Below are 288,358 nucleotides of genomic sequence, written 5' to 3'. Positions count from 1 at the left end.
TTTCACTACTAGGTATAAAGAGCATGTTGCGTCATATAGACATAACCATCCAGAGAAGTCCAATTTTGCAAAGCACTTATTAGATACAGGTCACACTTTATCTGAGAATCATTCTTTTGATATTTTACATGTTTGCGAAAAGGGATTGCGTTTGGGTGTTCTGGAACAACTGGAAATACTTAGGTACAACAATAGGGGCATGATTCTTAACGAACAATTGAATGTTGCGTCATCGCCGTTATTACGAATTTTTCCATCTCACTCACACTTGCACGGTAGGGGGAGTGGTCAAGGTATAAATATGGCATATGGCCGACCATTCTAGACAGGTCATTCCGTTGCCGGGCGTCAGACCGTCAACAACTCCTGAGGATGCCTCGTAGAGAGGTGAAACACGTGTCGAGGTTTATTCTTTTGGTGGTGGTTTGTTATATTTATTTGCGTATTTATTTTTGCGGTGGGAGGGTGGGAATATTAATTGCATGTAAAAATACGCAAGTAAGTATAACGGGTTAGCACTGATTGACTAGCACGTTATCTTTTCGCGGATTAGCAAAATAATATTTTGGTTTTAATTAGTATGGATTTCCGCAAAGTAACGCCTGATTCTATTCACTAACTGCACTACTGCAACTGCATTGCACTGACCATTAATTATTATCCGCTCCTATCCCAAGCGGGATTAGTTGGACCAAAATAAAAATAATATGAATAAACTTTACAGAAAGCCTGTTTCGGTATACGAGTAAGTAGGTAAATCTTGCATGCAGAGCAGAAGACGACCAGTTCTATATTGTTGCGGGCGTGGCCACTCTCTAAATAGGGAATATTACTGCAAAAGTTCCACAAGACCACCGGTGGACGGGCAGCAGCGTCCCTCAAATTCGGTGTACTCGACTGCGATCGCCAACCCGCCTGCCAAGCATGGCGATTATGGCATTCACCCCCCATCATGCAGAGCACAATAAAACCACGGCCCCGAATTTCCGGCGACCCCCGGTGCTCTGGCTATGGTAGCGGTCAGGGCATTAGCGGGGTCAGGGGTGCTAAGAATCTCCGGCAAAGACCCGGCTACCCGCCCCGACGACGAGTGGCCCTGGTAACAGGAGGATCATAATATTCTGTCACAAGATTGAGGCCTATTTGGCGAGACCATGGTAGACCATGGTCATGGTAGCCTTCTTCGCTGGGTTCATTCTTACCTTCAAAACAGAAGTCAGCTAGTCGCCATCAACGGGTTCCTTTCTCCTGAGCTCCCCATAACTTCGGGCGTTCCTCAAGGGTCTCACCTGGGCCCGTTGTTGTTTGTCCTATTTATAAACGATCTTGCTGATTGTTTAACATGCCCCTGCTTACTGTATGCAGACGATCTTAAAATTTTTAAATCTATTAATGATACTAGCGACTGTTTAATGTTACAAAAAGATCTTACACAGATATCAGACTGGTGTCATCGAAATCATATGTATCTAAATGTTAGCAAATGTCATGTAATCTCATTCTCGAATAAGAAGTGTAAACTCATTTATGACTATGAGCTATCGGGACAGAGTCTTGACAGGAAATCAGTCGTCAAGGATCTTGGAATACTGTTTGATGATCAACTAAGTTTTCGGCCGCACTATGATTATATAGCTAGTAGGGGCAGGCAATTGTTGGGTTTTATCTGCAGAACAACCAAGGGCTTCAGGAACCCAGATAGTATGCTTGTATTGTTTTTCAGCCTGGTGAGGAGTGTACTGGAGTATGGTTCCCCTATATGGACCCCGCATTACTCTGTACATAGCATGGCTATAGAAGCGGTACAGAAGCAATTTTTGAAAGTTCTTGCGTTTAGATTTAAACTGGGACGTACATACAGATCGTATACTAGCCGACTAATCAAGTTCAATATCCCCACACTAGAGGCTCGTCGTAAGATGTTTGACTTTTTGAAATTATATAAAATTATACACTCAAAAATTGACTCTACTGCACTATTATCACCTTTAACGCGCCTAGATTTAGAGGTCGTAACACTAAACTTTTCGCACTTAGAGTGTACAAAAACAACACTTCATTCTATAATCCAATCACAAGAATGTGCCGCCAATATAACGATTTAATAGCCGGTGATCATCGCGGTAGGAGCACTGATATTGATATTTTTGACCCTCATATCGCTAGGTTTAGGAAGTGCTTGGCTGGCGTCCTCTTCTCCTCTTCTCCCACTTAACTGATGACATCTGCCTTAATCCTCTAAGTTTGTTTTAGTGATGTTTAATAGTCTTCATAATGTAAAGTTTCGTTACTCGTTATATTGTAATGTTTAGATAGTTATTTCTTCTCTGATATTTTTCACTGTAGCTATAATATGGTGTTAATTAGTTTGTAATATTTCCGCTCAATTGTAAAACATGCTGTGTACACTTGTTTTGGATCTCGTGCTAGATTTAAGCCATAATGTGCAAATGTATTACCCATGATATTGTACGCTGTCTGTTTAGTGTACCTAATAAAGTAAAATAAAAATAAAAATAACACACAACATACGCACTATGAGGACTTACGAAAAAATCTGCGAGCTGGAAGAGGAACTGAGCAGGTTACACTAGGACATTGTAGGGTAAGTCCGTAGAGAGGGGGAGGACACGACAACCCTGAAGTCTGGTAACTTGCTCTACCACCGGGAGGGCGACCAACAGTCCCAAGGTGGTGTCGGGTTTCTCGTTCACAAGTCCCTCGTAAACAACATAATAACCATCGACAGTGTGTCGAGCAGGGTGGTATACCTAATACTCAGAATATCCAAAAGATATTCGCTGAAGGTCATTGAGGTATACGCACCGACCTCGTCACACTCCGATGATGAAGTAGAGGCTATGTATGAGGACGTAAGTAGGGCTATACATACTTCTAAAACCTACTTTACTGTTGTTATGGGGGACTTCAACGCAAAGTTGGGCAAGAGAAGCGGTGATGAGTTGAGAGTGGGCCAATTTGGGTATGGGCAACGGAACCCTAGGGGTCAGAGGCTGGCCGACTTTCTGGAGAGAGAGGAACTCTTCATGATGAACTCTTTCTTCCAGAAGCCGCCTCACAGGAAATGGACCTGGATGAGTCCTGACGGTTCCACGAGAAACGAGATAGACTTCATCATGACCGACAAGAAACGGATATTCAGTGATGTCTCTGTGATTAACAGGATAAAGACCGGTAGTGATCACCGAATCGTAAGAGGCTCACTGAATATAAATATTAAACTTGAAAGGTCCAGCCTGATGAAGTCTACGCTCCGACCTACTCGAGCCCATGTTCAAAACCCCGAAAGCTTTCAACTCGAGCTCTCTTACAGCTTTGCTTGCCTAGATAACTTGGCTTCAGTGGACGAAATCAACTACTAACAAAATACTAACCGTATTAAAGACACTATTGAGCGAAACCAAGGCTCCAAAGTGTTCGCAAAGGACAAGTCTATTGGGCAAAGCCAGCTGACAAAGCTGAAACGGGAAGATGGCAGCATAGCGTCGAGCAAAGCGGAGGTTTTAGGCGAGATCGAGAGGTTCTATGGACAGTTATTCACTTCGATCGCAAAGCCCGTTGACAGCTTGGTAGGAGATCCAAGAGCCAAGCTGTCCCGACATTATACCGAAGATATCCCGGACATCAGTCTGTACGAGATTAGGATGGCCCTGAAGCAGCTTAAGAACAACAAGGCGCCGGGCAAAGACGGAATCACTTCAGAGCTTCTGAGAGCGGGTGGAACACCGGTACTTAAAGTCCTCCAGAAGATATTTAATTCCGTCTTATCCGACGGCAAAACAAAAAATAGAGGCGAGGTGGTGCTGTTTTTCAAAAAAGGTGATAACAGCCTATTGATAAGAACTACAGGCCCATCACGCTTCTGAGCCATGTCTATAAGCTGTTTTCAAGGGTCATCACGAACCGTCTCGAACACAGACTTGATGACTTCCAGCCTCCCGAACAAGCCGGTTTCCGAAAAGGCTAGACCTCAGAAACCACCATAGACCACATCCATACGCTGAGGATTGTCATTATGCTTAGCGTTTGTGGACTATGAGAAAGCCTTCGATTCGGTGGAAACAAGGGCGGTGCTTGAGTCCTTCAGCGATGCCATATTGACTTTCGGTACATCGAAGTGTTGAAGTGTTTGTATAGTAACGCCACCATGTCGGTCCGAGTACAGGAGTAGAGCACGAAGGCGATTCCATTGCGAAGAGGCGTAAGGCAGGGAGACGTTATCTCTTCGAAACTGTTTACTGCCGTAATGGAAGACGCCTTCAAGGTCCTGGAATGGCAAGGACTTGGCATCAACATCAACGGCGAATACATCACTCACCTTCGGTTTGCCAACGATATCGTAGTCATGGCAAAGTCGATGGAGGAACTCAGCATGATGCTCGATGACCTCAACCGAGTTTCACAACGGGTGGGCTTGAAAATGAACATGGACAAGACGAAACTTATGTCAAATGCCAACGTTGTGCCCATCCCAGTCTCTGTTGGGAACTCGGTACTCGAAGTTGTTGACTCGTACATCTACCTAGGACAAGTAGTCCAATTAGGTAGGTCCAACTTCGAGAAAGAGGTCAACCGCCGAATCCAACTCGGTTGGGCAGCGTTCGGGAAACTACGTAATGTATTTTCGTCCGACATACCTCAGTGCCTCAAGACGAAAGTCTTTAATCAATGTGTGTTACCAGTGATGACTTACGGCTCCGAAACGTGGTCTTTCACTATCGGCCTCATCTCAAAACTCAAAGTCGCTCAACGAGCTATGGAGAGGGCTATGCTCGGAGTTTCTCTGCGTGATCGAATCAGAAATTAGGAGATCCGTAGACGAACTAAAGTCACCGATATAGCCCACCGGATTAGCAAGCTGAAGTGGCAATGGGCGGGCCACATTGCACGCAGAGAAGATGGCCGATGGGGGTCGAAAAGTGCTCGAGTGGAGACCATGGACTAGCAAGCGCAGCGTAGGACGTCCACCCACAAGATGGACAGACGACCTTGTTAAGGTCGCCGGAGGACGCTGGATGCGGGTTGCTTCCAACCGGTACGAATGGAGGTCCAAGGGGGAGGCCTATGTTCAGCAGTGGACGTCTTATGGCTGAGATGATGTTGATGATGATAACTGCAATGTTCTGCCGCCAGATTGCAGCACTAGTGCACATACTAAACCATAGAGTAACTTATACATACTAGGCCTTAAACAGTTTTTTGATAAGATTTCACTATGAGATTGATGCATCAAGGCGGTTTGTTTACAGGTGGCTTACCGCGAAACGCGAAAATTCGTTATCTGCCTCTCTATCGATCGAATGGGCTAGAGTGATAGAGAGGCAGAAACCGAACTTTCGATTGTCGTGTTTCACGCTAGGCCATGTGATTGAGCTAGTGACGCCCTCTACGCAGAGTTTTGGGTAATATTCCCTATTGCAAAGATTAGCGCAGATTTGAGATAAACAAGCTTGTTTATCTCAATAGCTATTCAATCGTGATGTCTCCAGTGGTACCTACCTAACAAGTTTGACTTTTTATCAATGGAGACAGCTATTTCCAACAAGCATAAATGTCTGGGGACCAATGACAATAGGCCATCAGATTGAGTATATAAAAGGACACATAGAAAGGGGAATTAAATAACATTTTTCTTTAATGCTTATTTGTATTGCCACTTTCTTAAATTTACAAGGAAGAAACAAAAAGTGTTAAACAAAATACTTACCTAAAACTTACAATTTAAGAAATTAAATAATTCATATTTTATTATCAATAACAATAACAAAGCAAATAGCTAATTTTAGAATGTAAGCGACTATCATCGCGGATTAAAAAAGCATTTCGTAAATCTAACTCTTTTATTATATAATATATAAAACGAATCATTACAATTCTAAAATCTATTGTATGAATATTTTTATTGTTGATCCAATCACTTTATATATTATGAAGATATAATAATATTACAAGAAAAGGTATATTTTAACAGGAAATTATTTAAAATCTTGGGCATAAGTACGACATATAGACCAGTATTCGCAATTAATGCATACGTACGTAGGTAGGTACTCGTACTCACTGGTCAGCATACTTGAATTATGATGATTTAGACCAAACCATGAATGTTTTAGTATATCTTTAGACGCGTGTTGAACAGGCCAGTGGCTCATCAATAAAGTTTTCTTGTTTTGATTTGACCAGCTCCCCAAGTCTCAAGTAGAGTGTTTTGACAAAACAAACAACAAAGACTGCGAAAGTAGGTACAGTACAAGGACTGTAGGTATACGAGTAATACCCCTTTATTGTTGTGTATTGGAGCACTGTCGGCGGTAGCTTAGTGGTATTCTGGCGTTAAAATCCTATGCCGCGTGTAGCAGTGGCAAAAGCAAACTATTCTATGTTGACTAAGCACATTTTGCAACCTTGAGTCGTGCCGCCGAACTGTCAAAATTAAAATCAGATAAAATAGTAAGGGAGCAAAAGACGTTAAATTATGATTTACTCGAGTGTCGTGGGGACCTAATGGATTTGAAAGCTTAGGTGATAGGAAGAATAAAAGGTTATATAGTGTTTCCTTTTTCAGGGGTGGGGGAAGCGTGTACAGATTTACAAAAATGTAAAAAAACACATGGAAATAACTGAGCGCGTCATGTTGTGAAGCTTGTGAACCTACAGATGCTAGTCAAAGTAATGCTTTTATTGTAAATTGGTTACCCTCCCACTCTCTTACATTTCGCTGAAATCATAAGGTTAACGAAATGGACACTTTTCAACATGTAATTAATCCACTATACCTTAAATCTAACGCGCTCGAGTATTTCTGCCGGTCGAATTTAAAGGACTCATACATGGTGGAGGTACTTAACAAGATGCAAGGTACGATTATTATCTGCCCAGATTGTTGACCTGCCGCGCTCGAGTAAATTTCAAAATCCCGGCTTAGGCTCTCTTATTACTAAGTTCCTTATTCATTAAGTTATCCGGTGGTCCAGTAAGAGATTAGTGTTCCACTGTATCCTGTTTTAAAAAAATGTCATAGGTTTGATCTACTGTTCATACGTCAATACTTTTGATTCAGCTTGTATAAGGGTCTGCCGTATTAACTGCAGGGTACATTTCATCGGAGTCTTACATGTGCGGTAAGACACTGATGATGTCTCAATAGTATTAATTGTTACATGTTATGCGTTTTTACAAATATACATATTTTTAAATTACTCATAAATCATCATTAAAAACAACCTAATCGTTAATTGCACTATTTAATAGGTTTTAGCAAGTCTACGTACTATTATTAAGACCAATTAACAATACGGCGCAAAGTATAATATAATGTACAATTAGCAGAAATGCTAATACATGATTCGTAGTTACTAGTAGAAAGGAAATTGAAAAATATAGTGCATCTAGCATATTCAATGGAAAATCTAACGAACAAGACTTGAAATTGTACTTCCATATTTTACAAATATATTAAATATTGCTGTTTATGAGTATATCCCTAGTCTATGAGAGGGGTACCTACAGTAGATAGGTAAGTCAACTATCTAAAATGTACGTACGTATACGTAAGCGTACAGGCGTCGCATCGAACAATACATTTACTCCAATAAATCACGTGTAAAAATACATTTCAGTATCAAACTAGATTAATTAATGCCGACGGCACTATGAAGGAGGCACTGATGATAACACACTGAAGACAATTTTATAATATACATAAATAAAAAAGAAGTATTCTAGTTTGAATTGAAGTCAACGCTACCCAATTTAAGGTGTTTTTGTTAGCTTGGGGCTTAATACAGATTTATGTAATTGGAACGTAAGTACTTATCCTAAATGGGTAGATTCCTAAAAGGGTCGTACACGCGGAGGAAGAATAATACAATATTTAACTATATAACATTCCGAGCCGGAAAGCCATTGCCAGGCATTATCGGCCCACACGACGTATAGTGTCACACGCTACGCTAAACATAAAAGGAACTGACCGATTTTCAGCTGTACACTAGCGGCAAGATAGATCATTCAAAGTTAGAACGATATTTGCAAAATATACAAGGCAAGATTAATTCACTAAAATCAATGCTAACAAGCCTATTGGCTATTACGTTCACTCTGGGTTTACCAAATTATCTACACGTGTGTAATGCCGCACTGCAGTCTTTCCGCCTCCCCCTTTGTAAGTTAATGTTTAGATGTATGTAGGTAGGTAGAGGTACGTATTATACGTACGTACGTAGATACGTATGTACCACATAAATACCAGAGTTAAAACCTAAAGGACATAATAATATTACCATTTCCTTAACGAATTAACTGTACTAACTTTTTTTTTCTTGCCGCCTAGTTGAAAATAAAATAGGAAACTAAACGACCTGCTTAGTTACAAAAACATTTAAGCCTATCCATCCCTCCGTGCCAAAGAAATAGATTTAATTTACATAAACTCTAATGATCAGTTTTTACGACTTCCTGTACCATCGCCCACACTGTTCGGTGGACCTTATTCCTTTTGCAATAAGGTCCACCGATGTACAGTTATGAGTGTTGATGTCTGTGTGTGTACTTAGGCTTAATACTCGTAGTATATCCATGTGACCCTTTCACATGATTATAGAAAAGAATAGGTAAACATTTAAAACTTCAGTTTCCAGAAATGCTTGAACGTGTAAAAGCGAGATTCCACCAGTGTGCGGCACAAGCATTTTTGTACTGAATATGCTTGTGCCGCACACTGGTGGAATCCCGCCTTTATAGATAGTTCCTATTTTAGTATATTCCCGATAGAAGTTGTAAATATTAACTTAGTAAGCCACGTGATATTCGACTTTATCTCTTAGATTTATGAGGATACTCAATAGCTCAGAGTTTTTGGGACGCGTCTGTCTACAAAACTTTTATACTGTTACCTATAGGTATAAATATGTTTAATATAATATATAAACTGTGATACTAGATATATATATATAATTAAAAACGTAATTTTGGACGGCATTTTATTCCAAGTGAATTGAACAAGAGCTAACTAAAACTAGTACCTACTTAGAAGCATTATACTAAGGTGGGAGTGTTGTTTGTAGAGTACCTCATTATAATCGTTAGTAGATAATGCATACACAATACTTAAATAGTACGAGTATATTCTTGTCGTATTTGATTTCAAGCATATATAATTTCAAATTAATTATTGAGTAGGTACGTAATAGTGTAATAACATCTTTACCTTCAATAATTCTTATTTTTCAACATTTTATCAACACCAGATAGATTTAACCTGTTATGCAAATTATCATATGTATTTGCTTGCCACATATCATCTGTTACAGTAGATAATGTATTTGTATACCTAAAACGAACAAGCATTTCTGAAGCACAGATGGATCAAGAAAATAGTTCGAAAAGGAATTAAAATTAATTATGCTTTTTTGGCTTTTAAACTTATCTTAGTTTGGACTTAACTCACAATATATTGACTATAAAAAAGTAGTAGCGCAGCCTTGGGTAGCAAAATTATAATTTCTCTAACCATTTGTTTTAATTATATTTGTATAACATATATAAGTCTCGAAGGATATAAAACCGCAGTCATAAAGGTTCTAATACACCGTAACCATATACAGGTGAGTCAAAAAATAGGAAACTATAAAACATTACTATAAATCTATTCAAATAACCATGAGTTTTCATTTTAGAGTTAGATAAACACTGAATTCGAATGATTTAATAGTTATTTACGGTACATGTGCGAAAAATAAGAAATTCGCCACCCGTTGCGAATTAAAACACGACCGAAGGGAGCCCTTTAAATTTTCGACGTATTTACGTAATGTTCTTATTATAGCACCGGTGTCGTAGCACTAGACGTACTGTAAAATTTTTTGTAACCCAGAACCAGACAAAAAAACTTTAATGTTTTATGGATAGGAAGATGGAATCGTACACATTTTTCTATCGCACTTAAGCCTTTGAATATGCTTAATTGTCGGACTAATGGCATAAACGTCTGTCAAATCTAACAAAACGTTGATAATCGTATACTGTCCCTATTTGTTGGGATAAGGCCTTAAGAGCTAGACGCAAGTATTTTTTTTCTTTAGACGAGCTCTACAACAAAATAAAAAGCCTTGCGGGTAGAATTTTGTTAATTAACTCTTTGAGTCTTTGAACGTCACGACTATTATAAATATTAGCCTTAGTAAACCATATGGAAATGCTAAGAGCCGGACAGGATCGTGATAAGAGTCGAGGCCCGCCAACAGCCGGTGCAGGCTATGAGAATACTATAGTTTTTGCTAATCAAAATTTGGTTATTACAGCTGCATTAAATTATAGCCAATTAGGATTCAATCTGTCATTTCATGTGTTTTTATACCTATGTCACATCGAGCTATATCAAGGTCGTTGTGACGTCTAAAGTGGCGCACTGGACGCGATTTCTGCCATATTTTGCTGTCATTCCACGGAATGCCTTGTAAGTTTACTCTCTAAGATACAAAAACGACTGTCGAGAATAATTCCTTCTTAGATTACCAATAAGTTCTGTTGAACCTTTTTAGGAGACGGACTGAGGAATCTTTCAACACATCGTGGAGTCTCAGTGGCAACACGCAATCTTTGAATTCGGGTATAGGATAAGAAAGTGGCCCCACCCACTGGTGCGTTGGGTTGCGTCGGAATCGTCGTCACAGCGTCGTTTTACATGTATTTTTAGGACAGGCTACATTAAACGCGTTGCGACGACGCGACGCAACGCAACGCAATGCACCAGCTTCGCTGTAAGGCGCATATTAACGTATTTCTAGTGCAATTTAATTTACGAGTATAACAGACTTTAGAATGATTAGAGTGTCGGACATAGAGTGTGATATTGATATAACCTTTAATTCTTTCACAATTTTTGTTCTCTAAACTTGTACAGCAGGACCTTGCCAATCCGAGCGGGCGCATTAAAGAGGTTTTCTTCCGGACTTTCATCTTTAAAAAAATTATACTATAATATCAGTGTCTGCAAAAAAAACCGAAATTTTAATTATGGAATTTCTTTTATATTTATAAATTACTATGATGACACTAAGGAAAATTACTAGCAATAATAAAACAGTTAACCCTTTGACCGTCAAAGATATCAACTGACGCGCGCAACTACAGCCCATATTAGCCTTCGTGCATTGCGAGTGCGACTAGGGTCACGATGACGCGCCACCATTAATCTAGTGTACTTATAACTGGATCAGGCATGAGGGGTGGGGGGAAATGACCGAACGGAATAGTCTTATGTATCTTTCAGTAGGAGTAGCAGCGAAAGAGCTATTATTGTTTGTCCTTGTCACAGTCTCACATTTTTTTTTATTCCCCACCGTAAATTTAGTATGAATTATGGTGGGCAACAAATAAATTCGACCAATCATAGTTTCGCATTGCTTATGTTTTGTCCCTCACGGAGGCACGCGTATACCACTTCTATAGGATCCTACCAGCTATGCGCGCCGCACACGATAGGGGTGGGTTTCAAAACCTAATGTATGTATAGCTGGTCAATCAACTTTGTCAGTAGAAAAAGGCGCGAAATTTTAATTTTCTATGGGGCGACAACCTTTCGCGCCTACATCTTTGAAATTTGCCGCTTTTTTCTACTGACGGAAATGGCTTGACAGACTTATACATCTCTTTACATTTTCGCACTCCATTTTAAGACATTCTTAGTCAGGGAAAATAAATTCAAAGTTTCATGACTATCAAAGGCAGTGTGGCTGCGTATACTGTCCTGATTACAGGAATCACTGGATCACCGGGATCCGGATTAGCGAGGCTCTACCGTATGTACAAGTTTACTAGTTCGCTGCTCGCTCGTCCGCTCGGTAGCGCATGATCAGCGCTTGAACAAATGGGTACTTCTGATTCTGACTGATTACTAAGATAGGCGTTCTCATCACAAATAATCATATTGACTATGAATCTAATGAAAGTCAGAAAACTGTTCGTTAAAAATAGATTTATTTTAAGTATTCTGTACTTGAAACGTGTTAACTACTCAAAGATTTTTTTACAGATGTTCGTCATTATACGCAACTAATAAATAAGTGATCGATCGGACAATGATTCTCTTCCATACTTGACTTAACTGTGCTAGTTTTCTGCAATGTTCGGTCTCGTGTTGGGTGCAACCAGTCGTCATATACAATATCTGTGGCGTGACTATAGCGCAATAAAACAATACAACTTATTCAAATACAATCAAACAATAATTATAGTGCCATTTCGAAAATTATAAGCATCCATGCTATTATTATAAATGCGAAAGCAACTCTGCATGTCTGTCAGTTACCTTTTCAAGATTTAAATACCGAACAGATTTCTATGAAATTTATATATGAAGTGACCATAGACTGAGTGTCATAATTCTTAGGATTTTCTCCTTACCCAGTCTATCAAGCTACAATACAGTGTAGCAGTAAATAAATAATTTAATTTTCCCACACCAGCTTGGAAAGGCTTACGTTGCACTTCAAGAACTGATAACAAAGTTGCATTTTATTCACATGTCAGGCAAAGTAATCAAATGCAAATTTTGAGTTGTTTTCTTATGTTTGCTGGTAGAATTGACTTTTGAATGATGATTTTGGATGATTAATATATAATAACATTCATTTGGATTTGATTTGGTTTGTTTTTGTTTGATATTTTACATTTAATATTTGCTTTTGGTTTGGTCGGGTTGGTGTGGTGCAAAATTTTGTGTTTCACTCGGGGGCAAATTTTGTTTAACCCTCGTGCTTTGAAACCCTCGCAACGCTCAAGATTCAATTTTTCGAACCACTAGCTACGCTAGTGGTTCAATTTTGTAATCTTTCGCTTGCTCGGGTATCAATGTTATCACGAGCGGTCAAACAACAACCTTGCCCCCTTGTAAAACAAATAATTAACTATTACAGGTGAAATAGGAAACATCGGGAACCTTTAAATCGTACAATTCATTAAACCAGAAGAAATGCGACGAACGTTACTCTTTACACTAGACCCATTTGCCGGAAAAAATAGTAAGATTTACTTTTATAATTTCAGTTTTACTACTTTCATACACGCCGGTATGATAGCCATGGAACACCAATAATATATGATGGATACATTTTCTCCTCTTGGACGGGGTTACAATATTTTGGTTTGGAACAGCAACATTTCCATATTGTAAAAAGAATGTGTAAATGTGTTGTGAACTTCATTTTAATCGCTTTTATGAATCGACAGCTAACAAATCGTTGTATGGAAATAAATAGTCGTAATGTGTGTGAAAATAAGAAGAGTTACAGACTAAAACAGAGAGCACTCTAGTTATAGGTAAATCCAGGTCATTTAGGGTGATGGTGACGTCAGTGTTAACATCGGCGCGATTAGCGGGGAGGGGCAGGGCGGCCCGCCTGGAGCCGTTGGGTGTGGGGGGTGTCGGCGCTCACTTCTTGGTGGGCGTGCCGCGCTGGGTGAGCCCCTCGAACCGCTTGAACGTGTAGTTAATGAATACCCAGTCTTTGTACGCCACCTCACCGTCTTGCGTGATTGGCGCTGCCGCTGTAATAAACACAATTCAATATCAGTACACTTGTTTTAAATGTGCTAAATTGTAAGACGGAATTGCAAAAAAAATACGTAGTTAAGGACCTGTAATTAGTCTAAAGTTAATTGATTCCATTGTGTTACGACAATTAAGCCATTTTTAAGTTAAATGCATTAAGGTGTTTTTGCGTATGCTATAGACTTATATGTGTATGAATTCAGTACAATAAATACAATTTAATATTATTTACATGGTTAATTTTCGTAACACAAATGAATCAATTAACTTAAGACTGATCAAAGCTTCTTAAGTGCGCTTAATCACGTACAATTTCTTTGTAATTTTGTGTGTTTAGTGGAATTTGTAGACGGGTCTGGTAGCTCGCGTTAATAATACTATGTACATATATGTTGAATTTGTAAAATGGATAAGTAATGAACTGTCTACAATTTTTTTATGGGCCACTGAGTGCAGCCTGACCCTGTGCTGCTATGCGAAAATGGTCTTAGGAGACCTTCACTAATTTTTTAATTATGTCTCTCAGAAGCTTTTGATCCTGAATAGCAATGGAATCGATTAGCATCACAAAATCTTTTTGTCAAAATTCACGACTGGTTTTGCTTTAAATATCATTCAAGATCATTTTTACGTAACAGCATGGGATCTGGAATCTTCCCTCAGAACCCCATATAAAAAAGCCAACCCTTGATACGTACGTATTTCGAGCTTCACGTCGGGGAAGTCGTCGAAGTTGGAGGTGTCGTCGATGGAGCGCACCTCGACGGAGATGGCGGCGGGGCGCTCGCGCACGTGGCTCCAGTCCACGCCGCGGAAGAACGGCACCGACTTCACGTCCTCGATGCCGCGCCCGGAACCCAGCCTACAACACATACACACCTACAACATGCATTCAACCTACGTTCACAATAAATGTTTATTTATCATTAATAAGTATAGAGGCAATTTTTTTATCCAAAGAGGGTCACAGACGCGCACTGTTACCTACAGTTAATATTAACCTTCATGCATTCCAATTAGGTTTACGATGGCGTATTATATTTGACACGCATGGAGTTCAAAGGGTTAAGTAGGTATATATTATTTGTCGCAAAAGTGTTCCACCAGCGTTTTAATTTTCTTTAAAGGTATTAAGGTTTTCTCACGCGGAAAGTTGATTGAGTGTAGTACTTTAATATGTTATCATCGTTATTATTATACCTACGAGAAAATGATTGATACCTATGTGAGGCCCTAGAAAGAAAGCGATGTTTTCAGAGTATGCCTGATGGCTAGTGTATTTCCCAAAAAATAAAGTAACCTGCGGTCCGGTTCGGAGCAGAAGCGCAGAATGGTTTCCCTTGCCTCCTCGCTGATGGGTATCTCGGGCGGGAATGTGAGCGACTCGCGCCACGACATCACCTTGCGGTACGTGTCCTGCGGGGACTCGGAGCAGAAAGGCGGGTACCCGATCAGCATCTCGTACCTGCAACGCAGCCAAGACACAATATCAACTGCCGTGCTTCTGTACCATCTGTCCTACCGCCCAACAAACTATGTATGTACTACCTATTCACTAAGAAAATAAAAGGGATACACGTTGATCGGTGAGCATTCGCACAGCAAGTTCGCACTTCTACCTTGTAGTTTCTAGCTTTACTTGCATTGCTTTAATAGTCCGCAATGGGATACTGCCTATGAAAGTTTGTATATGTAAGATTTCTATGCATAACTCAAAACTTTAGAAATGTCTGGGGCTTCTATACAAGTAAAATTGTCTGTACATATGTACAGTCACCAGCATAAATATATTACTATGGGCAGCCGTGCAAAAATATCTGATCCTCCATTTGGGGCATAAGTATATGACGACACTACCTCGGTAAAAATATGTGATGATTTGTGGCCGGCAAAAACATTGTTACTCTGTATCCGCATAAATATCTGATCGGGTCGCTTAAAAATATTTGATTACTCATAAAAATTAAAATTATGTGATTACTTTCACCTGGCATAAATATCTGATACACTATGAAAGCAATATCTACATCTGATGGCAGATGGACCGCCTATATATCTGACACGTTGGAAAAGCAAAAATATGTTATTGTTGTTATCAACCTGCAAAAATGAACCATACCCGTTTGGTATAGAGCCGTAAATTGTATGAAGTTATTTGACAATTCACGAAAACAGTGCAGACTTGTCATTGCATATGTCTGTCTCACATTTTTTTATTTGCACAGTTAAATTGTGACTTATTTAAAAATCATGTATCAGAAGACTTGATAGGAGATGTGTAATAAACCCAAAGAGTATAGTAAGTATATAATAAGCCTCCTTCTTACATGGTATTAAAAAGAATAATAAATAAGTCAACTTGAATATGTCACATTACATAAAATCGACTTTATTATTATTTCGTAGGGATAGTTGCCTATTAATTTAGTACTCCTTGGGGATAATCACAACAGTTAGGCACATAAATAAATATCATGGCGACTTATCGAGTCGACGACCATTTGAAACATAGAATTGTTTCCATGCACGAGGAACATAAACCCATTCATGAAATAATGGATGTGTTAAGAGTTTCTGTTATTATTATTATTATTGGGAGCCTATAATGTCCCACTGCTGGGCAAAGGCCTCCCCCCACTTTTTCCAGTCTTCCCGATCCTGTGCAGTCTCTGGCCATTCCCTTAAAAAGGAGTCTAACTCGTCTCGCCATCGCCGACGTGGTCTGCCAATTCCTCGTTTTGAGCTGGGCTGCCACTCTGTGGCGATCTTGGCCCACAGCTCACTCGGCATTCGGCAGACATGACCAGCCCAGTCCCACTTTAGCTTGGCCGCTTTCCGAGCTACGTCGACTATTTTTGTTCTGGAGCGCAGCGTGGTGTTCCGGATACGATCCATTAATTTCACACCTAATATGCTGCGCTCCATAGCTCGCTGGCAAACCCCTAGTTTGGACCTCTGATACGCCGTCAAGGACCAAGTTTGTGCACCGTAGGTGAGAATTGGAAGTATGCATATGTCCATGAGTCTCCGCTTAAGTGACAGGGGGAGATCGCCTTTCATCAGATGTTTCATGGACCAATAGCTCCTCCAGGCGTTTTCAGTCCGTCTTTCGACTTCCTTCTCTTGTCGCGCCTGGAAGGAAACTAGTTGGCCCAAGTAAATGTACTCCTGGACATATGCAACCGATTCTCCGTTTATCTCAATCCTACGTGGGGTGCTGCTATTTGTCATTAGCTTGGTCTTCGACATGTTCATCCGAAGTCCAACCTCGAGGCTTGCATTGCTGAGGTCTTGAAGCATTGATCGTAGCTCGGAAGCAGTCGAGGAGAATAGAACAATGTCGTCGGCGAATCGAAGATTAGTTAGTCTTCTATTTCCGACGACAAGGCCCCTATCACCCCAACTCGGGACGAACTCTGTAAGTTATTTTATATTTAATTACTTAATTCCGACTTCATGAATAGTGTTATTACACTTATTACTTAATAATATATTCTTAATATTTGTTTTTTTTTAGGGAAATTAGATATGAGCGCCGCGCCGGCGCGCCGCCGCCGCCGACAAAATTTTCGCGCCGCCGCCGCCGATGCTGCGCTATCGGCGTGGCATCGGCGTGACCTTGTTAGATACTACTACTTTCAGAATCAGATAATTAAATATTTTATCTAGTTTAGATCTTTAACGGGGCCAGTCTGAATAGCTTATAGACATTCAAAAGGTATTTTAGGTCCATATAATTCAAAAATATCGATGGTAAATTCAAACTTTTCTGTTTGGTAGCCGCGCTACTAGTGTTAGGGCAACGAAATGACTAATTTTGCCAGCTTGCTAGCTCATCCGTCATTCACCGCTAATTTAACCATTGCAAGCATGGTTGAATATCTTTAAAAGGTGTAAAAGGGGGTTAATTTCAGATATTAAGTGCTTTCACGCCCAAAGGTGGCCGTTGGCTTCGCACGGAAGGCATCGGAAACGGAATCGGGTCTCATTTAACCTTGGCCATTGTTCAAATTTCAATCTTTGCTCTCTCGCAGCCCAATCTTTGGCCTCGCATAGTAAGCCGCTATCTGAACCTCCAAGTTTTCGGCCCTGTTTGGAGCCTAACTTTCGGCCTCGCTTTTAAAATGCTTGGTCATTGGTTCTTCTCCGATCTTAGCTCCACTGCAGCACGGCCTTTGGCCTCGCACAAATGCACCTGCTCCAGGTCTTTAACACTATGGCCTCGGTCTTTATCGGCCTTCGGACTTGCTTACATGGACCAATAGTTCAATTCCAAGCTATGCTCTCTTGCAGCTTGGCCTTCGGCCTCGCACAGAAGCGCGCCGTAGTCGGCGCTCCGCGCATTCGGCCGTCAGCCAAGCTCACACTTGGCGTTCGATTCTAAGCTGTAAGCTTACCTGCAGCTCAGCATCTGGCCTCGCATGGGAAGGCGTCGGAATCAGGTCTTCGGTGTTAGGTGGAGCTCGGCCTTGGGCCTCACTTTTTGACATAAATCGGTTTGTTGGGTCGATATTGGTTACTGACGGAGCTTGATTATCCTCACTTCGGCTCTTCTGGACTGGACTGTCGACCAGACGTTTCCCTGATACAGTCAATCCGCTACTTTTTACTTAGCACAAAAGATAAGGGCCACGCAAAGATCTTCCAGCCAGGGCCTCGCCAAGATCAAGACCGCCTCTGATGCTGCGCGATACTATATAAAAAAATTTCGTACCTTTATTCAATAAATTTTGCTTGAAATTGAAAAATTCACTTATTTTTTAACTTTCTTACAGCAAAAACATGTATTTTTGGCAAAGTTTTGGTTTGAATTCTTTTTGCATTAATCAAAGGTGTTTCAAGGCCACGCCACCGATTCGCCGCCGCCGCCGACCGATTTTAACCAGCGCGCCGCCGCCGGCTAAATGCCTATCGGCGCTCATATCTAAGGGAAATACCGTTAAGTTATGGATTACGCGATGGGAATCAGAAGGCAATGTCGACCATCATAAAAGTTTAGGTCGTCCCCGTAAAACAACAGCCATTCAAGATCAAAATATTGTTCGCTTATATCAAGAAAATCCTATAACTTCAACGCTCGCAGTCGCAAATGACTATGGTATATCCCGCGATAGTGTTCGTCGAAGATTGAAAGCGGCTGGCTTAAGGAATCGAGTCCCTGCACGAAAACCCGTGCTGCAAAGAAGACACAAGGACCTCCGACTCGATTTTGCGAATCAATATTTAAACTTTGATTTTAGAAACGTCGCATTTGTAGATGAAAAAGTGTTTCGGTCAAGCATGGATGGTCGAGTGTCATTGTGGAGATTGAATAATACCCGTTATGACGAATTAAACGTAATGGAAAATAGAAGATCGGGTCGTATTTCATGCGGAGTTTGGGGATGGATGTCGTCTGCAGGGCCGGGAGAACTGGGCCAAGTAACTGGTCGATTAACCAGCCGAGATTATATTGAAATCCTCAACGATGTGCTATTGCCCTCGTTGCATATTACTTATCCAAACGTCAATCCTGTATACGTGATCCAGGACAACTGTTCTTTTCACAACAGCCGTATTGTTCGCCATTGGATTAACGAACAAGAGAAAATTGCGTTGTTAGACTTCCCACCTAAAAGTCCAGATCTAAATGTCATTGAAAACTTGTGGGCCATAATGACACAGCACTGGGACCCCACACAAGCCAGAACGAAGGCAACTTTAACTCGGCACTGTTTTGACATATGGGAATCTCTGCGGCGCTTGAATCATTGCTACAACATGGTTATGTCCATGCGAGACAGGCTGACTGATGTTATCAATGCCGAGGGTGGGCATACTAGATATTAGAGTTTATTTCACGTATTCTATTAAAGCAGAGGATAGGAGTTTAAGTTCAAGACAATTTATTTTAAGTTTTTTATTGGTAAGAAAGTGAAAATAAAATTGATAAATATCTGCCGTGTTTTATTGAATGCAGTTGTGCGGCAGCTGTCCTACGAGCGGCAATAAAGCGATTAACAAATGGTTATTTTCCCTAGCTCGAAACGTAGAGGGAAAATATTTAAAGTTGGCTTACATACCATATAGATCATGTCATTCAGTCAGAAGACGCGTGCCTTGGTTCATATTGTCACGGCATTAAAGGTTACATTTGACAAATTTGCGCGTCTGTGAATGACACGATCATAATCTTGTATGCAACAAAGCTTTTATTTCAATGCTACAAACCATTTTATTCCGTCAAATTGATGATAGAATAAAATGTGAGACAGACATATGCAATGACAAGTCTGCACTGTTTTCGTGGATTGTCAAATAACTTCATACAATTTACGGCTCTATACCAAACGGGTATGGTTCATTTTTGCAGGTTGATAACAACAATAACATATTTTTGCTTTTCCAACGTGTCAGATATATAGGCGGTCCATCTGCCATCAGATGTAGATATTGCTTTCATAGTGTATCAGATATTTATGCCAGGTGAAAGTAATCACATAATTTTAATTTTTATGAGTAATATAATATTTTTAAGCGACCCGATCAGATATTTATGCGGATACAGAGTAACAATGTTTTTGCCGGCCACAAATCATCACATATTTTTACCGAGGTAGTGTCGTCATATACTTATGCCCCAAATGGAGGATCAGATATTTTTGCACGGCTGCCCATAGTAATATATTTATGCTGGTGACTGTACACCTACGCAAAATGACAGATTACCATAATTTCATGCAAGTATTATACAAACTTACATGCGTACTTGAAACACATTGCCCCTGTTTCGACGTTGAACTAAAATGCGTACACAATTGATTGAGTAGTTGTTCAACCAACTTTATGGGCGTTTATTATGGAGTGAAATAAGCATAAAAGATCCAAGTTGCGTATTAAAAAAATACATTAAATAATTTGTTTATATTTTCGCAATCGCTGTATATTCGCAATGCAAACTTTATTCGGGAACAATGAAGTTGTCAATAGTATTTCTAAACAATCAACTATTATAAGCTCATTATTTTCAAATGACACCAATTAGTGATCTCATCTAGCAGAGCTAGAACACAATAACATTGTTGTGTTTGTATTTTCTATACGCATCGTACAAATGACTGTTATGACAGGCTAGAATGCCCCATTAGGACGGCCATCAATAATTCACTTTTCAAAGAACGTTGAATGATAAGGCATCGTTAATCTTCCTTGTTTACTCCCTGTTTGTTTACTATGTATTATCTACGTATCGAAAAACCATTTTCAGGCTATCAATCTAAACGTCACTTGCACAGCTCTAATTAGCGTGACACTCGCCATGCTCTAGCCTAGCTAATTAGTTCAAACATTAAGTTTGCGTCACTCCAAATCGTAAGGAGTATTTAGTTGCGACGTATCGTCGTCGTACGATGCGATATCGTGTAACGTTGCGACGTCGTGTCGTGGAAAGATACGACGTCATGTCACGTAGATGGATTTACGCCACGATATCGTATCGTAGTACGATTTACGGTACGTTAGCATCATGACGTTGAAATGTAAAAATAATATCGCAGTTAATCAAGAGATAACAGACCGCGGGCCAGGCGCAAATTTCGTCAGTCGTCGCATCCCGGGCGATAACTCGTAAAGTTGTTAAGAACCGAACGACTATTTTTTATTTCACAATAACATCTCGGCTATACATATATCTTCTGACAAATTTATTTATTTACTTTTTTTATGTGTTTACCAAGCGGTGGTGGCCGAATGGATCTGACGTCCGACTTTCAATCCGGAGGTCGCAGGTTTAAATCCTGGCTCGTACCAGTGAGTTTTTCGGAACTTATGTACGGAATATCATGTGATATTTACCACTATCTTTTCGGTGAAGGAAACATAGTGAGGAAACCTGCATACATCCGTGAAGAAATTCAAAGGTGTACCTATATGAAAGTCCCCAGCCTGCTGCTGTTAACATGTCGCAGAAAAAAGAGGAAGAAACGAAGGCACTTATTACCACCCGCCACGCTGCTTAGATGTAACATATCGTAACTCAGTAAGTAGTAAAGAACGTAACGTCAGTGAGATATCTGATATTCCGGCTAATCATACATATCTTCAAACCCAATCGGTGCCACCACAACAAGTTCAAAGATTATAAAAGAGTCGTTCGCATTAGAGCATAAGAAGGCGACAAGTCGGATATGTGGGTGTGTGGTGTGCTTACATGATGACGCCGAGGCTCCACCAGTCGGCCTGCGGGCCGTAGCCGGTCTGCAGGAACACCTCGGGCGCGATGTAGTCGGGCGTGCCCACGGTGGAGTATGCCAGCGCCCGCCGGTTGCGCTTCCAAGACTCCGCGCGCCGCTTTGAGTCCATCGCCGACGACGATGTTGAAACTGAAAAAAAGTCTAACGTGACGCACCCACTAAATTATTCATGAATGATAACGACGTGGTTAAAATAAAAACAAAAACACGAAAGCATTAAAGGAATAGCGAGTATAAAAACAATGAGTTTTATAACATAATAAATTCAATATTCATGTAAGATTTGATTCGAATGAGCAAATGGTACAGACGGAAAAGAGACAAGTAATTGTTAAATTCAATGCGAACGATAGGTTTGAGTGGCAGTGAAATGGATGGAGATTACTTACTGAAGTCTGAGGGCGTGGCGCGCGACAGGTCGCGGTAGAAGTCAGTGCGGTGGCTCTTCTTGAGGCCCGTGCACAGCCCGAAGTCGCTGAGTTTGATGTGCCCGCGCGCGTCCAGCAGAAGGTTATCCGGCTTTATGTCTCTGCACATAACGGACAATTATTACTTCAGGTATCAATATATCTCACCAAACCAACGTATTATGCTCAATCAAGTTTTGGCCACTATTATTAGTTTCAACACATGCTTGCCGACTAAACCTTTTTGTAGAGTCAATTCCATAATTTCTTCCAGAGGCGATTCAAACAAGCCTACGCTCGACTGGAATGCGTCGTTGTATTGCAGGAGTTCCTATGGCCACTTTCCGTGTCCATCACTAGGATCCACTCGATGATATCCAAACATTTCACTGTCTCCTTTCCTAAATATCAACTTTACCTATCATAAAACTGAATCTATTTAGTGATAAGCATGTTGCTTGCATGTGATTTACCTGTGTATGAAACCGAGCTTATGTATACTGTCGATCGCTAGCGCCGTCTCAGCGACATAAAACTGCGCACATTCTTCGCTAAGGGTGTCTTTTTTCATGAGTAGGGTCATCATGTCGCCGCCTGGCAGGAATTCCATGATGAGGTATAAGTTCATGGGATCTTGAAAACTATAGTACATCTTCACTACCCACTGGTGGTCCGCTTCTACTAGGATGTCACGCTCGGCCCGCACGTGGGCCACCTGCCAAGTTACAAGTAAACAATTAATTTGACAGCACAGCAGTGCAGATGTCGGCTTGTCACGAAGACACTCTGTACCGTCACACTAGTCATAATTAAGCCCAAAAAGAGTTCGAAAGCTTTCTAGATGGCAATATACTAATACATATCATGTAGGGTAACAGCCAGGTTTAGAAGGGCAACTTGAATTTTTGTAAAGTTTACAAGGAATGAGGATATTGACTGTTTTTAAAATAAATTATTTCACACTATGCACGAAATAAAGCACCAGAAAATTAATAGAGAAACATAGATAGTGGTTTTTTTTCCACTCAATTTCTATTTTACCAATGGGCTAAACTAGGTACGTAAAAGTAGGTAAAACAGTAGGTAACTTGATGTCATTTGTGGTGTTTCATATTAATTCAATAGTGGCAAATCGTTTAGTCAGTTCGAAAAAAGAAACTGATTTGACTAGTCAGCCAGATACCCTCATTGAGTAACGGTATATTTGAATGGTAAAAAAATTAAGTGTCTCGTTTATTTTAAAGAAACTTATGCCCTGTGATTCTGTGGACTAAAACTTATCCATTTTTAATAAGAGCCCCGTATGTTATGAAATTAGACGAATTTCCAAAATAATTGATTTGATTGTACATGTAATCTTACTTGTTCTTTTTCAAGCATATCAGCTTTTCTGAGTATTTTCATAGCGTAAACATGACCGGTATCTTTCTTTTGAACGAGGCGGACCTCGCCGAACGCGCCTCGCCCGATGACCTGTAAACAAACAAATGTTTAGCACCTGTGGAAATGTTTAGCTTCTGTACTGTAAGTAGGTACCTATCTAAAGCACAAGTGTGTTGCAAACTTTGATGGGCAACTCACTGAGTTACCAGTAAGGTACTTCTCGTAAATAGACAACACCCTTCTTTCCGAGAGCTAACTTACTTTGAGCGGTTCAAAATCCTCTACGCCGAGCCTCGATCGCTTGAGCCTCAAAAACTCGGTTTCTTTTTGAGCATGTTGCTGTCTTTTCTCTTGTTTTTGGCTCTCTGTCAAGTTTTCATCTTTGAGTGACTCCTCCAGCTTCTCGAGCCTAAAATTAAATTCAGATTTTAAAAACTATGTTATAACTCAGCCAGTAGTTTAGTTAATGTAAGTCTGATTACCTCTGTTTCCTCTCATAATGTTGAGTTATGAGATTAGTATAGAAATTTTCTAAGGTGACCTTGGCCTTGGTGGCCTTGTCGAGCGTGTGGCCGCTGAAGCGGATGTTGTCCGTGGCCGTCATGTCCAGCACCCCTGGAACCAGAAAAGTTGCTAATTACTCACTTCCTCTCCTTACGTCGCAGTAGTAAAGGGGATATTACCAAGTAATCATAATACGTTTAACGTATTTCTAGTAAATGTTTCATATATCTAAATTCCTGACAACGATCAGTTACTGGTTCTCCCCTAATACAGACCTTGCCTACTGCGGGGTCCCCTTGCAATTTGTGTGTTAACTGTTAGGCACATTAACACACTCTCTGAATAGAGTCGGATTAACTCTTTTCATAACACTTGCACAAGGATGTATAGACACACCTTTATCACCTATCAATTAAATATTCATAAAGCTTTATAGTTATGTCTATAATATTAGAAGTTCCCTCATAGTTTCGGCATTTTTATAGTATACAAGTTTTTATGGTACTTTATACTGTTTTCTGAAGTAACCAGTTTTGGGCATAGGTACTCCTTTTATTGCACAATGTTAGTCTGTTCGAGAAACGGAAAAGGGTGAAAAATAGAGATAATACTCCTAAAAATACGGGTGATACCTCATTAGATTCGTAATGATGTCTAGTAAAATGTATTCGATGCGGGTATTAGCACACAAAAAATATCAAGTTATGACCAAAAAAGGGGGGAAAAAGTAGATATTTTTTATTTCCCCAATATCTCAAAAAGTATTCATATTTAAGAAACGAAAAGTAATATTATTAAAGAGGAGGATATTTCCAATAAAACATTCTATACTTGCAGAGCTGTATCTCCATTATTTATACTTTTTATTAAACGCTGAACACAGCCCTCCGCGCCTCATTTTCGGGAAACGCGCACGGCGTGAAAAAGCGGTTACGTAATAAATACTCATTGAAAAATTTAAAAAAATTATGGTGTATATAAAACATGTCAACAAATGTACTGCTTGTAGAAATTTATCTTAAAATTATTTTTTCAACAAATTAGGCAATTGTTAATTAACGAAATTTTCTCAAACTTCCTTCTTTATTGAAAACGAAAAAAAATGTATAATAAACTATCGTAAAAATTTGCCGCTTTCTAGAGCTCTTCTCATATAAATGCTTAATAAGATCACATTATAAAAGTTTTAATAAAGTTAATACTTTGCTTATAATAAGTTTTAGAGTAACATAGAAATTTGACAAAAAACGAAAAATCAAGGTAAAATTGTAAAACTTAAAACAACATTATAAGCAAACTATTAATGTTTTTAGAACTTTCATAACGTGATCTTATTAAGCATGTATATGAAAAGGGCTCTAGAAGGCGACAAAATTTTACGGTAGTTATTTATAAATTTGTTTTCGTTTTTAATAAAGAAGGAAGTTTGAGAAAATTTTGATAATTAACAATTGCCTAACTTGTTGAAAAAATAACTTTAAGGTAAATTTCTATAAGTAGTACATTTGTTGACATGTTTTAAATACACCATAATTTTTCTTAAATTTTTAATGAATATTTAATACCTTTAAAATCATATTTAATGTTACATAATCGCTTTTTCACGCCGCGCGCGTTTCCCGAAAACGAGGCGCGGAGGGATGTGTTCATCTTTTAATAAAAAGTATAAATAATGGAGATACAGATCTGCAAGTATGGAATGTTTTATTGGAAATATCCTCCTCTTTAATAATATTAATTTTCGTTTCTTAAATATGAATACTTTTTGAGATATTGGGGAAATAAAAAATATCTACTTTTTTTCCCCCTTTTTTGTGTGCTATTATTCTTTTCTGTCCCATTGCTTTACAAAAATAAAATCTCTTTATTATTACACAAACATGTAGTCTGTTCGAGAAACGGAAAACGGTGAAAAATAGAGATAATACTCCTAAAAATACGTGTGATACTTCATTAAATTTGTAATGTAATGATGTCTAGAAAAATGTATTCGAAGCGTGTATTAGCACACAAAAAAATTACAAAAGTTATTAACAAAAAAAGGGAGAAAAAAGTAGATTTTTCTTATTTCCCAAATATCTCAAAAGGCAATTTAATACCTTTAAAATTATATTTAATGTTACGTAATCGTTTTTTCACGTCGCGCGCGTTTCTCGAAAATGAGGCGCGGAGGGCTGTGTTCAGCGTTGAATAAAAAGTATAAATAATGGAGGTACAGTTCTGCAAGTATGGAATGTTTGATTGGAAATATCCTCCTCTTTTATAATATTAATTTTGGTTTCTTAAATATTACTACTTTTTCAGATATTAGGGAAATAAAAAATATCTACCCTTTTGCCCTTTATTTGTTTATAACTTTTGAAATTTTTTGTGTGCTAATACACGCTTCGAATACATTTTTCTAGACATCATTACGAATCTAATGAGGTATCATACGTATTTTTAGGAGTATTATCTCTATTTTTCACCGTTTTCCGTTTCTCGAACAGACTATATGTACCTATGTGTAATAATAGATTTTATTTTTGTAAAGCAATGGGACAGAAATGATAATAACATAACATAGCCATTAGAATGAGCCCAATAAATAATTAGTTTCTGGCTGGGCTGTAATTATACTTCTGCTATTATAAAAGGAAATTCTAATTTATGTCAAAATGTGTATACAGATTTATGTTCGCCTATCGAACTGTCTCGCTACTCGAAATGTATGAATATTTTATTGGGCACCATCGCAAAGTAATATTTTACGCGTTTTGTTGATATATCCCCTAAATCGTTTACTTTAAATAACCTAAGAGAAGAACCTTAATACTGTCGTACTGTCATATTAGCTCTATTATTTAATAGCACTCTCCCAATGAACAGGGCCTTCTTTATAAGAAAATATTGAAAGATGTTTTATCTGACGTCTAAATAAATGAAAAATAAACGGTGAAAATAATATATTCGAGTGTTTAAATCAAGACAAATGTTTGTCTTTTTTCTTTAGCAGAATGTAATAACCGTGATATGAGGTGGCATCGCATACTTGTAAGACATCGGCAGTGTGACGACTTAACCGCGCGATCCGCGGAGGAACGCCGAGATTGCGTCACGGTGCGACCTTGCTACATCGTTAGCAATACTATACTAATTATTGCTAATGTGACCGACCAACATTAAAGAATAACACTGCGATTATGTTGCCATTCAAATATTTTGATCTGTAATAACTAATCAGAATCACTGCTTTGTTACGTAGTTTAGTAAATAAAAGAAGTACAATAAATGCGGTCAACCTCAACTCTAGCTTGATGCGTCGCGTTTTTAGCGTATTTTAACACCCGCACCCCGCGATAGGACAAAGACGCCACAACCAGCGATCCATGCCCCATGCCTCGTCACCCGTGTGGCCACTTACACGACAAATCGTCGTGCGTTCCGGTCACGAATATGGTTTAAACGCATCTCTCTGCAACTGTAGACTATATTAGGCTCTGACCATGGTTGACTTTCTAAAGGACAGATGGGATTTAACTCATTGTAAAGGTGAAAGACAATAATAGCAAAAATGAACAAGACTAGACGATAAATTCGTTACAATGCGTTTGTGACTGACTGATTTGTTTTTAAATTGATTTTCAACCTATAGTTCGTTTTTTTTAGCATTAGAAATAAGGTAAACAATCTTGATGTGTCTTTTAATTGAAAAACACATTTTTAAAATAAGTTACGGCAAATATGTAACAAATTATGAATGTAATACGATCATTTATATTCTTCTGCTTTCATTAGTAATAGTTATTGATTTTTAAAAAGCGTTTTTCAATTAAAAGACATGTCAAAATCGCTTACCTTCTTTCAAGTTCTTTCTAATGCTAAAAAAACGAACTATAGTTGTAGTAAACATAATGTCAATATTACAAGCATGAAACATCATACGATTGGGCGGTGTGTCTTAATCTAAATATGTATTGACTTAGTTAGTGTTCTATATATTCAGCCTCGGTAAGTAGTAGGGAACTTAATGTTCAAATTTCTACAATTGATGTCTAATACCCAAAACACAAGCCCTACTGAGATTATTGTGGGACGAGGACGATTTGAGTAAGATTGTCCCATAATATTGATTTGTGGCTACCCATCAGAGAGGTCCTTATGCATCATGCGCCGCATAGGGACTTTTCTATCAAAAATGTGCATAAGGACCCATCTCTGATAGAAAGTCACATTGATTTAGTCCCGATAACGTTGCAAACATACCTACTTTTAGGCGCGAACTACATTAACTTTTTTTCAAAAAATGTAGTTGTTTCAGTTTATGAGGACAATCTATTAGAATTGAAATATGCACGCACCGAAAAGCAATTTAATACTATCCCATAATACAAAATTGTTGTATAGTAACATTACCCGCCTTGGGCGGGGTATATTACCATACAAATTATCGGTGTTATTCGCGTCCGGCGAACTAAATCACAACTTGACAGGTTGAACCTGTTGGAAATAACACTAATAAGAAAACCTAAAGAAATTTAAGTGATTATTTTATTTTATCCTTAAACAAATAATCACACAAGGAATTGTAGGAATATTCCTTTTCAGTTTTCAGTCATGGGCAGTTTTTATATGGAAGAAATGCTTTTCATCCATTTACGGAAGTTATTTAATTTTAGTTAATATCTACAATGATAAAAGCATACAATTTGATGAGGTAAAATGTAATCTTAGCATATTGTCCGAATCTATTAAACATATTTATAGAGTGACACCATCCTTAGTACACGGGATTTTTTATCGTCAATATTTTTATCACCACGTCATTACGACAGAACGTAATTTTTAATGTCAGCTTGTCTCGTTTACATCATATTCTTGGAACTACGTTATTATGTTCATAAGATATTTGACGCTGTAGCATTACTGAAGGTCTTCTTACGCAGTAGCACCAAATTAGAAACTACGTTTGTGATTATTGTGTTATATTTTCCTTCTATTCACTCTCTCTCTCTCAAAATAGAGAAATTAATTATATTCCTTTATAAGATGATCATCAAGGCAGTACTTGAGTGATATCCCGATTAATAAAATTGTACACTTGTGGAGGTTACTGCCAGAATAATTATTTCCCGCTTATTTTCTTACATTCAGTTTGGGCATAGTTTACTTTACCAAGAAATATAGGGGCATGATTTATGAAAAGGGACCTTATTGTCGATGGCGCTTACGCCGCACAGCGTCGCGCGACATTGTATTTATAACGGAGCATCATTGATAATTGCGTAAGCGCCATCGACAATAAGGTCCCTTTTAATATTAGATAACGTCACATATTAGGTTACGGACATAACAAGCGTGGTTGCATCGCTTGTGCTAATAATTTATTTACGAAATATCGAAATATAATCGGTTGATTATTTAATGTATTGTTTTTGACAATACTTGTACATTGGAATAAATTACATTATACATAAATAGCAGAATCTATAAGGAAAAATGTCGTACTAAAATCAATTGAAATACTTATATATCACGAACTTATGGTAATTTGCAGGTTTAACTATTAAAGTTATTAAAATATATGATATAACAACCATGTACGGTCAGCAGCAATAGTTGCAAAGCGGGCGAGGTGTTCAAAATGATCTTGAAGCGACTTTATTGTTAAGAGAATAAGAGCGTGTCGAGGTAATTTTGAACACCTCGCCCGCTTAGCAACTCCTGCTGCTGACTGTACGTACTACGTATGCAGGCGGGCGTGTACTAAATCGTACGCCCGCCTTCGTACATAGAGATCCCGTACCATAAAGCATCAGTCCGTCACCTCGCGATTTATTTAGCGGGACGAGGTGATGATCACTACCTCGCACTGATTTATAATAGTTGTGTAAAGGCACGTTCACATTCATCAATATAGTAGCCATAAATTTGCGTTAAATATCATTTTATCATACAACAGAGCGTTTAAGTTTAGGTACAGTACAGTACAGTCGCCAGATCATATTATCATAGCAAAGAAGTAGTAGGTACATCAAAACGATAAATGTATGTTCAGTTTTTTTTATCAAACTGCACAACGGGACTTAATCGCGTATTTAAGTTTTAAGATTTACCTCCGACGTTTCGAGGACGGCGTTGTCCCCGTGGTCTCGGAGAAGACTGGCTCAAGTTGACATCAACATCTTCTAGCCGCGCGAGTTTTTCGAACTACCCGCACTTGGTCTTGTTTATCAGTTTGAACGTTTTGCGCACTAGGGTTTTCCTCTCCACGGATCGCCATTTCTACAGTAGAAAAGTGCGGGAAGCCATTGAAATCAAAAAACATTGCAATTTTAATCGGGACGAGGGTTTTAAGATCTCATCCACATGGAATCCAGTCATTAGTAAATGTAAGCGGAAACGAATATCGACAGTCGATAAATCGAATATCGTTAGTGTTGTGTGTCGACAGAGTGACATCCCTAGTGCGCAAAACGTTCAAACTGATAAACAAGACCAAGTGCGGGTAGTTCGAAAAACTCGCGCGGCTAGAAGATGTTGATGTCAACTTGAGCCAGTCTTCTCCGAGACCACGGGGACAACGCCGTCCTCGAAACGTCGGAGGTAAATCTTAAAACTTAAATACGCGATTAAGTCCCGTTGTGCAGTTTGATAATGTTTAATAATCGTGAAAGTTTAAATCAGTTTTTTTTGGTGGTTAAAGTATTGATTGCACCCTAGTGCCGCTAATAATTATTTAATTTATTTGTATAATAATTATGTTTGTAATAATTTGGGATTAAATTATTTAATGTTTTTTTTTGTAATGTGTAAATATGGGTTGTTAGACCTGAATTGTTTTTATGGTGATGGTCCTGACAGTCAGGCTGTGCACTTGTGACCTAATAAATAAGTGGTTTAATATTACGTTTAAGATAAATATAGCATACCCGGCGGCTGGGGTGCTGGTGCCGGTGTATCTGGGGCCACCGTAGTGCCCGGGGTGCTTCTCCCCCAAGACACGGCTCTCTCTGTGGAACAATGTACAAATCCTTAACACTTCACATCAGTTGGTAGCCACTTGTAATAAAAGTTTTTCGTAAACAACTTAATTAATTTTATTATTTATTGTGTATATTATTGTTTATTTTTCTTTTGACTACTATAGCCTTACCACGAGTTTGACAGTGACATATTTGCTATCCCTCATACTGACATTGGTGCAAGCTAGATGCACTGCGTTTCAGGTAACACAGTCGCTATGCTATGCTAAACTCATGGTAAGGGTACTGATCATAAATTATTACCAATTTTATAGTACCTACCGTAATATTACCTTTTTTTTTAAACATATACAATACTTAATTTTATGAATACTTCAATGAACATGAAATGAATAATTAGCCAGACATCTAAGTCTTCACCAACTTTGCAGTGACAAAATGATGAAGTGCCATTAAAATAAGCACACAGGATTTTCACAGGAATTTGATGTATGTGGTGGCACTTTCACACTCTGTCGGTACCAAATCAGTGCAGTGGTAGCTTGGACCAACTACTTATGAAGCTATAGTTCATTTTTTTTAGCATTAGAAAAAAGGTAAACAATCTTGATGTGTTTTTTAATTGAAAAACACGTTATAAAAATAAGTCACGGCAAATATGGAACAATTATGAATCTAACATGATCATTTATATTCTTCTGCTTTTATAAGTAATAGCTACTGATTTTTAAAAAGCGTTATGCAATTAAAAGACATGTCAAGATCGCTTACCTTCTTTCAAGTTCTTACTAATGCTAAAAAAACGAACTATAGGTAAAGACATTGTGGACAGCAGAGTCTTAGTAATAGGGTCCCTAAAAGTTAAGGAACCCTAAAAATGTTAATCACTGCAGGTTGGTGCAACAGAGGTGGCATGAATAAATGGCATTAAGTAAGGAAAATATGTGTAAGTGTGTTAATTGTATACCTCAAAATGTAAATGTGGAAGACAGGAGTCACATAATGATAGAGGACATTAGTTAATATCAGCAGCTAGGAGCATACTAACTGGTACTGTTTTAATAACCACAATCAGTAAATGTCAGTTGTATTGATTAATTTCTGCCAGTGATAGGAATTCGTTCAATATGCAAGACTATAATATCTTCTTTGGACTGGTAACATAAGGGCAAGCAAGATAAAGAAATAGTGAAAGGGGTTGATAATAGTAACCATGTAGATCTGCTGAAATTGACTCCATTAGTTCTACAGAATGTACTCTGTCTACTGTTAACACACTGTGGCGTTAGGGTGAAATACTAGGTATAAAATTTGCTTTCACTTCTCATGCTCAAAAAGTGCACCTTTATGTCGTGCGTAGACGACATAAAATCGCATTTTATGCTCTAGAGCATAAAAGTAAAATTTTCTTCTAAGACTAAGGTAATCAGTCTCAACAGCCAAACAGTTAAAACATATTGCACAATTTTACTGAGCAATAAAATTGAGTAGATGACAAAATTTGTTATATTATTTTATTTTTGCTACAATTTATTAGAAATCCGTATTTTCTGTCATTAAATTTAGTAAATCACATAAAATAGGAGTCGATTATCGTTCAAAAATGGTCCGAAATGTTTGACTTGACAGAAAACCAAGCGTTTGAAACTCTGATCACATGTTGAAAATTTAAAAAATAATTAAAAAGTTAGTTGGCGGGAATTGGTTATGTATTATGTTCTTTCGCTTTACGACAATTTCGTGGTGTAAATTGCCGTGAAAAATATAATTTTATTTTCCTCGCAATCGAAGTGAAAAGCAGAGTGTACAACAAGGGCATAAATGTCCATTTTTACCCTCGTCTACTATTTTAATTTAAAAAATTGCCTCGGGTAAAAATGGGTCACTTTATGCCCTTGTTGTACAATCTACTATTTAACTACAAGTTCCACTAATTGCTGCAGCTAGCTTGTTATTATGCTTTTTTTATCTCAACTGATTGTCAGTTGTTAATATCTAACATTAAAGTTACATTTATTAATTGCACATTAAAGATATTGAAATGGAATAACAGCTGTCAGAATAGTTTTAACAAATTAAAAAGTAGCTATGGGTTGATATAAGTTATGCTGTGTTTTTAATAAAGTTCAAAAAAGGAGGAGGTTCTCAATTAATTAGATTCCTTTATTGTATGTTCACAGATTACTTGGAGACTATTAGACTGATTTCAAAAAGAACCTTTTTATTTAAATGGGTATGCTTTTCAGTTTGTCCCATTGAATCAAGTCAGGATCTGATGACGGGATATTGAGGAAATCAAGTGAACTCCTTAAATTTTATAGGCATACCTGCAGCAATCTCAGTATTTGTTAGTGATTTTTTTTTACTTTAGAACCTGTTTACTTTTTTATTTTATCTTAAACTTAATTTTATTTTATATCCAGCTGATGTAGATTGTTCTTTTTTCGGTTAATGTTATATATAAAGAATGCTAAAGTGGCAATGCATTTGGCCAATCTACTTCCCATTTGATCTTCCCAATTGATCAACTACTACTGATGTACAAAACCTTTTAACCCTTTATTTGCAGGGTGCAATCAGATATTGTAAGGCAAAAATGACCACCATATAACATCATCTTCTTGTTTTTTTTTTCTTTTCCAGAATTTTAAGAACTTAAAGGCAAAGTTAGGCTTTTTTCGTGTATTTTTTAAATCTTAACTGTTAAAGGGAAACATATGGATCTAAACAATATGATAAATGGCATTGATATTAATGACATTTAAAAGTACAAGTCGATTCTGTCAACTTTTGGAAATGTATGACTCAAGACACACTATTTACATGGGCCTCAGAACTTTATTATATCCCAGAGCTTACATAACCTTACATTAGTTACATTTTTCTTCAAGCAATGTAAGTGTCATGTACAATTATGTGAAATAATAATTATAATATTTATAATTATGAACATGGAGTCTGTCACTTTTCAAATATGATATATTTTAATGACACCTTATATATTTTCCCATTTATTTATCTTAGGTAATACAGTCAAATCCATTCATCAATAGTACCCATATGAATAAGATATTACTCATGATCATGATGTTTCATGGCAACAAGTGTTTCTAGGTTGAGTGCAATTCAAAAACTGTGAGTACATAAATGTCTGTTCAGTTAAATGAATAATATGTCTGTCATACATACTTACACCACGTATTTGCTAAGCAATCTAGGATCAGTTTCATTACATTTTGCTAAAGGATCGTGTCAGTATGGATCAGCCACTGTATCCATCACAGAACTAATGAGTACAAGTAGTACTTCGAACTCCTGCAGTTTCATAACTAATAACCACTCTTTATGATCTAGGTATACATACCTTGAATAGGACTGTGGCACAAAAAATTGTTGCTTGGGCAGCAATTACTCGAGCTCACTAATAAATAAACACTATCTTTTGAGAGGAAGGCCAAAATCGATAAATTAAAATACCAAAATAAATCTTCACACAATGTCACTGAATGGATCAGCGTTAGTAACGCGTGTTCCACTAACTGCGGTCAACCGTCGGAACAAGTAAAAGCCTTTGTTAGATGAATTACAAAAGCAAAATAACGGGATTTTTCATGGGACCTGACAGAAATTGCACAAAGAAAGATGTCAGGGAAGGCTACGATTTTTTTAAATCGAGCTCAAGTGCGGTGGCAATTACTGTACAATTCAGCCCGTAGCTAATCTGTGGTTTTCGTTCAGAAACTTTTCGTTTAGCAAAGAAAGGCAGGGAACACTGACAGCGGTCGCGTTTTATCAAGGCTTCTACTGTCTATCACACAAATATGCAAGAGCGACAGAGAGGCAGATAAAGAAGTTAGTTAACTAAAATACTCGCTACTCGACTAAGTAATTACTAACGTATATAGTCCGAACTAGGCTTAACGCCACCGGAGAAATGTCGAACTATCGGAACTATTATTTACAGCTGCCAGCTGGACACTTTAGCAACAGTTCTCCCATGAGACTGTTCTCCTTAATTACCTCTACCATCCATGGACAGGCGGAATACCACTAACCGTAACAGACTATCGCACCGCACCGCGACCTTGGTGCGCCGCACCCATAAGTGAGAGCGAGAAAGAGACAGAGCGAGCGTGTACACATATATTATTTGTATGTAGGTACAAAAAAAATTACGTTACATACACCTATTTTGTACCACTACTATTTGCTGAAATATACAGAATATTTAAATTATGTTCCAGTTTTAATGCCTAATGGCGTTCTAGTACCAGCTAAACATAGCGCCAATAATTTGCGAAAGTAAAACATCCTAAGATAAGTGATACGTTTCGTACGTATCACTTTGGTTATTCCCACTAGTTACCACCAACTCGGTTTGGTGGTAACTACTGGGAATTTTTTTTCCCAGTAGTTACCACTGGTAAATGGTGGGTTTTTTTCCCAGTAGTTACCACCAAAATATTGTTACAGTTCAATACTAATAAAAATAGTATAAATATGTACAGGATGTTTTGTAAGTATCATGTACATTACAAACATAAGCGAGTAGTGGGAGTACCTTCACAGCGCTTTGTACGTCTTTTTACTAAGAAGATACTCATTGCAGTCGATTGTATCCATGACAAATTGCAGCTTTCTAATACTAACGATCACGGAACAAAGCCGCGGACGGACAGACGGACGGACACATGAATCTAGTATTAAACTAGATTGGGCATGAGTGGTGGGGATAACTGACAGAACGGGATAGTCTTATGTATCTTTCAGTAGGAGTAGCAGCGAAAGCGCTATTATTGTTTGTCCTTGTCACAGTCTCACATATTTTTTGTTTCCCGCCGTAAATTTAGTATGGATTATGGTGGGCAACAAATAAATTCGACCAATCATAGTGTCGCATTGCGTATGTTTTGTCCCTCACGGAGGCACGCATATAACACTTCTATAGGATGCTACCTTCTATGGACGGACATGATGAAACTATAAGGGAATAAGGGTTCCTAGACTTCCTAGTCGACTACGGAACTCTAAAAAAGAAAAACGCATGACAAATAAAAAAAAGTGTTGTTACAAATAAAACGAAGAGAATCAACTAATTTGTATATTTTCTTCAATTCACTTCACTTCATGTGTCGATGATTGGAAATGTCTCCGATATTGTTCTTATCCTTGGTCGAACTGTGGCTGACCTTGTGAATCACGTCGAAAGTAATTGTTCCCCGTGGCACTCATATCTCCACCTGTAAGTAAGAAGTAAATTATTTTCATAAAATGGCGACTAGGCACAGAGTAAGAGAAAACGAGAGCATAATATGGACTACATACATATTATCCTCCTAAGGCTGGAAACAGTGCTCGACCGACGGTCAGCGCTGACCGTCGGTCGGCGTAGCTATATCTATGCAAGTCTATGAATGCGCACACAGCTACGCTGACGGTACGCGCGTGATTTGGTCCGCGCGTACGGTCGGTCGAGCCGTCGGTCCGGCTCGTCGGTCGCGCGTACGTCGGTCGACCGACGAGCTATGAGATTCTATGGATGCGTTCAGTGCTTCGCTGACGGAGCGACCGACCGTACGGGCGTATGTACCTATCAGCGATGCACTGTATTTCATAGTACATTTTCATTGATATAGCTACGTCCAACCGACGTCAGCGCCGACCGTCGGTCGAGCACTGTAAAGGCTTGAACACGACCGACGATCAGCGCGTGCGATCGGCGCGTATGGTACGCGCTGACCGTCAGTCGAGCACTGTTTCCAGCCCACAGAACACCGCCTCTAGAAACCTAATATTGGCCATTTTGTTCCCGACGCAAATCACCAAACTGTGAGGTGCGGGAGGGGTGCTCACGGCGTTGCGATTGGTCGTTTTAAACATGGCGCGCTGACACGTGTATATGTAGGGATGGGACATGTTCATTACAGGTAGTGGGTACTGCTACCAGTGACATCGAAATTTATTGTGGTAAAATTGTTACCAATTTAGTATACTTAGAGTAAACTTACTTAATAATTATACTTATTGATTAATTTAATATTTCATTAAGTAATTTAACAATGTACCTGAAATTTTTACTTAACATATTAGGGCATTTCTGTTTAAAGTACCCAGAACTTGAATTTTAAAGTTTAGAATTTTTATATTATATCCACTCACAATCGCAATCTCTTTCGATACGAGAAAAAAGTGTCGCCAAAATCTCATACAATTATTTTCTTTTGTCCGTTTTATTAAGGTCATAGAAGGTTGTATTGAAAACATATTCAAATGGACCAATAACATATGCCTATTACAAATCAACTCCGAGTTCTCTCGCACTTCTTTGAAGTTCATCATCAGGTCCATCTCGTGACATGAGACCTAACTGCTCACCTAGAGGATTCTAAAAAACCCATACAACATATGTCTATCACAAACCAACACAGAGTTCCCTCGCACTTCTTTGAAGTTCATCATCAGGTCCATCTCGTGACATGAGACCTAACTGCTCACCTAGAGGATTCTAAAAAACCCATACAACATATGTCTATCACAAACCAACATCGAGTTCCCTCGAACTTCTTTGAAGTTCATCATCAGGTCCATCTCGTGACATGAGACCTAACTGCTCACCTAGAGGATTCTAAATAACCCATACAACATATTTCTATCACAAACCAACACCGAGTTCCCTCGCACTTCTTTGAAGTTCATCATCAGGTCCATCTCGTGACATGCGGCCTAACTGCTCCGCTGGCCTAGAGGATTCTAAAAAAACTTACACAACATGTTACCTATATATTATGTCTAAAATGGTACAATACGGTATGATGAAGCACGAAGTTTCCGCAACTGAAAAACCATCATCGTCACATCACTAGTCGAAAGGGAAAGGGATAGCGCATTGCATTTTCAAGTTGACGAAAAGGGACGGACATACTTCGCCTCTGCTTACTGACCAGTATAAAATGAACCCCGCGGACAAGAAACATTATTCAATGAAATAATGAATTTCGCTTTCCTGTGGGATGTTATTCCATCTGTTTTGTAAGTAGAAGTCTTAGATGACTTGCCACACCATTTTACGCTGCAATATCCCATGATTTCCCAATGAATTCAATAGTTTACGATTTATTAAGGCCCATACAAATGAAAAATCCAATTTATTCCACTGAAATTTGAACCTATAGTGTAGGAAATAGAGTTGATTTTGCGTTGTTGGAAAATTGATCGAAACAAAGGAAACAATTCCAATTGAATTGGATTTAAATTTCATCGGACTGAAGACCGTCCTACCGGTAGTACCTTGGGGCTTAGGTGGTTAAAACTTATAAGGGTCGGTTGCACCAAACTGTTCGTATCGTTAAAGAGTTTCATAGTAAAGCGCGGGGGCGCGCCGACTGACGTTGATCAGTCTGTCAAATGTGGTTGGTGCAACTAACTGGCCCTAAGTAAGTATTGCGGAACGCCGCCAGTAATAGTGTATGCCCATTGCAATTTGCAAAGGCATATTTATTTTTCATACCTACTTCAGAAGCCTCTATAAACTAAAGCCACCGCAATATGCAGCGTTTACGAAGAGCGTGAGGTCGCCCCACATAAGAGCAAATTTTACTTGTCTAATGCTACCACGAACAGAAATAATATGTAGTATCGGCAAACAAGAGTACGCTCAGGTGAAAAAACAACTCGGTATAGAACTTTTCTCAATTTTTTCGGATTCAATTAAACGGACTCCCAAGGTCGTCCGTTTAAAACAAATCCTCAGCCTGCAAGTAGCTACTTCCGAGCCTCGACAATAATGTACCATACCTGGTCCTTCAGCTAAATGCGGGTTGGATATGATTTCTTCGCCGGTCGAGGCTACCGGCGACCTGAAGTTTGCAGGTTGCACCTGGAGAGAAGAACTAGTTACTTATGTGTGTAATAATAGCCATTAGTTGTCAAATAGGAAGCACGTTTTTTCTAAGACTACACATCTTCCCATGTTTAAAAACTAATAACTAGGTAGCCTATATTTATGCTTATTTAATTGTGATAAATATTATGACCTGTGACGTTTATATAACTCTTCGTTCAAATCCACCAATATTTAATACACGGTATTTAATACACGCGAGGACTGATTTTATTGCGATTCTCCGACTTCACGAATGATCATGTTACCTGTCCATCGTTCTTCAACAAATCCATCGCTGCTGGGTAATTCGGGAATCTGTTGAAGATTCCGTTCAAGTTGTAATGAAGATTCATATCCGGTCCAATGTTAGCTTTGAGAAGTTGCTCCCAAATTCCACCTGTAACGAATAAAACTATTTTAATGGAAGATTGCAAAGCCTACCTACGTTCCAAAACAAATACACACAATATTATGTCATTTAAATACATAGACGGAGGAAAATGATTGGACATTTGATACGACATGATAACTTCTTCAAAACCATCAAATAACGCAAGTTAAGGGGCCGGTATATGACGTTTTCGATTTAGACCTCACTTTGTAACCATAATTTGTTCAATAAATGTTTAATAATTGCATAAAATTACACGTAAATTTGTTCACGAAGAAACCGTGTACCGACTCTTCATGCCATTGTATTTTTAATTTGCTGTTATTCTCTACAAATCGACACTAAAAGTATCAAAAAATCAAAATATGGAGTTCCGTTTGAGACGGAAGCAAAACAAATTTGTCTTTGACAGTAATTGAATTATTGTATGATTCTGAAAGCTAGATAATTCAGCTACCAATTTATTATCGATTTATATTTTTACTCACAAAGACAACACAGAAATTCAATCTCAAATGTAAACTTTCGAACAATTTCCATACATTGACGACATCACTCAAAATTCTTCTTCAAGTCAGATGCCCGTTGGGGCTACACCGGAGCAAACGTGTACTTCTTCAAATGAAAATGACAGCTTGATTTTCTTGCTTTTGACAATTATATTGACATTAAATCATATACGCACACGAGAAAGTATACCAGTAGATAAATTGTATTTCATAAAATAGGGTACATAAATATCAGCTCGCGTCTCATTTAAATTTGATTTGCTGTTATAATGGTTGAAAACCGCAGTAAACTATCTTAAAACAATACGATTACATCGATTTAAGTATTATGTTCCTTCAAAACTCGCTTAAAATTAAAAAAGTTTAAAGACTCATCTTTACTGATTGGGATCAATTTTTATTATGCTGGTATCATTTTGCGTCAGTTTAAAAACGTATTTGACTTCTGTACGTCAATGAATTTTGATGACAATTGTAATCTTGTATTATATTATAGAACTTTTATCTTAAAATAATGCCTATTAACAGGAAGAGTTATGTTATTCGTATAAGTAATACCTGAAAGTCTTGTACCTAGATCTGTAATACCATGGATTGCGACGAATAAATGATAATGATTATGCGGTTCGTTCCGTCTATATGTATAATGCGTGTACGTGCTGTTCTCTGAAAATCTTCAAGAAAAAATAACGGCTAGACCAGCACTAAGTACTAGCGAGTTTTTGCGGCTTTGGAGACCGAGATGAAGCTTACAGGCCAATAGCGCTCTAGTTATTGTTATGTATACCTATGTATCGAATGTTTTATAAATTACCTATAAAAAGCAATGTTTTATTTCGATTAGGTCTACATTTTGTGCATATTGCATATCTGAAGTATTTTCGTACTAAACTTGAAACTTTCGTTAAAACTAAATAAAATAATTATTCCAAATGTACAGTCGCCTGCAATTTATGTTACACAACGAAGGCCGCAAAAATATCTGACACGATCTTATTTGTAGAACCATAAGACCATGTCACATATTTTTGCGGCCTTCGAAGAGTAGGTACCGTCATTATCACCAACTTTGCCCGCTTATTTTTTAAAACGAATTTCTCAAAAAACATCACATCATATGACTTTTTTTGCTCAGCACGTCCATTGTGATCAAACGCATCAGTTTATTTGAAAAAAAAATTTTTATCGTGTTTTTACTCATTTTTTTGCGTTTTAGAGGGCGGGCAAAGATATCCGGGGTTTTCGCCAACATTTCCCACGTCAATTTGGTATTCAAATACAGCTCGTATGATGATGATGTCTAAGGATCACTTAAAGGTTTTGGGCAATCCTACCATTGTTAATAACTTAGCGATAAGTGTAAAAACTTTAAAATAAATTTGCTGGGCAATGTTGCCTACCCGTTTTTGCCCATTTCCAAATAAGGCTCGCCTAAGCATTTTACAAAAGCTAGGGTTGTCACTTTTGAGAAAATCTGTTACAATAGTTTAATGGCTAAAAATATGATTTTTGTTGTGTTTTTCATTCGTTAACGGGATAAAACATCTAAATAAAGGATAATAAGACAAATTAAATACAGTATATATTTATAAATTTATTTTAGTGTACAAACATAACCTTCTTTTACTTGCGAAGTTGGGTAAATTAGATGAAAGTGACAACCCTAATCCGTTTTTGGTGGTGGGCAATGTTGGTATAGATGCCAAATTACCGGATTACTTTGCCCACCGCTAAAACTTTTGTGTATTTAGGCCTTTTTAGTTTAAATCTCAATAGACATAATCTATGCTTCATGTGTTATAACTCAAACCCGGAAATATTTGTCAAAGGGTTCTCAATTTTTTCTACTTGCATTCATTATTTATCAATTTTTTGCCCGCCGAAATATACCCTATATTAGACAACTCGCTCAAACTCTAAATTCCCAAGTCAAGTTATGCACAAGTTTGGTATATAGTTTTGTCAGAAATATAACCTATTTTCTACTAAAAATAGCAGGGTGGCCATAACTATTATAATTTTTTCTACATTAACGAATTTGTTTAAAATTGTCGTTTTGGGCAAAGTTTCCCTGGAGGCAAAGTTGGCGCTAATGACGTAACATATTATTGCAGGTGACTGTACATAAATGTTTCGGTGATTTTGTGATTATTTTCCAGGTTAGTTTACTAACAATCAAGTTATGCAGATACCGATTTCGTGAACGTATAAGTAGTAAGGTACCGCTATTGTTTAGCGATACCGATTATTTTTGAAGGTAAAACTATACCGGTTGAAATATAAAGATATTAAAATTACAGCAGGGACAACCATTTTTTATAGGTGTACCTAAACCATCATTGGCCGAGCGTTAGCAAAGGTCTCCGTTTCAGCTTGGGCAAAAATGCTTTTGTATGTTCTCCTTTGCAGATCACATTTCTCAACTGATTAGAACTACTCTGTTTCGCTTTATCCGCCTTTATTTAAATTCCCATTGAATGGATATTGCACCTTATGAAAAACCGTATAGAGTAGTAAATAACATTTTACATCTGACTTAATGACATCTTGTTTTATTCGCTTTAATTGTACAAAACGCGTATCTCGACAAAGCAATATTAGGTAGTAAAACAGTCAACAATCAAATGAATTATAGGTACGTCACGTGTGACATGAACAGACAAGGAAAGCAAGATTAAATGCATTGTTTCTCTTTCATCTTTAAATGGAACGCTTTTACCCTCAAAGGAGGCTAGTGGTCAATACTAAACTAAAAGTCCAATCTTAAAAAAACATGATGGGTCACTGACCTGTCCCAGTAAAGTGAGGTAGTGTGCGTGAAGTGCGCTTGTGTGTGAAATGGGGTAAATTGACAGAATCTGAAATTTTACCCACCGCTACCGTCGCCTTAAAAGGAAAGATAAGCAGGAGCAGACCAGGCCGTAGCTACGTAAATAAAAGAAAAAGCTGGTGTCGTGTCGTATCAAGAGGTCAAGGATATTATTGATATTTGATATTGATATTGTGCTCACGGTATGTGCTAGAATTTAGCAATAGGTACATTACCTTTATCGGCCGGCACTACTGGTCTATTGGACTGCCAAGGGTACTCAGCATGCGCTTGGAAATAAATTGCGTACGTCGAAAGCTGAAATTTGTAATAAATATTAAAGACAACATAATTCATTAACAAACTTTTATATAACAGGTATCTGACTGACTATGTCGTTAGGCTTAGGCCAGAAATTAGCCACAGCCAGTCTTTGTTACACAGTGTATGGTACAAACCGTACAAACTATGTAAGTACCTAAGTATACGTGTACAAGGTGTCGTCTGCATATCTTAGGAGCCATTAATTAAACGGCAATATTTTAATTAATGGCTGAGCTAATCAGCAATTTATTGTAAAGTGTATTTTTATTTAAAAAACAATTTATAGGTTGTTCTCTAAAGTTGGAGTTTGCGAGAGACAGACAATAAAACTATTTGTACTAGTAGTTCATGCCGAATAGACTATTATAAAAACAAAATTCAAATATAAAACGAGTAGGTATACTCAAATATTATGTTACCTGTGTGTAATAGAGGGCCAGCCAGTATTTACCACCGTGGGCGATGAACTCGGTATCGTTGGCTTGCAGGAGCGCCGGCGGCAGCTCAGCGTGGGCCAATTCTGGAGATATGCGTAAATTGCACCCATACCTGTTCGTGTAGCATTACAATTATAGGCCAGTGTTTCAATGGGCGCTTTACGTGGGCGCCGTCCACGGTAACATACATTTTGTCCTGACGTTAAAATCGTGGCCGAACACGATAAAAGTACACAGAGTCTGTGCGGAAAGAGAAGAGTCGTGTAATGTATGGAGCCCAATACATTTTACGACTCCTCTTTCCGAACAGATTCTATGCCCTATGTCATTTAGAGGTATAGTCAGCAAGGCAAACAGTTCAATAAATGTAAGAAGAAGGATTAATCAACTACCTGGGAAATATGCAGGTATAAGGTTCTCTATTTCTATTTATAAGTAGCGGCTTTTTATTTGGCGGTTTCGGTTTGCGAAGTGCGTTTGCGTCACTTTCCTTTGTCATAATCTCATAATAATATATAAAGGAAGAAGTAACGTGAATGTTTGGATAATTCCCGACAATAAATTACCATAGACCGGGGTGACTTTGGAAAATTTGGGGTTACTTTGATAGATTTAAAACGGCCATAGAATTACCATTATTCATTATTTACTGAAAATGTTCCTGTAACTATTAGTTACATTACTATATATTCATATTCACCTATTGTAAAAAATCTCGCATAAATATAAAAACTAGAATTTTAAAGTCGCCCCTGCATTTGAAAGTCACCGCGGTCAATGGTACGTTTTAAACTACTATTCATTGACAGCATCAGAATAGACTAAATAACAATAAGGAAGGTACGCCCTTCGCCGAATTTTGGATAAATGTCCAAAACCTTAATAAGAAAATAAAGTGTGTTACCAGTCAGGGCAAGCTTTAAGTATGTCGTATGGTGCCCTGTAATACTCCGCTCTCCTCACGACGGGGTTCCTTATATTGAACCGCTCGTTAGGATCAGACATGTTGATTTTCTTTATTCTGATCTCTCGGCGCTCACAAATATAGTCGTAATGGAACTTGGGAACCACGTCACCTCGAGCACAGTAAGTTTCTGGAAATAACATTTAGGTATTGATTTTAAATTATTAATTAATTATAGACCGAGCGACCGTAGCGTCTCCGTTTCAGCTTAAGCAAAAATGAACAATGAATGTTCGATAATTATATGGATATTTTAGATTGCGAATTAGGATTCGCAGGGTCTACAAATGTACTTAGGTACAATTCATAAAACTACATGCATGCTACGTATACCTAATACCTAAACGGTGCTAATCGTAGTCTTCTTTGATTTATGCTTAATTCTTCTCTTTTGTTCCTTCCTTCCTCCCTCCCTCTCTTAATTGCTTATGCAAAAAAACAGTACTATGTTTTACTTTGTAACTATATCTATTCGTATATATATACATATATCCCAACATCCGCCTACTGACTAGAGATGCACCGGATATTGGCCATGATTTTAATAGCCGGCCGGATACCGGATAGTAACATGATTTCGGAGTAAACTAATTGGATTTAAGAAACAGTTTTGATCATTATCGTAATTGTTTACTATTTTAAAACAATTTAAACATTCCACTGACTTGCACGCGCACTCATTTCGAACCTAGAAATGTGGCCGCGCGAACGTTCACTAGGAAACAGGTCAAACTTGCAGAATGCGCACCTGAAAAACCGAAATGTAGGTATAGCTCCGCTGGCCGAATATTCGGCCGATGGTCAGACCGAATATCCGGTATCCGGTATCCGGCCAAACAATTATCCGTTGTATCTCTACTACTGACCCTATTGTAGTACCTAGTGACTAGCGTCATTAATCAGAAGCAGACAACTTACTTTTGTATGTGCCGTCCATGGACTTGACCGCTGCATACTTATCAATACAATATTTGTAGCCCGTAACCGTTGGGAAGCGAAGATACGGAACTTTACACGAAAATCTTCCTTCTTGGTACATCGCACCCTGGAAACACAATATTAAAATAATATAAATGCTGACCGCATTTTACATGGGCATAACTTAACTTAAAGGATTCGAAGGAATTCCGGGATTCATAACTACCGGGACTAAAATGACATATACACGGTGTAACATGAGGAAACCGAATAATTTTAACAGCGTATTCCTAATCATATTTAAAGACAAAAGTGTCCTATAAACTTTTTTGTAATTCGCCTAGTTTCAGAAATAACATTAATGAAAAAAAAAAACAAGTTTTTATTGTTACATAGTGTAAAGGCCTTTTTGATGGTGATGTTGCTGCTATGGGACGTAGTCTAAATATCCTTATTGATAGATGTCAAAAAGTGACAAGTAACACTTTGCAAAAAGTAGGTTTTAAAAAAAATTTAAAAATCAATTTTAAGTGACAAGTTTACCAATAACATTTATTTTTTATGTACAAATACATTCAAAAAATTGAAAAAAGATGTAGAATTGAAGTAGGACCTTGCATATGACGCTCCGCCGGCCCGGGGGCCGCGACACGCCGCCGTAGCAGTAGGTCCTGGTGCCGTTAATCATGATCTCCGTCACGCCGATGTGCGAGATGAGCGTGATGCCGTTGATGCCGGCCAGCGCGAACCGCTGCATCCCCGCGCGCTTGCGCACCTCTACGTTGTTCTTCATACTCATGGTGTTCACGATCGCTTGCCACCCATATACGAATTCGTGCATGGGACCTGAATACACAATGAAGACATTAAAAACAAAAATGGGAATTCAACTGTGGCGTTTTCAGCCGTTAGGTACCACATCACAAGCTAGATACACCTAATTTTTTATGTCTGACATAACAAAAATCGTTCGTAGGTACCGATTTCGATCATATCGGACATAATCGCGATCATGGATCTATTTAGGGATCAATACCGGTATTAAGGGATATTATACAAATGTAACGGTATTCAATTTCGATATCTGGTTTTAGAATTTATCAATTTAATACAGTTATCTGATACTGAATTCTCCTTTCCTAAACACCATTTTAGAATGTTAAAAGCTATTCGCAAAAGCAGGGTGATATTATAGTTATACCGGTAACGACCCTTGCAGTTCCCTAGATCATGGTAAAAATGGTCCAATGAAAGACAGTTGAACAACCTATTCCGAAGCTGTCTCCGTCGAGGAAGTTGAACATTTCCCCGAAGGAGTCGGGCATGAGGCCGGCGATGACGGTGCTGATCTGCATGCCCTCGTCGGGCAGCATTGGCACGATCTCGTCCGGGGACACCGTGAAGGCGTGAGACAGCACTCGACTGCTGTTTTTTTCTTCTTTTTCTCCATGACCCTGTAATTACAAAACATAATACCTGGGTACCTAAAACTTTAATTAAAAGTAAAGCGAAGTTTAATTTCATCACATGCGGGAAAGGAAAGGTCTAGTAAAACCTCTAGCAAATTTATATAATTATAAGTAGGTAGGTTAGGTAAGGTCATAAAGCCGGGACAAACCCTTCAAATATTTAGCTTAGTTATTATAATTATGACAACCCTATGATCCCGTCATAACTACAGATGTAGTGCATAGTAATTATTTACCATCGTATTTTCACGGAAACGTGTCTTGCTGTTTCAGTCAGCCTCGGTACAAAAACTACTGAGGTTGACTGAAGTAGCATGATAAATACGAACGTTTCCGAGAAAATACGATGGAAAACAATTATGCACTACTTACACGTGTATTTGTTTAGGTACTCATACCTACCCTACACAATCCTAAAAAATAGTTCATATATGATTAATATCATACCCGCGTGGACGAGTACGAACACCATGAATGTGAATTTATTCTAATAAATAATACTAAATATATACTCATAGTAGTCGTAGTGTAATATTTGTAGATATAACATTGAATTAAATTCAACTGTCTGATAACTCTTAATCGCTAAAGAATAAATAGTTTGTGTTGTACGTAGACAGTTTTATTATCAATTTTCATTCCTCACCTGATTTATCCCGATTGAAAACACTATATAAAGAATAAGCCACATTCCTTCAACGCCACCCGACTGCTTGTCGGCGCCCAGCTGGAACTGAAGGGCTGATTAGCCCAATAAAAAAATAATTGCTTCGATGGGGCCGCTAACGAGCAGATTGTTAAAAGTAACGCAATGATTTAATTGATTGTTAAATAGAAACATAGTTGTTATTGCTGGATCTTATACATTCAAAAGAACAATTGGTTCGATACTACTTAAACATTTCATATACTTTTTATACATTAGTAAACTTAGGTACTTACAATTATTTAAGAAACTAATTACTATATAGCCATAAAGACTCAAATACCTATTACTCATATAAGCAATAAGCCCTGTGAGCAATGAGTAAAATTAATCGAAAATTTCATCGTAACCGTTAAACGTAAAGGATTTATCGGGTATACTTCATGACTGCCAAAATATTTTATTGCACGATTAACATACTTAGGTACTTTGGCGAGACAACTGTGTAGCGGTCTTCACATCGGATGCGGTTCCGCACGCTGCTCCGGGATGCGAGCGAGACGTCGCTATACACACATACACATGCATATACTGCCCTGCTTATCGTATGTGCAGTACTTGCACGAAAAACAGCGTTTAAATAAAGAACTTATTCAAAGAGAACAAGATTAACAATTGCATGTCTTTTCAACTGCGATTACTGCAAATGTTGTTAGCACGGCAGTATAGTGCTATCTCGCTTACACACTGGAGCGGTGTGCGGTACCGCATTAGTGTACCTACCTAAAGTAACACCATACACACTGCGTGTTGTGGGTGTAAGAAGATTTAATTTCGTATGCTAACGTAATGTTGTTCGGTTTCAACCGTCAAAAAGATTTCAATCACGGCGGTTGAACGGCAGGTTGCCGCCCGTGAAATGACGATGCCCAACATCTCCCGCCCGACTCTAATACCGGCGGCGCGGTCAACCGCCGCAGTTGGAATGCTTGGACGATATCAGCCTTAGATTGATGCAGGATTTTGAGTAAATGTAACTTCAACTGAGCAAAACCAATGTATATTAATTTGTAAAAAAGCTACCAATATACAGTTATTTTCACTATAAATTAATACAAAACTTGTGATATACCTACATGACCAGATTAGTGAGAGAGTCCTCTTATGTCTACACTAACAGGTACAGGTATTTCATAAAATACTTGATTAAGCGCCACTTGCACCATCCCACTAACCCGGGGTTAACCGGTTAAACCTAGAGTTACCATGGTTACCAGTACAATTTGACACTGGGTTAACAGTATAACCGCTTAACCTCGGGTTAGTGGGATGCACTACGTCTGTGCATCCCATTGACGGATTTAGGCGGCCAAAAGTCGATTTTGCAAAAATCAACCTATTGATAAAATATATCACGTGGGGGTAGCCTATAGACCCAGGTATATTGTGGTACCCTCCCCACTCCTTATCGTCAAACCTGAGCCGCACAACAGGCAGTCGAAATTTGACTATCGCTCAGAGCGCACGTTTCTGTTCTCGACGCTCCTAAAAGTTACATGTTTTCCAAAGTGTATATATTTATTTTCTGGTATTTTCATAAAGTTTTATTGATGGAATCCAGTTACTCAGGGAAGAATTTATATATTTAAATCATTTGATATTATATTTTTGACGTTTATCATATATTTTGAGCCAGTTAAATATGACCTTTCACAAAATGTTGTTTTTTTCATAGATTTGGTTTTTCAAACGTCTTTTTGTTGTACTTCAGGGTGCGTCCCTGTAGTGTATTGTATATATTTGAATAGAATGCTTATTCCTCTTTATGTTGTTTACAAAATTAGCCGCAACTAGCCGCAACTTCCGGACTTAGACGCTTTCAAAGAAAATTCCTTTTCGTATAAATTGATTAAAAAAAAATATTATTTTTACAGGTAGATAAACCTAGTGCTTCGGGGAGAAAAGTTCTCACTCGAAAATATATTTTAGAGTAAATACAAGAGCAAAATTTACCTGTTTTTAATTTTTTTTTTTTTTTTTTTTAATTGATAAAATATAATTGTCTTTAATATAAAATCACGTTTTATAATGTTTTATCCCATTTTGAACTAATATAAACCCTAAAATAATATTGGCCGCCTAAATCGGTCAAATCTACGTCTGTGGGATGGTGCAACTGGCCCTAAGAGATTAATTTTTCAGTCACAACAATAATGAGGTAAAAAAGCACAAAAGTCTATGATCTCACACAGTTAATAGGTACCTACTTAGATATAATTTGAGTAATACAATTGAATACAAAGAGGTAGCTACGGCTACATCATTTTATAAGTACAATGTGAAAAAAGGCGTCACTCAGGATAACGCATAAGGGGGTCCCGTAAACGTAACATTATACATAATCATAATTCATAATAATTGTCACGATTTTATTTATCTAATTATAGATACTAGTTTCGAAGCTATTGATCGTTTTTAAAACTCTTGTTTACAATCTTTTGTTTTATCTCCACTGCCCCTTAAAACATGCATTTTTAAATTTCCTTTATAAATCAATGCTTTTTTTTGACTTTATAGGCGTTATAGCGATAGGGTAAAAAAATAACATATCTTAGTAAAATAGTAAATATTGACCTAGTTTCAGTACTAAAAATAGCTGAACTATAATAGCTGGCTGAAATAGCCAAGATTAGGGTAAAAGCGGTAAATAGCTGGCTAAACTCTACAAATAGGTAGTGTACATTTCATTTGTTTTAATAGAGTTCCACGGGACACCCTATCTATCATACCTTACCCCTTCCCCTTTACTGTACGGTTTACAACAGTTACGCAGTGACAACTGAGAGAGAGAAATACTGCTGATATAGGTAATTTATTTAAGATGAAAAACGATACCTATTTTAGATTCCGAGTAAACATATAAGTAGGTGGGAAAAAAGATCTCTTATAAATTCTACGAGTATAATAACAAATTATTTCTGATAGAAGAGCATACACTTAATTAAAGTTCTTTTTTGGTGTGTGTGTTTTTTTACCATGAGGTTCCTAAATAAGGATCACACACAAATACTTACATTACAAACCTAAGTCCAACTAAATCACACAAAGCAGATCAAAAATATTCTAGTGGATAGTTACTAATAATAAGAGCATAAGTACATAAAAATCAACAACGTGAGACTGTAGGTACAACAGAAGTGAGAGAACTTGAGATTCAATGACACTGCATTAAGTCTTAGGATTCAGTCTTCTTTGTCTTCTACTGCGGATAGGAACAGCTTTTGGCATCCGTGTGTGAATTTAGCTGAAATAAAAAGTATATTTTTAGGGGATTTTTTTTTTTGTAAATTTAAGGCCTCGGACTGGACTCACGCGACCAGCGGCAGATCAAGGCCATTCATACATTACGCTCGACCAAATGTATGCACGGCCTTGATTTGCCCGCCGGTCGCGTGTTTCCAGTCCGCGACTTACAGACAGACGTTCAAAAAGTGCACTCACTTGGTAGTCACCAATAAACCGCGAGCGTGGCATACCGCCAACTGGGCTATCCTGGTCTAAATCACTAATGCTTGGGATAATGTTAGACAATTACCTACGTATACAAGTTTGCATCATACTGGGTCATATTGTATGGGGAGCATCAACATTTCGCCAGCTTATCACCGGCAAGTCCAGCATATCCAGCAACATAGCGGGTCGATCATCAATCGATCTCATCACTACCAGTATTACCACACATCGTAAATTTTGTAGCCTTTTCGGTACAGTTGTTGAATTAAAGGCATTGCTAAAATCTATTTCTAGAGGGATGATCAAATTGAGGTTCATGTTACTGAGCAATAACTTACTAGCGATCGGAACAAGCCACTGGGGGCGACGGCGCACGAAGGCGTAGTAGACGGGCACGCCGGCCAGCGTCATGAGCGCGCCCGCCAGCACCGCCACCGGCTCGGCGCGCACGGGCACCACCAGCAGCACCGCGCACAGCGACACGAATACCACCGGCATCCATGTAGGCACCTGCATCAGACATTATAAATAATGCACTACCAACACATTCTGCTGTTTTTGAGCTGTACAATAGTGTCGTCATGCCTTATTCGATGCGACTTTTAGATCACTTCAATTTAGAACATATGTTAAGGACGGTTTCAGACTAGTGCTTTATACGAGCGTACAACGCGCGTATAGACCAAATGTAGGGAAATGTAACGCGCGTGTTAGCTCGTAACGCCGAAACGACCGTATTCGCACAGAAAAATACGCTAGTCCGAAACCGCCTTAAGGCAAATCGTGGCCACTTACCTATTAAATGAAAAACATCTACAAAAGTTGAGTTTTATAGAAATGAACTTAGGCAGTTAACGTATAAATTATGTAGGATGCAACTACTAAATACTCAAAGCCTCGAAGCGTAGTATTTTTTCAGTCTAGGCTAGGGCAATTAAAAAAACTTTAACTCATACCCATATTTTTATTTTATACAGGTTGGCCAAAAAATAAGTGCATTCCCGTTGCCAGGGAGGGATTTTTGGTATAACTCTGTGTAACTTTACACGCTCTGATGCAGCTATGGGTGCGTGTAAGGCCGCCTTTGGCGTTTAAAAGGTAAAATATAAAAAATACCTTGATAGGTCTGGGCATGTCAGGTTTCTTATATCGCAGCCACAACACGGCACTGCAACTGAGGGTGGTGAAAAAGGATTCCACTATGGTGCAGTACGTGATCAGCGATGTCAAATTGCTAGGAATTAGCATTATTAATGAAATAATCATCTGAAATATAAAAAATCTTTGTAATGCGAATCATCAGATAGAAAAGCGTAGCCACTCGTCCTTAGGCAAACACTTATCAGTAAATCGCAGTGGCGGAGCGTAAAACATACGCAATCCGCAGGCACTTTAGCCTGATTTTTCTTTGAAACATATAGGTACGATTCGGTGCTAAAGTATCAAATTAGTAAATCCACAATTGTCAATCTAGTTCACAAGAGAACTTGGTCTGTTTAAAAAAAATAACGATCTTCTAGCCTAGTCGTTAGTGACCCTGCCTGCGAAGCAGGTCTCGGGTTCGAACCCTGGTAAGGGCATTTATTTGTGTGTTAATCACAGATTTTGTTCCCGTGTTATGGAAGTTCTATTAAGTATTTATCTATAACAACACACAACACAAGGCTTGTTAAGCTTACTGTGGGACTGTCAATTTGTGTAAGATTGTCCCATAATAATGTTTAAATATTTTTAAAAAGTTCCCACTTACCAAAAAAATTAGCGATGGCAACGGAGACATGCATTTGATGTTAATGTGTGCTAATAGTTCGGGCATGTGGCCGTTCCTGGCGCCTGCGAAGCACATCCGCGATGACGTCATGATGTGCACTGTCAGCCCGCCCAAGATAGCTATCGCGACGAGTGAGGGCATGGCGTACCGCACCCAGCCCAAAGCGGCTATGGAGAAATCCTACAAATATTGGTAATTTTAAAACCAATGTCCGAAGGGATTTGTGACGTAGCAGGAGTATTACGAGTATTTTTATGTAGGTATTTTTATGGTAATTACTGGAAACTATTTTTAATTAAATTTAGTGGTAACTACTGGGAATTCTACAATAAAAGGTGAGAAAAAAAATCCAGCTGACACCAGTGGTAAAATCTTGCTGGTAACCGCTGGGAACAACGTACAGCATGGGTGGCAAGCACACACAACATCATTGTTATATAATGTGTCGGAAGCCGGTGTTGCTCGAAGGTTATATAGATTACGGTAGGAGCCGAAAAATTACTTTAGCTCTACTATATTGCTTTGATGAAGAACCTCCCATATAGTCTTGATCTTCATAAAAAAAAATAGAGAGTTATAAAAGTACTACCTAATGCACTTACATTGTAGTCACAGAAAAGGATACAATTGTGTTAATTAAGTTTTTTTAGTCTACCTACAGTGTTCACAACATTACATTGTTTATACTTACGACAGCAATAGCTTCAGTAGCCCTAACTCCGGTAGGTCCCAACACAGCCAGATAGGCGACGTTTGCCAGCAAATAAATGGCGGTCACTAGCGGTAGAGACAGGTAAATAGCACGCGGTAAGTTCACGAACGGATCCCTCAGCTCCTCCGTCATAAAATTCAAGTAACTCCTTTTTGGTCGTACATGAAATGATAAAACCAAGCCTATGTAAGGGTGGTACTCCACCTGTCCAGTTTCTCTGTCCAATGTCAGTCTCTCATTAAAGCAAAATGTGAGACGCAATACACATTGGACAAAGAAATTGGCAGGTGGAATACCACCCTAAGTAAATGACGATAGAGGTTATCTCTAGTGTATTAGGCGTGTCTACACAGACGGTTCTTAACCCAAATATCATATTTACAGATATAAACTTATTCTTGCAAAAAAGTTATTAATTGTAGAAGAGGTGTCTAAAAAAGTGATGCCTAGAAAAAAATGCGCCCAAAGTATAACGGCTGAACTAGATGGTGCTGTACAGCGTTATGTTATGATATGCAGTAGCCGAATTATCAAACATCAACCAGAGTTACCGCATTTGCACGCCTGTGATTTAAAAATCGCTGCAGAGTTATATTGGTCTGACTATTTGTCTTAGACTACACATTTTGTACAATAAGTCAGTGCTCAAAAGTATCTGAACACGCATTTTAACTCCTTCACAATAAAGGCATGTTCAGATATTTGTGAGCAGCTTGGCCGCTCCGATATAATTGATGTCAACTGTACAATCAATATATTTTGTTGCAGAATAAATTCATATTAAATTCGTTATACAAACAGTAACATAACCAAAATATATGTTTATCTTACCATCCAGAATACGAAAATATTCCTGAGTAGAAAGCAACAGACCAGTCACTAACTGAGGTTTTAGTTCCCGCCCAACCATCTTCAAAATTCTCGACCCTTCCTGAAAACAAAGATCGACATATAGCTCTTTCTTCCATTATAATATGTATTATTATAGTAAATTATCATACAAGTGTTCTATGTTGGTCATTACTCTCATTACACTAAAAAACAAACCTTATATATTAATCAAAATTAAATTGTTAAAACAGTAAAAGTGCAAGTAAAAAAAGTGACAGCATACATTACGACACTAGTTCGATAATTAAAACACAAGAGCCTAAAAGCAGTTCAATAAGTTGCACATTACAAGTAAGTGTGTTGAAAATTATGCTATGAAATTTACCTTGGCACAACCACACAATACCGCCAATAATTATAATAAACAATGCGGATATTTTTGTGAACATGAAGACATTTTGTAGTCTAGTAGTAAACCGAACATCATATGCATTTATAAATGTAAGGAAACCTGAAAACAAAATATGATACATAATTACAGTACAATGACAAAGTGCATTTTGAAATATTATAAATCATCCCTCATTTAGGCTGAATTAGGCCAATGGTTTCTCAATTAGAGTGAAGAATGTACTTACAAATAGTAACTGCTGCAATTAATTTCTGGCTTAATGGCTCAATTGGACAATTTGGAAATATAGGCTCCAATAAGTTGTTAGCAAAAGTCAATGCCATAATAGCATTTGTGCTTGGTCTAAAAATAAGAATACATTATATTAAGCAATATGTGTTTTGGTCAAATAGATAAATTAGAATAGAGGCACCACTGGAGGCCAAGGACCTGTAGTTAGCTGATAGTAACTATTTTAGCTATTACTAACAATTAGATGAAAAACAAAAAATTATAATTATCTGCTAATGATTATTATTGCGGTATAATGATATGAACATTTATTAATAGCTGAAATAGACATAGAGCTCAATAGCCATATAATAATAAAAGTCCTTGCGGAATACTGGTGCCATCCCCCTGCTGAATACAATACATAGTTGTGCAGTGTATTTAAGAGGAATGTTATATCCACCTTTGTGATAAACATGAATTCCTTAATAAAGTAAACTGCTTTTACATCTGAAACTATAAAATACAGTAAATCAGGTTTATCTCCTGACCTTGTATAAATTTTGTTAAAAAACGTTTAGCAGTTATATAAATTCTAAAATTGGCTTCATGAATAGTATTAAGCTAAAGACCAATATCCAAATATTTTAGCCTCATGATGACCATACATAGGCCCCAATTAACTCTTGACTCTTTGTCAACTCGTGGATGTAGGCATTAAATATATTAGTAACATTAGTTTGTAAGCTATATCCTCAAACTTACAATACTCTAAACTCACACATATTTAGATGTTTTTTTTTAAATACATATCATGGGATTTACTCACACAAATACCAAATTAGCATCCCATAGGTAAAGAAATGCTGGCAGTGATCCATAAGCTTCATTGATGTAGTGGTAATCACCTCCACTTTGAGCCAAAGTAGTTCCTGAGTAAAATTACATAAAATTATTGTATGTTAGACCAGCTTGAAATAATCATGTTTAATATGGTTTCTCATTTGTCATTGGCAAATTTTCATCACCCTTGCTCCACTGTTTTAATGTGATTGATGGTAAAATTGTAGTTAATTGTTGGTACTCTTTTATTTACTAAATACAGAATAGCTAAAAAAAGTATGCATTTATTTATGTACATTCAAAGTAGGTATCATCATTTATTAAAATAATATTAATATATATTATGGTGAAAAACCCCGATTATAGTTCGTTTTTTTTTAGCATTAGAAAGAACTTCGCAGAAGTAAGCTTGTGGTTCCAAATCCGGCACTTTTAGCGGTAATAATTTGAAGTAAATTATATGTATTGACCTTGCTACATTAGATAATTCAATAATTATTAACAATTAAAGAGCCTGATAAAAACTGCATGCTTGCTTCTGTGGCGTTCTTTCTAATGCTAAAAAAACGAACTATAGTGGGATGGTGCAAGTGGTGCTAACAGAGCAAGTTAAATAAAAGTTTGTAAAAAATATAAAATGAAAAGTAATAGTTTATTTTATATTACCAGACAATATAAACAAGAAGAAAAGAATACAACTTACCTAATTCTGCATAGCACAAAGCACCCAGAGTAGCCAACAATCCACAGGCAGCCCACACTGACAGGGCCCCCCACACTGAGCCTGTGTTTTCCAGAACCTCCTTAGGGGATATAAAAATTCCACTCCCAAATATGATGCCCAAAATTATAGCTACCCCCTCCAACAGCCCTAGCTGTTTCCGCATCTTAACCCTTTCTTCACTCATCTTGAATTCCTGTGCTGACCACTAGCGACGAAGTCAAACTTGGTAATGAATTGTAAGAAGGTCTACAGTTTACGAACTCATTAATCTGTTGTCCTGAACATTACAGCAATTGACCCTTCACATTTCTAATTACAATAATAAAGAAGCGATCTAGCTGCCGGCTCCAGCAAAAGCAACGTAGTATGTGGAGGAAGGACTAATTTAGTAAAATATACTTTATCTCATGTACTTAAAATCTAGATAAATATCATTTCTAAATAAGTAATAATACAAATGATTGAATTTACAATATAAAATCCCTATTTCTTAAAAAATTTACACAACAGTATAGGAATAAGAACACATGGCATTGGAATAACTCGTAGATACGATAAGTTGCCTTTCTTAAAACACAATAAATTAATTTGTATTGATACAAAAAGTCACATTCTTACAAAAGTACCAATCAAACGAAATATAACCACAACTGAATTTGACAGCTGTCAATTTGTATTCGTTTAAAAATTATAATAGTGAGTAACTAGAAACCAATCTAGAAACCATCTAGATAGAAACCCTTGAGTATTATATTCTTTGATAGAAACTCTGAGAGAATAATAATATAATATTTTCGAAAATATTTCAATATACATCAACAGTCTATCACAGTAATTAAAACTACATAAATGCTGATTATTTTCGTGCTAGTACCGCTGTCAAGTTCAGTAAGTAGTGGTTGCCAAAGAGTAGTATAATATATATGTGGTTGCTCATGTTGGAGCGAGTGACGTGAAAAAAATAAGCTCCTCGCATTTATTGTGAGATAAATTAAATGATTCTTGTTATTATGCTCGTTTTCAGAACCAATTAATTGAGAATACAATTTATAGCAAGTCTTTATTGGACTAGAATTGACTATGCGTACTAACCTTTAGATATCTAAACTGCTTCGTGGAGTCTGTGGTTAGTTAAAAAATTTAAGTGACACGTCCACCCACCCTGTCAAACTTACACGGTTCTTCGACCACTTATTTCTGCATTATAGTTTTTCATGTTTGATAATTAATAAAATGGTAAGATTTATAAGATGTTGCTTGTGATTTAGATTTCATAAAATATAAAAATAATCGGTGCAAAGTCATACGTATCGTAGTTAAACAACTTACATAGTGTGTCATCATCGCCAACGTTATACTTCGGCGTTTGTGCTGATTTTATAGATATTATCTCTTTTGCCTGGTATTGAAGTGTTTTTCAATAAAATGTTAATATTTTTAAAGCCGTTGAGACTGGATATCAAAAGGAAGTTGACGGCGAGGTCGGACCGCGTCAAGTGCGTGGACCAGCACCCCACGGAGCCCTGGCTGCTGTGCTCGCTCTACAACGGTGACGTGAACATATGGAACTATGAGACTCAGCTGCAGATCAAGAGATTCGAGGTAAATTGTTCTACCTAATCTATATTTTTGGCTAGCTCTAGTGTTGATTCCAATTAGAGGAGACTTTTAAGCTTAATAATAACACTACCTTTATTTTGGTATAATAATAATAAAATTATTTTGGTATAATATGTATCATTATATGTATGTACTGAGTGAGATTTCTATTATAATCCATAATACTGAGTTTTTTGAGTTTTTAACGTATCACCAGCAAACATGAAGAAAAAAAGAAACTTGTCCAAAACATGAAATGGATTTCACTCCACATTCTAATTCAAATTATGATCTTTTTCTAAATATAATGTTGTATTCTGTTTCATACGTAAATTATTGTTTTTAAACTATTCATTAATTATCTAGCTTCTTATTACCTTCAATACCATATCACTAGTTTTGATAACAGAAATCAAATAATGAAATACTTAGCATAAAAGTACAGCAATTGTTACAATATTTTAAGGGCTTATTACTGTTTTCGGTAGTTAACAATCTCATGTAATATCTTTTAAAGTAGAGCATGTTTTCACGCAGTGGATGGATAACACAATTAACACTCAAAAGAACTATTATTGAGAACTATATTATTAAATTATTTATATTTACATGTCAGTAAACATCTTTCTTGTATTTGACAGATTTTGTTAATTCAAAAGTAGCAGAGCATGGTTTTTTAAACGAGTATGCCATAGAAGTCACATTAACACCTCTCATTGAATAAACCTAGCTCGCTAATCAGCTGTTGAAGTCTTGGTCTAGCAAGCGGCTTCGTGAATATGTCCGCTAGCTGTAGCTCAGTGCTTATCCTCTGCACATTTAAGCTTCCATTCGCTACTAGTTCTCGGACAAAGAAATGGCGTATGCGTATGTGCTTAGTTCTGCGATGAAACTCTGGGTTTTCAGCTAGGCGCACAGTTGCCTCAAAAATCAAAAATATACTTTATTCATGTAGGCCTAGCAACAAGCTCTTATGAATCGTAATTAATCTTAATCTAATTATCAGAGCAATTTATTGATGTTAATATTATTCCATAATAAAATTGGATTATTATACATATCAAATTTAACACTAAGAATTTCACAAAAGGATCGTCAAACATTGAAAAGATTGTATAAAAAAATACTAGTCTAGAGTTTCTAGAATAAAATCTAAATGTCAAAAAAAAGCATAAGTAACAAAAGAAGTAGATAGTATTACATCGGAATATCCATTTCCTCATCAATAATCAAATATACCTAATAAATAAATAATCATTTCGAGTAACAATTAATCCCACGTTGTAATATCATTCATGTAGTCTTGTGTGGTATAATAAGCTTTAGAAATAAGTTTACGCTTTACATAATTCTTAAATTTATTAATAGATAATTCAGTAATATGGTTTGGAAGTTTATTATAAAATCTTACACAATTACCCATGAATGATTTTTTAATTTTATGGAGCCGAGTGAAGGGCACTGCGAGCTTATGTTTATTTCTAGTATTAATATTATGAGTCTCACAATTTTTCCTAAAATTTACAATATTTTTATGTACATACAGAATATTCTCATAAATGTATTGACAGTGCACTGTCATTATGTCAATTTCCTTAAATCATTATCCACATAAAGTACTGGGAGGCCTTCAGTCTTCACTAAACCACCAATAAGGCGAGTCAGCCAAACACTCTCTCTTGCTGCCTCGCTGGCTGCAACTATTTCAGCCTCTGTAGTTGATATTGCCACACTTGGCTGTCTCTGGCTGAGCCACGATACTGCCCCGCCAGCATAAAGACAGAATGCCAGATGTCGATCTTCCAGTTGTAGTGTCTCCACCATGATCGGCGTCACTATAGCATTCTATTTGGCCCTTTTTATAATTCTTTTTGTAAATAATGCCCATATCTGGAGCATACTTCAGATAGCTTGGTATACGTTTCAATCTAACGCAATCTTGTTGTGTAGGGTTTTCAAGACATCTAGATGCTACGCTTACCGCGTAAGCTATGTCAGGTCTTATACCAACCATGAGATACGCTAGTGCTCCAACCACCTGTCTGTAATTGGTTAGGAAATAATCTTCAGCATTCTCTGCTTTTTGATTAGTCTGTGGTATAGTGACATCTTCTTTTACTATTGGGAGTGGTGACAGGTCTGCAGTCTTGCATTCCGAATCTCTGCAGAATCTTCCTTGCATAAGCTGTCTGATGTATCCTTACATCACCACCTTCTCTAGTTTCTACTTCTATTCCCAAGAAGTGTGAAATAGGTTTTGAAGTAATTTTGAATTTCCTTCTTATTTGCTCTAGAAATTCCTTAATTACGTCCTCATTTGACCCAGCAATGACTCCATCGTCAACGTAGAGAGCCACGATTAGCTTTCCTCTCTCATTCTCTCTTTTAAATAGGCAGGGATCAGCCTCACTGACTTCAAGACCAGGAGCTTGCTTAAGACCATAAAGGCTTTTCTTTAATAGACAAACTCGGCCTGTACCGTCGTCATATCCTTCGGGCTGTTTCATGTATATCTCTTCGTCAGATAGAGAACCATAAAGAAACGCTGTAGAGACATCGAACTGACTTAGCTTCAAGCCTTCACTAGCCGCTATAGATAGCACGGCTCTCACTGTCGCCATCTTGGCTACTGGGCTGAATGTCTGGTCGTAGTCTTCTCCCTTTCTTTGTTTAAATCCTTTTAAAAAGCAAGACGAGCTTTATATTTGTCTATGGATCCGTCTGGGTTTGTTTTGATCCGATAGACCCATTTATATGGAAGTGCCTTGCGGTTAGGCGGCAAGTCACACAATGTCCAGACATTGTTTTGCTCTAAAGAGGCCATTTCACTCCTCACGGCATCAATCCACTTCTGTCTGTCTTTTCTCGACACAGCATCCTTGTAGCTTGTCGGAAAATCTTCTGATATAACTGAGCAGATGAAGTCGTCATATCTCTCAGGATTCTTGATCAAGTTACGATCGCTCAAGTTATACCTTGGTTCTTTTATAATGATCGATTCATCGTTCTCTTCTGCATCGTAAAACTCAGATTCACCTCGACCGTATTCTGCCTGATCATGGGCTTCCTTTTCACGATCTTCCTGGCAGTAATCATGGTCGTGATAATCCTGGCCTTGGTCTCCTGTGCACTCTCCCTCTAGATCATGGTTAGGGTTGGCTAGGACCTCAGGTACATTCGCAGTCTCATATTCGTATTGAACTGGTTCGGCTTGAGCTTGATCCATTCGTTCTCGGGATGGATTACGGTTTGTTCCGGTATCTGACGTTCATTAATGATTGCTCCCTCTGTTTAAATTGGTGTTTGACAAGTGTCTTCTGAGCCAATTGATATTTTAAATTCCACTTCACTTGCAAACGTGATGTCTCGAGAGCGGTTGGTTTTCGTTCCGTCCCAAATACGGTAGGTAACCGTCATTGTTTTCATAGCCGATGAGAATTCCTTTAATGGCCTTTTTGTTGAGTTTTTTTCTGCATTGCTTGGGGATATGAGCATAACACTGACTCCCTATGACTCGTAGATGAGAAATTTTTGGCTTTTTTCCAAACCATAGCTCATACGGAACTTTATCTTTTACTTTGGTGGGTCCCGTCCTGTTCAGAACGTAGGCTGCTGTGTTTATAAGTTCAGCCCAAAGTTATTACGGGAGCTCACCTCTGGCGTGCAGCCAGATCCTTGCGGCTTCGACTAAGGTGCGGTTCTCGCGCTCGCTACAACCATTTTGCTCTGGTGTGTACGGCATGGTAAAACGCTGCTGGATCCCGTGTGCATTCAATATCTTTCTGACTTCTTCGTTATCGAACTCTCCTACGTTGTCACTCAATAAACATTTGATAGAGTGGCCGATAGTCTTGGTTTCATTGAGCATCAATTTCAATTTGTCTTTGACTTCTGACTTGTGACGCATGAAGTAGACTAGGCGGTATGAAGAGAAGTCATCCTTGAAGAGCACGAAGTATCTGAATTTCTGTCCACTGGGATGTTCGAATGGTCCGCATACATCCGTATGTATTAACTCACCAGGAGCTGTTGCTCTCTCTCTTTTCCCAAATGGCAATCTATGAATTCCTTTCCGAATATGCATGCCTCGCATTTACCATTATCCTCAGGTAAATTAATCCCGAACTCTCTCTTGACTAGAGATTTGACGTGTCTCTTGTCTTGGTGAGCAAAGCGTTCATGATAAACTTGCAGCATATTGGTGCCAGTGATTGCGTTCACTTCGATTGAGTTAGATATTTTTGAAGGAGTGATTGTCTTCAGTTGCAGTTTATATAAACCCCCTCCAGGTTCTCTTTTGCCTACAATCCTTGTACCTCCATCAACATCTAGCTGACAACTTGTCGCGGTAGAAGTGAATAAGCTATTCCGCGCGTTGTCTTGAGCTGCTAAAGTCGAGAATAGATTTTTCGTCAGCGTTGGTACAAGCCAGACATCTTTCAATCTTATGGTTTCCTTCTTGTTGCCTATGATTGATTCCACCAGGACAATGCCTTTCCCTACTGCAGGATTCATTGTTCCGTCTGCCGTCTTCACAGATTGGTCATCAGAATCAAATGGCTCGAACTCTTGAAATATGTCTCTTCTAATGGTTATGTGCATGGTTGCTCCATTGTCAATATACCAATTTTATCTTGGTCTGCCGCCTTTGAACAGGCGTTGACTGCCATTAGTTAGCGTCATGCTTTGTACTTGCTTAGACGATGAGGTTGGTGCCGAGCTGCTTGGCTTTGGTGGTTTTCCATCCTTTATCCATTTTTTGCAGTTCCTTACTCTATGTCCCATTTGTGAACAATAGTTGCACTTGACCTTCGCATCTTTCTTCTTTTTCAATCGCTTGTTGGATTACTAGCGTTTCTTGACTAGTAGTCCCTTCTTTGTTCTCCAAAGCTTTCTCATAGGAGCACAGTTGAGTTGTCAAGTTCTCGATAGTTCTATCGGTCTTATTCAAAAGTAACCAGCTGGATTTGAACGCAAAGAATCTTTCGTCAAGAGTTTCTAATATCTTGCATATTAGTAACAGATCTGGGAGTTGGCCTGTTCCATCTGCTTTAGTAATCTCAACATTTAAATTGTTCCATATATTCTTCAGTTTCGACATATGTGAGGAAACGTCATCGGATGGGTTTCGTTTAAAGTTAAAGAATTCCATGCATAAATGGTATGACCTGTCCTCCGTCTGACCATCGAACAAGCGATGTAACTCCCGCCAGACTTCATACGCTGTCTCAAATCGCATTATTTTCTGAAATGTGTCATCCGTCATATTCGTCGTCAGAATGAGAAGAGCGGCGCAATTTGCCTTCGTGTACCTTGCTAATGCCGCACTGTTCCTTGCAACCGCTGCTGCGTCACCCGCTCTGTCTTCAAGAGCTTCTGGTTTTTTCAGTTTGCCCTTCAAAACGTCCGTTGCGTCTGCGGTGCTACGTAGTAGTATACATATTTTGTATTTCCACGTCGTCCAGTTTGTCTTCCCTTCCAGGTTGCCGATCGAATATTTGTTCGTAATTATTTCCATGGCTGAGGCTGAGCCGTATAACCTTTTAAAGTAGAGCGCGTTTTCACGCAGTGGATGGACAACACAATTAACACTCAAAAAAACTATTATTGAGAACTATATTATTAAATTATTTATATTTATATGTCAGTAAACATCTTTCTTGTATTTGACAGATTTCTTAATTCAAAAGTAGCACAGCGTGGTTTTTTAAACGAATGCGCCATAGAGGTCACATTAACAATATCAAATTAATTTTTTACAGTATTAAATTTTTTGCTAGCATCAATTTAACACACAATCAAATATAAAAATGATATGTCGAATACAGGTGGCTTGTCATTTATTGTTTCTTATTTAGGCTTTTAACACTTTCAGTGCCAAGCACCCCATTTCCCATACAAAATGAATTTACCTAGCGGTTTTTTAGCAGAGATTGTGTTAATACTTAAGGTGCCTTAGGTTCAGAAAGTTGAATTATGTAAAATATACCATTTTTATGATCACAATACAGATGCCAAAAATTAATTAGCAATCTTGTAAATGTTCTCTATGGACTTCATCAATTCGGATCCGAATTTTTTTGACTTTCGCTCAACAGAAAAAAATCTCAAGCATAGATCTAAAATACACTTTAAAAATTTTTAGCAATTTATTCACAAAAGTCAAAATATATGAAATTTGCTGCTCAAAATGGGCATTTTTATTTTTGAGGGAACTCAACAATTACTTATTTTTTTCTTAAAACTCACAACAAATTAAAATTTAAAAACATGATATCAGCAGTCCTGAACACGCACATCCATCATGCTCAGTGAGAGTGAGAGAAGAACACAAACCTTCGGGGCCTTAATACTCTTATGGAGGAAATTCTTATATATAAAATAGTTATTTGTACAACAAGAGATCAAAGTTTGATATTTCTTCGAGTGCTTATTTTGAGTCCCGTGCAAGCGAAAGATTCTATAATAGATTCACGAGCGTAGCGAGTGAATCTAATTTAGAATCTTGAGCGTAGTAAGGGATTCAAAAGCGCACGAGATGTAAATAACTTTGATCTCGTGTAGTACACAAAATTTTTCACCCTAAGCAGTGAGAACATACCTAGAGGGACAGAGATAATAGAACCCAAGTATATCGAACTTGTATTAGACCCCGCATGTTGAAATGACATTTGACTATAAAGGTCACTTGAATGTCATTTTGTCTCACTCAGTGAGCAAAATCGCATTTTGCTCACTGAGTGAGACAAAATGACTCAGTGAGCAAAATCGCATTTTGCTCACTGTTTTTAAGAAGCAAAGTACCCTTGTTCGAGCTGCTGAGGTGAAAAACATATTACCTCTATTGACTAGAGATGCCCCGAATAGTGAATTTGACCGAGGGCTCTCGGCCGAATACCGAATATTCGGCATGACATGCGAATATTTTGAGTCACAATTATTATGAAAACTGTTCGCCAACAAAGCACAACGTTTGCTAAGTTATATTTTTATGTCGAACAGAATTAATGTATGTAGTTAGAGTCAATCAAATCAGACCCATCATAAAAATAAAATATTTTGTAATCAACCAAATTCTCAAAAACGTGCCTGTGTATTTAATTACTTTCCAAGAATACATTTTAAATATTAAATATACCTAGTTTTTGGTTATTTTTTTGCGTAATTTTTCTTTTTAGGTAGGTGCAACATATATTCGGGATTCGGCCGAATAGTAGGCAACATTCGGCCGAATACTGAATATTCGGCAAAGTGGCCGAATAGGCCGAATACCGAATAGTTGCCGAATATTCGTGGTATCTCTACTATTAACCTCCTAAGACCCAGAGTCATTTTTGCAGTTTTGAATTTGGAACCTTTTTTTATTCCACTATAGTTCAAAATTCGATTTTAATTTTTAAAACAAAAAGCAAATTAGTTTTTTGCACACACATTTAATTATTATCAAAATGGGTTATTGTTAAGATGCAGTAATATGATTTATATATTTTTGACATACAGTTTGTTCAGCTGTTGCAAATGAACAAGTATAAAATGGGCCAGTGCTAAATGTCTGGTATTGGGATCACATGTTTAATGCATCACAGCCATAATGTACGATTTTTAGTTTTAAGTTATATTTTATAATATGTATGCTATTTTTTATATATTTATCTACAGGCCAGTAGTTACCAGAAAATAAAGAATTTCATTCAATCAAACACCCACAATTCAAAATTAAAATAAAGTGTAATACAAACTCAAAATTTTCTGGCATCCTAGCAGTCAATCACACAATCTAAGCTATTATTTTTCCTTTTGCTTTAGATTACCATTTGGCCATAATGTTTTTTATTTAGTAGCCATAAAATTTATATGCACTATATTCCTAATATTACAGGTATGCATGGACTTACCTGTCCGGTCGGCCAAATTTGTACCCAGAAAAAATTGGGTAGTCACAGGTTCAGATGACATGCAGATAAGGGTCTTCAACTACAACACCCTGGAGAGAATACACTCTTTTGAAGCCCATTCAGATTATGTTCGATGTATTGCTATTCACCCCACACAACCTTACATTTTGACTTGCAGTGGTAAGTAATTTGGGTGAATATAAGTTTTTATCACTATAATATTAGGTACCTCTTATTTTAAGTATTAAAACATGAAGCGCTTAAGAAGAATACATGGCTTATTGAACATGTGTTAACATATAGTTGATTTTCCTTGCAGATGATTTATTGATAAAATTATGGAATTGGGACCGAAACTGGGCTTGCCAGCAAGTATTTGAAGGGCACACTCACTATGTCATGCAAATTGTCATCAACCCCAAAGACAATAACACTTTTGCAAGTGCCAGTCTTGATACTACTGTGAAGGTAGGCTATGCCCCTTTTGATTATATTTTCATAAAAAATGGTCAGTATGTTTCAAAGTTTTTTGTTTTTCAATAATTCAGGTATGGCAGCTGGGCTCTTCCACGTCAAACTTTACATTAGAAGGGCACGAGAAAGGGGTGAACTGTGTGGACTATTACCATGGAGGGGACAAACCCTACCTCATCAGTGGGGCCGACGACAGACTCGTCAAAATATGGGATTACCAGAACAAAACATGTGTGCAAACCCTGGAAGGTGAGTATTCTTATAAATCCTGGCAATGATTGTTGATCTCAACCGACTTATGCTATATAATGGTTCTTATTTAGGTCACGCGCAAAATGTCTCGGCTGTTTCATTCCACCCGGAACTGCCGATCTTGCTTACCGGTTCCGAGGACGGCACGGTCCGGATATGGCACGCCGGAACTTACAGACTTGAATCCTCGCTTAATTATGGTTTTGAAAGAGTTTGGACCATTTCTTCAATGCACGCTTCGAATAATGTGGCTATTGGGTAAGTGTTCTGATATAAATATCCCTTATACTTTTTGTACAAGTACTCATTTATTCAACTAAAACATTATTTCAGCTATGACGAAGGCACCATAATGATCAAAGTTGGTAGGGAAGAGCCAGCTATTTCCATGGATGTCAATGGAGGCAAAATAATCTGGGCAAAACATTCCGAAATGCAACAAGTTAATTTGAAAGCTTTACCTGAAGGTAATCTTGGTATAAATTCATAACGTTTCTATTTATTAAAGCTAGGTGACCTTGTATAATTATACTAACGGAATTATCTTGTTAGGTACTGAAATGAGAGACGGTGAACGGGTTCCGGTAGTTGCCAAAGACATGGGCTCCTGTGAAATCTATCCTCAAACCATTGCACATAACCCCAACGGCAGATTCGTCGTGGTGTGTGGTGATGGAGAATATATCATTTATACGGCTATGGCCCTCAGAAACAAGGCCTTCGGCACCGCCCAGGAGTTCGTGTGGGCGTTCGACAGCTCGGAGTATGCGACGCTAGAGAACTCCAGCACAATCAAAGTTTTTAAGAACTTTAAAGAAAGAAAAAGCTTCAAGCCTGAGTATGGAGCTGAAGGTAAGAATTCCAATCAATTTTAATCTAATTGAATTTGCCTAGCCTCTTCATTGTTTTGAGAGATGACTGTCTTGTTTCGCAGGAATATTTGGCGGGTACATGCTCGGAGTGAAGTCGATCAGCGGAATGGCATTCTCGTTTTATGACTGGGAGCACCTGGAGTTGATAAGACGGTAAGAAACTATTCTATTAAGTGTGCGAAATTTGTTGTTATTTTTATTAACATTCTACTTGTTAAACCAATGCGAGTTGTTGTAATATTGGTACTGCTGCTTGGACATTTTGCATTAGATCTGTACATTGAAGTAATAAGATTGATGTAACATTTTTTTCGAAATAATGGGATGTGGCTCTAGATATCATTTATTTCATGATTGTCAGTAAAGATCTAAATTTAGGTCGAAGCCAACATAACTATTATTATGCTTTATTTTTTTAAACACCTTATAAGTAAATTACAATTAATATACGCCCTAGGTTTAAAGAAACACAAGAAACTAGTCGCCACTGCAAAATAATACACAGTACAATGTTGAAATATAGTGTGATTTAACATGCCTCTAGAAAACAAGTTTACATAAATAAAAAAGTACTTGAGTATTAATTTAACACCTGTTATTATATATGATATTTCCTATAGGGCTAAAGCGAATGAATGTATACATATAAAAAAACTTAACTGTAATGTGAAGAAAATTCAACACATTTTTCCTTTCCTCCAATCCTCTAATCGTTAACGGCAACGTAATGAAACTTGCATGCGAGTTCTCGCACAGCATGCCTGAGCATAAAGCTACACAACTATTGAATCATCTTCAATCAACCTGCTCCTCGCGGGAAGCATGCGATTCAAATTGCAATGTATTCAGGAGTCCTGTATGTGGAATTTTGTTACACGATTACTTCATCATTGATCTTGCTATGTCAATAACCAAAGAAATTGGAAGATGAAGGGCAATGCGATTTCTGACATACTATAAAGGGTTCCCAGCTCTTAACCTTGCGCTGTAATATGCAAAAGTGCCGATGCCTTAGCGAGTTCAGTATTCCGTTACAATACTTACAAAGTAACTGTTGATAATTTGTGGAACGTCGCTAAGTTGAGTGTGGTGTGCAGCATCGAGATCCAGCCGCGGCACGTGTACTGGTCGGAGAGCGGGTCGCTGGTGTGCCTGGCCACGGACGAGACGTACTACGTGCTGCGGCTCAACGCGGCCGTGGTCACGCGCGCGCGCGCCTCCAACACCGGCATCACTGACGACGGCATCGAGGACGCTTTCGAGGTGACAAATGAGGCCCATTATAGCCCAAACACCGTACTCAACCACATGACCCTTACCAAAAATCCATTGTTTGTATAAGTTGTGTAACTGTAAGTCTAAGACAAATCCGTGCCACGAATTTGACCGGTGACGTATATGGCGCTGTATGGCTCCGTATCCGTACACTAGCTGTAACTTTAGCTGTCCAAAGTTGTCGTTTGAAAATTCAGTGAACACAACATATGGCGCATTACATTGCCATCTGGTTTGTCTGTAAAATAGGGGGCTCATGTTTTTCAATTATAATTAATACTGTTACTTGCCACTCAAATAAACGGTTTAAATTGAGCAACTTCCAACAAAAATAACTCTTTTTTTATATTGTCACTTCCACTTTTATTTAACATATAGCCAACTCGCCACTTACGATTCCACATATCTACGCTCGAGAATGCAGCTCTCGCGACTCCACTCTGGGCGGCCGGCTAAGGCAAGCCAGAGGCAGAGAATCCTGTCCCATCCACCTTTCGGGTGACAGGAAAGCAGTCCCCAGGAGATATTGTATGCTATTATCATGGTTATATTTCATTTCAGGTGGTTGGTGACGTGAACGAGACAGTAAAGACAGGGCTGTGGGTGGGCGATTGTTTCATCTACACTAACTCGCTAAACAGACTGAACTACTATGTCGGCGGCGAGATCGTTACGATATCGCATCTCGACCACACCATGTACATCCTCGGATACGTCGCTAAGGAGAACAGGTAATGCAAACAATCGCTTGTGCGATTTTTGACGACCTGTCTGGCCTAGTGGGTGTGACTTGCCTATGAAACCAATGATCCCGGGTTTAAATCCTGGTAATTCATTTGTGTGATGAGCACGGCTGTTTGTTCCTAAGTCAAGGGTGTTTTCAATTTATTTACGTATGTATATAATAAGCCTAAGCCTTATTGAACTTGCTGTGGCACTTAGTAAATTTGTGTAATAAATGTAATAATGTCCTATAATATTTATTTATCTAGAGAAGACTTTGGAATTAGAGAACTATATATGCCCCTCACAATCATAGTTGCTATACTTTTGTCCCCCTGGTTCAGATTTCAGCCTGAAGCTTGAGAACCCTTACCTAGGGCAGGATTTTTCTTACCTATAATCCCACATACCCTTTTAAAATTACCCAGCCGACTGTGAACCTGTTACTCTTTTTAAAACTAAAGTGCAAATGAGGTAGTCACCCGTGATATATCTATGCTGTGTCTTTGCGAGCTCTTTACAATTACAGGCAAGGCAAACCCATAATATGTTACCTCCTTGTTTTTAAAACTTGAACGACGCTGTTTTGGGTTAAATCTTTTATGGTTTTCTATTCGAAATTCGAACTTGCATACATTTGATAACGAGTATCATCTGTGAGTATACACGGTGTAACACGAGGAAACCGAATAATTTTAACAGCGTATTCCTGATCATATTTAGAGACAAAAATGTCCTATAAACTTTTTTTAAAAATTCGCCTAGTTTCAGAGTTAATAGCAATTTAAAAAAAATCAAGTTTTTATTGTTACATAGGTCAAGACGCCTTTTTGATGGCGATGTTGCTACTATAGGACGTAGTCTAAATATCCTTATTGATAGATGTCAAAAAGTGACAAGTAATCACTTTGAAAAAAACTAAGTTTTACAAAAAATAAAGTAAAAATCCATTTTAAGTGACATGTTTACCAATAACATTTACTTTTTATGTACAAATACATTCCAAAGATTGAAAAAAAAGCAAACAATTTTTTTTTTTGGCGAAATGACTTAAACTCATATTACATTTTTTCCTTCGTTTGACCTCAGAAATGCGTGGTTAAAATATTTCGCATTCCTCGTGAACACCATGTATGCTCAAAAACACCTTACTAAGTATTCGCATGTGCAGGCTGTACTTAAACGACAAGGAGTTGAACGTGGTGTCGTACTCGCTGCTGCTGTCGGTCCTGGAGTACCAGACGGCGGTGATGCGCGGCGACTTCGAGACCGCCGACCGCGTGCTGCCCACCGTGCCGCACGAACACCGCACCAGGGTCGCACACTTCCTAGAGAAACAGGTATGCTTTTATTTACCTGATGTTACTTTAGGTATGCTTCATGAAACTTTGCACATTACTCATAAATATATCTTCGCATATTTCTACATAAGTCGCGTGGCTTTTAAGAAATTATTTAATTGACAAACGTAAAGTACAAATACGATTTTTGTTAGCTATTCTTTGCATCGTTTTCGAAGTTTGCTAGGATTTTATCTATGCATTGAAATGCGAATAAGTGAAATATAATAAATGCTTGTGTTTATCTTTCCAATGACTTTAATTTTGAAGCGTGTATAGTGACGCGGTGGTGCTGAATGTCCGTTATATTATTGACAGTACAAATTAAATGGAAGCATATTTAAAATGGACTTACCTATACAAATGATTACCTTGTGTACCCAGGGCTTCAAGCAGCAGGCGCTCGCGGTATCGACGGAGCCGGAGCACCAGTTCGAGCTGGCGCTCGCGCTCGGCGAGCTGGGGCGCGCGCGCGCGCTGGCCGAGGAGGCGGCGGCGGCCGAAGGCGTGCCGTCCCGCACCGCGGCCGCGCGCTGGGCGCGCCTCGGCGCCGCCGCCGCCGCGCACGCCGACCAGGAGCTAACTAAGACCTGCTACCAGAAAGCGCAGGATTATAGCGCGTTATTGCTCTTCGCCGCGAGTACTGGTAGGACTTCTTTCACATATTACTGGCGATCAATTGATAACCTCCGACATCTCACCATCATCTCAACATCACCAGAGAATCTAATGCATGTTAGTAAAACCTGTTATTTATTCCACAATATAATTTCATGATTTACACACACACTATAAATATATAATTGTATCGCTTGCTAGCCTATAGCGAGTATTGTGATACTATAATCGTTGCATATGTTGCAGCCGATGAAGCATTGCTGGAGGAGGTGGCGACACTGTCGGCGGCGAGCGGCGACGACAACATCGCGTTCGCCGCCAACTTCACGCTGAACCGCCTCGACGCCTGCCTACAGCTGCTCATCACCCGACGACGCCTGCCCGAAGCCGCCTTCTTCGCCAGGTCAGACCCTACCTGGTTCATGTTGACGACAATATCACATTCGCCGTTAACACCACGCTCAATCGCCTCGACGCGACTTATTTTCCGATCCAAGCTCCACCAATGTTATACTGAACGAACCGTAATATTTTGTAATTTTTAAGTATACAATGATAACAATCTGTTTTATTTACAGTACAATATTTAGTGTACTGTCTAAAATCGTATATGAATAAGCTCCGGAAATCTCAGTGCTGAATTTGTTCTGTTTTTGTTGCAGATCATACATTCCTTCAAAGATGGTCGAGGTGGTGAAACTGTGGCGCGAGTCTGTTGGCGCCACCAACAAACGATCCGGACAGTCACTCGCTGATCCCGAGAACTACGAAAACTTGTTCCCTGAATTCGCGGTTAGTAACCTACTCGTACTTACTAATTTGCATTTAAAAAATGTACATACTGTAAAATGTGTTTATATGGGCCATTTTATTCAAAGTTGTACACCCCGAAAAAAGTTGTGTTGAAAATTAATCACATAGGAAATGGATGACAGCTATTTTTAACCGACTTCAATTTCATAGAAGGAGCCTCCTCTATTTTCGGTTGTGGCTATTTTTTTTTTCTATGTACGTTCACCGATTACTCCGACATCCGTAGTCCGATTTGAGTAATTCTTTTTTTGTTTGAAAGGAGCTACCTCCGAGTTGGTCCCATTTTAATTTGGTTCTGTTCTGATGACGGGATCCATGAGGAATTGAGGGAACTCCTCAATTTTTAAAGGCACATGCATGGTGTTTTGATAGGAAGTAAGTTTCACACACGCTAGCGAATATATCAATGTCAAACTCGTGGTAAGCTGGTAAGGCTACTGATCGGGGGTTAGGGTTAGGAGTTAAGGGATCAGGGATTAAGGGGTCGGGGAATGGCGGTTGAAGGGTTGCTGGTTCAGGATCGAGGGGTTCCTGGATCAGGGGTTGATGTGCTGTGAGGTCGAGTGATCGGGGGGCTGAGGGATTGGGTCAGTGGCGGGGCGGGCGGATGGATTTAGTTGACAGGAATTATAATTTCCCAGACGGATTCGAGAAAATTCCTGATTACATATTTACTAAAGTAATAGGTACACGAATTTAGTGTTAAACATGATCTTGTTTTTCATTCATGCGTCGCGCTCTTAACAATGCGTTAAAACTAAAAATGGTAAAATAAAAACTTTTTACAAAAAAAATGAAACCGACTTCAAAAAGGATGAAATAAAATATTATCCTTTTTTATGTCTATGCGTTACCAACTGATATGTTTGAAGTCGGTGCCAAGCCAAGTAGTAACAATACCAGTCAAAAATAATCAGCTTTATGGCTATTAATCTCATTAGAACTGTACTAATAACTATTATAAATGTGTAAAGAATTCTGTCTGCCTCTTTGTCGCCTTTTCATGGCTAAAGAACTGAACCGCTTTAGGTGAAATTTGGCAAGAAGGTAACTTCCTTGAATTGTTTTATATTTTGAAATGTAGTCCTCTGGATAAGGGACGGGAAATAACTCAGTTCCAATCCCACACTTGCGTGCTATAGACTGTTCGAGCATTACTAAGAAATGCTCTTTAAAAAATACGACGGCAAAAAAATGCATTTATATTTACACTAATGTGCCGACAAATATGGTACGGACTGCGCCAAGAAGGTTTGATCGTGTGTTCTGAGGTGTGTTCTTAGGTCCAGTCGACGTCAATGATATGTTTACACTTTTGCACCTTACTCCTTTGTAATAAGGCGAAAAGTGTAAACATATTTTTAACGTCGACTGTACTTACAGAAAGTACGTTCATTGTCGTCGTGTAAGGCAATCCAACGTAGGTAAATCCTTATCGAATCGCACAAAAGTCATGGTGTGCTTCAAAATTTGGCTTTGCACCGACTTCAAACATATCAGTTGGTAACGCATAGACATAAAAAAGGATAATATTTTATTTCATCCTTTTTGAAGTCGGTTTCACAGTTTTTGTAAAAAGCTTTTTTATGGATACTTTTATGAGTAAATTTATGTAAAATGTAAATAATTTACTTGATTATTAAGTAATTAATAAAGAAAATAGGTTTTTCTTGAGTAGGGGCGAAGTGAGCGTTCCATTCCGAAACTAACTTGTATGAACGTTTATAATAAAAACAAAAGGATTGAATGTTTGCAATGTGTTTAATATTATTTCTAAAAGAGTAAATTATGATATTGCACTTTCATTTTAACATAAATGTAGCCAACTTTTTTTAGAGACACTCGCATAATTCCACTCCGTGACTCGGAGGATAAAATGAATCAAACTTTTTCCCATTACTATATGGTTTTACGGGTTTATTCGATTGAATCACATGTAATTAAAATGATAAAAGTGTATTATTTTATATAAAATAATGAACACGTAACTTTATAAACATATTATACAATATTTTAGCAAATTAAAATATTTCTAGCACGGGACAGTGACAGAACAATTTCTAAAGACGCGTCCAGAAGTAATACAAGTCTAATTTTTAACACAATGTACCACCTCTGGAGTTGCAGGCGTCCATAGGTTACGGTGACTATTTACCATCAGTCGGGCCGTATGCATATTTTCCACCGATATAAAAAAAATCTAAAGTCTTTATTTTTAAAATCGCAACATAATTAAACCTTTGTCTAAAAACCGGACAAGCGCGAGTCGGATTTGCTCACCGAGGGTTCCGTACTAATTTAACTTATAATTTTTTTATTTTTCATTTTTGAGATTTTTCGCTGTGTTTGTAGTGTAAGACGACATTACTTGAGAATTTCGAAGTTCTAGGTCATCAGGAAGTTATAAATTTTGATTCCCTTGAGAGTGTCGATATATACGTTTTTTTGTGGCATAAATGGCCGTATATTTTTTTACGTTAACTTAGAAGTTTGATTTTTTCACAGTCACAGCTTCAAGTCTTTAGATGTAGTGAGATTTGGCTTAATACCCTTTATTTTCCCTTTATAACCGAAAGTTAAACCAGGTCTGGTTTAACTTATTCCTCATATAAGTACCTAAACTAAAACAGCACCACATTAAAATATGTAATATGTATGCTTCGAGTAACACCAGCTTCCGACACATCAGAAGGGAGGGGCCCAAGCGATATCTTACCGTACAAATCTTTCTGCCATTTTTCGCGGGGGGAAAGGTGCACACAGTCGCACTTCTCACACACTTACATACAAAATCCAATCTGTAATGACGACACAAATACATAGAAAATGACACACGTCAAAGACAAATCTTGTAAACCTCGATCTCTTTTTGTGTACGGACGAGTCACAAGTGTCACAACACGCACACTAACACATTTTCGCTGAATTTATTTATTGTATTCTGAGAGATGAGAAGTCGGATTTGTCGCTCGACCGATCCGCAATTTGTACTGGGCGAGCAAAATCGATAAATCCAACAATTGCATGAGACTAAAATATAATAATTGTGTTTAAATGTAATTAAGCGTATGATATGTAAAAAAAATATTACATGTGAAATGTAACACCTTCCTTTTGTAAATTTGATGTCCCCGACCTCAAAACTTTTTACAACAAAAAACCGAGCAATTAGGCATTTTTTCTGCTGCTGTGTTCATGCGCGCGTCTGGACTCGGTCTAGTGAAAAATCCGAGCGCAACTAGTTTTATTACCCGCGCTAGATCAGTTGATCTTGTACCTAGGCAGAGGGGAAATAGTGCGAATGTCGCCTCCCTTCCGCGTTATACTTCCATACCGTAGACTTTCTTCGTTCCGCTTATACGAAGCCGACGATTGGGTTTCGGAATGGAAGTTTCAGAATACTACCTCCGGCGACATTTAACTAAATATTTCATTAAATAATCTAAAACATCGTTTTAAATAAGATAATTTGGATTCTGTATACGTTATTTGTATAAGTAATTAATGTAAAAAATATATACATTACGTAATTACCAGCAAATTTGGTTTCGGATGGTGGAACGAAAAAATGTTACCACTTCGTACATGCACTTTCGATGAGTGTTTTTCGGGCAACTATTCAATAAAAAATTGCGGATATTTGAAGTTTTAGATTAATTTTGCCACGCAGAGTAAAATGATACCAAATAGCAGCAATAATATTTTAAATTACACAATCAAATAGCGGTTTCGGAACGGAAAATTCCGCAATGTTCAGATTCCGTCTCAACAAATTTTAATAATTTTCAAATAGTGTGTTAGTTTTTAACATCATATGTTTTAATAACATAATAGCGCATATATCAGTCTATATATATTTTGCCGTCGTTAAGTTCTTATACGAATAGTTTTTGAAAAAAATACTTAATAAGTTCAACAATCGAGTTGGGACAGCAAAAAAACATGACGTTTTTTACCACACAATATTTTTTATTTAATGTATTATTATACTACATGACTAAATGAATACGCTAAATAACTAAAAACTAAATGTGGATTTGATTTAAAAAAAATCTTCATTAAATTAAGCCCTATAAATATGCAAAACATTATATCAAAAGTATGGGACAACCCGAAAACACTGTGTACAGTCACCTGCAATAATATGGTACTCTTCAAAGGCCGCAAAAATATGTGACACGCTCTTATGGCTGTGTTGTGTAACATATTATTGCAAGTGACTGTACAACTTTGAATAAAATTGCCCATATTCCCATTGGAAACGACCGTACGAACTAATTAGATGTTTTGCGTGTGAAAGCGGAGTCATAATACTCATAATGATTGTGTGAGCGCGAAGCATCTCAATTTCAGTTTGGGCAAAGGATTTCGTCTGGTCCGGTTGCTCTCCTCTACAGGTAGCATTTCTCAACCAATTTTCTTGAAATTTTGTGAGCAGATTCCATAATTATGTGGAAAATTGTCGATTCAGCTTATTCAGCAACATTCGCGAGGTCTACAGCTCACAGAGCCACTGGGATAATAAAGAAAGAATAAAGTGTGGCAATGTACATTAACATTACATATACAAGTATTGAAGTGTATCCTACGTTTGTTGTTAACAGGAATCATTAGAACTGGAGAGGTTTCAAAACGAGTTTGGCTTCGAGGACAGTTCACAGCTAGCGAAGTACCCGTCGAACTGGAAGCAGTGCAACATCGACCGCGAGCTCGTCTCGGAGAAGGCGGCGGCGGAGCAAACCGGGCGGTGGAAGCGGCCCGAGCGCGCCGCCGCGCCGCCGCCCGACGACGACGACAAGCTGGCCAAGGCCGCGCAGGGACCCAGCAGCGACAGGTTCGTACTACACGCTGGCAGGCGTTACTAGGTACACCATACGGGGATGTTTTCAGTGGCCGTGTAGCTTGTATATAAGTTATATGCAGCTTTTAGAGCAAGTTGCCTGCGCCTGCACTTGGCTTCAGCCTGTGCTGCTATGCTGGGCGACGCGAATGGGGCGCAAACTTAACAACCCTAGCAAGCAAAATAAGCTCAAAACTTGCTTTTTCTTCTGTGAGGCTTCTGTACTTTGAAATTATTACGAGCCGTCGTGTACACAAGGGAAATGCACGTTTACGATAATGAGGAAAATGATATTAGAATCAGAATGATACGAAACGTGAGATAGATGCGAAGGCTAACGTGCCCAGTGGGCAAAGCAGGCCTATCATTTTACATTATGTAGGTTTGAGCAGTAGTCATTATTACTTTTTGGAGGTCACTATGAGATTGAAACTAAATTATCAAGCGATATACTTAGACAACCCAATTACCACGAAACCTATACTAAATCAAATGTGATTTGTTTCAGTATTGTTACCAAACCGACGGACAGTACATCTAATCACAAGGACCCCCTCGACATAATGGACGAGATCGATAAGGAGATCGACGGGATAGCGCTAGAGGACGACGAGGCTCTGGTGAGTGAGCTCCCGTCCCCGCCAACAGTGCCTTCATCTGACTCATACTGAATAGATCTTATGACGCGTCAGACTGTTTTAACTACAAAAATTTGCACGCATAATCTCGCGAAATTTCTTTGATCCTTTCGCATGACGTTCCTTCGCAAAACGTTCCCTCACAATCTGCTATATATTCTGTTGCTATATTATGTCTTAAATATACCTACATAATATGAGGCCTTTGGGGGATTACTTAGAAAGTAACAAATTTTGGGTTATTTGAATCTAAATACAGAATACACAAGTATTCCGTGCTCTTTGCTATTGTCAACATCGGTATAGGTAAAAGATAAATAAAGCTCCTCTTGCATGTATATTGAGATGAAATAACTATAGTTCAGTCTATAATTAGTAATTACTTTAGTTACTTGACGTTGACAACTATTTAATGCTTAACTTTATGAGTTATGACATTTGTGACAATTAAATTTGAGTGCAGGATTTATCAAAATCTTAAAATAAAATAAAATAATTAGTTTGCCGACCCTACGGTAAATTACAATTTCTAATTTGGAATGTCTATCTGAAAACTTCACTCACAGATACAAGAAGGGCTTTACTTAACTTTCAATGTCAATAAAGCCCGATATTTGCAGTTAATGTAAAAATATCGGGTCCAGAAGTGAATCTTTACCGCTCAAAATAGAAAAACTGCTAGGTACGCAAATTGTCTGTGAGGAAAAACAAAAACCTACAATGCAAAATGTTTACGTAGAAAAAAATATATAAAGCAGAAAGCCAATGGGGAACTATTAAGCGCACTAACTTGAATATCTATCGTTAAATGACTTCACAAAATGACTACTTGTTAAAATATACGGTCAACAAAAACGAAACGGGTTTTCATTGTAAGTTTTTTTTTCCTCCCAGACAATTTGCGTTGTAGTTTTTCTGCAGTATAGTTATTTTGATAGGCATTCACTTCTGGACCCAAATAACATACTAAATAATAGATATTTATGACAGTATATCAGTGAGACTGATAATCAGGGGCAAGTTTACACTGATCATGTGCTTATAAGAAAAAATAAGTGATAAAACATCTTCAAACCAGTTTAAGGTCTTCAAAGATTACCAAACTTGACTAGGACTGAAAAATATTCTTTTGAAATAAACTGAAATCAAAAGGAACACAGTAAAGTTTAAATTCTGTCTAACATTTATTATTTTGCTTGGTTTTTTTATTTGGCGAGAACAAGCTATTGCGTGTGATCAACGTTAGACATCGCTGGCTGTAAAAATGGTGTGACTTGTATTAGTAAGAAGTATATATCTAGGCATTGCTATATTTATTATAGAAGTTTGGACTGTGACGTAGTTCAAGCTATCTACCGTAGACCAGCTGTAAACAAAGAACCATCAAAGAACGGTATGAGCTCACTATAATGAAGTATAATGTTTATAGGTATCATGTCAAGGTGAAGAGTTAGAGATAGATGCATTAGTATAATTGATTAACAATTTTTCTTTTTCTGTTTGCATTAAACGTAAACAAATGGATGTAATGGTAGAAGGTAACTTGTACTACTGTTTTTAGGATGCAAAGTTATGTTGGTATAGTTGTAGAACGCCTCGGTCTGTTTATCTGCTCTAGCCACTGTCTTATTTATATATCCAAAATTACAAGTCTTACTTAGTTGAGTTCTATGAAAAATAAGGTAGGTACGTATAGTAGATTGTTAACCAAGGGTGGAAAGTGAATCATATCAGTAAGTTAAACAATCTAGGTACTATTCATTTCGATAACGAGTAAAGTCAAACACAAGAAATGTAGGTTTATCACTAGTATCACTACACCTTATAAAACTGTCCCCCGCCGCGTCTGTCTGTTTGTGTGTTTGTATGATGTTCGGGTTAAACTCAAAAACTACTGAACGGATTTTCATGCGAGTTTCAACTATCTATTGAGTGATTCTTGAGGAAGGTGTAGGTGTATGTGTATAATTCGTTAATCCGTGCGAAGCCGGGGTGGGTCGCTAGACTCGCTAGATATAGATATATTTCTTCTGATCTAACGGTTAAGAGAATTAGGGACTGGAATTGGCGCCATTTACATTTTGATCGGAAAAAAAAATTAAACCCATAGACAATTCGATCTTAAATTGGGAAAGTGAAACTGAATGAATGAATGATTGTTATGACTTATGATAATATTTTTAACATTCATCGTCATTTATTGATTTATGAACAATATATTTTTTTATAATGCAATGCAATTGACATTTGATTTCGATAATACTTGGTTTGAAAATGCAAAAGCTAAGTCTGGTAATATGAAACCTTTTGTAATAAGGTCCACCGATGTACAGTTAGGAGTAGTGATCCAAAGGACTCGAGCCTTTTAGCTCTTTTTTTATGGCTCGCCTCATCTCTTGACGCCTAAAAGGCTATTTAGCTCTTTAGCCCCCGAGCCTAGTTTTATTTAATTTTTACTACTCTTGGGGCTTAATAAGGTTATTAGCTCCAAGAGTCTAGGATCTTAAATAGAACTAGGCTCGGGGGCTAAAGAGCTAAATAGCCTTTTTTTTAGGGGCTTAATAAGGTTATTAGCCCCAAGAGTCTAGGCTCTTAAATAGAACTAGGCTCGGGGGCTAAAGAGCTAAATAGGCTTTTAGCCTTTTAGGCGTTAAGAGATGAGGCGAGCCCTAAAAAAAGAGCTCCAAAGGCTCGAGTCCTTTGGATCACTAGTTAGGAGGGTTGCTGTTTGTACGAGGGCTGGTCCGAACGGTCCGAAAGTTGTTAGCTGCTACTGTTGTACTCATGCGATTGCAATATTATTTATTATTTATATATGTGAGGGATTTTACTTATTGAGGTGCATTTATTTTTAGAAGGCGCTTACTTTTTTGACAATATTTTTTTGAAGCCCAACCAACAGTCATGAATATGATGATATGTAAATGAGACTCCGTGTGTGCTATCATTTTATAAACAGTATTTGTTTATAAAGAAATATATTTTTTTAGGTGCTGCTTACTGGGAATCTCGACCTTTGATTTACGTGGAAATTGTTTTGATTGAGTACCTAAACATAATTATGACTTAATAGGGGTCAACATTGAGTAATTTCATCAAAAGTAGAAATGTCAGATAATAATGTTCTTTATCATATAAAAATTATCTGTTGAACATTGGAGATAGCAAAAGGAACCGAATAATTAGTCCCGGGTAAATTTGAGATCGTTTTTAAAGATTTCAATAAGAAATACGTTTAGTTGTAACAAATATTTCTAAGCCATTTCTAACTCTATACAAAACAGCTTTCAGTAAAAAATATATAATAAAAACTATTAGCATATATTAGTTTATCTTTTTTTTCATGGCCAATTATAGCATTGAAATATCCCTCACAATGGTATATATGTCGCAGTCAAAAGTGTGAACTGGTCAAAAGAACTTTTAACCGACAAAAACAGGCAAAACTGCTTTTCACTGAGCATGTTGGTCAAAAGTAGTTTTACCCATGGTATAATAATATACTCCGCCTGGTACTCTATTCCGAGATTCGCGTATGATCGTGGGAGAATTTTAACCAACGGTGAAAATTATTTTAACGGCATTAATTTTAAGTTATTCATGTAGAAACATAGTAAAATAACACAAATCTAATGTATTAAATTAAACTTTATTTATCTATACAAGACAAACGTTTGAAAAACTAATTCACAGTTACACATTAATTACCAAGCTTACGGCGTGAAAAGTTTGGAAAACACTGCGACTGCTGACACTGAGCGAGAAGGAAATAACAATTAACACGCGTTCGACAAGGATGACGGTCAGGGCATGAAGTTATCTAGATCCGAATTGTCAAATGTGACAGCGCTATCCTGTGTTGTCAGTAGTGTAAACAGAATTACCCGAACGTCTGAAATTTCTGTCGTGAATCGGAAGATATTGCTAACGAATAATTAAAAATGACGTGTTATTGTAAAATTTAAGATAAAATTAGTGTCCGACCGAAGGTTCGGTTTCGGATTCGGCCAGTTTCGGCCAAAAAAACATGTTTCGGCTGGAGTCTCGGTTTCGGCCAAAAACCGGCCGAACCTTTCGGCCGGGCCGAAACGTACGAAATGGTACTTCGGACAAAGACCAAGTTGGGGAATAAGTATGACAATATTAATACCATACATATACTGATACTGATTCATGTATAGGTACAGAAATTCATTGGTTTATTATAAAATACAATTCCACTAATGAGGGCGCCACTGGACGGTCGACGCAGTCTTAAGAGGCTGTCAATACCTATAACGCGCACACTGTCTAATTGTATCGGAGTGAATGAGATAGCACTGTCGCATGTTACTGGGCCCTGGGCAAGAGAATAATAAGAAAACTCATCATCTTCCTCGCGTGATACCGGAATTTTTGCCGAGTCGTGGCAATGGGAATGGGAGCCTGGGGTCCAATTGACAACTAATCCCAAGAATTGGCGTAAGCACTAGTTTTTACGAAAGCGACTGCCATCAGACTGATATTCTAACCCAGAGAGTAAACTAGGCCTTATCGGGACTAGTCCGGCTTCCTCACGACATTAGAACCGTTTAATGGTGATTTTAAGCAGGGCCGGATTAAGCATGTCGGGGCCCCCAGTATCAGGTCGGCCCGAGTGGAACGATGTCTTTTTCGCTCTTATTCATTCACTTATTCAGTTATTTGCCTACATAACCTCTAATGGCAAATTTTAAGCAAGGCTAAAGGCTACGCTCAACTAGTGCCGCAAAGTTGATTTTCTCAATAGTTTATATTTTGCGAGGCTGAACAGCTGATAATTGATTAAAACGAAGAAAAAACTCTTAAAAGTGTCCCCAGTACAGTTTATCATACGAATGCTCGACCTTAGCCTCACTTTTTACCTCAATTTACCATTGGTTTGTGTTCCACATGTCCTCTACATTAGCTTAGCCTTTGGCCTCGCTGCGCCATGCTCGGCCTGCGGTCTCGCTTTTTAATACAATGGACATTGGTTGGAGTCTGTGCTCAACTACTTATCCTGAAGCCTGAAGCACGGCTTTAACTTCGCATGAAAGTTCACCTCACTGGGGAACTTCGGACGTTTATGCCCAGTTGAAGATCGGTACCCGGCTTTGCGATATTTGTCAACAAAAAATTTCGCGCTCGCTGCGCTCGCATTTATGGTTGGTTTTTTAGTTGACCCTATATCTACATGTTAGCTTGACTGGTGAACTTCGAGCAACACGGAAGGGAGGCGGTATTCGCACTATTTCCCCTCTGCCGAGGTACAAGATTAGCGCGTCAATCTAATCTAGCGCGGGTAATAAAACTTGGATTTTTCACTAGACCGAGTCCAGACGCGCACGTGAACACTGCTGCACAAAAATGCCTGTTTGCTCGGTTTTTTGTTATAAAAAGAGGTCGGGGACATCATATTTTCAAAAAGAAAGTGTTACATTTCACATGTAATATTTTTTTTTACATATCATACGTTTAATTACATTCAAACACAATTATTATATTTTAGTCTCATGTAATTGTTGGATTTATCGATTTTGCTCGCTCAGTACAAATTGCGGATCGGTCGAGCGACAAATCCGACTTCTCATCTCTCAGAATACAATAACATACGTCAACGAAAATGTGTTAGTGTGCGTGTTGTGACACTTGTCACTCGTCAGTACACAAAAAGAGATCGAGGTTTGCAAGATTTGTCTTTGACGTGTGTCATTTTCTATGTATGTATTTGTGTCGTCATTACAGATTGGATTTTGTATGTAAGTGTGTGAGAAGTGCGACTGTGTGCACCTTTCCCCCCGCGAAAAATGGCAGAAAGATTTGTACGGTGAGATATCGCTTGGGCCCCTCCCTTCCGATGTGTCGGAAGCCGGCGTTGCTCGAAGCTGGTGAATGAATAGAGTTAGATCAAGAAAATTCTACAATGATTTTGATAGCAATGCAACTAGTGCAAATGTTATTTATACGTCATAATTTCATAAAAGTTTTGACGTTTAAAATAACACTTGCACTGCGTGTGTTATCAAAATCGATGCAGAATTATCTTGGTCTAACTCTAGTAATTTTCTTAAAAAACTGCTTAAGTAACATCAATTTCAAGGACATTGGGTGTTGACAGCCCCATAATATGTGTGTAAAAGCGGTTTTATGACATTTTTTCAACGATTTTAACAAATCTACAAAAGGTTCGGTTTCGGTTTCGGTTTCGGCCGAAACTAGAGCCAAAGCCGAACATTCGGTTTCGGTTTCGGTTTCGGCAAAAAAACTTGTTTCGGTCGGACACTAGATAAAATACATATAAATGAAAATTATAAAATTATAAAGAAATAATTTAACTTATTAACCATAGATATAATGTACCCATGTAACAAGTTATGTTGAAATAAAGTGGCAATGTTATTGTGACGTAGGCCCGTGTCACTCTGGGAATAGAAGACCATGTTTTATTAGACCATGGTTTTACCTGAAAATCATTGGTTAATAGTAATTGTGACTGTTACTATCAGTCAAAAGTACTCGCAGAAATAGGTAGGTTAGGGTTATTTTTTTTTGCTACGCCCTAAAAACGAAACTGTTCCCAGAGATAGGTAGGTTAGGGTTTTTTTTTGCTACGCCCTAAAAACGAAACTGCTGCCAGAAATAGGTATGATTTTCAGGTAAAACTACTTTTGACCAACATGCTCAGTCAAAAGCAGTTTTGCCTGTTTTTGTCGGTTAAAAGTTCTTTTGACCAGTTCACACTTTTGACTGCAACATATATAATATTGTAATCGTATGAGTAGAGCCAGAGCAGCTAACAATTTTCGGGCCAGCCCTCGTATATAGTTTATGCGGAATGGAAATCCCAGAATATTCTGTATTTCATCACTTTTAACTTAAAATTCGTAATTTCACGTATCTTTTGTAAGATAATGAACTCGAAGCTGTAAATATTTGACGCGTACCGAATCTTTAACCAAAACCAAACCTGTAAACGTAATTCTGCATTAATATGTAGTAGGTAATCAATATAAAATAGGTTGGGCCAAATCCCCCTTGAGTGACGTACGAACTAACGGAGTGTTGGCTTGCAAGGCTTACTTAAGGGGCTACCCGAGGTTTTCATCGATTTTTGACAAGTTTTTAATCGTATGTCCTTTTTTTGCACTACAGATAGAATTATAAGACAAACGGTTATCGGTTTTTCAATCTTTTATCTCCGGTTTTGTCCACCGGATTTTAAAAGAAATGAATACTTATTTTTTTATGAAATTTTTAAACATTGTCTAAAAAAACACTTTTTTCGTATCTAGTTTGCAGTGAAGATCCTTACATGAACGAAATCTACATATTTGGGTTCGTCTTAGACGTCTCGTAAAACGTGTCCAGGGTTTTAATTTTAAACTAATTAACACAAAAGTTATGGCCAGAAAACCAGTTTTTTAGCCTAAAATTGTTCAACTTTGATGCCAAATATCTAGAAGACAATAAACTTTGAAGTAAATATGGGATACTATGTATATTGCTTAAAGCCGTTGCTGTTAAAATAATAAGCTACAAAAAACATTAGAAAACTAAAGGATTCAGATCGAAGGTCATTGGCGTGGGGTAGCCCCTTAATGCTTGGATTTTATTTTGTCGTGTGCCCATATCATGTAATTATTGCGTAATTGTTCTCGTGGAATATGCTGATATGCACTAACTTAGATCATTGTTCAGGCATGACCGTCTCGCTTATTTGCTAGCTGTAAATAGATACATAATCTATCTATTTTTACAAACAAGAATATAAAAACAAATTGCTCGCGGTTGTATTATTAACACATTCATTGCAACCCAGCCAAACAAGACGTCCGCGCCAGGCCACAACAATTTCGTCATAAAAAGCAATATAGTACCACGATCCCGACTATCGGGTCGTCCGGCCTGGGAACGAAATCATAAAATACTCGATAGTCGGGTTTTCAGCACTGAATGTGTTAATAGTACCTGTATCAAATTATCGTACGTCGGTTATAATTATAGTAGAATGCCTAAATTATCGCTTGAGCTCAGGATCGTAAATCAATTTTCTCGAAAGTGCATTCCCAGAACATATTTTTTGGTATTTACTCGAAACTCATCTCAAAGGGTAAACTTGTCTCAATAAAGGGTAAATAAAGTTCAGTATGACCTAAACCTATACGAGTAAAGACCAAAATGTTGGCCAGTCTATACACGAAGAGGGAGTGAAAGTGCTCATAAAAAAACTGTTGATAGGTACATTTTTGACTTTTGATTTAACGTAAGAGAATGGCATTTGCACGTAATGTTGAAGACAATTTTCATTTCAGTAGTTTCTATAGTTCGTTTTTTTGCATTAGAAGAAAGGTAAACAATCTTGACGTGTCTTTTTATTGAAAAACACTTTTGATAAATAAGTCATGGCATATATGTAACAATTGTGAATCATATACGATTATTTACATTCTTTTTCTTTCATAAGTAATACTTAACGTTAAGATCGCGTAGTTTTTTTCTAATGCTAAATAAAACGGAACTAAACTTACTTTACAGTAATCATATTAGCATTTAAAAGTGCTTTTAGCCATTACCAATGTCATACAAGTTTTCACCTTTAATTGCTAGGTTACCCTTATTGTACCGTAAAGTTACCATTTCTAGTAGCTTTTAATAGTTTCTTTTTTCAGGAGTTGTCGTCAGATGAGTCCAGCTTCCTCCGGTTCGATTCCTCCGATTAACATATAAGTGTATTTAAAGTTTTATTTTATATTATTATTACAATCATAAAGTATGTATTTCCTAAAGTGCTAATACATGTAAGATTAAAGTACCTATTATACAAATTTTCTTCTGAAATGTTTGTTTTGTTACTTAACCCTTATTGTTACTTACGTAGAGTACAGTAATACATAATGTGCATAGTTAAATTTGTTTTCTTTTCTAGTATATCTGCTTGGTTTTGGCAATATTTATGTTTAGTCGTTGAGATATCTGTTTCGGACAAAACTTAAGGCCACGGACTGAACGCACGCGACCGGCGGTACGGGCAGCGGAGAGTGGCGAGCGTCACCGCTGTCGTTCAAAACAGATTCGTTCAAGTCTATACCATCGGTAGGTACTCCACCTTTTTTTTATGATGGATACAAAGGCGGTTTTGCCTTGTAATCCCGGGCCGCAAGATGAATTTGCTTAAATGTGGCATTCGGATGGCACAGTTATGTATCTGTCGCAGGGAAATGATCAAAACAGAGATTTGAACAAATCTCTAAGGGATATGATCAAATCACGCAGGATGTTAAAATGGCGAATCCATATCATCATTTCCCTAGAAAAATTAAGTCATTTGACCAAATCACTGACTCTGTTTAGTGAAAAGACAAAATCGGCCAATAAACGCGAAACGCTTTTTCATTTCACTAGATTTGTTTAGGAATTTGACAAAATCCCTAACCACGACAATAAGTTGACGAAACGAACTCAAAAAGTCAACTAGTTTTATCATTTCGCTAAACAGGTTTAGTGAAATGATAAAGTCTCAATTGCAAGATAGTAGATTAAATCTCTGAACGGTTTAGTGAAATGACGAAAGCAAGTACAGAATACAACAGTTTAGTCTACAGTTAAGCGATTTGATCAAATCTCTGACTAGATGCCAGTTGCACCATCCGCACTTGACAGACTGATCAACGTCAGCCGGCGCGCCGCAGCGGTTTACTGTGAAACTTTCCGTACAATAAAATTTAGCGAACTCTTTAACGATGACAAAGAGTTTGGTGCAACCGACCCTAAGTGATTAAGTTTTATGTAGCATTAGAATATATATGTATAGAATAGTATTAATAAGTAAAGCTAAAAATAACAGTAAACTTAGCTTCTTCAAACAAAGTCTTCTATCACTAGACGCTGATATTCTAGCAGTGACCGAGACGTTCCTCACTGATGCGGTTAATGACGCTGAGCTAACGTGCGGCGGATGGAGCATGCTGCGCCGGGACCGCGCCACGGGCGCGCGCGGCGGTGGTGTGCTGCTAGCGCGCGACCTGATTTGGAACTGCTTCGCTGTCAACACCTGGAGACCTCAAGTGGTGAAGACTTATGGGTGTCGTTTGTTATTGAACAAGTGGTGTACACGTGTTATATGTGCGTTGTCTACATTCCTCCCAGTGCAACAGACGATACTTATTTCACCTGGTTTCACAAAGTAGAGTCTGTGATTGACCCGCTAAAAGGTGCAGTGTTTATTGTCGGTGACCTAAATTTGAATCCAGTTTATTCGTCCCAGAATGTTCTAAGTTATTATTGTTATTTTTTAACTGTTTGTGGTTTGAAAGAAATAAATGAGGTGAGCTCATGGTGAATGCTCATGGAGGTAAACTAGATGTTGTGCTGATGTCAGAGCGCATTCCTAATTGCGTGGTACTAGAGATGCCGGATGGTGGACTGGTTCCAAGGTCAGACGCATACCATCCTCCTCTGGAGATATCGGTTCCAACGAATGGATTCGCGTGTCGAGCCCCAACCAAACGCCTGGAACCTGGCAATGTGGACGGGCAGCAGGACTGGAACTTTCCTAAGGGAAACTATGAACTTCTGTATGAATTAATCTCGGGGATTTGCTGGCAGGAAGTTGTCAGTTCTGTCAATGTTGACAGTGCTGTTGATATTTTGTATAAAAAATTGTATGAGGTTTTTGATCTCTGTATACCGAAACGGATTCGACCGAGGAAACCAAGTAGACGTTATCCCGTTTGGTACACTTCAGACCTGATCAATGACCTCAAACGAAAAGGCGAACTTCACAGGAAGTGGAAAGCCACTAAAAATAAAGACATTTACTACGAGTTCTCAAAATTGAGATCCATAGTTGAAATACTTAGAAATAGAAAATATTTATTTGGCATAAAAACATACATTAGGTACAGCAAATTAAATAAGTACAAAAAAACGTACACCAAATAGGATAAGGAACGTATAGCGTCTGCTTATGATGATTACCTCGATCGAATCCAGAGTAGGGTAAGACACAATCCCCGTGCGTTTTGGCAACATCTCGACAGCCTGAAAACAAAGGGTGGTTTTGTCTCTAGTATAGAGTCTGGTGGGCGAAAATTTACTGGAAATAAGGTAGCTAGTGCGTTTGCCGATTACTTTTCAGGGGTATTCTTTCCTGATATTCCGCGTCTGGACCCGACCGTGCAGGAGACTGGAGATCAAAAGTTTGATGCAAACCTCATTCACATTAAGTGTATATCAGTGGAAGAGGTGGAAACAGGAATTAAACGAATGAAGGCCAATTCTTCGGTCGGGCCCGATAACGTGCCGGCGTATATCTTAAAAGGATGTGCATAGAGCCTTAAGATTCCTTTGCTTTTTATTTTCAACTTGGCCCTCAGTACTGGGTGTTACCCGCATCAATGCAAGGTATCTCGAGTAAGGCCGATCCCAAAGGGGAGTGATGTTACTACGGTGGAAAATTACAGGCCAATAGCTATTCTTCCTACACTGACTGGCTAAGTTGTTTGAGTCCATACTCCATCGAACTCTATCAGTACAGACTAGACCTCTTTTGTGTGATGCTCAACACGGTTTCAGACCAAATCGCTCGGTAAACACAAATCTTCTGATCATGGTTGATAGCATTTCGGAATACCTTGATAGAGGTATCCAGGGTGATGTACTGTATCTCGATTTTAGGAAGGCTTTCGATCGCGTGGATAACGATGTTTTGCTGCAAAAATTAAGCTGCATTGGCTTTTCTACTGGATTGCTGAAATTCTTTGCAAGTTATCTACGTGATCGACAGCAATTTTTCCGGCATGGTTGCTTTGTCTCGGCTCCTTATCATACTCGATCGGGCGTCAGTCAAGGCTCCATACTAGGACCATTCCTGTTCGGAATTATGATTAATGACCTCCAGTCTGTTCTAAAGTCTTGTCAATGTCTCCTGTACGCTGATGATTTAAAGTTAGTTTACTGTGTGGAGCAAGGAACAGACTGTGAATCATTGCAGGCGGATCTCAACTTGGCCTTTCGGTGGAGTATGGAGAACAAACTTCTTTTCAATTCTGCCAAATGCTGTGTCTGTACTTTCAGCCGCTCGCGCGCTCTAATACTTGCACAGTACTTTCTGGGATCAGAGCCCATAAATCGTGTGTTTTCTGTTAAGGATCTCGGTGTGGTCTTCGATACGCGTCTCACATTCCACGAGCATATAGTGTCACTTGCTACCGACTGCTATCGAAGACTGGGCTTTGTAATCCGCAACATGCGTAACTTCAAAGATCCACTGGCTATTAAGCTAGTTTATAACGCCTTGGTTAGGAGCAAGTTAGAGGCTTCATCGATCGCATGGTTACCACATGAATCAACGTACGCGTTGCTGCTGGAGAAGTGCAAAAGGCTTTCTTAAGGTTTTTGTACAAAAAGATTTATGGGTACTACCCGTTTTTATATCCAACCAAGTACCTCTTGGGAACCCTTGGATACAACTCATTGGAGGTCAGACGGACTTTTAATTTGATAATTACTGCGTGCCGAACACTGCGCGGAGCGTCGGATTGTCCGGAACTAGTTAGCCGCCTCGTGCGACTATTTGTTCCAGGTGTCTCCAGAATAGAGCTCAGGCCTCGGAGACGCGTTATTTTAGCTGTGCCGGCTGCGCGAACTGTGTAGCGAAAGAACTCGCCACTGCCGCGCGCTCTCTCTCTACTTAATGCGCTCTTCACGTCAGCACCGGAATGCGATCTGATTGCATGGCGATGGGCGGCTGTGAGAAACGAATGCTTGAGGTTCTGTGAGATGATGGATGCTAGGCCTTCGAGTGTAACGTAACGTTTGTTATCCGTGTGTGACATGTAATGTAAATAGTATCAATTGTTATATGTAGTGTTGGTTTCACGACGTATTGGTTTACTGTAATGTCGTGTAAACGTATTTATAAATAAATAAACAGTTATGTCTTGTAGGCCGGTCCTGTAACGGCAATTATTGTCTGGCCATAAAAGTGCACTTTGTTTTTATTGCACTGCATGCTACGCGCGGCCTTTGTATTTATTAAGTTCCTGTAACGTTATTGTATTAGTTTATTAGGGTCTATTATCCATCACCATATACCATCTTCCAGTTGAGACTTTATCATTTCACTAAACCTGTTTAGCGAAATGATAAAACTAGTTGACTTTTTGAGTTCGCTTCGTCAACTTACTGTCGTGGTTAGGGATTTTGTCAAATTCCTAAACAAATCTAGTGAAATGATTTGATCATATCCCTTAGAGATTTGTTCAAATCTTTGTTTTATCATTTCCCTGCGACATATCTATACCAGCATCACCGAGCCGCAGGTTGAGTACAGCTGCTTTATACATTTTGTTCCGAGTCGCTCGTAGCTGAGCGGCGAGGGCGGCGGGAACTAGAACACAAGTGTTTCTAGTATAAAACGTGATGTGAAGAGAATATATTGCAAAAAAAAAATTGAACGTAATTACGAGTAAGAAGCTGTGATTAGTCTTAATTTAATTGATTCATTTGCGTTACGAAAATTAACCATGTAAATTGTATTGTATTTATTGTACTTAATTCATACAAATATAAAGTATATAGCATACGCAAAAACACTTTCTTTCATATAGCATAAAATAATAGAAATGGCTTAATCGTCGTAACACATTACAGGTTCTTATCTATGTGCAAATTTTTTTTGCAATTCAAGACGAAAATGAAAGACATAACTTCGGAAAATGATATATTTACAACATTAATTTAGCTACTAATATTACATTAACTATATTTTTTATTGTACAAGCAAATATTTATGGTCGGCTTAGCATCCCTCGCAATATAGGAATTAACTAAAAGATAAGATATTTTTGAGACATTTTTGTCTACTCTAGTGTTCGCCACCAAGGATTATTAACACGACCCCATTACTTTATACAGTCCATTCTTAAATATCTATTTACTAACATGGAATTTGTTCAACACTGTGCAAAAAATAACTTTTTTATCAATCAGTAGTATCTACCTTGTATATTTGTCGCGAATTGCGAACGTTAACAATATAATCATACTAAAATATCCTTTCTTATCATTGACACTGTTCCTGTCGTAAAAAAACCATAATAAATCATGACACAGACCGATAAGAATTAGCCTCGGCATTTTGTTCATAAGTTTATGATTCAGTAGCTAGTGTTCAATTCATCGACACGGTTAATTGACCACATGTAAACGTAATTATTATGTGATAAGATTTGCCAGTGGTTCTGTGTCTTTAATTAAAGTGAATTATCTGGAAACTTTTATAGTATCCCGGAATTCTCAAAAAGGAACGGATCTATCGGAATAATAACAGCTGTTTTAATATAACCTACTCAAAACAGATAGGTATATTAAGTTCTGAAGGAAGTCAAATTAATGTTGAATGAGAAGACAATACAATATTTTTCACCACACCAGCCGGTAAAGGCTCTCTTTGTACTTCGAAAACTGATAGTGATAAGAAAGTTCCATTTTACCCGAATGCGTGGTCGAACTTCACCGAAGAAACTTACTTATATTTTATGAAAGAAAATATGTTCCAGTTCCAGAACATAAATAAATAGGGTTGCCTAACGAAATATGGTCAAGGCTATCTTTAAATAATTTTTGAAAACAATATATATTTTTTGTCAAATTTCACCGATTTGTCTGACGAGTATAGTCGAGGATAAAAATGGACATTAAATTTATGCCTGGGTTATACACTCTACTTTTCAATTCGATTGTAAGTTAAATATACAAAAGTATCCAATATTGTAGGTTATTTTACCGTATTTATTCAATACTAAAAAAAATTGTACTCTGGCCAGTTGTTGGGGGCGAGGGGCACGCCGGTCGGGAGCGCACCGGCAGGCCCAGCAGTTTCGATGCTTTGTGTCGATTTAAAACTCTCCCTTCGGTCGTGTTTTAGCTTATCGCCACTCGTTGTTAATTTCGTACTTTTCGCACTTGTTTATATTTCATTTCTCATGCTCTAAAAGTGTGTCATTGTTGTTCCATGAAGTGCGCAGAAGGTGATAAGTTTCTGCTCTAGAGCATTTTGTCCCCAAGTACGTTTTTCTTTCCTTTTTTACGATGAGCAATTAACTGGGTTTGTTTTTAAATGGATTTATGTACAATTTCTATTGTAATATTTTACTCCCCATTCCGTAAATAACGATATTTTTACCTTTAATTGAAAGTACCTTCAAGAAATACGTAGGTACCTACTGTAAAAGTTTATACTTAGACATTTTTTGTTGAAAATAGTGGGTTTAACTCGGGTGAAAGGCATCATTTAAGTCTCGGACTATTGGTGACCAAACTACATCTACATACTGAAATGAGTGCCTTTCATCCCTTGGTTAATTAACAGTCTAATATTCTGCTAGCCGAGCGTGTAAGAATGTATTAAATAATTTATTGCACTATAAAAACCGGCCATTAAAACCCAGCTACTGCAATTGTAATAAGATAGAAAAGCTATTTACATTCATTGCAAGCATTACCTGCACAAGTATTTTAATTACAAAAGATTTAACAGACATACCTACATAATTGATGTGGCAATTACCTATATTCAAAGCAATTTAGAACATCATTGCATTTTCTGATAGGTACAATGGTGAAAGGATTACGTAATATTCTCGTACAAGCCAAAACCATGGTATAATAATATACTCCGCCTGGTACTCCATTCCCGTCTTTTCTAGGTCACCTAACTGACACGGGCCTACGTCATCATGCGACAGCGCTATATGATAATATGCGATAGCGCTATATATAGCGGCCATGTTGTTGTGACGTAGGCCCGTGTCACTCTGGGAATGGAAGACCATGTTTTATTAGACTATGGCCAAAACTACAACCGGGACCAGTTCGAAATATATACAATAAAAAAAGGTTATCTGTAATAAACTGGTCTAACGTTACCAAACTTACCTAGCGATTGCAAAATATTACTAACATACATCTAATCATCTTAAGCAAAATGGGTTTTTCATCACATGTCGTAGTATTACACGCGGGCGTAGCGAGAGGAGTAACAGCCCATTTTATTCCCTGGGGAGTAATGGATGGAACATCATGGTAAAAAGTGCCCCACTTTTCACCTATATGGAGTAGTGTTCAAGTACCCACATTCAGAATAAACATGGGATTTAATTTAATACGGTATGTTTTATATTTAGAATATACTTAATTCGGAACGTACGAGTGATAACCATAAATCGTGAAATCCACATATGATTAATTTTTCTATGGAGCAACATAAGCGAAACCACCCTACAAAAATAATAAAATGAATTCTTTAATCCATATATGTTTGTGTCAATTTTAAAGTAACTAATAAGAAGATTTCCGTTACCTTCATAGTTGTTGTAGTTCATTTCAAGCCTGCGTGAATAATAATATTTCTTAAATTTATTATGATTTTGATTTTAAATACCTATATTGTAAATCCAGTAGTTAAAATTTCAAATGTGTATTTTGTCTTACATTTTGCTTAATGAGAGAGTGAGACGTTGGACCAAGATATTGGACAGGTGGAATACCACCCTAAGGGCCATTTGCACCATTCCACTCTTGCCATGGTTACCAGTACCATTTGACACTGGGATAACGGTTTAACCGCTTAACCCCGGGTTAGTGGGATGGGAAGTGACGTTAAGGAGTAAGTAGTTTTTATATATTAATTTCATAAAATTATATTCTGAATACATATACGTGTGCGTTTTAAAATCATTAGCTACTTTAGTTTTTAATTCATATAGCCAACAAATATACCAAGCATTTACTGCAACACATTGCCAACTATATACAATAATAATTATAGGTGGGTGATTTTCTCAAAATAGGTAAACAAATTATACTTACTTTGCAAAGTACTTCTTTTTGACACATTTATATCAATTTTGCAAAAAAACAACGTAATAAAATCATGCAAGTTGATTTTAACCTACTTCTCATAGCCGTATCGGTTTTTAAACTTTGCGAGTACCCGGCGGAAAAGATTGCATATCAGTCTTTGGAAAGAGGCAATGGCTGTTAACGATTTCCAACACTGGCAAACTGCGTTGTTGAGTTTTAGCTACAGTAGATGCGCTGCACTCTTCACAGGGCTATATAAAGCTTAATTCAATATCAGACAAAATGTCTATAACTCGATTTATCGATCAACCCCGTTCTTAACCCTTAAATGCATAGTGTTGCCAAATGTCTACAAAGCATTAGACAGCTCACAGATTTAAAAAAATGGCTTACGTTCTTGAACGCACCTTTATACTAAACGTCAAGTAGTAGGGTGATGATTTAAGGGTTAAATTTACGCAATATTTTTAATTTATAAAAATTACATTCGTTTTAAGACGAAAAGTCGGAAAGCTTAGGCTTGATAATTTTTAGTATGTGATTATGAACAGTGTTTTCGGGGTTTGTAATTATTTTATATTTAAATTTTTTTCATAAGTATATCAAAAATAGTGTACCTTTCTAATGGTAGTAAAAAAAACCATATATCTATTACTGAAAATTACATATTTACATAAATATGATTTAGCCAATTCAACTTCTAACACTGATTTCGCAGTGAAAATCGAAGATATATATTTTTTTACTATTTTTTCTAGAATCGGCAAACAATTAAGTGATACATATATTAATTTCGGGCAAAAAGAAAAAAACATGCATTTAAGGGTTAAATAGGTACTGTTCTAGTATTTTTATTCATATCAGCATTTATATCAATGCATTAATCGCTACTTTTTCAATATATTACTACACCTTATAAAACAAAGTCCCCCGCAAGTCTGTCTGTGTGTTTGTTTGTATGTTCGCAAGAAACTCAAAAACTACTGAACGGATTTTCATGCGGTTTTCACCTATCAATAAAGTGATTCTTGAGGAAGGTTTAGGTGTATAATTTGATACCCCTTGCGAAGCCAGGACGGGTCGCTAGTCAATAAACTAAATTATAGTCATTACCACTTCGGTAAAAAAGATAAATACTATTTTTGTATATTAATTTTAGTACACAGATAGATAGATAATGCTGAGAAATAAATGATACATATTTTTTGTAATCACAGATTTGTAATATGAATATGTTTTATAATAAATATCTCATTAAACATTTAAACAATAATGAAAAACATGATGTATAATTAATTAACGTAGAAAATTCTTACAAAACCATTTTTATCAAGTGTAGAAACTACGATTGATATTTTTGCATCTCACCTTACGCTAACGAACGTTGTAAGCGACGTTCCACGCTGTCAACAACTTCATAAGTACTTATAATTAAGCAAGACATTGCAGCTCCATGTACAGCTGAAGGAAGAAAGTCTGATTCATTTAACGCTTACGCTCTTTGTTTATAGACAAAAAACTAATATATTATGTATCTAACAGTCCCTTAGATTGTATATACAAATTAAATTTACTTTTAGGTATATCATACTGTTTGACGTGTTGAATAATTTCAATGTCAGTCCTATCGTTACTATCACATACTGACACTAACGGACATATGTTAGCGCGAGTCCCAAAGAAGAGTGAAATAAGTATAGACGGGTGTCTGACACGCCATTCAGTGGTTTCACAACTTCGTCATTCAGATCGTGGCTTCTAATTAGCAGATGGTGCGACATACGTTTTCGTCGGAACCCTCTCGTTGGTCGTGTAGTTGGGATTGATGGTGGTGGGCGGGTAGCCGAGCACGGGCCTGTGGTCGGGGTCTGCCGGTCACTTGAGGTAGCTGCGGTAGATGAGCGGCGAGTGCGCCGTGTCGCGCTCCTGTTCCAGCAGGAACACCATGTCGCGGTGGTTGATGCGCTTCAGCCGCGACCGCAGCGCCAGCTGGCTGCGTCCGCTCTGCGCACCACACAATACATCACATTACGTACTATGTTCATCTGTTAACTTTTACCAACACATCATTATTTATTACAAATAAAGAAACTTTCTTTTATTCCATTGTTGTAAAATTGATAGTTTTACCTCGACCTTACTTTTGACAGATTGTCTCATGAATATAGTTCACCATGGGCCCTTTCATCTATCACAGACGATTTATGGTGTAACATCGGAGAGACCCCGTTTTTGGTAGTTATTTAGGAGTGAGCAATATGAGTTACCAAGCCGGTGTTGTTGTGCGCGGCGCCGTTGGGCACTAGGTCACCGCCGCCGGGCCCGTCCAGCCGCGGCTTCTTGCGCGGCCCGATGGCCTGGAGCGCCGTCAGGTTCGCCTCACGCTGCCGCAGCTCCTCCAGCTCCGCACGTTGCATTTCTTTGGCCTAAACATAATATCGCAATTAGCCACTTTCAGTGTTTAACAGTAACACTTTGGTTTACTGTGACATAAACGCATATTGCTTGTGTCAGCACAACCTAACGTGAATATAAGCAGATTTTTAGAAAATATACGTTCTTAATTTTACCACACTTAAGGTGTTTAACTACATACTCCCTGTCCCTGTTCGAAACGATATACAACAAGATTACTATTGAAACAAACAAATAGAAAATACCGCATATATAAATAAATATTACGGAACAATCTTCCATAAATCGATTCAACTTAGTCCCTTACTAAGCACATCGACTTAGGCTTGTGTTATCGGTGATAGACGGCGATACAATACACATGAATACTTCAATACATACTAGGCTATGAGGCCGTTCCCTAACAAACGCGCACGAAGTTACTTGTCTTCATATCTAATAACTAAACTTATCATATATGTATTGAAATAAAATCATTAGCATCATTACTGACTTTTTGCAATATTCGATACTCACCTACGTTGAAACAAAATAATTGGCTCGCGACGTGTTCTTAGTAATAGATTTTTTGTTACAATTCGTTGAGTTTGAGCAGACAATAATGTATCACCTTCGCTTTGAGCTTGGCTTGCTCAGGGTCCTCGTTCTTGGAGCGGGACTTGGCGGCCCGGAGCAGCATTTCCCTCTCGGAGTCCTCCCGCCGCTTCTTATCCACGCGGTCGAGCTCCTCCAGAAACTTGAGCTGCCCTTTCACGTCCTGTGTCACTTCGTACCTGGAGTCGGTCTGATAAATGCAACAAAACAAACATTATTTTTACATGTCAAATACAAATTTATATTTACTTATTGGCAAATGCTTAGATATCAAATTTTGTTTTAGTTTAGCAAATTACGATGAACAGTTTAAAATCGCAATGCATTAATAATAATAATAAAGGGTATATTAGTTACTTACGAATTAGTTACGAAACAATTACAACCACGTCCACGTACATAGGAATCGCAAGAGCAAACGATACTGAATGCATCTTTATATTTTTCACGCCACTGTTCGGAAATGTGGCAATAGATGGTCTAAAACCAAGCTGGAAAGTAGGCAATAGCTGTAGCACCTGAACCACCACTACTACAATGTTTCATTGTTATCATCATCTGTCATTGGTGACGGTTCGCTACAGCAATGAGTATCATTTAAAACATAAAAATCAATAAAAGGTCTTTTTTGGCGCAACTTTTTCCTTCAAAAATAAAATAAGGTTATTTATAGGACCAATTTCTTGTTTGAAAAAAAAAAGAAATGTCAAAACCATTCAGTTCCTTTTTTTTAACAATTATCCATTCAGTTCACGCTTAAGGCGTTTTTTACTTTTGTAGCTGTTTGTGGTTTTTTTTAGCAAAAACGCTTCTAAGTTTAGAGTCGGTTTGAAGCAAATAACAGAAAAACGCCTCTTAAAAGTGATAAAAAAAGTAAAAAAGGCGGGATTTGAAAATACTTACTGAATTGGATAGTGTAAATTGTGTTTGACTAAAAAATACAAGAAACGCGTATATCTACGCTCGCTATAAAAATGAGTTCTTCTAGTGAAGAAAATGATATTCTTACACTGACGCCTACCGAAATTCAAGAGACAGCACAGGCAGTGGCTAGTAATTTGCTACCTGAGAAATCGCGGGCAAGTACTTATAGTTATGCAAATGTTTTCTTATTTCCTCGCAGTAGTCGTGAAAAGCACTATGTAATGCCTCGGCCGGAAACGCTAAAGATGGACTCGTATTATTTGAGGGCCTCCACTACCGTGTCGGCCCTCAAATGCACTCGTCCATCTTTTAGCGGTTTTCCGTCCTCCTACAATGTACTATACTTACTTACTGACAGTTTATCTGAACTTTCTAAAGTTTCTAAGTTAAAAGAATTTACATTTCACGGTTTGTGCTTACTAGCTTCTGTCCGCGACTTTGTCTGCATAGTATGATGATTGATAAAAACTATCTTATGTCCGTCCTCGGGCCTTAATCTATCTACATACCAAATTACATTTAATGGGTTCAGCAGGTTAAATGACCGCGAAAAAGTAACAGATAGATAGACAGACAGAGTAACTTTCGCATTTATAATATTTATAGGGATTACAATTGCCAGTATACAACTTCATCAAATTTATCCCCAAAACATGCATAATGTACATAATTTTAATTAATCATCATTTTTAACATGGTAATAAAAATTCGCTTTGCAATATAATAAAAATTGGCTATGCAGTGTTCAAAACGGCGTGGCGCAATCGCATCGGCATGATGAAATCTAAATAAATGGCCCGTGTATGCGTTCTAGCAGCAGCGCTCTCAACAGACCAGTGGTGGGCCGTATTCATTAGCAACAAGGTTTACGATACAGTGTATAGCATTTTGTTATACACAAGAAAAGGCAAATTATAATTTTGGTCGTGCTTTCCTTTATTATTGCGTTATCATAAATCAACTCGCTCTTGTCTTTTACACAACAATGAAACTTATATGAAATTCACGTACCATAACAACACGCAAAGGAAAAGCAGTGCTTAATTTAAAACGAATTTGTTCGTAGCTCATGTCATGAAAATAAGTATTTTCGAAAGAAATAATTGAGAACATAATTTTAAGAGTATTAGTTACTAGAAATGCCTAACTAGTGGGATAAATATGATGAATGAATGGAATTAAGCACACAGATAAAAATAGTATGAGGATAATAATTATATATTTAAAAAGATATATGTTGTTGTTTAACCTCGTAAGGCCCACCATTCAAAATTGCCATATTATTAATATGAGCTTTGTTGCATAGTAAATTGGGATGAATTTCGTTAGTTTGAGAAAGCAATGAAACAGAATTACGAGGTCTGATCGGAAAGTTGTTAGTTGCTCCGGCCCTACTCATGCGATTTCAATATGATTTATGCCATTGTGAGGGATTTTTCAATGCTAATTATGGCCATTTTTTTTACTTATATGTTTATTTTTTACTGAAATCTGTTTTGTATGTTACAATTAGATGAATTTCGTATTGAAATCTTTAAGAATCAACTTATATTTACCCGGGTCTAATTATTCAGTTCCTTCTGCTATTTTCGATGTATAATGGATAATTATTTTATATGATAAAACACATTTTTGAATAAGTATCTGAAATTACTACTTTTGATGAAATGACTCATTATTGACACCTGTGAAGTCATAATTAGGTTTACTCTATCAAAATGATTTATACGTAAAAAGACGATCGTGATTCGCAATTAGCAGCACCTAAAAAATTATATGTTTTTAAACTAAAAATGTTTATAAAATGATATCACATAATGGAGTCTCAATTACTAATCATCCTGGCTGATGGTTAGGCTTCGGCACGTCGCAGAAAAAAAAAAAAAAAAAAACTATGCGTTTTCTAAAAACGAATTGACGTCACCTCTTTACATACTGAAATATCCCTCACAATGGTATAAATAATATTGCAATCGCATGAGTAGAGCCGGAGCAACTAAAAACTTTCGGATCAGCCCTCGTAAATGCTTTTTTTTTCATTTATTAAAGATTCGAATTAGCTTTAATAGGACACTCCTATATCTATTGTAATGCACATTGAGCCTTACGAGGTTATAACCTCTAGCCGCCCATACGTCACACCTTGCCAAGCAAAATGAAATTTTATTTTGTCAACACAAAGTTTAAATTAGAATGGAACAGGATACCTTTTTATAGGTCTCTGGGCGGCTAGAGGATATAGTTTGATATGTTATCGGTGGTTAATAGTTACCTTTATAACAAGGTCGATTCTATGTTGCGCGATGAGCGCCAGTTTCTCGATGAGGTTCTTGAGGCGGTCGTGCACGGCGTGCGTGAGCAGCGCGGCCACGTCGGCCGCCGGCTCCTCCAGCCCGTGCCGCGCCGCCGCCGCCTTCAGCCGCGCCGACATCAGCCCCGTCGGCACCAGGTACTCGTCCTTGCACGACCTTACACATCAACAACCCTCAATGTAACTACATATACAGGGTGGAAAGATAAGTCGGGCACTGGAGGGAAACTACCTTAAATCCTTAAGCTGAAGGAGACATTCCTTTATTTTTAAAAAGAAACAAAACTGCATTCAAATATTTTCTAAAACTCGCTTGCCTCGCCCGGGACTCGAACCGACTAAAAATGTATGAAATGTGTGGCGGTTGATATATGAAATGTGGCACCTTATTTGTGTTCCGATCATGTCAGTGGAGCCGAGTATTCTCTGACTCTCCTCGGCTAGATTGACGCCGCCCATGGCCGCCACGTCGTTGATGTCGTCGTCGCCGGCCATCTTGTCGTCCACGAACGGCTGCGAGTACTGCGAGGACGACTTCTTCTCCTTCTCCTTGAGCAGCGACTTCCCGGGGGTCAATACCGTGGAGAGTGCCGCGGTCGCCGCCGCTGATCTATTGAAATTTGCTTTACTGTTGACAGTCATCGCTTTGCCTCCCACTTTGCTCACGTTTATCTTTGTATGAACAGGTATATTTTGTAACACCGCTATCGTATTTCCAGGTTTTACTGCCGGTTTAGGCTGAAAAAAAATATCTCTATTAATTTAGTAACATGGACGTGTGTATAAATTTACTGAGGAACATTGGCGAAGTTTCATGCCAAGCTACTATAAATAAAAAATAACGTAATTACAAGCCGAGATAGCTTTACATTAATTTCATGAAAAGAATCAAAGACAATACTAAAATTGTTAAGAGGATTTCCGAATCGTGGAGTTTATTACCACGTTCCTGAACAGGAAATGGAAATTGAAATGCATGAAATCTGTCGTCTTTTATCATCATTGCTCAATTTCGAAATAACCATAGTCTATGGCCCATAGATTCTAAAGCCACAGCAGCCTCCGCATAATTGACCGAACGATCGAACGACTTGGCCGCGAGTCACAAGGTTTTTACTATAGTCTACATACCTATACTTATTGAAATATATCCTTCTCGGTTATCGTTCATTTTCTGCTTAATTCGTTTGGGTTCCCGCATAATAATATTTACTTGCACTGTATTTATGTATTTACCAATATGTCGTACAAGTATTCTACGCTAGGTACAGTGGTGTGCTTTAGTACCTACAATATCAAGACCTACACTTATTTAAAAAAAAAAGTGGAGTACATTATGTACTGTACAGTCGATGTCAAAGATATGTTTACACTTTTCGCCTTATTACAAAGTAGTAAGGTGCAAAAGTGTAAACATATATTTGACGTCGACTGTACATAGGGGCTATTCATAAATTACGTCATTTCAAATTAGGGGGGGGGGTCTGGACATCGGATGACGGTAGCATGAAGTAGGAGGAAATAGGGTCATTTGAAGCATGATTTTTGGATGATTATAGGGGGGGGGGGGTCCAAAATCGTCAAAAATCGATGACGTAATTTATGGACAGCCCCATAGCAGTGTCCTGTCATAACAAATAGTTATTATTTACGAGGTTTACGTAGACATAAAAATGTGTAAAGCTGAGTTATCGTTATCGTACAGTGCCACCTAGTTCTGTTTTCTAAATGACATAAATAAAGTATTGTTGGATAATTTATTCATCAAAAATGTAAAATTATAAAAAAAAAACAGAATGAGCAACAACAAAAAACATGGCGCTAATGCAGAGTGGAGGTAGACGGGTTAGGTAGGGCTACACCGTCATTGAGACCGAAGAAATGTTGGATGGGTTTGAATTTGTGCCGTGTCCCACGGATACACATGCTGGTGGCTCGGATTATTGAAATTATAATTTTGGATCTTACCCAGCCCATTACTACACTAAGGGATCTGTCCCAACGGTCAGCGTTGGCTTCACCGAGATGTTTGATGAAGGTGGACATTTGCGGAGCGAAGACTCCATCTACGGATGTGACGAGGGGAGTGAAAGTTGCGTGACGCTTTTCACAGGCGTTCGAGTATTTTCTTTTTTTCTCTTCTTCGGCGGATTTTAGGACGGATGCTACGGGACGTGAGATATAGGAAGGAGCGTCGGTGTCTACGACATGGATATCAAATAACGCCTCCCTCTGTGCATCCCAGACGCCGCGGCAGCAGAGATCCCCGCGAAGTCCACCGTCGCCTTCGGTGATGATGGGTTCTTTGACCACGTTCCCCCAAGCGTGCTGACATGGCTCACAGAACAGATCTCTAATTTCGTTGTGGCGACGTGTTATTAAACCACCCGTTTTGCAGCAGAGGGCGTGGTCGACGTTGAAGTCTTCAGAAGTCTTCAGAAGGTTCTGTGGTATCGCAGTGCCAGTGCGTCTCTAAATTCTAGTGGCGATAAATCAAAATGGTCTTTCCTTGTTGGTATGACTGAGAGCCAAATGGAAGATTTTGTTTTAGTTTTCGTGAAAATTGAACGCTCGATTGCACGTTTTTTTGTAGTATTGTTCAATTTCGTACAGTCACCTGCAATAATATGTTAATCTTCGAAAGCCGCAAAAATATGTGACACGGTCTTATGGCTGTACAAATAAGATCGAGTCAGATATATTTGCGGCCTTCGTTGTGTAACATATTATTGCAGGTGGCTTTAGATTAATGGTAGGTAACATTGTCAACTGATTTACCTATTTAAAATAATGCCAAGATTCCGTATCGTTAATATAGCCTAATGTAGACCAAAGATTTTCTTGTTTAACCTCATTCCTAAGATATTGGTATCCAGTAAGCCAATAACGTCAAAGGAAACGTTGCAAACTAGGTACATATTTAAATAACAATCACATTAGTTATTTGGGTACCGAAAGTTACACAAACCTATCAATTCTCTTTGGGATTCCCTTGCGCTGCCACACTATATCAATAATATATGTATATGTATATATTATTGACCAAATCCGATTAAGTTAATTTTAAAATGTTTTAATTGACGGCCGGTCTGGCCTAGTGGGTAGTGACCCTGCCTGCGAAGCAGACGGTCCTGGGTTCGAATCCCGATAAGGGCATTTATTTGTGTCATTTTGTGTGATGAACACAAATATTTGTTCCTGAGTCATGGGTGTTTTCTATGTATATAAGAATGTACCTATTTAGTACATGCTTTGCTTAGTTTGGGGCTAGGTTGATCTGAGTAAGATGTCCCCTTAATAAAATCAATTAAAATTGTTAACGATACCTATTTATTTTAACAACATAATGAAAATGTTCAAAATATTTTAAACCTCTTAGGGGTTGTGCACAAATCACGCGAGGTGTCTTCGGCTACTTTTTGACCCCCCCCCTCCCCCCTGGTGATATTTGGTGAGGTTTTTCGCTACCCCCCTCCCCCCACACGACCTCACGTGTATTTTTTTTATTTTTTTTCATTCGACCTAATTTTAAGAAAAATTGTATTGTATATAGAAAATCTTGTTTATTTTTCTATTTTCCTTAAATAGACTCGCTATTTTGAAGTGCAGAGTGAAGATTTATGTTTAACGAAACCGAGAAAAAGTATCTACTCATGTGGTAGGTGTTTTTTCATAGTTTCGTTTACTGTAGAAAAATACACGTGAGGTTTCCTTATCCCTTATCCCCCAACGTGATCTATCGTGATTTTTTCGTGACCCCCCCCCCCCCCCCTATCGAACCTCGCGTGATTTGTGCACAAGCCCTTATTGTAAGAAAACATGCACTACAGCTAATTGCAATTGGAGCTAGTAAATCTGACACATAGGCCGCGGGCCAGGCGCTAATTTCGTTGGTCATGGCATCCTGGACGATAACTCGTAAAGGGGTTGAGTAAGAGCGATGTGCAATGAACCGTTATGGACGTCAGCTGCCGCTCCGTTGGTGGGTTGAGGAACGGCAGCCACCCAAACACGTCGCCGTTAACCAATTTACGAGTTATCCCGGGATGCTACTGGTCACGGAAATCTATTCCTGACTCGCGGGCGAACACGACAGAGCTGAAGCTATTTTACATCACATAAAACAACGACTTACTAAATTTACATTCACATGAATAAAAGGTATTAATAATAATTTAAAAAATAATTTTAGGAAAATTTATGGGCACCTTCCGGAAGGTAAGCCTTACATAAACCTTCGGCCAACCTTAACGAGTTGTAACTTATGTATTATTGTTACGAAGCACCTTTATAAAATATGTTCTGAATATTACCTAATGTTTAATGTGATCCTGACCACTATATCTTAAATTTCCACTGATTTTATCATATAAAAAAATGGCAACTCGTACCAGTTGAAGGAAAGCTATCGACAAAACGAGCAAACAAGACTACAAGTTGACACCGATGCACGTAAGATCCGTTGGGACGGCAAACAAACCTGCAGGTTGGAAGTCTGCACCGACACAACGCTAATAGTCTTAGCAGTAGGGACAAGCGCCGGCGCCAGGCTGGCGGGCAGCACGGGCGGCAGCAGCGTTGTCAGCGTTGGGCTTGAGCCATCATCGTCCAAGGGCTGAGTTATCAACACAACTGCTCATTACGGTACACAACACCACGTGTCCTCGGATAAAGCCTAACTAACCTTTCAATAAGGCTTTCAAATATAACGCGTCACATAAACACATGTATTATTCGATCTCAAATTTACAGTCATTAGGCTCAGTATGCGAACACATCCGAACACTTTTGCCAAATTAATAGAATTGACCTTTGGCGAAGTGCGTAGTGGAAAAGCTAATGGCCATGACATCGCACTACGACAAGACATTTCGTGGGTTCGAACTTTTACAACATTTTACAACTGCCTAATAACCAAAGTGGTTCATAACCGCCAAAGGTCTCCAAATAGCCGTACATAGCCAATTGCACAATAATTATTATAATTTATTATTATAGTCCCAAGCTTGACTAGACAATTTAGAGATAGTCTGTCTTAGATATTGACAAATATCTAAAGATGGGCTACTTAGAATGGTGCTAGTTCAGCGGTGTCACTCAAGAATTCGAGCCAATTGTGCAGTCTAACGCAACTAGTTGCGACCAATCGCGCGCGTGATGTTGTGGCGAGACTACACCATCGGCTCGAATTCGTGTGCGTGACACCTGATATATGTCAATGGTCTTAGATAACTCTGCACAGGCATTGGAGTGGCAAAGTGTAAAAGTACCGCTATAATCTTCATTTTTTGACATTTCCATACTCTATCGCTTGCCAGTCGGTGTAGTTAGTTTTCTGTAAATCTAACTAGTTATAATCTTAGACAGAGCCCAGTGGTCTACTAACCAGCGTTCCATTTAAAAAAGTCGTAATTTACTTTTTTACCTATTGATCAGAAGAAAAGGAACTTACTTATCACATTTAACATTTCTTTTACAATGAACATTAAAACAACAACCTACAATATAAGAGGCATTATCAAGGGTAGCACAGAAATACATTCTGGACAGTAAGTATGTAGTTTTATGAAATAGCAAAATAAAATCTCAGGGATACCGCCGAGACTTATTTAAACTAGAAAAAATCTGACACAGAACTTGTAAAATGACATGAAATTGATGAAGTGCTTATACCACATAATAAATAATAGTACTAGGTACAGAAGACTCACTCTCTAACAAAACGCGTCTGTTACAATCAGGACAGGTATGGCCACTAGGTGGCGACAGCGCCACGCTCGGCTTATGGCTAGCCACCAAAATTGATGTGGAACGGATGTACTTTTAGCTACCTGTAGCAAAGCGACGAAATCGCGGAGTGAGCCACGCCTGCTGTATACGCATTAAGCATGAAAACGCGTGAGACTGCCTCGCTCATGCGATGGTTTATGGCTTACACGCCCGCGGAGAACTCGGCTCGCCGACAGGCCGCTCTGACTACTCCGCATAATTTTGAAACCGGGTCATTTATTTGGTGTTCTCTACCCACAGTATTAACGTGATTGCCAATCGATTGCATGTTCGACATTAATGCTAACTAGTAAATATATTCAGAGAGAATAGTCAAACTAAATAGAAATAAGTATCAATGTAGAGTGTAAGGGCACAAACGGTTAATATCTATTATCTTGTTCAGTTAAAAACAACGCGAGATTGAGTCACGAGCGAAGCTCAATCAAAATGATTTTTGAGACACACCTGAAACTCGGCACTAACAGGTATGGCCCTCACGGAAGTCAAGGATGACGTGCCGTACCTGTAAGCCCGAGTTAATGGAAACGACGGGGTCAGCCAAGACGCGCAAGTAGGATCTTCGTCGTGCTACGCACAAAAACAAATACGGCTGTTGTAACATCGTCTCACTAGTTAGCACAACAATTTCATCAAAAAACTCTTCACTGGGTTCTACAACGAGCTGGAAATATTTCACTCCGTGAAAAAGACATTGCAGAAAAACAGTTCGTTAGTTATTTACGTTATTGTATTTTCTGCCCGCAAAGTAATGTGCAATGTGCATGATGTCGAATAAACCATTACAAAAATACTTACACAATTAAGTGAAGAAATCTGTACAGTGCAGTGTAAATGTTCCTCAAGTCTCGCTCGTGTTATTTTTTCGTCATCAGTAGTAATCCATTTAAGCATGAGCCGTGACAAAAAGCCGCGATAACGCGAGGAAGAAGAGTAGTAATTTAAGGCCAAGCCACACCGGATGCGTGTGCGTAGACGTGCACGTGCACGTACGCGTCCCGATGCGTTGTATAATACGAAAACTCATACGAGAGGACACACCGCATGCGTGACGTGTGCGTGACGTGCGCGTACGCGTCACTTTCACGCAACGCAGCTCCGACGAGACAAACCGGCTGCGTGCTGCGTGCACGCGTCCACGCAGCGGAGCGGCAACGTCGCTTCGTTGCGTGCAGTGATGACGTTGTGTTTAACTGCGTTCCCTATGAGAGGGCGAACCGAGCAGGTTCGGACACGCACAGCTCGGTGCTGCATAGGTGCTGTGCGTGTACACGCGCAGCTCGCTTGTATTTATTTACAACTCGGCCGGTGCGCGTGCTGGTTTTTAATATGGATTCAGTGATAAAAGAAAAACTAATTAAAATCGTTCGTCAATACGAATGTATATTTACAACATAGCACAAAGATTACAAAAAATACGTCTTATAAAAATTTAATTTCGCCTGTGGGAACAAATCGATGTTAGGTATTAACGATACTATTGGAAAACAAGGTTGTTGTATTGTGAACTATTGTGCGTCGGTGAATAATATTATGTACTCTCAATTATCTCGATTCAAATATGAGACATTTTTTTCCTCTAATTGCAATGGCGGCATTAGGTGAGCTGCTTCCATTTGCAACGGGAGTTATAATAACATGATGTAGGTACTGTCGCAGGCGTATTTTATTTTACTGCACGCATGACTGAGCTGCAGCGTGCGCCTGCGTGGCGTGTGCAGCACACTGCGTGGCGTGCGTTGCGTGACGTGCGCGTCACCCGGTGTGACAGGGGTGCTGCGCACGTCACGCAGCGCACGCCACGCAGCGTGCTGCACACGCAGCCGGTGTGGCTCGGCCTTTAAAGTACATTATAATATGATTCATAACGCCTATTTATTAATATTTTTCTATGCCTGTTGTCTTCTTAAAGTGCTCAAGCCCAAATGCTAATCATCTTTTTTCCTACTTATGTTTAACGCAACTTGCTTTAATAATACTACAAGCTGCCTGAAAATATCGTGGGTTTTATTTTTCAACTTTGCATTCAAAGTTCTCAAATGTTCAGTGATGATCTTAATATTTTATATAGGATCAGAAAGAGGGTCGTATTTAGAAAGGTAGACTGCTTTCCATAATTTTGCATTTGACTATAAAGTACAACCGAAACGCTATTCTACATTAGACTTCGTATTACCCTTTATTCTCATCATTTTATGACTGGTATGATTGAATATATCATTTCATGCACCTTGGATAAGCAAAATGTAGGTGTAAATTGTTGTGTTACAGGCTTTCTTATATGTCAAGCCTCCAGATACATTTCGTACACATTAAAAAGACTCAATAGCATAGGTCAGTCTCACACTTTTCTGTTCGGATTCTACTCGTGGTTAAACAGAGAAACGATTCGAATTCTACTCGTGGGTAAACTGAGACACGGTACGAATTCTACTCGTGGTCAAACTGAGAAATGCGCATAGAAGATCCTGTCCTTCAAACAATACGGGAACGCGCTCACCAGGTGCGACTAAGCGTTAGTGCGAAAGCGTAGTCCCGACGCCCGAATCAGTTTACACTTACAGGTTTTTTAAACGACAACTAGGGAACAAATGAAATTATGTAAAATAAATATTTATTGATTCGTATTACGAGGTGCAAGCACGTACTGCTCGCCCTTGCGAGCTGGTCAAACGCGCGTAGCCTTTCAAAGATTGCATATATTATATACTACAGAAATTCGGACAGGTACGTTTCCGGCCACCGGAGGGCTTGGTCACTTTTTTATAGTATATGACATCTATTTCAATTTATAATTTTTAAACGAATTTGCACATGCACAAAAACACTTGCACTTGCATTAAAATGGATATACGTAAACACATTCGTTAACAAATGGTCACAGTTAATTTAGATATCATTGAAAATACTCTAGGTCCTAGAGTATTTCCTACAGTCTAGGAAGACTTAACTTGACAATAACTTGATTAGGTACTGCCGTGGTGAAACAAATTGGGAATGGCTAACGTTTTTGAGTCTTTAGAAGTGACCAAACATTTGCTAAAAAGAGACTTTCTAAACTATTCGTCACGAGTATCGTCATGTCACTATAAAGTCAACCGCCCAATTTTAATTAAACCCTAACTGTACACTGTACAGTGAAAGGCACTTAAGGTAAATTAGAATATAAAATAAAACTAGCAAAAAGCAGAGCTTTGTAAGGGCTCGCGGAGTTTTTCTACCTAAACGTATGTACCGGACCGCGACTTTGATCCAATCCGAGGTTTATTTCATGTTCGATCGAGTGGGTGGGTATGTAATAAGTCAGTTAAGGCCGTAACACACTATCGCACCGCACCAAGGTCGCGGTACGGTGCGATAGTGTGTTACGGCCTTTAAGAACGCAATTATAAGTGAGAGCAAGAAAGACAAATACTAACCGGACCCCGGTTGCTGTCAAGTACGCCTGTTTGTTACAGCTTTTACTTTGTCCATTAAAAACGTCTCCAGACGACAAAATCAAACTGCCAATATCATCCACACGTAATATACAATTTCATAAGCGCTTATTAGATCCTACACGGTCGCCCAGTACTTTTTGTAAGGATGCCAACTGGCTTTCCTACATAATGTTGGGTCAGCGAGCTAATGTCCTTGAATTTATTTTTGCGTCCACACCACACAATTCAGCGAAAATCTATTCCGTCTGGACACCTACTGGCGGTAATCACACTGCTCCGCACATAAACACACACACACAGTTCCACTAGGTACAGCCAAGGTTCAGCATTAGCTCTATCTTGGGTCCTGCTCTTCTAAGTGCTCGTTAAGACGTGTCAGATGACCAAAACAGCGTGTGCCTATGTTGCACCAAACCTGAGTTCCACTAGGTACTGCCAGGGTTCAGCATCAGCTTTATCTTGGGTACTACACCTAAGTGCTCATCAAGACGAGTCGGATGACCAAAACAGCGTGCGCCTATGCTACACACCGCCTGAGTTCCACTATGTACTGCCAGGGTTCAGCATCCGCTTTATCCTGGGTACTGCTCTCCCAATTGCTCATCAAAACGAGTCGGATGACCAACAGCGTGTGTCTATGTTGCACCAAACCCGAGCTCCACTAGGTACTGCCAGGGTTCAGCATCACCTCTATCTTGGGAACTAACTCTCCTAAGTGCTCATCAAGATGAGTCGGATGACCAAAACATAATGTGCCTTAGTTGCACCAAACCTGAGTTCCACTAGGAACTGCCAGGGTTCTGGGTCATTTTGTTGAACTGCACGCCGTCGTTGCAACTGGCGTGCAGTGGGCGTGTAGTTCCCATACAAGTTGCAGTCGTGTGTCGGCCCTAAGTCACTGAAGTTTGTATTAATATGCTTATCTTTATTTATAATTTTAGCAGTTCCAAGCAATAGTAACACTAAAGGCGCCATTCATTAATTACGTAAGACAATTTTTGCCAGTTTTTGACCCCCTCCCTCCACTATGTAAGAAATAATAAGAATAGGCTGACCCCCTCCTTCTCCCATTCCCCTATATTACCATATATTACGTAAGAATCTAAAGGAAAAATTGAGTACCTACACGTTTGGTTTGTATTAGTGCTTATTTAAAAAAAAAATTTTTTTGCATGTGATATATGTACCTGTACAAAGGTACTTGAGCTCGTTTAAGCTAACTCTGCACCGTGTTTGATAGCATAGTGTGGAAGTATTATTATTATGTATTTTAAACGTCATAATTTCATAGAAATTAAATAAAAAGTCGCATCTTTGTGATCTTACGTAAGAACTATGAAAACCCCCTCCCTCCCCCATGTAAGAAAAAATAAGATATGTTCGACCCCCCTCCACCCCAAAATCGTCTTACGTAATAAATTAATGGCGCCAAAACTGTTTCTCGAACTGAAAATACCCTGATTTAAGTTTGCTAACACAACATGATTGATCAGTTCATCAGCGTCACAAAACCAAAATTGACCTCCGCAGTGAATAGGTATACAGCAAGATTGATTGTTCTAGTAGGTATTCACAGAAACTTAATTGCTAAATTGGGAGTCAAACCAAGCGAAGCGAGGTGGGTCTGAATCCAAATTTTTTACCCACTTTTGTATTCATCGTTGTTAATGGCGTAAGCGCCATCGACATTATTGAAATTGAAAACACCACATAGGTATCGTTGTCTGAGTACCCACAACACAAGCCTCCTTGAGATTACTTTGGGGCTTAGTCAATTTGTATGTCCAATATTTATTTATTTTTTTACTAGTAACGCCATCTGTTAGAGAAGTAGATATTCATTATTTTGCCAACAGATGGCGCTAGTAGTAATACAAAGTGATATTACTTTATTTTATTTTTTAGGTTTATAAAATTATATGTTTATGTTTGATAACACATCTAGACATGAATTTACATTACTATGTCAAAATTCAAACCTAACAGTGCAGTAGTTTTTCCGTAAAGTGTACCACAAGAATGCATAGTTCGTCGAATAGTGATAGGGCTCGCTTCGCTCGCCCTAATAAAAATCATTACAGTTCAAGATTAATGAGGTCATACGCGCACAGCTCAACGCAGATGGCGCTGCAACCGTTTAGGTTGCCACTGACTGGTAAGCTTCTGAGTTCCAAATAACTACCCAAAATGTTATGTTAAGCAATTCAAGATAGATTAGTTATATTTTTATTGAAGAGAACGAGTAAAGTAGATAAGATTTGCTTACCATCTGCACGTTGGATGTGGCCATGATGGTCTGGTGCGGCGGCGCCGGAATCGAGGAGAACGCCACGTGCGGCGCCGGCGGGTTGATTCCTTCAATTACCAACTCTTTGGTCACCAGGGATTGTCGCAGAAGGGGCAGACTTTTCTATAAAAAAAATACAATTAAGTATGTAAATGTTCCATTTTCTCCACTTAACATAGTTCAAGATACTAACTAACCTTTAGAAAGCCTATGAGGCATGGTTGAGGGCTAGCATTCAGCAACCTTTCGAGCCGATCGCAAAACTCCTCTGGCTCCACTTGGGCGTCAATCAGCTCTTGGATGAGATTTCTCACATTTCGTTCAACGGACTTGGGTTCTTTACTTGACAAGTCCAAAAGATTTGCCAAAAAGTTTCTACATTTTTCTTTTGTGTTGTCTGAAGGTTTCTGGAAACAATAAATAATTATGAGTTCACCCTCAAAACTTACCCACGTCCGGGTTGTATGAGTTCACCTTATAGACCTATTTAAAGTCTGACCACAGTATATGATCATTGACAAGAGGGCGCTGTTATTCTCATTTATATGGTGACAATTCAGTATAGTATGAAAAAATTCGTTCCAGTGAAATTCTACGACTACATTTCGCCGTATTATTAAGTATAAAAAAGTAAAATTTTTGTGTTATTACTAGTTATTTGTTTTCCAAGGGGGCAAAGTTGTTGTTTAACCGCTCGTGCTACTTTTGATACCTGAGCAAACGAAAGATCTGAAATTGGAATCATGAGCGTTGCGAGGGTTTCACGGCACGAAGGTTAAACAAACTTTTCCACCGACTAAAACACAAATATTTTCACCACACCAACGTGACGCAACGCAAGGAAAATACTAACTGTAAAACATCAAATAAAAAATCAAACCAGATCAAATCAAAATGAACGTTTTTAGATATATATCATTCAAAAACATAATTTAAAAGTAATTATTCTTCAGCCAACATAAGGAAACCACTCAAAACTTGCATCATATTACTTTGCCACTATTGTGGATAAAATGCAACTTTCTCATGCGTTTTTGAACAATCAAGAGAACCTTCTGGTGTGGTGGAAATTATGTTTTATATTCTAAATGTATGAAATCGTATGCAGTATATCGTCTACAATACCTATTTAAAAGCTCAAGTTGACGGCAAAATATACGTAAAAAGTGCCCAATTGAATAAGGTATATTGTCCAGCACCAACCTGCGTAGTGACAGTGGGCGCCTGTGGCGGAGGCGCGGGCGCGGGCGAGGCCACGGCCGCCGGTGCCGCCACCGCGCCCGCAGCCATCTGGCCCTGCATCTGCGCCGCAGCCGCGACACTCGTCGACACTGTCTGTACGCCGGGATGCTGCAATCAACGCCATTACTCAATATCTTCCTACAGCCCACTGCCGGCCATGCTAAATCGTATTAATCTTCAATCAAAGCTTCATCATTCTCAAGCGAAGTATAAAGACGACTAGAGGAAAAACCCACTTGAACAATGTTTTCATCTTATTCCAACATTGGCTCCATTTAAACAATGAACAAAATGCACAGGTAACTAATTAATTTGAACATATAAATTATAATTACATGATGGTATTAGCTGTAATTCCATTAGCTTACCTTGTTAATTACCTTAGAACATGCACCTTCACCAGGTTTGTACATGCACAAAGGATGAGTTCAAATGGGACAAACGGCCACATGCCTACAGTTGTTGGAATATACTTTTACAAGTGAGTAAGTGCAAGCGCTTGTCCAATTTGAAAGTTTCAGTGAGTAGCGGAGTTGGTGTGCCTACTTACTGCCGGCACGGTCGAGAGCCGGATGGTCTGCGCCGGCGGCGCCAGCGAGCTGGCCGCGGGCGCGGGGCCCACCCTCAGCAACTGGTATTGCCCATTCTCAGTCTTTAACAACAAATGACCCTGCTGCCCAGGTTGTAGACTCTGCAGAGTTTGCAGCGTAATCTAAAAATGAACGCCTTGTTTCAATTTATGGTTCACTTTGTGATTCTGAACCTAAAGCTCTAGTTTTTTTTTAAATGAGTGATTTCTCTAAATTCCATATGTATTTTAAAACAATAATATAGCAGAATCCATAAACATGATACTGAAGCAGGTCATTTGTTAGATAGGTACACATTTTAGTGGATATTTTGGATGAATGGTGCACATAAAGTGAAATATTATAAAACATATGGATTACTTTATTTTGTTAAAGAAAATAAAAAAACGGCCTTAGGCAAATACACTGTAATATATAAGAAACTTTATCATTACAATAATAAGAAAAATATGGCTTGTTTAAATAGTGAATGAACTACAACAGAACAGACTGTTAGCAAAAAAGTATCTTCATACATAAAAGACTGGACAAAATAGGCACGATATTAAGCACAATTCTAAATATCTGAGCAGCAGGAGCTCCAAGATGTGTACCAGCTTGCCTTTATACAGACACCATCAGAGCAAACAAAACGTAAAAACTATCTGAACATGACTGTATCATAAATTCATGATGGAATTCAGCTGCATGTTCAAGTATTTCTAAGCTTGAGAAGGATTGTCCTTCATAAATATGTTATTTATTTTTGAGACAGTTGAGAACATCAAGAACATGATTTTATCTCACAACACTGTCTTCTCATTAAAGGCACACAATTGAATATAATTCAAACAACTTATCTCAAACTTTCAAATATATATATGGAGCTAATAAATGATGTGCATGTTTCATATTTTTGTAAGTGATCTTGAAGTCAACCACATATTATTGACTCATCTGACAGTGAAAGTAGTGAACTGTATGATGACTGAAATGTTAAGCCATTGTAATAGTACATTGCAATACTGCTATACTTCAATACTGCCTGCAATATGCATATGTAAGAATTTAGTTGTAATGTATTTAGAATATCATTGGTGTAGTAGGTAAATATTTCCTAGGACCTAGAGCATCTCTTAAAGGGCAATCGCATGTTTGATTTCAAAGGCCGAATTGAGCAATGATACCCTTCTAGCCTAGTCGGTAGTGACCCTGCCTATGAAGCAGGAGGTCCCAGGTAAGGGTATTTATCTATGTGTTTATCGCAAATAGGTATTTGTTGTTTAGTTAAGGATGTTTTCTATGTACATATAACTATATATTATATATATTGTTACCCACAACACAAGCCTTATTGAGTTTACTGTTGGACTAGGCCAATCTGTGTAAAATTGTTCTATAATATTTACTTATTTATTTGTATGAACATTAACTGACTTAAGAACAGGTAATATATCCCATAGGTTATGAATTTTATAGTTTTCCCAAAAACCGAGGAATTGGTTGTCAGCAATTGGCAGTTTCCAATCTCATAATGGCATTCCGATTGTATAAAACATACCATGTATATAGTCAAAACATAATTTGTACAGAAGTAATATACTTTAATTCTGGTTTAAAAATAAAAAGCAAATCATTTACAATGAGATATTTACGAAATAAATTATTACTAGTTTAAATATTTAAATAAACATATTATTTCATTTTAATATATATTAGTTGCTATTAAATAAAATATATAAACTCAATAACATAATAGTTAAAGTGTTCTATATTATATGTATATAACCCACCTACACCTGCCAAGTGCAATTTGCACATCATTTTTATAAATTTAGTGATTACATATAATAAGTTCAAAGTGCATTCTTAACATAACTAGATTAAATTTTTGATACTGATTATTTACCTTTTTTATGTTTGTGATATTGAGACCTTTGTCACAGTCTATTAAATATAAAAATGTTGTAACTGCCAAGTAGCTTAATATTATTATTATGTATACAGCCAAAACTAGTAATAATCTAAATAAATGAAAAATCTAAGTTTATGGAAGACATATTTGAAAAAAAAATGCAATGTGAAATCCATCACAACTAGCACTTAACAGACAGACTAATGGATATATTTAATTAGAATAAGACTACCTATGTAGCCTTAGGCTCAATACCTAGCTAAACAATTAACTTTCATATTATATCACAAAATTATTATTCATATTATGATTTAAAGAAGAATAAATTGTTGTTTTGTTTAGATATTTTATTTTTATTCCTGTTTAAACAAAAGCAGATTTGGTAACCACTTAGGCAGGTGTTTACAATAACTGCATTAAAATCTTGAGTGTTAAGCCCATTAAAATAAAATGTGTTATTTTGTAGGCTTAGCACAGGAGCACAGCAACAGTATCTCATGTATGATATACCCTACCCATCCCTCTCTAATTAATATGGTTAGAAAAAGACAGGTAGTCTATCTCGTGCGCGAGCTACTGTCCATGCGATCCTGTGCTAAGCCTGCTGAGTTGTGAATAGGGTTGGTTATCCAGATGAGCCCTGTTAACCCATTCACCGTCCCTAGCAAAATTCAAGTGACTTTAGAAGCATCATTTAAAATATGGCAGTGACTAATCATGATTATTTTATAATACCTTGACATGTATAATTTATATACAAAAGCATGTGTTCCATTGCATGATGAATAATAGTGAATGCAGTTAGATTAGAGAAAAATAAAATGAGATTTAGTGGTGGCAATGTCTTATAGTAAATTTGGTGAGAGTGCTAGTCAGCATTATAAAAAGCAGTATATTATTATAAGAGTTAAATTACCCCTGGTGTGGCAGCTCGCGCTCCTACTACTTGAGGTGTTCCAATTACTACCCGTGGTGAAACTGTGGCTACTGATTTCTGAGCTGCAACCGATGGAGTTCCTGGTCTCATATTTAATATTTGAACATTAGGGATTATTGCAGGTTGCCCTGAGCCTAAATTTTGAGTTGTTACCACAACATTTTGCCCTCCTGGCTTATTTAAAGTCATAACATTAGGTATTGAGTTAGGCATGCTTGAATTAACCGTCATGGGCACTGTCACCATTCCAGGCTGCATGCCGACTTGACCAGCTGTAGCGCCTTGCTTGATGACGAGGGGCTGCTGCATAGTAATGGTTTTGTTCACGGTCTGCGGGATGACGGCGCAGGAAGCTCCAGTATGGATTATTTGATTCTGAGATGCTGCGAGGCCGATACTCCCATTCGGTAATGCTTGAGAGGGAAATGACACTCTGTTTACACTGTTAGACAATGTTTGTGATGTCTGAGGAGAGTATATCACTTTAATGGGTTCGCTGGAGTTACTTAACGATTGTTGCGAAACGAAGCCCTGAACGGATGTTTGTACATTATTATAAGTTACACCGCCAGCAGCTGGGCCCACTGATTGAAAATTACCAGTCGTTATTTCACCAACGTTCACTTGGTCCGTATTGTATTTCTGCACACCAATAATAGAACTCGGATTTGATGTAATATTAGTAAGCTGACTAGGAATAACATTAACTGTATTGTTCTGTGACGACACTGATGGAACGGACGTAACCAATTGATTTTCCAGAGAACCTACGATAGCATTCACCGCGTTCTCGTCAACGTCTGTGGACAAAGCTTGCTCTAAAAACTCGGCTGACGCCATTTTATATAAACCGGCTGACATGGAGCAGTAATGCGGACAAATCGGTTGAAACGGAATACTAAATTACCGGTTTTTAAACAATACGACAACACAAAATCGCTTTGGCGGTACATATTATTATCAAAATATTGACCAAATATTGACGCAAATACAATAATCTTATTATTGATATTATGTGGGGCTTTAAAAAGCAATCATACTTTACCCAATATTCGCGTACGAAGTGATATTGGACTATAACCACGAAAATCGAAGTTCGTAAATTTCGAGCAATTATCTCTGTCACTTCAATGACGCCTTAATTGGAGTAAAAGAGAAATATGCCTCATTCTCAATATTAGTGGGCTGCTACTTGAGCAACCGACATGCGCAAGTTTAAGTCGTAACAGACTACCACACCGCACCGCGACCATAGTGCGCCGCACCCATAAGTGAGAGCGACAAAGAGATATCTCTTTCTTACGGCTGGGTTGTCCTAATATAATTGCTATACCACTAGATTTCATACAGTTATTAAAAATTGATTTACAATTTCAATATTCTATTTAATTTTAGCAGTCCAAATTTCATATTTTTGGTGAAATTGTGAATAGAATTTGACGAAAGCGAAACACGACGAACGCGATACCTAGATTTATTTTGACTTGACGTTTGTTTGACTGTCGTTGTCGTCATTATTTTGGCATTAGATGTTTCATCACTCACAGAAGTGGAAAATTAACTAAATTATTGTTTCAAACCCGAGTTTATTATGATAATAAAATTAAAATACATATAAATGACTAATTGAGGAAAATTTGGGTTTGAAATGATGCAACATCAATAGGCTTATAAAAGGTACCTACTCTATGATTTCCATTACATATTTTTTGCGTGTGTTTCATTTATTATTACTGTATTACATTTTAAGTCTTCAAAGTTGAGCTTACAAATTATACTTGTCCGGAGGATAAGTAAAAAAATATATGTATTCGGTAAAACGAACATTGATTTAAAGGGGCGTTACTGTACTTTTATATTATTAGGTAGGTAAAGGAAAAATCGATCAATTTACCACATATAAAGTACTTACAATGTTTATTTTTTCAGCGAAGCAGTCATGGAAAGATTTCCTTTGAAGTCTACAACACCTAAAATGAGCACAACATATCAGTCTGTGTACAAAAAGGTAAATATTAAATTTAATTATAACTTTTTAAATAAATGTTTTCTAAGTTAGAAAACACCTTATAATAACACCACCTTGCGCGGGCCACCCCAGAGTTTTTGCACCTAAGCAAATGCACAGTCAAAAAGCAGCTTTATTTTGATTTTAGTTAAACTGCGACTGGGGTTAAAATGGCCGGTAATCTCCATATGTAACAAACACGGGGCACAAAATGAGCTCTTGGAATGCAAAGGACCATGGGCAGAAATGTCCCCACCCACCAACAGAAATGAAACATGTCTCATTTAATAGATCTTAGCAACCTGATGATTTTTTACTATGACGAGGATCGCCATATGTATGGGGTTTTCTTGGAAAACCGTGTTTTGTTTTTACATATTTTTTGCTCATTTCATTGAAAGTTTTTGTTTTTTTATTATACTAGTTGATTGATAAACAAGCATGCGGGGCTGCGTGATGGTAAACAGTCACCGCAGCCTATAGACGGATGTAACAACTCATAGTTATCACGTAATACGCGTTACCGACCATGTGACGTAAAGATCTTATGCCACAATACCCAGTAATTGCACTGCCATGTCTCACCCTTCAAACCGGAACACCGCCATGAAAACATAACTGCTTAGGGACAGAAAAAAACCCCATACATAGGGTGATTCTCGTCATAGTAAAAAATCATCAGTTTGCCAAGATCTATTAAATGAGACATGTTTCATTTCTGTTGGTGGGTGGGGACAGTGCCCATACAAATTTGCCCATGGTCCTTTCTTGAAATAAATATTTGAATTTCAAAAATACTGGATGTAGATCTCCGACCGTGGTAATGTAGAAGATACATTTTTTTTTTCACAATGTTGACAAATGTAGGCTTTTTTTGGCCAGTAATATCCGTTCAGGGTTAACGACAGAGTTTAATCTGGAATTCAGTCAGACTAAAGTAAAAGTAGTCTGAACAACATTTTGAAGCAGGCAGGCAATTGAAATTAGTAATATAAGCCTGTTGTGAATCAACTTATGCTTAAATCTATTTATACATAAATTGGTTTAAATCAAACCAATTTATGTATAAATATAAATTGGTTTGATTTAAACCAAACCTTATTTTTTGAAGCTTTCAATGCCTGTCATTGCACCCTTACTACTTAATTATCGTTGAATGCAGTATTGTTTCTTTTTAGAAATAAAGGAAAGAGCTAAAAAAAATGAGCCAATTTAAGGATTTATGGTAGTTTCCCTCCAGGGCCCAACTTATTTTTCCACACTGTATGTATGGACTATGACAACATACATAACTGCCTGACACAAACAGCATCCGTTCACGAGTATGACGCGTATCTGAGCCATTGCCTCCCTCAACTATCATTTGGGAAAATGGCCACCCGATCAACAACGCCACCGTAAGCAAAGACTTTTAAGCGAGCATGACATGTTCAAGCTGCCGGGCTGTATTAATATATAAAAAAAACATTTAATTAAGTGACATACAACATTTGTGCTTGTATGTTACGTTAAAGACGGCATAGCACATCAACGCAACAACATAATATTCGTAAGGAGCATGCCTATCTATAAATAACTAAATTACAAGCTTAAATTGACTTAGAGATGTAGAGGTCTCGTAAGTGCCAGAAACATTAAAAATGTAGTAGATAAGGTAAAGATTAAAGATTTTTATTGAACATAAGAAAATAAATTTAAATAACTATTCGATCATAGACAGCTGCAGTAGTGTGAACTGTGTCGCAAAATATATTATAAACAAGATATATTAACATAAGAATAAAGTCAATTTAAAATTAAAATCTTAGAGATGTATAAGGTTTCCAAATGTCCAAAACTAAAATTAACTAATACAATTCAATCAAACGAGAACATGGTGGTCTCTTGTGTCAGTTCTACATAGTTATTTCACAGAAAAAAAAACACCAAAACAAAAATACTTTATCATACTATCAAAATCAATTTACTGACTTAAACGCATTTTCATCTATAAAATCATGTACCGCATAGTACGCCTTACTTAACAAACAGAATGTCTTTGGATAGCTCTTATTATTTGTTTTGTTTGGTATATAGATCTTTGTAATTCTTTTTAAAATAGTAGCTTAGCAGTAAGCTATTTACAAACTGAAGGACGCGTGTTGGAACCAACGAGTTTCCTGAAACTTTATTATTTACCAGAAAGAATACATATGGTTTACGTAACCTATGACCGCCACACTAGGCTAGGCCTGTTTCGTGGAGTCAATTTAAACAATTCCAATTTTGAACAACTTAAGCTTTATGTACGAAGTATATTTACTATTTATCAATAGCTTTTAAGTGAAGGAAAACATCGTCAGGAAAACGCATTAGTCCCCCTTCTGGGTTAAAAGGTCAGATGGCAGTCGCTTTCGTTAAAACTGATCGGACGGAGACGGAAAGCGAATATAATTATAAGCAAGTTATTTTCAACCCCTCCGATTTAGTCCGTGGCCTTCACTTAATTATACGGCAAATGATGATGATGGAATTTCCTTTTACAGAGTTGCTCCATTTATCTCTCAGATTGATTTAAGAAGGGGAGCCAATCGAATTTTTGATGCAAAATTTTGACTTAAGGAGGGATGCCCCCCAAAATTTGTAAAAAAAAATGTTTTGCCTTGTGGTCAAGTTTGGTATCATTTTCGTGTAATTTAAGGATGCTGAATTCATTTCTGAAATTTAATTTATACGTTTTCATTTAAAAACTTAAAAAAAATGAAAAATTTAAATTCGACGTTATGATTTTTTTCAAATAAAAGCCAATATTTTTTTTATTTTAATATGTTGACAAAAAAAAATTTACGAAATAGCCCTATTATTCCTCATTAAAAAAAGTATAAACATGAATATGTTAATTTGATAACTCTGGATGAAAAAAATATATATTTTGACCTACTTTCGAACACAAGCTCACTAAATTGGGGTAGGGTGAGGGGGTGATTTGTCCCATAAAATCATAAATTATATATATCGCACTTTTTTGTCGTGAGCGCCACGGACTAATTGTATAATTGCAATATTAGTCTTTCTGTTCTGTACAATTCAACAAGAGACACACGTTCTTTCTGCGTTAAGCCGAGAGACCGTCAGAATTTGTGATTGTGTAAATGATTATATTTTAAGATACTTTCTACGAATTAAAAATGTAATAAGAATAGGTAGATAGTAGATACGTAAAGTATATATGCAACTTCACTTGATAATTTGTCTATTTATTTACATTAAAAGTATTAAAACTCATTTTAATTTTTCGTGAACAGACAATGTGATGGCGTCAGCAATATCGGAAATAATATCGTTACTTAGTATTATAAGACCTATATTTCTTCACAGTTCAATGCCCCATATATTATCTTATGGGTCACGACGAACTATCTCCACATTCCGTGCCCCACATATGGGTCACAAACACTAATGTTCGGACCATGAAACTACACAAGGGGGGTGTAGATTTTCCTCTTTTTTGGAGAGAATCTAGCGTTCATTAATAAAATTAAATGTAAAATCGTATTAAAATTGTGATATTGTATAATTCAGTGCATAGATAATATGTACTTAATAATTAGTATATTTTATAAAACGATTATTGTTCACATACATGCTCTGTACATAGCAATATGCAGTGTATCGTACCATTACCAAGATATTGTCGAGGGCCGCGCGGCGCCTGGAGGGGTTATTGATTTTTCCCGCCCCCGCTTTTCATTCAAGGAAATAGCGTTCCATGTACCGCCTTGTTGGGGGATTGTATCTACTTATAACGGTTACGACAATATTATTGTGCTTTCAGAAACTAATAATACATATAAGAATATAACTGATTGTGTAGGGGCCGGGCTTACGAAAATTCAAGTAAGTGATGACCGGCTTTTAACTGTTAATTTTTGTCGTTTTCAAATTAAACTGCATTTGTGTTTTTCTTCTATCTGATGTGCAATATTGAATAAAAAGCATATTTCGTATTGGTTTAATGTTTGACAAAAAAAAATCGTGAAGGCTAAGAGTAATTTTATTTCTCATAATACGCGTGTGATTTCTCTACGTGTCCTCTTATACGTCTTTTGAGTGCAATAACGCCAATAACTCACTAGCAGTAGTCTGTAGTAATTTAACGTAATTTTAAGTAATGAATATAGTCATCCTGGTTTAATGTTAATAATGGTGTATGTTATCGTTATTGTTTTTAATATCTGGGAGACCGAGTTTTGCTCGGAAAACATATAAAAACTCAAAAATGCGCTTTCCTAGAGATAAGACCTAGCTAGATCGATTTTTCACCCCCATATACCAAAATTCACCGAAATCGTTAGAGCCGTTTCCGCGATCCCCGAAATATATAAATAAATAAATATACAAGAATTGCTCGTTTAAAGGTATTAGATAGATAGATTAGATACAGCATAAGTATAGTTGTTATTTTATAATTATACTCGTAACTATGTATTATACCAGCATTCAAGGAAGATCTCGTACTTTGTCGTTGGTGACAGACAACTCGAAGATTGAATGCCGCGCATAGCCAATGGAGTTGTCGCGAACGGGCCGCTGTGTATCCAAGAGCTGCATGGTGAATAATCCGCGGCGATATATTAGGTCATTACCTATGAAATTGGCGTTTTGTCCGGAGAATTTCAACGAAACACGAATTTCCATACAATTAATTTTGCGGATATTTTTTTGATGGCTAATTCAAACCAAACAAAATTTTTCCAGTAATTTTTGACACCTTTAAGGTATGTTTTCAATATCTCCATTTCTTGAAAATTGGTACCATTAGAAAAATATAAGTAATTTTAATACTCGAACCGACAGCACATGAAAAGACCTATTTTCAAGGCTTAATTCTGAACACTTAACAATAAAAAATAACAATTAATTGTATGTAAAATCGTTGTTTATTGAGTGCACTGTAGTTTTATTGTAATTGTGTATGTACTTTTGTAAAAAAAAAAAAAACTAGGATCAGACTTATATCTATGAACAAAAACGCCAATTTCATAGGTAAGGACCTAATATTTAGGGTGCGTTTCAACCAGAGATGTGCGAGGATGCGTTGCGAAGGATGTGTTTTTAAGAACCAATAGAATCACTGCACGCTGATCGAGGAAAACAAATAAAGTGTTTCTATTGGTTCTTAACAAACACATCCCTGGCATTTCGCAACGCATCCTCGCACATCTCTGGTCAAAACTCACCCTTATATTGTTCGTGACTAATAGTGCATGCCTTGCTTAACAGATTGTATGTTGTGGTAGGGGTCGAGCGGCAGGAATGGGGCCGGCCTGGGTGCGGGCGGGACCGACGAGCTGGTAGAGATCGCGGCGACGCGGCCGGCCCACGGCGACAGCGCGCCCACCAGCCACGGCACTTTCCAGCTCTACGAGCACGGCACCAGGACCAACCACCCGGACAATACTCCCAATTGTAAATATACCTTTTCATTCGGCTTATGGAGTTTATAAGCATTAATGATGATTTGCTGGCCAAGCCTCGGTAACAGCTGTTCACTTTACTTGTCACGTGGGTTTACAGAACACTAAGCGCTTTCCTGAAAGTATCTAAATTTTCAGGAAAATGACTCCAACTAAGCACTGTCAAGCCAAAAATGAAAAATGGCAAGCATGTAAAAGAAAACTAGTTTCTATAGCAGTATGTCCATATTATGATTGAATGAAGCAATTTTACCAGACTAAATATACCTACTTACTCGTATGTACTACGTATGATATTGATAAGACGCCACATAATTATTGAAATCTATTGTTTTCTGTTGTAGCTTGCATTGCTCAATATTTTGGCGAATCTACTGGTAAGCACTGGTGCGCTAAAAAGTGCTATTAAAGTTATTATGATTATGTACGCAATCTACTACAAGTAAACAAATCGACACTCCAATATGTATACTGACAACCTTCACTTCACTAGCGATGTCGAAGTTTCGGGCTAGATAAGATAAGCAATTATTAGTAGAATCGGCTAAGACCTAAATGATTAGTGCGTGTGTTTTCGACGTGTTACGGAGTGGGTAGTCCAAATGGAATCTCGACAATTCGCTGGCGAAGACACCGAGCCGCTGGTTGTTGAAAGGGATTCAGAATGTAGGTAATATTGAACTTATTACGTATCCACCAATATATCATATGAACTTATTTCCAAAGCATCAAGCACTTATCAGTGGAGAGAACAAGGTAGTAGTAGTCTAGACTAAACGCCCACTCTGTAGCCAAAACACTTATTGAACTGACCAATTATAATATTGCGAAAGTAAATTAAGTGATATACTTACTCGTATTTATTCAACCTGCCTGTGACGGCTGGCTGATGATATATTGTTTGTTGTAAATTATCCTGCAAATTGGGTTCACTATTAATAAATATATAACCAAAACGGATTGTTGGAGAGATGTTAGATATACTACTTATTATTGCAGTGGTAGAAAACACTGACCATGACAAACACCATACAATAACTTTGTTAGATTTCATGCATTTCATTAGTAATTAGAGGGTACCAACCGGTTGCTATTTTTAGGGTTCCGTATACCCAAAGGGTAAAACGGGACCCTATTACTACGACTCCGCTGTCCGTCCGTCCGTCCGTCTGTCACCAGGCTGTATCTCACGAACCGTGATAGCCAGACAGTTGAAATTTTCACAGATGATGTATTTCTGTTGCCGCTATAACAACAAATACTAAAAAGTAAGGAACCCTCGGTGGGCGAGTCCGACTCGCTCGCACTTGTCCGGTTTTTTTAACAACATCGATCGCTTATTTGCGTGGTTTTGGCCTTAATTGACAAAAATATGATCTGAGAATGCTAGGATAATAAAAGCTCAGGAATTGAGGAGGCTTAGAAGTTATTATATTATATTTGGCTAGTTAATGGTCGTTTAAAAAAAGTAGTACAGTAGTTATTTACCACCAACTCACTTTGATGGTAACTAGTGGGAACTTTAATTACCTGTTACCACCAAAATATTTTAATGTTTAATAAGTATTGACAAAAATATCTACATAAATATAGATGCGTTATATCTTCCATCAACAGCCGATTCAACTGAATGCTCTAAAACTGAACAAACGTTTCAGTAAAAATATATAATAATTCTACACTAATCTGTTTAACAATATATCCACTATCCGCAAAACAATTATACTCTGGCAGTGACGCTCAGGCACAGCAACCTTGTCAGTAGAAAAAGGCGGAAATTAAAAAAAATATTTAGGCGCGTAGAGTACCTATAACTTATTACTATACTCTTTGGCGTAGAGTTTTGATAGTGCGAGACTTCCCATACAAAATTTGAATTTCGCGCCTTTTTCTACTGACAATTTGGGTGTGTTTCAGCCAATTTCAGCAAAAGAGCTATATCTACGCACTTATAGTATACTAAATCGCCAGTCCACGTAAAACATTCGCACTTCCCATTTAAAGTTGGTCAAGCAGATCTTGTCAGTAGAAAAAGGCGGCAAATTTGAAAAATGTAGGCGCGAAGGGATATCGTCTCATAGAAAATTTGAATTTCGCGCCTTTTTCTACTGACATGATTTGCTTGACCGTCTATATCTAGGTATTTTTGTCAGGCTTTAGATAACAGAAAAGAACGTATTACAAATACGTTTTGTTAATAACCACAATAAAATTCATATCGTGGTTTGGGTTTGGAGGCCTAAAAACTACTCTGCAATAATGGTCTGTCGCCAGGTCTGCTTTGGACGGATAAAAAATGATATTATAAACCTAGTGCAGCACTATCACCGCCGCCATAATATACGTATGGCAACACTCAAGTAGCGAAAATTAAAAAGTTTACTTTGACGTTTATGTTACGACGACGTTTGCGTTGCGATTACGACTGTCACTTGCCTTCGTATGTATTTTAAACAATATGATTATCATTTGTTTATATTATGTTACAAATAGCTTCCTATAAATTTAAGTGTAGCTAAAAGAATCAACATTTTAAAGATTTATAGACATTTGATGTTTTTTTCATGTAACGCAGTTTCTTTTTCGGTATCTCTCCCGATTTTCTTGCTTTTAACCCTCGATATATTGTTCCAGGGGACGCAGTTATATTTTCTGGAATGCAGGGTAAGTATTTCTTAATAATAATATAATTTGAAGTAAATATTTATTGGTTATTGCTGCTGCAGATTCTATTGTCATAATTTGTTTGTCATTGCAAGAAGAAACTCTAAGTTTTGATTGTGATTGTAAATCTTTTTTCTGTACGATAAAGTTATATGCTCTAATCGGGTGTGTAATGTATCGAAAAATCATGAATTAGATTTTATATCATGTAAATGCTTGTATCATTATCACAACTGTATGTATTATAGTATAATGGATTTTGACATATTGAATTTTAAGTGTTGTTTAGATATATTGTATAATGGATTTTGTTGTATTGTATTTTAATATAACACTTTACTTTATAATACAATCAAAAACATTATTTTTTATGCAGGGTGGCAGTTCTAACCTAACCCACTTTTTGCTAGATATTCATTTGTGTGGGGTCACAGTTAAAGTAACCTGACCCTCTTATCTCGGAGTGTTTTGTTTCTATTGAGCCCTACATATAATTATACAGTATCAAAAAATCATGAATTAGATTTTATATCATGTAAATGCTTGTATCATTATCACAACTGTATATATTTACTCACTGCACATGGCAATATAGGCAGCCTAGTGATGGGTCAAATCGAAAAATTTTCAAACCGAATAAGTCGACTCCGATTTAAACCCAAATCAGTTTGTAAACCGATTTGGCCAAGTCAATTTAACTTCTAGTTTTTAAGTATCAGTAGTTCAAACCGCTCCGTAGTCACTTGGTTTTGAGTTGAGGAAATCGAATTGTCAATTTTACGGTCTTTTCGACACTTAGAATCCTTAGACTAACACAACATCAAAAACTTTGACAAAACTTTTGTAATATTTTTTACTGTCCATTGCGCAGTAGATCACAATTTCATTAATTGCTAAAGCTAAACGGGAAAGCACTATACGAGCAAGCAGGAAAGAGCGTGCGGTCTCGTGTGAATTCGTTCAGTTAGCAAATCGACGCGGCGCAAAACTGCCAAATCGATCTCTTTAAGACCATGCGAAATTGAACCTTACCACTTAATCAATAAGTTTCATTTTACTTTACCTGTAGATACCAAGTTTCGACTTGACTCAATAATGGCGGCAATGTGCATGTGAACATTTTTCTTAGTGGTTTGAAATCAATTCGCGTACATTTTATTCCTCAATATGTCAAACGAAAGTGACGCAGAAACAAATTGGAAAGGGTGTGTTTAGAGCGGGTGAACGTATCTTAAGCACAGAATAAATAATAGTACTAAGTACAGAAGACTCACTCTCTAACAAAACGCGTCTGTTACGATCAGCACAGATATGGCCGCTAGGTGGCGACAGCGCCACGCGCGGCTTATGGCAAACCCCAAAATTGGGGCCGAACGGATGCACTTTTAGCTACGTGTAGCAAAGCGACGAAATCGCGGAGTGAGACACGCCTGTCTTAAGTCGATTTACGAAACACTCGCGTCGATTTAGTCGACTTCAGACCTAAATCGGTTTGAACCGATTTGTGAAGTCGAATCGTAACATCGGTAAGGCAGCCCAGCCACATTAGCACAATGCGGATTGGGGACTTCACACGCACCATTTAATGTATATAGCTGGTCAAGCAAATCTTGTCAGTAGAAAAAGGCGCGAAATTCAAATTTTCTATGGGACGATAACCCTTCGCGCCTACGTTTTTTAAATTTGCCGCCTTTTTCTACTGACAAGATTTGCTTGACCAACAATATTAAATTTTTTAATTTCTTAACTTATCAACAGTTGCTTTTACACGCGTGAGTCTAAACTATATCTAAATATAGTAAGACAAGTGCTCACTCCATACATCAGTATTGGTACCAAAAAGACTATTATTTGTGAAAATAATACATCAGTTTTGGTACCAGAAAGACTATTATTTGTAAAAATAATAGTCTTTTTGGTAAAAATAATAGTCTTTTTGGTACCAAAACTGATGTATGGAGTGAGCAATCTAATGTATTTTTTTCTCTATGATACTATCTAGCCCAGATGCATGGAGTCGTGCGCGAGATTGCAACTCATGCTAGATAGCTGGTCAGATAAATGTTATAGTAATTGTTTTATTAGTAGGCGATGACGACATCCCTGGCATCGGTCAGTATGATGACTTCCACACAATCGACTGGCAGCGGGACATCGCTCGGGACCGCATGCGCCACAGATACATAGTCAAGAAAAGACAAGACTCAATATGGGACTTAATAAAAGTAATTATACCACCATTATTTTTTTAGAAAATAAATGTGCTTTCAAGTAATAGGTAACTTATTGTCAGCTGTTAATAAGCTCATGTTTTAAATATGGGGAAATTATCTAGAAGATGTTATATATGTCTATAGATGTTAGCAGGAGAGTTGATGTGAATGATTTTACACACAGCTATACGAGCCCCGATGCAAATTAGTTCGTCTAGTTCCACGCAACAATTTTGTTTATTCTAATAAATTTTACACATGAACATAAAATGACCCAGTAATGGGAACCATAATAGTAATGTTTAATGTAGTTTATTTTGATTGTATAATAAAATTGCATGAGGTTTTAATTGCTGAAAAGACGTACTTTTCAAAAACGTTGTCCAAATCATATTGTCCTCTCCTACAGCACTTCTGCATGCATGGGCTCGAAACAAAATTGTCAGTTCATTGGCAGAGCCCTGTTGCTTTCCCTAGTAATAGCCCTTTTCACATCTGTTGTAATCCTACCCGTCAAATAAAAAATAAAAATTCGTTATTTTTTTTCTTTCAGTACTTTCAGATTTAGTTATTGTAGAATATTACCATATAAAATTAAACTACATTAGTATAAGCATTAAATATTAGTATTTTTTTAACTAAAACATTATTTTTGAACAAACGCGAGAACCTCAAAAAATGGTCTTACTAGACGAAAACATATGCATCAGGGCTCGTATAGAGCTAATTGCAAAAAACATAGTGAATAAATGGACGACTGAGTTGAGTGTCATACAATATTTAAGGTAAAGAAACTTATTGCTCAATCTTGAAGTTGCCTGTTGATCTTGTTGTAAAAAATAACTCTTATTTTAAAATCTCGCTGTTATTACATGACATACATTGTATTGCATATTATGAAAATAATAGATGTAAAGCAGGTTCTAAGTATGGTGATATGTTTGGTAGGGCGCACACGACGCGTGGTCGGGCTGGGTGTGCGTGCTGCTGGTGGGCGTGTGCACCGGCGTGGTGGCCGGCGTCATCGACATCGGCGCCTCCTGGATGACGGACCTCAAGTTCGGCATCTGTCCCCAGGCCTTCTGGTTCAATCAAGAACAATGCTGTTGGTCTGACAATGAAACTACATTTGATCATGGAAATTGTTCACAGGTATAACATCTACATAATAACTACTTAGTAACATAATTAAAATATAATAAAAATAATAATCATTTCTTTCGGACCACAAATATCCATAACAGGTTAGTCAAACATGTACATGCAGGAACTTGTAATTTAGACTATGTTAGTACTTATTAGATACCTATCTACCTACTACATTTCATAGGGAGCTAAGGAACGGTGCAGGTTCGACCAGTGCTGCATATAGCGACTATGGAGCCTACCCGCTATCACACCCAGGATACTGTTGCTACTGTCAAGCACTCTGCGACTTGTCGCGGCGGCACGCTTTCTTATTGTAGCAGAGAAACTGTCTACCCGCGCGTCCGCGAACATGCCTGACGCGCTGCAGAAGCGTGGCAGACGCAACAGTACCCTGAAGACGTTGTTAAACTGAACCCGTAGGGCGCTGATCGATCTTTGCGAATAATTAGCCCATAGGCTGCTGAAATAAAAACCATACTGTTATAAAATTAATGCACAAGTTTTCATGTCTGTTTGTTTGATACATATCTTGTAACTAAAAACGAATTATGGCATTATTATTATAATGTGAGACAACTTTCAGTGGGTGACATGGCCCGAACTGCTGGGAGGCTCCCGTGAAGGCCCGGGCGCCTACATCGTCAGTTACCTGTTCTACATAGTGTGGTGCCTCATATTCGCGGCTCTCTCGGCGTCGCTCGTGCGCATGTTCGCGCCCTATGCCTGTGGTTCTGGTAGGTAATCTGTCAGGTGTTATTCGGGTGAAGGTCGTAGTTCCCCTTCAGGGCTGGAAGGTCAGATATGGCAGTCGCTTTCATATAAAAATAGTCCCTATTCCTATGTCAATTCTTGGAATTAGTTTGCAGAGGGGGCCCTAGGCTTCCCAAGTGAGATAAAAAAAAAATCGCTATTTGTTTTTCACCTTAGGTTAGGAATTTATAAAATGGATATAAAAGTAAAATACATAAAGTTATACATTATAATAATTGATATGATAGATAAGTTCATTAATGCCTTATCTTCTATGACTCTTACACCAGTTTCAATAATTTTGTTAGCAGAGCATTTAATGTGACTATGTATTAGGGTTTACTGTAAAGATGCTGATGTAAACCTTTTGCTTTTAACAAGAGAGAAGTATGACGTTGATGTATAAATTGTCATTTGGTGTTCACCAAACGCGTCCCTTACATTATTATTGATACTTGTATTTGTTTTTACACTTTTGTAATTTTTCTAGGTATACCTGAAATTAAAACGATCCTCAGTGGTTTCATAATCAGAGGCTACCTCGGCAAGTGGACGCTAATCATAAAGGTCGTGGGCCTAATATTGTCAGTGTCTTCTGGATTAAGTCTCGGGAAGGAGGGGCCCATGGTGCATATCGCGAGTTGCTTGGGTAAGTGTTGCCAGATTATTGCTATTACCACGGCTCTTTGACGACACTTAATCACTAATGAAACTTAAGTCTTTACAAGATCATATCACTCTCTGGCCTGATGGTTTGTAACCATACAAGTACAATAGGTATTTATACAATCTCTGTAGTGCTGACACAGGTTAAAATATTGTAGAACCTGTATAAAAGCCATTTTATTAAATTATCCCTCGTGCATTTATTGTGCAATAATGAGTAGTCCGCCTAAGTTAGAGTCGGACCTAGAGAACTCTGCAGCGATTTTTATAACACAGACGTGCAAGTGTTATTTAAACGTCATAATTTCATAGAAGTTTGACGTTTAAAATATTTACTACGATTAAAATTGCTGCAGAGTTAGTTATCTTGGTCTGATTCTAAGTCTGCATCGAGTTTGACAGAACAAAGTGTAGATGTGGCATTCATAATATTTTATAGAAATTTGACATTTATGATGACACTTCCACACCGCATTAGAGTCTGTGCGGAAAAAGAAGAGTCACACATTGTATTGATTTTCTTTATTTCACGACTCTTCTCTTTCCACACAGACTCTATTGCAGTGTATCTCAGACTGCGTGATGGTAAATGTATTAGAACAGTTATTTAGAATACCGTCACATCGTTCGAATAGCCATTTTTGGGCAGATTTTTTAATAGGTTTATTTGTCTCAGGTAACATATTGTCATATTTGTTCCCTAAATATGGGCGTAATGAGGCTAAGAAACGTGAGATCCTGTCCGCCGCCGCTGCGGCGGGCGTGTCCGTCGCCTTCGGGGCGCCCATCGGCGGAGTGCTCTTCAGTCTAGAGGAGGTAACCTGACCCGCATTCATATATTATTTTACCATGCCACTAGTATCAGCTCCTTAATATTATATTGTATTTCAGGTATCATATTATTTCCCTCTGAAAACGCTGTGGCGCTCGTTCTTCTGTGCCCTGATAGCGGCTTTCATCCTGCGCTCGATCAACCCCTTCGGCAACGAACATTCTGTTCTCTTCTTTGTGGAGTACAATAAACCGTGGATATTCTTCGAGCTGATACCATTTGTCGGGTTGGGGATTATAGGAGTAAGTAAATCATGCCGCCTTACTTTAGATACAACTTAAATAAAAGCGTTTATTGCACTGACTGTATTATTACAAAATTATTTTTAATAAAGTCTGGAAGGAAGTTCACGACATATGTTCTACTTTTGTGTCGTTCAGGGCTGCATCGCGACGATATTCATAAAGGCGAACCTGTACTGGTGCCGCTACCGCAAGTACTCGAAGCTGGGCCAGTACCCGGTGACGGAGGTGCTGGTGGTGACGCTGGTGACCGCCGTGATCGCGTACCCCAACCGCTACACGCGAATGAACACCAGCCAGCTCATCTACCTGCTCTTCAACCAGTGCGGCATCTCCAACTCCGATCCCCTATGGTCACTCACTTTTTAATGTTTTCCTTTTTGTCAAGATATTTTCTTATTTTGATTTGAACTCGACTAATTTATTTTTCTTACTGCACATTGTAAGGCTATCCGCTTATGTAATTCAACCTAAAAGCTTTCTATATATTTGTGTGTTTAAATTCAAATATATAACTCAAAGCCTTCAGTTCAAACTGAAGGCTCACCTAAGTTGTCGCAAGGGTACCTATTTATTAGCATCAAATATTAACTATTCTCAATGTAACAACTACTTTCTTTGGGCTTTCGTTGGGAGCAAAATGTATGAGTAATAAATTAGACCAAGAAAGTGTAATAATTCGTTAGGTTGAGAGACATATAGCTGTCAATATTACTCAGTTCTATGTTACATTTTCAAGATAGTTGAAATTCGACTTAATGTCACTATGACAATGTTCAAATTTCGATAAAAGTGAAACATTGAGCCCTGTAATGTAATATTGCGTTATGTTTGCATAAATGTGATGATACTTGCAGCGACTACAATCGCAACTTCACGGACGTGAACTCTGCCATCGAGAAGGCGGCGGCGGGCCCCGGCGTGTACCAGGCCATCTGGCTGCTGTTCCTGGCGCTGGTGGTGAAGCTGGTCATGACGGTGTTCACCTTCGGCATCAAGGTGCCCTGCGGCCTGTTCATCCCCAGCCTCGCGCTCGGCGCCATCGCCGGCCGCATCGTCGGCATTGGTAAGCGTGTGACAAACTTCATTGCCTTGCCAGAGTTGCCATCATGTCATTTGTACGCCTAAGTAATACGTCTAGTAAGCTAGTTTCTTTCTTCGCCGCATTTATTCATCGCGCAGAAAGGGCGTTATGGTGAAACTTGTCAACGAGAGGGAAGTGAAGGCGCGTATTATACACTAATACGTGTTATATACTAAGAAATACATTTAGAGGTCAAAACAATGTTAAAAAATTTCAAAAACGTTGACGACAAATACCGGTCTGAAAGTCAGGATAATTACCCGGATTTCGCGTTTTGTGTGATCTGTAGATGACTAGATATGTATGTGTAACAGGCGTGGAGCAACTGGCGTACAAGTACTCGAAGATCTGGCTGTTCTCGGGCGAGTGTTCGACGGGCGACGACTGCATCACGCCGGGACTGTACGCCATGGTGGGCGCCGCCGCCGTGCTCGGCGGCGTCACCAGGATGACAGGTTCGGTGCTTACCATCCATATTATCGACTCATTTAACGCTGCCTTATTGCCACGGCCAAAAAATTGACAAAAAGTGATTAAATTATGGTTACGAACATACCTATTATTAACATCTCACTCTCTCATTAAGCAAAATGTGAGACTCAAATACACATTGAACTAAGAAATTGGACAGGTGGAATGCCAGCCTAAGCTTAGGTTGGCAAAATATGGGCAATAATAACATGTACCATGTACAACAGGTGTACAGTCAACACAGAAGTGTTTGTGCAGGCATGGTGTTCAAACTGACCTGCACACGCTCTTATTATTTTAACAATAAAGGACACCTAGCTCTTTTAGCTACTTCTGCTGCTAAATGACAGATTCTAGCTCGATACCGGTTTATACGCGATAAAGTCCTATTCATTTGTGTGAAAGTTTATATTTAGGTGTAATATAGACATAAATGTGTCATGTGTCAATAATATGTTGATGAAACGTGCGCAGTGTCACTGGTGGTGATAATGTTCGAGCTGACGGGCGGTGTGCGGTACATCGTGCCGCTGATGGCGGCGGCCATGGCGTCCAAGTGGGTGGGCGACGCGCTCGGCAAGCAGGGCATCTACGACGCGCACATCGCGCTCAACGGCTACCCCTTCCTCGACAGCAAGGACGAGTTCCAGCACACCTCGCTCGCCGCTGACGTCATGCAGCCCAAGTAACAACACACACACACACACACACACACACACACACACACACACACACACACACACACACACACACACATTTAAACATTAACATACCCAACATTCTTATTATTAAGGCGGGATTCTATTAGTTCCATTAGTGTGCGGCACAAGCATATTCAGTACAAAAATGCTGGTCGAATCTTTTAGGTACTTCCTAAGAATTTTTCGTAACGACATATTGGACTCTTCTATTCCCTAATTTCTGGTTGTGACTTATCCTCCTAAGGCAACACAAACAAAACAAATTGACAAACATAACAAATTGGCTAACAAAATAAATTGGTAGTTTAATTAAATATTAAACAATTTTTGGAAATGTTGATAAACTAAGTTTTTTATTCAACGAAACCAAAAAACAGCTCTGTTCCAATCCAGTTGATAGTGGTTGAAACAACACTGAATTAAGGCCTTAGATTAAATCGTCGTGTATTTGGTGTCTTATAATTCTAAATCTTATACATATTCTTTATAAGATTAACAAATTGAACATCTGTACTTTGTACCTAATTAGTTTATTGTTTGTTCATATTTATCTCTGGTCTCGTCTGAATGCTACATGACTGTAACAGGAACAGGTATCGATTTATCCGCGTGAGAACATAATTATTATGTATAATATATCTGGCACAATATTACAGGGTTCTATGTTTCACTTTTATGGAACTGAAATTTGAACATTGTCATAAGTGACATTAAATCGAATTTCAACTATCTTGAAAATGTAACATAGAACTTTGTAGTATAGGGCCAGCGATATAGTTGCATCGGTTAGTTATTAGTTAGATGTAAACGCGTTGTTGTATTGCAGGCGCAACGAGTCGCTGTCGGTGATCACGCAGGACTCGATGACGGTGGAGGACGTGGAGGCGCTGCTGAAGGAGACGGAGCACAACGGCTACCCCGTCGTCGTCTCCAAGGAGTCGCAGTACCTCGTCGGCTTCGTGCTGCGCAGGGATCTCAACCTCGCCATGGGTACTATACGCTTTGTTTATGTCGGACCATAGCCTTAATGGCCAGATTCACAAACCAAAACCAATACCGTAAGCAACCACTTTAAATTAATTCTCATTGTCCGGCTCAGTTAAGTAGTATGTTCACAGCAGTAGATATTTGCTGCATTATTTTTATATACAGTTTTTTGTTACTTAAGTTTATAAGACCATTAATGAAACTAGTGTATTATATGAATGTGTGTATGTTGTAACAGCTAACGCCCGGCGCATGATGGAGGGCATCACGGGCCAGTCGCTGGTGATGTTCGCGGGCAGCGGGCCGCCGGCGGGCGGCGCGGCGGGCGCGGGCTCCGCCGGCCACGCGCCGCCGCCGCTCAACCTGCACCGCATCCTCGACATGGCGCCCATCACCGTCACCGACCAGACGCCCATGGAGACCGTCGTCGACATGTTCCGCAAGCTCGGCCTGCGCCAGACGCTCGTCACGCATAACGGGTCAGTTGCTACCTACTAATATTGCACTCACACCCTACCATACCCTCTACTCGTCGTAGCCAATGTTGTATGTAATTTATTCATTTGTGCACGTTGTAATTATTTGTAATTCGTTGCAGGCGGTTGCTGGGCGTAATCACGAAGAAGGACGTCTTACGCCACGTGAAACAGATGGACAACGAAGATCCTAATTCTGTTTTATTCAATTGATTAAACGAAATAATATAAAGCGACACTCCAACAACATACGAACTGCGAGCATGAGCCATGTATTGTGACAGTTAGATTACTGTTGTTAAAATTAAATTTTGCTTATAACTGGTTCAACTAGAGCGGCGGTCGGCAACCTGCGGCCCGCGGGCCGCATGCGGCTCGTGAAACTGTCACTTGCGGCCTGCTAGACTCTCTGGCTATGTAATATTGAGAAACGACAATGTCTGATAAAGTCATAAATATTAACAAAGTGCGGCCCGCGTCAACTTACTCATCGTTAACTACGCTACTAAAACTACGCAAAAAAAGGTTGCCGACCGCTGAACTAGAGTATTGTCCAACTATGAATATAAACAATAGGTAATGGTTCCACACAGGAAAAACACATTGGCTTTGTGCGTTAAAGGCGGTCCGGATTTGACAGATGCCATGTCTTTGTATGAAAATTAGAATCCACATGATTCCAAATTGTTGCCACATCGAGCGTAATCATTGTTTTTTTTTAACTTTATAGATTTAATTTACCGACGTTGCACTCATTACAAAATGATTTGGACATTTTATTTTGAATGGTTACCTCAATTTAGCCAACGTAGGCGTTGTTAGATGTCCATGGACATTATTAAATGTAACTGCGTTTGTTTTAACTGGGCAAGCTATACATCTAGATAGAAACCTTTGTATGGAGACAAATCCTTTGAGAAAGCTAACTGGCAGTCTGTAACATGGTTTGAAGCTCCCTTTAAATCTTTGTATTATATTATTTTATCATTGTCTGTAGTTTTAGGAGTAGTAAATTTAAATATGTATATTTATATTTTAAGTTAAACATTTTATTTAGTAGAACAATTCTTATTTTGTACATTTAGGGCAATGAAAGTGTGCATATAATAGATCAGGTTAATTAATATTTTCATCATTTTATATTTTATTCTATAGTCATATGTCGCATGCAAACTACATTAGAGTTAGACCAAGAAAAGTGTGCAGCGATTTTGATAGCCCACGCAGTGCAGGTGTTATTTTAAACCTCAAACTTCTATGAAATTTTGACGTATAAATAACACTTACACTGCGTGGGCTGTCAAAATCGCTGCAGACTTTTCTTGGTGTAACTCTATAAGTATAGAAGGCTGCACTTGGAAAACTTCGCGGAAATTTATCAATCGTCTGTTCGCTTTCTTGGCTTAAATAAAGTTCCTTTCGAAAAAAATGTATGCGTGAGATTTGTTGGTATTTCTTATACCAATAAATATGGTATTTTTTTAGATATTAAGCATTTTTATCCTTTTACCTGGACTTTTTCTTAGTATGATTTCAGAATATGTTCTCATAATCCTTCATAAAATGATTGTACATATTGAATCAATGTTAATATTTATGAATATAGATAGTAGCTAACATACGAAATAATAATTTTATAAATAATCTTGAAATTGTTATTTTTTGTAAACTTCTTTTATTTTACTAGCACATCTAAATATAGTATATGTCTAAATAGACATATTGATAGTAGACATATTGAAAACTAATTAGACATAACGTCCAAAGCAGTATATACGTACATGTTGCCTACTTTGTGCAGTATTTCTAACTTATATTTGTATTTGGTATAGCAACAGAAAAAAACACCACACCACACGATCGGCCTTACTAAGAAATTGGCGCGCAAAGCAGCTCTGTATATGTTGTAGACGTGCCTCGCTCGAGGCAAAGCACGCATATAATGTCTGTAAATACATTATTTCAACGACGTATTTAACATATTGCATGCATGTACTGAACTCGTAGGTATAAGTAAGTTATTGTGTCAATGTTATGTAATTTAATAGCAAATGCAAAGCAAATTACAACCCGGTATGTATTTAGACTAAAAGTAGAAATGGGGTATGTACTGCCCTGCCTACTTAAGTAAAAAGGGCGCAGAAAATTGTCATACAACCGTGATTAGTAGAAAAAAGTAGGTCTGATAATATTGTTGATGGTTTTTCCTGAGGTAGGTTAGCAAGAATCGGTGAAATTACCTTGTAAAAAGGTATTTACCCCTTCGCCGACTCCATTTGGCTTTATTTTTAATTGAATGGCGACTGATGGAGGTATTGATTTGGATTACGAGGTTAACACATTCACTGCCCCCGACGCATGTGCGTCCACCGTCATACAAGTTTGTTCCTAGGCCACGCCCCCTGGCAGTGAATGCGTTAAAGTCTTGCAGTTTCAGATGATGATATTTAAAGTAAAGTTCTTTTTTTCAAATCTAGTCTCTTCCAATCTTAAGATGAACGTCCAAACACTAAACGTTTTCATTGTATTTTAGGATTGTTTCTAAGTGATCCTACCTATCACGGGCTTTTAGCTAAGGGTGGTATTACACCTGTCCAATTTATTTGTCCAATGCGTATTTGCGTCTCACATTTTGTTCGGGGAGAGAGTGAGACGCACATTGGACCAAGTTATTGGACAGGTGGAATACCAACCTAAGTTCAATTAATTTTGTACTTGTAAATACATTATTAAACCAAACAATACTTGTTTCATGGAAGTTAACAAAGCATAAACCCTTCTCTACACTATTTTGTTTTCAATAAATCTTTAGAGGAAGCTTCTTAAACAAGAAACCACAATTACTACCAGATTAATTTAATATTATTTATTTTTATCGAGTTATAAATAAATGTATTGTATTAATGCAACAATATAATGCTACAGTATTGCTGTCTTCCTAATACTAAGCACTGCTGCAAATTGTATTGTATAATTTTGAAAGAGCACATTTATAAGTTGAGAACTCTTGCTAATCCAACAACAGCCACAGCCCAGTGTTTGTATTACATATACACAATTATTAATCTACTAACTCACGTGTTATTCATAAGTGTTTGAGTGTTATTCTTATTATATTACGAATGAATTATCAATCAATGTATTTTTATATAAAAATGGACTGAGAATTTAAAATTAAAGTATGTTATTTGTAAATAAACATTTCTAACTTTTAGATTATTTGTGCGATGCATTCATGTGCAAAGCCATTTTTTATATTGGAGTTTACATCATTGTTGGAAAAATATGTTAAAATCATTATGATTGTACGTCTACTTTCTACGAATCTAATCCACGAGTAAAGAAATTGAATTGTTACAAATCACTTTAGAGCACGGATTTACACTTAAAAAGCGGATAGAAAGTACGGTTACTTTTTTTATCAATCAATATTGAGCATATTACCCAACAAGATATGTATGTGAATTGTGATCACAGGAGACTATAGTTCGTTTTTTTAGCATTAGAAATAAGGTAAACAATCTTGATGTGTCTTTTAATTGAAAAACACATTTTAAAAATAAGTTACGGCAAATATGTAACAATTATGAATCTAATACGATCATTTATATTCTTCTGCTTTCATAAGTAAAGCCCCCCATTCACACTCCTACCTTGTAGTCCGCCTCGCAGGACTACGGAGCAAGAAATAGCTCACACACGGTACTGTTTTGCCGTCCATCACCAGTACTGCTTCGTTTGTCACAAGTGTCGGTCTACTTACTCTTGAAAATGTTACGTGCAATAAAAAAAAAGAAAATAGCTCTTCTGCTATGTATTTTCTTGTTAGGGGTCATCCATTAATTACGTCACACGAATTTCTAGGTTTTTTTACCCCTCCCCCCCTCCTTGTCACACGTGGTCACATTTGGAAAACCCCTCCCCCCTGGTGTGACGTCACATTTCTTCAACGAAATCGGCAAATATTTATTTAATATTTTATCAAACCAACCCAACTGATATCAACCCAAAACTGATTAAGAAACAAAAACGATTATCGTTTCAAAAACTTGTTAATTAAATGGATATTAGCGGATAAAATAATTTAAATAAATTTTCGGTTACTGATGAAGTTAAAGTGACGTCACAAAGTTTATGACTCCCCCCTCCCCCTTGTCACAACATGTCACATTTTCTTGACCCCTCCCTCCCCCTAAACGTGTGATGTAATTAATGGATGACCCCTTATTGGATAAAAATAAAAAAGAGTGTGGGAAAAGAAACTACTAAAAATTCGCCAGAGAGCGTCATATTTATTAAGTATTGGTAATAATTGTTGCAATGCCTATTCCTCCATTGTTCGTTGGAGTGATTGGGTGATTTCTGGTCCCAAAAACAGCGATTTTCTTTATAAATTTCAAAAAAATGGCGCGCATTGTTGTCATACGTCAAACACGGTAGTCCGCAACGTAGGACGACAACCCACATACAATCCTACGCGGCGGACTACAGCGGTGGGCGGGGCTTGTAGGATTTGTAGGACCCAAGAAGCATCCTACTTGGTGTTGTAGGACGGCACGTAGTCCGCGACCCCCATACACAATCCTACCCAATGAGGCGGACTACAAGGTAGAAGTGTGAATGGGGGCTTAATAGTTACTGATTTTTAAAAAGCGTTTTTCAATTAAAAGTCATGTCAAGATCGCTTACCTTCTTTCAAGTTCTTTCTAATGCTAAAAAAAACGAACTATAGAAAAAGCGGCCTCACAGAGAGCATCTAACTTAAATACGGCATCTCACAAAGTTACCTCTGATATATTAAATTATAGTCACGGCGACATTTTGCAAAATATGTCGTTAGTCCCGTAATGAATACGAGATGCAGAGTTTGTGTTCACTTTCGGTCACACTTTTTGATAGTAGAACTCGTAGATCACAGTCCGCTGTATACGTTCGTGCTGTCGAGACCAAGTGGAGTTAGTTGTTAACGCAGAGGAAGTGTATCGGTATGTGGCATGTCAATTTGCAGTGACCAAGTAAATCTCACTAAATCACTAAATACATGTTTTGTTTCTGTCTAAAATGTATTGTAGTATTTCAGTTGAATTAAAAATATATATTTAGAAATGAGCAAAAACAAGCGCTGTATTATTTAACCAAGTCGGACGACTTGTAAGGACCATATCGTTACTTATGGAAACAAGTTTATGATGCTTAGATTAAAAATAATTTATTAAAATTAATATTTGGACCAACCGATAACATCGATCAATTCGAAACAGACTAGATACCCAAAAAAACTTCGAAACAATTGCTGTTCAAGAGTAAATGAAGAATAGCAAAATCAAAGTCAGAAAACTGGCCAAGGGAACCAATTATTAAGATAGCTTTCATTATTACTTTACCTTGTTTTCATAACGAAGAATTCCTTATAAAGCAGTAGAATCGTTGTAGATAAATAGGTAGAGTCAGACCAAGCTAAGTTGGCAGCGATTTTGATAGCCCAGACGGTGCAGTTTTTCATAGAAGTTTAGTAACGCTTTAGTATTTCAAAGACGGTATTACAATTAATGGAAACATTGAAATGAAATTGTACTTACATACACAATTGTTTCTTTATTAATTAAATACATTATAATACATGTACAATCGGTTACAATTATAAGATATATTAAATCATAATACATAACAATTAAAAGTAAAATCATCATAGCGAAACGTTCCAATTAAAAAAAATATTAACAAAAAAAGTGTTATCGCTTATGATCCAGTAAATATTAACCTTTTAATCACCGTAGTGTGATAAAGGAAACAGCAGCAGTGACCATCATGTAAATGATACTTTCACAAATTATGACTGAATACAAAATAGCGTGCTCATACTTTAACGTACTGCGGTTAAAGGGTTAATATCTAATGATTTAGCATAATATGAGTTCAATATCACAATCATTATCTCTATCGCTAAAGGACAAGCCCTTCAGGAATAAAAATGTCTATTTGCACATCAATGCATGATAGGTACCGGACCCTGTAAACATTCCACATCGGTCTTTGGAAAGAGACGACTAATTTCTGCTTCGGTGTCACACCCTACACTACAGATGAGTTGCATAATTGTTTTCCACCGTATTTTCTCGGAATCGTTCGTATTTGTCATGCTACTTCAGTCAACCTCCGTACTTTTTGTACCGAGACTGACTGAAAAAGCAAGACACGTTCGCACGTTTCCGTGAAAATACGATGGAAAATAATTATGCACTAGATCTGAACTTTATTACCTATGTGACGTTTTAATAACAAAACATCCGTGAGACAGAGACATATTACGGAGTGAAACATGTCGAGCGTTTTTCGACTTAAAATACGTGAGTGACCTGTTCTTAATATATTTAATATGTGATGGCGTTTGTTATGTCATATTTATTTAAAGTTTACATGACATCGATTTGACGTAAACTATAAGTTATGTGTACCCCTAGAATAAATTTCATTCGTTAGCGTGTCGTGACGTACGCGTTTAGTTAAGTGTTATTTTGTATGGCATGTTGAGTTTCCAAAACGTCCGACTTGGCGCGCTGTTCAAATCCCATACAAAAATAGACATAACGCGAACGCTCTTCACGCTATCGAATGAAGTTCACACGAGGGGTTCTGAAATGAAACGACGAATAATAAATACGATAATTGATGGACGGTCGCCAGTGTTCGGAAATCGTCGTTTGCCAATTGACACTTTCTAAAGACCGATGTGCAATATTTATCGCCGTTCACTGTATTTCGAGTAGTAACATCACTTAGGTATACAGTCGATCGTGCCCCGTATTATATAACCGTTATATCTGGTTGAGATTTTACTGGGTATTTACATTTTCGTGCGGGCCGAATAGCGAACGCAGTAACGCACCACCAATCTCACACAAGTATAAAACGCAGAGTTAACTTTCGGTGAGGCGAGATAGAAAATAATAGATTATACAAGGACTAGCCCCTTTTACCCAAGGCAATTATCGGTTCAAGCGTAAGCGATATGTAGGATACATATATACCTAACTGACTTATATAAGTAGGTAGGTACTCAGATTTTCACTTTGATTGCGAGGGAAATATACAAAAATATTAAAATTCATATATTCAAAGTTCATCATCGTTCAATCAAAACAAAATACCTATATAGAAAGCGGTGGTGGCCGAGTGGATATGACGTCCGACTTTCAATCCGGAGGTCGCGGGTTCAAATGCTGGCTCGTACCAATGAGTTTTTGGAACTTATGTACGAAATATCATTTGGTATTTACCACTAGCTTTTCGGTGAAGGAAAACATCGTGAGGAAACCTGCATACATCTGCGAAGAAATTCAAAGGTGTATGTGAAGTCCCCAATCCGCATTGGGCTAGCGTGGGGACTATAGCCCAAGCCCTCTCGCGCATGAGAGGAGGCCTGTGCCCAGGAGTGGGACGTATAAAGGCTGAATTATTATAATATTATATTCAAAGTTATTGTACCATATTTATTCAAGAGTTTTCAAGACTTTAGAAATGAGTACTCGGGCCTGCGCACGGCCGTTACGTTCTTCAACACGGCTAGCCGTAATGTAATGACAGTTTTTAGTTCCCATTTTTAACACTCGTGGCGCTGCCTGACATAACAACAACAAACTATGAAAAACGCTGGGGTGTCCATCAAATCTGGAGTTCGTCTGACTGTTTCGTTTCAAAAAACATTTCCTTCGCAACTTAACTAGACGGAGCCCCGCTTCGCGGGTCTCTTATTTCTGTGCGGTTTGCCCTTCGGGCATCTGAAGCTCCCTAACGAACCTAACCTACCTACCTATTGATTTAGTGAGACGTCCGTGAAAACATTACACTTTGGGGAAAAAAGCGTAGGTAGTAAGCGTGACAAACCCGGTTTCACCGAAATCGACAAAAACCGGAAAAACCGGGTTTACAGCCAATTGCAAAAACCGGGTTTTAACTTTGATAAAACCGGCGTTTTCGGGTTTTTCGATTTTACAGTTTTATATACGTAGTTTAATTATTTTGATGAGCAACAAGCACTTCAGAGTTTACTATTTTATTTAGAACAATAAAATACGTTATACGCACAAATGTTTCACTAAATATCCCTTAATTTCCCGTAGTAGTACGTGGTGGTAGTTTAACATTGTAGTAGTAACGCTACTTGATCTCTACTTAAAAAAAATATTGATTGAAGTAATTATAACAAAAGTCAATCTCGCGAATATCTGCCATGTACAGTTTTCTTCCGGGAGGTGGTGTTAGGCATGATACGACTCAACCATCGGTATTTTCAGACGTATGGCTACTACCTATGAATTACTGGGCGGCCACTGGGGTAAGTTGTGAAGAGTAAGTAGATTTGAATGTTCCTTTGCTTTTGTTAGAAACGGCTAAAAAGTGTTGCGCCTATCTGCCCAGTCAATGATCTCCTCCCCGCTGGCATCAGATTTCCTATATACCCAGCTGGTATGGTAGCTATTCAATTCTCAAATGTAACATAGGGATGGGTGTTCCAAGTAAGGAAGAGGTGGAGTAGGCCGGCAACTATGTGGAGGCTTATATATATTATGTTGCATATCCTCGTTTCGCTGATTTGAATAATCGTGGTGGCGATGTTGTTGCCATCGATGTTATTTGAAGTCACGTTGACCAGGGCAGTAAGAGAAGACCGGTATTTTACGTCGATTAGCGAGTTGGGCATCATCAGCGGTGTGTGTTGGACTGTCATGTAATATTTTGCTTAGGCATTCCATTATAAAATTGCTTTAAAAACTTTATGTTAATGGAATTTGATGGTCTTGGTAAAGATGAAGTTAATAATATTAAAGCATTGATCCTAAAAATTCTTGCTTATTTTACAAATTATACGTAAAATCGAAATCACCGAAAAAACCGGAAACCCGGTTTTGCTGTTACACAAAAACCGAAAAACCGGTTTTCTAAAATACGCACGGTTTTGTGACCCCTAGTAGGTAGGTAAGTAGGTTAGGTTCGTTAGGTAGCTTCAGATGCCCGATGGGCAAAAAAAAAACGGGGCTCCGTTTATTTAAGTTGTGAAGGAAATGTTTTGGAAAAGAAACACATGTAGTGCGGTGGGACCATGGTAAAAATAAATTAAATTGCAAACATTGTCAAACTCCGGATACGTAGGCGACCGAAAGAACTGGTCACTCTACAATCTTATCTTATCTATTGCGATTTAACGCGGAAACGCAGCGAGCGTGGTGGGGACTTTTGCGCCTGGAATGACTCGGGGTGGGTTATTTGATTAGTTTGGTTTTTTCTGTGTGTTTTTTTTTTTTAATGATTGTTGGTGTTTTTGTATTTTATGCCTATTTGTGTGGAATGTGTATTTATAGTTTTGTTGGGTATTAGTTTTCGATAAACGATGGAGGTTAGATTAAGTACCTAATATTGTTTTAGTTATTGTATTTTTTGGACTAGTTGTAGATATATGTACCTATTTATATATTAGTTTTAGATAATCTAGTGTAATGACTATTGTGTGGCTGTCATATGTTGGACTATATATGTGATTATCAATAAATATATTTCATTGTAACTCTACAATCTAAATAGTAGTACGATGTGGCTAAACGTAGGCCGCCTTATTGAAGAACGTATCGCAATGACAATCCGGCTAATCGTCGAACCGCCGCATTTCAAAACGCCCGTTTTTGAAAACAGCTAGCCGTAATGTAATACGGCGGATTATACGATCTGACTACGACAGACACGCCGATAAATATTGGAAAACGGTCTTTTGAAATTTATTTGTAATGTTTTACAATTAGTATTTGGCTCGCGTATGGGTTCACCGACATGTGATTCGCCGAAACGTATGAGACTGCAGATTTTTTTTCGTTCGGGGTTGGCCCTATAGTAAAAGTTGTTCAGTATGACCCTCGGAGCATGACCAGACATAACAAAATTACTATGTATTTAATGACTCTTAACTCTCAAAGGATGTTTACGATCGACGCGTAGGTCGACCCTGAGGGCCTACCGAGAACCACGTTCGACGTGTTGCCTCTTCGTCGCACTTTGAAATTCATGCGTAAGTATGACAGGGTGGCAACACGTCGAACGTGGTTCGCGGTAGGCCCTCTGTACGGGCTAGTCAAAGATTAACAATTCCATGACAATATGCTAATTACGTATACGTAAACGACATAGGCTAATATCGCAATAAAAAAATCAATTGGCTAAATTTTATTTTCTAGTCATTATAGGACACGAGGACAGGTAAGCTTAGTTGGATATGTTTTGTGCCAACTAGGAGTTAGAATAAAAATTTAACGAGTATCTGAGTAGATAACACTGTAACACCACTAAAGAACGGGGTATAAAACGCTTCGGCCAATCACTGGTTGGCAGGAAACCTGTACCGAATATTTCCAATAAGTACATATTATAATATAACATAGGTAGAATATATGAAGCACTGGTTATTCAATCATTTGACCTATTCCAGGTAATTAGGTAACGTACATGTTAAGAGATGTCCATATGTCTAACTTAGAAGTTACTACAAATTGAATAAAATCATAGGAACATAATACAGTGGAATCCGTGTATTATGACTCCGCTTACTATGACGTAATTACTGTGCGAAGTTTGGTTTTCATATAAAATTCTTAGTGACAAAGTCGGATAAGATGACTTCGCTTATAGTGACAAACCGCTTACTATGACCTATAAATCCTGTTTTCATGAAATTATGTCCGGTTATACTGACACATTTGCTGGTTTTCGTGACCGTTCCCGCGTCTTTCCTTACGAGGACGTTTGGGGCGTACGTGGCATGTAAGTTGTTTTAGTTTTGATGCTCAATGACAAGTTGATAATTGGTACAAGTTTAATAAAACTCATCTCTCACAAAGGAAATTGAGATTAATTTGGAAAAATTAACAAAAATAAGAAGTTAATCAACCATGCTTTATATGACATCCGCTTAGTATGACGTATTTGTCATTTCCCTTTGATGTCATTATAAGCGGATTCTACTGTATATAGATGGTCAAGCAAACCTTGTCAGTAGAAAAAGGCGCGAAATTCAAATTTTCTATGAGACGATATCCTTTCGCACCTACATTTTTCAAATTTGTCGCCTTTTTCTACCAACAATATCTGCTTGACCATCTATATATTATAATATTATATCGTCAGACGAAAGTATTAGGCCACGAGTACCCCATCATCATAAATAAATAAAAACCGGTCAAGTGCGAGTTCATTTAACTCGCACAACGAGGGTTCTGTACAAACTTTCAATAATGTCATGCAACTATAAACACTAAAGATTTTTGACCATAAGTATACTAAGTACAATTGTGTAAAGCGCCATCTATCGGCTAATAGGTTAACTATGTCTGTATGTTGGTTTTTCAGGGATAATTCTTTATCATGTGAACCGATATCAACAATATATTTAAAAAAAAAATCAAGATAGATGCGAGATTTAAAAAAAAGCCCTGTTAATATTAATGTAAACATTTCATAATTAGGGTTCCGTACCCAACGGGTAAAAATGGGACCCTATTACTAAGACTCCACTGTCCGTCTGGTTGTCTGTAACCAGGCTGTATCTCATGAACCGTGAAAGCTAGACAGTTGAAATTTTCACAGATGATGTATTTCTGTTGCCGCTATAACAACAAATACTAAAAAGTACGGAACCCGCGGTGGGCGAGACCGACTCGCACTTGTTCGGTTTTTTCTTTGGTAAACTTCAGGGTTTAGGGGATGGTAGAGAGGGAATTATATATTTTTGTAATTTTGCTTCATAAATAATGTTTTTTCACTGTAAAACACTGTACATAGTAATGTATATAAATTATTTTGGAATGTGCTTTGAAATATTGCACCCCCGTCACATTAGACATTTTCTTTAACAATAAAAAAAAATACTTTTTCTCCAATATGCTCGGAAATGTTCACCTTATTGTAGCAAAAATAGTACGCGAAGTTATTCGTTATTGTCAAACTCTAATAAAAAAAAATCAAACTATGGCTGTCCTGCTCTAGCGGACGGGAAGTAAAAAAACACTACAGTAATAACTTATGTACTTATGTTAGTGTTTTATACTTTTTAAAAATAAAAACGCAAACAGCCAATTATTATAACCGCGAGCCGCGTCTACACGTCCCGATCAGCTATCATTTCAAGCTATAGGATAGAGTGAGATAATAAGATAAACGACCTTACTTGTCTCGTTCTTACAAGACCCTTGTGCTCGTGTATGATCGTGCGAATACTGCTTAATAAAATCAAAGATTATTTTTATATTTTTTTAAGGATCTCATCGGTGTTCATAAAGCTTATATAGTTTGTCAAAGGACTTTCTCATTTCAATCATAGACAAAGAGAATCATACTATCTTTGTCTTACACTAGTACTAGCACCCAAAAGAAAAGGATGGGTATAGTTGTCCTGGTTCTTACTGACTGACAAATTAGTTTGACCAACTATATTGCACAATTATATTGAATGAATGAATATTGAATGGTACTGAATGGCAGAATAAGTTTGTGCCTTTAACTTTTAAAAATGTATTAAAGAGGGAAATAGTTTTTGACTTGACATTTTGATGTGAAGGTTCGATTTGAGTGATGCTTCATGCTTAAATAATTATTTTACCTTATTTCCTCGCATGTTTGGAGAAAAGCACTATATATGCCTCGGCAGGAATAGCAATTCGTGGATTCGTCTTCTTTGTCGGTTCGAATCGAAACTCTTCCACGAATTGCCCTTTCCCGGCCTCTGCAATAATGTACTATTATGTGCTTGGGTTAGCCTTGTTCAAACCCATTTAAAATTTCAAATCAATAGCGTAAAGTCTCGAGATACATATGTATTTACCAGTATTTAGCGACGTGACAGACGGACGGACGGACAGAGTCGCACCATAACTATAAGGGGTTTTTATATTTTTGGTACGGAACCCTAAAATTCGTATTTACTGAAGGAACAATAGACGACGACTGGATAGTATTAAGTACACTCCTAGGGCAGACTAAGGAAATTAACTAGAACATGCTAAATGCTTATAAAAAAGTAGTAGTGCTCATAAAATCAGTCTGATCTAACAATTACAGATTATGATACTTCCTGACATCATCCATCCTTACAATCCCGGACATAAAGTGCTTAAAATATTGTCATTGTGATTTGGGAACATTAACAGCGCTTTCTATAAAAGAAACCTAGTCAAATTAAATAACTTACTATTAAACATTCTTTGTCAGCTCAATGATGAACATTTTGAGTGATTTAAAATTAGGGCGAGTGAGAATATTTTGGTATTGTAATTAGCTAAAGGATTATTTGAAGGCGTATAGCTGTCGTACTGGTAAGAGTGCTGAGATATATCTAGACGCTTTGGTGTGGGTGCAGGCTAGCCGAAGTCGTGGCGCTGCAGGGCCACCGACACCTTGTACAGGCTCTCCATCATGAAGGACAGGTTCTGCGACAACTCGCTCACGGGCCGCGTGATCGCCACCATGTCTGCCGATCAACAAATATTGCGTTACTTCACATTCAACACCGAGCGTAAACAATTTAGTTAGATAACTAGTCGGATCATGTACAGTAAGTACTGTATGTCCGATGCCATTTAGAATAGAAAGCCGGTTTGAGAGGCAAGTTGATACAGTGGCAATGGAGTGTTAGTGGTAGATACCGGGGTGGTTGAGCGCGAGGTGCTTGCAGTAGACGTGCAGCAGGCTGGTCGCGTCGTCCTCGGGCAGCTCGCCGCGCTCCAGGATGCGCTCCGCGTTGCGCTCGCGGGCCACCGCCAGCGCCGCGCTCCATCTGTCAACACGTTAGCCTATCACTTTCATGTTGAGGCTTATACTTTTATGGCGTACCTATCGTTTAGGCGTTCTAACCCCTCAACACCTAGGGTTAGAATCTGCAAGCCAAAAATGACCTTGACCTTTTTTTAATTTGTTCCCTTACTATTGTGTTTGTGGAACTCAAGGGGTTAAATATTATAATAAGCATACATCGGGGTTTTCGGTGCGGGAATGTTTTACACTAGCCAAATAACAGGTAAAAACTGTAAAATACGATACTATTTTAACATTTCTAAGCACATTTGGACCTTACTACCTACGTTTAATTCATAGTTTGGTAATTATTTTACAATAAACAAAGTTATAAATACACAAAATCATTCCCGCACCGAAAACCCCGATGTATGATAATAAGTTAACTAACCTTTTGACATACATCAAAGAAAAGTGCGCTATATAATTTGGTTGCCAACTACCTACATGGTCGGAAGGTACCAAGGTTACAGTGAATGGAAGCCACGTTGTGCCCACCGCCCAGCTATGGCATACGATATGGGTCCAATTGCTCGACATGCTGATCCCCAATAGACATCACCTTAACCTTGCAGTCACCTCTATTGACAATTACTTAAGTTTAAATATGACAATCAGTACATATACTGAGAGTGTATTACTGAGATGTATGTGACGACAATGACGGAAAATCGCACGTCCGCCTTATATAGTTCGTTTTTTTTAGCATTAGAAATAAGGTAAACAATCTTGATGTGTCTTTTAATTGAAAAACACATTTTAAGAATAAGTTACGGCAAATATGTAACAAATTTTGCATCTAATACGATCATTTATATTCTTCTGCTTTCATAAGTAATAGTTACTGATTTTTAAAAAGAGTTTCTCAATTAAAAGACATGTCAAGATCGCTTACCTTCTTTGAAGTTCTTTCTAATGCTAAAAAAAACGAACTATAGGTAAACTTACAAGAAGCAAAGGGTAGAAGTAGTGGCCTGTTTGTAAGTATGTGTGTACCTTTGCCGCTGCATGAGGTGCAGCAGGCGCGCGTCGTCGTGCGCGGGCGCGTGCTCGGGCCAGGCGTCGAGCGCGCCGCCGCCGCTGCCCCCGCCCGCCGCCAGCGCCGCGCGCACCGCCATCACGGCGCTGCTCATCTCCACGCCCTGACATATATCAACCGTATACACCAATTCTAAAGAGTTAGACCAAGACAAGTCTGCAACGATTTTGATAGCACACGCTGTGCGAGTGTTATTTTAAAGGTCAAACTTCTATGAAATTATGACGTATAAATAACACTTGCACTGCGTTTGCTATCAAAATCGATGAAGACTTATCTTGATCTGACTCTACCATTTATCTAAACATGTGTTTGTACACAATGTTTTTTTTCCATTTGGAAATTTTTATGCTAGGAATATCTATAAAAAAGTATGGAAATATCTAATCAGAAATCAGAATCTCGCGTACTTTCGATCGTAATAGACGAAAGTGTCCCAAAATTTTCATTAATTATTCGTTCCTTCTATGCCGTTACCGTCATTTAACTGGTAAAAAATCTTGGTTGACTTGTTTTTTCTCTTATTGGGATCAAAAAAGTTCGTCATGAAGATAACATTTAAGATTTCATACTTCAAAAATTAGCTTGAACCGTTAATAAGAAACATTTACACCCTATGCCATTATTTGAACGTTTTGAAAGTTGTTTAGTAACGCATGGTGACGTACCCCCTGTTGGTAACGTTTCAGAACTTCTAAGCCGGCTCACTAAATAATTAAAACAGTCTTTTCTTATAATCATTATAAATCCTAAAATGTTTTATTATTATTTGTAAAAGCTTAATTAGCTTCAAGAATGGCGATATGTAGGTATATAGGTATATCGTTGTTACCCGGTTGTCTAGTGCGGCGTGGTAGACGGCGACCACCATCTTGTTGTTGGTCTCCAGCAGCAGCAGCAGCTGGAAGATCAGCTTGTACAGGCAGCGCACCACCTCCTCGTGCGGACTGCCGCGCCACACCTCCATTGCCTACCAAATAATACAACACTATTACTTACTATTCTTTTGCTTTTCTACTAACTCTTCGGTTACCAAATAAGCATAACATTTTTTTTACCACACCGATAGTAAAGGCTCCCTTTATACTAAAAAAAAACTTATGAGAAAGTTACATTTTACCCACAAGGGTGGCAAAGTAATCTCATGGAAATTTTGAGTAGTTTTTTCATTTTGGCCGATAGAATTGACTTTTAAGTGATGACTTTGAATGAAAAATATTGAATAACGTTCATTTGGATTTGATTTGAAATATTTTACAGTTATTATTATCCTCGCGTTGGTTTCACTCGGTGGCAAAGTTTGTTTAACCCTCGTGCGTTGAAACCCTTGCAATGCTCAATATTCCACTTTTTTAGCTTTGGATTCTTTCGCATGCTCGGGTATTAGTATTAGCACGTGGGGTTAAACAATAACTTTGCCAACGTGTACACGCGTGTAAACCAAATAACAACGTGTACACGCGTGTAAACCAAATAACAATGACAGTAGCTTTAAATTGGTGTTGCGATGCTGAATTGAAAAGGTTAAAGTTATTTATTAGCACACGGTGGTGTGACACAAGAAAAATTTGGCAGTCAAATGTGAATCAATGGTATTACAAAATAGAATGCAATTCGTTTGTTTTTTAAATTTGAATAATGATTCAAATTTCATGTAAGTAATTAATTAGTAGGTACAGTACTAGGACACTAGAGGATCAACGTTATAGTTAAAAATGACTGATGCATTTGTTGAATCATTTGTGAACCTCTAAAGCGTGTTCCCTCCTGTCGAAGTATGTCTCTAGGTGTTCGTTGATCTCTAGCGCGGCGAAGCGCACGGCGTCGCGCACCCGGGCGCAGTCGGCGGCGGCGGGCGCGGCCCACAGCAGCGGCGGCTCCTCGGCCGCGAGCCGCTCCAGCACGGCGCCCAGCTCGCCGCCGCCCCATGCGCCCAGCGCGCCGCCGCACTCGCCGCACAGCGACACGGTCTTCATCGTCACCTCCTGTGTACGTATATTAATCAACACTACATTTTATTTATGAAAACAAACGTCATAACCGGCAACTGATATATAATAGTATTTTCACCTCAGCAGCTCGAACAACGGTACTTTGCTTCTTAAAAACAGTGAGCAAAATGCGATTTTGCTCACTGAGTCATTTTGTCTCACTCAGTGAGCAAAATCTCATTTTGAGCGTGTTTAACTCAGTGAGCAAAATGCGATTTTGCTCTCTGAGTGAGACAAAATAACATTCAAGTGACCTTTATAGTCAAATGTCATTTCAACATGCGGGGTCTAATACAAGTTCGATATACTTGGGTTCTATTATCTCTGTCCCTCTAGGTATGTTCTCACTGCTTAGGGTGAAAAATTTTGTGTACTACACGAGATCAAAGTTATTTACATCTCGTGCGCTTTTGAATCCCTTACTACGCTCAAGATTCTAAATTAGATTCACTCGCTACGCTCGTGAATCTATTATAGAATCTTTCGCTTGCACGGGACTCAAAATAAGCACTCGAAGAAATATCATTTTTGATCTCTTGTTGTACAAATAACTATTTATACAATCGTGATATAATAGAGAGTTTTTCAGTCGAGTACCTCGTTTAGGCAACGAAGCTTGCTGAGTTGCCTAAGTAAGGTACGAGATTGAAAAGCTTGATTATATCACTATTGTATACAATACTTTTTCTACTAGTCAACAAAATAATACTTTAAACTAGTAGAATCATACAAACAAACCAAACCAAAAGTATACAGCTAAGATTTGCGAACAGCCGCGATACCTACATACTGGTACGCGACCCGGCCGCCGCGCCCCGCGCCCCACGGCGGGCTGGTCAACGACACCTTCTCATAACTCATGAGGCCCTGGTACTTGCTCCGAGCTAAATTCAATTTTTAGACAGTTGCTTTCTCGATTTTGGCCACCGTAGCCTATGGAGACTAACAAGCAACACTAAGTGGTTTTCGTAACCTATGGATGTTGCTATATTAAGGGTGGCACATGCGCGTTTCTGACTTATGAACCAATTGTTTCTACTGTACAACCTAAAGTAATTAATTTGAGCTATGGTTTTGTTTCGTCCTCTTGATCGCGGCGAGCTGTGATTGGTCAATTTCATTATAGTTGACTAAACTGTATCGATATGAATATTATAGTTGAGTTGGGAGCCCATACATTAAAAATACCCAATTGCAGTTTGGTATAAGAAATCTTAATTCAAGAATTACAGTCGACTAGTAGAAAAACAAAATTAATAAAATCGAAATCAGCGGGTTAAATCGTAACTGTAAATTAACCCTTCGTATGTCTAAGCATTGATCAGTGCGAATAAATTTAAACACAATAGGTTTAACCTTTAGAACGCCACAGACGGCAATTGACGTCAACGCAAAATCGTGACAACGACGCCAAAGACGGCATTTGACGTCGATCGTTTTTTGATGAAAATCTACTGAGAAACATCCTTTTAGGTTGGCATTATTTATTCACAAAACTAAATTTTACCCCCGTGGCGTCAGTGGCAGGGCAAATGGATGCGCCGTTTGGCGTTCAAAGGGTTAAACAATGGATTTAAATTCATGCGCACTGATCCGTGCTTAGACATACGAAGGGTTAAATAGGGAAAACTAAATTCTGAAGAGCTATACAAGTTTGAAAACAGAAGAGTATCCACTACAAAATTACAGACTGATTTGGAAACCAAAGACGTGACTGCACTACGTACAAGTGAACACAGTGAAATAATCGCAACTGAGACACCGCTGGAGCGTATACAGTAATAATAATTAAGCATATAAAATAGTAATGATGGAGTAGGCCCCTTCTTTTAAATCAAGCCCCATACATAATACAACAGACTAGTTTATAAGAATTCAAATCTGCAGTCTCATAGGTAAGAATGATTAGATGTTGTAGATGTGTAATCGCATTCGCAAATGACCAAAATTCAACCTCAATCCCAGCCTAGTTCGGTTTTTGACGGATCTCCTCATTTCTCGAATGTTATCTGTTTTTTTGTAAAAAAACTATGTATTTAGTAAGTGACCTTGAGCACGGTGTGCAGGCGGTGCACGAGCGCCATGGGCTGCATGTGCTGCGCGTGGCGTAGCAGCGCGGCCACGGAGGCGCGCCACGCGTCGCGCACTGCGCCGCCGCCGCCGCTGCTCGCGCTCGCGCTGGCGCCCGGCACTGGCGTCACGTCTCCGCGGTCGCCTGACACATAAACACGGTTGAAAAATGTTTGCGTACGAAACAGGATGTTACGCGACAGATAGAGCATTTACAAAAAATACGTATGTTTTACGAAAAACGATTAAAATTAGTTCTACTCAAAAAGTGAGTAAAAATTTCACTGATTGTATCTTTCACGATTTTTACTCATCATTATTCACAACTACTGAACTCTCTACGGGGTCTCCATACAAATACTACGACATCCATATTTAGCCGTATTATTTAGTATGGACACGGCCGCTATATGACGGCACCGCTATCCTAGGAAAACCGATCTTTACGACCTTAACCTGTCGATTCCCACGATGTGACGTCACCATAAGCGTTGCGACTCATATATGAGTCGTGGGAGAGGAGGGGTTAATTATACCGAACCGTATAATTAAGTTTCTAATTTATCTTTCGAGGATGGCGTTGTCCCCGTGGTCTCGAAGATTTAATTTAAAACTTAATTTTACGCGATTAAGTCCCGTCGTTATGAATAATAATGAGTCAAAATTTGTCTGTTTTGTGACGCATTTTTCATCATCATTCATTCATCATTTAATATTGCGTAAACCATCGCAAAACTGATTCATACAGTCACCAGCAGAAATTGCTAAGCGGGCCAGGTATTCAAAATGATCTTGACTCGACTTTATTGTTTAGTGAATAAGAGCGTGTCAAGGTAATTTCGAAAACCTCGGCCGCTTAGCATTTTTTTCTGCTGACTCTGTGTACATTTTGTTTAGAAAACTAAGTATACACTTTTTCTTTCCTTATTCAGTAGGCCTCGTGATTCTTACTAGAGGTAAAGCTACTAGTTATTAGCTTCCTGAAAAAGAAGTAGGTATACACTTCTTTTCTGAAAGCCACCATTACGAAAAACAGGAATTTTGTCCTTTTTATAAATTTGTCCACGTCGCTATTGCACTACGTATTTTCATCCGTCCGCGGTGCCGCCCCGAGTACAGCAGTGCTCACCGTCGGGCTCCCCGCTCGAGGCGCTGGAGAAGGAGTGCGTGCGCGGCCGCAGCGCCAGATCGCCGCCGCCAGCGTCGCCGTCGCCGCCGCGCCCCGCTGCCCCCTCCTCCCACCCGCCCTCTTCGTCCGACGAGTCCTCGTGTCCAATCTAACAACATTATCATAATGACACTCAATAATACTCGTATAGTTAACAATCAAATATTGAAGCCCTTGGACACTAACGTGACTATAATAGTGACTAGTAAATAATTTACTAGTAGTAGGTCAAAAAGTGCGACAACGGCGCAATTCAGTTGCGTCCACGATGAGAATTACGCGGTTTGGGTTGATATCACGGACATTTCTAACGCATAATTTCTTTGAACATATTGTTATTGAATGTATGTTTACATATTTGATGATAATTCAGGTTGATTGGTGGTATTACACCATGAACCGAAGAAGTGTAACTCATATAATAGTACAAAGTAAATGTTACCAGCTTTGGCGGCGCCGCACTTGGATGGCCGGCGGCGCGCGGTAGCTGTGGCGGGCTGCGCTCGGCCGCGGCGCCCTCGTCGCGCTCCTCGCTCAGCAGCCGCCGCCGCACGCCCCAGTTGAAGTTGTCCGAGCTCTCGCCCTGCAGAACAAACCCCACTTTAATACACACACCCTACAATACTCGTAACTATACTATCCACTCATCATCTTCCAAGCGTTGTCCCGGCATTCTGCAACGGCTCGATTGGGGAGCTTGAGGTTCCCTCCCTAACTTAATCCCAAAAATTAGCATTAATTTTACGACAGCCATCGTAATCTGCCATCTGACCTTCAAACCCAGGGGGAAATTAAGCCTTATTGGAATTAATCCGGTTTCCTCACACACATTTATGTATGTAAATGTATTGTATGATTATTGGTGCAATAATAGTACATTATTGCAGAGGCCGGGAAAGGGCAATTCGTGGATGAGTTTCGATTTTGTCGGACGACGCGAAGCGGAGTCCGACAAAGAAGACGAATCCACGAATTGCTATTCCTGCCGAGGCATATATAGTGCTTTTCTCCAAACATGCGAGGAAATAAGGTAAAATAATTATTTAAGCATGAAGCATCACTCAAATCGAACCTTCACGTCAAAATGTCAAGTCAAAAACTATTTCCCTCTTTAATACATTTTTAAAAGTTAAAGGCACAAACTTATTCTGCCATTCAGTACCATTCAATATTCGTTCATTCAATATAATTGTGCAATATAGTTGGTCAAACTAATTTGTCAGTCAGTAAGAACCAGGACAACTATACCCATCCTTTTCTTTTGGGTGCTAGTACTAGTGTAAGACAAAGATAGTATGATTCTCTTTGTCTATGATTGAAATGAGAAAGTCCTTTGACAAACTATATAAGCTTTATGAACACCGATGAGATCCTTAAAAAAATATAAAAAATAATCTTTGATCTTATTAAGCAGTATTCGCACGATCATACACGAGCACAACGGTCTTGTAAGAACGAGACAATAGCTTGAAATGATAAGCAAAACACTACAGTAATAAGTTATTACTGTAGTGTTTTTCTACTTCCCGTCCGCTAGAGCAGGACAGCGATAGTTTGATTTTTTTTTATTAGAGTTTGACAATAACGAAGAACTTCGCGTACTATTTTTGCTACAATAAGGTGAACATTTCCGAGCATATTGGAGAAAAGAATATTTACTTACTTACTTACATTGTGCTTTCATAGAAAAGTGATAACTATTATCGCAGTATTATTTTTTTCTTATATCAATACCACGTCTCACCGTCTCACGTCTCACGTCACACCAAAGCGCTAGGAGACCACGATTTTTTTTACCAAGGGTCGGTGGCACCAAACTGTCTATCACTGTTAAAGCGTTCGCAAAATTTTATTATATGGAAAGTTCCATAGATCTATATTGCGTGACGTTGATCAGTCTGTTAATCAACTTGGTTGGTGCAACTGGCCCTTAGTCTCAGAAAAAAAGGGAAGTGATTGATTTGGTCTACTAGAGAAGCTTACCCAAAGAATTTAACTTAGCTGATGGAAGAGCGAATTGATCAGCTCGAGACATACAATTGTACATATTTACTTTAATGTAACATAAAAAATATGATAATTTTGTAACATATGTAAAAGTGACGTTATAAGAATGACCTCGATGCTTTCGCTCTCGTATTCGAGGAAGTCGAAGTCCTTGAAGACACCGAAGTGGTCGGTGGGCGGCGCGCCGCCGGAGGGCTCGTTGCCCGGCGTGCCCGACACCTCCTCCAGCGACGACGCCATCGACGACTCGCGCTCCAGCAGCTCAGAGCTTTGGCTGAATATCACCTGCAACACAGTACTCATGTAACTCACGCGTTACTATTTCATGTTCAAAAGGTTTTTAACAAAGATCAATAAGTACCTCCTCGTAGCTAAGTAAATAAAAAACATGCCTGCTCAAAAGGCAATATTTTCTTAACTAGCTCGAATATGAAAACAGTTAAGTATCTATTGTAACTATAACAGATTGATTGGTCTTATCTAGCACATTATTATTAAATAACTATGATAATGGATCGAGCCGTTATGGTTATCATTATATAACTAATAAATGTCTTATTTTTATGTCTGAAGCATTAAAATCTGAAGTCAATCGCTTTATATTTGATAATGTCCAAATAATGTATGATTCTCAATTCTTTTTGCGTCTGACTTACTAGTGAATTAGCTCTAAGCGACTGCTGTGTAAATCATATTTCGTATTTTATTGAACTTAAAATTACAAATTTTCGAGTTCCGGGCATTATTTATTATAAATAAAACTTTTATACCAAATTAAATAGAAAACGTATAAAATAATAACAATAAAGAATATTCACACCATTCCTTTATGATCAGATCACTCTAGTAAGTGCTCGGTGAATCTTGGTGCTCAGGCGTTGTCATACGCTACAAGATGCATTTTATGTATTTGAGCAAACCGAAGGTGTCTGGTACAAAGAGTATTGCAGTGTCAGTGCCAATGAGTTGGAATCTGCGGCTATAATGTTCTGTTCAGATGAGGCTTTCCTTCACCTATTATGATTGTGCGTGGCAAACAGACCTAGTAGATTATAGGCATAGTTAGTTAATCAGGATTTGATACGAGTTACTGAAAATGTAGCCTCGTCGGATCAAGACATCATCTCCTAAACTCCTAACACGTCCTGAAAAGCTAACACTTTATCGTTTATCGTCAATATAAAACATTCGCCTCCTTTCCCTTTCCAGCAAATTTGTATGTGCTAAAGAGGCGAATGCTGAATGCTACGACAAGCGGTATCGTGCTCTGGCTCTAGTGCTGGTGTGCTATTATTATAAATAGGTCCATAGCACTCGGACATTGTCCAAATTACGTACTGATACTTAGACGTTAGTTTGATCTATTATCGTAATACTTTAAGACTGATAATGGTAACTAAACAAGATTTGGTAGGAAATGAATTATAAGCGGCGGTAGCAAATCAATGATTACGAAATATGTTTAAAAAATGATAACAAAAAGCGTTCAGCAAAATTAACACCTAATCAATTACAACAGTGACCCAGTAAAAATGTGGTATACATTAGTCCTTTTTTGCCTACGTTTATAACATGTTAAATAGGTAGTAATCATTCGAGCACCCAAAATAGCAGTGTTGGTGTATGCGTGAAAGCAATTGCCACATTTACAGTATGTTAGCGAGTTACCTTCGAACATAAAGTGGTAAGTAAATCGTCCTATACGCAGCGATGGATAAAAATTATCGTCATTATTGTTCGCTACTTTCTGTGAGAGTTTGTCACTTCGCCGAGCTTGTATCAAACGAATAATTTCATTAGATTCAAAGCGGCTCACTTCGGTTACAATACATTTGATATAATTTACAGAGGTTAAACTAATTGATACTTACAGATGGACTCTTGGGAAGGCCGACTCTCTGGCCGCAAGTCGTTAGAAGATTTACAAGACACTCTCGGACTCGACTCTGTGGACAAACGTGTTAATCAGTATATAGAAGACCAAGATGTGAAGGTCGACACCAGCTTTCGGTTTAAGTTTTTTCAGCTTGACTAGGCCAAGGTATAAATAGAGGCATTACAATGACTGCCAGCTTTATCAGTTATCGCATTCAGTACATAGTGTACTATTTCACCTTTGAGTTTCGCTGCACGAGAGGCGTATTGTCAAACTCTGAGGAAAAACTGCACAAAGTAGCGAAAAAACAAGTGACCTGCGACATCCACGGTCTCTTCCATCCGGAGGCGAGCGCGTCGGCCGGCGACAGCGAGAGCGAGCGGCGCGGCGACGCCACGCTGGCGGGCTGCGCGGCGCCCGCCGCCGGCTCTGGACCCACCACTGTGGACGCCGAGCCCGACGCCGAAGTCGACGAACCTGCACACACGTACGTACCACGATATTCAAGTTTGTATAGCGACTTCCTGATTCCACGACTATCAGTACAACCACAATTAATAGAAAAATGTAACATCAGTATTTTGTTGCCTTAAAAGAAAGAGTATCTAGTATATTAATGTCTCGTTTACCTTTGTCGGTTGTGACGGTAGAGGCGTTGGACAGCGAGCTGGGCCCGGTGGCGGGCTGGCTGCCTGCTTTGGGCAGATACTTCCGCCCTATAACCGGCGTCTGACTCAGGTCGAATGTGAAATCCATTGTTCGGCCGGGAAGTTCCTGTAAAAATACTCGTAGGGATAAACTTGATTGCTGACAAATATCAGTTTCACAACGGAGTCAAAATCTATTTCTAGGATTTAAAGGTTGACAAAGTGTTCACCCTCTCGTACGCCACACGAATGCAGCGGGTGCGGAGCGTGGAGGCAAGCGGGAATTCGTCCCTCGTGTTTTATAATCAGCTGAGATGTTCGGGATTAGTCGTGAAAATAATACTGAGCTTCCGTGATCAATCAAGGTGTCTAATTGTGTGCGAGTATATATTCTATAAAGTTATGTAAGACAAAACAAAACAAAAGATCTTCTCTTATAGCAGGGTATTTAATCGCACACTTGTATAATTCGAACGATACGACTAAAATATGTTACCTTTTTCCCATGCAGCTCCGTGTCAAGAATGGAAGATGCGTGGCTGTCCCAATACGGCGGCACAACTAACGTTGAACATCGGGTCACCACAAGCTTCAGGATTTTCATTGCTTCTTTGTAGTTATTTCCGTCCTGTTCGATTTTAAACATCGCAAAGGTCAAGATTAATTTTGTATTATTGATCAATAACTTTACCAACAACAGCTTATAATATCATTATCATTACCATGAACACCACAAAAATTAATGCATTCTGCGTATTCATAAGAATATAGTTGTTATAAGAGGGCAATTATAATAGGGAGCGTGCATGAACTACATGGGGCAGCACAGGAGCCGTCAGATTTTTGGCACGAGGCGTAAATATGAAGTTTATGCTTCCGATGTAGCCCACAAGTAGGCAAAACCTACTATGCACAAGAAAACGTACGAGAACGCTAGATGGCAGCACTTGCTTTGGCAATGTACAAGTTTATGTTTCCGATTCAGGTCTCAAGATGGCAGACCCTCTAACACGCACGGTCCCTTTATAATGAATCAAAGGACAAATAGTGTTCACTAGTTTGGATGCCGGACTGTACAAGATATGTACAAGATAAAAGTAGTTTGTAATGAGTAAAAAATGTGATAGTTTAACTGAGTGTAGTTGTAATGTATAGCGGTGTACTGACGTCGATGAACTTGGCGACAACGCGCAGCAGGTCGGCGTTGACGGGCTGCGCGGCGGGCGCGTTCAGCTCCACGTAGTACAGCATGCAGTGCAGCACCGCCAGGATCGGCAGCTGCAGGCTCGCCGACCCCTGCAATACAAACACTACTTCGACACAAGGGAACCTTTCTAAAACATTTACCCAACAACGGTTTTCGTTTAAAAAACCTCGTCCTCTTTTAAAGTTAGTTATAAAATGTAGCTTACGTTACCCGCATCATAAATACAAATCGATTGACACTCACTAAAATCGGCTCTGTAGATTCGTCGCTGAGGTGGAACACAAGGCACCAGACCCACATACATACATACATACCTGCATACTGAATACATTCATATGCTGCTACTTAGATTTAAGAAAATATTTAATGCTCTTACAGGGTGCCATGTACCTAATGCATTATGAACATGGCTGCAATATAATAAATAATAAATAAACTCATAACATAACCCTTCCCGTAGCGAGTAGTCAGCTCAAAAGCATTGCCAAACCAACGCCATGTTGAGATCCGCAGCATATCATATCACATACAGAGTGCACGGTGGAATTACAGACGAGTGTGTATATTAATGGCGTTATTCATAAACGCTTGCCAAGTCTAACAATTCCTTGATAATCGTTTGTCATTTTGACATTTATGTTCGTTGGCAAGGGACAAAATTAAACAAAGGTTTACAAAATTTTATGAATAAGGGGGTAAGAAAATAGTGCACGTGAAACTACGCCAACATTTAGTGGGTCACGGCAGTTTGTATCTGTTATAACCGTGTGTAGCGCGGTTTTGCTGGTCACTAACCTTCTCCAGCACCTCGACGAGGAAGGCGAGCATTTGCAGCGAGAGATGCGAGTAGGTGTCCCACAAGTACTTGACGACGCACTTGGTCCACTGGAAGCTCTCCTTGCTGAACGTGCGCCGCGAGTACAGCGTCATCACCGTGCCCAGGTTCTCCAGCTTCTTGCTCTTCTCCGCCGTGAACTGGATAATAACGCAATCTCAATCATCATCTACAAAAATAAGTTTTCTTTTCTCATTAAAGACTGTATCGTTAATTAAAGGGACAACTTTACTTAGCCGTTTTTTTTTTGGTATTATATTTTTACTTCAAAACTACACATGTGTTTAATTAGTGCTTTAATAAGGTACACATTTCGTCCTGGGAGCTCGACGTAAAGCATATGGTTTGGACGAAATTTACCCAATCCTCTCGAGTAACAATAGCGAGTGCTGACAAACACTAGAAGAAAATTTGCGGTTTGCGAACAAGACAATATCACACAAAAAAAATCGTACTATGTAAACAGCAATTACACATGATTCGTATAGCGAAACATCTGGACATTGTCTAAGCATTTTTTTTCGTAAAAAAAAAGTTTAGGATCTGTGCATGGTGGCCTTTTAGAGAATATGGCATGCTACTTACGACAACTATGACTTTGACATCTAATATAACTATCATGGAGTGTTTCTATCGACCCGCTCAAGCGATGGATTAACGCCATGAATGTCCGTTAGACTTTGGTTTTAAGCTTATTCTTCTAGCTGTCTCCGTCATTACGCTTGCATCAGAAATTGAGGGGATTCAAAAAAGTGGAGTGAAAAATCGTTTTTATGTAAAAATAATAAATCACCACATTTATTCCGCAGCTGCTCAATTGAACAGTCATGAAGAGGACACTTAGATAACATGTTTTGGCAGCCTATTAACCTGTTGTTACTTTAAATCGTACCAAAGAGTCGGTGAAATAGTCTCAAATTCAGCTCGATAGGCTTGTCAGGACTGTATTTGCTATACGGTATTAAAAGCATCATATAGTCCCTAAAATAAAAAAAATGACAAACTTAAATCAGATATAGCTTAAAAATACCCTCAGATTATACTCTTAGAACATAGTAATACAAAATAATACACATGCCAACAGTTAGACCAGGTTTTATCTGTCCCTATACTTAACGATACAGTCTTTACTAGAAAAAATAAACAATTTCTCAAAACAGTTTGAAATACCAACCATTAAAATTATTTAGCTACAGTCACCTGCAATAATATGTTACACAGCGAAGGCCGCAAAAATATGTGACGCGCTCTTATTGCGCTACAAATAAGTTCGTGTCAGATATTTTTGCTGCCTTCGTTGTGTAACATATTATTGCTGGTGACTGTACTGGCGTAGTGTCCGTTGTTAGACAAAAACAATTACTTACAATTACCCCGAGGCGTAAAATACTTCTCATGGAAGGGTTCCATTCTGGTCTTCATCAGCAGTTTTATTTCACCACATAAGTAGCACTGTTTATACTACCACTTGAATGTTAGTTGAAGATAATAAATCGTTATAATTATAACTTTTATAAGTATGCTTATAAGATTTTAAGGGTTCCCTCAATTCCGAACCCTTCATCAGAACTCGACCTTGAAAAAATTACCTTATTTGCTGAACAAACTACTGAATGATGAAGAAGACAAATCGCTAAACGAGCAATGTATCGTTTAGGTGTTCCGTTCTGGTCTTCACCAGCAGTTCAACTTAATCAAATGTCACTTTTTGAATGTACACTACAAGCCTCAATTTGCTAATAATCGTTTGTTTTAATCTGTAATTTTGACTTAGGTATGTATTTGTAAAGAAGATAATGTTTTATGAATAAGGGGGTAGATACTTGTGCGATGTGACAGGCGGCGCGCACGCACAGCTCGTTGGCGTCCTCGTAGTGTAGCAGCATGTAGGGCAGCAGCGCCACCACGGTCATGGGGAAGGCCAGCGACTGCGTGGGGTCGATGACCGGCAGCTCCAGCAGCGGGATCATGTCCGCCAGCACGCCCACCACCGGCTCGTATGTGTTGGGGTGCGTGCAGCCCTGCAACATCTCATATTATAAACTCAAAGCAATTCCGAATATACACAACCTATCCAGGGATATGTACTTGTTTTGTGCATTAAAGTGTTTTACAACTAAATGCTAAATACCGCACTGTATTTTAGCGACTTACGGATGACGTCATAGTTAGGTATATGTTTCAGCCGATTTCTTTTATGAGTATTGTATTTTACTACAAGAGAAAACATTTTTAGAGATAACAGTTAACTTCGTTCCTCTGTATAAAAGTTTAGTAAGACTTGTAAAATTTTAGAACGTTAAAAGTGTTAAGAAGCTATAAAAAGTAAACATCATCTAATTGGATAAAAATATTCCATGGGTTGAAATTAATTTCTTTAACAGCAGAACACAACGCAGATTGAATATCTGTTAAAAATGTGTAATGACCTTGAGCAGCAGCGAGTGCAGCGAGGGCGAAGTGTGGGCCTGCGTGCGGTCGAGGCGGTCGCGCGCGTCGGGCCGGTCGAGCGGCAAGCGCGCCATCACGCGCGCCAGCAGCCGCACGCCCAGCAGGAACTCGTGCTCGTAGTCCGACTCCAGCAGCGACGCGCCCACCCAGAACAGCGTCGCTAGGATCGTCAGCTTGTCGTCCTGCACAATAACACATTTACTTATTAACAACTAGGTCATCATCATCATCATCATTTCAGCCTATATACATCCCACTGCTGGGCACAGGCCTCCTCTCATGCGCGAGAGGGCTTGGGCTATAGTCCCCACGCTAGCCCAATGCGGATTGGGGACTTCACACACACCTTTGAATTTCTTCGCAGATGTATGCAGGTTTCCTCACGATGTTTTCCTTCACCGAAAAGCTAGTGGTAAATATCAAATGATATTTCGTACATAAGTTCCGAAAAACTCATTGGTACAGTCGCCATCAGATATATCGGAGCGGCCAAGGTGTTCACAATATCTGAACACGCGCTCTAACGCCCTGACAATAGAGGCGTGTTCCGATATTTGTGAGCACCTTGGCCGCTCCGATATATCTGATGGCGACTGTACGAGCCAGGATTTGAACCCGCGACCTCCGGATTGAAAGTCGGACGTCATATCCACTCGGCTATCACCGCTCAACAACTAGGTACTTTAAACCAACTGCTACACCCATTGAAAAATATAAATCTTTAACAGTATGTCCGGCGATTCCTTAGGAATCGAATAATCAAATAATAGACTGGCTATGATAGAAATAATGTCAGGGAAGAAACTTCTATTCTCCTGTAGATATATCTGACTAAGGCCTAAAATGTATAAAAATATATTTTTTTGTTTATATATTTAGAACAATTGAAACCAAGCAACATTTTTTCACAGTTTATACTTCATTGTTAATATGGTTAAATTAAACGTACCTGGGTGGCACTGTCGCCTAACAGTTTGAGTGACTGCGCCGATCTGGAGCGACACAAGTTGGAGCAGATACCCTTTGCTGCTTCGCTGCAGGGCCTAGTCCGGGTCTCTGTAAGCATTGGCAGTTATTGCATTTATAGTATAATAGTACTTAGAGCAGAAAGTGCGAGATACCTTACCTGAACCAAAGGAAAATTTGTTGTTGCCGGAACAAGGGAATTTGTGGTAGGTGAATTTCAGACTTTATGCAGTCGTTAGATGGATTCTTTCGCCGGAAACGTTCTACTATCTCACTGTTAAGAGCGACGGGGAAATAACAACCTTTCACTGTACCTTTAGGCAGAAATTGTCCATCGACTGGATAGATGTAATAATCCCTTTAACCGACTGGCGGAAAAAATGCACCAGTTGAGTTAAGTTTCTACCTCTATCGTGTACCGTATCGGTATCGTTGGATGTAACTCTAATAGACCAATGAGCAGTGTAAGCGTACCGTGCGTCTGCTTGTCGGCGCTGGAGGGTGGCGCGTTCTTGCGCACGCAGTAGGACACGGAGTAGCTGGTGCTGCGCGTGTGGTTGCTGACGCAGCCCACACACACGCCGGGGGACCGCTTGCCTGCACACAAATATATACGTAGGTATGTTGTTCTTATTCGTATGAAATGTGGATGTTCGGTGACTATGTTCACGCGCACAAAGCTCAATCGTTATATGTATTGTCAACTGATTTTTCTCAAGCTACCATTAACCTGGGTTAAACAATCGAAGAATATCTACTATAAAATATTTTGGAAAGAAATCGTTAACATAGTGCTCTATCTTTATCGCTATTTAAAGTAACAATATCACTGCATAAAGTAACCACGTTTTCTTTGCAATATGAATATTTTTTTAATTTTTCCTTGCATTGTTTGAGAAAAGCAATAAACGTTCATCGATGGAAAAAGTGACGGCCTGGACTCACTTTCCGGTCCTCTTATTTATCCCTTCAGTTCGCAAGAATAAAGGTGGGATCACACGGTTCACTCGAATGAATGTTCACTTGAGTGAATGGTTCATTTTTCTTTCATTGCATGTTCACACGGTGCTGGTGCTAAGATTATTCACTTTTTATTTTCTTTCACTATGGCGTCGAATGAAGGTGTGCGTCTTGGATAAAATTTTATTTGTGATAATTTTATAAAGAGGTTAAAAAGCAAAAAGCAAAGAAAACGTCGACGGTGGTGGGAGCGAGCTTCGAATACATTGGGGAAACTAGCCATTGAATATCCTGAATTGTATTTCAATCATTTGCGGATGAATTTAAATTATTTTGAAGAACTTCTACTATTAGTTGCATCAGCGGTGGCAGCATGGTTCCATTTTTATTGCCTGTCAGTCTGTCACTATGCCCGTCGCTTTCGTACTTACACACTTATTACAACTTGAGAGGCATGGTAACAGGCGAGAAAAATGCGACCGGGCTACCGCCGCAGTATATGTAAGAACCTAGCCGAATAAATCTTCGAATTTTACTGCGATACCTTGCTACAGGCGATTGTTTTAGAACTCTGGAATATTTTTCAGAATACCTACAAATACCATATCCTGCTTTTTCCAAGAAGTCTAGGTAGGTACTACTACCCACAGGATACGAGAAAAATATGCAAAATCGGAATGAACATTCACTCTGTGTTCACACTGTTATTTTTTTGTTCATTCGGAGTGCGAGTGAAAGATGCCGAATGAAAATATCCAACACTGTTGGATTATTTCACAAATGAATTCATTTTTCACTTTTGGTTCATTTTATGTTCACACGTGTCACTTTGAGTGAAAGATGAATAATGAAACGCGAATATGAACACAAAATGAACCGTCTGATCCTACCTTGTATATTTATTTGTAAGACGTACCAGCCGAGAACGCTCCACCGTTGGCCGGTTGGCCGCCGTCCTTGTTGTTGAGGTTGGGCGTGGACTTGAATATGTCGCGCATGTAATCGAGTGGCCTGAAGTTGGACTCGAGCGAGTCCACCGCGGCCTCGAGCGTGAGCAGCAGCTCGGTGACGTAGCCCTGCATGTCCTCGCCCTGCTCCGCCACCGTCTCCACCAGCCGCGACAGGATGTCCGACACCATGCGCCCGGTCATGGCCACGCCAATGAAGCGGAACACCTGTACATTACGTTATGTTATGTCAGTTAGGTATATGATACAGCCCGTACATGAAGTCGCCGTATCCGTAATATGGACCCAAGATACCGCGGTTGTAAAATAAGCGTTGACAACCCTTTTAATATATATCTTCTTCTTCCTCGCGTTATACCGGCATTTTGCCACGGCTCATGGGAGCCTGGGGTCCGCTTAACAACTAATCTCAAGAATTGACGTAGCCACTAGTTTTTACGAAAGCAACTGCCATCTGACCTTCCAACCCAGAGGGGAAACTAGGTTTTATTGGGATTAGTCCGGTTTCCTCAAGATGTTTTCCTTCACCGAAAAGCAACTGGTAAATATCAAATGATATTTCGTACCGAAGTACCGAAATACTTATTGGTACGAGTCGGGGTTTGAACCCGGGATCTTAGGATTGGAAGTCGCTTCTCTCTTTTAATATACCTATGCACACTTTTTTCTTCAACAACCCCATACAGAAATAATACTGAAAAAAAAAGAGGTAGTATTTACGTTTCTTTCTATTTCTATTAAAATATAATGCTAGCGCAAACATGGGATGTAGGTCAGCGAAAGATAGCACAGTCAGTGCAAGATCGAGTCACGAAAGATGGCGTGAATGAAGTGACCGAAACTAATGTCGCGTAGTGAGAGTACCATTGTGAGAGTGCTTTGATCATTTAGGAGGCTACTTGTGTTATAAAATAATATTTTATACAACCGTGATATAATGAAGAGCTTTTCAGTAGAGAACCGTGTTTGAGATTGAAAAGCTTGATTGTATCACTGTTGTATATGTCACCGGAAATGTATTAAAACCTAGGAAATGTATACAATTCAGATGTTTTTTAGGAAATTTCTGCCTGTGACGTTACAAACCACGCGTTTTTTGTATGGGGCGCTTTTATTCGTGCACGCGCCGCATGTATTTTCTCTATTTGGATGTTTCTGGGGTATAATATATAGCAAGTTTATTGGAAACATTCGAATCGCACGGAACGTAGAATCGATTGACATCTTCAAAAAATCATGCATGTAGCATATTGTGTGCAGTGCACATGTTAGTGTGGGTGTACCTGCAGCGAGCGGCCCGCGTAGTGGCGGGAAGGGCAAGAGAGGCCGAGCTGCAGCGCGGTCTGCGCCCAGCGCTCCGACACCAGGGCCAGCGGCAGCGACTCGCGGAACACGCGCAGCACGTGGCGCACCAGCGTCGCCATCTGCTGGCAGCTGCGCAGGCTCCACACTGACCGCATAAACACAATCATATTACAGAGACACCCTGTTTAGGATTCCGTACCCAAAGGGTAAAAACGGGACTCTCTTACTAAGACTCCACTGTCCGTCTGTCTGTCACCAGGCTGTATCTTATGAACCGCGATAGCTAGACAGTTAAAATTTTCACAGGTGATGTATTTCTGTTGCCGCGATAACAACAAATACTAAAAACCCTCGGTGGGCGAGTCCGACTCGCACTTGTCCGGTTTACTTAAGGTACGCGCACTTACCCAGATACCCTTCACCATATAGTCTTATAATAATTAATCGCAATGCACACGAGCACGGCAACAGTACGTGACTTTTGTCATCTGTGTTTAAGGTTAATGTTTAGGAGGGCCATGTTTAAAAAAAATGGTTTCTCACTCACATGATACGTGGATTTAACCAAAAGAGAATAAAATATTCAATGAAATTAGAGCAAAATCAATGTTTGGACTTGATAGAACGATAAAACAAGTTTTATACGCAATTCTTTTAAATAGCTAGTAATAAACCCAATCACGAATGTCTAATAAAAGTTAACGGCATAAAAAATCCGGACAAACAGTAAGATACTAAGTACTGGTAGGTACCATTCAATAGGCCTCCTGTGTTTTGGCTTATACTTATGTATTTAACTAATAAATACTCTTTTTTATATTTGTCGCAATGTTTGTTGGAAAAACAAAAAGAAGTAACAATGTGAGAATGAGAACCTTTGGCAGTGATGTCCTCGTACTGCCAGAGCGGCATGTGCGTAGGGCGGTTGGCGAGGAAGTGCACGAGCGACTTGATGACGTCGGCCACGGGCAGCTCCGCGGGTTCCGGCTCCGCCGCCTCGCCCTCCGCCTCGCCCTCGCCCTCCGTCACGATCACCGGCAGCGACGGGTAGTGGTCGCCTTCACCTGGACACACCACCACAAACTCTTATAGTATTCTCCACCTACTTATACTTACATACTCAAAGCCATTTATTTTATTACAATACTTTAACGTCGTAGTGCAGAGAAAGAAAACAGAAAGAATAACAAAAACAGAAAGAGTAACGCGCCTCGTTATGTCTACAATAAATTAAGCGAAAATGAACCGTCCTTGTTTTTTTATGCAATGAAACGTCCCCAGGTGAGTAAACTGAATAATAGTAACTACTTGCCGCTTCATAAACGTTTCAACGTTTTAGAACGGTTTCTAGTAAACATACCTACTTAATGTGTACGTCGGTGGAGTTAAACCTGGTTTATTTTCATTTCATTCGTCGATAAAGAAGGAGGTTAAGTCAATACGACCGTGCTATATTCGAATTAAAACATGTCCACTGTGACACGTCTTGGATGTTTGTAGAAAAATGTAACGATGACTTAAAGTAAGCTCGGACACAGCTTGCATTTCTAGGCTTTAAAGTTGATTCCGTTAGTTATTTTTATTATTATCCAACGTACAAAGCAGTCTGTCAAAGTATCCAAATACCTTCAGGCGTGACTTGTGGATCCGAGTTAAAGGATAATGGTTGGTGCGGCCGAGGCGAGTGTCCGTTGCATTGTAAATAGCTGTCGAATACGGCATCCGGTTCTAAATAACAATAAATATTATAATAAAAGTAAAAGTAAACAAAAGTAATTATGTGCCAGAGGATAGTTCCTAGAGAACGGAAGCTGATTTGGTGTTACAGGAGAGATGAGTGTTTACCTGTGAAGTTGTGAGGCACCAGCGGTAAGGCGGGCGGTATGCCCAGGCCGAGCTGGGCCGAGCGGCTGGCCAGCAACACTCTCGCCACGGTCAAGTGGTCGTGGTGCGCTGCCACCGCCACTAGCAAATTTAGCAGCAATTGCCGGCAATGCTGGTGAACAATCCACCTGAAAATATATCGAAAGCCTTTGGATTTACATTTTATACTACGATTTCAGCCGATATAGAAAAGGATGCCTGAAATCAGAAAAAATACTTGACAAGCTTGATAGAAAAAAAATGTCAATAAAATAACTTGATACTTATGAATGTAATACCTAATATTTAAAGTAACGATTTCGAGTGTGGACATGAATGCTTTTCTGTTCACTTGTATGTGCGCGTTGATGTAAGTGACAAGGCGTGTACCTGGTGTGGTCCATGCCGAGGAAGACGATGTGCAGCATGAGCGGCACGTGGATGGACCAGTCCAGCTCCACGCCGTCCAGCACCACGTCGCACAGCAGCATTACCGCCACGTTACATCTACGTGACAGTTTTATTTCAATATTTAAGTATACTTAGTTTAGTTTAATATCTATTTAGTTGCCTGAAAATAAATGATTTGATTAGATTTAGCATCTTTTTAGTTACGTTAAACTTTCTCTTCTGCTACGTGTTCAAATATATAGCCTCAACAAGTAAATACATATAATATATCGAAAGATAGAAACAAAGTCAAAAGTGTCAGCAATTGGATTAATCCAAGTGATGCACAGGTTAAGTAAGTAGATATATATTGGTCAAGGATAAAGTTGGTTCGCTTTCTGCGAAGTAGGCGGGAGTATTCGTAACTGAGCTCTTAACTAGCTTGATTAAGTACTCGTAAAGTATTGTAATGGCGGCCAACACAGCGGCAAAAAATATAATAGTAAATATTTTGATAAGATTGTAAAAGCGCCATTGATTTTGGCGGGTAGGTAGCAGTTATTAGGCGTTGCTTTTGATAGGTAGGTAATATTGATAATGGTTTAATGGCTTATCAACTTGCTCGTATGTGTTTCACCGACTTCAAAAAGGAGGAGGTTTTCAATCACTCCGGATATTTTCTTAATATGTTCCCCGTTTGGTCGAAGACTAGGTGAAGGTGAAGGCTGGTGAAGAGGAATAATTCATGAACGGAACTCACACCAGATATTATAAAATATAGTGTTCTAACCGTGTAGGCTCATTATGATTGTCTTGAAATACATGTTAAAACTTTTTATTAAGTCGTTATTTGGTACAGTCAACTGTAACAATATGGGTGCACAAATCATCTCAAAAATATGTCCCATAGCTAATATATGTCAGCGAATTAAGAACTATGGGACATATTTTTGAATAAGTTGGCTACACCCATATTTTTATAGTTGACTGTACGTGGTATAGTGCTATGCTATTTTTGCCATTAATTCAGTATATTAGCTCACACATTAAATGTTCATCGATTATCAATAATGTTGTACTTGCTCCTGTGGGACCTTTCCGATGTTATATTAATTCATATAATATTAGCTTAGAAATGGGGTCGTCTTTAGCTACAATAGTTTCACGTAGCTCGATTTGCAAACTACTTACTAGTATAGTGGGTATTAATTACGTACGCCGCGAATTTCCGGCGGTATTTGGCAGAGAGGTGGGTTGTTTGTCTTTCATAATGATATATGGGTGACGTTCACGGTCCTTGGCGTATTACTTGACTGCGGAAGTGCGGACTGTTTGGTAAAACACGCTAAAATCTGTTTCATTAAGTAAGAATTAGGTTTTCAATTATTTTATTATAATACTTATAGAGTTTACTATGTACTAAAATGGATGTTTAATTCATTTTGTCTGGCCGTCTGAATTTGAATGGACTGGAGCAAGTTTCAATGTATTTATTGTTTATTAGTATACTGTAGTGTAGCATTATAAAAATGTACATGGATAACCCTAAGGGTCACCCCACACTAGCGTTTCCCGATTTTCGGCGTCTATAGCGCTGACTAGACGCCCACGCTATAAAAACAGCCGGAGTGAAGTTAATAAGTAAAGCAGCTTGGACATTACCACTTTACGAAAACCACGTAGAAGAGCTGAGATACTTGCTACACTGTTATGCCCAGTCCTGTCGAACTGATTATGTAATAATTCTAAGTGCCCATAGAAGATAATAGTAATGCTCGTATTATATTTAGTTTTGTCTGAACGTACATCATAGGTAATTTGTTAATTTTATTATAATATTATATAATACATAAACACTAAAAATAATCGACATAGAAACCTCTCACCTCTCCGTTATACACAGTTTGAACGTACTTATGTACTTAAATTTCTGCAGATAATTTATAAACAGGATAGGTTTCTTTTCTCATCAACATCTTTTAGCTATCGAAACATTATCCTACGGATATCTGTCAACACTTTCATAAAAATTCGGTGTCAGCTCTTCACAAACGTGTTGTAAGTATGGGAGAAGAAGCGTTCGTTACCTGTGGAATCCCGAGATAGGCTGGCTGCTGTCGGGCAGGTACTCGGTGAGGCGCGCGAAGAACCCGCCGTACTCCGGCATGGGCAGCGGCCGCGGCTGTGGCACGTCCATGCGCGGCTCTTGCGGCGTCGTCGGCGCGCTGCCCGCCGGCGTGCCACCCATGCCCAGCTCGGGACACAGGCCCGTCTGCAACATGTCCGCATTCAGCATTTCACATCGAAAACAACTTATATTATACTTTTATTAGCTAGGTACACATTTCAGGAATGTTAGTCATTAATATGTGCAATTTGTCGTTGATAAAACTAAACTTAATTTTGGTTAGTTGTGCATGAGTGTTACCGGAGTGGCATCGCCGTCGGAGGGTGGGGGCTCGGCCTCGGCGGGCGGCGTGGCGCACGGCGGCGCCGAAGCGCGTTTTTCCGCGGCACGGCTGTCGCGGGCTACCGCGTCAACAGCTTTGCCGCCGCTGCGTCATTAGTATTATGAATTAATTGTATGGTATAGGGTTTCCACTATCACGTAGATAATAAATTCAGACATAGAAGTTTTTGTGGCAAAATAAACTGATTGACAAAATGAAATATCGACATGTCTGTTATCGATGTTACCTTAACGTTATACTTCGATATTTATTACATTTTATAAGAAGATAGCTAATACTGCGAAATAAACAACACGTTCGATATCTTCTTCTCTTTTGTTATACCTATTGGTAGTTATCTATTCTTTTGGGACTGTATTAACTGTATACTACAGTTCACGTTTTTATTTGCAAATCAATTACAAAGCGTTACATAATACGCTTTGTAATTGATTTGCATTATTGAAATTTCTCGGTAACTTACCTACAGCAAGTAGAAGTTACATAAAGTATTTAAATATTATCTACAACTTAACGATAACAGATTTATCGATGTTTAATTTTCTCAAACACTCGTTTATGCCACAACAACTTCTATGTCTGATAATAACAAACAAGCTGAGGAATATGGTTTACTACCCTGTACCCATTGTAAAACTCCTATTTTTCTACATATTTTGTATTTAATTAATTCACAAAACACGGCAACTAATGCGACCTATATTAGACTACAGACAGCACTTTTGCCGGTAAAGCCGAACGTGTCGTAGAAGCGCTGTTTATGATCAATTTCAGGCAATCTGTCAGCACATAGATGCCACTTGCTACAAAATACTATTAGCAAAGAGGACTTACGATGCAATTACTCCATAAATTTATATAATAGTTAGCCCCGAGATAATTTAACCTACTGGCAGTGCCAAGTCGAAGGTTAAAGCTGGTGAATAGAGGTATGTCGATATTTCATTTTGTCTATCCCTCGTTTTTGCTAGAAAAAGTTCTAGGTATATCTATACGAAATATATAATATGCACTATAGCATTATTCACAAACGCAGTACAAGCCTTAAAAGCTAATTATCGTTTGTCCTAATAGTCTATTATTTTGACTTATGTATTTGTAAGATAGAGATAAAACATAAAGAGAAACTAAAAGAGGCTTGTAAAGTTCTATGAATAATGGGCAAGATTTCAGTACTTAGCCAAGGTTGTTTAGTTTGCCCATCATATTGGAGCTGTGCTTAAAATAGTAAACTACTGGTTTACTATTTTAAGTTAATAGTAAACTACTGGTTTACTATTTCAAGCACAGCAAACCGAATAAGCTACTGGTGACAATTACAATATATGTAGGTATTGTATTATTATACAGTGCCTATGTGTGTTAAATCAGTGTTTTTCAAAGTGTGGGTCGCGACCCCCAGGGGTGTCGCGGCACTTGTCCAAGGGGGTCGCGAAGCTCAGCTTTGAAATAAACTTATGGAAAGCAGATTTCATTTTTTTTACTTAAAAAGAATCCAATCCTTTATAATTTAATGGTCGTTAACGTCATCAATAAAACAAAACATTATTAGATAGGTAAACTGTATTTATTAAACAGTTAAATAAGTTAAGATCTGATAGGCCAGTCAAATTAGATTTTCACCTCAGCAGCTCGAACAAGGGTACTTTGCTTCTTAAAAACAGTGAGCAAAATGCGATTTTGCTCACTGAGTGAGACAAAATGACATTCAAGTGACCTTTATGGTCAAATGGCATTTCAACATGCGGGGTCTAATGCAAGTTCGAAATACTTGGGTTCTATTATCTATGTCCCTTTCACACTGTTAGCAAAAAGAAACAGATAAAAAAAAGTTAAAACGACATTCAACGGTATATTGAGGGTTTATAATAGACCCCCGAAAACTTCAGACCGCATCGTTCCAAACCACGTACGAGTCCCTTACTACGCTCAAGATTCTAAATTAGATTCACTCGCTACGCTCGTGAATCTATTATAGAATCTTTCGCTTGCACGGGACTCAAAATAAGCACTCGAAGAAATATCAAACTTTGATCTCTTGTTGTACAAATAACTATTTTCCAGGAATTAATTCCCAGCAAGCTGGAAATCATCTTAATACCTTCATTTGGTTCTAAAGTAGTGTAATCCGAGTTTGTTCCATTCCAGGAGTTGTGGAAAAATTGCTGCTCTTTTTCAGTTTTTGCTTGTAGTTCAAAAACGGTACGTAAGCGTTTCTTTTATTTTTTGCCATTTTTATATATTGTGACATTTTGACCTTTTTTGCCACTTTTGAGTTATTTCTACTCAGAATCACGAGCTCTTGCGATCCTAATGGGATAAAAAAATGTCCCAGAGTTTTTTCCTATTGTGTTACCATTTCGCCATATACCTACATGTATGGCGGTAACAAAAAGGAAAGTTTGAAAAATTTATGGAAATTTTAGGACACATTTTCCTCTTATAAGGATGAAAAGGGCTCGAGATCCTGACTAAAAATAACACAAAAGTGACGAAAAGGTCACTATATATAAATGGCAAAAAATAAAAGAAACGCTCACGTCCGACGGAAAATTTGCTCTAATCATAATAAAAATTGATATCTGTGTACTGATAATTAGTACCTAGTCAAACATTGTAAAAAATGGTTGCCACTTTGAATTTGTGTTTTTTTGGTAAAATCGTGTTAAAATCCGAATTATTTTTACCAGTGTCTAATCCACAACAACCTTGCTGGTAGCTACATTAATTTTGACGGTGGGTTCCTTCTATTTTGAGTGGTTTTGTCAATCCAAGGTAAAATGTATCTCCCAAGGCATTTAGTAACTAAATAATGTTCGCAGTTAGTGTGTCGATGTTCTAATCATTAGAACATTAGAATCTAATGGAATGTGCGCGAAAACACGAAATAAATTTTACACGCTTTTGAATAGCTACACTCTGTAACTCTGTTAAAAGCGGCCCCCCAGGTGCGCGGTGTTTTCGGCGTGTTTATTAACTTGCCAAGCACGAGGCCAATCACTTACGCAGTGGACACACCCGTTCATATGATTTATCGCTGTCCCCGATGTGACTTATCTCTGATATACAGGCCGATTATTACGTACCTACTTAAGTGTAGTTTACATGAAAAGAAAAATAATTCATCCACTTCTACTTAATCATAAATTATTAACATGTTTTAAATTTTTTGTTTCTAAACATACAATGAAGGAAGTACGAGGGCCGGTTTGATAACTAGTTGTTTGCTGCTCCGGCTTTAACCATGCCATTTGAATATGATGTGAGGGATCTTTCAGTACTTATTGAGGTAACGGCAAATCAGTTTTAGTTTCACGCTTCACGTTTAGTATTTTTACAATATTTTTTTTTACTGTCGTAGCCTAACCAACAGTCATGATGATCAGTTCTTGAGACTCCATGTGCTATACATATTTTTATAAACAGTTTGGTTAAAAATTATCAGGTAAGGTTCTGTTAGTCGCTTCGGGCACGGGCTATAAGAAAATAGCATTTTGTTCTGTGGTAGATTCACAGTAAGCAACACGGGAAATCATCCTGTGCATAACACAGAAAGTCAGTACTCAATCATTTAAGTTTTCGCGTCAAGTTTCTTCCTATAACAGACAGTAATGCATGGTAATATTTTATAAAAAATAGTACCATGGTGTAATATTAATTTGCCTGATGTTATGTTGCTACTAATATATTTCGAAGTACGTTCGAGTCGAAGTAGTACAGCGGCTCAAGGGCCTTATACACTGTTTGATGTGACTGGACAGTATCGTACCGACGAGTGGTATCGTTGTGTTAGCGATGTTACGATTCGACTTCACAAATCGGTTCAAACCGATTTGGGTCTGAAGTCGACTAAATCGACTTGAGTGTTCCGTAAATCGACTTAAGATACGTTCACCCGCTCTAAGCGCACCCTTTCCGATTTGTTGCTGGGTCACTTTCGTTTGACATATTGAGGCATAAAATGTACACGAATCGACTTCAAACCACGAAGAAAATGTTGCCATCATGCACATTGCCGCCATTATTGAGTCGAGTCAAGTCGAAACTTGGTATCTACAGGTAAAGTAAAATGAAACTTATTGTTCAAGTAGTAAGGTTCAATTTCGCATAGGCTTAAAGAGATCGATTTGGCGGTATACTTGGATCGGTTTGCCAGTTTTGCGCCGCGTCGATTTGCTAACTGCACGAATTCGCGGCAATGACTCACGCAATCGCAAGAGACCGCACGCTCTTTCCTGCTTGCTCGTATAGTGCTTTCCCGTTTTATCTTTAGCAATTAATGAAAATTTGATCTACCGCGCAACGGAAAGTAAAAAAATATTACAAATGTTTTAAGTCAAAGTTTTTGCTCTCGTGTTATTCTAAAGCCCGCTCCACACTCATACGCGAATCGCGGCGCGAAGCCGCGATTCACGCGCATAGTCTGTAGGGGGCTTAAGGGTCGAACAAACCGTAAAATTGACAATTCGATTTCTTCAACTCAAAACCAAGCGACTACGGAGCGGTTTGAACTACTGATAATTAAAAACTAGAAGTTAAATCGACTCGGCCAAATCGGTTTGCAAACCGATTTGGGTTTAAATCGGAGTCGACTTATTCGGTTTGAAAATGTTTCGATTTGACCCATCACTACGTTGTGTTCGGTAGAGTTTACTGAGTACGAAATAAGAACTCGTCACTTTCTAACACTGTGGAGGGGTTAACTGTGACGTCACAAAAATGGCGGTCCCGGGTTTCAAAGTTTAGATTGTTAGTATGTTGATAGTTGATATAGATAGTATGTTGTTCAACATAAAATTTATGCTTAATATTAAATTTTTCATACTTTTAATTTTTCTTGCACCTATTACGACTTGTTCTCTGTTTGGCTCGAGGGTTAACTGGTAGAGAATGCCTTCTGGCATTAAGTTCGCCTTTTGTACAATTTTTACTGTGCAATAAAGTTTAAATAAATAATAAATAAATTGTTACTCGGTAAGTTATTATCAGATTTTAAAAAATGAGGTGTCCTGTGAAAGCTGGTGAAATGTAGAATAAAACATGCTATATAACTAAAAGTGTAATTTAATTTTTTTTTTATTTGCAAAAAAACGAAAACTTTACATTTGTCTTTTTGTTCTCACCCAAAAAACACAATGAAAACGGCCACTTGGATAAAAAATATGTCATATAAATAATTTAGGTAGGTGATTAAGCTACACGTTACTTCTTGAATTTTGTGAATCCGATAATAAACAAGTAAACTACGAAGATTATACCGCGGGCGCGGCACAGCGAACCGCGCGCGCTCGGTTACTTGGAGGCGCGGGCGCGACTGAGAATTCTGTACTGTGTATAAAAAAAAAAAAAAACATTTTTAAACAAATGCTACATCAAATGAAAGATATTTAAATAACCAATAAAACGTGGTTATAAACTGGAGCTTGTCATCTTATACATAAGTACCTATATAGAAATAAACATAAAATAATAATCCATAGAAGTATTCACTTTACTTTTATATTTAAAATATTATAACGATTATTAGTGAGAGTTACCGAAAATAATTATCATTATGAACCAAATTCATGTTATTAAGCATAAGTATCCTGGCACGCGATATCTCTATAACTCAGAAAAATAAAATAAAATAAATAAACCATTTATTCACCGAAACAGCATTTACATAATACTTGTAGGTACAACCTCCGCCAAACTGTATAACAGTTTGTTGGCCTGGTGGTGACTTTAGTGCTGCCTGGCTATCTGCATATATTACAATAGCGCCTTCTTGCTGCACACTCTCTTTAACTATACGTGCACGGCGGGCCATTGCACATACCTCTGCTTGGAACACGCATATCTGCACAGTGATATTGATACTTGCTCTCCCAGTTTAGGGATCACTATGCTAGTTTCGTTGAGCTTCTTCTTGAGCCATTCGTAAAGCAGATGGTCGTCGGGTGTCTGACTTCCACCTTACAGTTGTCTCTCTCTCCTATATTGTACCCTGTTTCTCTTATCAAATATCTCCTGCCTTTTTATTAGGTCGGTATTGACCATCAACATCTCAAATTTTGATAGTGCCTCTCTTTGTATCAGCGCGTGTCTCTTGTCCACGTAGCTTCTTCTCCATTCCTTACATGCTTTCATTCTATATCACTGTTCAGTAGCTCTTCTCCACCCCATTCCAAGCTTCAAACCTAGCATTACCTCCAATTGCATGTGTCGGGGTCGTTCTCATATCCCCATATAGCACCCTGGGTAGTACATATCACCGCCTTGTAGATCCAGCGGATTTCTACTTCTCTTGTGTCGAGGTTCCTCTAAAACTCTAAACAGTGGATGCCCAGAAAGCAGCGGTGTTGACAGCCCTGACCGTCGCGTCAGGTCAAATTCCGAGCATTGACATAGTGCCCTTTTGCATTGACATAGTGTTCTTATGGCTTTTGCCGTCTGCTCCTTGATGTGAGTTTTGTATCTGATATGAGCGTACTGTCTAGATTAACTTCCAGATATTTCAGCTCATTCACCATTTCTAGTTCTATACCTTGCATCTTTATGGGTTTCATCTCCTTTCTCGGGTTTCTCTCTTACGACCCTAAAAACCGTCCCTCTCACTAGTAACACTCCGTCGTCAGAGTAAGCCTGCATGTACATACCCCCCCTGTTGAACTCTTTCACCATTGCGTCTAGCAGTAGGCACCACATCAGGGGGGACAGACATTCCCCTTGTGGGAACCCTCTTTTCTTGGACTAATTGTTTAATCTCTAATCTCAGATGGGGGGCTACTTTCGACTTTGAGCCTTGACAATAATGTACTCAAATATATCTTGAGATGATAAATCAAGTAACTTTTTACGTCAAAACGCCGTAAACTGTTTTTAGTCACATTTATTAGATTACCTTTTCATGCTTGGCATATAAATCATATAATACAATGAGTCCAATCGACACTGAAATGACTACTTTTTGGATTTTTATTGTTTGCTTATTTCTATATAAAATATTAGATGACAAGCACCAGTTTATAACCACGTTTTATTGGTTATTTAAATATATTTCATTTGATATATCACTCGTTTAAAAATGTTATGTAGTTTTTGATATACAGTACAGCATTCTTAGTCGCGCCCGCACCTCTAAGTAACTGAGCGCGCGCGGTTCGCTGCGCCGCGCCCGCGGTATAATCATCGTAATTTACTTATTTTTTATCGGATTCACATAATTCAAGAAGTAACGTGTAGCTTAATCATGTACCTAAATTATTAATATAGCATATTTTTTATCTAAGTGGCCGTTTTCATTGTGTTTTTTGAATGAGAAAAAAAGACGGATGTTAAGTTTTCGGATTTTTGTAAATCATAAAATAATTAATTGAATTACACTTTTTACTTATATAGCATGTTTTATTCTACATTTCATCAGCTTTCATAGGACACCTCAATCAAAAAAATCTGATAATAACTTGCCGAGTAATTATCTAAACTTTGAAACCCGGGACCGCCATTTTTGTGACGTCACAGTTAACCCCTCCACAGTGTTAGAAAGTGACGAGTTCTTATTTCGTACTCAGTAAACTCTACCGAACACAACGATACCACTCGTCGGTACGATACTGTCCTTGAGCCGCTGTACTAAAGGGACTGTAATTGAATTTCATAAACGGTCTTGGCCTGCAAATCAATCTTTTATTTCATCACAGGATTGTGAAAACAGTAAACTGCAGAAATGTACATATGTATTTTATTAACAGGATAATTACTACTAACAATAGTTGGAACGTGATTTCTAGTTTTACGCGACCAACTTAAATGTAATAAGGTTAAATATTTTAATACATTTAGGGTAAGTTAAAATAAATCTAATAAAATCTGATACTAGCGACCCGCCCCGGCTTCGCACTGGTTAACAAATTATACACCTAAACCTTCCTCAAGAATCACTCTATTGATAGGTGAAAACCGCATGAAAATGCGTTCAGTAGTTTTTGAGTTTATCGCGAACAAACATACATACACACAAACAGACAGACGCGCCGGAGGACTTTGTTTTGATACGGTGTAGTGATGATATGACAGTTATACGTTATATCTATCCCATCAAACATATAAACGTCATATGAATGAACGCCAAGTTCAATATTAAGAATATGCTTCGTTGGGACTTCACTGGCAGAATTCATTAAACATTAACACTGATCAATGGCCATAGCAATCCAGCGCGGGAACGCTGCCTGCGTGATGGGCACCCTACCAAGGGCGCAAAATTTTGATAGGTATTTTGATTTTTTTAGCTTTAGTTATCTTAATTGTAGTTTTATATTCATTTTATAACACTTATTATATTATGAGTTTCAATCCTAATCAATGAATTATAGAATCATTATTATTATTAATCTTATAGAGTACACCGTGTCCCGGCCTCTACGAAAATTCTCAGCACTACGAGAATCGTAAATAATACCCAATAATTTTCGCAAACAAGCGAATAAGTATATTATTAACGTTTTGTTCTTAATCATATATTCGGTCCTTAATCGAACGTTATGCGTGAATACTTACCGCTCATAAATATTTGCATGCTTGATGGTTTAATTAAAACGCTTCTTCTGCAGTATCTATGTCAATGAGACTTTATTACCATGTTCATATTTCTGAGCAACTCATATTTAATTAATTTATAATCTATAATCTTTCGAAACTGTCATATGTCATATCATACCTACTGTCCTGGCCGGTTTCTACCGCGGCGACTGTTTACTTAGTACTGATTATGCTTGTTACAAAGCAGATCTAAAAAATTTAAACTCCAACACCGCCATTTCCTATATTGAAAACGGTTGTAATTATTTGCAACATATATTTCTGAAAGGCCACACCAGTTATTTAAAAAAAAAATGAGTTTGACTCTTGCGATAACAATGAGTGGATTACGAATCAAATAAGTGCCCTTACCTCGCCTTAGCAGGGTCTTCGCCGCTGTGTCTCTTTGTGTGAATCGTTCCCTTTTCTACGGGCGCTAGCTCTCCCGTCCGACCTGTAGCGTCCTGCAAATAACGTACTCTCACATTATTACAAGTACTATGAAAAGCAGAAACAAGGCGCAATATTTCACGAGCATGCCAAAAACCTGTGAGCCGGTGCCGGGGCCGTCGCTGTGTCCCGAGGTTGCCTTTCTCATGGAGGTGAGCCTGTAGAAGGGCGGTGTCTCTGTGCGCTCGATCAGGCAGTTCAGCGTCTCCACAGTCTGCAGTTCAGTCATCATCTCGTCCAGGAGCCGTTCAGGCCGCGAGCGCGCCAGATACAGTACTACGCGCTTAGCCTATTAAACAATAACTTGATTCACATAAACAATTTTCAGTAGGACAATAATAGTACATTATTGTCGAGGCTCGGAAGTAGCTACTTGCAGGCTGAGGATTCGTTTTAAACGGACGACCTTGGGAGTCCGTTTAATTGAATCCGAAGCCAGCAAGTAGCCTTCCAGCCGAGTCATATATAGTGCTTTTCTCAAAAATGGTGCAAGAAATATAAATATAATAGGAATATTTTACAGAAGCAACGTTCTTACGTACATATTTTCACAGAAAAAAGTAAAAACAATTGAAAAAGTTTGCTTTGCCGCCTTTTAATTTTTTTTATTTTAAAATAGAAGTGTATTTTTCTGCCCAAAATACGCCAAGCTATTTGAGGCAGATAATATTCATATCGATACAGTTTAGTCAACTATAATGAAATTGACCAATCACAGCTCGCCGCGATCAAGAGGACGAAACAAAACCATAGCTCAAATTAATTATTTTAGGTTGTATAGTAGAAACAATTGGTTCATAAGTCAGAAACGCGCATGTGACACCCTTAATATAGCAACATCTATAGACTACGAAAACCACTTAGTGTTGCTTGTTAGTCTCCATAGGCTACGGTGGACAAAATCGAGAAAACAACTGTCTAAAAATTGAATTTAGCGCGGAGCAAGTACCAGGGCCTCATGAGTTACGAGAAGGTGTCGTTGACCAGCCCGCCGCGGGGTATCGCGGCTGTTCGCGAATCTTAACTGTAACTTTTGGTTTGGTTTGTTTGTATGATTCTACTAGTTAAAAGTATTATTTTTGTTGACTAGTAGAAAAAGTATTGTATACAATAGTGATATAATCAAGCTTTTCAATCGCGTACCTTACTTAGGCAACTCAGCAAGCTTCGTTGCCTAAACACGGTACTCGACTGAAAAACTCTCTATTATATCACGATTATATAAAATACTATTCTTTTACTGCCGGATGTTACTTACATAAGGCAACAGTTCGTTAGGTGCCATCCCCGATACTATAATTAGGTATCGTATTATGACTTTGAGATTGTTGGGCCAACAGGCACATAGCGTTGACCACAGCTCCTCAATTTCTTTTGGATGTTGATCGGAGAACTAGACAAAAAATGCATTATTAAAACTTAAACCGACAATAACCCCCTCAACAGATGATAACCGCTAAAACAAAAGAGTAAAGATAATATATTTTAATTACACAACATACCTACATATAAATACATATTATAGGAAAGTGTTAAGTACATTAATATAAGTAGTCCTGAGATAGCAGATTACACGATCATGCCTCGCATTCAATGAGACTAATTAAACCTTCTTATTAAGTAGGTATTTGAATATCAACCAAAACAAAGGTGAGAATCACAGGACTGTCAACAGCGAGGATTATTAATGGATTTCGCCCGCAGCATTCAAGAGCAACTCGGGACACCCCTCGTTTACATTGACTTTTAGGGTTCCTTAATCCAATTAAATAGAAGCTCTTATTAAAATCCAAAGGTATTAAATAACACCATTAGTTAGAAACTGAGCCAAAAAATTAATTGCTTACCTTCGCTGTAATGTAAAACAAGTTATTTAGCACCATCTCCGTTGCCTCAGCGGAGCCGAGGCCCTCGCGCCGCCCACTCCGCCCAGCTTCTGACGTGTAATACTGAACACAAATTGATTTGTACGATGAAACAATTCCTACTTAAAAACATAATAAAAAACGCAGAGAAAATGACATGGCACGATTTGGAATTGATAGATTTACTTTGTGATCGTTAATGAGTTGTGTTCCCCGTTTTTGAAGTCTGCATCAGGTTTATACCTTAATGACATGGAAAGGCGATGCGATGACGTTAAGTTCATTAATCACGGAAAATATGCGGGCACGGAATAAGATGACCAGCTAAATGAGACAGTGCAGGATGTCGCCTAAAAATGAATGATTAGTTCTTTGTTTTAAATCAGTAAACGGGGAAACGTAATTGGACGTCGGTATATCTGTTTTTAAACTCGAACATCTTCCCAAAAATAAAAAAACTGCAAATATCACATTTTTACATAGTTTTATGTTGTTCATCAATATTCTTGGACAAACATTGATTAATTTGTCATGGTTTTTGAACATTTCAATACATATTATAGGGACCGTGCGCGATGGACACTTCAAGCCAAAGCAAGTACTGCCTTCTACAGTTCACGTACGTTTTCTTATCCATCGAAGGGTCTGCCATCTTGTGAGCTACATTGGAAGCTTAAACCCACATACATACACACTTCATTACATTTACACTCCACGCCAATAAACAGGGGACTCCTAAGCTACCCCCTACAGTTCATGAACGTTCCCTATTGTATTTTTTTAATAATGACTTGGTAGTTAATAATAAATAAAATAACAGCCACTGGGTAGAAAGCGGCGCACACCTCTCGACACCCCTGAGCCGCTCACACCGGTGTTGCCCCGGATCGTCTTCGCGACGGCAGTTTCAGGGGCCCATATAGTCAGCGGCAAGTCACCGCCTGCCTCGATAACGTGTTCAACATTGTTATGTCAGGTGTCCGACTGTCCGACCTCTCTACAATAGCCTAGTCTCATTGTCCACCCAAACTTCAATCTATAGACCGGTATACTGTTCACTTTTTCTACAATAGTCCCAATGCCTGCTGAGACCGGTTCATGGGTGTCTATTGTTGCACCTGTGAATGGGTTCCAGCAGGCGTTCTACATGACATTAAAGCTCTCCAAGGGGCCTCTACGTGTTGGATCTATATTCCCACGCAAGCCTATCAAAAGACCGGGATTTATAGGCCCGTGAAATCCAAAATAAAATACAGGATATTGTAGAGGGTATAGTGTTGTAGGTACCTGAATGTAGGATAGTGGGTTGGCCGGCGGCACGTTGGGGTCGACGAGCTCGATGTTGACGAGCCACGGCAACAGGTACTGCAAGAGCAGCTGCCGCACCTCAGTGCGGGCCGTTTGGAACCGTTCCGTAATTTCTGCAACACACACACCTAATCAAACCTCTCGTTTATAGTGACTTTATGTCACGTAAAAACATTGGGAAAGTTAAAACATTAGTAAAATGACAGATTAAAAAGCGAAAAGAGTCATTTATCATTCAAAATCATCAGTATTTAGTCAATCCTACCAGCCAATATGATGAATTAACTCAAAATTTGCATTAAATTACTTTGCCTCTTTTGTGGATTTAATGGTATTATAAGTTTTATGAATAAAGGGGTAAAACATTGACCTAATTAATTGGTATAAATACATAGTTGTCTTAAAACAATACGTTGTTAGAGTTTTTTTTACTCAAGAATGACAGGACGATTTTAATTTAAAAGCTCGCCTTTGAACTTTATTTATCCTCCTACGGCTCAAGGTCCTGAGTATGGTACTTATTAGGTTTCGTGAAAAAAACATTTTCAAAAGGAGCAGAGTTCTTCTGAAATCTTCTTCTCTTCTTCTTTCTTTTGAAAGTAAAATAAAGTAAAATCAACTCTATATTTCCTACTGATGCTTTCTTTCATAATTTTGGGGATGGAATGGTATTAATATTTATTGAGCTAAGAACCGTACTACTTATTTTGCTATTATTTAACCAATTAGGAACTAGGTGTTTCTGCTTCTGGTGAAAAGTTTGCTTCTATAAATTAAAATAGTGAAGGTTGTCTTCCATTCGATCATTTTGTTACATTCATGTCTTCTAAGATAATGTCTGTGGAAACGTTATAAAAAATAATTTACTAAAAGCTTATTGCTTTAGGGCGCTTTCAGATCGCTCACTCAAATGTAGGGAAAAGTAACGCGTGTGTAAGTGCGTAAAAACCAAATGTAGGCAAATGTAACGCGCGTGTAAGCTCGTAACGACCCTAAACGATCGTATACACGCAGAATATACGCTAGTCTGAAACCCCCCTTATATAGGTATAAGGGGTAGGCCCCTTGATTCGTCAAGAGTTATCCTGACATAAATGTTTTTTACAAGATATTAAAAATTATGTCAAACTCGTATGTGCTTGTGTGACAAGGGACTCTGTTGTATTATTTTCTAAGCTTTAAAGAATGTACTATTTACTAGTAAATTTAAATTTCTGCATTTAGTTGAAAAATTCATGAACGCCGCAAAGCGTATATCAGAATAAATCAATTAGTAAATTGCCATTGACTTTAACCGAACACTAAGCAAAGCAATCAAAAAACGCCGGCCTCGCGTCTATCTAGATGTGTATGGTATCCTCCGCCATGCCGCAACGACCTTGTTATTAATGTGTCAGCCACTCGGGAGTCCGGGCTTCTACGTGACAGCGCCGGACGTGGCCTGATGGGTGACGTCTTATGACTTAGGTTATTAAAGAATTGTAAATTAGTATTTTGTGCAACAGGTCCATAATAAGGGTTCTTAAAATTCAAGGGCAGAAGTTACAAAACGAAACGAAGTTGAGTTATGTAAAGACAGGCCCGACAATCTTAAGACCTAATCCCAAGAACACTGCGCTTATGGTCGTTTTTGTCTTCGTGACAGCGTAATAAAACGGTTGCCGTCACTTTCTATCCAGCGGAGTTAAAAAGTGAAATTTACTTTATCATTTGGATAAAGCGATCCATAATACACATGCCGGAGTAGAAAAAGGTACTTTTGACGAGTAGTCGGATCCGCTACTTGATGCTGTCTGTACTGTACCGTTTTCGAGATGACATGCACGCAATAAAGCCTAAATTAATTCAATTGAGACAATAATCATTGTTGATATGAATATTATGGTAATTGCTTTTGAGAATGGATTATAGAAATAATGTATGCATTAAGGCGCTTTGTATTACACGGCTATAAAAGTGTGCATTGCGTATAGAGATGGGTAACTACCCGGGTAAATACCCGAGAGCGGGTATTTACCCGGTAAATACCCGATATTTACCTACCCGCGGGTAAATACGCGGGTATTTTCGTTTTTCTTCTAAATTTGATGTGTTTAATGGTATGTGAGTATAAATAAGATTAATTTAAGTATTTTTTTACAATGTTACATAAAATGTATGTTCAAACTAATTACGAAAAGGTTGCTATGAGGTGAAGTTCGATTTTAACATATCAGTCCAATTATGAAAATCGTGTAAAATCATTCCCTGGCTTCCGGAAATGTTTTAAAATGCTTTTAATATACATTAGAAAGATGAAAATAAAGAATACTTATGAATGATAATAAAAAAAAATTGTGCAGTATCCCAACTTGTGAAGCTTATAAGTCAAACACAGTTAGTTTTAGGACAAAAATGTATATAACCTTTTTTGTAGAAAATTATGTCTACTTTAGTTTGTACATACAACACTTTTCGATATTAATGACAGATTCCAAGAAATATGAAAAAGTTCACTTTTTCCCCCCTCCTCCCAACCGCACCCCCCGCCGACCGAAGTTGGAATGTGTGTTATCAACGTATAAGTACGATAATTTACTCAAGTCTAATAAAAATACTCTTATGACGGCCTTTTTTAATATTTATTAAAATTGTACTAAAAATTCCTTAGTTACAACTGCAACTGCAACTAAACCATTTCTTTTTGAATGACACACAATAATTACAGCCATTAACTCGGTTTATATCTCCACTTTAACACAAATCGACATGTGCAACAAGAAATGAATCTACCCGTCCATTTGGGTAGATACGGGTAAATACCGGGTAGATGGGTATTTACCTGGGTGGGTAAATTGGGTAAATACCCGCGACCCATCTCTAATTGCGTATATTTAGTCAAACTAACTTTAACCGGCTATGAAAATTATAACAACGTGATTGAGTTGTTCAGTCAGCGTCAGATGGATTGTTGGAGTAACTATAGCGACCATAAGTACCGTCAACCGGGGTGAATAGGGATGGCTGGGGTGAATAGCGACAGAACTTAAAATGTGATTTACCTGACAATTTCTTAATAACTACCCACACAATATCACATAATAACATACAAAATTTACTATTATTTTCAATCGAGTGATAAGGACAATTCGTGTACAATAGACAAAAAACTGAGTCTACGTCAGCTGGTAAGTGTGTTTGCTAGTACATGCCGAATGCATATTCGGCACCTTAACCTTAAGAGGGGGCGTCAAATATAACAAAAATATGGCGCGCCACGCGAAACATGCGACGCAGGATATCGCCGTCGCCACAGAATAAATAATAGTCCTACCGTACAGACATGACAATTCCTACAAAATCGATGTTCGACAGTGATCCAGGGACGAATAATGTTGTCCATTTCGAATGTATGCCACTATCCCTTTCGGCTATTTATTCTATTCGTGCGGTTGTGCACACAAAGGAACGTCAAGTTTTGCCAACCCTAATAATTGCTCGTAGCAACGCTGAGCCGAACGGAGCCCAGAGTGCCGAAAGGTCCAGCGTGTCACCCCACTGCCGTCGCGTGGGTTTTACCTTTTATCTCAATTACTCTTGGAGTCTGCCCTTACAAATATAGTTTATTTCGTCTACTTATATTTAGTTTCCGTGTGATTGAACATAAAAACTACAGTTTGCGTTGGCCCCTCTTAAATATGTAAGTACATGTTGCCATGACAACGCGCCTGTAACAAGAGACGCGCACCTTCACTGATACAGCAACCGACAGTGGCCAGAACATCTCTCATCGTTATGCCGGTGCATACTTATCCGTTTTCATCTTGACATATTCCACTTTGAACAATAATTGGCTACACGGGTCGAAGATCAAAGATCTGTAGTAGAAAGTTATGTATAATACATCATTTTGAAGTTTTGAGGAGGACTGAGAAAATGTTAAGAGAACTTCTAATATCGCGATTCTACCTAACTTTTAGAACGACCGAGTCATATTAATTTTTTGGTTTATTCGATTTAAGGGTGGGATTTGCTAACGATTGAACTAATATGACTCCCGTAGAAACATCGATATCTATCTAATCAGCCAAAATGTATGAAACAGACATTTTTTTGCGATTTCGGGGTTGGTTCTATAGTAAAAGTTGCTCAGTAGTATGATTTATACAATATACATACATATAAAAAAATTGAGTATTACATAATATTTTAAGCTGTACACCTTTTTTTAATTGGGTTATTAAAAAGCGTATAAATAAGTACCTACAGTCCTACGGTTTACCTTTGTTTTGCCGGCGATTTTTCTGTAGATTTTTGTTTCACAGTAATTTTTTCAAGTAATTTTTATTGCAAAATAATCTTTACACAGAATATCTACTTCAAATAATTTTAGTTCGGATTAGTTATGTTTCACGTAAAAATTTAAAACATTAGTTTCGTTTCAAGGACAATTTGTTCAAGTAATTTTATTTCACAGAATCATCGATCTGTAGAAAAAAATACTTCTTATAAACACGGTTCATCAAAATGTAAGATACAGAATAGTCATTTATTCGAATTTTATTTATTGAGTCGTTAATTTAACGCAATCTGCTTCTCTGGAAAGAATTCGTTTTTTTATGGGGTTGCCATTCTAACCTAACTTAACCCACTTTTCTGGCAACAGTTCGTTTTCATGGGGGCGCAGTTCTAACCTAACCCACTTTTCTGGCTACAGTTCGTTTTCTTGGGGGTCGCAGTTCTAACCTAACCCACTTTTCAGCAACGGTTCGTTTTCTTAGGGGTTACAGCTCTAATCTAACCTAAACTCCGTTTTTACCAATTTCAATGAATACTCGTACTAACGAGTATGTGAAAAATCTTCTTCTTCTTCCTTGCCTTATCCCTTCATTTGGGGTCGGCTCTCCTCGTCCTTAGGCGCCAGGACCACCTGTCCTGGGTTGTCTCTGTGTTCAGCTGTGCCCGTTCCATATCTTTGGCTACGGTTGTCCACCACGTAGCTAGCGGGCGCCCTCTTCCTTTTCTCTTTTCCGGGATAGCCAAGGCCTTTTTGACTGGGTACTCTTCGTCCCTTCTCATAACATGGCCAAACCAACGCATTCGTCTCTCCACCAGCTTATCCCCTATGGGTGCGACTTTGAAGGAGCCTCTGACGTATTCGTTGCGTATCCTATCGAGCCTTGTTACGCCGGCCGACCATCGCAACATTTTCATTTCGTTCACGTGCAGTTTATTTTCGTGAGTCTTTTTCGCAGCCCAACACTCGGAACCATATAGCATGGCTGGTCTAACCGCTGTTTTATAGACTTTACCCTTAAGTTTGATTGGCATACTGTTGTCGCAGAGTACTCCTGACAGAGTTCTCCATCTTAGCCATGCTGCATTGACTCTATGGGTTACGTCCGAGTCTATTTTGGCGTCTTCCGACAGTATTGATCCCAGATATTTAAATTGATTTACTTTGGGCAAGGGCTGGCCATCTATGAATATGTTGGTATTGGGTGTGGTCTGATTACTGAAACTGCATCTCATGTACTCGGTCTTACTGCGACTGATCCGGAGCCCATTGTTCTCGAGTGCTTGCTTCCATTGTTGGAGCGTGGCCTGTAGTTTATTTGCACACTTATCTGCCAGAACAACATCATCCGCGTACAGCATGGACCATGGTACTGGGGATTGAATGTCCTTTGTGAGATAGTCCATTGATAGGTTAAACAGGTACGGACTGAGGGCCGATCCCTGATGCACTCCAACCCCCACTTGGAACGGTTCACTTAGTCCTGCTGCGCTTTTCACCTGTGTGCTGATACCTTCATACATATCCTGCACTAGTTCGATATAGTGTTCCGGTATTCTTTGTGCTCTCATCGCCTGCCAGACAAGTTTTCGCGGTACTCTATCGAACGCTTTTTCCAGATCGATAAACACAAGATGGAGGTCTTCTCTATTGGTTCGGTGTTTTTCTAAAAGTATTGTTAATGTTTGTATTGCATCTGTTGTGGATTTTCCCGGCGAGAATCCGCATTGATTTTCAGATGTGGTTGTCAGTTCGGCCAGACGATTATTGAGTATGCGTTCCCAAATTTTAAGCGTATGGGATGTAAGCTTGACCCCTCTGTAATTTGTGCAACTACTTACATCCCCCTTATTCTTAAAAAAAGGTATCAGGTAGCTGTGGCGCCAAGCACTGGGAATTTTTCCGGACTCAAGTATGGCGTTAAATAGCTTTGTGAGCCACTCTACCGCCATTGGTCCCAGGAGCTTCCACAGATCTGCCGGTATGCTATCAGGTCCCACGGCCTTATGGTTTTTCATTTTCTTGAGTGCAGTTGTTACCTCTTTAATTCCAATGCTCATTAGTGGTCCGGCTACTCTTGCTGTGGCTTGCAAAGGTTGGCTCGAAAATTCTTCGTTCAGCAGGCATTGGTAGTATTGGTGCCATCGGTTATTGATCTTCTCATTATCGGTTAGTAGGTGTCCATTATCATCTTTGATATATTTGTTTATTTTAATATCTAAGCCGGTTGTGTGTCGCTGCTTTGCCAGCTTAAAGATTTCCCGATCATTTGTAGCACTTTCCAGTCTTTTGTAGAAGTTTTCCTTAGCATCTTGTCTCTGCTTAGCTACTGTACGTTTGGCCAACTTTTTAGCGTCCTTATATAACATGCGATCTTCGTCTGATCTTGAATTCTGCCATTGCTTGAAGCACTCTTTTTTGCATCTCAGGGATTCTTTCACTTCTTTGTTCCACCATGTAGGGTCTTTGCCGATGTTTAGTTTCCCTTTAGATGTTCCCAAATTTTTTTCTGTTGCCTTCAGGCATTGATTCTCCAATCTAGACCCCATGTCTTCCGCTGTAAAGTTGCTTTCATTTTCCATATCTACGATCAATATGTCCCGCACCCTTTCTAACAGTTCGGTTCCTTTTTCAGTATTTAAGAGGTGCCATTTAATTTTTGGGGTTTTTATTGAGGTATATTTTAAGGCTTTAGGTAATCTTATACAGCTGACCAAGATTCTATGTTGCGATGTCAGGGAGTCCCCCGGTATTACCTTACAATCTCTACATGTATTAAGTTGCTTTCTATTTGTCAGAATGAAATCAATTTGGGATTGCTTGTTTCCACTTTTGTAGGTGATTAGATGCTCAGGTTTTTTGATAAAGAAAGTATTAACTATTGCCAGATTTTATTAACTTCTTTGAAATGAATTATCGAAGAAACAGAATTAATTGTAACAAAAATGTAGGATTCGATGATTCTATGAATAATTTTCTGTATAACAAAATTCGGAAAAAAGTTTGGCGGTAAAATAAGGGTACACCCAAATGTACATACAAACATATATAAAATTTTACATATGTAGTTGGTTAGGTCGTTCTCTATAAAAAATGTTGAATGAAATAAAACCCTCACCCTCAGGCATCCCTTACTGGTTAGAAATTATGCTAAATTTTCCGGAGCTTGTAAAATACGAAGGGATCTCATTAAAATGTTTATAGAAATTGTACCAAGTATGTATGTACCAATGTAACTATTAGTAGCTTCTGCTTATTATGGTACCACTGTCAAGACGTGTCTCAATAAGTAGTATAAATACATATATGTATTGTCCAAGTAGTACGTACGTACGTACCATATTGGCCCATAATATATGTGTCTGGCGAGATTATCACACTGATATGGATTCACACGCCGATCCGCACCAATTGTGAACAACCTCCCAACATTGGTATTAGTACCTAGATATGTAGTAGGTAGACGTAAGTATAGTGTGTGCATTACCTGAGAACATAGGCATGGTGAGCTCGGGGTGCAACTGAGCCAGCTGCCGCGAGAGGTACAACTGGGAGCGGCAATAGGTGGTGCACAGAAGCGCGTCCAGGGTCCCTCTCCCCTTCTCCGATCCTGCTGGCAAAGCATATAAGTATTTACTCATTAGTCCAATTGTTGCGCTTAAATACCTGACACCTTGAATAATTTGCTTTGAATGTAATATCAAAGATTATAACGACTATAGATATATCTAGGCTAAAACATAAATGATGGCGAAAATTGATTAGAAATAAAAGGTGTTCAAATTTATCGCCACTCGTTGCAAATTTCCTACTTTTCGCACTTGTATCGTTATGTAGTATTATAGTACATATGGTGCTAATTTACCGCCCTAGTACGGTAACTGGCACAATACGTGCACATGTCGAAAATAGAAAGGGCCATATGTACTGTAAAACGTTGTACACTACACGTGCGAAAAGGTAATTCGCAACTCGTGTTGATTTAAAACACTCCCTTCGGTCGGATTTCAATTTATCGCCACTCGTTGCGAATTTCCTATGTATTATATTATCTGTGAGTCTCTACTCTATACATCGATTACTGTACCTACCAAAAGTTGGCGAAAATTGCATTAGCTAATGTAACGTGGAAAAAACATTAATATGAGAAATTAAAAAAAAATCATATCGCAGAAAATATCAATTATAGTAAACATTTTATGAAAAGGTAGCTTTTCCATGTAAACACGGCTGCGCTCTTTATTAGACATTGTGATTAGTGATTTTCTTTAATACCAACAGATTCTGTACGAAATAAAATTGAAATTCATAAATTATAAGGTATTTATCACATTAATACCTACAAACATACACGTAGGAAATAAGTACTTACGTTGTCACTTAATTATTGTTAATTTCATATTTATTTGGATTAGTGTTATGAATTACGAGTAGTCATAACTTGACCGTGAAATAAATAAAAATAAAATAATAATAATAAATAAAAGTTCTTTAAGTTTGTAAGCAGTGGGCATACGAATGGAAATGTAAGACAGCGGCGGCCACTGAATACGCCGCGACAGTCGCCGCCGGAGAGGCGCGGCGCGAGCACGCCGCGCCATGTCCGACCTCTCGCCGAGGTTCGAGGGCGCCGATTTGTTCAACTACTCTACTCCCGCGGATTCTAATTATTCCACCTATGTAAATGAGACATTCTTTGATTTCATCGCGCATCAAGTTGCATCCGCCTTGAATGTTTACTATACACCCTTACTAGTATCTTTAGGGACAATCGGAAATTTGGTTTCAGTATATGTTTTCTACAGTAGTAAGTTGAGATTGCAGTCCACAAGCCAATATTTGTCAGCCTTGGCTATCTCGGATACGGTGTTCTTATTCCAACTAATGATGCCATGGCTCGGTGCCGTTAAACTTACCGGTCTGTTTTACACGCAAGGCTTCTGCCAGATATTTATTTACTTTTCTTACGTTACATGTGACCTGAGCGCATGGCTGGTGGTAGCATTCACAGTGGAGCGGTTCGTGGCGGTGCTGTACCCACTGCGCCGCAATGCCATCTGCACCGTGGCGCGAGCTCGCCACATAATCAGCACAATAGTTGCGTCGGCGCTGCTCCTGAATGTACCTGTTCTCAGATTCGCAGCGCCGGTTAACAACGACTGCAGTATAGACGTACAATACCTTGTTCATGCAGCCAGATTTAATTTGTTGGATACAGCTGTATCGTTCACGGTGCCGCTCGGAGTAATAATAGTTTTGAATGTTTGGATAATGGTCGGAGTGTACCGGCTAGAGCGCACCCGACACCACCTCATGAAAACGGAACAGCCAGGGCCCGCACCGGGCCAGCGCACGCGACCTTCGCGGCTGCAGCAATGCCCACGTTCCCAGCAACGAGTCACAAGGATGTTGCTCATTGTCTCTTCAGTTTTCGTCGTACTTAACATGCCTGCCTACACCATGCGCGTTGTAGCTTATGCATACAACATGGTGAGTATTTTCTAACATTGGTTTCTGAAATAATTAGCATTTTAAGTGCAAGCGCTTTTCTTACACGACAACACGCAATGCAAATAAAATATATTGTTGGCAAAGCGATTGTTTCTGAATTACCTACACGTGTTAGAACGTACCAGTTAAATGCGTCTGTTAGAGAAAAATAACACTTGTATAACCTCTGTTTATTCTACCGAAACATACATTTTTGTTCATGTACCCGGCTTGACATTTCTGGGTGATTTTATATAGGTAATGTATGCGGAATTAAAATTACTCCAATGCGTGATTTTTAACGGCAGTTGTGGTACTTTAAGGCCATCGCTGCCAACAACACAAATGTTGGCATTTTTTAGTTCCCATTTTATCTTCCTTATGAATTGTATTAATGCATGCGACTAAATAAATAAATCTTCCTTAGGATTTTTTTTAGGATACTTCGTATGCTCGACATGTTTCATATTCTCGTACGTTGTACAAACAGTAACACTCTTAACTGACCATCGGTGGACTATGTACCTTTTGTAATAAGGATTCGAAGTGTCAGTGTTAGTGTGGGCGATGGTACCATTGGTGTTCTCAAAATAATACTTAGTGACCTTGCCATGAATTTTCATTTTATGTGACATAATTATGATTCGTCACCCATAAATCCTATTATGCAAAAACAGCTGTTTTTTTTTGCATTTTTGACCTAATGACATACCCACATTTTTAAGGTATTCTTTTTAGGGTTCCGTACCCAAAGGGTAAAACGGGACCCTATTACTAAGACTTCGCTGTCCGTCCGTCCGTCCGTCCGTCCGTCCGTCCGTCCGTCCGTCCGTCTGTCACCAGGCTGTATCTCACGAACCGTGATAGCTAGACAGTTGAAATTTTCACAGATGATGTATTTCTGTTGCCGCTATAACAACAAATACTAAAAACAGAATAAAATAAAGATTTAAATGGGGCTCCCATACAACAAACGTGATTTTTGACCAAAGTTAAGCAACGTCGGGAGTGGTCAGTACTTGGATGGGTGACCGTTTTTTTTTGCTTTTTTTTTTCGTTTTTTTTTTTGCATTATGGTACGGAACCCTTCGTGCGCGAGTCCGACTCGCACTTGCCCGGTTTTTTACTTTCAGAAACGGTGAGCTTAACTTTTCTTAAATGTTTGCCGATGTATCTTCAAGTATTTTTTAATAATTTTACTGCCACATTGAACTTTGTCTAGATTTCATTCCGCATACTTACTTTAGGATGTACGTACTACCGGGAGAAACCGATAATGCAGTTGCTACACAATATTGTTTTAATAAATAAAGTTTTCTTTCAGGTAACACGTACATTCGTACACCCATATCAAACTACAATTTAATATGTCAAAAAGAAATACTTTCGGACTAGAAACTAAAATAAAAGTTGAACGTAGCTTATATAGCGGCACTTGGAGAAAGGTTCTTTGACGATAGTTTCTTAATACATATTATATAATTTCTATTTCCACAATGATATTATTCATTATTTCTAAGTCCTTAAATTGTAATAATAACGTAACAGAACTATTAGTTTAATTAATTTGTCGTAATGATTTGTAGAATTTGGACTTTTTTGAAATCTTACATACAAGTACCTACCCTATCTTAGTCAAGGTGTTATCTCATTCAGGAATTGTAGTCTTCCGATCTAAACGTCCATCAGGGGTTCCAGGCAAGGCTCTAGGGGCTATATAAGGCTATATACTAAGCTAGGCGAGGGCTAGCCTTTAGGTGTATTTTGAGAACAAATAATAACAGATACCTAACCACTGACGTGATGTCCGAGCTTTGCAAAAAAAGGTGGAGAATATTTTTTATACGGAGTGTAATGTTGCCCTGTATACCTAATAGTTTTGTTCTAACACGTTTGGGAGCCTGGTTGTATCACGTGATATTAATTAAATGTTACCGATTTACTTTTTATGGGCACTACGCGTTTTCACTGTGGAAAATATTTCGTCGGAATGTGTCGATATTGGCATGGATTTCACGGATCAATCAGAGCACTATCTTACATATAAATATTTAAGGTGCAGCGAGTTAAAGCCCTTCTCCGAACAGTCCGAACGCAGCTCACTGAGCGGACGACCGTCGACGTCCCACGTTCGCGGATATCCTTTAGTAATTTTTAACAAAAATAAGTAATTAATGAGTTCGATCATAAATAACATGAGCATTTTTAGAAGCAATATCCATGTTAATAGCTATAGCTTGTGCAACATTAGTAAAATATATTAATGGTACGTTTTAGACCTATGTTGTGTTTTTTTCTATCGAGCTAGAGTTGTTCAATCGAGTTTGGAATCGATGAAGTTACCTGCTCATGGTTATGGCCTCAAGATTGGTACCTATTTATATTTTAGGCAACCGTATTATGATCTAAAAATGCGTCACGATTTTTCAAAAACTCTGCTGGTTTCAAACCCACGGCCCCTTCAGTCTAAATAATTGTTTTACCTTAACATTCTCGTTCCTTTGTGTAGGGTTGTGTAAATATCTTTAATTAAAGTTATACACATAAAAAGGAGCAGAAAGTTAGCCAGTTCGTTATAATCTAAAAGGAAGTTTATAACTCGAACTTTCCATTTTATTTAATGTGTCAAAGGGTTGGCAGTCATTACACTTTCCTTATTAAAACGATAACGGAGGATAAAACTTTGCGTCTGAAATTCAGCGTGAGAAGTAGTTACCACAGAATACAGTATTTAAAACGGAACGAAGAATCTTTACATAAACTATACTATAACATTACATAATATAAAACACTGTAATAGTTTTATTCGTTTTAGATGTTTCCCTTTGTTCTAATAATCAAGATAGAAAAGTTTAACCACTTCACACAAACAATCAAAATCAACTTTGTACGTTGCATTGTTTGCACAAAAAGTCGAACGAACGTTTTTTTTTGAGAAGCTAATAAAGATGAAGTTTTTGTTTGAAGAAACGTCATTTTTGACACTAACATATCTGTTCCATATCATATCTAGAGCAAATTTATGACGTAAGTACATAAAAGTTCGAATCAGGCCGATACATTCACCATGTTCGTCTGTCGGTCCGTCATCGTCATTTTGCTTCGTTGTCGTAAGTGTTGGAAAGCTGCAATCGGGCATTTTATAAATCGATCATGCCGACAAAGTGGTAAAATTAAACATAAAAAAACGCGGCAGCAGATATACATTATCTGTGAAAATTTCAACTGTCTAGCTATCACGGTTCGTGAGATACAGCCTGGTGACAGACGGACGGACAGACAGCGGAGTCTTAGTAATAGGGTCCCGTTTTACCCTTTGGATACGGAACCCTAAAAATGAACACGTAAAGTGGGTTAGGTATAGTTTTTATTTCAATCCATTGTGTGTGGGGGTGTCGTTGGATAGGTCTTTCAAAACAAAAGAAGTCTTCAACAACATTTTTTTTAAACTATATACTTGCGGGAATAATCTCTCCGATAGAAAAAAAAATTTGGCAAAAAAAATATTTTTTCTTGGTATAAGCTTTTATTGCTGACTGTACTTATCTTTTAACAGGCAACGAATACTTATCGAGACATTTTTAACAACCCCGAACACAATTATTAGTTTGCGTTGTTTTATCATTATCACAGAGTTCGTATTGTCATGCAAAATTTTAGTTCAATCGGAAATCGGGAAGTGGTTCAAATTGAGCTTCCAAGATTTGAGCCACACTTGTCTTGTCTAACATACATACATACTAAAAGGGCAAGTTAAATAAAACCTCCCCTTCTAACTTTTGAACCACAAGTTCAAGAAATATTAACGGTAACTTACGGCAGGGGTGCGAAACTCCTGACTTCGGCCAAACTCGGCTCCGCTCGGCTCAGCATTGCTCCGAGCAATTATTAGGGTTGGCACCACTTGACTTCCTTTGGCGTGCACGACCACAGATAAGATAATCACTTGAATTTTGACAACCACCAAAGGGATAGTATGATTCGACTCTGAACCGCTGTCAAACTTCGGTTTTGTAGGAAGTTTCCTTTCTGTACGGTAGTACCATGGTCTAATAAAACATGGTCTTCTCTTCCCAGAGTGACACGGGCCTACGTCACAATAACATTGCCACTTTATTTCAACATAACATGTTACATGGGTACATTATACCTATGGTTAATAAGTTAAAATATTTCTATATAATTTTATAATTTTCATTTATATGTATTTTATCTTAAATTTTACAATAACACGTCATTTTTAATTATTCGTTAGCAATATCTTCCGATTCACGAAATTAATTTCAGACGTTCGGGTAGTTCTGTTTACACTACTGGCAACACAGGATATAGCGCTCTCACATTTGACAATTCGGATCTAGATTACTTCATGCCCTGACCGTCATCCTTGTCGAACGCGTGTTAATTGTTATTTCCTTCTCGCTCAGTGTCAGCAGTCGCAGTGTTTTCCAAACTTTTCACTTCGTAAGCTTGGTAATTAATGCGTAACTGTGAATTAGTTTTTCAAACGTTTGTCTTGCATAGATAAATAAAGTTTAATTTAATACATTAGATTTGTTTTATTTTACTATGTTTCTACATGAATAACTTAAAATTAATGCCGTTAAAATAATTTTCACCGTTGGTTAAAATTCTCCCACATTTTAAAGTTTGAGAACCTGTAAACAGCATGATGACGTAGGCCCGTGTCAGTTAGGTCATACGCGAATCTCGGAAGAGTACTATAGAGGAAGGGTAGTACTATTAATTATTCTGTGCTTACGGAACCCTACACTGAACATGGCCAGACACGCTTTTGGCCGTTTTTTTTTACAGTAAAAAGCTAAAATAATGCATCAGACAGCTTTTTCCATTGTCGTGGATTTACGAAATTATGTTTATACATAATATAATATGTAGAAATCTAGTGTTATAATCAAAATTACTTAACTACTACATATTATACAAATTAGTGTAATTAATAGTCCGTAAAGGCATTCAGAAAAAGGTATGGCGGCTCAGAGTAGGTACAGAGCGCTGATAGATAATGTTATCAAAGATTGGGGTGAGTATTATGAGTTCACCGGTACACCAAGACGTACCCTTGGGAACTGGGAAGTTGTTAATTATTTTATCCTAATGGGCGGACATAAAAGCAAATGCCTCATTCGGGAAATACTAACTAGATAACTATGTATAATAGGCTAAGTATAATCTTAGAAAGAGCATTACAATTTTATTGCTTTGTTTAAAGGCCGACATGATTTTAGTTAGATCATTGTAACGAAATAGTTTACCTGGTTAAATAATTATATAGGTACTCTTCCACGGAATATCTAGTGCGGCGATGTGCGTGTGTATGCTGCAGAACCAGTGTCTTAGGTCTCATTGCTTGAGTGATTGAGTTATTTATTTTATTTATCGTATGGCATGCAAAAGTTCGTTTTTTTTTAGCATTAGAAAGAAGGTAAGCGATCATGACATGTCTTTGATTGAATAACGCTGTTTTAAAATCAGTAACTATTACTTATGAAAGCAGAAGATTATAAATGATCGTATTAGGTAGATTCATAATTGTTACATATTTGCCGTGACTTATTTTTAAAACGTGTTTTTCAATTAAAAGTCACATCATGATTGTTTACCTTTTTACTAATGCAAAAAAAAACGACTATACAATGCAGTGGATACTGCATTAGACGTAAATACTTTGGGACATACAAAGCGAAAAAACATTTATTTATTTAAACTTGCACAAAAGAAAAAGGTGCGTTGGGGTAAGATTTAAGGAATTTAAAATTTCATTGGAACCGCCGTATAACAAAATACAAAGAATTGTGTTGAAAAATCGGCACCAATGAGTAAAAAAGACCTTCTAAAAATAATTTTTCAACAAAAAAGACCGAGTGACGTTGTATTGGTGGCGGGATAAGATAAGACCGATAAGGCCGTGTATATGAATGTGGTACGTTATTAATGATCGATAATGGATTGGTTTTCGAACGTTATAAACTCAACATTGACTCTCGTGTGAGAACCTTCATAAGATAAAGGAGAAAGATTTAGCTAAATTTGTATTTACGAGTAGATACTCACATCCCGGGTATGCAGTGCCTTATTCATTTGACATAAAATATACTTTTTGTTAAAAAAAAACACATATCTTCATCTTAACTCGTGAAGTTTAGGGTCGTTACGTCGATAATATACGTCGATTTCAAACAGACGACCGATGTATGTATACTCATAGTTGTAGCTATTTCTAAGAAAAGAGATAGCCATAACTACGACGCACAACCCTAATCCTTAAATCATTTTCAGAGAACAATTCATCGGATTCCGCCCTACGGTCCGAAACCCAATTTTGGATGAATAGATTCTGAGATAGTACATTACCAGAGGAGCGTCAAAAGCAATGACAACCTGGCAGCTATGATGAACTTTTCAAAAACTGAAATCGGACAGATATAAAACCAACGTACATGGGGCAGGTTTAGAACGACAATACCTACACTAAAACACATAATATTTTCTATAATCCACCAAAGACACGTAACGGATTTTGATAAAACATGTCGAAATACCGCTAGAAAACCTGCTTTCAAATAAGCACCACATCCTTAACGGGTCACCCATTTAATAAAGGGTGGTATTCCATCTGTCCAATATATTTGTCCAATGTGTATTTTGTCTCATATTTTGCTATGAAATTGGACCAAGAAATTGGACAGGTGGAATACACATCAACTTTTTCCAATCAGAAATGTGACAGCTGACAGTTCATATCCATAACAAACCCAGATCAAATTCATAACCAGTTGTTACAATCCTCCGGATCTGAATGTAAAACATTTATGTACTTACTTACTTCTTACGAGGGCTGCCTTTTAAGTTCTGTCGTTTGTAAAATCTAAAGACAATTTAAACCTCAAGTACTATTTATTGTTTTTTTAAGAACTTGTTGTGATATTTAATACACTTTTTCATTTGGTCGATTCTGTTTTGAAACCACTTATTCCACTCCGAAGTTGGGGCTTCAAAATGGCCGTTTTGTATACGTCAACCGCCTCTTCTTGTGCTCGGTACCATTAACCACGAAGACATTGCTTGATTTTAGGGAAAGTAAAGAAATCATTAGGGCTCGGGTGGTCGAGAATTTCGACGTTTTGCTCTAGTAAAATCGCAATTGTTTGCCGGGAGGAGTGTGAGCTTGCATTGTCATGGCTCAGTACCATACGATGTTTTCGGTTGATTTTTCGGAATTCACTTATAGCTTCTAGTAAGCAAACTGAAACGGCTAATATACTAGTCAGGGTTAACTGTTTTGTGATCTTCTAACACGATGGTGGCAACGTGTTCACTTTTGGCGACAAACGAGGAGACTACTTTTTTAAGTACTACTTGAGCGTATGACTTATTAGGTCGGTTTCGGCTCGTTTTAGAAAACTCAGACGGTGGATTGCTGTTTGAAATCTGGATCATAAGCATAAATCCAAGATTCATCACCACTCACAATGTCATAAACGAGTTTTGTATCTCCTCGATCGAATTGCTGTAGAGTTTTGCGGCACTAACTAGTGCGAGCCGTTTTTCGGTCGGAAGTAAGCAAATGTGGTGTCCGGCGAGAGATTTTTATTTTTACACCTAGCTCTTCATATAAGGTTTTTTAAATGGTTATCCCTGAAATGCGTATAGAAGCTGCTATCTTTCGGTATATCACATAGCGATCCTCGAAGATCAGCTGCCGAACAGCCTCAATGCTTTTCTGGTTTTTCGCGGTGTTTGGACGACCTTCACTCAGTCTATCACTGAGAATAGAGCAAACGCGTTAAAATTCCAAATACCAGCGTTACACAATCAGAAGGCATGATATTTTGTCAATGAAAACAGTAGTCAGCTCTGTAAAGCACTGAAGTCGCGTTAAACCTCATATAAAGTTATAGAAAATTATCGCATGGAAATTTTCCTATGAAATTTCTATTTTCACAACCATCACCCGACTCCACAAACCCACTGTTTAGTATTCAATTTAATACTGCTATACTGATTTACTTGAGGTAGCGAGGCTACTGGCCGGCGACACAGAAAAGGTGGTCTGAAAAATAATAACTCACAGTGTCAGTGTCACCGTAAAATCGCGAAAGAAATAGATCGCCTAATTCGCAAGATATACAATAAAACAGTGCCTTGAAATAACGAGGAAGCCAGCAGCGAGCAATCCACCCGCAGAGGCCTCTGCCAGCTGTAGACCACAAAATACCGGTAAGCCCTTCCACCATCTGGTAAAGCAGTATAGTGTAACGAAGGAACTTTTACTTAAGAAACTACAGTCCACACACCTGGCTTTACGCCACATTTTCTTTCCACAACTTTAACTCGACGCTATACTAAAACGGTTCGGTCAATCATGATTCGTTTAATTGTTTTTGAATACTTAGTTCACATAGTTTGATACGATGGTAGTTTTTCTTATATAATTGTGAGAGATTTGCAAACGACAGAACTTAAAAGGCAGCCCTCGTATATTGTTGTAAGAGTACTTCCATAGAAAATATTATTCAAAAAGATTTTTTTTAAAAATAAATAGGTACGCAAGGAATGTCAATGCGTGCGTCTCTTCCCTGCCAAAACGTCTGCGGCCCTTTTTATATAAGCTTTCATCCCTCGTTTCCTGCGTCCCTGAGGGAGACTCTCTAAGGAAAGTAACTTTTAGTATTATTTCAGTGTTGTGTAAATTAAATAATAGGTACCTGGTAAAAAAACTATAATTTGTAGGATTTTTGGACTTCAGTCAGTGGGCCGACAATCCTCTTCGGGCATTCTCGGCTTAGATATTGTGTTGTTTTCAGTGTGATCTGGCCCCAATTTCACATCGGTGACAGGTGCGACAATTGTAAAAATCACTGTTGCTGACGTCACAGACATCCATGGGCTACGATTACCACTTACCATCGGGCGGGCCGTATTCCTGTTTGCCACCATCATTGTATTATTTAAAAAAATCTTTATTATATCGGAAAAAAACAGATATTTCTCTTGCGAAGTTTCTGACAATTGTCAAAGATTTAGAAGAATTGTAGGTAATTCTTGACAGGTATTGAGTTATATGTCGGAATTTCGTGTAGTGTTTCTTGTGACAATTGTCATAAACTTAGCAAGAGAAATATCTGTTTTTTTTTTCGATATAATAAAGATTTTTTAAATAATACAATGATGGTGGCAAACAGGAATACGGCCCGCCCAATGGTAAGTGGTAATCGTAGCCCATGGATGCCTGTGACGTCAGCAACAGTGATGTTTTACAATTGTCGCACCTGTCACCGTGGTGAAATTGGGGCCTGATAGGTTTTGTAAATATTTGTTTAAGATTTGAATATTTTACGTGGCTTCCGCTCTGTGCACCGCGTCGTCGCGTCCTTGCCAGCCGGTAACTGTGAGGTAACCGAGAGCGGGAGGGCTTTCAACGGGAGGCAGGGAGTGTCCATACTGTACGTTAGTACTCTTTATTATACTGCGGCTCAGCATTGCTCCGAGCAATTATTAGGGTTGGCACAACTTGACGTCCCTTTGCGAGCACGCCTACAGATAAAATAATGACTTGAATTTTGACAACCCTAAATAGCCGAATGGGATAGTGCTAAGGGAAAGGGACAGCATGATTCGTCCATGAATCGCTGTCAAACTTCGATTTTATAGGAAGTGTCATTTCTGTAGGGTAGAACCAGTAGTACTATGATTTATTCTGTGCTTCAGTGTATTTTATTTCAAACGATATCTAAACCAGGTTTTCCACGGTAGCTAAAGTACAGTGTCAACAATAGTACCCGTAATACCAAGAATTATTTCTCCAGCTTACGAAAAGTACCTACTACCTGAAACTGTTTTGTGCAAATAAGTAGCGTCGCGTACGCGCCTTAGTGGTACTCTTAATGGCATGCACATTAAACATGTCATTAATATGGGATGCTTCATTCATTATTCATTATTCTACATTTCACAAATTTACCCTTAATCATTACCTATACTAGGGTCGCTCGCGAAATTGACACAGATTCTTATATGAATGAAGTCACGTTCATAATTATTAATTAAATTTCTAAAGCATAGTTAATAATTCTCAGTAAACGCAATATTATGTAGGTATTTAGGGTGCCTCTGACCGTTGTGGATTTAATTTAAATAGAAGGACCTCCTCATATGGAATTACTTTCGGTCAATATAACATTTAATAACCAAACAAAAATTAAAGCTCTACTCTCTAATGAGTTAAAACTGTATGTAGATCAGTCATGGACTTTAATTATTGTTGAGCAATTTAGGGTTTACTTTACATTTGATATTTTATACCGTTAGTATTGGCAACCAAATTCGCTTGAACCTTAGATGAATCAACAATTAGAGTCTGATGTGACCGTACCTTCCTCCTAAAAATGACAATCATAGTATGACGATTCCAAGTAAAGCATAAGGACAAGTTTTGCATTTCAATGATCTTGCAATGTTTATTTATTTATTTTATTTCATATTTTATATTGCCGAGACAACACAGATTTTATCTTCTTCTTCTTCCTCGCGTTATCCCGGCATTTTGCCACGGCTCATGAGAGCCTGGGGTCCGCTTGACAACTTATCCCATGATTTGACGTAGGCACTAGTTTTTACGAAAGCGACTGCCATCTGACCTTCCAACCCATAGGGGAAACTAGGCCTTATTGGGATTAGTCCGGTTTCCTCACGATGTTTTCCTTCACCGAAAAGCGACTGGCAAATATCAAATGATGTTTCGTACATAAGTTCCGAAAAACTCATTGGTACGAGCCGGGGTTTGAACCCGCGACCTCCGGATAGAAAGTCGCACGCTCTTACCGCTAGGCCACCAGCGCTTTTTTTTTCGCAACACAGATTTTATATCATATTTAATTTTATTTTATATTACGAGAAACAATCATATAGCTATACTACAGCGACGGCGACTTAAAACGTATACATACTTACTCTTACTATTACGAGTATATCTATATACCAAATCACAAACTGTCTTCATATAAAAATGAGATCAACTAAGTTTATATTTTTATACCTATGTATGACAAATGACAGAGTTTTAAAATAATCAGTCTATTTCAGCGTCTTGCGTGACCGGCCTTAGTTGTAAGACTTGTTAGGTACCACAAAATTCAAAGATTTTTATATAAAGTAATGGACGCGACAAGTAAAACCATCGTTTGGTTGTTGCCTCGCTGAAATTAAAGCTGCAGCTTTTAGAGTTTCCCACGGGCCTTAAGACACAGGTCGTTTTCAGAATAATTTATTTAAGTTTTGACTTAATTTGTCAAACCTTTGGTCTAAATATCGATTTAAACAACATATTAACTCACATTTATAGACGGGGTTTCGAATTAAACAAGTCGATGATCTGCTTAACAGCAACTTGTTACGGCAACACGGTTACAACTTATTATTGCTAGACCTTAAACGTTGCAAATAAGGGTCACTAAATATCAGTTATTTGTGTCACTAAGGTACAAACATCATGATGCTGCCATCTTGGAGAAGCGAGCATATTAACTGTAAAATCGCCGGAGGCTCTAAAGTATATATCCAATTTTATGATTACGACGTATGGGTTAGACAGCTGCTAGGAGTACGATAAATATGAAACCTTTTACGCAATAAAGTTTAAATGCTACTTTTAATATTATACTTCTTTTTGATATACTATTGAAAACTTAAATTTCATAAAGTCGAAATTCAGAATGTAAAATGTTTAGTTTTTTTCATCCGAAATATATATTAAATTTGCTTTTTTTAAACAAAATGTAGGTACCTAAGTATGCAGTCTGACAGTATGAACCAAATCACTGTACAATTATGTCGTCAACTTACTTAGCTAAGGTACACAACACTATGCTTTGCAAAAACAGGTTTTTAAAACCCCACTACCATCCCCTCGCCTCGCAATACTTCAGACAAATAATATAGAATAGAATAGAAATAATTTATTCACCATATATCAAAACAAGAAAACATGAAAAGGAGAAAGTGCCACGAAATGGTCTCATCTCAGCAAGTCGCTGGCGACCAGGGCTCGGAAACCGTTTTATTTTTCAAACCGGTTTCGTTCATTCACCCGGGAACGAAAATGATTTCGTTTCCGTTTGCGGTTACCGGAACACATTCGACACCGCGTACCCGACTCTCGGGCACTCGTAAACTTTACTCAGATGCCGGACAACCCGCCCAGCGGGTTGTTTTGTACGCAGATATAGACGACCGGTTTCTGGGGTAGTGCGCCGTTTTTTGCCCGGTTGCGAAAGTGTTAAAGAACTGTTCCATTGAGATACTGATTTATGCCAAATTCGTTCGCCTTCCGTTTTTGTGGAACGAAATTAACCGGTAAAATTGAAAATATCGAAGCGAGATAGAAGGAGTAAGTATTGCTATCTCTTTCACGTATTACAACGAGTTTAACCGAGAGTCTCCGAAAGCCAAGAGTAACCGGTATTATATCGTTCCTATCGAAGCATAAAATTCAGTTCCCTCTTCTTACCGGTTAGAAGAGAGAACGTAATTTTTTAGTTCGTGTTCCATCAATTAACCGGTTTTTTAATGAACGAAATAATATAACGGTTTGGGAACGATATTAACAGGTATTTCAATACCGGTTCCGAGCCCTGCTGGCGACTACATGCATTTGCTCATCGACTTGCTAATAAATCACTTCCAGGTGCCCATGACAGAAGGGCGTTCAGGAGTTTTAGAGCTCGAATGTGAGATTTTTGGCGTGCTACAGTACGCGTTATTGAAAATGCAAGAAGATTGGGGGACCCGCGTAAAATCGCCTTTTCATACAAACGTAGTCCTCATTTTCCTCTCTGGGTATTAACATAATTGAAAATATTTTGACTCAATTTATTGTATATCAACCACAGGTTTGTTTGTTTTCGAATTTTAATTATTATAAGGGGCTATTTATAAATGACGTCGTAGGGGGTGGGGGGGGGGGGGGGGGGGGTGTCTGGACATCGGATGATGGTAGCATGACGTAGGAGGAAACGGGGTCATTAGAAGAATGATTTTTGGATGATTTTAGGGGGGGGGGGGGTGTCAATAATCGATGATGTAATTTATGGACAGCCCCTAAGAGTTAGAAATCTGAAACTTTGTATGGCACCTGGGACATGAGGTACAGAGAAACGTTGTACCTCATGTCCTTTGCACTCGTGTCGTCTGTGTTATTAATTGTACTGTACCTATTACAAAATTACGTACGTTTTCAGCTCGACCGACCACGGAAATGTGATTAAAAGTGGCTTATTATGTTGAATGCCAATAACAAGGTAATTCCAATTACCTTAAGTTAAAAACGTTAAAAGTAGGCAATTCTTCATATTGGTTTTTAGATTTCTTCTTTATAATTGTATGTTTATAAAATAGTTAGGGAGGCGAATAGGGGAATTTTCGGCAATACTCGAGCGTGGCAGTTTAAGATATGAGAGATACCTTAGACCTAATAGAACAACCTTGTAAAGTATTTAGCTCTATATGTAGTGACGCGCGCCTAGGATAGACGATCAGATTAGTAAAAAAAAATGGATAGTCTGAAATACTCGAGCGCCTCAGATTAAGATATTGGGGGTTGATTTTAGTGTTTAAAGACTAAATTTAAGTAATCTGACGATAAGTCCTTGACGCCGCCGAGTTATAGGGTCGCGAACTTGTAAAAAAAAAAACGTTAATCCGGCATTCTCGAGCGTGATTTTTTTATTTTTTATTTTGAAGAATATAATCTAAAACTTACTAAAAATACAAAATCTGCCGGTTCCCGCATGACCGGAAGTGTGGAGGAGCCATTTCGTCTTCCTAAGAACGCGTTGCGGCATATAAGTCGATACATTTTACAAAAAAAAAGTTTAAATAAACAAAAAAGGGAATTTTATTGTCATTCTTAAATTCCCCGTTTTATCAAGGAGTAAGAAAGGAAAAAAAAGAAACCAAAAAACCTTTTTCGGTCAGATTAAGAGAACCCACCAACATTTTTGTCAGATTAAAAAAATATGCTTTCAGGATACCGAGATAAACCTCCCCTATGAAAATCTGACGCGCTCGAGTATTTCAAAAAAACTTTTTTTTTTTGCATTTTCAAAAATTCATCGTAACTTATCGTCACGCCGAAATCGACAGTTTTTTTAAAGGAAGCTTCCTTGGGGCCTACTTAACACCCCTTCCGAAAATCTGACGCGCTCGAGTAAATTTTTTTTTTTTTGCATTTTTGACTACTTTATATGCCTACCCCCACCACGCAAACCGGCAGATTAGTATACCGTTGTTATCAGAGGCACTCGGGGCATACGTAGTATGAATATCTGACGCGCTCGAGAATGCCCAAGTAACTGTTTTTTTTAACATTTTTGAAAAACCGTACACGCCAAACCCACCGCTAAAATGGTTTTTGCCATACGAGCTTTTCATTTCGAAATTATTTTATCTTTCGATTTTGATAGGTCTCGACGGCGCCGTTGAATTACGCCATTTAGCTACCTCGCCTCCCTAACTAAAATATTTACAATGATTAGGTATTAAAATGTATTCACAATACATTAATATCGAATGGGTAGAGCAAGCAGATAGAAACTTATAAATGTTTATACTTATGTTACTTTTCATCAAAATCATTAGAGCAGTTTTCAAACATCAATTCTAAAACATACAATTAAATATTGCTTGTTCCTTTGTTACAAATACGTACCTATGTTAAATATAATATCAATGTAGGTGGGCAGGTGCTACGTGACAAAATATACCTACACCGTAAATCATTAGAAAAATATTATAGCTCTTTTCGCGAAATAATTACAATTCTCTTTATTAAGCCAAAAACGAGCGCGGTAAAACAAATATACGCACCTAACCACATAACGTAGCACAATAGCAACGGGCGAAATGGTTGTGCGGGGATTAATTTCTCATCAACAACCAGGTGATGTGTGATATATCGATTCATTCATCGTCTACAACAAAGAGCAACAATGTTACCTTTTTGGAGCACTCTCACATTAGGCGTTTTACTTAATATCGCGACCAGACTGCGGTAGCAGCTGATGCCACCACATAAATGCGGTTTCAACGGATGACGTCCCAACGAAACACTATTTACGTTAGGCTACTCTAGTCTAGTCTAAATATACCTAGGCGAGTATATGATTTTAAGTCTTGCGATTATATCGCCTGAAGTGAGAACGGTCTAAGTTACATTTAACGTAGGATGATGGTATAATACGAACGATTATACCATCATGACCAGCATGATACGATTACGCTTACTGCTCATGAATTTCTGTTTGTAAACAGAGCCTCGACGAATACAATGGCCGCTACGCGGCGGTGACGCAGTTGGCGAATATGTTCTTCAACACCAACTTCGGCATCAACTTCATTCTGTACTGCCTGAGCGGGCAGAACTTCAGGCGGGCGCTTCGTCAGACCATTCCCTGGCTGAGGAACAGAGCACGCCGCGGGGTGGCCGTCCGCCGCGCAACATCCTTCCACCCTGCCAGAGCCAGCAGTGTCTCAAGTGAGTACTAATTCAGGTGGATCTCTCTCTCTGAAGTAGCTAACTTTGTTTTGTACCTATATGTATGTATGTATGTATGTATGTATAATATAACTATATAGATACATAGCGAAAAAGATGTATCGTGTGTGACTCTAGTTAATAATGTATATATATAACATGGAAGATATTTTGATTAGTTTACATTATCCCGCAGTCTAAATTGCCCCCTTGCACCTTATATAAATGTATTCTTATTTTTACTTACCTGTTTCCAAATCATTCTTGTATTTGTAATCTCAATAAAGGTAGGCACCAGCCGCCTACATATCAAATGTAGGTAAAAATACCCTACTTAAAACTAGGTTTGTCGATAATTTCGTTACGTTCTTATTTAATCTACAAACCTAATAGTTTATATACATACATAGATTATGATATGATATGATTGACCAATGCAATAGTTATTTCGAGTCAGAAATTTGTGATGCGCGACGGCTTTAGAATCCCGCGTAAGGAATAATATCTGGGAGACCGAGCTTTGCTCGGAAAACATATAAAAACTCAAAAATTCGCGTTTTCCCAGAGATAAGACCTAGCTAGATCGATTTTTTGGTCCCGAAAACCCCCATATAGCATATTTCATCGAAATCGTTAGAGCCGTTTCCGAGATCCCCGAAATATATAAATAAATATACAAGAATTGCTCGTTTAAAGGTATAAGATAAGATAATTAGGTGTACGAATACAAATAATAAATATAACAGAGTTCGAGTCCGAGCAATAAGAACACCATAATTTTCCTTGCACGGCAAGTTAAATAAAATATCGTCTATCGCCAGGCCAGGTTGAACACGTCACCTACATACATGCTTCAAAATCTCCTTACTATGGTTTCATGGTATTTTGAGCTTGTAAGTACCTTGATAAGTTTGTGCTTTGAAGTTAAACATAACCGTATGTTTAACAATTTGCGGTTAGTCTCTTTGAAAAATTTAATAAATTTTTCATATGTATGCATAATTTCAGCTCAATCGGAAATCAGGAAGGGAGTCAAAAATAGCTTCCAAGATTTGACCCACATGAACTATTGTAGGTACATTCGTACAGGGCAAGTTAAATAAAACCTTGTAAAAAGGGGTCAACTTTGGAATGAGTGAGAGAGAGAATGTGTAGGCCATAATAAAGGTGTATACGAGTTTCCAGCTTATTATCTCTCATTCCGAAGTGATGCCCTTAATTTGACTAGCTAGACTGCAAAAATACTGTAAGAGGTCTATCACGTATCTTATATTACAGATAATTACAGCACGTAGCCATGGCACCGCATTCCTACTGTAAATAAAATAAACCCTCCTTACTTCACAGATACGAGTGTAAAGATTTACGTAAGACCTACATTAACGAAGAGTTATTACTTTCCCGCAGGCTTGTGTCTACCGATTCATTCAACACACCGCAATGAGACGTATAAAGTGTAATTGTGCTTAACACATTCAGGGCCAAGAACCCGACAGTCGGGTACACAGTTCGTAGCGACTACGCGTTCCATACGGCAAAAACGTGGCTACGCCCTACGAGCGTAACCCGTAGCACTTAGTGGCAATGAATGTGTTAAACATAGCGACACAAATGGCCATGCCATCACAAAAAAATTGCATCTAATCTTTATTACAAAACATCAATTCTTATCCCTAATCATCTTCCTCGCGTTTGTCCCGGATTTTCGCCACTAGTCTACTCGACAAACTGAAAAATAGAGATACCTCCCACGTTACGTTAGTACGGCGTAAGAGATACTTCACACGTATTATTTCCCCCGTTATTCCTTCGTTTGGTGGCCTAAGTGGCATTATCACTACAATTTAAAGTAGGTGCTTACTTAATAACAATGGTGTAACAATAGGCGCAGAGATATTGTAAGAAGCTCCGTGTAATCTCATATAACAGGAAAGCCGTGAGAGGTCGGGATTGATCATCTATAATATTTGCCGTAAATAGCCTTCGAGGTTGCGTATAAACTCAACCTTTTGAACGAGATTAAATGCATGTTATATGATATGAATATTGTATGGTATGCTCCTTATATCCGTTTTAATAGGTCAGGCCTAAGGCAGTAATAAACCGATGCTTTATCTTTGAACCCATTCTCGCGGCTTCGCTGGAACGGAGTACGTTTTTCGCATCTTCACGATTGCTTACATTGACGAGGCGTGAAACTCAATCAATCAAATAAACAAACTCAATTTCACGTTCATATTTCGCACAGTATAATAAGATAAAGCTCTCCTCTTATCTTATTCAAAACCATTAAACATCTAGGTAGAGCATGTACTTATTGATTTTGTACTGTTAAAAACAGGTCTTCATAGATATAGAAATATACATACAAAGTGATCCATTTTTGGAGTGTGTTTATCTATATCAAGGGAACCTATTCGATTCGTGACTGGTCATGTCGCGGCAACTATATGCCTACTTGTTTCATATTATAAAATACTATAGTAGACCTTTAGCGGTCATGCCACGACCTGTCCAATACTAGGCAGTAGGCCCCGAGACTCGACATCACATTCACCAAAATCTGCTCAATAATTTTATAGCTCGTGGAACACAAATATACCCACATACATAAGTATATCTAAGATGCACATAGGCTGCTAAAATCACTACCCTTCTGGTACAAACCTACAAAGTTAAAAAGAAACAATAAGAAATGGCAAACTTATCTAAAGTTTTGCCAAATGGCGGTAGGTGTCAGATTACACATTCATAGAATTTGTAATAACTTTTGCTATGGGTTGCCCTCGATAGAGTCTGTTGTTTATTTATAATCCTAGCTACACTTTTCCCGTATTTGGCCGAACATTTCATCTCTTTCATTAATATGGTAATTTAAAAAGACGTAGAATAATAAGGGCCGGTAGACAGACTGCAACCCGACTGTAACTTGTATGGGATCTGCACGCCGACGTTGCAGTGGAGTTGCAGTCCGTCTGTATCGGCCCTAACACGACAAAAAACCACGTAGTAAACGGCTTTCACAACGGAACTTCGACTAAACGAGATATAAGTAGCAAAACTTTATTGCTACATTATAATCGTGTTAATAGACCCACCGATAAAATTATATTAATACGGATCATAGAAGTAGTATACGCGTGCCTCCGTGAGGGACAAAACATACGCAATGCGTCACTATGATTGGTCGAATTTATTTGTTGCCCACCATAATCCATACTAAAAAAACGGTGGGGAACAAAAAATATGTGAGACTGTGACAAGGACAAACAATAATAGCGCTTTCTGTGCTACTCCTACTGAAAGATATGTAAGGCTATCCCGTTCTGTCAGTTACCGCCACCACTCATGCCCAATCCAGTTTAATACTAGATTCATGATACGGATAGGTATAGGTGTGCGTGCACCTTACGGTTACGCTTCGGAAAGTCCAATACTTAAGCGGATAGAGGGGTCGCAAAATACGATTTACTTCCCGATCGTTAGTCTTGCGTTGAAGGCACATAAAATAAAACGTCCTCTGTCCTCTTTACATTCCCGTTACCGGTGTCATCAAAACGGTCGTTCCACTCCTATATGTAGGCACGTATTTAACCGGTCAACTAATTAATCGGATTTGAGTAGTTTAAAAAAATAGAAATGGGTACTCAATTAATAGATTGGCAACAAAAAGAGAGCCTTAAAATATATCAATATGAGACAACATTTTAATGCCGTTACAGCTTTTGTTTATTTTTAGGCAGGTACCAAATATTTATTTTCATCACACTTGCTCGGAAAAGATGTATTTACACGTAGGGCTTGCGGGCGGGAAATTGAATTTTTCGCCCTAGGGCGGAAAAAATCTTTTCCGAGCAAGTGTGATGAAAAACACTTATTTACACGTAGGGCTTGCGGGCGGGAAATTGAAATTTTCGCCCTAGGGCGGAAAAGTGTTTTATACAGAAGTTTGTTTTTATTAATTCTCCTTTTTTTCCTTACAAGTGTGATGAAAAACATTGTGTGTGCCACGGGCGGTAAAGAAATTCCGAACTCGTGAACATTTTAAGCCCTCGCTTCGCGTCGGGCTTAAAATTGACACTCGTTCGTAATTTCTTATTTCCCGCCCTTAATACACAATGTACTATTGGCAACTGAATTATTATATTAGAGACCATTTACGAAGCACCTTTTAAAAAGAAAACTGCTATCTATTAATTAAAAAATTAAGTTCTTTTAAAATATTTTGTTTGATCACTACACGGTCAACCTAACACGCTCCTCCTCGCTTCGCTCGTCGTCGCACCTATCTTTTGACTCTTGCAGAACATCGTGATAACTATTGAAATTAGTAATAAAAAATTTAAAGACCTAATGGTACGAGTATAATGGCCATTAGGTGTTTCATGATTAGGAATTTCGACCATTTCGAGTATAGGTACTGACCATTGGTAAATAAATTAGTGGTGTTTTGCGGATTAGGAAATCTGTCAATTTAAAGAACTAGGTATGCATTAGTTTAAATTATTTAAAAATGGAGTATTTAAAGATTATGTATATAAACAACCAAATTTTATGATCGCTTTACAATATTAGTTGCCAACTTATTATTTTAGACGCCAACTTATCAATTCAAGTTCCCTATAATTTTTTTAGGTGGCTTGATTTTGCTGCCAGAGTTTTAATAATATGATGCTTAAATTAGAGGCTAATATAAATTTATTGGCGCTTAAATATTAATGCACAGCCAAATTATATTATTATATGCCCAGTGAAAGTTCCTGTTTATTATTTTAGTTGCCCGGTTAATAATAAGCCATATGTATATAATAACTTAAACAAACTAGGCGGCTTATCTGTATTCCAATTTCTATAAATATTTAGTAACCTGATAACTATAAATACCAAATCCTTTATACATACTTTAATTTTCTTAATAAACTTTCCAAACCTAACAAAAAATAACGTATGCGGAATGAAATCTGGGCAAAATAAAATGTCGTATTAAACAAAAACATAATGGTAATTTTTTATACAATTTTCTTGTTTTTAGGGTTCCGTTCCTCAAAAGGAAAAAACGGAACCCTTATAGGATCACTTTGTGGTCCGTCCGTTCGTCTGTCTGTTTGTCAAGACCCTTTATATCGGGAACGCGTGGAGGTATCGAGTTGAAAAAACATATACTCAGTACAATAGTCCCTTGAAGCTGTGAATAAATCAAACTTCTAAGTTACGGTAAAAAAGATACGGCCGTTTATGCCGCAAAAAACGTATAGGGAATCAAAATTCATAGGCTACTGCCGTTGAAGCTAACACTATGAAATTTGGCAATATGTACCTATAATAAAATTCATAATAGGCTTTAATAAGATAGCAGCAACTAACATAGGCTAAAAGCTAGGGATATATTGCACGTATGTGATAGTCAGATCTGTCTGGAGGAGAAATCTGTCAATATACTGGAGTAGGGGCTGTCCATAAATTACGTCATCGATTTTTGACCCCCCCCCCCCATCTAAAATCATCCAAAAATCATGCTTCAAATGACCCCGTTTCCTCCTACGACATGCTACCATCATCCGATGTCCAGACCTCCCCCCCCCCCCCTAATTTGAAATGACGTAATATATGAATAGCCCCTTAGGCACGGATGTGTTTGTCGGAAATTTGTCCGCGGCACATCTGCACCAGACAGACCTGATCGGACACATCTAAAGGTATATCCCTTGCTAAACGTTCAAATTGCCAACAGCATCATACGTGAGCAACTTCACGGAGGCGACAAGCAACTACGGCGTGTCGTCGGTGACGCCGGGCGTGCGCCGCCGCCGCCGCGACACCTTCATAACGCGCTGGACCTTTGACAACAGCCGCCGCCGCGCTCCGGCCCCCGAACTCGAGATGAAAGTTTTCACGCCCAACTATACGACCACTTAATACGAGTACGATAGTAAGAAAAATGATCTCTAATTGAGGTAACCGATCTAAAGTGTCACATCCTTATGCAAATAAATGACTCTTTATTGCTGCGAACTGAAATAGGTTTCAACTAATGGGGCGGTATCGACTACCACAATATTTTTCTTAACTAAGTATAAATCTTAATAAATTTTAGGAACGTTATAAAGAGCCACGAGGGGTCTGAAGGTTGTTAGGTGCTCCGGCTCTACTCATGCGTTTTGGCTATTATTTATACCATTATAATGGAGTTTTTAATACTCATTGAAGTGGTGTAAAATCATTTAATAAAACGCTTAGTTCTTTTTTCATTATTTTTTTACTTCGACACGTCTAACCTAATAACCAAATGAAAGAAACGGAACCCTTATAGGATCACTTTGTTGTCCGTCCCTCCGCTGTCTGTCTGTGCAGGCCTTTTATCTCGGGAACGCGTGGAGGTATCCAGTTGAAATTAAAACCATACTCAGGTCTACAGTCCCCTGAAGCTGTGAATAAATCTAACTTTCACGTAAACAAAGATTTGGCCATTTAGGCCGAAAAAAACGTAAATTTCGACACTTTTAAGGGAATCAAAATTTCTAGGGTATTTCCCGTTGACCTAGAACTATGAAATTTGGCAAGTAATATCAATATCGTTTTACACTACAAATACAGGGAAAAATCTGAAAACTATGAATTTGTAAAAAAATATATTATTGTTATGGGCGAGTCCGACTCGCACTTGTCCGGTTTTTTGGTATAAATAATATTGCAACCGCGTCAGTAGACCCGGAGCAGCTAACAATTTACAATCCGGCTCTCGTATCTTAGTACTTTGTATATAACCTATTTGGTTAAATAAATGTTAATTTAAGTAATCTACATCAGTATACAATTAATTAAATATAGTAAGTAAAGAGCTTTCTTAGTATTTTGTAAATATGCGGTGTAAATATGAGGTAAATGAATGTTAATTTATGCAATACCTATACATCAGTTAGTTAACTATGTTGTAAGTGATAAATTTATAATATTCAAGAACTAGTCATCACATAAAACATATTTATGATTAGACTTCTATTATAGTATTGTACTTGAAAAAAAGTCAGAATGTATGTCCTTGCATAATTTTTACGCTTTTGCATATTTTGAAGTATAAAAGTAAACAAAACAAGATTGGCCTAATGAAGAATGTATGGCGTAATTTAATGCTCGCGGCTCAGTAAAAAATGGAACGTATATTGCACCCCAGTGAAGATAAAGACTCACATTCACAAGATGAGTTCCCTTTATAGATTATAACTTTTATAATTTTCAGGCGTTGTTTAAATAAAAAGCCGATTAATAGGGAATATTAGGCAAAGCTCTGCGTAGGTGGCACCTTTGTGGCACATACAGTAAACAAACCACATTGACACATCACACGTCACGTCAAGAACATGGCCTACCGCAAAACAAGAAAATCGAAATTTCGTTATCTAATCTCTCTATCACTCTTGAATATTCGAGCGATAAAGAGGCAGATAACTAAATTTCGATTTTCGCGTTTACCGGTAGGCCCTTGTTAACAAACCGCCTTGATGCATCAATGTCATATTTTATTGTCTGTGAAAACTTGTCAAAAAACAGTTTAAGGCACAGTATGTATAAGTTAGTCTATGAATTTACTGAGTCGGTAGTGTTGCACTCTGGCGGCAGAACATTGCAGTAACATCCCCTATTCTGGTTTTATTAAAAAATATTTAAATAAGAAATGTTGTACGTATATGGTTTTTTTTTTAATTTAAAATGACGTTTATTAAGTCACAGCCTAAAGTGCGACATAAAATAGTGGAAAATAAATGAAGGCGCCATTTTCTTCGTAACTGTCATATTTTGGACGTAAAATGCTTAAACATGGCAACAATTTTGTATGGAAATTGTTTAGTACCATTTTATTTAATTTCTACTCTTCCATGTCGCACACAGGTACCGCATATAAAACGACTAAAACGTTTACAAAGAGCGTGAGGTTACCACACCACATACAGGTTCAATTTTTCTTTTTACTTGTTAAATGCTACAATTTCAGCGGCACAACTGAGTTATATTTAACACCATTTTATACTACAATAACCGAGTTACACCCAAATCAATTATTTTATTAATATTTTTAATTTACCCAAGTACTGGTTGTAACTCGTAATTATAGACTAAACTAATACATATAAGCGGTTGGGGGGTGTGTGATAAAACTACAAAATAGCCCTTCTAATTTTTAAACGTTTCAGATAATACGCCATTTTAAAAGTAAGTACGCTTTGGCCTATGAAGGTATTTGCATTGTGCGTGATGACACGCCCGACCTACAATTTGTTCAAGTTTTTTACAAAGTGAATTTCTTTGATCTCATAATGTTATTAAGTTTATAGTTAATTTTAGCACAAAATACTAATAAAGTCGCCACAAATAAAAACAATATCATCAAACAGATCACACCTACATTTGAGGCTAAATTAATATAAGGATTACATGTAACCTTATAATCAGAGGTCGGCGAGGGTGAGCTATTTACCTTATAGTATGACGTAAGACATGTCAAATTATAAGGTGAATAGCTGACACTCGCCGACCTCTGCTTATAATACAATGCTTTGCGAGCCTCCACCCCTTCACAGAGGTTGAAAAACAAGTAGAAAATATTATTAATTTCACATCACAACGCTTGGGAGTCGTTTGCACCACCTCTGTAGTATTTCTCGAGCTGTTATTATGCTAGCTTTGATTGCACTTGAGGAAATTAGCGATTAATTTTTATAAGATTATTGCATTGAGCTTGGATACTTACTGTATGTATACTGAGACGACCACGATGAGTACGATGTATATGTAAATGAAAAAAATGATGTTATTTGATTCGTTTCTAATAGCGAATATGGATAACAATTAAGTATCGGAAACATGTTCAAAATTATTAAAGTATATAACTTATGTACCAAACATAGCGTAGCTTGAATTTGATTCCTAATAATGGGAGAAAGGCGACCATCATTTAGGTTAGATGGTTGAAGCTAAATAGAGAAATTATTCAGATCTAATTCATAACCTGTTATTAAAATCAGAATACGCCTGACAATTTTTTCAAGCTAGGCAATGTTAAGCAGAATATGGTAATCTATGGATCGTTATAAATGTTATTATTCTTCTGAAGACGGGTATAATCGTATAACGTTTCATTTATGTATAATGTTTACGTCTTACTCGAATCGTATTTAAGGCTATTCTAAAACTCGAGGAACTTTTTAACCATGAGGTCCGTTCCGAAAGTTCCATGGCTAAGCTAAGAGCATCGGCATGGAATACCGGCGGAATATTTATGTAAAGCAAAATATACTTTGTTGTTTTTAATGCTAAGGTATGTGCTGGATGGGCTTACATTTTTTGTGTGTTTAATAAATGAAAAATATAATCACTTAGCTCAAGCATAATATTGCTCATTTTAAGAAATAATTTTCATATGTTTAGCTTTTGTGCAATTTTCATTATGATTTTTTAAAGTGCATTTTAGACCTATGTTCGTGATTTTTGTGATTTTAAACAAGTATAACCTACTTGGTTCGTATGAATTAGTGAAATAATTAAAAAAACTTATAACTCCCGAAAGAGCTACAGTTTTTTTTTCACAGTCCATAACTCTTGCGGGAACAATATAGGCCCTTGTCCTTCAGTACACATGCATGAAATAAAGTCTTTTTTGAGCAAGTCTGATCAATATATAGTCTATAAATAAAATAGCATACAAAGCATCCGGGTTTCACCCAGCCGCTATTGGAGCATTCCATGAAATTGTCTACCGTTTGTCCCGTACAAACGCGAACTTTCTGAAGATTTGCAGGTATAAGAGTTTCCTTTTCTATGACAAATGATCAAAATATGCACAGAAAAATAATCGCCTGCTTTAAATGCCGAAAAAAAGTCACATCACAGGAAATAAAATGCGTTTGTACGGGACAACCTCTGGAATGCTCCTTTTAAAGGTCTCGCAACGTCAGTTGGATTAACTTAGACATGTGACTCGGCAAAACGCGTCTTAGAAGCCCAAACTCGAGGGGCTTACTAATAGCCCTGGAAGAGTTCTATTATGCACCCTCCGGTTTCATCATCAGATTAATTAATAAAAAAAATACCGCTCTTTCTTAATTGGTAATTGATCAACAATATTTTTCAACTAAAATAGAATTTAAATTAAATAACATTAACACATCAGATAATAACAAAAGTAATGACTTATTTAATTTTAACCTAATGAGAACATGGATTTGCAACTCCATATGAGTATGTGTGTGTGTGTGTGTGTGTGTGTGTGTGTGTGTGTGTGTGTGTGTGTGTGTGTGTGTGTGTGTGTGTGTGTGGGTGTGTGTGTGTGGGTGTGTGTGTGTGGGTGTGTGGATACAGTTAAAAAATATGAATTAAGTTTTCTGTATCATAAAATTCATAAGGTTTCAGATAAACTCGTTGGTAATAAATTAATGTATTTACGCTGTGTATTGTGTTTGTTCTTTGTTACTTAAGCTATGCAAAGGGTTCCTGATTCCTGACTCACAGGTTGTAAACACTGTTTATCGTAGACAAGACATTTGTATAAGCTCGCTTTCAGTGTTTGTAGTATCATTTGGTTAAAACATTATTACAATTCTACTGAGTTTATTAGAGTTAGTCATGAATCATTAGCAGGCGTGGCTCACTCCGCGATTTCGTCGCTTTGCTACAGGTAGCTAAAAGTACATCCATTCGGCCCCAATTTTGGGGTTTGCCATAAGCCGCGCGTGGCGCTGTCGCCACCTAGCGGCCATATCTGTGCTGATCGTAACAGACGCGTTTTGTTAGAGAGTGAGTCTTCTGTACCTAATACTATTATTTATTCTGTGTCATTAGTATATATATACTATTATATTATTATAAATATATACTAATGATTCATGACTAACTCCCGATTGCCAAGTGAGCTGTGGACTAAGATCGCCACAGAGTGGCAGCACACGCCCAGCTCAAAACGGGGATTATGAAGACAAGACGAGACGAGTTAGACGCCTTTTTAAAGGAATGGCCAGGACTGCACAGGATCGGGAAGACTGGAAAAAGAGGGGGGCGGCCTTTGCCCAGCAGTGGGACATTATAGGCTCCCAATAAATAAATAAATATATTTGACGACCGGTCTGGTCTAGTGGATAGTGACCCTGTCTGCTAAGCCGATGGTCCTGGGTTCGAATCCCAGTAAGGGCATTTATTTGTGTGATGAACACTAATATTTGTTCCTGAGTCATGGTTGTTTTCTATGTATATAAGTATGTATTTATCTATACAAGTATGTATATCGTCGCCTAGTACCCATAGTACAAGCCTTGCTTAGTTTGGGGCTAGGTTTGATCTGTGTAAGATGTCCCCAATATTTATTTATTTATTTATTTATTTATATAAATAAATATTGATATCGTAGTACATTACCATTGTATGTAAGTATTGTACCTATTGTTACATAAATCGACTACGGAAGATGAAAGATAATCAATTTATAACAAGAAACCAACAAATATTAAAGCTTGTTTTTTGGCCAAGAGATTCGCAAAGTGTTGCTCTAAGTTAAATATTTAAAGCACGTAGAATTGCAAAGTTTTGTGATTTCCAATTATGAGAGAGTACTTCGAGGTTGTTTTGTAGAATATTTTTCTAATTCCTGCTTACCTAAAGCCGCAAAATTTGAATCTTTAGTAAATTCCTTTAAGGGAGATTATCCTGATAATCGGAACTAGTAAGTTTCGTGGCATTTTCGACTTGCCTTAGCGAGTACTGCCGATATACATACGTGGATAAAATCCTTCGTTCAAAGTAAAATAGTTGATACTATAAATCATTATAAAACGTTTCAAGGCTACAAAGGTAAGGTGGGCTAAGACTATCACTTGTAAGGAATCCTCGTACTGTTTGTCTTGCCCTAAGCAAAATAAACTATAATTTAGTCATTCCCCACCTTACCTTATTTAGTTAATATATTTACTTAAAGGAAATGACTAAATACAAACAGTCACCCTTTGCCTAATTGCCTTTACAGCGTGGAATATCGAGGGACCTTTCCGGAAATGGGAGATATGGGTACTATATATTCCATAATGAGTAGAATACAAGCCAACCTTAGAGCATTTAGTAACTGGGGACGCCTTGTCTGTCATTTTCTTTACATAACAGTCTGCCGATTTTTACGGGGGAGGGGCACGTCAAATGTATGGGTATTTGTACGTAACGTATAAATAGCCATGTCAGATAAACATCAGTCCATACAAATGTATGCACAATTGTGCAAGGTTTACGGCAGAGGGGTAAGCTCTTAAAGGCGACTCCGGTTATTAAATGCTCTAAGAAGCTAACAGATAGCTAAGTGCTGCTAATGCTGCTATAAGTTAAATTCACAAATAATCTTTAAATTTGTGCCTGCATTGCGGTATGGCGAAAATTTTAGTATGTCCCTCGACATTTGCAGGGTTCGGCGGTTCGTCTCTGAATTCGTACAACTCAAACATTTGCTTTGTAGACTGGAATTCCCTACACAAGTCGAGCATTGTAACAGATGTACACAAAGTTACACTTAGAACTTGCCACTGCGAGTTCAAATGAGCGTATCATAAGTTGGTCGATTCATGGCAAAATCGGTTAGTTATTTATAATTATGTCTGTGACCTGTGGCGTGTGGAGTCATATTCGCTATAGGTACATACCTGCATACCTGGACCTCAACACTGACACGATAACTTGGTCAGTTTCTTGTTACCTGTTTAAAGTTTGTGGTACCTAAAAGATATTCTATTATTAAAAATAAAACTTACACCTCTACGTCCGTATACGTAGACTGTATAAGTTTCTTCATCATGAAAACATTATTGAACTTAACTATTAGGGTATGTATCGACAAAGAACTCTGGGCTAGATGTCAAAACACGTCGATAAAGTAAATGTTTAAAATAGTCGTCAATTTAGTTTTATTGGTAATTGTGTGCAAACCCTTATAAGATCGTAAATAAAAAGAGCAGACGCAGCCCCATATAAATGCCTACAGACGTCACATTTTCCCCGAAAATTCCAATGCCCATTCGTGTATTATTTGTAATTTCTTTTGATCTTTTCTATTTACAATCTTTGTTCGTAATATTTGCTACCTTATTATTATATTATTTGAATGGACAGTCTGTATTTTTAGGTATTTAAAATAATGTAAACAAACCACACAAACCTCAAATAGGTATTTTATTGGGCACAAGAAAATTAGCTCGAATTGCCGAAACTTACAGAAGTTTTACTACTATGTATTATTTACTCAACGTACTCGTAACAACAAAGCTGCTGTAATCGTGATATTTTGATCATAGGAATATATCGGGACGATTTGATTAATCAATAGCAATGACATATGTAACTTCGTATAAGACGAATAAAGTCTAAGGAAAAAACGTGCCTCGGAATTCAAGTAAAAGTCATTCTCGAATAGATGGCGCACACACCTTTAGCCTATCCTCGGCTAGATGGCGTGACGACACTGTTTCATATTTAACAATTTTAACACATAGATATCAGTGAATGAACATGGATCAAAATGATATAAAAATAATAAAATCATTTATCCATATATATACAATTTTTGATAACTTTATACTTTTTCATTTTGAGTTTTAGTCGTGTGTCGATAGATGGCAGTAAATTTACAGTGACTACAAAATTTACAATGACAGGACCCCTCCATACTATCTATTCTTTTTGTCAATAGTAATTTAGTTTTGTAATATTTGCTATTACTTCGCCCTTGTAAAGAACCTAAAACGAGATCGAATATTTAGCCACTTGAGGGTAGATGAAAACATTACACGATTAAATGAAATAGGTACTACTAAACTACTAGACCAATATTATTTTTGAAAGACTTTCCCAACGAATCCCACACCAAGGGGATGCAGTAACAATTATCTCCGCTTTTAGTGTGGGGGAGGTTTTTAGGATAAAAACCAAGACTCCACTGTCCGTCTGTCTGTTTGTCTGTCTGTCTGTCTGTCCGTCCGTCCGTCTGTCTGTCACCAGGCTGTATTGCATGAACTGTGATAGACAGATGGAGTTAATTTCGTATTTATACTATTAGTATGAAATTTATAGTAGGGATAGGTTGTACATGCCAAATTAAGTAGGTAAGTAGGGCCGATAGTAAAAAGACTAACATAGCGAAACAATAAAGTTGACTACGGAAGTCCATAATATTTAAAGCGGTTTCACTGAAGCGACTAAGCGCCACTTGCACCATCCCACTAACCCGGGGTTAACCGGTTAAACCTGGAGTTACCATGGTTACCAGTTCAATTTGACACTGAGTTAACGATTTAACCGCTTAACCTCGGGTTAGTGGGATGGTGCAAGTGGCCCTAAGTAGTTTACCTTACTTAAAGGATTCACGATTACATTGGCAAACAAACCTTTCACTGAAAAGAACTGTTGCAGTTCACCCTAGTCAGACGTCATATTATAAGACAGTACTTAAAAAAACTTACAAAAGACTGGAACAGCTATTTAGCAATGTACAAGCGTCTTAATTCAAAAATTCAGAATTCTGTAATTCAGAATTACTTAAGACCGCTTTTTCTCAGGCGAATGCCAGTGTCAAAAATATACTTATAATGTACTTACCTTGTATTTGAAACTTAGGTCTAAAGGGGTTGTGCCGGATACAGGCATAAAAAAATAAGTAAGTGATTAAGTATAGTCGACGTCAATAGTATTTTATACAATCGTGATATAATAGAGAGTTTTTCAGTCGAGTACCGTGTTTAGACAACGAAGCTTGCTGAGTTGTCTAAGTAAGGTACGAGATTGAAAAGCTTGATTATATCACTATTGTATACAATACTTTTTCTACGCGTCAACAAAAATAATACTTTAAACTAGTAGAATCATACAAACAAACCAAACCAAAAGCAGCCGCGATACCTTCATACTGGTACGCGCCCCAGCGGGCTGGTCAACGACACCTTCTCGTAACTCATGAGGCCCTGGTACTTGCTCCGCGCTAAATTCAATTTTTAGAGAGTTGTTTTCTCGATTTCGGTCACCGTAGCCTATGGAGACTAACAAGCAACGCTAAGTGGTTTTCGTAGTCTATGGATGTTGCTATATTAAGGGTGTCACATGCGCGTTTCTGACTTATGAAGCAATTGTTTCTACTATACATCCTAAAATAAAGAATTATTTTGAGCTAGGGTTTTGTTTCGTCCTCTTGATCGCGGCGAGCTGTGATTGGTCAATTTCATTATAGTTGACTAAACTGTATCGATAAGAATATTATAGTTGAGTTGTCATTCAGTCATTAAAAATACCCAATTGCAGTTTGGTATAAGAAATCTTAATTCAAGAATTACAGTCCACGAGTAGAAAAAGATATGTTTAAATACACTTTTGCACCTTATGCCTTTGTAATAAGGCGAAAATTGTTAATATATCTTTGACGTCGACTGTGCAACATGATAAACATATATGGTAGCTATTTGGCGCTGAGAAGCAGACTTACCGTTGTCCGGGTCGGCCACAGGGAGCGGGCCGACCGTGCCGAAGAAGCGCTTGTCCAGCAGTTGCAGCAGCTGCAGTGCGCTCTCGTGCACCGGCGCGCGCGGGCAGCCCGTGCACATCAGCGTCACGTTGATGATCGCCGTGTAGTGGTCGCACGGGTACTCTCTACACAACACATCAATAGTAGATTGTTAACTAACGGATGAAAAGCACCCATTCCTGACGAAATGTATTGGCGCTCGAGCGACGTGGAAGCCCCAATAGTTTGACTTAAGGGGCCCACTGATTAACAGTCCGCCGGACGGTATCGGCCTGTCAGTTAGAACAAAATTTTGACAGTTCCGAACAACTGACAGGCCGATACCGTCCGGCGGACTGTTAATCAGTGGGCCCCTTTAGAATGGGCGCCTTTCACCCGAGTTAGAAACTTTAGTTTTTATTTTGAACACGAGGAAAGTAAAATAGGTAGGTAAATGTGTTGATTTCTTGAGGGCACTTTTATTTATAGAATCGGGAGTTGAATATCGGAAAGGAAATTATACAACAAATCAATTTAGAACCAATTTTATACAACGCCCTTGGACCGAAACGCATCACTTTCAATCCCGCTTCATAGATAATAAGCCACTCTCAGAGCATGGGAAAACAAATTATTATTTTGCGTCTACGACAGTAGGTATCTATCTATGTATGAATACGGAAACCCCAATGCTAAAACGGAGCGTTTTTAGGGTTCCGTACCTCAAAAGGAAAAAACGGAACCCTTATAGGATCACTCGTGCGTCTGTCTGTCTGTCTGTCTGTCTGTCTGTCCGTCTGTCACAGCCGATTTTCTCCGGAACTACTGGACCAATCAAGTTGAAATTTGGTACACATATGTAAGTTTGTGACCCAAATACGGACATGTAACGTAAACAAATGAATTTTAAACATGGGGGCCACTTTTGGGGGGTAAATGAAAAAATGATAAAAAAAAACTACTAGGTCTAAAATTTTGAAAAAAATATATAAAATAGGTCTATACCTATAGATGACAGGAAAACCTATTAGAAATGTACAGTCAAGCGTGAGTCGGACTTAATTACAATTTTTAATCCGACCCCTACGGATTTTTTAAAGAGATTTCACTCACGTTTCACATAAAAAATACATTCTTAACAGTGCCGGATTACTTAGAGTAGTAGTTTTCTTAGAGTAATTGGTGATAATTTTCTGATAAGATAATCATTTTAAATATTTAACGGTCTTACCTACTTACGAGTAATTGTAAGGCCAAATTAAAAATAATGTTTAAAAAAAATGTTAAATTGAGAGCTAGCTTAAAGTTTTTTGTACTCGTCGACTTTAATGGTTGAATTAATAAAGACTTTGTAACCAATAAGCAAAACAAGCACGTGCTTAGGGCACCACGTTCAGGAGGGGCACCAAAATGCCAGGTTGAAAAAGGTGAACAAATTTTAAAATTAGGGACAGTCACATCGTTTTTACCACACGATTTTTTTTAGCTGTCCAAAAGCTAATTTGCAAAAATAATGGCGAGTAATTGTTTGGGAAACAATCGGTAGCAGTAGAAGAGTCGTGATTACATGCATAGATTCGATTTCAACCCACTCTTTTGCGGTTCGGCGTTAGGTCTTATGCGAGGCCTTCTGCCTTAATTACACTTGGGCGTGGATCCAAATCCAAGCTTTCCTCTTTCGCAGCTGGCTACTGCCTTTCTCACACTTCGCCAATTCAATTCCAAGCTCTGCTTTCTTGCATATTTTATGCATGAAAACAACCTCGAATATCGAAGCCTAAGAAATATCGAGCCCTATGCGAAGCTAGGCTGATAGAAAACTGTCCCATCCCTTCTCTGTATGAAATCCTGGATTCGCGCCTGGTTGGGACTAAAAGTAAAATTGCGTTTGTATATCGAAAAATTTTCGCGCTCGCTTCGCTCGCGTTTTCAATAACTTTATAAGATATGATAAAGGTGACATTCGGGTGGCGACTGCAGCAACATTACTCTGTTGCAACGTTACTGCTGCAGTACTGTCAACTTCCGTGATAAAATGATGTGACTGATTTCCATACTAAAAGTAAAAATTTACAACTGTCTATCATATTGCGTTTTTATATCGAAAAATTTCCGCGCTCGCTTCGCTTGCGTTTCTATTACTTTCTAAGCTATGATAAAGGTGACATTCGGGTGGCGACTGCAACAGCATTAGGTACTCTGTTGCAACATTACTGCTGCGGCATTGTCAATTTTCGTGATAAAAGTGTCCATCCGCCCTAACAACAGCTTATCCAATCGCAACGTGGTAATAAAAAAGAAGTGCTTACTGAAACTACGTACACTCATTTAAATTCTCGAGCTCAATCTCGCCTTTATTTGATTTTAGCTCAAAGACTAACCCCCTTATTCATAAACGCGCTACAAACCTCAATTAGCTAATAATTGTTTGTCCTTATCTATAATTTTGATTTATGTATATGTAAGAAAGGGATAAAACATAATTTAACTAAATCAGGCCCGTAAAGTTTTATGAATAAGGGGGAAAGAAATTAAGTAAACAGGGATTACAGAGTTTTAAATAGTAAAAGACAGTATTATTTTCTACTCAATAATTGATTAACAATCACTTCCATCGGCGGTTATCTTAATTGGCTTGTTAACCGTATCGCAATTCTCCTGAAGAAAGGAGATATTTAACCTCTTGAATGTAAATAGAGGGACGTGATTTTGGCAATAATGATCAATAGTATCAACAAGTCATTTGATCTAGGATAATAATCAACAGAGATCTAAAATTAACATTCATAAAGGAGCCACTTAATTGTGACCAAATTTAATGCTCCGTTAGTCTAAGGAAGCTTTATCAGACAATGTGGTTTGATTCACGACTCTAAAATAACACTATATAAACTGGCGGCCCGCCCCGGCTTCGCACGGGTTGACAAATTATACACCTAAACCTTCCTCAAGAATTACTCTATTGATAGGTGAAAACCGCATGAACTTCAAACAGACAGACGCGTTTTATAAGTGATGTATATACAGTAGAAATTTATTTTAGCCTCACAAAGTACAACATAAGTAGAACGAAGTTCACCTCTGCGCGTTGTACACCAATAAAGTTTGTTTAATTTATTTTTAGTCAATTTTCTCGTTGCCTCGGAAAATTAAGGACGTAAGTGCCATTTAACTAATATGTACTTGAATACGGCGAATGAAAGTTTGTCCCAATATATCTTTTTATTTTGTTTTGTGATAAATCTAAAACAAAGTAAAAAACATTTCAGGGATCGTTCGAATCGTCATAAACCGACCTCTATCTATTCAAGTAGAATTATAATATTACTCCCCGTCTGCGTAGCTTCTTTATTAAATATACGCCGGCGTTGAGATTACTTTTTATTAACATATATTTTTTCTGTGTAATAAGAGTATAGCCGGAATTCACGTACATGATTTAATTAATGGACCTATCTTTAAATCCTTTGTTTGAAAATAGATATGTGACGTCCCACGGGTAAAGGTACCTTATGGCGGTTGGCGCTTACGCTATTATTAACGCCGCTCCAATATTATAAGGTACCTTTTTCCGTGGAACGTCACAAATGTGAGGATGAGAACGTCGAGCTGCAATATAAAGGTAACCAGTTGGTACGAGTATAATCGAGTTAATCACAGCGATAGCGCTAACACATGTCGCTCAGCTCATGGGATAACGAATCGCCTTCAGTGTATGAAAAGGATAAAATTATGTAACAATTGCCTACATTTGAGACACACATAAAAGCTCGTCGAAAGAATTATAGCTCGGCACAAGCTGTTTCTAGTTTTCTCTACCTATTTGGCGCCATAGCGGCGAAAGAAATACACATTTGTCACGATTTCAAATTGCAAGTGTAGGTAAGTATGTATATATATCTAAGATTCCTTAGAGTTAAAGAGATACAGCTAAGTTATTTGGACCCTAAAAATGGATGTAATCGAAGAGTTACTTATTATAAATTGCAAATATTTTGATACATTTTGCTTGTATATAAACCACAGCAATGTTTCGAATTTTTTCGAATTTTTAATTATTTTATGAGAGAGAGAGAGAGAGAGAGAGAGAGCAGCCTTTAAAATAGTGTATGAAATCTGTTTTTCGCTCCTAATTTTTACAATAAACAAAAAATCTAACGTAGGGGCATAGCTATGGTTAATATTATTCAAATTATCTAAAAATATTTTTCATTATGTCAATATCCAGAGAGGAAAATGGAGAGTACGTTTGTATGGAGAAGCGGCCGTCCCCTTTCCTCTTAAGCAGTCCCAGCCAGAGTTATTTGCAGATTAGTTGATAAAAGAGTTCTTTTTCACGACCCAAAACTTTACTCCTCAAACTGACCAACATTTGTTCAGCGACTTTTGAAAAGTAATTAACTAGGATTTTTCCCCGTATTAGGACACAGCAGGTATAATTAAGACGTGATTAAATTGTAAACAAAGACAATATTGTACTAGGAATAAAAACGAATTACGTCCCCTTTAATAGGACGACTCAATGGGTCACTTCTACTTAAGAGGCAATATAAAATAGAAAGACTTTGGTGGAGATTAAATTAAATTAGTCCCTAGTTGGAATCCGCTCACTTGCGGAATAATACTAGTTTTTGTATATCCTCAATGTTTGAATTTCGAATTGTCTGTTTAGGTTCTCTGAAATAATAAATTAGTAACAAAAACTCAAACCAGAATTTAAAAAGTGAATTATATACAAATAGTCTTAAGGGTGCTTACTTTTTGTATCTCCTTTTTCCGGTTGTATTTATCAGTAATTCTTTTTTATGTATTAATCATTTTAAAAATCACATGTTATTTACATAATGAATACAAGGAAACTGTAAAGGTATGCACCCAAAAGCAATAAAAACGGTCACTTTGCAGGTAAACCTTATACAGTGCCCTATTTCAATTGTATTTGACTTTGGACAGCCCCAAGCGAAATAGATAGGGTGTGGGATAATATTATCATCCCTAAAGAATAGCTGAATTCGAAATGTGTTTGATACAAAATATGTTTTCCGTTTTTTTTTTATATATTAGATATATTTATGTCCTATTCAATTTGGGTACACTACATTAGAGGCATTAGAGCTACAGATACATCAGTCAAATCTTACAAAAAAATGTCCTAAAAAAACAATGCGTGATGTAGTTCTATATTTTTTGTATGTTGTTTGGAGTCCTTGGAGGAATGTGAAACTATGTTTTGCAAGCAAAAAAAAGTTGTGCTCCCTGCGTAATTTGCAATAAACTGCAAAAATTTCGGAGTTTTTTAAGTTTTTGCACTTTTATTATAAAACTATGGGTTTTTGGTCAAAACTTGCTATGTAACGTTAAAAGAACATTAAATTTGGAACAATTTAAGCCCATGCATAGCGCCGCATGTTAAATAGTTCATGAGATATGGAACTTTAAAAAAAGGATTTTTTTTTCCTTAGAATAAAATTTTTAGTTTTTCCTATATTTCAGGACAAATATCGGCACAACCGCTCATGCTATGAGATATATTGCGATGAATAAAGTTATATCAAATTTAATTACCTTTCAGTTAAGCGCAAGAAAGGGTCAGTAAGTTCTACAGTTCTCTAGTTATCGTAAAAAAATGAAATTGCTATAATGAGGAAGGCAACTAATGTATTGTTTAAGGCATTGTCAAAATCCGTACAAAAGGCAGTACCATCGTCGAGAGTGACATCTACGATTAGCTTTTACCGGTCTTCTCCGATAGCAGCAGAGCGATGTTAGAGATCAACCATTTTTAAAATGCACTCCCCTCTTAAGCACTTCATTCATTCAGTAATGAAATCAAGATACAAACTGTAGTTTGGCTTGTAGTTTAGGCTCCACTTTTTGGTCGTAGCCATTGATTTTAGTCCACGATACCGATTCTTATTTAACAATTAGTTCTTGTTTTGATACGACCTTGACGATAGTTCACGGTGATTGGCGTGGTGTTGGCGAAACGCACCATAATCACTGGAAGTTGTGTCATTAGATATCTAGCTTGTTGGCGCTCTTGAGTGTACTGTAAGTCGTGTTAAATACAAGATCACGATAATATCCTAACCACAACAAATTGATACATCAGAATCAGCTACCATTACCCACGCTAAGTATATGTTTGATTGTGCTATAGGCATGTATGTGACTCAGTCTTGTCAAGTTACCAGTATATTATAACTTCTTCAGTGGTTTACCGTATTTACACGAAATATTGCAAATTCTTTTCCAATGGCTGTTAAGGCTAAATGTATGTGGAGCTACTGCTCAGTGAGTTGTCAATCCACGGGTAGTGACTATAAATACGGATTTCAGTCTTTTTACTGTATAAATGTATTTATAGTCTGGACCAATTAAAAATAAATAATTGGACTAATTTATCAATAGAAAATACGGCAAATACATATTGAAGTTTTTGTGTTACAAATGGGATATTTAAGTACCGATAACTTAAATTTTGTAAATTATTAGGCATAGTACAGCTATGTGTAATTCGTAACCAAATATATCTCAATGTTAACATGATTAACTAATTATGCTAAAAGAATGTCTCATTGCTAGAACGTAACAAATGTATGCAATCTGCCCGGCTTGGCAGAGCATGCATCATGTTAACACACACTTATTATACCTTATTATTATTGTTTTATTTTACCTTACTGAATAAAAACTAGTACATACTACGTGTTTCGCGTTTAGTTCTTCTTCTATTCCCGATTTAGTTTGTCAATCTATGTATGTAGTTAAGACTCGTAGTAATAGGATATTGCTAGTTAAAACCCGTGGATTATAACACAAACGTATACCTAGAGTGGGTAATGGTAGCTGATTCTGATGTATCAATTTGTTGTGGGTAGGATATTATCGTGGTCTTGTATTAACACGACTCACAGTACACTCAAGAGCACCAAAAAGCGACAGCTAGATATCTATTGACACGACTTTCAGTGATTCTGGTGCGTTTCGCCAACACCACGCCAATCACCGTGAACTATCGTCAAGGTCGTATCAAAACAAGAACTAATTCTTAAATAAGAATAGGTATCGTGGACTACAATCAATGGCTACGACCAAAAAGTGGAGCCTAAAAACAAGCCAAACTACAGTTTGTATCTTGATTTCATTACTGAATGAATGAAGTGCTTAAGAGGGGAGTGCATTTTAAAAATGGTTGATCTCTAACATCGCTCTGCTGCTATCGGAGAAGACCGGTAAAAGCTAATCGCAGATGTCACTCTCGACGATGGTACTACCTTTTGTACGGATTTTGACAATGCCTTAAACAATACATTAGTTGCCTTCCTCATTATAGCAATTTCATTTTTTTACGATAACTAGAGAACTGTACAACTTACTGACCCTTTCTTGCGCTTAAATGAAAGGTAATTAAATTTGCTACAACTTTATTCTCGCAATATATCTCATAGCATGAGCGGTTGTGCCGATATTTGTCCTGAAATATAGGAAAAACTAAAAATTTCATTCTAAGGAAAAAAATACCCTTATTTAAAGTTCCATATCTCATGAACTATTTAACATGAGGCGCTGTACATGGGCTTAAATTGTTCCAAATTTAATGTTCTTTTAACATTACATACCAAGTTTTGACCAAAAACCCATAGTTTTATAATAAAAGTGCAAAAACTGAAAAAGCTCCGAAATTTATGCAGTTTTTTGCAAATTACGCAGGGAGCACAACTTTTTTTTGCTTGCAAAACATAGTTTCACATTCCTCCAAGGACTGCAAACAACATACAAAAATATAGAACTACATCACGCAATGTTTTTTTATTGTAAGATTTGACTGGTGTAAGAAAGAGCTTCAGACAAATGTGTGTACAACGAAAACAATTACAAATAATAAAAACCATTTTTTAGAACTAGTACGTACTAGCGCGTCTCGCATATTAAAGTATCAACAAGAAATTTTAATATAAACATACATGAAATAACCTGCATGAAATAAGACCTTTTTCGAGCAAGTGTGATAAAAAATAATGTACGTATTCTAATAATTCGTTTCGAATTTATAAAACGGGGTCGTTATAAAAACAAAAGACGATATTTAATGGTCCGCTTACTCGTTGAATGAATAGGTACCCAAACTATAGATCAACTAGGATAAGGGTTTGGCAGGTAATTCTCTAGTCAGTTTTCAATAGTATAGAAACACACAATAATCTTAACTCCCTAAAGATTCGTCCGATCAATATAATCAAATCCCAGGAGCTGCATTGTTAGCGAAATAAGGTCTTACTTTGGTATCGCAAAACGGCCAATGAGCGGACATTCCTTACTTATGATTACCAGGTAGGCATTTACATATGTAATTGTGCACTATAGTGTACAATTTAAGAAATACTTTTTTTTTCAGTGGTGAGCATTTTTTGATCCGGTCATCCAACACGTGCAACAGGTTTTCGTTTACATATAACAACATCGGCTAGTACAATAGGGAATATTAGGCAAAGCTCTGCGTAGGTGGCACCTTTGTGGCACATACAGTAAACAAACCACATTGACACATTACACGTCACGTCAAACACATGGCCTACCGCGAAACAAGAAAATCGAAATTTCGTTATCTAATCTCTCTATCACTCTTGCATATTCGAGCGATAAAGAGGCAGATAACTAAATTTCGGTTTTCGCGTTTACTGGTAGGCCCTTGTTAACAAACCGCCTTGATGCATCAATGTCATATTTTATTGTCTGTGAAAACTTGTCAAAAAACAGTTTAAGGCACAGTATGTATAAGTTAGTCTATGAATTTACTGAGTCGGTAGTGCTGCACTCTGGCGGCAGAACATTGCAGTAATATCCCCTATTGTATACGTTTTGAAATATTTATATATATTATAATAACAGTCACATATAATATGGGTCTTACACAAATTTTCTCTCCCGTTCCCGAAAGCTGTGCTTGTAATTTACATCTGTTTTCTCATTTGCTTTGAGGACGTACCTACTACATCTTACAACTCTTCATGTAGTAGTTTACTACTACATTATTATAAGAGTTAGGAGCTTCGAGCAACACGGAAGGGAGGCGGCATTCGCACTATTTCCCCTCTGCCGAGGTACAAGATTAGCGCGTCAATCTAATCTAGCGCGGGTAATAAAACTAGTTGCACTTGGATTTTTCACTAGACCGAGTCCAGACGCGCGCGTGAACACTGCTGCACAAAAATGCCTGTTTGCTCGGTTTTTTGTTATAAAAAGAGGTCGGGGACATCACATTTACAAAAAGAAAGTGTTACATTTCACATGTAATATTTTTTTTACATATCATACGTTTAATTACATTCAAACACAATTATTATATTTTAGTCTCATGTTGTTGTTGGATTTATCGATTTTGCTCGCTCAGTACAAATTGCGGATCGGTCGAGCGACAAATCCGACTTCTCATCTCTCAGAATACAATAACATACTTCAACGAAAATGTGTTAGTGTGCGTGTTGTGACACTTGTGACTCGTCCGTACACAAAAAGAGATCGAGGTTTGCAAGATTTGTCTTTGACGTGTGTCATTTTCTATGTATTTGTGTCGTCATTACAGATTGGATTTTGTATGTAAGTGTGTGAGAAGTGCGACTGTGTGCACCTTTCCCCCCGCGAAAAATGGCCCCTCCCTTCCGATGTGTCGGAAGCCGGTGTTGCTCGAAGGTTAGGAGCATTTAAAAATTTGTATGAAGCTGTTTTCCGCTCCAAATTTTTGCAATAATAAAAAAATCTAAAAAGTTAAACGTAGGGGCATAGCTATGGTTAATATACTTCAAATTATGAAAAAAAATTCCATAATGTCAATATTGAGAGAGGAAAATGGGGACTAAGTTTTTATGGAGAAACTGCCGTCCCCTTTCTTCTTAACTATTGTTCACCAGACTATAAATACAGGTAACGAAATTTAAAATCAGCCTATGTTAAAACATCCTTGGTAAATAAAGCTAAATCAATTTAAGTCTAAAATGTGTCAAGGCACATTTTAGACCTTTTGTCCTTTTCCAGACAAAAGTTTTAGTACTTCGCTGGAATCTCGTGCAGGTTAGGGTAATATATGAGGGACTTAATGTTGACGTCCCTTGCTTAGTAAAAGGACCCCCTCGTAGAACTTTGGCGCGTCGGTTAAGTCTTGCGCGCTCAAAGGTTTAACAATTTTGAAACTAAAATAGAGACTACGCCATTGTTTGTCAATATTTTTAGTAAATATTTTTGTAATATTTAATTTATTTTATTTTATTTTATTTTATTTTTATTACATACATGGAAAACCAACAGCTATAAACATTTCCAAAAACTAAAATAGATTCACAGAGCCAATTACAGGTAGGAAATATAATCACAAATCAGTTACACACACAAGTTAAGCAACAGCACAAGCCAAGGTTCCTGTGTACAACTAGCTGCAAAACTGCATAGGCACATTAGGAATGGAAAACATTCATAAAGTGGCCATGCACTTCCACCGCCGACTGCACAAAACTTCAAAAAAAAAACCGAAATACAGAAAATACAAATATATATACAAGTGCACCCATGTAGTACTCGTATACTTCAGTAAGCCAAGCCCGAACCCGCGCTAGAAGTATCACCCATAAAAAATGCAATTAATTTATTTCTTATTACCGATATGCTATCACTAAATACATCGAAGTCTAAATTCAGTAAAACTTTATTTTAACTCATGCCTGCCCTGCACAAGAAACTGTTTTTTCTATATTTCGTGGAAGCCTGATTAATACTAATGGGACGAAAGTGCCTTAACCTTCTTAAGGGAACAGTGAAAGAAATTTTACTGAGTAAACTAGGACAATCGACATGGCCTTTAATAATATTTATTAAATACAAAATGTCAGCAATTTCACGGCGATTATTTTAATATTTAGTTTTCGTTCTTTGTAAACATACTTACCTGTCATAAATTAATATTTATCTTTACAAACTCGTAGGACCATATAATATCTAATGGTGCAAGCAACTGTGCAAAAAAAATGTGAGATCTTTTGCACATGACGTGATACAACACACAATTTTTTTCCCTGAAGCTTCTAATTTTAAGTTGTATCATGAGCTAATACCTAAACAAACAGTTTGTTATAGTCACAACATACTACTAGCGACTGCTATCGGAATACTTTCAAGTATGGAGTCTACTCCTATTAAAGTTATATAACGTTTACTTTGGTGCGATAAAAATCCGCCAGATGTCGCTTTAATAAAAACCGTTGAATTCGTTGTCGAAGCTTATTCGAAGGTTCAGAGATCTGCGAATAGATGCCGCTGCACAATGACAACGAATTATCATCTTCCTAGCGCTGCACGCTGTCCTGGCATTTTTGCCATGGCTCTTGAGCAGCTCGCAGCTGGTTTGCTATAGTACATTGTAGGAGAGGACGGAAAACCGCTAAAATATGGACGAGTAAGTTTGAGGGCCGACACGTTAGTGGAGGCCCTCAAATAATACGAGTCCATCTTTAGCGATTCCGGCCGAGGCATTACATAGTGCTTTTCACGACTACTGCGAGGAAATAAGAAAACATTTGCATAACTATAAGTACTAGCCCGCGATTTCTCTGGTAGCCAATTACTAGCCACTGCCTGTGCTGTCTCTCGAATTTCGGTATGCGTCAGCGTAAGAATATCATTTTGTTCACTAGAAGAACTCATTTCTAGCGAGCGTAGATACGTGTTTCTTGTATTTTTTAGTCAAACACAATTTACACTATCCAGTATCCAATTCAGTAAGTATTTTCAGATCCCGCCTTTTTTACTTTTTTATCACTTTTAAGAGGCGTTTTTCTGTTATTTGCTTGAAACCCCGACTCTAAACTTGGAAACGTTTTTGCTAAAAAAAACCACAAACAGCTACAAAAGTAAAAAACGCTTTAAGCGTGAACTGAATGGATAATTGTTAAAAAAAATGAACTGAATGGTTTTGAGATTTTTTTAAACAAGAAATTGGTCCTATAAATAACCTAATTTTATTATTGAAGGAAAAAGTTGCGCCAAAAAAGAACTTTTATTGATTTTTATGTTTTAAATGATACTCATTGCTGTAGCGAACCATCACCAATGACAGATGATGATAACAATGAAACATTGTAGTAGTGGTGGTTCAGGTGCTACAGCTATTGCCTACTTTCCAGCTTGGTTTTAGACCATCTATTGCCACATTTCCGAACAGTGGCGTGAAATAGCTATTTGTTGTACCTTATTTGTGAAACCTTTCACTTTCTTTGTGAATATTCGCTGATACATGGCACAGTTGATCTTTAGGTTGATTAAGACCAGGAGCCAAAGAGAGCCAACTCACATGAGTGTCTAGTCGCACTAAACCGTCTGTCACCGTTAAAGCGATCGCTAAATTTGATTGAACTTTCGTAGTTCTCTGCTGCGTGACGTTGATCGGTTTGTTGATTGGGGTTGGTGCAACTGGGCCTTCATGAGGGAGTAGGGGGGAGGAAATTTCGTCCCCACCGCGCTTTGTTCTAAGACATTTTTCCAAATCCAAACCTGGAAGCGTGCATGAACTCTAGGGGACAGCACAGGGACTGTCAGATTTTTGGCGCGATGCGTAAATGTGCTCCCGATGCCCAAAAGATGGCAGAACCTCTATACACAAGAAAACGTACGAGAACGGTAAATAATACAGTAAAATTATACATTTTGCGTTTGCGTCAAATCCGGTAGTTCTAATTTTTTGCAGGCTTGTTTATGATGTTGGCCCAATGAATAATCCAAGTTTGTGACCTCGAGCGCCGAACGCAACTTTGTCAAAAATCTAATAAACCGCAATTTTTTTAGATTTGGGCGATTATAACCCTGAAGTACTAGTTTTTGATAGTAACTTCCTAGGGCGTTTTTAAAGTAGACTAAATTTGCTACAATAAGACACTAGAATTGTCTCTGTACATCTAATATTTTCTGAGATAAAGCCTTTCAAAATTTTATAATTTTACGTCAGTTCTTAGCTATAATATAAGGGTTGGGTTGGTAATTTATATGGAATTCATCACCGGCACGTTCTAAGAAATATTTATTTTCCATAAAAAAATGTATGAGTGCCTATTTTGAAAAAAAAATTTTTTTTAAGAAAATAAATAATTTGTAGAACGTGGCGGTGATGAATCCCATATAAATTACCTGCCTAACCCTTATATTACGCCTAAGAACTGATGTAAAAATTATAAAATTTTGAAAGGCTTTATCTCGGAAAATATTAGATGTACAGAGACAATTCTAGTGTCTTATTGTAGCAAATTTAGTCTACTTTAAAAACGCCCTAGGAAGTTACTACCAAAAACTAGTACTTTAGGGTTATAATCGCCCAAATCTAAAAAAAAATGCGGTTTATTCGATTTTTGACAAAGTTCGTTCGGCGCTCGAAGTCACAAACTTGGATTATTCATTGGGCCAACATCATAAACAAGTCTGCAAAAAATACCGGATTTGACGCAAAAGAGCCAGGTTACAAAATTCGACAAAGTTACTGGATTAAAATGGTAGCACTTGCTTTGGCAATGTACATGTTTATGTTTCCGATTCAGGCCACAAGATGGCAGAACCTCCAACGTGCAGGGTTCGGGCATTAATCATATCATTTTCGGATAGATTAAGGAAGAGGAATCTATTTTTAGACAAAAATAATGCACTTCAGAACAAAAAAAACTACAATAGATATCTGAAAACAAAAAGTCAGAATGTCTGTTTTCAAAAATGTACGGTTTTTAAATAAATATGTTGATACGAGTAATATAAACAATGATGTGTATGTGAGAGTTAGGGAATTCAAAATGGTTCAAGACTGGCGATTAGAGATCCAGCGCGAAAAATCTTATTCGAGATTGGGTGTTTCGAGATGTCGACCGTCAGTTTTTCGAGATTCGACAAAGTAAGCGTAATTCAGAATGTACCTTTTTTAATACCACGTCGGGGCCCGCCTGATGGTAAGCAGTACCGTAGCCTATGGACGCCTGCAACTACATGCGCGTTGCCGACCCTTTAAAAACTTGTACACTCTTTTTTTGAAGAACCTCGGGAAAATATTAACCTCGGCACGGAAATTCCTATTAACCCGCACAGTGCGCAACCATTTAGGTTCTAGGGTGTGGGGGTGAATACCCCGGCGACAGCGAACGGTGCGGTGATAGAAAGCGGCCGTTGGCATCATGTCACACATGTTCAGAGCACAGGTGTAACCATTAAATTTACCTAGGTATTACGTACCTAGCACTGAATATGGTAGCGAGCGCCATGAAACAGCCGTCCGCGACGCGCGGCGGCCCGGTGAAGCACTTGTCCACCGTCCAGTCGAGCAGGGGACCGATGTCGGGGTTGCAGTCTAGAAGGAGCACTATCGTTTCGCGGGCCAATTCGTAGATCTAAACAAATGGATACATTATTTAATCAAAGCAGTTCTTGACATCATACGATATGTACCATCGCCCTCACTGTCAACTGCACATCGGCGGACCTTATGCCTTTTGTAATAAAGTCCACCGATGTACAGTTAGGAGTGTTGCTGATTGTACAGAATCAAATATGTAGATAGTGACAGCCAAAGCGGCCAAAGGCGTGTTACGATATACTTGGTCACTTTCAATTTGATGCTGACCGCCAAGTTCTTTTGCTGAACTCTCTATACATATAATATTATAAATGCGAAAGGAACTCTGTCTGTCCGTCTGTTACCTCTTCACTCTTAAACTGCTGAACCGACTTAGATGAAATTTAATGTGGTATCGATACAGTTTGAGGCCCAATGAAGGACAGGTTCGTTTTTGTCATCAACATCATTTCACGCAGAGGTAGCCGGCAGAAGCTAGTATAAGCGCGGAAATAGGATATATCGTCAGGTGACAAGCAAAACACAGTAATTACCAACGGCGGATTTGCAGTCTTTGCAGCCCTAGGCCCTGTAATAACTACTAGCCGCCCCTTTCTCAGCACCCATCACATAGACTGCCGCCCCTAATGTCTTACCGCTCTAGGCCCAGGCCTACTGGTAATTAGGGCAAATCCGCCATTGCTAATTACCACCATAAGGTCATAGCTACACATCGGTAACACGTGGCATTTAGGTAGCACTTAAACGATTTTTTTAGTGGTTTTTTTTTCTCGACTCCTATAGGAAGAACATTGTCACATCACTAGTCTATTAGAAACTGTCAAGTGCCACGAGTTACCGATGTGTGCTCATCACTAATCTTTGAAGTGCTACATGAATGCCACGAGTTACCGATGTGTAGTCATAGCCATAGTGAACCATATTAGTACTTAACAACCTTATTTAAGTACTAATATGGTTTTTTTGTTTAATATTTTTTTAGTAATTAGTGCTTGTCACCTGACGATATATTTGACACTTTGAACATTTAGTGCCTAATTTTCAGTGCCTAGCTCTCCAATTCCCATAAAAAAAAGTAAACGGCATATAGTACAAATATATACTATGAATGTATTGTTTGGTTTTATTACCTGCTTACGTTAATGAAGGGTTCAAAAGTGCATATACTGGTACGTACCTTATCGTTAGTGGAAGAAAGCATCTCGCTCAGCCAGGGGTAGAGCGAGCCGTCCTCGGCCAGGGCGTTCGGCGCGAAACATGAGCCGCAGCAAACCAGTGCACTCATTGCCTGCATACAATATGTACTATTTAATTTACCATGATTCAGTTAAGAACGGTTATTTTTGTATGACACATCTCATCCATATAATTCACATCAATTAATTTTCGAAGGGTAAATATTTTTCTTTTGTACTTAACTAATAACTAGGCGCTCCAGAGTGTTAAACGTAGCACAGATAACTTTTTGGTATCGTCTTGGGTCGTCTCATTCGTTTTTCGTCAAGTTCTTAAATTAGTCCTATTCTGCTTTCGTCACTCATTCTACATTGAAAGCCACCAACGATTGTGACGATACCAACTTTTTACATGATTAACAAAGATTTACCTTCAAGGCGGATAGATTGAGTCGGTCATCGTTTTCTTGAGTAGGCGGTTGAGGAACCAGGGCACCTAAATGTTTGGCGAGCGGGCCGCACCAACCGGAGAAGAGTGAAAATAAACCGCGGCACAGGTCCTTCTTCATCAATGATCCATACATCTCCACTGTGAAATATAACACGTAATCACTCACAATATATTCGTCTTTGGAATTCCCTCCCTCTCGAGATAAGGCAAAGTCAGACTAAAACTCTGTTTAAATACAAGTTGCGCAGACATCTTTTAGAAAAGTCTCTTAGTTAAGTAAATCTCATAAAAATCTGAAAGCAGGTATATAGATATATATATTTATATATATACAATATATTTATATATATTGTATTATATGTACACATATGTATATTAGTATTTTATGTATGACTATTTGTATAAGTAAGTATATTATAGCAGTATGTATATTTGAAATAGTATGTTGTTCAACATAAAATTTATGCTTAATATTAAACACAATTAGATTGCGTTGTTTTATCACAGAGATCCTATGGCCACCTCCTGTGTCCATTATCAGCAGACATAGAAGTTTTTGTGGCAAAATAAAACGATTGACAAAATAAAATATCGACATGTCTGTTATCGATGTTACCTTAACGTTATACTTAGATATTTATTACATTTTATAAGAAGTTAGCTACCCCGAAATACAGAACACGATCGATATCTTCTCCTCTTTTGATATATTTCTGATGTTTTCTGATAGTTTTCTATTCTTTTGACACTGTTTACTACAATTTACGTTTTATTTTATAAGTACTAAATATATGTAATGAAGAAGTTATGTACCGCTTAGTAATTTATTTGCATATTTGTAATTTCTCGGTAACTTACCAACAGCAAGTAGAAGTTACATATTTTAAATATTAATTCTACCTATAACTTCATCATCATCATCTCAGCCATAAGACGTCCACTGCTGAACATAGGCCTCCCCCTTGGACCTCCATTCGTACCGGTTGGAAGCGACCCGCATCCAGCGACTTCCGGCGGCCTTAACAAGGTCGTCTGTCCATCTTGTGGGTGGACATCCTACGCTGCGCTTGCTAGTCCGTGGTTTCCACTCGAGCACTTTTCGACCCCATCGGCCATCTTCTCTGCGTGCAATATGGCCTGCCCATTGCCACTTCAGCTTGCTAATCCGGTGGGCTATGTCGGTGACTTTAGTTCGTCTACGGATCTCCTCATTTCTGATTCGATCACGCAGAGAAACTCCGAGCATAGCCCTCTCCATAGCTCGTTGAGCGACTTTGAGTTTTGAGATGAGGCCGATAGTGAAAGACCACGTTTCGGAGCCGTAAGTCATCACTGGTAACACACATTGATTAAAGACTTTCGTCTTGAGGCACTGAGGTATGTCGGACGAAAAGACATTACGTCGTTTCCCGAACGCTGCCCAACCGAGTTGGATTCGGCGGTTGACCTCTTTATCGAAGTTGGACCTACCTAATTGGACTACTTGTCCTAGGTAGATGTACGAGTCAACAACTTCGAGTACCGAGTTCCCAACAGAGACTGGGATGGGCACAACATTGGCATTTGACATAAGTTTCGTCTTGTCCATGTTCATTTTCAAGCCCACCCGTTGTGAAACTCGGTTGAGGTCATCGAGCATCATGCTGAGTTCCTCCATCGACTTTGCTATGACTACGATATCGTCGGCAAACCGAAGGTGAGTGATGTATTCGCCGTTGATGTTGATGCCAAGTCCTTGCCATTCCAGGAGTTTGAAGGCGTCTTCCATTACGGTAGTAAACAGTTTCGGAGAGATAACGTCTCCCTGCCTTACGCCTCTTTGCAATGGAATCGCCTTCGTGTTCTGCTCCTGTACTCGGACCGACATGGTGGCGTTACTATATAAATACTTCAACACTTCGATGTACCGATAGTCAATATGGCATCGCTGAAGAGACTCAAGCACCGCCCATGTTTCCACCGAATCGAAGGCTTTCTCATAGTCCACAAACGCTAAGCATAATGGCAAGTTATACTCTTCGGTCTTCTGTATAACTTGCCGCAGCGTATGGATGTGGTCTATGGTACTATAGCCTTTTCGGAAACCGGCTTGTTCGGGAGGCTGGAAGTCATCAAGTCTGTGTTCGAGACGGTTCGTGATGACCCTTGAAAATAGCTAATAGACATGGCTCAGAAGCGTGATGGGTCTGTAGTTCTTCAATAGGTTGTTATCACCTTTTTTGAAAAACAGCACCACCTCGCCTCTATTCCATGTTTCAGGCGTTTTGCCCTCGGACAAGACGGAATTAAAGAGCTTCTGGAGGACTTTAAGTACCGGTGTTCCACCCGCTCTCAGAAGCTCTGAAGTGATTCCGTCTTTGCCCGGCGCCTTGTTGTTCTTAAGCTGCTTCAGGGCCATCCTAATCTCGTACAGACTGATGTCCGGGATATCTTCGGTATAATGAAATGAAAATGAAATGAAATGAAATGAAATTCTTTATTTCAGGCAACTAATGGCCCATACATAAATACCTTAAGGCGACAGTAGCGGTGGGTAAAATTTCAGATTCTGTCAATTTACCCCATTTCACACACAAGCGCACTGCACGCACACTACCTCACTTTACTGGGACAGGTCAGTGACCCATCATGTTTTTTTTAAGATTGGACTTTTAGTTTAGTATTGACCAGCCTCCTTTGAGGGTAAAAGCGTTCCATTGAAAGATGAAAGAGAAACAATGCATTTAATCTTGCTTTCCTTGTCTGTTCATGTCACACGTGACGTACTTACCTATTTAATTAATTTTATTGTTGACTGTTTTACTACCTAATATTGCTTTGTCGAGATACGCGTTTTGTACAATTAAAGCGAATAAAACAAGATGTCATTAAGTCAGATGTAAAATGTTATTTACTACTCTATACGGTTTTTCATAAGGTGCAAAATCCATTCAATAGGAATTTAAATAAATAAAGTTTCAGCAGGGTGGCAATTCCATTTTGGCGGATAAAGCGAAACAGAATAGTTCTATCGAACCTGCTTACAAATTTTCACGAGAATCAGTTGAGAAATGTGATCTGCAAAGGAGAACATAAAAAAGCATTTTTGCCCAAGCTGAAACGGAGACCTTTGCTAACGCTCGGCCAATGATGGTTTAGGTACACCTATAAAAAATAGTTGTCCCTGCTGTAATTTTAATATCTTTATATTTCAACGGTATAGTTTTGCCTTCAAAAATAATCGGTATCGCTAAACAATAGCGGTACCTTACTACTTATACGTTCACGAAATCGGTATCTGCATAACTTGATTGTTAGTAAACTAACCTGAAAAATAATCTCAAAATCTCCGAAACATTTATGTACAGTCACCTGCAATAATATGTTACGTCATTAGCGCCAACTTTGCCTCCAGGGAAACTTTGCCCAAAACGACAATTTTAAACAAATTCGTTAATGTAGAAAAAATTATAATAGTTATGGCCACCCTGCTATTTTTAGTAGAAAATAGGTTATATTTCTGACAAAACTATATACCAAACTTGTGCATAACTTGACTTGGGAATTTAGAGTTTGAGCGAGTTGTCTAATATAGGGTATATTTCGGCGGGCAAAAAATTGATAAATAATGAATGCAAGTAGAAAAAATTGAGAACCCTTTGACAAATATTTCCGGGTTTGAGTTATAACACATGAAGCATAGATTATGTCTATTGAGATTTAAACTAAAAAGGCCTAAATACACAAAAGTTTTAGCGGTGGGCAAAGTAATCCGGTAATTTGGCATCTATACCAACATTGGCCACCACCAAAAACGGATTAGGGTTGTCACTTTCATCTAATTTACCCAACTTCGCAAGTAAAAGAAGGTTATGTTTGTACACTAAAATAAGTTTATAAATATATACTGTATTTAATTTGTCTTATTATCCTTTATTTAGATGTTTTATCCCGTTAACGAATGAAAAACACAACAAAAATCATATTTTTGGCCATTAAACTATTGTAACAGATTTTCTCAAAAGTGACAACCCTAGCCTTTGTAAAATGCTTAGGCGAGCCTTATTTGGAAATGGGCAAAAACGGGTAGGCAACATTGCCCAGCAAATTTATTTTTAAGTTTTTACACTTATCGCTAAGTTATTAACAGGGAATGGTAGGATTGCCCAAAACCTTTAAGTGATCCTTAGACATCATCATCATACGAGCTGTATTTGAATACCAAATTGACGTGGGCAATGTTGGCGAAAACCCCGGATATCTTTGCCCGCCCTCTAAAACGCAAAAAAATGAGTAAAAACACGATAAAAAATATTTTTTTTTTTCAAATAAACTGATGCGTTTGATCACAATGGACGTGCTGAGCAAAAAAAGTCATATGATGTGATATTTTTTGAGAAATTCGTTTTAAAAAATAAGCGGGCAAAGTTGGTGATAATGACGGTACCTACTCTTCGAAGGCCGCAAAAATATGTGACATGGTCTTATGGTTCTACAAATAAGATCGTGTCAGATATTTTTGCGGCCTTCGTTGTGTAACATAAATTGCAGGCGACTGTACATTTGGAATAATTATTTTATTTAGTTTCAACGAAAGTTTCAAGTTTAGTACGAAAATACTTCAGATATGCAATATGCACAAAATGTAGACCTAATCGAAATAAAACATTGCTTTTTATAGGTAATTTATAAAACATTCGATACATAGGTATACATAACAATAACTAGAGCGCTATTGGCCTGTAAGCTTCATCTCGGTCTCCAAAGCCGCAAAAACTCGCTAGTACTTAGTGCTGGTCTAGCCGTTATTTTTTCTTGAAGATTTTCAGAGAACAGCACGTACACGCATTATACATATAGACGGAACGAACCGCATAATCATTATCATTTATTCGTCGCAATCCATGGTATTACAGATCTAGGTACAAGACTTTCAGGTATTACTTATACGAATTACATAACTCTTCCTGTTAATAGGCATTATTTTAAGATAAAAGTTCTATAATATAATACAAGATTACAATTGTCATCAAAATTCATTGACGTACAGAAGTCAAATACGTTTTTAAACTGACGCAAAATGATACCAGCATAATAAAAATTGATCCCAATCAGTAAAGATGAGTCTTTAAACTTTTTTAATTTTAAGCGAGTTTTGAAGGAACATAATACTTAAATTCGACTGTAATCGTATTGTTTTAAGATAGTTTACTGCGGTTTTCAACCATTATAACAGCAAATCAAATTTAAATGAGACGCGAGCTGATATTTATGTACCCTATTTTTTGAAATACAATTTATCTACTGGTATACTTTCTCGTGTGCGTATATGATTTAATGTCAATATAATTGTCAAAAGCAAGAAAATCAAGCTGTCATTTTCATTTGAAGAAGTACACGTGTGCTCCGGTGTAGCCCCAACGGGCATCTGACTTGAAGAAGAATTTTGAGTGATCTCGTCAATGTATGGAAATTGTTCGAAAGTTTACATTTGAGATTGAATTTCTGTGTTGTCTTTGTGAGTAAAAATATAAATCGCTAATAAATTGGTAGCTGAATTATCTAGCTTTCAGAATCATACAATAATTCAATTACTGTCAAAGACAAAATTGTTTTGCTTCTGTCTCAAACGGAACTCCATATTTTGATTTTTTGATACTTTTAGTGTCGATTTGTAGAGAATAACAGCAAATTAAAAATACAATGGCATGAAGAGTCGGTACACGGTTTCTTCGTGAACAAATTTACGTGTAATTTAATGCAATTATTAAACATTTATTGAACAAATTATGGTTACAAAGTGAGGTCTAAATCGAAAACGTCATATACCGGCCCCTTAAAACTAGCATACATATTATATAAAAATATAAAATATATAATATAATGTCGGGACAGCTTGGCTCTTGGATCTCCTACCAAGCTGTCAACGGGCTTTGCGATCGAAGTGTATAACTGTCCATAGAACCTCTCGATCTCGCCTAAAACCTCTGCTTTGCTCGACGCTATGCTGCCATCTTCCCGTTTCAGCTTTGTCAGCTGGCTTTGCCCAATAGACTTGTCCTATGGACACTTTGGAGCCATGGTTTCGCTCAATAGTCTCTTTAACACATTCGACACCGCGTACCCGACTCTCGGGCACTCGTAAACTTTACTCAGATGCCGGACAACCCGCCCAGCGGGTTGTTTTGTACGCAGATATAGACGACCGGTTTCTGGGGTAGTGCGCCGTTTTTTGCCCGGTTGCGAAAGTGTTAATACGGTTAGTATTAAAGAGACGCAGATCATTTCGCAAGGACTTAGATATACGTCTATTGAGCTGCCTATGACTTCGCGTCATCGGGAGACTGCAGCTGTAGCGAGCGTCGTTCAGCCATGAGGTTTAAGGTTTGCTCGGTCAATTTCTGAGGTCTATCTTTACGTCGGGGTCTATAAAACTTAGACCCTACTGTGTGGACAGTTTCCACTAGCCCGTCGTTGATTTCGTCCACTGAAGCCAAGTTCTCTAGGCAAGCAAAGCGGTTAGAGAGCTTTCGGGGGTTTTGAACATGGGCTCGAGTAGGTCGGAGCGAAGACTTCATCAGGCTGGACCTTTCAAGTTTAATATTGATATTTAGTGAGCCTCTTACGATTCGGTGATCACTACCGGTCTTTACCCTGTTGATCACAGAGACATCACTGAATATCCGTTTCTTGTCGGTCATGATGAAGTCTATCTCGTTTCTCTTGGAACCGTCAGGACTCATCCAGGTCCATTTCCTGTGAGGCGGCTTTTGGAAGAAAGAGTTCATCATGAAGAGTTCCTCTCTCTCCAGAAAGTCGGCCAGCCTCTGACCCCTAGGGTTCCGTTGCCCATACCCAAATTGCCCCACTCTCAACTCATCACCGCTTCTCTTGCCCAACTTTGCGTTGGAGTCCCCCATAACAACAGTAAAGTAGGTTTTAGAAGTATGTATGGTCCTACTTACGTCCTCATACATAGCCTCTACTTCATCATCGGAGTGTGACGATGTCGGTGCGTATACCTGAATGACCTTCAGCGAATATCTTTTGGATATTCTGAGTATACCACCCTGCTCGACACACTGTCGATGGTTATTATGTTATTTACGAGGGACTTGTGAACGAGAAACCCGACACCACCTTGGGACTGTTGGTCGCCCTCCCGGTGGTAGAGCAAGTTACCAGACTTCAGGGTTGTCGTGTCCTCCCCCTCTCTACGGACTTCGCCTAACCCTACAATGTCCCAGTGTAACCTGCTCAGTTCCTCTTCCAGCTCGCAGATCTTTTCGTCAGTCCTCATAGTGCGTATGTTGTGTGTTACCAGGGCCAGTCGTCGTCGGGGCGGGTAGCCGGATCTTTGCCGGAGATTCTTAGGACCCCTGACCCCGCTAATGCCCTAACCGCTACCATAGCCAGAGCATCGGGGGTCGCCGGAACCTCGGGGCCGTGGTTTTATTGTGCTCTGCATGATGGGGGGTGAATGCCAAAATCGCCACGCTTGGCAGGCGGGTTGGCGATCGCAGTCGAGTACACCGAATTTGAGGGACGCTGCTGCCCGTCCACCGGTGGTCTTGGACGTAGTTTAAGGACATACCCACATTACCCAGGTCCACTCCTATACTTATCGATAACAGATTTATCGATGTTTCATTTCTCAAACACTCGTTTTTGCCACAAAAACTTCTATGTCTGATTATCAGTTAAGCTCGATGGTACCATAATATTGCATTGTCGTCCGACTTACATGTGTATGCAAATTTTCAGCTTAATCAGAAACCGGGAAGTGGGTCAAATTTAACTTGCAAGATGTGATATTACAGACTGACACACAGACAGACAATGGGACAGGTGAAACTAAAGCTTGTAGTTAGAGAGCAGTAAATTTTATATGACTGGGTGAATTTTCTAATCTCTTTACAACGCCTTGCAAATTGCCAATGAGGCATCACTGTTGATCATGGCGCTAGAATACCTACGAAGCGTGGACAAATTGAAATGACACTACTACCACTTGTCAAACTAGTCTTACAACTGTCAAAATATCCTTACGTGGAAAACTTTTGATGAGTTCTGTGACGAAGTCGGCGAAAGTAAGTCGTTGCTCCCTGGCCGCCGGCGCATCCTTCTCCGCCTCCACCTCCAGGCACTGCCGCACGCCGTCCAGGTACTCGGTCAGCGACGAGTGCAGGCTGCCTCCTTCTAGCGCGAATGGGCTGAAATCGGTACTTTTATGTATTGAACAGGTAGGTACTTAGCTTGATATCGTAAGGCAATTCTGCACGACATTTGCATTTCCATAGGTTTCGTTCATTTTTAAGATGCATGTAATAAACCTTATGTGGTTTAGATAAGATAGAGTAAACTGTAATTTTCATCACACTTGCCCAGTAAGCGTGTTATTTCACGGGTTTTTTTTTAATTATGTCACTAACACTAACGAACCAAGAACGTATAGGTTGTGTGATGGTATCACTCATACAACGAATTCGTGCCAGCTTTCGTGAAACAATCAAAGACGAATTTAGGGTACGTATTTTTGCCAAACCTTATTTTCAATGAACTGCAACATTGATAACGGGGTTTTGTTATATTTTCTCATCCTAACACACAGGTGCATACCTTGTTACGCAAGCTAACAAGGTAGTGTTCTGATGGAATAGAAGAAGCTCACCTGTTAGCGAAGGTCTTGCGCTGCGCGATGAGGAGCAGCATCTTGTTGAGGTTGAGTCGCAGCGCGTCGCGCCGCCGGCGCCGCCGCATGTTCTCCTGCTTGCGGTCAACGGCCTCCCTCAGGAGAGGCACTAGCTCCTCCATCAGGTCCCTGCGTGTTTCATAAGTTATTATGTTATTACAGGTTTATACTTATTTCCAAGTATAAATATAGAGTAAATAACGGCCGTTAAAACCGGCAAAGATTTATCTACGCGTATAATAGTGTGCGCATATGTACGTTGCTTACTTGAGTGCGTCGGGGTTGATGTTGCCGCAGGCGGCGATGGCGGCGTCGCGCACCTCGGGTACCTCGCAGCGCGCCAGCGGCACCGCCAGCTTGTGCAGCGCGGCCGGCGACGCCGCGCCACGCGCCTCGCCGCCGCTGCGCTCGCTCAGCGAGTCCGGCGACGAGCTGCCGCACACACGATACGTTCAATAATATACACATAATAATACAATATCAAGCTAGCATTAAGCATATTGTACAATTTAATGTCCATTTAGTAATACGCTCTAATTGATAAGTTGAAAAAAATCGGTGTTCAGTAAAACTATGTATATTAATCTACAAATTACATATGAAATACTTACATATTTAAATACACGCGAACAAATAAATGATAATTTTCGAGCATAATAATTGTACCTTAACACCGTGCGTTTTGAATGCAAAAACTTTAAGGCTATTTATTTAGTTCATACTACATTTAACTAATTATTATCACTAAAAAGCTCCATAAACACAAACCTGTTAAGGTATTGAAAAAAGCATAAATTATAAAACTTATCATAATAACAAGCTTTGCAGATGGACGGTTTTAACAGACACAAATGGACGTAAACGATAAAAAGACCGTAAGTTACTTCCTGTAATACATCCAATTATCACCAAACTTTCAATTATGTCATACTTTACAAATAATACCCCAATATTACATGTCTACTACGGGTCAGCAAAGTTTTATTTAAAACGCTGCCAGGCTACCTATTATACTACTACTTAGTGCATATAGTAGGTAGCCTGCAAAGTTATACTAATAATGATATCAGAATTAGGAAAAGTAAACTGACAGCAGTTGGAAATATTATTTTTGGTTCAGGAGTATTTATGGTAAAAATACATATGATTAAGACATTAACTTGTGTAACTGTGCTAAAATTTAACGAAAAAGGTGCCCACAGCTGTCAGTTTACTCTAATTCAAGATATTAGTTTAAAACTGTTCAGTCCCGAGTTAAGCGTCATTTTTACAAAACTGCTTGTAAACTGGTATTACAGTGTTAATTTTTTCTATGTGAAAGTACAGACAGTGTCCCTACCAATATTATAAATACGTGACTGTCTGCCTGTTACCTTTTCACGTTTAAAATGCTAAACCGTTTTAGATGAAATTTGGTATGGCGACAGTTATTGAAGGCCCGGGGAAAGACACTTAGGGTAGTTTTTGTCAAACATCATCATTTCACACGCAGACGAAGTCGCGTGCAGAAGCTAGTACTAAATACTTTATCAAGAAACTAAGTTATATGAAACCCAGTCGTGGTCGCCTTATTGAATAACTCATTTGCAAAACCGAAGTGATCCCATAAGTGTTCTGTGAAAAGTTTTGTACGGAACACTAAAAAGCATGTCAAAATTATATTACTTCTTCTGTTGTGGAGAGTGCAAAGAATAAGAAGCAATGGTTGAATTCTTTACCTCTTTTAATTACTGTTTAAAGTTACTGACATATTTTTATATAAGTATACAGTCTATCAACGGCTTTTCAAGTACCTATTTTTATTAAATATAACAGTGTTATGTCTAAATTGTCTAAAACAACACTGTTGCATGTGTCAGGCCTCCCCTCACGGTGCAATATAATACCTATACAAATAACATTAACTAACTTATTTAAATATGTTTCAAACATCTAAAAGCTTAGTTTATGAAATAGGTAGAAGTATATGATTATGATGAGGTACAGGCAAATTCACAAAATCTGGGATAAAAAAATAACTTAACAAAGGACATTAATCATTGCATGTGTTGTCCGACCATGTTTAGCTTTAAAGGAAACGGCGGTTTGATGCGCCCAATCCATACAGTGTATTTGCCAGCTTTAGTGAATCGTCCTGTATCAAGTTCCCGAGACTAAAATCCTCAATAGCGATATGTAACGGACCAGCCCACGCCGCCACGTGCGCGCTTACGTTAGCGAGTACCGTGACATAAGCAACTGAGAGCGGCTAAGACTAAACTGCATCCATGAACATATAAAACGTGTCATTTACAAACAAAACAAAATAACAAAGCCTGCTACGTTAATACCATTCAATATGAGTGTGACATGTATGCGTCGTTTAGGTATGTATGTACCTATAGACTGGCGGACATATAGAGTATGGTAATACAAGCACATGTTTTGTGTCAGAAAACGTAATGTTTAACCCTTTTCAGTAGGTTATTGTAGATGATACATGTGCGCTAGCTGTGCACAAAACTTTCTGCGTGAAATGAGCGATGACGACAGACTACAGCGACAAATAGGTCACTGTCGTACAAATTCCCATACGTATAGAATTTGCAGCGCCGGTTTCATCTTGGTTATTGAGATGTTGATATAAATGTGTGTAATTGATATAAATAAATGATAGATTCATTAAATCCGGCCGTGAACAATACGTATCTCTGAATCTTGACAATAATAATTAAATTTAATCTTTTCAAAAAACTTATCAATATTATCAATCTATCGTTCAGCATCCATATAGACGATAAATATTTGTGGTGGTGGTTTGATGGTGTACAAAATATTTTAAGCAGATGTCACAACTTGTTTGAAATATATGACGTTGTGTGATAAGCTCTCTCGTTATAGGAGGGTACCAGACGAGTGGTGTAAAGGAACAAGATGGAACCGACGCACGCACGATGTAATGAAGGAACGAATGCGACGTGCACATAGCGAGCGTCAAATGTCCACCTCGTCCGCTTGTGATGTTTGTGTCCGCGCGCATAGCTTAAGGGCAGCGTGAAGAAGCCGCCCGGCGCGTTGAGGCTCTCGCTCGAGGAGCTGAGCGCCGCGGCCCCGAGCCAAGCCTCCGCGTCAGTGCTACTGAACAGAGGATTATGTTGCGCCGCATACTTCCGCCCTACTGCTTCCACACCGCCCTCCCGCCGCCGCTCGCTCTATCTGTACCATCACTACCCTACTACGATATTCATTCGTATCATACTCAACACTATATTCACTTACGTTATGTGATGTATATAAACGTTGGTATGTAAGTTGGAATCTAAGCTATTACTGCAGCTAATTAACCCAAGGTACAAAATATCATATTGGTGACGGCAAATAGAAAAACGCGAGCGACAATAATAGTTCATTATTACAGGGAATCGGAAAATATTTGTAAAAGGACTCTTCCCTTTCGCAAGTACCCCTTGTCTAGATTAAAACCGATAATTGAGCGGTACAACAGAGTTAACTATTAAATCAAAGTTTCAATAATATACATAAGTAAATCGTTTATTACATTACTAAATTGACTATCAATTATTTACTTTAGCAAAATTTCATTCAACATAAGCTTTTATTATCGCTAGGGTATTTAAAATCGAAGAGGAGTTTTAAACGATATTACTGAAACTGAGTTTGTAGCTCAGCATAAAAAAAATACATAAAATTCATGCGCTTCATACATATTATATCATACATATTAGGAGGCAAATTCAAAATATGACTTATCTTCATTCAGTATGTATCTACGGTGATTTAAATCGGAGCTACATTTCAACAAAACTGTGGAGACCGGGGTCTGTACCTTTAACGGGCAAGGTTCCGTCACACAGGCGCGTTTTCCGGGCGCGGCGTGAGCGTTTCTATATGTAATAGCGGCGCGCCCCGCTCACTCGCCGCCCGCAAAACGCGCCTGTGTGACGGAGCCTTAACAGTGTCAGAAATTACGGAAAATTGAAACTTTGACATTAAGTTAAGTCATTGTTATAGAATGGTCATTTTTGCCATACAAAATCGACAGTTGTCCGTTAATAAACTTAAATCGTCACAGATAAACCACATCGTCCAGAAAAAAATATTAAGTTAAATTTGTTGTTTCTCAGTGACGTCCTTTAATAGCAAAGGAGAATGGGCAGATTTGTATGGCTACTGGCCTTGGAACCAGTAAAAATAGGCGATATACCATCGGAAACGTTTTGTTATAAATATACCCCATGTTTTTTTATGGCGAGTAATGCCAAATCACTGCATCCCGGCATTTTGCCATGGCTCTTGGGAGCCTGGGGTCCGCTTGGCAACTAATCCCAAGAATTGGCGTTGGCACTAGTTTTTACGAAAGCGACTGCCATCTGATCTGAACTGTCAAATCACTGTGTGGCGAAATTAAGGCAAGATAAATAGATATTTCCAGAGATGTGAAAAATACTTTATAAAAAGTATTTAAATACAAAATATAAAAATTTTACCTTCCAATAAAATTGTTATTATGTTTCCTTCTACGTCAGAGGTCTCCATTGAGAGAGTAACGTCTCCGGTGTCCGATAGATGCCGCTAGCGTCTATGTAGTCGCTCCGCCCCACGCCGTGACGTAGTTCCGCTTCCCCTTCCTGCGAACTGTTACTCGCTTTCCGCGACTCGCCGCCATGACACATTGTTGAGGAGAAGTACCGTCGGCATAAAAGTAGCCTAGTAGCCTGCCAGGAAGGCATTACTCAGACCTCTGACGTAGAAGGAAACATAATAACAATTTTATTGGAAGGTAAAATTTTTATATTATGTGTTCCGTACTCTACGTCAGAGGTCTCCATTGAGACCTGTTTATTATCTCCTGGTGGCGAGTCAGCGGGCGCGCAAGCGTTAGGGCTACACCTACTGTCATAGAACTCAGAGAAAGAATAAATATATATACGCCTTATTGCAACCCATGAAATCACAGTGACTCGTTATAATGATGCATTACAGGAAATTGAGAATTTAAATTGTAATCCCAGGTTCGAATCTGACGTTAAACTGGTTTAAGAGATTTCTCATTCGAAATCGCATCCGATCCGCAGAATTTCGGCGATAGAATCGTCTGAAAAAGTCATGTTTCCAATTAACTTAAGCTAATTGGATAGTTTTCCAGCCAATTTAGTGAATAAGTACATCGTGGATCGAAAGCAATCGTAGGCGAGGCCGGCTTGGATGAGACTGTGGCTGGAAGAAATAGGCGCAGTGTCCCCTAACATTTTGTGTAATTCTCACAAGTTAACGTACCCAGACTACCTACTTACTGGGTCTATACTTTATTCCGGAGTCTCTAAGAGTCCAGTCGGTAAGACACGTTATCTGGTTTAGAGCCGAATTTCGGACACAAAATAATAGCGCGAAAGTTATCTATGCAATTGCCCGGGCTACAGAGTAGTAGAGTAAGGTCATTGACCCTGCGGCCTGATGCTAACAGTAAAAGAGCGGCAGCTCTTCTATATAGGTACGTTGTAGGGCTATTCAAGTTAGGGCAAGTAATTTTAATTAGATTTCTCGCGTCCCAAGCTGGTGGTTTGGGAGGCGCTGGTCTTGCTATTAATGGCTTTGGAAGAAGGCATAGTGTCCGATAGGCTTATGAACAAGTGTCGTTCTGAAAGCTAACATGGACAGTAGAAATAGGTGCCTGAGATAGCTCGTTACTTCACTGGATATTAGAGGTACCTGGCAATCAATCTTATTTTTGATGCACCATGAAGACCATTTCTACATTGTGGGTGTACAGGCGGCCTAGAGAAGGCGACGATCTAAGGAGTGCTCCCGGTACTGGTTTTCTATACAAACACAGTACCAGAACCGGGAATACCCGGTTCTCGCCATACAAACTCAGTACCGGGAGCATCCCCCGGACGATCACTTGAGTTTCTTTCTGTCTCTTTATCACTCTTCCATATTAGTGAGACACTGACAGTTGCGCCTCGTTCGCTACGTAGCGTTAGCCCTTGGCATGTTGCATGCATGCGCCAGTCACGCCAGTAAGTACATCAAGCGGACGTCACTCCTGATCCCGCTAGCCCGGTGTTGGAGCGTCCTATCTGACAGGAGCTACGCCTCGATTCTTAAGGTCGTTGACTCGTTAGAAAGGGCGGTCTGACGTTGTGTTCACTAGGACCGCCAGTAAATTGCAAGCTTACCGCAGCTGCGTGAAGGCTCTCCTCATCACGCCGTCACAGTAAACAGACTAGGCTGGGAGGTGGAGACATCCATGCCAAGTCGTATCACCGGCAGCTGCCAAACGCGTCGTGGTAGCAGATCAAAGAGTCTGTTAAGAAATACCGTGGCACAGTGCGAGGGCTCTCGAAAGCGGAGGCCGGCCAACAGGGCGCCTATCAGGCGAAGATAGTCTCGGCGGCTTCTGGGCGCAGCGGCCCCTCGGGCGCGCAGTGACTTCTTGATAAACCGTCGCCCTCGGGAGTTGTACCGACCTGGTAAGTAGCAAGGAACCAGCGCGACCTGTAGACGGTCTGCTGGCATCAGCAGTTTTTGCGACAGCCGTAGTAACGGAAGGGATGTAGTGTCGCCGTCGTTTTATGTATACTGTAACGGTCCGGTTGTATGTTTGTAGGACACTTCTGTCGTCAGCGCTGCAGATGCGGCCCGTTAACGATTACTCTCCACTGAAAGGGCCTTACCTCGTACATTGTCTACCATTATTGGAGATTGTAACGGACTGCAGGCATAAGATGAGGAGGGAAGTGGCACGAGGTTTTCGGCAGCTGTCAGAAGTGTTGCTGGGGACTGCGAAGGTGTCACCTTCCTCCATGAACTAAAGTTTGCGAATTTAAGACTAAACAGGAGGCATTGAGTCTCATTTCTGCGAGGAACTCGGCAGCAAGGCAGGCCTGTATGTCACGAAAAAGAAAACTTTCAATCGGGGTGCTGTGCCGCGTGTCCCACGTGATGTCTAGGAGCGTGATGGTCTAATTCACTTTATCCGAAGAAACGCCTATATTGAGCTAGTATAGGGATATGGTAGCATGCTTTTAAAGAAATCGAACTGATGAAATCAAGTCTAAAATCGATTTTGGCGCTTTGCGTAACAAAACTGTTTCGATAAAGTCGAAGACAGACAGATGGAAACTGCTGGAGTCCCCCTGGCCCCTTTTTCTTAGCACCGGAAACTCAAGCTTGTTCAGGCGCAGCGGGTTTATTTGTCCCATTTTGTTTATTAGGGGCTTGGCGAACGAGTTCGTCTTTGTAAGACGGAACTTAAGCTGGAGAGAGCGGGCAGCAGAGAGATAATTATGTGAGGTCTGCAGACCTTTTCGATGCCTTCAACCTCGGTTGTGAGCGGTCGCACAGGATCGTGTCGCAAAGCTGCTCTCCGGTTGGATCGCTCGCTGGCCTCGAGACGTTGTAGGACCCTCGAAGCGGCACGGCTCCTCGTCGATCAGCACCTTTATGAAGCTCAGGGACGCGACGTATTTTCCTCTGGGTATCGACAATCTTACCGCTTTCAACTCCGGGCAGTCGAGCCACGCTAGGACGAGGCTCCTAACGACCTTGCCTGCCGTCGCCATCCTTAACCGAAACCAAGAGTTTAGCGGTCTGTTCGTGCTGTGGCACCATAACTATATGCGCCTGCGTACCTCAATGGGACCATGTGGACAGGACAAAACTGATACCGTGGCGCCCAGCGTCTGCTTGGTGGGCAGGGCATCGGGGACGGGTAAGTTCGCGGTGGTATTCTTGCGAACAGAACATGGGCGCCATTGCAAGGGACGACATCGTCGTAGTTGTAGGTGGACAGCATCGGCGTGATTGTCGGCGCCATCATGGCAACCGCCGCCGCTCGGGAGGTGCCGGTGCGTAAGGTGAGAGGCGCCATCGTGGTGGCCGGCTCGAGAGGCACCGGTGCGTGGGGCGGGCGGCGCTATCATGGCGGCCGCCACTGGCTCAGGAGGCGCTGGTGCGTGTGGCGAGGACTCATCGTGGCGGCCCGCTCGAGAGGCGCTGTCGCGTGAGGCGGGTGGCACCATCGTGGCGGCCGCCGCCGCCGGCTCGGGTGGCGCCGGTGCGTGAGGCGAGAGGCGCCATCGTGGCGGCCAGCTCAGGAGGCACCAGTGCGTGAGGCGGCCGCCGCCAGGCTCGGGAGGCGCTGTTGTGTGAGGCGAGAGGCGCCATAGTGGCGGCCAGCTCGAGAGGCGCCGGTGCGTGAGGCAGGCGGCTTCATCGTGTCGGGCGGCGCCAAAGTGGTGGTCGTCACCACCGGCTCGGAAGGCGCCGGTGCGTGAAGCGAGAGGCGCCATCGTAGCGGCCAGCTCGGGAGGCACCGGTACGTAAGGCGGCCGCCGCCAGGCTCAGGTGGCGTTGGTGCGTGAGGCGCCATAGTAGCAGCTAGCTCGAAAGCCGTGAGGCGGGCGACGCCATCGTGGCGGCCGCTGCCGCCGGCTCGGGAGGCGCTGATACGTGAGGCGAGAGGCGCCATCGTGGCGGCCAGCTCGACAGGCGCCGGTGCACATGACGGACGTTACCTGCACGGGAGGCGCCGATGCGTGTGGCGGGCAGCGCCATCGTAGCGCTGTAGGCTGGCTCGTAGTTGCACGCATCATCACGGCGACACTTTGCCCTCGGCGGCTCCATCGTGGTGGCCTCCACCGGCGCGTAGGTCACCAGCGACGTCATGACGGACGGCAGCCGACGGGCGAACGGCACCGCCGCTGTACTCGTAATGTTTCCACTGCTTCCACGTAACTTACCTTCCTTCCACATCGAGCAGTCGGGAGTCGCAGGAGCGGTCCGCTTTCACCTTGACGCCAGGACGGGATCGAGAGGTCCGTGATCCACTCGCGCCGCGACCGCAGCAACAGGAGTGGGCGTGTGACGTGTCTCGGAGTCCCGCGGACTGGGAGCGCCCGCACCGCGACACCACTCCGCAGCGTCGCGGCGTCTCGGAGTCATCTCGGACGACAGCAGAAGAAAGTCGACGGCGCCGGCGCGGCGCGCGACACGGCGGGGGCGGGAGGCGGGGCGCCGGTGCCACGGGCGGGGGCTCCCTGTCGCGTCGCTTCTGAACGCCAAATAAAACTAGAATATCATTAAACTGGCTCACCGGATGGTTCGAGACAATCCAAACCTCCTTATCAGTCCTATAGAAGCGCGGCACCCAGCAGCGGCGCGCGCAGGCTGTCCGCCTCCGCGCCGCCCGGGCGCCGCGCCCGCCGCCGCAGGCACGACGCACGTTCCCTCTCCGAACGCGGAGCGACTTACGTTACCACTTGTTGATAAAAAACTACTGACGCACTTCCTACTTCGATCTCGAAAATGCGCGACCCGCCTGAGAACCGTGCCTGTCAAAGTAGGCATTTACGATGCGCAACTAACAACACGAGGTACTCCCAGGCTTGTTAACGGTAACGATTTTAGCAGCATGGTATGTAAAAAATAATTTAGCAAGAAAAATAAAAATAAAAAGTGGGTAGAATCGAAAAGCACTTTCGATCGCGGGATCGCCAAAAGACTAATAATAGCGATCTCTGCTATATTTCACTATTTAATGGAACAAGCTTTAGTTCGGAAATTTTAAAGCACCATGCTGCAAAAATGTACGCAAAAAAAATTTGCGGACCATCGGACAAGACGGTCGACGAAACAATGTGTCATGGCGGCGAGTCGCGGAAAGCGAGTAACAGTTCGCAGGAAGGGGAAGCGGAACTACGTCACGGCGTGGGGCGGAGCGACTACATAGACGCTAGCGGCATCTATCGGACACCGGAGACGTTACTCTCTCAATGGAGACCTCTGACGTAGAGTACGGAACACATAATACAAATACTTCCTTGATATACTATTTCAAATGCAAAATAGTTTTTGGATTTGTATTTAAAATACAAAATACGAAATAGGTATTTTCAAAATACTTTTTAAAAATACAAATACTTTGCGATAAAAGGTACTCTGAATAGTGAATACCTAGTCTGAATTAAAAAGTATTACTCAGAATTTCCGAGTTGAAAAGACTCTCTTTAATCTTTGAAAACAGTGTGTCAATCAGTCCTCTATCTAAAGTGCAAATTTCTAGTTATTTGCTCATATTAACCGGTAGGATGGATGAATGATGGTTTTTAACGGCCAATTTTTAAAGCATTAATTTAGATTTGTAATGTTTTACAGCTTGTATAATGACTCTCGTTGGTGTGATGAAAACGTCTCGTTTGTGTTTCACCAGGGCAGAAAAGTTTGTTCACCTCTCGTGCCTTGAAACCCTCGCAAAACTCAAGATTCCACTTTTTTAACCACTCGCTACGCTTGTGGTCATGCGCGACGTGACTAAACAGATTCAACAGTTCCATGTTAAAAGAATTGCAACATCAGAAGAGATTGTAACTCCTACCTACATTACCTACTATAAAGTATTTTGTATTTTGAAAATAGAAAATAGGCCCCAAAAACTATTTCAAATAAAATACAAAATACAAAATAGGTATTTAGCATTTTAAATACAAGTATTTGAAATAAGTCACATCTCTGGATATTTCATCAATAAACGTTTTTACGAATACGAAAACAAACAAATATTATCGACATGCCAATTTAAAATTACTACTATTTTTCAGTCATAACATAAAGTTCGTTCATTATGAGCTGTGAAAACTAGAAAACTAAAATATCGTGACACAAGATCGTCGACAATTACAGGAACTTAGTGCCGAAAATACCTATGTATTAGTCATGTTACAAATCAAGAGCGCTGGTAGACTAGCGGTAAGAGCGTGCGACTTTCAATCTGGAGGTCGCGGGTTCAAACCCCGACTCGTACCAATGAGTTTTTCGGAACTTATGTACGAAATATCATTTGATATTTACCAGTCGGTTTTCGGTGAAGGAAAACATCGTGAGGAAACCGAACTAATCCCAATATTTATGGCCTAGTTTACCCTGTGGGTTGGAAGGTCAGATGGCAGTCGCTTTCGTAAAAACTAGTGCCTACGCCAATTCTTGGGTTAGTTGTCAAGCGGACCCCAAGGCTCCCATGAGCCGTGGCAAAATGCCGGGACAACGCGAGGAAGATGAGTCATGTTACAAATCACACTACATTTATGCGGCGATTACTTTTGTCACACAAAGATTTGGGACAACCTGCCATAGTAAAAGTTTTACAACTTAGAATAACCTATCCGGTGACATATCGCTTGTCCTTATTGGTCACAAGGGCCAATTAGCCCACCCTGCTTTGGATGGAAGGGACTCAAAGTTGAAAACAAATATGGTTAATAATTCGCCCCGATGTAAATTAACTCGTCTATACAGACCACTAATCTGTTTTAAATTTAATATATGCAAATTAATATTAAATTATGTTCTTATCATAAAAATATTTTTTTGTAACATAAATAAAACAAACTGAAAGACAATTTCAATACGAAATAACAGATTAATAATATTGTAATGTTGTAATTTACAAATAAAATGTATATTTTATTGAGTGTTTCTAAATATATGTAAAATACAACCAACAGGGCAGTGATGAAGATATGTGGACGGTATCTTACTAGTCTACGTTATAAATATGCTCACACACAACAATTGAAAATTTTCAAGACAAATGAGTCACAATCCACCATTGTTGTATAGTGTAATTTGGTGTAATGCTACGTGTTCAAGTAGAGACGTGTCCGATGAGTATATCTACATGAACAAAATACTATTTAATATCTTTCTTACGACTTAGCATTTGTTCATAGACAGGTTCGATGTGAACTCGCTTTATGAACATGTCTCTTAATACATAGTTTGATTGTACAGTCGACGTCAAAGATATGTTTACATTTTTCGAATTATTACAAAGTTGTATGACGTCGGCTGTACAATAAACAACTCTTTGGTATTAGCATAGAGAAATAAATAAGCTTAGAGTGATCACTGCATACATTGATAAAACCTGATTTATAATAAGTTTTAAGCGAGCTCTCCGATACTTATGTGTAATAAGATTTAAGTTTAATAAGTACATATTAAGTTTTAAGCGAGTTTAAGACTTCTAATAAATAAGCTTAATAAGTTTTACCACACCTCCCGTACAACTTATTATTACTAAGTATTAGTGTCCGACCGAAGATTTGGTTCCGGTTTCGGCAGGTTTCGGCTTAAAAATCATGTTATGGCCAAAGGTTCGGTTTCGGCCAAAAACTGCCAAACTTTTCGGCCGCGCCGAAACTTACAACATTTTACTTTCGGATCGATAAATTCGGAAGGATAAATGAATTCTAATTAGTATTTTTTATTACAATAGGCGTGATCCGACACGCAATTGGCCGACTATTAACCCTTGGGACGCCTAGTGCCATATCCGTACCAGTCCTGTCAACTGCCGGAGGGTCTTCAATTTTTGTACCCGTCAACTGCCTAGTCCCAGATCTGTACAAAGTGTCTCAACTGCCTTGTGCCTTATCAGTCACCAAATTTATTGTATTATATTTTTACAATTTTGAGATCTAAACACTTACAAATAGAGTTTTATATCATTTGCACTATAGCACTTTTTTTTTATCGCGGCAGTTGACGGGTGCACGTATGCGAGCCTATCCGGCATTTGAGGGGGATGGGACGGATCCGGCACTAGGCATCTGACGGGTACAAGTACGTTTGTCGGTTCGGCGTTCCAGGGGTTAAACCACTAAACCTGCACGAATTATAAGTGTTTCATTGTTCATGATAACTATGTGTTAGAGGATGACCACCGATATTTTTTTTTCAACGATTTTAACACGTCTATAACAGTTTTGGTTTCGGCTGAAACTGAGTCTAAATCGAACCTTCGGTAGCGGCAAAAACCGGACAAGTGCGAGTCGGACTCGCCCACAGAGGGTTCCGTACTTTTTAGTATTTGTTGTTATAGCGGCAACAGAAATACATCATCTGTGAAAATTTCAACTGCCTAGCTATCACGGTTCATGAGATACAGCCTGGTGACAGACGGACGGACGGACGGACGGACAGACGGACAGCGGAGTCTTAGTAATAGGGTCCCGTTTTTACCCTTTGGGTACGGAACCCTAAAAAACCGGATTATGTCGGACAGTACTAAGTAAGGAAAGCCATGTATAGTGAGCACTTAAAGCTTGCTTATATCTCAATGATATTAGTAATGGCGAGTGGAGAAGCGTGGGGCACCTGAGACTGAGGTCGGGGCTGGCGCAGCGCACCACGGGGCTGGGCACGGCCGGCACCACCAGGTACGCCATCGTCATGTAGTACTTCCACACCTGGACACATAATAGTTACATAATTATTTATAATAATTAACTAACTGCAAATATGACTCACTGTTTGCATGTAAACACCACTTTTGTAAGCAAGTATCAACTTACAAGTAGGTCCCTACGCAAGAATATTGCTAATATTTCGTCTTCCATTTTATATAAGAGATCCTACCTGCATATATCCGTCCCTCTCCTTTTCTGGCTTTCTCGGTAGAGCTGGGCTTCTTGACAGAAGTGACGCGCGATTATCGTTCACGGGCCTGCACATTGTAACATGACATAAATAAAATTTAACTGTATCATTTCACATTAGATCATTAATTCGAAAACAAGTTTTTAATTTTAGAAAAGGTGTAAAGTGTAAATCGCGAACCCAACCTTGACAGCGGAACTAGGTGGCGCTATACGGCACCATATGTTTTAGGGTAACTGAATGTCAATATCAATTTGACAACAATATCTCCTCTATTGATAATAAGTCTTTCGACAAAAAGTGTATCTTGAATGTAGTTATTAGCTAAATGTTCGTAGTGCAGCAGTGCCTATTGTGTCAATAGTTCGAACTTACGCAGGCTCTATGATCGTGTATAACGCTTGTATCCGGGCGTGCAGTATGGGCCACGCGTGCAGCACGGTGGCGGGGCAGCGGGAGGGCACGCGGCTGCGCTCCAGTAGACCGAACAGGATCACCTGCAACATCAAACAATGGGCCTGCAGGTCACACCAAACAAGAACACGGAATACACACAGCACAAGGGGAGACAAATAAACATTATTGTCGAGGCTCGGAAGTAGCTACTTGCAGGCTGAGGATTCGTTTTAAACGGACGACCTTGGGAGTCCGTTTAATTGAATCCGAAGCCAGCAAGTAGCCTTCCAGCCGAGTCATATATAGTGCCTTTCTCAAAAATGGTGCAAGAAATATAAATATCATAGAAATATTTTACAAAAGCAACATTCTTACGTATATATTTTCACAGAAAAAAGCCACCTTTTTATTTTTTTTATAAAAAAATAGAAGTGTATTTTTCTGCCGAAAATACGCCAATCTATTTGAGACAGCTCAGACAGCTAAATAGTCGCGGTACTAAACATCTGTTTGGCTGTTTAATGGGCTTGTGCCTTCATTTGATATGGCCATTTCAACTTTTAAAAAGTTTGGAACTCGACAAATAATGGAATTTGTATGCAACATTGCAGTCCCAAAATCGAGACTGCAATGTTTTTAACTTTTTAATTTTTGACTGACCATAAACTACACGCTTCGCGACGTATGTTTTAGACGGCAAAGTCGACTTTGCCTTCCATTTTTGAGAAAATAAACATTATATAACGCGGCATATTATGTTTGGCAAACTTGTATGTAAAAATTACTTTAAATACTTCCAAAAAAAATTAATGCTGTGCAAAATAAGGACTACTTTCTTATGTACTAATATTCGTAGTAATATTTACCTCCCAAGGATCTGCCCCGTTTGAAGTACTGCCACTCCAACTGTTTTTAGTTGATGTATCGTCATGTTGAATACCTATTAAATAATGTGTATTATTAATATAATAGAAATACAACATATAAAAAGGGTGTTTTATATGGGCGTCTTATAATTAGGTAAGGTGCATCATGGATGGATAGTTAAGGCCTCATACTATGGACGTTGTGAGAACAGATGATCGAATGCAGCTCACGATGGGCAGTAAGCTAGGATATGAAGTTAAGAGACACAAACTAACATGACACTAGGCGATGCCATCATGTATATGTACATAAACATATGTATATCCAATAGGTAGGCTTTTGTAAAAAAATAAAGAAAGTTGTTATAGAATTTTTCCAAATCTTCAAAAACTCTCTGCAATTTGCACATCATCTGTAGTCTTCGCAAACACTTTATAACGCGAAGGCTATGAGGTTGCAGTAAACAGTAGCCCACCCGCGGTCCACACAGCATGGCTGCGCTCGGCGACGCACACGAGGTCGGGCTGGCCGGCGGCGAGCAGCGCCTGCTTCTCGGCGGGCGGCAGCAGCGGCAGGCAGCGCTCTGCCAGCGCCGGCACGTGAGCGTCCGCCGCGTCGATCAGCGCGCACTCCTCCGCCGTCAGACCGAGCTTCTCCAGGAGACTCTTCGTTTCCCTACGGTGAAACATCCCTTGATAAAATTAAAATTCCCTTGTGTCCTATAATCGACTGACCTTATAGGAATTATTTAAATTTCGGTACTGTCTGGTAATAGTAAACACGCCGTTAAATAGTTGTTACATTATTTGTATAAAATAAATATCTTAAATTGGTTACTCGAAAACGGCTCTGATTATTTAGATGAAATTAACTGTTCTCACCTCAGTATGTGCACAGCCAGCCGGCGCGGGTACGCCTTGCACTGACACAGCATGACCAGCGCGAGCGCCTCCGCGCCGCGCACGACGGCGGCCAGCGGCTCCGGCTTGGCCGCGGCGGGCGCCGGCGCCGGCTCGCCGTTCTTCCAGCTCGTGATCAGCTGCAGCAGCATACGCAGACCGTTCTCCACCAGTTGCGGCGATGTGTCCTGGGTATACAAATGAGTAGACTGTTGCTTCTTTTGTCTTTGAAATAAGTGTAATAAAAACATGTTTATATCGATTTAAATGTATCAGGCGGCTTAGCACGGTCGCGTTTTTATCCCTTGTCACCATGCCTGTCACGTTCTAACAAGTATGTAAGTGCGAAAGGGACGCGCATAGTGATAGTCGATAATAATGGAACCGTGCTGAGCCCGCAGGACTAAGTTATATTTTGACTAGGTAACCGTAACGTCTTAGGTAGTGTTGGGTAGGACTCGAGTTTTTTGAGTCCTCTGCTTCAAGACTAGACTCAGTTTTTCACTCTTATAATTAAGTCTAAACTCGAGTTCTTTTCAACTTGATAGAGACCCGAGTCTCTTGTCCTCTTCAGTACTTTTCAGAGAACTCTCGATTTTTTTACAAACAATTTCGAAATGCATTGTCTTTATCTATAATTTGTCGATTAGATACATACATCTTACAATAACGCCTAATTTCATTACTGTTATTTAGGAAAAACCTATAAAATTGTTCACGGAGTCTTTATTCGGCGGCGCGAACCCTTTTGAGTTACTCTTAAAAATGACTCCATAAAGGACTCTACTCGGGACTTAAAAGACTCAGAATATTTTTAAGTGCCGAGTCTCGTAAAAACGAGCTGAGTTCTTCAAATTCAGACTCAAAGGACTCGAGTTCCTACCAACACTAGTCTTAGGTAAGTAAATAAAATTGTGTTTTTTTATATCGAAAATGTAAAAGGTTCAGAGTCGTAGTTAGATTTTACCTGGACTTCTTTCGCCAGGAACTGCGTGAATCCCGCCAGCACGTCCTGTCGCCACTCGGGGAAGTCCACGATCAGGGTCTGCAGGCTCTGGAAGGAGAGGCCTCGCAGCTCCTCGTCCATGTGCACGGTCAGCCGGCACAGCAGGTCCACCAGCTCGCTCGAGCTCATGCCTTCGGGAATCAGTCTGCAATTACATAACACTTAGGTTATAACGATAACACCATTAGAACTACATTTTAACGAAAACTTAATCGTACGTATAAATAAGTACATAGGTACTTTAACGTATTAATTAAAACATTTAGCAAGTATACTATTGTTTATATCATTATATTAGTAGCGTACCTTGGGATAGCAGCAACACATGTTCTAAACAAGTCAATCCTAGGTTTTCTTTCGCCAGTATTTATTTCCTGCTCCTTGGTCACGTTTTGAGTATTAGTTAACATTAGCGGCCTTCCATAATGAGCGTCTAAGGCTCTCAAGATCTCCACTAGAACTCGCCTGACGTACGGGAAGTATGCGCTCATTCCAATAGATCGCGCGGTTTCGTCAGTCAACATTTTATTGAGAAACGTCTTTTTGACGCGGAGAGTATTCCCCGAGGGCAGCGTCCCCGACGTCCGCGGCATGGGCGGCTCCCCTTCCTTCTGCTGGAGGCTGTCTGCCACCACGAGAAACGCACGTAGACCAATGGACATTCTTTCAGGGGTCATTATTATTTTAATCGGTCTACCGACCATAAGGAGATCAAAGACGATCTCTCTCATAGCAAAATCTAATCGCTCCTGCGCTATGAATTGTATAATCTTTACGAAGATATTCAAAGGAGTATCACGTGGTACTACGCCCTTCGAGCCTTTGGGGAACAGTGAGTTGACTATACTTTGGAGTCGAGATTGCGTCGCGGAGTTGCTTTCGCATTTTATCCTTATCATGTAAACCCATAGTAAGCGATATAATGATTCTGAAAACATAAAGATCATAATCAATTACACTATTTAAGTCCTCACGGATAGTAAAATAGGATCTTTGTACGGCTCAGCACTCACCTAAGGCCACCCTGCACATCTTGGGATCTCTGTTCTTCAAATGCGACAGGCACATGGCAAGGAAGCAGTGCCAGTTCGCGAGGAAGAACTGTTTCTGCGAGACGCAGAGCAGGCACGTGACGAGCGGGAACAGCGCGAGCCGGTGCTTGGACTTGGTGCTGGCGTCCAGCGTGTGGCTGTATAGCATCTCGACGAAGTTCTTTAGGCATGGCACGTTCACCTCGTTCTTCACCGTCTACAGAAAATACTCTTGTTAGGTTATGAAGTTATAATGCTTTTAGTGTAACATTGCTTTTCTACCTGATATGTGAAAGGTAATTGCTTAAGAGCCAGAGCACACTGACTGCGTGTGCGTAAACGTGCACGTGCGCGTGCCCTAAAATTATAGAGCCGTGCACGCACACGTCAAGTAAACGGTGTGCTATCTCTTATAAGGATCTATATATTTCAACGCCTACATGCACGTCTATACGAACATGCATCCGATGTGCACAGGCCTTATATTATTATATTATAAAACCGGTTTCCATGAGTGCTAATATATAAAGCATATAATATAAAGCAGCCTAATGGTAGCCATTATTGGACTAATGAACTGAGTTAGACACGCTATATATGGCTTAATCGTTACTATATTATGTTAAATTATGTTATGTTAAATTATGTTATGTTAAATTATGTTATGTTAAATTAAAGATGTCTTGGTACAGTACCTTGTCTACATGCATATAGACAGGTAGGTAAGTAGTCACATATATCTGAAGAATTGCAGTGACCTTTTTATTGCTAACACTGTGCTTTGAATACTGCTAAAGCAAATGAAATATATCCCAAAATGATATATAACCCATGTCTGTTGTAAAACAATGTTTGTTGTCCATTAATTAAGCTATACTTACGGCAGCGACCGGAACAAGGATCTCGACAAACAAGCCCGCCAGCGCGTGCCTGATGTCCTTATCCTTGACCTCGAGGAAGTACTGCGCGCACTCCTGCAGGAACTGGAACGACGCCTCGAACTCCTCGATGGGCACCATCTTCACGCGGAAGAACTTCATACCCATCAAAAGGGATATAATACTTTGTGTCGTATGCGGCGAAGGCTCGCGACATTTCAAATCCTAAAAGAGAAATGGAATATGAACAGTTTACAGGTTTAAATAACTTGCCTGCACTTAGTCTTAATATTTGATATAGTACCTTAAGTTCCGCCGTGAACCGCTTCTTGACTGAAGCAAAACGAGATTGCGCTAGAACTCCGATCACTTCCGCGTAGAGATCTGCTATTATGTGCACATTAGCGGCATTTGGGTTTGATTGCAATCTGTAAATTATAGTGGTATTATTTAGTTTATGCTTAAAAACCAAGCAAAATAAGGATTACTGTTATCCCCAATATAAATCGATTTCATGTTTGGAAATACCATATAGTGATTAGGAAACACAGCATGATCTACAGTTCGCGCATGTAGTCCGATGATGTGCACTGCGCCTGCCACCTGGCGTGGGTGAGTGAGTTCATGCGGGGTTTAATTTCGCTTCCACAGATCTCGTGCGCGAACTGTATTTGTTAATTATCACTTCGCTTCAAGCAGATATTTAAACCGACACAATTAAATGTTAGTTACTCATTCAAATGATACATACCCTTCTTTATAATTGAAACGCTTAAAAGCTACATTTTCAATGTATTGGACCAAATCTTCATGGCCTGGGTGAAAAGGCAGTTGTTTCAGGACCTCGATCAAAGCGAGGCAGAAGAGGAACTCGACAGCGAGGTCTCGCCTCTCCGCCTGCAGCTCCTCGCAGCTGCGCTCCACCGCCTCCGTGCCCGCTCCGCTGCCCGACACGATGTAGATAATACTACAACAATTACATCGTGTTTTAATAACCTCAAACAAGCCAATAAAATAAAATAAAAAAATACACCCGAGTATTTTGTTGTATTTCCATATAAAGGACCAAACTCCGCGTGTTTACATAAATTTGTATAGGTTGTATCAAAAGCACGGAGAGACATTCGCGTAACATTTTATACTCAAGCATGAAAATAAAGACGACTGGTCTAGCCTAGTGGGTAGTAACCCTGCCTATGAAGCCGATTGTCCCAGGTTCGAATCCCGGTAAGGGCATTTATTTTGCCATGAACAGATATTATGTATATACCTAAGTATGAATTTATTTATGTACGTGTGTATATCTTCGCCTAGTACCCATAGTACAAGCTTTGCTCAGTTTGAGGCTAGTTCGATCTGTGTAAGATTGTCTCAAAAAATATATAAATATAATATAAACCTTTTATTTCTTAGATCCTGGTGCGGTTTCTTTGCTTGCTCACTAAGTTGAGGAGAGTCAGCCATCTGCCTTTCCAGCCAGCCGAATAAGGCGCGCAGGAGAGATGGCAAGCAGTGCTCCGCGACGGTTCCAAAGGCGCATAGTATTTGATCCAGCTGTGGATCTTCGCCACGCTGCAGTGTCTTGTTCAATGGTTTTTCCTGAGCAAGAAAAAAGTGGATTAACATTAACACTTTCGCAACCAGGCAAAATTTCAAACAATACCCCAGAAACCGACAGTACTCGCTAGTCGGGCAACGACGTGCAACTCAATGCCGCACGCCGCGAACCCGCTAGTCGGGCAAGCGGCGGACGCTCAGGGCTGTGCCAAGTAACTTTCGTATAAGTACGTGGATAAAATTAAATCTGCTGTCTCATCTGTTTAGGCTCCCCGTTTTATCAATTATCACAATGCATTCAGTGGGGCAGTAGGAAATGAATAAAATCACACAAAGCCAAATCATCAACATTTATTAATATTGCACATCACAAACCATTACGGAATGGCTCCGATTGCAATTTTACACCGAGACCGGGTTGAAAAAAAACCCGGATCGCAAACTTCAAATAGATAAGGGATGGTAAACAACATCTCCAGGGTTAAGTGTATGATCACAGTAACTACATTCTTTTGTCAAGGAAGTTGGGACTTTATTGTATGTGTACGAACGTACTAATTATCGTAACTATTCAAAGCTACTTGTTACGTTTTGCTTCCACGCAGTTGCAGTGCAGTGCTGTTTTATGATGACTGACCTATTGTCTTTTTCTGAGAACTGCCGCTTAGAAGTTAGAATGTTGTTAGGTACTTAGTTGAATTTCTTGGTTTATTTTTCTCCGAATTTTGTTTCACAAAAATCATCCTATGAGTACTCATGAAATAGATGTATACTTACTAAATATTCGTAAACACAAATTAGGTTGTACGATTTACGAAAATTCTAACTCCTATTGTGATACATACCCGTGTATGCAATTTCACGTAACCAACTAATAAGAATTTTTATTTTGTAATCGCATTAGGTAAAGTAAATAAAAATACAAAGTGAAGTAATAAAATATAATAATCAACTGTACCAACTTTTCGACCACATAATAATCAGAAGACTTACAATTTTTTTTGTTAGTGGCAGTGGCAGCCCTGAGGTAGTGAAGATGCAATGCTTGCCCGCCTGTCGGGCACTTCGGCGTCGCGTGTAGGTTTATAGCTCTTGCCCGACTAGCGGGTATGCCGGCATCTGAGTAAAGTTTACGAGTGCCCGAGAGTCGGGTACGCGGTGTCGAATGTGTTAAGCATTTATTTCTATTTTATCTTATCATCAGAATGAATGTATGCTTACTAGTGGTTCGGCCATGACAGCTTCCATCTTTCGTTCGGCTTGGACTGTGAACTCTGTAAACAGCAGTCTCATAACAAACTCTCCGGGTCTGAGATCTGAGTCTGGGGGCAGCATCACTGGGCCCTTATGGGAGCCCCAAGGTAGCATAGAACCTGAAGTATACATAGAAATAATTAACATTTAATTGCTTAGATACGGCATAACCGTAACCATATGGAAACGGCATCCTGCTGATAATTGATTTTTATGATTTTAACCTCATAAGAGAACCAATAATTAGGATCATCACTTCATGACATTACATTGAGATTTTATTCTTAGTTTATGAATAAATGTGTACGAGTAGGTAAAGCAACTAAATGTGAAAGAGGTAGAAAGTTATAAATTGATAACAGGCATGGATCATAGTTCCCGTTCAGTTTAACAATGCTTAGATTGAGCCTATTATTTTATTTTTGCACTAAATTGTTGATGTGTGTTCGCAAATACATTACTTTCTTTAATGTTTACATTTCATAGTTATAGTACGATAAAGCATCTGAAAAATATTAGTGACTTGCCTCTGGTGGAGACTAATGAGGAGACCGTGTTGCCGACACTGCGCCAGTCGCTGGGCACGGGCGCCGGGGGCTTGTCGGCCGTCGCCTGGTGCTCGGGCAGCACGCCGTCGCAGCTGCGGCTCATCGCGTTCTCGGCGTGCTCCGCTCGCGGCGGCTCCGACAGTATGCTGCCCTCCGACTCCGCTTCGCTTGACACCATCGATGAAGGCGCTTCCTCGGTCCCAGAGGCTTTTAACGGGGAAGGACAAATATTAAATGCTGATAACATATCAGTTATAGCACTAATTGCCCCTTTTACATCGGCAACACATGTGTTGCCATGAAATGACATGACTTGACATTCCTTTTTTTAATTACACAAATATATTGTATTATTTGATGCATGACACTGACTATTGGATTAAGTATCAAATATGTACTGACGAGTTTATGGATTATTACTTCATTGTATATTAAGGAAGACTGGCAATTTTCCTTGTTCAACAAAACATTATTTGTATTGAATATGGTAGAATAACATAATTATTATTCAATCATACCTGACATTTCTTCAGCATGGCCGTCTGAGGGTGCAGTACTTAGAGGATCTGATTCCTCTGACGTCATCATAATGAAAAAGCTCCTTTGCCCTTTCTTGGACACTGCACAGCAGACAAAGACAAATAATATAACATAAAATTGTAGCCTTAATTATCTTAGAAAAATAGGCTTTATTTTTAAATTTTCTTATAACCAAAAATAAATCCATTGTTATAACCTATAAATAGACTGAATTGAAATAGTTGCAACAACTTCATATTAATGCAAAAGCTAAGCTATATATAAATAGCATTGTGTGTAAGCTTCTTGACATAATGTCACATTTATGCATTTTTACAAATAGTTTAAAGGCTTGACTCATGGTTAAAAACGTTTGCGTGAGGACAGACCAGTAATTCCATCGTTTTTAATTTAGTACTTGCTTATGATTTACTCCCATTAGACTTAAGAATCAATGCTAACCGACCACATTATTTTTTATTTTTAAGAGTTTTCTATAAACATTACTTTGGATCTACAATGCAAATGCTGAGTCAAGTCTATAATGAAGGAAATGTGTGAATAATTGAAATATAGTTGTAGTAGTTTGACACATTATTAATAAAGCTTAATGTACATAATATATACTGTACCATTGCTCACACTGTTAACTGTATATCGGTGGACCTTATGCCTTTTGTAATAAGGTCTACCGATGTACAGTTAAGAGTGTTGCTTTTTGTACATAATAATGTATTACTGATGCTTAACATTTAGTTTGTTCAATTTAATTCCGGATTTAAAGAAGTTTACTGTCTAAAAAGGTCTGGAAAATAATATGTTGAATACAATATGGCAGTTTTCAATTCCCTAGAAATAAATCAATATGAAATAAAAAATACATTGCATAGCGTTTCACAGAATGGTGCAGAAAGCATGGCATTAGGTAGTAGCATTTTAAGGAGGATTAAATACTATATGTATTTCTTTCTTTCTTTGGACACGTGGCGAGACGAGAATCACACAACCTCGAGAAAATCATAATGATTGGCCGTGTCGAGGGAACAAGAAGTAGAGGCAGAGCTCCAACTCGCTGGACGGATCCTCTCCTGGAGGCAATTAATAGTGGCACACAGTCCGCACTTCATCAGGCTCAGAAAAGAGCAGCCTGGAGACTTCTTATAGATAGCGCTACTTATGGTGGTCACGACCCTCAGCTGTGAGGATAACGACGAAGAAGAAGAAGAAATACTATATGTATAAGAAAATACAGCTTTTGAATTTTATTTAGCTAGGTAAATAAAATTGGGTTTCTTAATTGAGTCGCTTAACTTCAAACTCGGGTACATCAATCTGTCAGATTATGCGATGTTGGTATTAAGAAAAGGTAGATATTTGCTGAGAGGGTCAAATGGATTTAGGCGAGTTTGAAGCTAAGCAACACAATTAGTGATGGTAGTATAGGGTGAAAAGCAAAATACTATTCAGTCTGCAGTGCCAGGTAAGTTAATATGCTCAATGAACACAGTTAACAAAATTATTGGCTGCACTCATAAGAAGATGCTTATAAACTCTGGAAGGAAGGAATGTATGTACTGAAACATTGACAATCTTTCACTCACTCTTTCCAATGCACAAAGTTATAGATTTTAACCTGTAGAATGAAATTAAAAAAATATTCTTGGCACATGACATTATTATAGGATGCCCTAAGTTAATTTGACCTAATTATTTTGTAACCGCTACTTCCCCACCATACATAACCATAGAAGCTATGGAAACCTCATTCAATAGTTTACCACACTGTCAGGCATTCAATTTCAAATTAAGTCTAGTTTCCCAATTTATGTTATGTGTGGTAGGGCAGTGTTACTACATTGTATAGATACAATGCCTGATTGTATCAAAATATGGCAGTGATAGATAGGATGGATGACTCAGCACTGACAAGCAAGTGTAGGAAGTATGCATATCACAGTAAAATACAATCGCATTGCTTACCTGCCATACACTCAAAGTAATGTAGGAAATAAACTGGGAGGCGCAAAATAACTATCTTAGCTCACACTTACTGTAAGGTTTAACCCTGCCACCTTTTCACCCTACAGTGAATGTCAGCCATGATGATGATGATGATATGAACACCGTGCTTGATCACTGACATAATATTCGAAATTCAGAACACAAAATTTACATGACACCAAATGTAAGTACCTAACCTGTAATTTAATTGTAGATATATTATGTTATTAATAATGGTATCAGATCTCTTACTATAAAATAACTACATATAAAGACAGGTAACTTTCTGGTTAAAACAAAGTGTAAAGACCAAATTTTGGACAAGAATATTACACAGAAACCAGTAAAAAGAGATATTTACTGGGCTAATAATTGCAATCTATTATACTTATGTTTTGACATGACATGAGTGAAAAATATATCAATATATCATAATGATAAACAGCTAAACAGTTGTGGCATAGCAGCGAGTGAGATATATAATACAATAAAGATCACATTACCTTTCTGCAGAGTACACATAGCTTTATTTTATCATTAGCATTTAGGATACAAATGATTTAAATGTTTCATGGAAATTGACAGATAATTCACGGAAAGTGATTTGTAATATCAGAGAGATGTAATATAATAACAATGAGTGTGATAAAACAAAACAACAAAGTAAAGTAACAGTTAAAAGCTCAGTGCAAGTAAAAACTTATTAGTAGCAATCACTAACCTGCTTACGATTTACGAATCAGCAGTAAAAGTGACGAATAATTGTGGCTAAGATGCTTCATCTCCATATCTACACCTAATTCAATTAGCAATGGAATAAATTAAATAAAAGCAAAATGCATTAAGATATCACACATTATAATAAAATGAACGTAGGTAACAAAATTATGCACTGACAGTTCAGCGGCTTGACAGTTTATTCTTTTTTGTTTTCATAGACTGGATGGATGAATTTATTTTTGCCTAAACTGGTCACACTACACTTGCACATCACTGGCAAACAAGTTTTGTCTTTTAACTGGATTTAGAATTTAGTTACTAAATGCTCTAAGGATGTCATAGAATATCACTAGAAGTATGCTTGTCCTTTTTTTAACAAATGGCAAAGCGAGGAGCAAGAAATGAAAGAAGAAGCCAAAGAGAACAAATGATGTTGAAGCCAAGTTGTTAATTTTATTCATCTCTTTTTTTGGGGTGTTGAGACTAGCGTACACTAGCGTAAGAAAATGACAGCATGAATATCTGTCTATGTTCCATTGACAAGCGAATCTTTCAAAACCATATATTATTATAATGTAAAATTTCCTATCTGGCAACTTTTAGAAAGTAACAGAGGGGCTACCGCGAAAACCGAAATTCGCAAATTGCGGGGATCTTACTCTTTTACTCCAATGAAGGCGTAATTAGAGTGACAGAGAAAAATGCCCGCAATTGACGATTTTCGGTATTGGCGGTAGCCCTACAGAGGGTCTACCGCAAAATATCAAAAATCAAATTTCGCTATCTGCCTCTCTATTACTCTTGCGTAAATTAAGACATATGAATACAACGTTAAGAAGGTTGCATACGCAGAGCAGAGTAAATATGCGTCTACTGATCCGCACAGTGACCCGCACCGTACGGATCGCTCATCAGCAAAGCCGACACCGATGCTCAGTAGAAACTATTCCCCGATTCTGGCCCCACCTCTCAGTGGTCACCGATCCTGACCCCAGGGCCGATCCACCGCCCCCGGTGAACCTAAAAAAAAAAAAAAAAAAAAAAAAAAAAAAACAAATAGCCCCCCATTTGAATTGATTGCGCTAGGTCTCAGCAGTGCCCGGCGCCTCCTTCAGGTACTTACGAAATACGCTAATTAAACAATACACCTTGCTCACCACGGTAACAATAGGCTTATCGACCCTTTTCTATTGTTCGATCTCGACTCGGGCGCGTTATTGTGTTACCGAGAATACTACCTGGACCCTTCACCCACCGACGTCTTCATTCATGCCTTCTTTATGTGTGTATTATACTGTAGGTGTTTGTGATAGGTATTAGCGATAGGTATTTGCAATAGGTATTAGCGATAGGTATTTGCAAAAGGTACTTATTTGCGATGCATTATCTTATTATCTTACAACCTCTTGGAGCTATTTCGATTTATAAGGAATACAGTTCTAACCTAACCTAACCTAATTAGATTTTACACAAGTAATCCGTCGGTAGCCTAAACTAACCTAAACCTTCTTTTACCAAACCTAACTTGACCAAACCTAACTAAAATCAACCTAACTTCTCATTTCAAACTAACCTGATTTCACCTAGTCTTCGTTCAAGTTATGTTTTAACCTAAATACCTAAACTTACCTATCCAAACTAAAGCATCCTACATATCGTATACATACTTACCTATATTGTGCATATTGTATTGTGTTATTTTATTTAGTTTTACCTATTTCTAACTCATTATTTTTGTCTGCGATAAATGCAATTCAACCTAATGTAGCCTTTTTTTATTCTTAAACTATTCTATCTTCTTAAACTTAGTATGTAAGTATGTCTCATTATCTAATACTATATATTTACTATACATTTTTATGTTCTTTGTAACACGATAGAAAGTAAACTCGTAGCTACTTGTTTCTTTGTATTATTAAAATAATAACGAGGCGTGTGAGGCATTTCTTGTGCACTTGTTTTCATTGTTATAACAGCTTAATTGCTTTATTGATAGACGTGTATTATATTTTATGCTGACAATGGATTATTATGTGGATATAATTTGGGTTTGAGTACAGGGAGCGTCTGTTTAGATGAACTTGTTGAGACATGTTACTTTGTATGATTTTAAAAAAATAACGAGACGTGTCAACTGGTTTCAACATGATTTAGTCTAATACGTCGGCATTTCTTGTGTGTTGGTATTCATTGTTATAACAGCATAATTGCTTTATTGGTAGACATCTATTATATTTTATACTGACAATGGATTTATTGTTTCCTATTATGCTTTTGAATTTCGGTTTTAGTAAAGAGAGCGTCTGTATTAGATGAACCTGTTGAGACATGATTTGAACGATACTGTATCCTGCTCACTATCACAGTATAAAAGCCGAAGAGAAATGGCTTTGAGTAAGTATTACTGTCGTGGCAGTCCTCTGTATCAGAGCTCCTTGTATCTACTGCAGTATATAGAAATATAGTGTTAATTCAACAGTGAAGTGTTTAAGTGTTTATAGAAAGACCCAACAATGGATGTAAGTATGTCTTTTATTACCGTAACTTACTTTGTTTTGTTTTCACTTGTGTTCTTTGTGTTTTAATTATCAAGATTGTAGACAGTGTGTAAATTATTGTTTTATATTGTTTCAGTTCACTGAAAATACTTTCAAGAACTATTACTACCCGGATGATAATAAAGACGAATCAAGCGATGAAGAGGGTACGCTTGGTCTCAAAGTTAAACAAGCCATCGCAAAGAAACGTTCAGGAAACAATATCGATAGCTTCTTTGAACGACCTAAAAAGCAGTCTAAAGTTGTGAAACGGTCTTCAAATGTGAGCAAAAGTTCACCAGACGGTGTTGCAAACTTGTCATCCGGACAAGACGACGGGGCCTATGCATCACATTTGATTAAAATCGAGATATATGATATGCATAAAATCAAAAACGTCCCACCCATGGAACACTGGAAGCATGCGGACTTCAGATTGAAATATTTTGCGTTGGAAGACGATTTGGAGCTACAAAATACGCGAAATATTATTTATAACATAACAAAGCAATTAGCTTCTAAGGACAGTAGTGTGAAATATTTTATAGATAATAAGAAACAGTGATAGTTATAATTATTAATGATAGTAGTAGCTTAATGATTGTGTTAACGTATTTCTCATTTTTTACCTCTCCTTAAGTACATTTTCCATGTAACAGATTATTTTTATTGTATCACATTACAACAAGTTTTAATTTAATACTTCTCATTTGTAAAGATTGCAGTCCCCACTCTTAGAAATCTTATACCTGTAGACAACTATTTAAATGAAAGAAAGCACTGTATGATTTCTCATTTCATAATGGACTCTTTGAGTTGTGATGTCTACGATCTTGAACTTATCAGACTCTGTGAAGAAATAGAAGAAAATGAAGATCTATGCGAGGCTGCCCGTCTTGTGAGCCAACTACATCGAGAGGCGTAAGTAAAAGTATTCCTGTTCATACATGTTTATAACTCTTAACCAGTACCTGTTTAACAAAGGATGGGTTCCTCCTAACTTGTTGTGACCAGAACTTATTGTTAGGATAAACGTGGGGTGGGAGAGTGCTGGTTATATAAGCGGGGTATCTTGAGTTCATATCATTCAGTGTTTTGGTGCCGTGCTTGTACTGTGATATCCTTTTCCTTATTATCATATAATGGTGTTTACTTACTATCATATTGGTCTCACTTTGCCTCGTGATAAGATTGAGGAATTAAGTAAAGAATTTATTTTAGCATATTTTCATAGAAATATAAGAATGTGGTATATATCAAACAAATTACCTCACTCGTTACTGGAAGATTCTGATATTATACCGTATTATACACCATGTGATGGGCATATCAAAAATTCCAAGGGGAATACTCAGTCATCAGATGTGATTGATGGAGTTTTGATGATGCGGGCCTATTGTCAGCAGTGTCGAAAAGACTTACGTTAGTATATACAACCAACCGTTTTAGTAATTATTTTTATTTTATCTGACATTAAGATATTTATGTTTATTATGTATTGTTATAGATCTTCTCAAATAGGACGGGGAGTAAAAAGGACAGCTGCAGTTTTGGAGACCGAAGAATTCTTGGTGAAGAAAAACTGTTCAGCAGCTGCTGAACCTGTAGCATCAACATCATCCGAACCAGTTCCCGATGTCATTGTGAGTACAAATAATAATCATGAAATTGAATGTTCTGTGTGTAATAAGTTTGTTTCTAAAAGATATTTTAAAAATCATTTAAATAGTAATCTTCACAAAAATAATGTTTTAAGGGCTGACATTGAATGGGTTAATGTTCAGTTAATTGAAAATGCTTTTAAGAATAGGGTGGCCACTTACAGAATACTATTAAATGAAAATGTTCACCAACCATTTACTCCCGAATCCATTTTACTAGGAAATAAAGATAAAATCTTTGCATTATTGGATCGTTCCCTCACTGATCACCATGCTTTAAAAGTAAACTTTATTTTGAATGCGGATTTTACTCAAGAGAGCAAACAAGTAAATAATACATTTGATTTCCAATTATGTAACAATGTAGTTGATGTTAGCAGCGACAAAGATGATATTTTCGAGTCAGTTGTTAATGATATATTAACAAAATTATTTAACTTTGAGAGAAAAGACAGTGGATGGAGTTTAGTAAAATTTAATTATCTAGATGTCAATGTAAACAAATTTAATCCATTGCGTGGTTCTTCCTACATCGAATTACCACGTGATATTCAGAACAGAAAAGCAGTTATTAATGTAAAAAATAATGATCATGAATGTTTTAGATGGGCTGTATTGTCAGGCTTGTATCCACCTACAAGTCATCGTTCAAACACTACGAAATCGTATATAGCGCATAAAAATAAATTAAATTTTAGAAATTTAACTTTCCCACTTAAGGTTGGAGATATTCAGAAATTTGAAAAAATGAATGATATAAGTATAAACGTTTTTGGTCTTGAATACAATTCGAAAAGTAAAAAACATGACGTAGTAGGCCCATTACACTTAACAAAGTGCAAAAAAGCTACCCACTTGAATTTATTGTACATATCCAAAGACAGTAAGGGGCATTATTGCTATATCAAAAATTTATCTAGGTTAGTATCTAAACAATTATCAAATACACAGCATGCTGCACATATTTGTGATGGTTGTTTGTCGAACTTTACAACTCGCGACAATTTAATGAATCATCAAAGAAACGATTGTTTCCATGTTTGTACACATTTACCTTCAGAACAGGATAAAAAGAAAAACTGGTTCAATGAAAACGTTTCCTCCAATATACTTACTTTCGATAATTATGAACGTAAATTAAGGGTACCTTTTGTTATTTATGCTGATTTCGAGGCCTTTCTAAACCCGATTCAAACAGGTACAATTAATCCTACTACATCCTCAACAACAAATGTACAAAAACATGAGGTATATAGTTTTGGATACTACATTAAATGTTCTTATAATGATAAATTGTCAGTGTACAGAACATATAAAGGCAAAAATTGCACCCAGGAATTTATGAAGTATATGGAACAAGACTTAAAGGCTATTTGTAGGAGAAATACTTTTGTAAAAACTCCATTGCCTTTATCTAATGCAAATAATGTGCATATTGCTCAGAGTAGTACATGTTATATTTGTGATAAAAATTTAAACGAGGATTCAGTCATTTCCTATAATTACCATACTGGTCTTTATGAAGGAGTGGCACATAAATTTTGTTCTGAAAAATACAGGGCACCTAATTTTGTACCTGTATTTTTCCATAATTTGTGTAACTATGATAGTCATTTTATAGTGCATGGGCTTGGTTTGGCGGAAGGCGACATTGAACTGATTCCAGAGAACAAAGAGAAATACATTTCATTTTCTAAGAGCTTACAAATAAATAATCGCACAATTAAATTGAGATTTGTCGATTCACTTAAATTTATGTCCAGTAGTCTTGACAAATTGGCAAAAAACTTGTTGCCTGAACAATTTCATGAATTAAAATTGAATTTTTCATGCGAGGAGGATTTTAAACGCTTATTACGAAAGGGTGTCTATCCCTATGAACACATGTCATCATACGATTCTTTAAACTTAACAGCTCTTCCCTCTAAAGATGATTTCTTTAGTTCCTTGTCTGATAGTCACATCTCAGAAGAGGATTATGATCACGCAAAAGATGTTTGGTCTCATTTTCAATGCAAAAATATGGGTGATTATTCTGATTTATATTTAAAAACTGATGTTCTATTACTAACTGATATATTTGAAAATTTTAGAAACCTTTGTCTTAAGACGTATGGATTAGACCCCGCTCATTATTATACTGCTCCGGGATTAAGTTGGGATGCAATGTTAAGAACTACAAAAATAAAACTAGAACTCCTAACTGATATCGATAAAATAGCTTTTATATCAAAAAATATTCGAGGTGGCATATCACAATGTAGTAATAGATACGCGAAGGCTAATAATATTTTTTTGGAAGATTATAATCAAAATATCCCATCGTCATTTCTTATGTACTTTGATGCAAATAACCTTTACGGGTGGGCTATGTCTCAATGTCTTCCTACCGGTAAATTTGAATGGGTAAATACAGATACTGACTTTAATATATCTGATGACGCTGATCATGGTTTAATTTTAGAAGTTGATCTCGAATACCCTAACGAGTTGCATGACTCTCATTCAGATTTGCCATTTTGTCCTGAAAACGTTTGTTTGGGTAATTCCAAAGAAAAAAAATTAATTCCTAATTTAAATAAAAAAACGAATTATGTCATTCATTATAGAAATCTAAAACAGTGTTTGAAGAATGGTTTGAAATTGAGTAAAATCCATCGCATTCTTAAATTTCAGCAGTCTATGTGGTTAAAAAGTTACATAGATTTGAACACCCACATGCGATCACAGGCATCATCCGATTTTGAAAAAGATTTCTTTAAACTAATGAATAATTCAGTGTTCGGTAAAACCATGGAAAATGTTGCAAAACGCGTAAATGTCAAATTATTAAATCACTGGGAAAATCGAGGAAAAACGCAGGGGGTTCAATCTTTGATAGCGAAACCTGAGTTCCATAGTTTATCCATATTCTCTGAGAATTTAGTGGCCGTTCAATTGAATAAAACTAAAATATTTTATAATAAACCGATTTATCTGGGATTTTGCGTATTAGATATATCGAAAACTTTGATGTATGACTTTCACTACAGCTACATGAAAACCAAATATCCAGACAACCTTAAGCTTCTTTATACAGATACTGATAGCTTAGTATATCAAATTTTCACGGAAAATTATTACGCAGATATAAAATCAGATCTTAATTTATATTTTGATACATCTGACTATCCTCCTAACAATAAATATGATTTGCCGTTAATAAATAAAAAGCGATTAGGGTTTTTCAAAGATGAAAATAATGGTAGAATTTTAAAAGAGTTCGTAGGTCTGAGATCTAAAATGTATACTTTAGATGTTGAAAAATATGACGAGAATGATGAGAAAACTGAAAAATACGGTGTTTTATCAAAAGCCAAAGGAGTCAATAAATGTGTTACAAAAAAATTTACTCTTGACAATTACAAAACGTGTTTATTTAATAAAAATTTGCAACGCGCTCAAATGCTAAGATTTAAGTCTATAAAACATATAATATTCACTCAAAAAATAAATAAAATATCATTATCGCATGAAGATACAAAACGGTACTTATTAGAAAACTCTTCTGACACTCTAGCGTGGGGTCATTATAAAATACCGCAATAATGAAAAAGTTTCAAAGTTGTAATATAATCACACAGAACATTCGAATTCCAAATTATTGTTTGTACATTGTATATTTTTAAGGTATTACTTGTAAACATGTAAAAAAATGTATGAATTTTATTTTATTGTATCTTTTAAGGTATTTTTGTAAATATGAAACAAAAAAATAATGTTAAAAGTGTGATCATAAATAAAAAAAAAAAATTTACGTAATCATTTTGTTTTGTTTTTTTGTCTACTATATCTGAGTTGTTTAAATAGTAATCATCTTTCTGAATATTACCATTTAAAGTCCATCCGTTAACATATCAACACTCACCCACACACATACACACATACACATAGATTACGATATTTAATAATGATTCACTTTTATCATCCTTTCACCACCATTGTCGCAGGTCCTAGTGGGTGTGGTAAAACGCAATTTGTTACAAACTTTTTGAATAACTCCAAAGAGATATGTAATGTTGAATTTGATGAAATTATTTGGTGTTATGATGAAATGCAACCTCTCTACAATCTGGAAAATGTAAATTATAGTCAAGGAATACCAGATTTTTCAATTTTTGATGGGAAGAAACCTAAACTTCTTATTATAGATGATTTGATGAGAGAATCGGATGGACGAATCGTTGAAATTTTTACGAAAGGTAGTCATCATAGAAACTTAAGTGTTTTTTATATTACACAAAACGTATTTCATCAAGGTAGAGGTCAACGTGATATTTCATTGAATACAAGCTACATTGTATTTTTTAAAAATCCCAGGGATAAAACTCAAATACGCTACCTGTCACGACAAGTTTACCCAGAAAACTCAAAGTTTGTGGACGAAGCCTACAAAGATGCTACAAAGGAGGCTCATGGTTACCTCATGATTGACCTGAAACAAAATACAAATGACATATGCCGTTTTAAAACAAAAATATTTCCGTTTGATGGTCATTGCACAGTGTATGTACCTAAAAAGGGGTTTAAATATGATAAAAATCACCATATTTTAGTCAGTTCTACATGATGCATGCAAGAGTAAACACATATAAACATTTACTTGAAGCATTGCAGTTGCTTAAACCCAAATATCGTACTGCATTACTTAAATCTTGTGACGATGAAGAGATCAACATTATTTGTGAGTGCATTTATAACGTCCTAAATGGGAAAATTCCATTAGAAAAAAAAGAAAAGACGAAACTAAAAAAATATAAAGATATTTTAAGAAAATTAGTTTCGAAAGGGAAACATAAAATAAGAAAAACTGTTATAGTTCAAAAAGGAGGTGCATTTCTACCTATTATTTTAGGTGCAGTTTTAAGTGCTTTAGTGAACTCTTTATCATAAACAAAATGGAAAACACAAAAAAAATGTTATTAGTTGAATCAGATTTTATTGAAAGGCTGAAACGGAATGAGAGTCCACCCGAAAATTCCTCATCTCGGCTAGATGGAGAGATGCAAAAAATCCTTAAAAGTAAAATGAATGATCGCGAAAAGTGGACGTTATATTCTCAAGCATTACAAAGATTTCTACATTTTATTGAAACAGATCGAAAACCGTTTAGAATACCCATCGTGATGGAGGGGGTAGATCAAGTCATCAACGAAAGTAATGATATTATAAAAACAAAAGTGAACAAAAAGGAGGAGATTGAAAATAATGAGTCAGTTACAGATAATGTAACTGAAGCAGCCACACCGTCATCGTTTAATACACCACCTGGCGAAATAAATCAAGAACTAATGCCAATTAGTCCGTCAAAAATTATAAACATATTACCTAAATCTTATGAAAAAAAAGCTCGAACGTTGTTAGATTACATTGTTTCAAGTAAACCGAAAATTTGGTGGAAACAGACTGGTGAAGTTGTTATAAATAACCAAACCATTCAAAATAGTAATATTACTGATTTGGTAAGCGACACCGTTAGATGTCTTAAACGTCCTAAGCCAATTGGATGGGAAGTGTTTGCTTTACTTTTAAAAGATATCGAAGTTCCTAGGTCATGCATAGGTAATCCTACAAATTTAGCATTTATTAATGGTACTCCTTTGATTGAACCCTTTACCCCCTCCACATCTGTGAAGACGAGAGCCTCAACAGATAAAGATAATAACACTTCTACGCCTCTTGCTACACGGGAGCAAAAGCGATCCGGAAAGAAAATAGAGTGGGAAAGATGGACTCCTTATTAGATATTAACAGAATCTATTATGACGTCTCTAATCCAGCTGGCTATAGCAGTTTAAATAATTTATCAAAGGAAATGAAAGGTCAAATGAACAAAGAGGAAGTGAAAAAATGGTTACAATCTCAAGATACGCACACGCTGCATAAACCTATTCATAGACGATTTACTAGAAATAAATACATTCTCTCGAACTTTAATGAACTTTGGCAAGCTGATTTAAGTGATATGAGTACTTATAGTCAATATAATGATGGGTACAAATATATTCTTTGTGTTATTGATGTGTTCAGTAAATATGCTTTTGCAAGAGCCATGAAGAAGAAGGATTCAGCAACTGTTAAACAATGTTTTGAAAGCATATTTACTGAAGCCAACTCTGTTCCCCGTCACATCCAATCTGATAAAGGTACAGAATTTGTTTCAAAGGCGGTTAGAGATTACTTTAAGAGCAAAAATATTAATTATTATACCACTAATAACCCCGACATTAAAGCAAGTATAGTAGAAAGATTTCAAAGAACACTTAAAATGAAAATGTGGCGTTACTTCACTCATAAGAATACATATAACTACACAAATATATTACAAGATCTTCTACATTCTTACAACCATAGCTATCATTCTAGCATTAAAATGCGCCCAGTTGATGTTAGCTCTAATAATATTATGACTGTTTGGTGTAATTTATATGATCGCAAAAAAGATAGGCAAATTTCATTAGAAACTAAAAAACTAAATGTAGGTGATCATGTTAGAATCACTAAATATAAGCATGT

General features: G+C 38.4%; 9 protein-coding genes across 16 annotated transcripts; 3 read left to right on the top strand and 6 right to left on the bottom strand.

Moving 5' to 3' along the window:
- Nucleotides 1-11,981: 11,981 nt before the first annotated feature.
- Nucleotides 11,982-34,770, bottom strand: LOC134804815 (serine/threonine-protein kinase tricornered). 2 transcript variants are annotated; one of them, XM_063778073.1, is made up of 11 exons: nt 34,428-34,770; nt 31,010-31,090; nt 24,077-24,209; nt 23,856-24,003; nt 23,574-23,684; nt 22,685-22,926; nt 22,194-22,333; nt 21,762-21,945; nt 14,874-15,038; nt 14,272-14,435; nt 11,982-13,569 (listed from the first exon to the last, which is right to left on the bottom strand). In XM_063778073.1, the coding sequence occupies exons 3-11, from the start codon at nt 24,196-24,198 to the stop codon at nt 13,454-13,456; spliced, it is 1,392 nt and encodes a 463-aa protein (XP_063634143.1). In that variant the 5' UTR covers nt 24,199-24,209; nt 31,010-31,090; nt 34,428-34,770; the 3' UTR covers nt 11,982-13,453. The 2 variants fall into 2 exon arrangements, with proteins under 2 accessions (XP_063634143.1, XP_063634144.1); XM_063778074.1 differs by having other exon boundaries at nt 21,762-21,933.
- A 1,380-nt stretch (nt 34,771-36,150) lies between these two features.
- LOC134803912 (uncharacterized) lies at nt 36,151-47,567 on the bottom strand. Its single transcript, XM_063776726.1, has 10 exons — nt 47,413-47,567; nt 46,565-46,751; nt 45,911-46,143; nt 45,298-45,424; nt 44,320-44,509; nt 43,398-43,527; nt 42,891-42,972; nt 39,212-39,342; nt 38,858-38,939; nt 36,151-36,303 (listed from the first exon to the last, which is right to left on the bottom strand). The coding sequence occupies exons 1-10, from the start codon at nt 47,455-47,457 to the stop codon at nt 36,227-36,229; spliced, it is 1,284 nt and encodes a 427-aa protein (XP_063632796.1). The 5' UTR covers nt 47,458-47,567; the 3' UTR covers nt 36,151-36,226.
- Nucleotides 47,568-50,380: 2,813 nt separating this feature from the next.
- Nucleotides 50,381-56,842, bottom strand: LOC134805298 (Y+L amino acid transporter 2). The gene is made up of 10 exons (XM_063778615.1): nt 56,408-56,842; nt 55,691-55,793; nt 54,878-54,993; nt 54,625-54,750; nt 54,240-54,339; nt 53,388-53,556; nt 52,676-52,876; nt 52,042-52,191; nt 51,264-51,435; nt 50,381-50,716 (listed from the first exon to the last, which is right to left on the bottom strand). The coding sequence occupies exons 1-10, from the start codon at nt 56,610-56,612 to the stop codon at nt 50,655-50,657; spliced, it is 1,404 nt and encodes a 467-aa protein (XP_063634685.1). The 5' UTR covers nt 56,613-56,842; the 3' UTR covers nt 50,381-50,654.
- Nucleotides 56,843-57,545: 703 nt separating this feature from the next.
- LOC134804740 (coatomer subunit beta') lies at nt 57,546-86,605 on the top strand. Its single transcript, XM_063777941.1, has 18 exons — nt 57,546-57,664; nt 57,872-58,030; nt 65,907-66,102; nt 66,242-66,390; nt 66,471-66,645; nt 66,720-66,906; nt 66,982-67,115; nt 67,201-67,500; nt 67,583-67,673; nt 68,618-68,783; nt 69,357-69,526; nt 70,690-70,858; nt 71,243-71,504; nt 71,723-71,879; nt 72,139-72,268; nt 76,894-77,123; nt 77,638-77,749; nt 86,437-86,605. The coding sequence occupies exons 1-18, from the start codon at nt 57,662-57,664 to the stop codon at nt 86,485-86,487; spliced, it is 2,841 nt and encodes a 946-aa protein (XP_063634011.1). The 5' UTR covers nt 57,546-57,661; the 3' UTR covers nt 86,488-86,605.
- A 4,872-nt stretch (nt 86,606-91,477) lies between these two features.
- LOC134804639 (transcription initiation factor TFIID subunit 4) lies at nt 91,478-117,970 on the bottom strand. 2 transcript variants are annotated; one of them, XM_063777748.1, is made up of 10 exons: nt 117,037-117,970; nt 114,187-114,348; nt 113,598-113,744; nt 112,592-112,801; nt 112,374-112,517; nt 101,263-101,615; nt 100,839-101,034; nt 97,659-97,832; nt 96,901-97,059; nt 91,478-96,637 (listed from the first exon to the last, which is right to left on the bottom strand). In XM_063777748.1, exons 1-10 carry the CDS (start codon nt 117,916-117,918, stop codon nt 96,509-96,511), a joined length of 2,556 nt encoding a protein of 851 aa, XP_063633818.1. In that variant the 5' UTR covers nt 117,919-117,970; the 3' UTR covers nt 91,478-96,508. The 2 variants fall into 2 exon arrangements, with proteins under 2 accessions (XP_063633818.1, XP_063633819.1); XM_063777749.1 differs by lacking the exon at nt 114,187-114,348 and having other exon boundaries at nt 117,037-117,969.
- A 618-nt stretch (nt 117,971-118,588) lies between these two features.
- On the top strand, nt 118,589-136,992 carry LOC134804753 (H(+)/Cl(-) exchange transporter 5). 6 transcript variants are annotated; one of them, XM_063777963.1, is made up of 18 exons: nt 118,589-118,734; nt 118,987-119,065; nt 124,345-124,513; nt 124,866-124,898; nt 127,156-127,185; nt 129,274-129,410; nt 130,347-130,550; nt 131,131-131,281; nt 131,788-131,946; nt 132,640-132,779; nt 132,855-133,037; nt 133,176-133,390; nt 133,895-134,103; nt 134,436-134,576; nt 135,067-135,277; nt 136,120-136,283; nt 136,519-136,759; nt 136,879-136,992. In XM_063777963.1, the coding sequence occupies exons 2-18, from the start codon at nt 118,997-118,999 to the stop codon at nt 136,967-136,969; spliced, it is 2,547 nt and encodes an 848-aa protein (XP_063634033.1). In that variant the 5' UTR covers nt 118,589-118,734; nt 118,987-118,996; the 3' UTR covers nt 136,970-136,992. The 6 variants fall into 6 exon arrangements, with proteins under 6 accessions (XP_063634033.1, XP_063634032.1, XP_063634035.1 ...); XM_063777962.1 differs by having other exon boundaries at nt 129,271-129,410; XM_063777965.1 differs by lacking the exon at nt 124,866-124,898.
- A 12,570-nt stretch (nt 136,993-149,562) lies between these two features.
- Nucleotides 149,563-273,984, bottom strand: LOC134804693 (protein furry). The gene is made up of 55 exons (XM_063777815.1): nt 273,785-273,984; nt 272,406-272,605; nt 271,758-271,973; nt 271,311-271,434; nt 271,010-271,231; nt 270,111-270,345; nt 269,404-270,025; nt 269,059-269,242; nt 268,074-268,279; nt 267,668-267,867; nt 267,192-267,265; nt 266,305-266,426; nt 265,909-265,996; nt 265,648-265,739; nt 255,475-255,603; nt 252,757-252,921; nt 252,469-252,618; nt 251,847-252,010; nt 243,799-243,956; nt 243,370-243,480; nt 242,072-242,226; nt 227,801-227,964; nt 194,752-194,877; nt 186,968-187,101; nt 185,663-185,764; nt 185,074-185,208; nt 183,913-184,104; nt 183,738-183,829; nt 174,758-174,884; nt 174,417-174,601; nt 172,330-172,446; nt 171,922-172,088; nt 171,703-171,804; nt 170,952-171,140; nt 170,055-170,221; nt 168,720-168,978; nt 167,318-167,440; nt 166,827-166,933; nt 165,856-166,059; nt 165,250-165,447; nt 163,387-163,566; nt 162,552-162,680; nt 161,881-162,012; nt 161,367-161,511; nt 161,054-161,214; nt 160,733-160,807; nt 158,973-159,146; nt 157,297-157,437; nt 156,816-156,963; nt 155,665-155,831; nt 153,374-153,610; nt 152,458-152,595; nt 151,583-151,728; nt 150,439-150,569; nt 149,563-150,263 (listed from the first exon to the last, which is right to left on the bottom strand). Exons 1-55 carry the CDS (start codon nt 273,962-273,964, stop codon nt 150,154-150,156), a joined length of 8,901 nt encoding a protein of 2,966 aa, XP_063633885.1. The 5' UTR covers nt 273,965-273,984; the 3' UTR covers nt 149,563-150,153.
- On the top strand, nt 195,772-222,673 carry LOC134804826 (thyrotropin-releasing hormone receptor). Its single transcript, XM_063778089.1, has 3 exons — nt 195,772-196,754; nt 212,085-212,307; nt 218,039-222,673. Exons 1-3 carry the CDS (start codon nt 195,864-195,866, stop codon nt 218,221-218,223), a joined length of 1,299 nt encoding a protein of 432 aa, XP_063634159.1. The 5' UTR covers nt 195,772-195,863; the 3' UTR covers nt 218,224-222,673.
- Nucleotides 273,985-274,303: 319 nt separating the features above from the next.
- LOC134805290 (uncharacterized) lies at nt 274,304-277,806 on the bottom strand. Its single transcript, XM_063778605.1, has 3 exons — nt 277,607-277,806; nt 274,884-274,985; nt 274,304-274,572 (listed from the first exon to the last, which is right to left on the bottom strand). The coding sequence occupies exons 2-3, from the start codon at nt 274,951-274,953 to the stop codon at nt 274,304-274,306; spliced, it is 339 nt and encodes a 112-aa protein (XP_063634675.1). The 5' UTR covers nt 274,954-274,985; nt 277,607-277,806.
- Nucleotides 277,807-288,358: the final 10,552 nt, after the last annotated feature.

This window comes from Cydia splendana, chromosome Z, assembly GCF_910591565.1.
Source record: "Cydia splendana chromosome Z, ilCydSple1.2, whole genome shotgun sequence".
Classification (NCBI taxonomy): domain Eukaryota; kingdom Metazoa; phylum Arthropoda; class Insecta; order Lepidoptera; family Tortricidae; genus Cydia; species Cydia splendana.
The sequence above is the reverse complement of the archived record's forward strand: the minus strand, read 5'-3'. Positions and strand labels throughout refer to the sequence as shown.

What these genes read in the sequence shown, in the direction of transcription:
- LOC134804826 (XM_063778089.1), top strand. Translation starts at nt 195,864, where the DNA reads ATGTCCGACCTCTCGCCGAGGTTCGAGGGCGCCGATTTGTTCAACTAC. An exon ending in TAGCTTATGCATACAACATG is followed by an intron (nt 196,755 to 212,084) that starts GTGAGTATTTTC and finishes GTTTGTAAACAG; the next exon opens with AGCCTCGACGAATACAATGG. An exon ending in CAGAGCCAGCAGTGTCTCAA is followed by an intron (nt 212,308 to 218,038) that starts GTGAGTACTAAT and finishes AATTGCCAACAG; the next exon opens with CATCATACGTGAGCAACTTC.
- LOC134804815 (XM_063778073.1), bottom strand. Translation starts at nt 24,198, where the DNA reads ATGACGGCCACGGACAACATCCGCTTCAGCGGCCACACGCTCGACAAG. An exon ending in TGGAGCCTCGGCGTCATCAT is followed by an intron (nt 15,039 to 21,761) that starts GTAAGCACACCA and finishes GCTGCGTTGCAG; the next exon opens with GTACGAGATGCTGATCGGGT. An exon ending in CGACGTGAAGCTCGAAATAC is followed by an intron (nt 13,570 to 14,271) that starts GTACGTATCAAG and finishes TGTTTATTACAG; the next exon opens with CGGCAGCGCCAATCACGCAA.
- LOC134805290 (XM_063778605.1), bottom strand. Translation starts at nt 274,953, where the DNA reads ATGATGACGTCAGAGGAATCAGATCCTCTAAGTACTGCACCCTCAGAC. An exon ending in CCATGCTGAAGAAATGTCAG is followed by an intron (nt 274,573 to 274,883) that starts GTATGATTGAAT and finishes CCCCGTTAAAAG; the next exon opens with CCTCTGGGACCGAGGAAGCG.
- LOC134803912 (XM_063776726.1), bottom strand. Translation starts at nt 47,457, where the DNA reads ATGTGGCTTATTCTTTATATAGTGTTTTCAATCGGGATAAATCAG. An exon ending in CTTAAAGCTTGCCCTGACTG is followed by an intron (nt 43,528 to 44,319) that starts GTAACACACTTT and finishes CTACACGAACAG; the next exon opens with GTATGGGTGCAATTTACGCA. An exon ending in AGTAGTGCCGGCCGATAAAG is followed by an intron (nt 39,343 to 42,890) that starts GTAATGTACCTA and finishes TATTCGTTACAG; the next exon opens with GTGGAATTTGGGAGCAACTT.
- LOC134805298 (XM_063778615.1), bottom strand. Translation starts at nt 56,612, where the DNA reads ATGAGTGAAGAAAGGGTTAAGATGCGGAAACAGCTAGGGCTGTTGGAG. An exon ending in TTTGTGCTATGCAGAATTAG is followed by an intron (nt 55,794 to 56,407) that starts GTAAGTTGTATT and finishes AATTTTACTCAG; the next exon opens with GAACTACTTTGGCTCAAAGT. An exon ending in CTACTGAAGCTATTGCTGTC is followed by an intron (nt 52,877 to 53,387) that starts GTAAGTATAAAC and finishes CAATATTTGTAG; the next exon opens with GATTTCTCCATAGCCGCTTT.
- LOC134804639 (XM_063777748.1), bottom strand. Translation starts at nt 117,918, where the DNA reads ATGTCAGCCGGTTTATATAAAATGGCGTCAGCCGAGTTTTTAGAGCAA. An exon ending in CGCGAGCTGCCACACCAGGG is followed by an intron (nt 114,349 to 117,036) that starts GTAATTTAACTC and finishes GTTCATTTTTAG; the next exon opens with ATTACGCTGCAAACTCTGCA. An exon ending in AAGCCAAGCTCAAAGCGAAG is followed by an intron (nt 97,060 to 97,658) that starts GTGATACATTAT and finishes TATTATGTTTAG; the next exon opens with GCCAAAGAAATGCAACGTGC.
- LOC134804740 (XM_063777941.1), top strand. An exon ending in ATGTGTGCAAACCCTGGAAG is followed by an intron (nt 66,646 to 66,719) that starts GTGAGTATTCTT and finishes GTTCTTATTTAG; the next exon opens with GTCACGCGCAAAATGTCTCG. An exon ending in GAAGCCGCCTTCTTCGCCAG is followed by an intron (nt 71,880 to 72,138) that starts GTCAGACCCTAC and finishes TTTTTGTTGCAG; the next exon opens with ATCATACATTCCTTCAAAGA.
- LOC134804693 (XM_063777815.1), bottom strand. Translation starts at nt 273,964, where the DNA reads ATGTTAATTATTTCTATGTATACTTCAGGTTCTATGCTACCTTGGGGC. An exon ending in CTGTCATGGCCGAACCACTA is followed by an intron (nt 272,606 to 273,784) that starts GTAAGCATACAT and finishes TTTCTTGCTCAG; the next exon opens with GAAAAACCATTGAACAAGAC. An exon ending in CAGGATCTAAGAAATAAAAG is followed by an intron (nt 271,974 to 272,405) that starts GTTTATATTATA and finishes TAATTGTTGTAG; the next exon opens with TATTATCTACATCGTGTCGG.
- LOC134804753 (XM_063777962.1), top strand. Translation starts at nt 118,997, where the DNA reads ATGGAAAGATTTCCTTTGAAGTCTACAACACCTAAAATGAGCACAACA. An exon ending in GCTGACGTCATGCAGCCCAA is followed by an intron (nt 135,278 to 136,119) that starts GTAACAACACAC and finishes GTTGTATTGCAG; the next exon opens with GCGCAACGAGTCGCTGTCGG. An exon ending in ACGCTCGTCACGCATAACGG is followed by an intron (nt 136,760 to 136,878) that starts GTCAGTTGCTAC and finishes AATTCGTTGCAG; the next exon opens with GCGGTTGCTGGGCGTAATCA.